Source organism: Epinephelus fuscoguttatus, linkage group LG23, assembly GCF_011397635.1.
Source record: "Epinephelus fuscoguttatus linkage group LG23, E.fuscoguttatus.final_Chr_v1".
Classification (NCBI taxonomy): domain Eukaryota; kingdom Metazoa; phylum Chordata; class Actinopteri; order Perciformes; family Serranidae; genus Epinephelus; species Epinephelus fuscoguttatus.
In genome coordinates, this window is record NC_064774.1 from 27,349,969 (window position 1) to 27,611,199 (window position 261,231).

At 41.2% G+C, this 261,231-nt stretch overlaps 6 protein-coding genes across 10 annotated transcripts; 5 read left to right on the forward strand and 1 right to left on the reverse strand.

Annotated features, from left to right (window-relative positions):
* The first annotated feature begins 3,807 nt into the window (after positions 1-3,807).
* fgf11a (fibroblast growth factor 11a) lies at positions 3,808-152,094 on the forward strand. 3 transcript variants are annotated; one of them, XM_049568464.1, is made up of 6 exons: positions 3,808-4,084; positions 21,138-22,198; positions 90,179-90,289; positions 109,809-109,912; positions 139,713-139,911; positions 142,643-152,094. In XM_049568464.1, the coding sequence occupies exons 2-6, from the start codon at positions 22,006-22,008 to the stop codon at positions 142,783-142,785; spliced, it is 750 nt and encodes a 249-aa protein (XP_049424421.1). In that variant the 5' UTR covers positions 3,808-4,084; positions 21,138-22,005; the 3' UTR covers positions 142,786-152,094. The 3 variants fall into 3 exon arrangements, with proteins under 3 accessions (XP_049424421.1, XP_049424423.1, XP_049424420.1); XM_049568463.1 differs by lacking the exon at positions 3,808-4,084 and adding an exon at positions 20,406-20,762; XM_049568466.1 differs by lacking the exon at positions 21,138-22,198 and having other exon boundaries at positions 3,812-4,084.
* A 3,318-nt stretch (positions 152,095-155,412) lies between these two features.
* chrnb1 (cholinergic receptor, nicotinic, beta 1 (muscle)) lies at positions 155,413-193,518 on the forward strand. 2 transcript variants are annotated; one of them, XR_007448656.1, is made up of 12 exons: positions 155,413-155,648; positions 158,282-158,415; positions 163,835-163,879; positions 164,535-164,644; positions 168,900-169,008; positions 169,572-169,716; positions 170,020-170,205; positions 173,557-173,780; positions 183,953-184,128; positions 190,091-190,238; positions 190,446-191,962; positions 192,078-193,518. XR_007448656.1 is itself a non-coding variant. In XM_049568944.1 (11 exons), the coding sequence occupies exons 1-11, from the start codon at positions 155,588-155,590 to the stop codon at positions 190,590-190,592; spliced, it is 1,485 nt and encodes a 494-aa protein (XP_049424901.1). In that variant the 5' UTR covers positions 155,413-155,587; the 3' UTR covers positions 190,593-193,518. The 2 variants fall into 2 exon arrangements, 1 of the variants encoding a protein (XP_049424901.1); XM_049568944.1 differs by having other exon boundaries at positions 190,446-193,518.
* A 2,133-nt stretch (positions 193,519-195,651) lies between these two features.
* On the forward strand, positions 195,652-218,900 carry chrnb1l (cholinergic receptor, nicotinic, beta 1 (muscle) like). Of its 2 annotated transcripts, XM_049568145.1 has the most exons (12): positions 195,652-195,891; positions 198,106-198,466; positions 204,189-204,322; positions 204,604-204,648; positions 205,089-205,198; positions 206,745-206,853; positions 207,190-207,337; positions 207,533-207,718; positions 209,145-209,368; positions 209,468-209,643; positions 218,222-218,360; positions 218,552-218,900. In XM_049568145.1, the coding sequence occupies exons 2-12, from the start codon at positions 198,367-198,369 to the stop codon at positions 218,690-218,692; spliced, it is 1,512 nt and encodes a 503-aa protein (XP_049424102.1). In that variant the 5' UTR covers positions 195,652-195,891; positions 198,106-198,366; the 3' UTR covers positions 218,693-218,900. The 2 variants fall into 2 exon arrangements, with proteins under 2 accessions (XP_049424102.1, XP_049424103.1); XM_049568146.1 differs by lacking the exons at positions 195,652-195,891; positions 198,106-198,466 and adding an exon at positions 200,186-200,488.
* A 6,770-nt stretch (positions 218,901-225,670) lies between these two features.
* Positions 225,671-237,155, forward strand: cldn7a (claudin 7a). Its single transcript, XM_049569354.1, has 4 exons — positions 225,671-226,041; positions 230,266-230,430; positions 232,466-232,550; positions 234,537-237,155. Exons 1-4 carry the CDS (start codon positions 225,819-225,821, stop codon positions 234,703-234,705), a joined length of 642 nt encoding a protein of 213 aa, XP_049425311.1. The 5' UTR covers positions 225,671-225,818; the 3' UTR covers positions 234,706-237,155.
* A 578-nt stretch (positions 237,156-237,733) lies between these two features.
* On the reverse strand, positions 237,734-242,677 carry si:dkey-112a7.4 (uncharacterized). Its single transcript, XM_049568739.1, has 3 exons — positions 242,442-242,677; positions 241,759-242,103; positions 237,734-239,382 (listed from the first exon to the last, which is right to left on the reverse strand). Exons 2-3 carry the CDS (start codon positions 241,937-241,939, stop codon positions 239,303-239,305), a joined length of 261 nt encoding a protein of 86 aa, XP_049424696.1. The 5' UTR covers positions 241,940-242,103; positions 242,442-242,677; the 3' UTR covers positions 237,734-239,302.
* A 7,831-nt stretch (positions 242,678-250,508) lies between these two features.
* LOC125884227 (placenta-specific gene 8 protein-like) lies at positions 250,509-259,158 on the forward strand. The gene is made up of 3 exons (XM_049569083.1): positions 250,509-250,608; positions 250,771-250,925; positions 257,837-259,158. Exons 1-3 carry the CDS (start codon positions 250,509-250,511, stop codon positions 257,996-257,998), a joined length of 417 nt encoding a protein of 138 aa, XP_049425040.1. The 3' UTR covers positions 257,999-259,158.
* Positions 259,159-261,231: the final 2,073 nt, after the last annotated feature.

Genomic DNA, 261,231 nt, shown 5'->3' on the forward strand with positions numbered 1-261,231 from the left:
AGAACACACTCTCATCCACAACAAGGCTTTTAACGACTTAATATACCAATATATTTTGGTGCACTAACAGAGGGCCAATAAGCTGTCAACTGAAGTGGGTAAATGTAATTATAACTACCATTTCCTTGTGTGATTTGTGAAAATCTAACTATACTACAGACAGCGGAAGGACACTTTGAAATATGAGATTTTTTTTCTGAAACTGAAAGTAATGAATCAGGGATGAGCTGGCCTTATTGAAGCTGCCAACACCTGAGACTGTCTGATACACAGTCACAGCAGCTGCCCTGTATGGATTCATCTGTGTCTCACAGAATCATCACGATTTTTCTCAAACATGATTAAAGACACAGGACAAGATGCTGATTGTAACTTATATATGAGAGGCACAGCTTAAGTCCTTCACTGTGTTATTTTCTGTCTCGGCCCTTTGTAATGAAGATCCTCTTTTATTAAATGACTCCTGTGTCCTTTTATGTTTATGTCCTTTTTGTCCTTTCCCATTCATTGTCTGAATAGCCAATCACATTGGTAAACATACAATGCCAGCATTTTGTACTGAAAAAATACTCTTAATCAATGTTCCATCCTTTTGTCCTGTCTTCTCGTACACAGTCCTGATAGCTGATTGGCTTTCTAGGTAAGCACTTGCCACAGGCAGGAAAAACAACCTTGATCTGGCGTCATTACATCTTCACCTCTCAGTAAATACAATGTCACAGACACAGTCCCAGGTAAAATGAATGGTGGCAGAGGGCAGTGCAATATTTATGACAAGAAAATAACTAACAAGTCCTGCCGAAACCCCTAACCTGAAACCCCTAGCTCTTGATAGCACGCAATGTGGCTTGAGGCAAAAGTGTGCTGTTTGTCTGCAAGTTTGCTATATTATTGCTGAACCTGTTTTGTAGATGACTTCAAGTATCTGAAATATTAAATGTTCAGTGTGTGTGATTATATATGAGTACATTGGCTGAAATGGAATTTAATGTAATAAGTGTGATTTTATTTGTGAATAATCACCTGAAATCAGAATTGAGTTGTGTTCGGTCCTCGTCCACTGTAATTGGCATCTTGCTCCGCCATGGTTCTACAGGAGGCCAGAACAGACAAACCAAACACTTGCTTTAGATAGGGCCATTCACATTTTTCATGTCAGCCACCATATTATTAGAGAAAAAGGTGAGAACATATTAGCAAGTGCCCGGCTAGTAGCCTGTCTGGGACATGTCAAACAGCGTTGGAGAAACACTGATTTGTAACATAGAACAGATTTATTTAGTGTTTTTACCAATTTAAGTCACCAGATCTGTTTGTTTTGGAGCGGAAGAGACCTCTGAAGATAATTCAGCTGCCAGTTAAAACCTCCTGAACATCTGGATCTTAAGTTATCAGAGAAAAACCGTGAGCACAGTGGCACATTTGGCACAGTGGTAGAGGGTCATGGGAGGATGCGAATGGAGCAATATTACATCAATTGGCCAAAGGGGGATGCTATAGCAACCGATTGAAATTGCAAACTTTGAATGGCCATATCTCATGCCCCGTATGCCATAGTGACATGAAACTTTGCACAGAGATGCCTCTCCTCATGAGGAACAAATTTGCCTCAAGAACCCATAACTTCCGGTTATATAGATTTTCCACCATTTTGAATTTTTTGAAAAACACTTCAAATCGATGTCTTCCTAGGAAGTTTGACCGATCTGCATGAAACTCAGTGAACATAATCCAGGGACCAATATCTAAAGTTCCCTCTTGGCAAAAGTTGGAAAACTTACTAAAACTGAGCTTCTATAAGGCAATGAATATTGCGGAGGGCGTGGCTCATCACATAAAGGTGTATAACATCTCAAGGGTTTCACCGATCACCACGCAGCTTTGTAGGCATATGACCACACATAATCTGAGGGGACCCCTCCATTATTGACCCGATCAAACAAAATGGGGGTGCTAGAGAGCTAATTTCTTATCTAGGCCTAACCGCCATATCGATTTTTACTAAACTTGGTAGATATGTAGAACAGGACACCTCAAGGTGACTGGAGAAATTTAACTCTAACTGGCAACTGGGTTAAAAATGGCTAAAATGCGACTGATCTCTGTGGCTCCCCCTGTGGCCGAATGCTGTTGTTTTTTTCTCATTTTTGGTATGACTAAGTCATGGTATGGTATGCTGTACTCAATGGGTATGGACTAGTAAACACTGATTTTTAACTGCTTTCTACTGTATTTTTATCAGATTAAATCACTCGGTCAGTTTGTTTTGGAGAGGAGGAGGCCTCTGTGGATAATTCGGCTCCTTGGTAGTAACCTCCTGAGCAATGAACACAGAAGGAATTAAAACCAGGAGAAGTTACAGCTGGTTGCAATTTGCAATCCTCACTGCTAGATGCCACTAAATCTTTCACACTGTTCCTTTAAATTAATGAAAGGCTGTATGGATTTAAATTCTAACAAGGTCCTGAATCAAGGTTTTAATTAAATGGAAAATCTCATACTTTATTTGACAGAGTGAAAAAAACCTGCACTTGAGACAAATTAATTATTCATAACAGCTTGTATTCTTACAGTAAACAAACAAAACAAGCAACAAGTTTGGATGTCACTTTAGTAAGTTGGGAAAGCTGGTGGCAAAGATAGCATGTCATGCCTTGCACCTTCCTCTTTAACTGAAGCTAACAGCACCTGTGCTCACATTAATTGTCATTTCGGTTCCAGTCTGCAGCCCCGAGCTGTGTATAGCACAGTGTGAGTTTGTTCATTGAATCTTTAATGTATTTTCTGTGGGCCTCTGTCTTGTTACTTGTCTTGTACTGCAGACAAAAACGAAGGGAGGAATGCTTTACTGTGCTCACATAATCACTTTGTGTGCAGAAAACAGGCTTTCCTGTCCTTTGCGGAGGCACAAATTATAGAGAACATTTGATGGGACAGGATGAATGATACTCAAAAGTCAACAAAGGAGATAGTTAACTGTTTTTTTCATTTTTATAATAAGCAATAAACGCCTTTGTGTGAATTTTACATTGTACTGTGGAGTAATGTGGTGTTATTGTGCTGGTGGCAGTGTGAGGCTGGCAAGCTTTGTTCTGGGTAGAATACAACTCGGCTCCACAAACCTCACTGCATCTGGCTCTACCTGGCTGACTGACTGGCTGGTGCGGTTTTTGGATGACAGGCACTTTCACTCTAGCTGCATGTTGGATGGTTGGCTGGTGTTTGGACCGCTGACTGACTGGCTTGAATGGTTGTATGATTAGCTGGAGTCAGAGTTGATGATACAGAGGTTGGGTTCTTATCACTAGCCTATTTTTAGACCCTTCAGAGGACCAAGTATCCCTAAGGGCATTAAGATGGTTTTTAGTTGTGTAACTGAAATTAAGTGACAGAGAATAACTTTTCTTAGTTTACTTTATACCTGTACAAAAATATATAATTTTTTGTAAACCCTCATTTTTGCTCAACTATACTATATAAGTGGGGAACACTCAATACTTAGCCTATGTGTTAAATGCATGCAAAAACAAAAAGGCCCTAAACGTCCCCTGAAAAGTTCCTGTCAGATAAAGTGAATTATTTTCTTTAACAGTTTTTTTTTAAATATACAAAAAATAGAATATGAAAAACGTGCAAATGAAAGTGAATTTAACCAGATTAATTCACAATAAAATATTAATATTTATCATAACTTCACGCAAAGTTGACCCCAGTTGACCCCGTCTTTAGATTGGTTGCTCAAATCTTGCGTCAGAGACACAAGCTAGGTTGTACCAGTGCCGTACTCGCCAAGTTTGGATGAACCACCTAAACTACGCGTCAATTTAGATTAAAAAAAAAACAAAAAACAAAAACTTTTTTCCGGTGTCCGGTCGTAAGTCGCGTAAAAATGTGTTATTCCGTCAAAACAACTGAAGGTGGAAGTTGACTGTGACGCAGAAAAATATGACAACACGGAGTTTTTCGTGCTTTCCGTCGGCTAATGAGGACACACCTAACACCTGAGGAGCACGACAGCTAACGTCGAGCAGCCACCTGTCTTCAGAGGTGACATGGAGGCTGTGACGATGTTCTTCTGTGACCAGTGAGTACATATTTATTTAACTTAATTATTTAACTGTCAACGAAGGACATGCGTTATTGTGTGTTATGTGTGTAATGTGTGTATTGTGCCAACTCATGCTTTTCTATATGTTGACCGTTGGTAATGATAATACAGCAGCTCAGCCCCGTGGGCTGTTAGTACAGTTGGACCTGGTGTTGGAGACAGGGATAGTTATGTCCAGTGTGCAGTCTATTCACTGGTGTCATTCTGTTAGTAGTGATAATGGTTGTGTGGTACACGTGGTTGTAATGTGTTGGCTACAACCTGTAACAATTTTACAGCACATAGAACTGACATGTTAGTAATGTCCTTGGCGTATAGGTGTGTGTTGTATGCATCTGAAAATATTCTGCGTGGCTTCTGACTGTATACAAAGTGATTTGCTGTCTGTAACTGTGCATGGCTGCATAGTGTTGTTTGTGGTGTTATAGTGCTGTGTGCATAGTCACATGAGGCATAAACACATTCTATAGCAAAGTCATCAGCCCGCTAATGGCTAGATTCAAAACACACAGAAATTAAAAATAAAAAGATAATGTGACTCAGTAGTGTGTATGGCCACCGAGTGCCTGTATGCACTCCTGACAACATCTGGGCATGCTCCTGATGAGTCGGCAGGTGGTATTCTGGGGGATCTCCAATCCAGACCTGAATCAGGGCATCAGTAAACTCCTGGGGCTGTATTCACAAACATTCTGAAACCTGAAATCTTTTAGTAAGGAGTCCTAGCTTAGGAGTGAGTCAGGAAAGTTCTCGGAGCAACTCTGAGCAAGGAAGAGACAGGAACTTTTACCTTAGTGAGGAGGTGTGGATGGCCCCGGTGCTTGGGTGTGATGCGTTCTTTTAACAGATATGACGTGTTGTTACAGACATACCCTTTTGTGAGCCCGTAAGGTGTGGACACCCAGTGAAAATGAGATGAACTACTGACTCTGAAAGTGTTGTCATAGGTAATGTGATCATTCTGTTGATGGAAGGTTGAGACAGACTCATCGCTGCACTGATGCATTTTTCCAGTTTTACAAATATGTTAGTGTTGTGATCATTTTATTTCTGGCGTTACAGCACTGGTCATGTACACACATTATTATACACATATTATTGCATGATCTAATCCGTAGCATTTCATAAACTCACTGTAATCCAGTGTTTAGGGAATATTTCTCCAACTTCTCCATCTTTCCACCATTTTCTCCTCTGCTTTAGATACTCTTAAGCCTCTTAAAAGTCCTCCTCCCTTCTCCTTACAGTCTTTCACCTTAGGAGCTGTTTTAAGGGCTTTTAAGGACACTTAGTGAATAACTTTTATCTTTACAAGGATCTAGTCTTAACTTTAAGGGGAAAGTGCCCCTGGACAGTCTGTGGTGGTACTTGGCAGCATCGGATGCGCGAATATGACGTCCCATAGGTGCCCCGTTGGATTTAGGTCAGGGTAATGAGATGGCATCAGTATCTTAGTTTTCCAGGAACTGCCTACACACTCTGGCCACATGAGGCTGGGCTGTGTCCTGCACCAAGGTACCGTTGGCTGTGACATGGAGGTCTGTGTGACCCTCCAAGGATATGCCTCCCCAGACCATCACTGACCCACCGTCAAACCTGGATGTCATGCTGGATGACATCACAGGCAGCATAACCTTTACCACAGAATCTCCAGACTCTTTCACGCCTGTCACATGTGCTCAGTGATGAGAGCAGTGTGAACCTGCTCTCATCTGTGAAGAGAACGGGGTGCCAGTGGCGGACCTGCCACTTCTGGTGTTCTCCAGAGAATGCCGGTCAAGCTGCACGGTGCTGGGCTGTGAGCACAGGTCCCACTAGAGGATGTCGGGCCCTCATGCCACCCTCATGGAGTCTGTTTCTGATACTCTGGTTAGAAACATACACAGCAATAACCTGCTGGAGGTAATTTAAGTGTTCCCTTATTTTTTTTTAGCAGTCTACGATGTCAAGTAAACTCCTGAGAAATTGTCAACATAATCAACTCTGTGGAACAGTAGTAACACATGCTAACTACACATTAGCATCCTGGTCCAGTCTCACTCGCTGTCAGCAAGAGTTTCATTTGCAGCATCTAGGGAGACCAAAGCTGCGGATACCTGCATTATGTGTTCATTAAAGTCCCCCACAGAAAATCCCATCATATCAATCCCAATTTGGGGCCCATTTGTCTCAGGCTGGTGCCGGTTAACAGGCACTGACTGACACAGAGGGATGGTGCATTATTGCATTATTTGAGGCTGCACAGCGCAGCTGAGGCACAGTTTACCAGCATCTAATCCACAGCTGTATCGAGGGATTTAGAGGTGAGCTCGGGGTAACACACAGATGGAGCAGCACCTACAGACACACACAAACTCAGTTCAGCACAGTTCATAAAACACGCAAATGACAAACATGCACTTTTCAACCTCTTGTATCAGCTTTGACGTGGCTCTATTTGTGGTTTTATAGATGCACTGTGTGTGTTTTCTATCTTTATTGGTTGTATTTTGTATCTGTGACACCAGGTCTAGGCAGCACGTATTTGCTGACATATAAAGCCATAATGTATTAGCGCTCTTGGCTTCCTCCATGCAATTGCTGATGTCGAGATGACAAATCCTGAGCTATATGTCATACAGCTCTGCCTCCACTGTACAATTTTTCTTGGTATAGTGTGGATGCTTGAATGTATACGATAAAGATTTTTGTGCATCTCCATCATGCATCATCTCTAAATTCCTTCCTTTACTTTCCTCCCAAACATCCGTCTTTCTTTATGAATTAGCCGTGGGCTTCTTGCTCTCTTTATGTTTATATCCCTGTTGTGACTCAGTTTGCTTTTCTTGTTTCTGCCTCTGTACTCATCGCCTCAGATCTGAGCAGATTGTCTGTCCCATGCGAATGTATATCACGCGAGGCTGCAGCCTCCCACACTTCCTTCTGTCCTCACTTCTTCTTCTGTATCCTTCTAACCACCCCTCCTCCAGCCTGCTCTGCTCCACAGTAGGAACAGATATGAAACAAGAACGATAACAGGTAACCAAGCATTGATGTGTGAATCGGACTGGTGACATAAAATTATTATTTTTTTAAAAGTAGTTTTGACTTTGACTTCCCCTTCACTGAAGTCTGATCCAATGTTTGGATTAGTGACTTGCATAAAAGTACATCAACAGTCTGACTAGGTTGAGCCTAGTAACATTTCTGTAATATTTTCAACGCGACCCAAGTCTGAACTGTTGGCTGTCAATGAGTTGGTAGCATGGACAGTTGCAAAGTCTCCTTGTTGGTGCATTCGAGGATGCTCCAGCCCCTAGAGATTTCAGCGTTGGCTGCCAAAGAGCAACCAAATTCACAAACCATTATAAGACATCATCGTTTGCTGGATTTTCTGACAACATAGCTTATTAACTTCAACTGTCATATATTAGAGCAATCTTGAGTGCACCTTTAGGAATGTTGTCTCGAGTGCCACTACTTTCACCCTTTCCCTTTGTGCTGTCCTCGTCGCATTTTGCAGCTCTCCCTGCACCACTGAAATCTGAATATCAGTGAGCTGTCCATAGCGAGACACTCACCGTATGATCAGTCATGTGGTCAGATCAGTATTTAGAATTCCCATCTGTTTTAGCAAACATCAAAACAAAACTAGAGCCCATCTTGCGTTGCATTGCATGTGGTGTTCAGGGTCAGACGTCTTAAATAGCAACTGGCTTGTTCTTATTCCAGAAGACCATACTCTCACCTCTGAAGCACAGCACCTTTTTGGAAGTTTGTGCACTTCTATTTAATTAATTTAATTCTTTCAAACTAAATCAGTGTCCCAATGTCCTCTCGATTAATTATTAGAATTCTTATTGGATGGAGTAGAGTATCATGTAGTTCCAGGATTAAACTGGGTCTTGGTGAATGGGATTCCTCTTCATCTCTAGAACCTTATTTTGTTAGCCGTGATACAATGATCAGTGATATACAATGATTGTGGGCCAGAAGTGTAAATTGGGGGAGCAAGTGTCCCCTTTCCTTCCACCTACCCCCTACTTCTGGTGTCTTGAAATCGACCTTCATTTTGATCTAAACTACACACCTGTAAAGTTTCATGACTGTGTTTGCATGGTTGTGACACTACCGCCTTGACAAAATCTGTCAAAATCAACACCTGGCATAGTACACAAAACCACTGTTGTGACATTGTTCATAGCTGATATAAACAATTCATGACAGGTGTTAAAGCAGCTACAAGTTTTCACTGGATATGAAACTGTCTCAATGTAATACTGATGCCCCTATATATGTTTTATAGGTAAACAAGACCATCAGCGAAAAGATTGGCTAGTTTTGATTCTCCATGAAATCAGACGACACGATTTACGGCATGTACCCCAGACATCGCTATTTTGACATTTTCCCAGACATAGTTTTACAGTTAGTAGTATGGTCATGATTTAAATGGAGGAAAGGAAAATAATTAACTGAAGAACAAAAGAAGCTAAAAGGAACAGTGATAGAGCACAGGTAAAAACACGAGTCAACCTTGGTGGGTCATTCAACAGATGGAGAGCATTGTCAGATTTGAAAGGATTCAGAACAGATCCTGAATTGTCACTTTTGCTCCTGATTGGTATGTGATAAGTCATTTATGAAGTACATGGTTACGTGTTTACTTTGTTTCACCATCATCATATTACATTTATCTTAGCCACAAACAGAAAATGATACTCAAAATATCACTATTTTGCCATGTAAATACGTATGAATAGTATGCTTGCAGGTTAATGTGAAAGTCATTCAGCCCCTTTCAGAATTTATGTCTTTGTTACCTCATAACAAAAGGGAGGAACCCTTCTCAAAGAGGGGCAGTATTGCTATCATTAACCTCGACTGATAACAGGATGGAGGAAGGAGGCGGAGAGAAAGACAGGAAAAAAACACAGCCTTAATCAGGGTTATTGGAGCCAGAAATAACAAATGAGCCAACACGCCTTTACATAATGAGGCTGAGATTAGACTGAGAGACAAAACAGGACCAGTCACCTCCAGAGTGTCAGAGAGAGAAATAAAGAGGGTTACATGAGGAGTGACGGTGGGAGGGGGAAGGATGATGAGATGAGTAATAAGAAGAGGAGGAGACAGATTAGGATGGGTTACATGTGGAGAGAAGGAAGATAATGACAGAGAGAAAAAATGATAATTGATGTATATTTTTTAAGTTACTATAAAAATGCAGTGTGTTAAAGTACACATTAACCTTCTTCATATGGTTTAATATACTTTGGCAGTACTATATATGCCAAAGCTATAGTGTGAGAATAATAGGGCTGTAGTCAACCAAAGACATTCTTGGTCGACTAAAGTTGTGCATAATCTTCAACTAATCGATTAGTCGTGGGGAAAAAGAATCTGCACGTTCATTTTACTTCTGCGGTGGTGTCTGTGTTACTCTGCAGCTACACCTCCAAAACGCTAGTCAGCGGTGGAGAAGTGTTAAAGCTGCAGTAGGCAGAAAGCCTGAAAACGGTTGATTTTTGAGTCTCATCTGAGCTAGGTTTCGTTCGTCTCCGCTAGTGCTGCACGATTAATCTAATCACAATCGCAATTGCGATGTAAGGCTGTGCAATTACATAACTGCAAGAAAGGCTGCGATTTAATGTAAATAAATCTTAACGTGTGTGCCTGTGAACGTGACTGCCTGTAGTGTGTGGAGTTTGTTGACATCACGCCCACAAGCTATTCTGGTGCGTGCAGCCGGCATGCAGCAGTGACCAATACAGATGCTGAAGAAGAGCATGAGCACAACCATGAACAGGCTGAGTTGGTGGCGAAAAAAACGTCTGTTACATGGCGATACTTTGGATTTAGGTACGGCGACGTTGAACAGTAAGACATGCTGTGTAAGTGTAAAAGCTAAAGTTGCCACGTCCCGCGGCAACACGACCAATCTGTATCAGCACTCGAGACAGCACAGAGAAAAGTAGGAAGAATGCATGCGAGAGAAAGCCGAGCCGTGTAACGTTAAAGACAAAGAGACAACTGAAAGCCGCCAGAGCCTCATAAAAGAACATCCAAGCACAGTTACGCAAACATTTGTAAGTGTCACAGGGAAATCACAGACTCCATAACAAACTATGTAATAACTAGGGTTGGGAACGATTAACTGATACAACCGGATATCCGGTTTGACAAGCAAGAGATACGGCTACGTCGGTAGCAGCCTCCTCAATCGATACGAATCAGCCATGAATCCTTAGATGAATCGATTGTAGAGTCATGGATTCGGGTATCGCGAGACTAGCAATCGGTTGACTGGCTTTAACAGTTTGCATCTCGAAAACAACGCGAGAACTGGCGCCATTACTGACAACGATAATGGATGTAAACATCAGTGTCAGCTTGACCGGTGGAGCTGAGGAACAGAAGCTAATGCTGGTTGGATAAACCAGGGAGCAGCCAAGCTGCAGGAGAAACTAAAGGCGAATCCTGCTGGTTGTGGGTTGAACGCGGGGTCACAGAATAAGTCAATAAGTAATTTATTCCATTGAAATATCATTGATGTATTATAGAAAAGTGATTTATCTTTTTATAAATGACAAACACAGAGTGTAGCAAACACAGAGAAATAGTCTGACATGTTGTCAGTGATAAGCTGCTACTCATCACAGTCCATGATATAAACTAATAACAGATGTCAGATTCTGCCCCTACATTGCATGTTATTATTTTATTCTGCTTTATGTTTATATTGTACAGCGTTATAATAAACTTTATTCCAGACTCAGGTCCATATAAGATACACACAAAAACACAGACAATACCATTAAAAACAACACAACAAGTAGGTTTAAAACACTTAAATTTTACTTAAAGTTCACTTCACTTAAAGTTTAAAACTTCTTCTCATTTTTATATTGATCCCATCCAACAAAATGATGTTCATTCAGCAAGTCTTTTTTTGGTCCATGTCTAAAAATAAATACATTTGACATGTGATTTTGTTGTTGTTTGTCTTTTTATTTTATTTTTGCCAGTGCCATACAGCAACAATGCTTGGGGATGTGGTCTTTTACAAATTTGAAAATACTGTAAGAATGTCACTTTTATAGAATTGGCTTCTTTATTTTATAATGTATGATTAATGTCTACATCAACAAATGTTAACCATAGAATCGTATCGAATCCTATCGAAACGTAATGTTCCTACACTGTATCGAATCGTATCGAATCGTTCTGTATTAAAAATATATTGTTTTTGAATTGTATCGTAACCCGTGTATCTAGATACATATCGAATTGTCTATCACAGAGAGATTCCCAACCCTAATAATAACAAATGAAAAATTGAGCAACTTTGCTCGGTTTCAGCCCGCTTGACACGCTGCTGTGTTGTGCTATGGCGTGCTGGAATTTGACAACGCCTGAACGCAACATATGCTCGCTCCGCTGTGTGTACAGTGCCGTGCTGCGCTCCTGTGTGAGCAGCATATTTGACTGTGCTCAGTCTGTTGATGGTTATTAACACACTGTCCATAAAATAACTGTCAGGTCAGGTCAGTGCCCCCTGATATAATATAGGGGAAACACTGAATCAAGCAACAAGACTCATGATACCATTTATGTATTATATTGTAACAGCAATCGCAAATCACGGTATTGTCCACTCAAATTGCAAATTGGTTGTTTAGCCGTGTAGGCAGTTGTAGCCAATGCTGGAATAGCTGTTTTACCTGGTGCGCTGTTCGCCATTGCCGCTTGCTCTCCCCTTCTGCCGGCGGCACGGGAACGTGCATATGCAGTAGAACAGCCAATAGGAATGCAGTGGTCTGAGCTGACCTTTGATTGGTTGATGCACATCGGCACAATACTGATTCTTTAGAGGCTGAACACAGAGCCATGGTGAGGTGCAGAAACCAATTGTTTGTCTCAGACCACTTGATTTACATTATGCTTAGAGGATATTATAATATTTTTACTCAGTTATACCAAAACAATGTTGCCTACTGGAGCTTTAAGTGCTGTGAAGTCTAGTTGATTCAAAACACACATTAAACATGGCTTAATAGAGACAATTTCAAACACAAGTACACAAATCAGCTTCACTATAAATCGCAGCATTAACAGACAAACACTTGTCCAGAGATGTTGGATGAAGGGAGATACCCAACTGTAGGCTTATCCAGTGTTAAGAAAACGGTTACTCTTCCTGTCTCCTAAGTGGGCGTGGTTAGCTCTCCCTCCAATCAGAGCCTGTTCTCCCTCAACCACCCCCCCCAGAGCTGCCTACGGGGGCGTGGCGCTGACGTCACTGAATCAGGAAGTGAGCTGAGTTGGGTATCTCGCTTCATCCAATATCTCTGACTTGTCTTTATCTGGATACATATTTCCCACCAATACAACATGCTAACATTATTAGCGCAATTCTGTGGCGTTTTACATTGTATAAATTAGCCTAGCGATCTTTTCCTCTTCTCATTTAAAACCAGGGACAACAGCAACATGTAACAAAGGTAACGTCACACAGTTTGGCTCTATTACAGCTCACAACATTCACAGACAAAACAACTGTCTTATACTAAACACGTTTTCCAAGTAAATACAACATGCTAACGTTATTAGCGCCAGCCTATGGCATTTTACATTGTATACATTAGCCTAGCAACTAGCGATCTTTCCCTTGTTTAATATGAAGCCAGGATAAATCCTGAAGTATAAATCCCTGAAGGATAAATCACACACAAGACTTAAATGCTGTTTTAGTGGAGGCTTTGCTGTCTTCACAATTTATTGTCTCATATCTGTGAAATACAAGTAAATACAAGCTTCGTTCCCACTGAGGGAAATGACAGCGGTGTCTGCGTCACCGCGACGCTGAGCGTAGGGTGGGTGAGTTCAAATTTCTGTCAACAACGGGGGTGTTTTGAAAACAACCCCATTTTCGCAGGTAACTTAGCCTGTTCCCCCCGCCGCAGGAAATCCTGGATGGCCATTGATGTAGCACTTTTCTCCTACACGGCGATTATTCGACCAATGAGAATTTGGTTGGATGAGAGCATATCGACCAAATAATCGACTGGTCGACCAGGAGACTACAGCCCTAGAGAATAATGCTAACTATAGTGTGCTAATATGCTAACTGTAGCCTGCTAATCATAGACAATAAACAACAATGGGTGTAGCTACTGTGTCGCCACCCATTGGTTTGTGGAGTCTCATTTTAAAGCCTCAAGTTCAGCATTTTGGCCGTTGCCATCTTGTTTTTTTTTGCTGCCAGAGGTGACCATACTGGGGCAAGAGGCTGGAACTGTGAAGGAGCAAGGGGTGGCTCTGATAGAGAAGTGCGGCTGAGTGGCTAACTTCCAGTTTAGCGCTCTGTTAACTTGAAAGGGGATAAAATACGTTCCCGTGCAAATCTTCTATACTTATACTAACATTCAAAAGTTGATTAGTTAAAATTAATTTTCATTTTAAAACATTAATATGTCACAATTAGCATCTTGAAATGTGTGTAAACAATATCAACAACATTGGAAAAATCTTTGTTAACACTGCATGTGTTTTTATAGTTTGTGTGATGTTAAAGGAGCTGTATGCAACATTCAGAGCAAATCTATAATTCATAGTCTGAGCCGGGATTGCCTGCGTACGGCTCTCAACATGGAGGTAGCTGAGCCGGTGGCTAGCAACTAGCAGCAAATGGTGCTAATAGCGTGAACAGTGCTAACAAATGGCAACAATCAGTATGTTTACATGGACAGTTTAATTCCACTTTTAATTGGAATGAACAGCCATTACGATTAAAAGTGGTCATGTAAACGGTCATTCCGATTGAAAAATGGTCATTTTGATAGAAAATTAAATCCGATTAAAGGGGGTGGTTTATTCCGTTTGTCATTCCGAATGAAAGAATTTTGTGTGCATGTATACACTCATTCCTCTTTAAGTTCATTCTGGTCTTTCTGCGCATGCTCGTTTCCTTGCCCTTCTGGTGCGATGACGTATATAGCGCACAAAGCAACGGGCTGCATAGCAACGGGCTGAGCTAGAGCAGTCAGACTCGTTGCACTCACCGGTTTCCATTCGCCACAGCACGGTCTTCTACCTCCCTTCTCCTGCTCAACAGATGAAGCATTAGCAGAACAAGGTTGTTGTCGTACTGCTGCTTTAAGAATATAAGCAAAACACGCCCGAAAAAGGCGCTAATAACGGCGTCGTCAAGCATCTTGTTATCCGGAGCGAGGACTACAGTGTTTTCTTCCGGTAAACGTAAACACGTAACATTCGCCCCGCCCCCTATTCAATCAGAAACCTTCCCTGCCCCAGACCTTGCGCAGACCTGAATAAAGGCGATTGAACTGATCTCCCATGTAAACCCTCATTCGGAATTAATATTTCCCATGTAAACTACCTGGAAACACTTTAATTCCGAATGATTTCATTCAGATTCATTTCATTCCGAATGAGAAGCCATCATGTAACCTTAGCCATTGCTGAGAGTAGGGGGATTGGAGGTTGGGTACTGCGCTCCCGTGATGACGCTATTCCGCCACTGTCTGCCATTAGCTAGCCAATGGGATACACTCATAGGACTAACATGCACTAACATATTCTTGCGGCCGGACAGGCCACAACAACAAAGAACAGAAGAGCTCAGATCACAACATACAAGGGGAGTGTAACTTCCTTCTCTGTTCAGGACATCATTGCTGCACTATATCTTTACATAGCAAGCAGTTGTTCGCTACTGTATTAATGCTCTGAATGTCATATACAGCACCTTTAAAGGTTTCCTTACTATACTAATATAGCAGCTTTTGAATTGAATTGAACTCGGAACATGCAGACAGAACTGGGCCAGTCTTTCTGGGTGAAGAGATGGAGGGTGGACGGATAGATGGAGAGATTGAGTGGAAGAGGAGGAGGGGAGGAGGGGAGGGTGGGGTGGAAAACAATGCAGTGGCTGCCCTGTGGCTGGCGAGGCCCGATCACGGTGTCACCCTCAGAGGCATTTGCCGATGGAAACTGACTCGCTCAGAAAACAGATTCATGACCAGCCACCCGTGGATAGCATTGGCACAGGCACACATGTGCACCGACACACACACACACGCAGTCTTGCACACAGTCACCACACAAACAAAGTACACAAACTGACTCAGTACATATCTTTCCTCTCTGTCCCTCTTTGTTTCATTGTCTCTTTCTGTCTCTCTGTCTTGGCCAGTGTTCCTGTCTGTCTCCTTGGCGGCTCTGTTCTCCCTCCTGGCACTCTCTGTACCATGTCTTGGCTCGCCTGTGCCGAGTGATGTCTTCATCGCAATCGACCAGCGTCTGTTTCTCTACACCCCCCTAAACCAAATCTCGCCTCCATACCAGTTTCCATCCTCCACTCGCTTGTTGAAACTGTGTCCTTATAAGCTGCCAGGCTTTTCCCACAGTCTAGTGGACTGTCTGGCTCAGCGCTGGCCCAGTGTGTGATTTAAGAGGCAGGGCTGGAGCTGGGGATTGTGGGGTAACTTCCAGACTAGGTGGAGGTGTGTGTAGCGAGGGGCGGGGGATGCCCTTGGGAGGGGAGTTTGGAAAGATAGCCATGGTGCAGTAAGAGGACAGGACAAGGAGAGCGCGAGGGAGATAATTACGTTATTTAACAGCTCAGGAAACTGCAATACGGTAGCGATAGGTGATGCGTGTGTGTGAGTGTGTGCGTCGGGGAAATCCTGCAGGGCTTTCTCTTCTCGTTCCCTGCAAGGCCAGCAAAAACGGAGAGGGAGAGACCAGTAGCAGGTCTGCCTACAATCACAGAACCCCACTATCATTTTACATTCGCCTTCTCAGGGGAGCGCTGACTGCTCCGGGGGCTGAGGCACTGTTGCTCTGCTGTCATCACAATTTAATTCAAACCTTGTATCACAAACAGGAGGGGAATTATTCTTTTCTTTTTTTACAGCAGTGTGGGCGGCCTATCAAGGGAACTGCTCTTAGTAATTCTTCACCGGTCCAGTCTAGTGTTGCTAATAGAATATAACTCTGAACTAGCTGTGTGAGAGAGAAGTGGGATTTAGCTTCAGATGCTTTGACCCAGCCTGATAATCACACTGACTGGCTATTTTGTTTTCATTTCATTATTCAGTCTAGCGTTTTAATCATTATTTTTGTGGCCCTTTTTTTGTGGCAGTTTGTCTGGCGCTGGCACAGGAAGATGACAAGCCCATACTTAATCTGGCCAGCAAAGCTCTAATTTGATTGGTTGTTTCTCCAACAGGGGAAACAATCTTCACTGAGCACACAAACACCAAACACATTTAAATTGCTGAAAAAACGTAGGATTGATGGAAGGGAGATTCAGCGATTTAGTTTCACCATGTCATTACATCTTTGGCCACAAGCTGATGAAAATCTTGCCATGCTGCCAGCTTATCACCAGTGTTATTCAGCCTGAGCATTAACAAATTCCCCCTCATGGACAAGAGTTTGAACGGAGGCCAACAGAGAAGGTATGGAGATGTCAAATGAAGTCAGAGGAAATACCAGCACTCTCAGAAGATTAAATTGCAGGCTAAATTTGATGGTGGTATTGCCTCTTGCAATAGTTGGCTCAAGCCCCTCAAGTGTTTTTGTTGTTTTTATGCCTCTGTGCCGTCAGTGGCTGTGGCCGGAAGCATTATGTTTTTGGGTTGTCCGTACGTTCATACCACCTTCCAACTTTCCATCCCGTTCTTGTAAATGTGATATCTCAAAAACACCTTGAGGAAATTTCTTTAGATTTGGACTCAATGATGAACTGATTGGATTTTGGTGATCACAGGTCAAGGTCACTGTGACCTTGCGTCTGTCTCATTCTTGTGAACATGATGTCTCAAGAAGGCCTTGAAGGAATTTCCTCAAATTTGGCACAATGTCCAGTTAGACTCAAAAATTCACTAATTAGAATGTAGTGGTCGAAGGTCAAAGGTCAAGGTCCTCACAAAACACATTTTTGTCAATAACTCAGGAATTCATACACAAATTATGACAGAAATTTCACACTAATTTCTATTAGGATAAAATGACATTTTATGTCCAAAAGGTCAAAGGTCAACTTCACTATGACGTCATAATGTTCTGCTGAAACACTTCTTTGGCCAGTATTTAACGTCATATCTGAGGAACAGAAGGGTCAGATACTGAATTGGTGACTCTCATCTTGAAACTGTGGTGATTTATCTGTTGTGCTACCCGGAGGAAGATGTGTGTGAAGCATACATGTTTTCACAGACATGGAGATAAACTGTAAGTGCAACTTGACTGGTGCACGGAGGCGTACAACCATGAAACGCTAATACTACTTTTGGCCTTAGCCAGGATAGTGTCTTGTTATTGAAATCATAATTTTGTGAGAGCACTGGAGATTCTTTTTCAAAATGGCAGCAAAATCACACGGGTCACATGGACCAACACCAAGCTAACAAAGTAAAAGAAGCATGTGTAGTGTTTAGTTTCTTATTCGCTTTTTAGAGATGCATATATGGTTCCAAAACATGAAGCGACCTCACCTCAGATAAGTGTTCCTGACATTGATTAATAATCGTCATCACATGCAGTATTTCAGGCATTACTGATTGTCCTTTTTGATATAACAAAACCTATTTTAAAAATGACGTGTCATGTGACATGTTCTATGCTGAAGCCGAGGTTTTGTCAGTGCTGATTTGCAGTGAAGATTTACATTAATGAAGTTTGACAAAAAGTCTCAGTCATGGTCCATCTCATTCCGGGTTACTAGTTTTCAAGTATCATAACAGCTATATTGCTTTAGAATTCGCTCTTCTAACTCAACTGGATGGCGGAGTCCTCACCACAACTTTAATGACGAGAGTGGTAAACAATACTATTGGGATCACTTTCAAAGCAATTTGATGAAAGATAGAAACACTGACAGCTGTTAGCTTTTCCTGTGTGTGCTTCCAGACCAAACACAGCAGAGACACTTTGTTTTTGTCACCAGGGCTGGAGTTGATACTCATAATAAAGCGCATTTCTCATAGTTGGACCAACACACCCAGACAATGGAATTTGGAGTTGCATTGCTCCTGCATATACACAGTCAGTCGGACCCAAACTGGCCAGGGTGCTCAGCGCATGCTCCACAGTTTCTGCCCTGGGCTTTGACCCGGAAGTTGAAAGCAATAAATGCGTTACATGAGCTGTAAAATTGTCCACTGTGTTACCAGTTTGCTGCCACCTAACCGTACCTAACGTGTTTGTCAATTGTTTGGACTGTGACGTAATAGGTCAACCAGAAAAAGGTCCGATACTAACAAGCAGAAAGGGAACATATCACCACCTATTGCAGCGGAGTTGGACATACTTAGGTCAATGAATCGATTCCCCTACCATGCTTGTATACTGGGACAAGGACATTAGTCCAATTAAATGGCCTAGTCGAGCTATAACTATAGCTCGACCTAACTGTGCATGTAAACGTACTGATTGACTATGTACTGGCTGAGTAATGCTACTCTCACAACACTGCCAATTATTTCCTGAGCTGCCAACACACCTGGCTAGTGTGGCGCATGATTGATGCCACCTTTTTACAAAACCTAATCATGCTCACATGGTCATAGTATTTTGTTAAGGTTATTGTTCTTGGTGTGGACGTCTTTAAGGCTCTACAACCTGCTAGCTGCTCTGTGAGGCTGGACTTAGGCACTAAGGTGTTGTGAGCAAATGTTAAGGCCAGTATGCTCACAATGACAATGCTAAATGCTGATGTTAAACAGATGTAATTTTTTACCATGTTCTCCGTCTTAGTTTAGCAGGTTAGTTTGCAAACATTTGGGAATTAGCACTAAGGCTGTGTATTGGCAAGAATCTGGCTATATGATTCCTTTCACAAGGGTTACAATTCAATATAGTGTGATTTATTGCGATACTATAAGCAAGGATATATAGCTCTAATCTAATCTAATTTTAGGAAAACTCAATGCTAGCAGTGTACCTTTTGTCCGTTTTATAGGCCTGTGGTCTTTGTGTTTACTGATATGATGTTACTTTGGAGTGGGGGGCGTCAAATGGCTAAAGATAGATTACAACACTGAAGGATCTAGCGGCTGGGGGATTAAACACAATGGTAAAAATCCACTACCATGAATCTTTGCTTGTAACCTATTAGGCTAATTAACAATCAATACAGTGCTTTTGAGCATTGATACAGTATCACAAAACATAATGCGATACTCAAGTGTATTGATATTTTCTTACACCCCTAATTAGCACTAGAGACAAAGTACAGCTGAGGCTGATGGGAATGTGTATGGTTGTGCTGGAGGTATAGTCAGGGAATCACCAAAGTAGAATTCTCTGGGGACCATGGATGTCCATACAAAATTTTGTGACAGTCCATTAAGTAGTTATTTTAACCTGGACCAAGGTGGTGGACCAAACTATGAACAGACTAACTAGTGTGGCTCAAAAAGGTACTCGCCTGCAAAAAAGCAGACCAAAAGAAATTCAGTTTAATTTTGGATGGATTTTAAACAAACCCTCCAGTTTAGGTGAACCTATTTGGAAGAAAAAAAGGGAATATGAATTCTTAGACTATTACCCAAACTGTCATTTGTAAACACCCATCATACACCAACTTCTTGGTTCAACTTTGACCTACTGTGCTTGTTGTATTTGTGCCTACACACAGTTTTGCTCTGCAACAGGAAATTATTATCCAAATTTGGGTGCAACACTGTTGGTTTGACCTCCAAATAAAGTGCTGGACTAAACTGTTGGCTTGTTTACAACCTGTCTGATCAGACTGCTAGTCTCTTGCTCTGTTGGACTTGACTGTGTACTGTATGTGCCGTGGATGTGATACAGTGTGTTTGACTGATGCATTTACAGATGTATGGATGATGTGATGGCAGTGACGCAAGGTCCCGACTGACTCAGGCTGTGTCACAGCATCTATACATCCTTGTCATAGCTGAAAGCACAGCACTGACAACCTCCCTTAGTTTGTCTCTTTAAGCCAACATCACATCAGAGAAGGTGGGGTGGGACGGAAGAGTAGAAGGGGTGGAGTTGTGAGGATGGGGGCACCTCAGCTCTGACCCGGCCCGGCTCAGCCCGGTACAAGAGAAGTGATGAAGAGAATAGGGGAGGTGGGGGAGGAAGGGACTTTGAATCACAGACACTGAAGGAGGGATCAGAGTGACAGAGGGGGAGGAGAGAAGGGAGGGAGAGAGTAGAGCAAAGGGGAGGGTTTAGGGAAATAGATTTGAGAGAGAGAGAGAAGAAGAGAGTAAGCGAGGGAGTGTGTGTGAGGGAGGGAGAGACAGAGATCATGTGAAGCACGCTGCCAGCGCTCGCTCGGTAATGCACTGTGAACAGGGACAAGCAAGAGAGCGAGTCACACACACACACACACACTCACACACATATACAGATTCACATACGTACATGTCACACACCCTCACACCCGTACACCTTCACACTGTGCCGCTCCTCCACACATATCTCCTACACACTCCCTCACACGTGCGCTAGGCAGAGAGGTGCCTTGTCCAGGAGACACACACTTTTTACCCCCTCTCTGGCACACACACATGGACACACACTTTGCAGCTGGACTCAACAGAACCAGATCGGACTGCTGTCACCCACCGGTGGAGACTCTCGCATGAGCAGCGGCACTACAGCATCTACCGTAAGGCACGGCTACCTGCCAGCCCCTCCTCCCCTATTCCCCTTCACCTCATCTCTTCTCCTCTCCCACCCTCCCTCTCTGTCTCCCTCCATTCATTCATCCCTCGTTCTCCCAGCTGTGAGGCGGCATGCGTGGCTGAAGGACACAGCGCTGCGCTCTGCTGTGGTGTAGCGCGCTGCTGAGAGAGTTGGAGAGCCCGATTCCGATAGGGGGGATAGATAGACTCACTGCGCTCCCTCCCTCCCTCTCCCCTCTCTCTTTCTGTGTCCCCGTTTGTCTCTCTATCCCGGCGCTCTCTCGTTCATGAATGTCACCTCTATCTCTGGGAAATGCTGGATTATCAAGCTCCTGTCTTTTTTTCCCTTCTCCACTCAGGGTGTGGGTGAATGCAAGGGGTGATGCCAGGAGAGCTTGAGAGACAGTGAAGAAACCGTCCGTCCGGCAGCGTCCATCCGCACCCCTGTCGTCCTCGTCCCAGCTTACGGAGCTGATACCTCAGGTCGGACAGTCTACTTCTTCTTCTACTTCTCTCGCTCTGACGCTGTTTCGGATGGAGAAATTTTACAGGTGAGGGACGGGAAGAAAAGGAGCGGTGGCACTCCTGCTATTTTGGAGAGTTGACATTCGGACATTTGAAACGGCTCTTGCTTCTGATCTGCAGGACTGAGCGGGTTAAGGGGACTAAATGTGATTTTTGTTTGGGTCTGGTTTCATCATGCGGAGAATGGTTCTGTGGATGAATCCTCTCGGACGGGGCTGAGTCGAACTTCACTGGAGCTCCAGGAGGGGGGTAAGGGAACACTCGGACTGGGACAGAGGCACTGGGGCACATTGCTGGGCTACAGTGCACTGGTTTTTGGGTGGATAACAACATGACTTGTCCTAACGGAGGGACAGTGACATACGAAGGCTTCACCTGAACCTCCTTGCAAACAGAAAACAGCTAGAAGGACATTTAAAGGCTCATCAATCCAAACCTCAACGACCATCAGTTTTTCAGTTTTGGGTGGGCCTTTCAGGGATCCACCATTATTCCCTCCACCTCTTCCTCTTTTTCTGCCTTTCTCCCCTCTGCTTCGGCCCATCCTCAGAAGCCCCCTCCTCCACTCTGCCCCCCTCCCTCAGTGGTGCTCCGTCGCCCTGGGTGAGCGGGCAGGGGGGTGGCCCACGGTACCCCCCGACACCTGGGCGCCACCGAGCCGCCAGAGGCTGGTGAGGCGGCGGCAGGGTCAGCGCTGGGAAGATGGCCGCTCTCGCCAGCTCCCTCATTCGCCAGCGCAGGGAGGTCAAGGACCCCCAGGCAAACCGGCAGATTGCCAGCAAACGCAAGCCCTGCCCGAAGAGCAACAAGTCGCTCTGCCAAAAGCAAATCCTCATATTAATATCCAAGGTTCGACTATGTGGCAGTCGAGGAAGAAAAATGGAAAAAAGACCAGGTGAGTCCCCACAGGCCTTCCTGTCAAACTCTCCAACTTCGTCTTTCTTACACTTTCTTCTCTTCTTCTTTGCTCCGTTTTCTGCCTGTACTGGATAACTGGATTTTGATGGTTGACTTGCCAGACTACAGATTAATCCTCAACTGTAAAGCCTCAATAAAGAACATCTCCAGCCTGTAATTTCTAGTGCAGGACTTAATCTGAATCTGGGAAACATCCCAGCACATCTTGCTGGTAGCTGTACACAACATGTCCTGTATTTATAGTTAAACAGGAAATGGACAGAGTCAAATCCAGCTTAATACACACAGATTTGTACCACTGACCAGAGGCAGAACCTAGCCTGCATTGTGACTGTTGTGATGACTTTGTTGAGGAGCATGTCAACACATCCACACACACGCTGCTAATCTGCAAACACACAACGGACTTGGCTCATACATACAGTGATTTACTGTGATATAAAAATGTCAAGAGGCACCTCATTTGCAATTCTGGGGGCCATTACTCTCTCCGCGCTTCCCTCAAGGCAAGTTACACACAGTGCGGCCTAATTTGTCTTGTGTGTTAGCATGTTAAATGTAATTGCAAAATTATTCATTGGAGCTAAATGAGACAGTGACACTTGATTTGTGCAGTGAGTGTGTCATTTGCTACATATGGTGATTGTTTTTGACATTACAAGCCTAAAAAAATTGATGAGTGATGGGTCTGTAGTGTTGATACTGGATGTTAATGATGACAAAATGCGGATGCCTTTTGACAATATGGGTTTTCCGAGGTTTCTTTTGGGTCTGTTTGGAAATAGATTCGGAAATTTAGATACAGAGAGTCAGGACTAAACAGTAAAGACACACGCTCACACACCAAGGGAGCTGGCTATTTGTCCGTGAACAAAATGTACTTTTGTGGGTCAGACCACTTTGATGTCAAGGTTTGATTTTTGTCTCTTATCAAAAGCTCTATAGAGTAAATGATTTAATTTTGAGCAATAGTTAATTGGCTCTTTTGTGGGACAATTATATTTTAAAGAGTCCTGTTATGTATTTTTTAGTGAGCAATATTTTGGTTTCTGCTTTTAATTTTTGAAAGTTATTTTTTGTAAAGGAGCAGTTTGTAAGATGTAGGAACATTTAGCGGCATCTAGTAGTGAGGAATGCAGACTGCAACCAGTTGAAACCAATTAGAATTCCTTCATTGTTTTGGAGGTTTTTACTGGGAGCCGAATTATCCACAAAGGTTCTTATCTCTCAATACAAATGGACTAAGTGATTTAAAGTGGTAAAAACACTGAATGAAGCAGTTTCGTACACACCTTGTTTCCAAACCAGACACATGGGAGGTGAGCGTAATTATCCACAGAGGAATACGAATGGATCTAGTCACTTAAACTGGTAAAAACATTGAACAAAGCTGTTTCACGTTACAAATCAGTGTTTCTCCGATGCCGTTTGGCATGTTGAAGACAGGCCGTTAGCCTAGCACCTGCTAATGTGTGCTCACCGTTTTGTTTTCTAACTTAAGATCCAGGTGTTCAGAGGTTTTTACTGTGAGCCAGATTCTCTGCAGTCATCTCTTCCTCTCCAAAACAAACAGTAAAAATACTGAATAAAGCAGTTTCACATTAAAAAATCAGTGATCTTCTGAAGCTTCTCATTGGAGGGGCAACAAACTACAGTTGCCGACATGAAAAACTTAAAGGGCTCTTTCTAGAGCCACTGTTCCGTTTGTCCCCTCTGAGCTACTGTAGAAACATGGCCGTGCAACATTACCATCACTGTAGACGAGGACCCGTCATGAAAATGAAATTATTTAATTTTTTTCAACTTTTTTTTATTTATATAAAAAAGACTAAAAAATATGTTGGGAACAATGATACAGTCTTGGTTATTTTATATTTTAAGGGGAAATAATTTCAGTATAGGTAGCACTTGTTAGTTTAGGCATGTTTGACAGTCAAACATTGTCCAACTTTCTGCAAAGGAATGTGGACTAAACCATAATGGGTGAATGCAAGCCTCTGAGTGCTGGCTTTTTGTTGTCAGATGTCAAATATGGTCTGAAATTTAAGTCTAAAAAAATAAGGATTTTGAAATGGTAAATGTGTAAGAAGCCTGATTCCTCTGTACTTTTTATTACTTTCCCTCACTATACTTTATTTTACACAGGTCTTGGATCACTTTGTACAACAGTATGTTGTGTATCTGTGTTTCCTGAATGGGCTTGTCCTCACCTCACCACTATGCATTTGTGTGTGTGTTCATTTCCCCACGTCTGCCTCCATGCACAGTATACGAGTGTCCTTTTCTGCCCTGTGCAATTGTGTGTGTTGGTGCGCGTGTGTGTTCTGTGATATTTATTACCTCGGCGTGCCAAGTTCATCATGGTAATTACGTGGGGAACCTCTAACGTGGGAAGCAGCATCTGCCATAGAGGCGGCTGCTCTCTATATTGTAATTACGGTAGTAAAGTATGTTGGACAGGTCGTGGTGGTGCCAGCTCTTTGGGAACGGGCGACGCGTGCGCCATGCCAATTGTTTGAAACCATTTCCATCCCAGCGGCTTCAGCGCTTCTCACACACTGATGGATTTATTATGGTAATGGCGGGGACGAGGTATGGAGGCTGTGGTTAGAGAGGCATTACCAGCATCACCATTTCAGGTTGATTTACAGGGGTCTGCGTTAAGTACCACGTGTGGCAGTGTGCGTCTTCATCATTCTCTACGTGTGTGTGTGTGGCCAGCATAGGGAGGACACTACTGACCCCTGGCAATAAGTGTGTGTGTGTGCTGGTGTATTCTCATCATATGTGAATCCCTCCCTCCTTCTCTGAGCTTCAGCCCGAGGCCAGAGTTGACCCCTGGCCAGCAATAAACGACCAGAATATTCCTGAGCCGTAGCCTCCACCTCCTCCTCCTCTTTCTCTTCCTCCTCCTCCTCGTCTTCCTCCTCCTGGCAGCACTTCAGAGCAGCCTGCTTACAGCTTGCATTCACTTTGCCTCCAACTGGCTTCCATTGTTTCTACTGGCATCATTTGGCTGCTATTGGCTTATTTTGCATCCTGTGGCTTATAGTCTCTCGCATTGTCTTGTATTTTGGTTGGTTCTCATTGTTTTCTGATGGCTTCCATTGTCACGTTGGCTTCCCTTGACTCTGGTTACCTTCCTTTGGCTTCTGTTGACTTTTGTCAAGCACAAAATTTTCATTTCTCATATGCACACACTTGAAAATAAAACAAGCAGGGACGATAAAATTCCAGGAACTACCTTAGGCTTATAAATAAAACTTCCACCCAGATTTCACTCCAGACAGCTGATAACAGTTTGACAAATTACAGCAATGGTATGTGTATAGGTTTATAATTTATACTACTGGATGAACATCACATTTTTATTGTGATACTACACAGGGACAGCGTGACAGTATTAAAGATGCAGCCATTAACAGTCATTATAATGTTTGCATCTGGCTTAAATGTCAAAGGACAGCTACGACAGCATGTGTGGTTGTGCCTAAGACGGTATCTGTTTGCTACAGTTCCCAGGCAGGCAGAGGAACACTCAAACTGCAAAGCACCAAAGCAATATGATCACCCTCAGGTTGCAGGTTACAGCGTTGTGAAAAGTGGCACCAGAAAACCAGCGGTGATTAGGCAACTTTGTGGGTCAGTGGTGTAACATCAGACATGTACCAGTTGTAATATAACCTCTTCTGTGGCTTTATTGTTTTTTACATTGTGTATGTTCACTTACAATATCTACCATAGGTGAGACTGGCCTCCACATATCAGGGTAGACTTACTCCTGAAGTTTTGGTTTTACTTTAAAGTCATAATCAAGAGCAGGTAAAGGTAATAAATTCAGTGTGTGCCAGTGGATTTTTTGAAGTAATGCAATAGTTTAAAGGGAGATGTTCCCCATTTCTTTTTTTCTTTTTTTTTTTAAATGTGGAACATAATGTGACAGATGGTACACATGTTCCTGTCAGTTATTGAGAAACACCATACCGGGGCACATAAAATGGGCAGAGCACTATCTACTTAAGATCAGTGCTGTAAAAAATTGTGTTTAATTCGCTTGATGAAGGTCCAGAGTTATAGAAATGTTAGTATAACCGATAAAATGTGATGCTGGGCAAGAGCAGTGTGGGAACTTTTTTCAAGACTTAAGTATCTCGATAGCAAAGCTGTATTTAAAGGGCAAATGTCAATAAAACTTCCTCAATTGTGCAAAAAAGTTTTTACGTTTGCTTGAGATGGTTTTTGGCCTTTGTCAAAAAGAGTTGCTGCGCTAAATGGACGATGGAAATGTCTTTGCCAAGTAAGTTCCATGGCAAACATTAACTCACATGATTGATTAGCTGTTTCCTCTGTCGGCGTCTTCCTGTGCATCAGATTCATTGCATTAATTTGTCTTCGTTTCCAGAATGCATAAAACATGGCCAGTAGTAGCTGACATGAAAGAACTATTAAAACTTGACCAGCTGAAACAAATTCCTGAAGACCTCTATCTGTTTTCTTTTCTCGTAGGTGGATTAGATAGCCAAGGCGACTTGTTTTGTTTCCAGTTCGAAATCTCTACTTCTTCTACTCTGTTAGGTCACACATAGGGCGTAGCCTATACCGCCAGCTTCTAAAGGAACTAGCCTAGTTTATTTGCTCCAAACCAGTTGATACAAATGCTCCTAATTGGCATTTCTCTTTGGGATTTTTCAAAAGTTTGCTTAAAAGTTGCATGACAATTGAATGGAAACACAACTACTGCCAGCACCTAATGCTGCTAACATCATGTACCAATGCCTCTGTCCTTGTTTGGAGTTACTCAACTCTTATGTTTTAAAATTGCAGTGGCAGCTTCTACTTGTTTCGACTAAATACTATCGGATTTCACCAGTAAATATTTGCATGTTCTGGCTTTCTTTTGCAAGCCTGATTTAGAAATTGCTAAAGACTGGGTATTTTTTCCATCCAGCTGTGCACTTTTAGAAAATAAAGAAAAATATTTCAAGTTTCAACACTGGAAAAGTTGTCACACTGAAAAAAGAGATGTAATTTTAATACACCTTGACTTTGCTTCCTTTCTTTTGGAGAAAGCACTCTCATTCACACCTCTACTCCTCCAGAAAGCCATATAAATAAAGGACAAAAATATCGAAGGTGTCAGGATAGTACATAATTTATTTATATATTACGTTTACTCAATATTTCATTAATTTATACTTAATTATTTATAATATAATCTCTATGAATATATTATGCATTGGTATGCGGGAGTGTTCTGGTTTCCATTTGTAGTCCATTTACAGTCAGAGCAGTATTGACCAGTCATGCTTGAGTGGCAGATAAACAGTCCATGTGTAGAGCAAAGGAGGTGGATCAGCCCGAAATATTGGCCCGCACCCTCAGCGGCATTATCTTTGTCAGATGGTAGCTGATTGGTTCCGAGATTGTTTATAATATGCATTTAAATTTGCTCCACTTTAATGAAGTATTACTGTAAGATGAGGTCTAAAGTTTCACTTTGTTTTTTTGTCTGTTTTGTTTGGTTCTATTTATTCCAGACTTTACCACATATTTCTCCTCACTTTTGTCCCTATTTGAAGTTCAGTATGTTGACACTTTCCGTAGATAAACTAATGGCTAATATAGAGTGTTTTTTGGTGTGTGTGTGTGTGTGTGTGTGTGTGTGTGTGTGTGTGGATGTTATCCTGCATCTAACTCTGTCTGCAGTGTGACCGGACACTTCACGTTCCCTTTGTACTGTCTAAGGCCATTTGAGGCCATTGTGGAAGAGGAGGAGTTGTATTTAAGATCCAATGTGTGGACCGTGTGTGTGTGTGTGTGTGTGTGTGTGTGTGTCTCCTCAAACATTTGCTACCTGCTTATAAATGACGGAAGGGGAGGAAGTGGCGTGTGTTTGTGTCCTGGACTGACCCACATACCCCCCACCCCTTCTTCTCCAACCCCTTACCTCCTCTCTTCCACTGTCATCCCCCATCTCTACCCACTCTGTCACCCCCTCACCTCTACACACACACACACACACACACACACACACACACCCTCTAACCCTCACCTAACCCATACTAATGATGCCCCGGCACTACAGCCCACTCAGCTTATAACAAGGTCAGCTTGCCCCTGTGCAAACACACACACACACACACACACACACACACTCTCTCAAAAGCAAGCTTGCAGATACACACACTTTCAAGTGCAGATATACACAAGTGCATATATCTATAATTACACACACTTGCATCAATACAAACATAAAAACACACCTACGCACAGTCAGACAAACTAATAAATCAACACAAACAAATGATAGGATTTCATGATAATTGAGTGAGTGAGTGTGGGAGGGAGATAATTTCGACCCGGCTTTGCGTGCGCGTGTGTGTTCGTGTGCGATGAGCGTGTGTGTTCGGGGCTGATATGATCTAATGAGGATGTTAAGCCGCCTATTGGATATCAAAGTGAAACCAAAATAGCTTGTGTTGTCCTCTAACTGCCTGCTGGAGTTGCTGTGGAAGCCCTCCTCTCTTCTGTTAACAGGATAGAATAACACTCGGAGTTGTTACTGCAGCACGGGGGCCAAGTGTTCATCCAGCCACTGCAAATTGGTTTGTGCGAGTGTGTGTGTGTGCGCGCGCGGGAGAGAGGGAGAAAATACGTGTGTGTTTGTGTCAGAGACAAACGACGAATGACAGCAGCAGGCACACACACCTCAGCCAGACTCTGTGTTTGTGTGTGTGTGTGTGTGTGTGAGGCTCATTGTTGGGCCGTGATTCATCAGGCCACATCAGCTCCTCTCATTAACACACACTGATTTATCAATAATGTGCGGCAGCGTTTGGAGAGCACACATTGAACTGGGGGCGATTTACTGCCTCGTGGACCGGACACTCCGGACAGGCTACACTGCGGAGGACTATATTTCTCTCTGCGTCTCTCTCTTTATCAGCTTTCTCCCTCTCTCCTCCATCTTCTCAATCCATCCGCCGACTGGCTTTCTTCTCCCACAGCCTCCATCACCCGCCGTCCCCCCTCCACACCACTCACTTATCTTCTCAAGGACATCTGGCTTTCTTATAACTGTCCCTCCCTCAGCACGGGCCTGTCTCTCTTCACTTGCCGTATTTCCCCACTGTGTCTAATCATGTTGTCTTTGGGCCAGTCAGTTAGTCACTGGATGCTACAATGGCAGAGATACTGTAGGTATTGTGCTGCCATGTTATGTAACCTTGGTTCTATTGTTAATGGATCAGGAGCGGGGGTGATACATGTCTAATGTATGAGACTCTAATCATTCAGGTTTGTTTGTTTACTGTTGTTCTCTATCCCTTTTGGTCTATACGTGATGCAGGTTTATCCAACAATTATGATGAAATTGCTTATTATATTTTCCTTAATAGTCCACAAATTGCTGTATTATTAATACACTAACACTACTAACAGCTGCAGCTACAGCCATTTGGAAACTGAACTGATGAAACCTGATTGTAACCCAAATAATTTTGGAATCAGGCTGAGTTTCTAACATATTGATTGTCAATCAGTGCTAAGTTTGAAGGGGACGGTGACGCCTGATTAATTGCCTGAATGACCACTGATGTGGTGGTCAAACGATCGCATGGATTTCTTGCATGTCCAAAATTTTGGTCGGCACATCTTGTAGTTTGAGCAGGTCAGTTTTTCCACATGGCTGCTGTACAAAGATCTATTTTAAACTCCAGTGAGCTTGTTTGCTTTGATATTATTTTACATGATGTGACTACTGTCCTGAGACTGTGCTGGATAGAAATGAAAAGGAACAGACAAACCATACTATATACATCTTCAAGTCATTTTTAAGAATGCGGCAGTTTAATGCAAGAAAGTGACTTAGGTTCTTTGTTTACATTTAGTATAGTATAAGATTAATAAGAACATTTAGTGTCTGCACAGCTTTAGACAGCATGACTCTTTACTGTGCAGATTTCTGCCAAAATGTATGCTCTTTTTTAAATTTTAGGCCAAAAATGGGGCTGAAATGGCACACATTGTCTTCACAGCTCCTATTTACACCACTCAAAGCATGATGAGAACCCTCAGGAAAAATTGAAAATCATATTCATCCTAAATATAGATAGGTGAAAGAAAAACAATTGAGTGAAAAAAATCCATTAAAGTTGAAACAGAAAACTCTTTAACTTTCCCCTCCACTAGCGTTTCCAAGTGGCTGCTGTCACAGTTACAACTAAATCGCTTTCTGTTTTCCTCGGAGCCCAGCAAAGATCACAGTGTCTAGTTATAGTTACTTACTTTGCTTGTTCCACTGTCTGCCACTGCCATCACTGGGGATAGTAACCCCCCCCCCCCCCCAGGAACAGTGCCAAGCTTTGAGGCCAATTTTACATAGTGGCCAAAAGTTGAATTACAACGACTGGGTCTGTCAGCTGATGACATGGGCCTAAAAGTACTTTTTTCTCCAGTGACTTACATTGTGAAAGAGACATCTGTATAAATTTTTTGAGCATCACAACCCCCACCAAATGACTCGTTCCTTATCATTCTTTGTATTGTAAAGTGACCTTGGGTCTCTTGAAAGGTGCTATATAAATTAAAGTTATTATTGTTATTATCATTATTTGATCCATTCGTTCTGATAACATTTAAAAAATCAGCCGCACGATCATTTAATCCTCATTCAAGTTAGCACAGCGCTAAAAAGGAAGTTAGCCGGGTGGCTGGGGAAAGTCTCCAGTGTGGCTGCTCTATGGACGCTACTATGTGGAAGATAATATGTAATTTCATGCCATGGAAATTAGCTTTTTTTCGGCTTTCTTTGCCACTGAGCAACTTTCATATGAATGAGCAGGGCTACACTTCTAATGCTGTTTCCAGTTCTCTTTATACATCCATGATTTTAAGTGCAAAGAACGCGAATCCGCTTTGGTAACTGGGGATAGCTACCGATAACTACTGAGGAAAATGAAAGCTCTTCTCTTCTTGTTTTGGTTGCAAAATGGCAGACGCACTTCCTTTGTGCCATAAATCCAGCCTTCATTTTCCTAGGAGTTCGTATCAGGTGGCAACAGAGTTGCATGGTGAAAGCAAGGGTTATAGGAAACTAATCTAAACGCAGATGGTGCCATTATTCTATAGCCATTACTCTGTGCAATCAGTATTCACTTCATAATGATAAGTTAAAGCAAAGAACTGTCTGTTTGCCAATCAGTTTATTTTTGACAGAACTAAGGCTCTGAATGCCTCATCAATATAGCTTTTATACCCATGAAACACTGACACTCTCCTTTATTTATACACTTACAAACTACCCATGAGCATATATGGCACCACTCACATATCAGTTGCTAGCTACGGAATAATAAAATCAAAGTGTCTGTATTAAAAGCCTGTGGATAGGAGAAGTGAACATTAGGCAGAATCAGTCTACAGTTGAGAGAGTTACAAGATGCTCCCTCTTTTGAAACAGTGCAGTGAAGATGCAGAAATGAACAGCTGTACAGTAAAACACAGTAAATTAACCTGCTACAAGCCAGTGGGCATTTCAAATTGCTTCATTACATCGTTGTTTCCGAAAGGCTGCTCACGAAAGGGTTTTTACAATATTCTCACTGTGGAGGTCCTCCAGAATACGCATAAGGATGTCTCACATTTTATCATGTTACACCTCTGCTCTGCCCCCACTCTGACCCTGCACTGCCCCGCCACTGCCAAGCAGCCACAGATAACAAACAGCAGGCAGAGGTTTGGTCATAACTCCTGTTGAGGAGTTTTTTTGGAGACAATATTGGCTGATATCCCAATGGAAATCATCTTGTAGTCCCATGAACTACTTTTACATTTTGAATTGTGCAGGCTTTTTTTGCTCATTAGCTCCAGCCGTCCTCCATCTATCACCAAACGGACACATCGCCGCGTGCTTTAAAGCGTGCATTACCAGCAGCCGATGGCCTCTGTTGTTTTGTAACAGGTTCCGCCCTCTGTCTCTGCCAGTGTGGCAGATGTTGTGTATGAAATGGTGCCCGGAATAAATGATTTGGAGATGCTAACATTTGGCCTGTGTGATGATCAATGTGGGCTTTCAGTGCCGCCCCTCCCAACCAATTGATTTATGGAGCCGGATGCCATTTGTTTTGATGCAGAGCTTTTTTTTTTTTTTTTTGTATGGGCATCAATCATCATTATCAGACAAAATAGAATATTTCCGGTGCATATGCCTGAGTGTGTGTATGTGTGTGTGTGGGCTCAAAGTTTGCTTGTGTGTGTTCCACAGAATCAGTGTGTGGCTGCAGTGCCCTGGTAGGAATGAGGTGAGCTGCTTGGACTCCATATGGAACATTCATGACACGGCACTGAGAACACCAAAGTAATGAGAGCAGAGCAATGATGCCGAAGGGTTTAAGATCTGGACACTTTGCTCTTCAAATGACCTTCACCCGAGATGCACACACCTGCAGTGAGGCACGTCAGCACCCATGCAAATATGATCGCATTTATCTACAGCAGTACTCGACATTTTATTTTGCATTGGACAATTTCCACTCCGCTGGGATTCAACGTCTTCAGAGCCCAAGTAACAAATGACCGGCAAGCGTCGAGTCAGCATCTTGTGCCCCCCCAACCCCCCCCGCAGCTCCCACCACAGACCCAACCTTGCTTTCCTCAATGTCAAAACCCAACACAAAAACAGCACACTGTCCCTTTAATCAGTGCCTATCGTTACATCGCAATATTAACATGCCGAGGACAGTAAAGCCAGCATTAGCATTTTTGTATGCAATCAATTTGCCGCATGGTTTGTGGGCAGAGCTGACGTGTGTCACATGGAGGTGGTGGTTTGAGGACACACACACACACACACACACATAAACAGACACACAACTGTGGGAAAGCACAGCATGAAAGCCTTCTGGCTAGATCCCGAACAAGACAGAGGCACGCAACAGCACAGAGAGATCCACAATGGCACTGAGCGGGCATGCACACACACACTCACACACTCACACTCACATGTCCTCGTCATGCGTGGAGAGTCTGATCTCTCACTCAGCTCAACCACAGCGTCCCTGACCGAAATGACACTGTCTAAAAGAAAGCTCATTAAATCATGTCATTTTCATCCACCTCTCTCCCCCTCTCTCTCCTTCCCTGTCTCCTTTTCTTTCTCTGTGTGTGTGTGTGTGTGTGTGTGTGTGTGTGTTTACCTTTCACACCCCACACACACATCACCTCAAACACCTCAAACCTGCTGTCGAAGACGGCGAGAAATAAACCGGCCTTGCGGGAAAAGCCCGTGTGTGCATGCTTTCCTGCTTGCGTCTGTATCTGATTACGTGTTAATTTACTTTGATCGCAGAGACTGTGGCACCCAAGGGTGGTGTAGGATTTACTGACAGGTGCTGTGGACCGACAGATCAGCACACAGCATCATTGGCGAGCCTGAACTCTGAATTGCCATTAAATGAATATTACTTCACTTCTAGTTTAGAGGTGATAGAGGAGATAAAGTGTAACAGTTATCTGTCTGAAATTAGGAGTCTCCAGGAGAATGCAAATTCTTTACCCAGCAGGCTGTGAAGTAACTGAGGATCATCAGCTTCTGTCTGCTGTAATAGTGGATGGTTTGTTAGTTTTAATGAGTCTAAACCTGCCTCACTTGTTTGGGGGATCACCGAAATAAATTTAATGTATTTTATTTATACTGTAGAAGAACTGAGCATGACTCACTAATCGGTTTCTGTTTTCGAGCCAATTGTATTTCAAAAATTACAAATCTACAACTGTCAAACTAATAACTAATACCTCAAAAGGCTTTTTCACCCAAATTACAAAGACACATTTTCTCACTTGCCTCGTAGGTTTCCATAGGGACTACTACTTGCGGAGGTTCTCTGTGAAAAGTAAATATTTTTCTAGAAAAACCAAATCCACTTTGTTTGTATTAATCCAGTAGCATCCAAGTTGCGAGAGAGAACCATGAACTAATGTTAGGTTACTGAGCGCCAGTTGGAAAAAAAGATATGAAAGACAATTTCGTTTGTGTTTAAAGAAAAAAAACAAATTGCAGTATCCTAAAAGTGTGGGCCAAAAATTACAGATGGAGACGCAATAGCTTTGAACTTTGTTCGACATTTGAAGTTGCACAAAGAACAGGTAGTCAAGGCTAATATTAGCAAGCTAATGCTTAGCCAATAGCTTAACAGCTTAGTAATTGTTTAACAAACTTCTTTCTTTAGTAAACATACATGATTTTTGTAAATTTAATGTATTATTACTCTGTTGTTTGAATAGGGTTACATTTTGTGATGAGTGCATTATGACTCGTTTGGGACCTTAAACTCTAAGTTTAGGACTTGGGACTTCACTTGAGACGTGTCAGTCTTGACTTATAACTTGAGTGCAAATTCTTGAGTCTTACTGGTGACTTGCAAAAAAATGACTCAGTCCCACCTTTGCTGTGATGCAATTAAAATATTTGTGTCCAAACAAAACATCAGGTTAACTGATTCCAGTATGTTTTAATGCAATTTTAGGAGTTTTAAGCATATTTCAATGAATATCTTGAATCATTTATGCCTGGATAATCATGACATGAAATTGTCATGTTTTCTGCAATTTTGAAAACACTTTTTCCTGTGAGTATATCACTGTTTTCCTGGGATTTGTCTAATGTCCACCTTGACTCTCCCCACTCTATGCGGTTTTCTTCATCAGTCTATCTCTAGTCTTTGGCATCACCTCTCTACCATCCCTCCACTTCTTGCCTTTCCTCCACTTATCCTCCTCTCCCTCACACATGCACATGGAGCTTTTAAACATGTATGTTGCATTTACTGTACTTAAAGTGCTGTTACCACGTCAGTACACGAATAACACTGAATAATGTAACTTGCGTGTGTCTATAGAAAGACGGTGGAGGCGAATGTTTCGACCCTATAGAGATAATTCATTATGTTGCTGCATAGACAAATATAACATTGCAGGCATTCATGTGATGTACATGCGAACAATCTGTGTATACAAATATGAACATGGCTGTATTGTTTTGGAGAGAAATGTGGCAAATCACAGAGACAGGCATGCACACTGACTGTACACACACACACACACACACACACACACACACACAGAGAGATGATAAAAGGGGACACAGTGCACCCAGAGCTGTGATCAATCCCCTCCAGGCATGGTGTGTGTTTTCAAAGGCACATGTGTAGATGTTGACTCTGGACCTACGGCACATACATGTGTTCTTTGTGTAAGGATTTGGTATGCGTTTGCTCCCTTTGAAAAAATATACAAGTCAGATACACTGTGAATTCCCAAGTGTGTGTGTGTGTCTGCATACGTGTGTGTGTGTGTGGGGCACCTTGCTGATTGCAGCACCCTGTCTACCTGTGTGTTGTTCCCCTGTGGTACACAAGCACAGGTGCGTGACGCGTCCTTCACTTTAATGTGCCATCAATCTGTAAAGCTGGAGACAAGCCAGAGCGCAACCTCCCCAGCCCCTGACACACACACACACACACACACACACACACACACACACACACAGTTTTATACAGAACATGTACTCTAGAAATATTTGCTGTACTTTCATAAGAGATTTTGCGTGCAGATGAGAGGAGAACTTTCTCTAAAATCGGGGCTTTACGTCCGCCATTAAATTATCCATCATTCAGCTAGGCTGCGCAGAAAGAAGAGAGAGGATGATAGAGACAGACAGAGGTAGAAAGCACTCTTTACCATTCGTTAGGTCTAGCACCAGGTCCTGGTAAAAACTGTTGGTAAAAGCTGTCTACAGCAAATCATAATAAAGAATATGTGTCAACCTGCCGTATTTTTATCCTTTCATTTCTGTGGTTTTGTCAAAGCATCAACATTTAATCAATTAAAAAAAAGTGACTTTAAAACAATGATAACGTAGGTAACTAAATGTAGACTTGTTACGGGCCACCCTCCTTTCACAATATGACAATACATTCCCTAAATGTCCACTTAAATGTGGCATTGTGAAACAATTACCTGACATTTCTTTGTGGTTTGCCTTGGTGATTTGGTGCAGAGCAAAAGTCAAGAGACATAATATAAAATCAATAGATTTACGATAGAAAATATGAAAAAATTTTTTTTAATGAAATGCGTAAAAAAATGTCCTGTAGAGTTTTGTGAAGTTCACAGTTTGGAGTATAAAGTAAAGAATAGGGGCATTTGGGGAGATAGTAGTAAAAATGTGCATTTCTTATTAATAACGTCAGATGTGGATCAGGGTAAGAATCAGTGTCAGTTGGGGCTCCTGGGTCTGGTTGATGAGGCTAGCTGCAGAAGAAGAAACTGTATGCAGCGTTCCTGCAGATCCTTATAAAGTCTTAATGTCATTGACTTCATTTATCTAAAAAAGGCCTTAATTGGTTGTAAAATTTTCACATGAACATTATGCAAAAGAAGATAGTGAAACCAACAACACTCATATTTTGTTTGTGGCTGGGAGGCTTAGAGTAGAGGATTCACTGTCTAGTGAGCTGTTACTATACCCTTGATAATTTGGGGAAGTGCAGACTCAGTGAAAATTGGCTGTTTAACCAAGGTTTTGTGGCATGGCTGAAACAGATCCAAGGCAATGCATACGAGGCTAAGTGTATTTTATTCAAAACATTTTTTATGGCATGAGGTTTTGGTTGTGATGGACTGCAGCCTCCTGCCAAAGGGGAGTGATTCCAAAAGTTTGTGTCCAAGGTGGGCTGGGTAGGTCTCAATCTTCAGGGTTTCCCACACATTCATTTATTTGTGGCGGCCCGCCAGGATCTAAATGTCTGCCACTATGTTTTAAGTTTTCTATTTTTGGAGATGAACCGTGTATTTGGTACGCCGTTGGAATATATATTCTTTTTGGTTATGGAATGTATTGTGGGCACAGGTGGAGCAGCAGAACATCAGGCACAGTCAAACTGAAACTTAACATTTCATTGCTCTGGGTCTTAAAGTTTGCCTTTAAGTCAGCATTTTTTGGATGTTCATTTTTGGCTCATTAATATGACATGCATGTATCATTTTCCATCAATAAAACCACCATACACTATATAGTCATATGTGCATAGAGGAGAGTACATAATTGAAATACATGGAGATGCTATTGCTGAAACAAATGACAGCCATAAGGGGTTTGCTATAATGAAAATTAACTTAAGGAGTTTCACTCTCAGTGTTTATTGCCACAAGGGATCTGTGCCTTGTAGATATATATTAAGGATATTTTTCATGAATATATATTGGTAGTTACACTGTACGTATTTCTCTTGCTGTACAGCACTTGACAGATGTTATCTGAACTGCTTATCCTCAAAATGAAAGTTCTGTAGGCTGGCAGAAAGTCAGTTAAAATAATTTTCATCCATTTATGTCAAATTATAAAGCTCACAGTTTCATGCTGGATATGTGAATCACCCCAGCAGCAGAGAGCTAAAGGGCAGAGTAGAGACAGAGGGAGTGCTGCTCTGCCTAAAATCTTTGCAAGTTTAAACGCCGTAAGCCCCCCAAGGCCAGCGGGCCATGAAGGACAGCCATTCGCAGATATTTATCATCATTATTTTTAAACCATTCCAGCTTTATTAGACGGTTTGAAGTGGTAAGTGACGGGATGGAGCGGCAGTCGGGCGCTGACATTCACAAAGGTCACAAGACAGATTCAAAGCCATGATGCTGTCTACCATGATGACTCATATCTACAGAACGTCTCTTACTCTGTGCTATAATTCGTGTTCCATGCATAAATGGATATATTAACACATGTAGTCATGTTCAGCGTGCTTCATGTAATCCATATAAGGACATGCTGGGATGGAGGGCAGAGGCATTAAATCCTTATAATGAAACCAGGCGATCTAACTTATTCAACTCAGTTTTCATCACAAATTCATGTTATACTCTTCAATCAGGGCTCATCATTTCAACATGACTTAGCGGGCAAGATCTGACTCTAACCTTTACACACTGCTGACATGGGTCTTAAAATGTTGATACTGTGTGGTGCAGCATATTTGAACCCATCTTACATACAGTAGAAGCATCAGAGGATTCGTATAAAATATAAATCTTCCATATTTTTGTATCAAAATAGTTCATTTTGTGAAGGTGGCACACAGATCTCTCCTCGGAGATGGAAGTGGGCAGATAATGATGACAGCGATGTAGAGCTACTCAGTAGCTGAAATTGGATGTGACAGAGAACACGCTGGATTCAAAGAGCTGAATCCCAATTAGTCAGGTCCATCACAGACTCGTACTGTAAAGTGTTTGATTTGTGTGATTCTTGGACGTTCACGGCTCATCCTCCTGTGAGCCGCCTGCCCCGGGATGGACTAAACTCAGGATGGACTCTGGCAAAGCCTCAGCTGTTCGCTCTGCAGAACACAGACTTTGTGGCAGGGCGCCATCTTAGCACCCTGGCACTGGCGGACAGGGGGAGGAGATCCATTTAGCTTGTGTCCATCCATTTAAATTGCTTTCAGGAAGGCTTCCTTCACTTTGCACCTGCATCTAACCTTATCATTATTCTACTTTTTAATACTTAAAGGAATACTTCACCCACAAAAAGACCATTTGTCATTTAATCACCTCGTGTTACCTTGTATTGATTAAGAAAACATTGTCACACATGCATTTTCACTTGAACCTTACTTTTTAAAACTGAACTAAAAGTGAAACTTACCTATGTTTTCTTCAAGGCCAGGCTATTATGGTAAATAAATACTAAGGTAAATGTGACTTTGATTATATTTCCTGAGTTGTGTGGGTGTTTGGTAACTGATATTGTGACAGAGTTTTGCTTCTGTCAAATCAATCAAATCAAAAGTTTGTGGTTTTCGGTGGAGGTACGCGAGAAAAACAAAGTTTCCTTCATGGATTCAAGGTAACATTACATGACTTAGTCATTTCCAAATGATCTTTTTTTGGTTTAAGTATTCTTTTAAGTCTGCTGTCAGATTTCATTTTTTTAAAAAGAAAAGGAAATGGCTTTAACATGGGTGACAGATGTATGTTTTATGTTTCAAACCGACAGCCAATCCCAACCTTTACCACCGGCCTTAACAAAGTACTTCTCTTAACCCACACTATGATCTTTCTCTAAACCTAACCAAGTCATTTTTATTTTTGAAAAATCTGTATTGAGGTGTATTGTATACACAGCAAATTAACCCCTGAATAACATGAATGCAATGCGATGAGAGATTACATCCCAACATTAATAGGCTACAACATTAGAATAGTGGGCATTCCTATCAACAGATGTGTGTAAAATGAACAAACACTTCTAATACAATATTGAAGGAGTGCCACAAGTCCAGTAGCATGGTTAGACACTGCAGAATTGCGTTCAAGATCTAACATTTGTTTAGCGATTGGCGATTGAGAGACTATTGACCATTCAGAACCAAATTCCCACATAGCTTGCTAGCTAACTAGTAGGGGTTAAAGGCGCTGTATGTAAGAATGTGGCCAAAACGGTTACTGCACTCAAATTCAAAATACTGCCGCGAGTCGTGTCCGCCCCCCCTCCCCTACAGATTTGAGGTTGCTGGACAGCGGCACGCTGGAGACTGATTTGTTTGCCCACGGGCGGCTGCCGTGGCAGGGCCGCATCGCCGCGTCCTTGATCTTCAGTTTTCCAGCTGCCGGGATACAGCTGAGGAGGAGCCGGCTGCCAGTGCATCGGGACACTGCTAATGCTGCTTGCCGTGCTGCTGTAGCTCAGTCGTAACTGTAACTGATGTTGAGACTCTACTGACTGCGTGACTGGTAGACGGCGGTGGGTGGCGCAACAGGCCAAAACACAAATTCAAAACATAGACATGATTTGTGTACCGTAAAATATTTTTTTAAATGCAAATATTCTGGCCATACTATTGTTGTCGGTGAGATCAGTATGTTATATGAACATTATTCCTTAGTCTCTGTGACATATTAGGATGATTTTACGACTATTTGCTTTAGATTTCTTACATATAGCTCCTTTAAAATAAGTTATGTCATCATAATGCAAAATTACATTGATTCTTTGGACAATAAAACAGTATTTGCTGATATTAAAAAGTCTGCCACGATATGATTTTGATTTAATTCCATTCAGCAGCCTGCGATTGATAAGAGATGATATTATATGCCCATTTAACACAATCAGTTACTGAAGAAGCTGCCACCCCTTTTTTGTTTGCTTTTGGCCATCAAATAATAAAAAAAAAAAACCCACCTAAATAATTGTTATTAAGTTAATTGTTAAGTGTAATAAACTTTACTTTTAATTGACTCCACTAACACATGTCAAACATGGCTGGACAACAAGAACATTTAACAAAAGTACAAAATTTGGCTCAATAATTGTCATCGTTCAAAGGCAAAACCTATGTTTTTTGCTAGTTGCCATTACTAGCTTAACCTAGGGCTGCACGGTATATGCGGTAGACGGTAGAAATGATATAAATTTGGCCGACGGTAGAGATTTGCGCTCTACTGTCCTATCATCGATGACGTCATCACACCTGCCTCAGTGTGAAAATGGCTGCGAGCACAGAGACAGCGGAGCAAGAGGAGCTGGTACACGTCCGTGATTTAGCATAGCACGTGCAACATGTGTTGCTGGAGGACTTGTGAGTGAGTGAGTTAATGTTTTATGAACAGCCCCAGACTTCTCAGACTCTTTTAGCGACTTACCGCTCAGAGGGAACTCATTCAGTGTCTCCTCTGGCAGCAGCACAGTGTCTCTCCCTCTCCTCTCTCGCCATGCGCACACGGGAGTTGGTTTTCGGCAAGAGAGTTTGTCATAAACCTTTGGTAATGTAAACCTATGTGATGCTAGGGGCTCCACAAAAAACTCCATATGTGAATGTGTGATAGTTGTGGTATCAGAGCAGCCTGTCACAGGTTACAGCGTAATGATTAGAGGAGAAATGGCAGAGCATAAAGGTCCAGGTGGAAAAAACACAACTCAGTCATTTAGGATTTTGCTAAAAGAAGGAAATTACCTTTTGATATAGATCCCAGGGGACATTTTGCACCATACAGTACTGGGTTTTAATTTTGAGTTTTGAGATCTGCATTCTGCACAATAAATGCTCTAAAAAACACATTATATCTTTGCTTTTGTTGTTGTTGTTGTTGTTTTTTTTTAATCAATTTAGCTTTGCTAAGGGACTACAAAACCCATTCAGAAACACTTCTATTATAACTTTTACACTTAAATTTATACCGCGATATATACCGTTACCGTGAAGGCATTCGATTTATACCGTGATAAAAATTTTAGGTCATACCGCCCAGCCCTAGCTTAACCCCATTTACACTGCATAAATTAGCCCAGCGGCTAGCCTGCCTACATGTTTTTTTCAGCCTACTGCTGTTTAAACACACCAGCTCAGGTTGACGTAGCAAGAGTAAAGTTAGCAGAGTGAGATGCCTGGCCAGGTACGTTGCGTTTCCTTATCTCGTAACGGCAGTGTTTAGATATGATGTGCTTTTTCTGTTGGCTCATCTTTTCTCCAAAACCCAGAATATTTCCACACCACTGATTTATTCCCAAGAGGGGAGTAAATTTCCTTGTCGTTTTCTTGGGTGCTTGCCATTTTCTGCTTGCTGCTGTTTGATAGTAACACAGATGTGCCATGGGAATTTCAAAGTAAAGGCATAGCTTAAAGATGAGGATTGATGCTTTACATCAATAATATTGAATCCTTGATCCTTGAATTGATACACCTTATTAACTACCCTGCTACATCCATGAAAACAATATCAAGAAGTTTGGACAAGACTGATGCAACTATATAGATATTTGTGTGTGTGTGTGTGTGTGTGTGTGTGTGTGTGTGTAAATAATTCACATAGAACTTTTTAAAGAAATGTGTGTAATGAAGTGAAGCATCCACTCCCCCACCCTCTCTCCCTGGGACTAAAAGTGAATTGGGAGATAGTGTGATTAGAGCAGACAAGGACAGACTGAAGTCTGACCTCTAGCTAGAGGTAACCAAGAGAGAGGAAGAGGAGGCTGAAGATATGAAGAGAGATATAAGGGGGATGCCACAACTTGGGAGGTATAGAGAAGAGAAAGACAGGAGGATCTTTAATTGGTATTATATCACACTAGAAAGTGTTTTTAATCATCATAAATTCCGTTACATATTTACACTTTTGAGGATCACTTCACCGAGCATGATTTGGACAGCCAGTATTTCAGTGGTCCAATCAAAGTCTATTTCAGTTGCAGCTCTCTGTGTCTGAATTTTGCAGGTGTCTCTTTTTCCAAAGTGGGAGTGTGTGTAGAGTATTGACTTTTTGTCAGTTCTTGTTGAACCAGGGAGTTTTGGAGGGTTTTAACTTTAAACAGCTGTGATATCAGGACATCTCTATTTGGGTTTGGAGACTTAAAAGCATACCCAGAGCAACAGAGTGTGTTTTCTTATCAGAACTGTCCAGGGAAAGTTTGGTCCCAAAGTTCCTATGTCTATTTGTACATAATGTATTGTACCTCAGGTAAGCACTTACACGCTGTCAAAGGAATGGTGTGCTGTTTGCATTATTTTACTGAAAATGACAGCCATGATCCATGTGTCAGGTTGCAATGTAGCATCATGGGTACATACTACTGTTGAAAGGCTGCTGTGATTACTCAGAAGTTAAATTCAGGTGTGTTAGTGCTAGGGTTGGGTACCGAAACTCTGTACTTTTTGTACTTGGTACCGATTCATGTCGGTACTACCGAGTACCGATTCACTTAAAGTGAATCAGTGCCAAATTTTGGTACCCGAGGTGGAGCGAGAGCGCATGACTCGCACCTCAGACTCAGCAACAATGGCGACAAAAAAAATGTGCAGACAAAAGTTAACGTGCAGCACTGTTCCTAAATGTTCTCAATAAAATGTTGAAACTGAGAAGTTTAGACTTTAAAAAGTACTGAAATAAGGTACTGTTAGGTACCGGTACCGAATTCCAGATACTGGTACCGGTACCGTATCGGTTCAATTATGAACGGTACCCAACCCTAGTTAGTGCATATGCCTGTGCTGAAATGCCTGAATATTTTTGTGTGTGGATACAGTGAAGACAATCATTTAAAAGTCTATAGGCCAATATAATTTAAACAAGTGTTTTTAAGTACACCTTAAAGGGACAGTTCACCCCCAAATCAAAAATTATTTCCTCTCACCCGATATGCGTCAGTCTAGATTGAAAGGTAAGAGGAAAAATATGTAATTTTGTACTTCCATATGATAGCCATGGCCAGTGTTTTTGAGCTGTCCGTCCGTCGGTCCGGGAATCTCAAGCCTTTAGGGAATTTCTTCAAATTCGACACAAACGTCCACTTGGACTCAACAGTGACCTGAAAGTTTTTTGGTGGTCATGATTCAAAGTTGAAGATCACTTTGACCTTGTCTGTGTCATTCTCATGACTGGTTTCTCTCAAGAACTTTTGGTATTCAAAGTCAAAGGTCAGTGGTCAAGGTCTTTGTGACCTTACATCTGTCTTATTCTTGTGAATGTTGTATCTCAAAAACATATTGAGAGAATTTCTTCAGATTTGGCAAAAACGTCAACTCGGACTCAAGGATCAGAATTTGACAGTCAAGGGTTAAGGTCAGTGTGAACTCATTTTGTGATGGCGATATTTCAAGAAGGACTAAAGGTAATTCCTCCAATTTGGCACAGACTGGTCACTGTGACCTTACAAAACATGTTTTTGGCCATAACACAGGAATTCATATGCAAATTATAACAAAATTTCAGATAAATGTCTAACAGGATAAAAATGATGCTGTGGGGAAGATGTGTGTGAAGCATTCATGTTTTCACAGAAGTGAATGTAAACTGTAAATGCAACTTGACAGGTTCGCAGAGGCATACAACCGTGAGGCAGTAATTCTAGTTGATTTAGGGGTGAACTGCCCCTTTAATGCATCACTAAAAATAATTGTTGGTTTTGAATTGGTTGGTTGGCTAGGAAAAGTATCACTACTAAGTTGATTTTCATTAAAGTAATCACATTTTAGGACATATTAAAGGGAGAATAATGCTGAAAAAAAGGACAAAGGAAATGACTAGTTCTTGATGTCTTTATATTTTTACCTCATTACACAATTTGATTTAAAAAAAGGCTATAAGGATTGGGACAGCTCTGTAGGAGCTGATGAGTCAGATGGCTAGAGAAGAAAGGGAGGTAAGGAGGTAAGGAAGGAGGGAAACACACGGATATATCTTGCAGAGCCAGAGAGAGATGGACAGATAGGGAAGAGGAAGCAAGAACTAAAAGCAGCTCTAAAATGGTGAGGAAGAGATGGTGTGATAGAGAGATGGAGAGATAAAGAGGAGGGTAGGTGGGTGGAAGCAAGGAGGGAGGCAAGAGGGTCAGGAGCAGCAGAAAGAGATGGACTGATAGAGAACGAAAGAAGGAAGGAAAAGAAAGAAAGATTGGGGGAAAATACCAGGTAGAGGTAAAGAGCGATGGAGGGGAGAAGGAGGGAAGAGATAGGCCAGGGAAAGATGAAGCTATACCAGCAGTGCTCAATTACATCAAGAAAGGGGGGATGAGGCAGGGGAGAGAATGAAAGAAGCTGAAGTCAATTCATGAGTCTCATAGGAGCCTTCATCAGATAATTTAGTCTGAAAAATGCCAGTAATTCAATGTGTGTGAGTTTGTAATGAAGATTTCAGTGCTGCGCGGGAGACACACTCACATATATAAGTTATGTATATTGAGTGTGTGAGAATAGTTTTATGTAAATATGTACATACTGTGTGTGAGCGTCTGTGTGTATGTGTGTGTAGCTAAAATGAAATTGGAGTCTGGGGGCAGTGCTGGTGCTTTAGAAGAAGATAAGCAGACATAATTAAGAGGCCATTAATAAATTTGTTAATGAGCACTCTATGTAACAGAGGGAGGCGGAGAGAGGGAGAGATCATGTGTAATTGTGTGCATGCATATGTGTGAATCAGGGAGAGCTCACTTTGTGTGTGTGCCTCTCATTTTCCATATCAGGCGTATCTGCTGGCTGAGATAAGTTATCATTATGAGATATGTCCTGCCTGTGACACATACACACTGTCATCTCCGCTCCATTTGCATAAAGAGGGCTTTTAGCGATGCCCTTGTACCCTCAATGACAGTATCTCTGCATTAGTCAATGCACACACACACACACACACACACACACACACACACACACACCGGTTACTTCCGCATACTCACACAGGCATGTCCACACATAGACACATATGCATTATGTATTAATAGCTGAACATATAGTTGTGTTTTATTAAAGGGATTAACTTCATTACAAATTAAAATTAAACCTAAATATAACTAATATAAAGGCCTGTTTGTCCGTGATCAAATATTCTTAACTCTGGGTTCACTTACTGAATTCAAATAAACACAAGAAGTTTGTGCTCTAGAGAAAGGATCAACACTCAGTGAATAACCCCCTAAGCCCTATGATAAGCTATTATGGCAAGGCTTAACGATACAGACCAGTGAGCAGTGATAACTAACATGTCTTTGGGGTCATCAGGTGGGAACCTCCTTTCACCAGTGTTTCGTCTAGTTGGTCCCACGACACCTCCAGGAGGCTAGACAGTGATCTCTGGCATCCCAGAGACACTCCCCTAATGCCAGGTCTCACTGCTCTCCACACTAACCTAATCAACCTCCTTTACCTTACTTACACATGGCTTTCTCAGCCCAAACAGCACTGCCACCTTCAACAAACCCAGGCTCCGTACATGCGAGCTCCAGGTAGTGACAGTGCCAATACTACCTATCCTAGCACATTCACCATACTCTATTTCACACGCTACATAGCATAACTCCAATATAAGATAAAGTTAAAGGAGATAGAGAAGATAAATTACTGGGATCAGCAAACACACTCACCTTGCAGCATGGTCTCAAACAAAATGGATTCAAATAGGCCACCCACACACTTAAATAACCTTCCTCTTCCTGGATTTCCTCCTCTCCTCTCTCCTCCTGAGAGGACTGATTGGTGGATCTCTCCACCTGATCTCAAGGAGTTATGTACCCTGCTTAGTAGTTCCCCCTGCTGGCCCTCAACTGACATTATTCCTCCTCATCCAAATCCACTGACTAGCTTTAGCTGTTTCATCTGACATTTCCTTCACTGTCTTCCTCAAACTCTGTCCCCACACTCCGAGTTCCCCCAGGAGCGAGACAGCTGATCTTGCTATGAATCCCCTACACCCCACTTCCACTGGACAAATTCTAGTTTTCCATCCTCGCTGTTCAGCTTCTTCTCCTAAGTCTACATACCTAAGCTTTTTTCTTTCATAGGCTTCTTCCACTGAGTGGCTTCTTCTGACGCTTTCAACTTTATCATCCTCTGCAACTTGGTCAGGTGTCATCACATGACCTCAGAACAAAACTTTGGTCACATGTGATAACAATCATAATGGTTCTTTGTTTCTGTACTTGGAACATAATGAAGCTGAGCAAGTTTAATTTGTTGAAGAAGACTGTGGAATAGAGTTGAATGCACGGGAAAAAAGCTAGTAAGTGAACCTTTATTGAAGTGCTCAGCATTATTTATTTTGACAATAGATAATTGTGAAAAATATTGTACAGCTTAGCTAGCTTATGTATGTTTGGAAACTTTTAAAATGTCCCACTGTCAAAATACCAATTGGTGTTATCTGGGTTTGACATCATTGTAGTTTAGTTGAATCTACGTATTATTTCACTTTTCAAAAGACATTATGATATTTACTGCTGTGTTTCAGGGGAAAATACGAAATTTTAAAATCAAAGTATTTGGCTGAGATTTGTATAAAAAGTTGGACACTAGACAGAACTTTTAAGATATCTAGGAACTGAAATGAATGCACAAGAGAATGTAGGGGTTGCTGTAAGATTTATGTGTTCTCTGAAAACAGATGTGTTTGACCAATTTATTCACTAGGAAAAAAAAATGCTATTGCACTTTTCTGCAATCCACAAATATATTACATTACACCCCTTAAAAGTTCTTGGAGCTGGCAGAAATGCCAGATTAGCTGCTAAATTTCAACAGCGAGAATGGCATTTACATCACCACAACCACATGGCCCATACAAACACAAACAAGGCAAGGGAGATTGATAAGAAAGACAACTGGTGAAGGTTATAAAGACTTACATAAAATCATATCGTGAACATTACTGTCCATGCCAGCAATAATTTGTCAACTAGGAATCTGGCATTGCTCTTGCCCTGTAGACCACCATCAATGTTTGTCTTGTCAGCTGGTGGTTGCTGCTGCTCACTGGTACATGTTAAGCAGTGTACTAGCGCACTGAAATGACACAGACCCACTGATGTGTAGTCATGCCAACATACCTGTTTGCCAAGGTTTTAAGAGTGGAGTGGAGTGAAGTAAAACAAACAATGTTGGGCGATGTTGAAATGACAGTTTAACTTAGAACAGTCTTGATAGTAGCATCTGTCTTGTCTATCCTGCCCGCCATTGTCGTTATTACTCCTTATTGGTTGTGTAGTGTAAGTCCCAGCCATGGCACTGATTGGTCAATCATTAGTCCCCCCAGGGAACTCATTGGTTGTTAACCAAGAAACTGCTGTTTCAAGTCACACTGCCACATGAATCAGTCAACTCAAACTGAAAGGTCTGGACCCAGGCAATGTTTGGTTAGGTACAGCCACAAAAAAACGACTCAGGTCAGATTTATAAGGCCACAGCTGTAATTTCAATGCATCATTTACATATTTATTTAACTTTTAGGTAAACAGAAGCATATGATCTGACTCTGTGTCATAGATACCCTGTAGTGAAAGATTGGGATCAGGGTTAAATAAACATAAAATTACTAATTGAAATGTGTCATTTCTGAAAATTCAGAGCTAAAATGTCCACACTGGCAAGGAAAACAAAATCAGACTCTTATCTTTTCATTTCCATTTTAAAACATTGTCCCACGGCTAGAATTAGCATGACTAATATGCTTATAGGTTGCATATGAACTTGGGGAAAAAATGTTTATATCTTACAGATCTCTGTTTTTACAAAAAAATGAAGACCAGTGCCTGCAAGCTGGAGTTGAATAAGCTGTGTCACCTTAAAGTATACTTATCACACTGCAGTATAAGCTGGGCGTAACTTATACATATAGAACACTCCTCCGCCTACTACATGTCAAGGTAAAGTGAACACTCAAGTCCAAGACACAGCAGTTTCAAATATTAACCATCTCTCTCTCTCTCTCTCTCTCTCTCTCTCTCTCTCTCTCTCTCACGCACACACTCTCATGCACACACACACACACACACACACACACACCCCCTCAGGGTCGTGTTGTGTTATGTGAGGCTTTCAGCGGAAGTATAAATGTTAGATTAATGTCAGTCAGGGAGCTGGGGAGTACTTATGTCAGAAAAGGATGTGACATAGGAAGCTGAGGCGTGTGTGTGGATCACAGTTTACGTCTGAGCATGTGTGAAGTTCAGTTAGCGAAGCACTGAGACCGGCGGGTTGCGTGCAGTGAGTCACTTTGGGAAACACTGACTGGGCAGTAAAGAAGGGGAGAGTTTACTGCTGTGAATTTATTCTCCCCCCATGGAGAGTGATTGATCCTACCTATGCCGCTTTATACTCCGTGAATCATAGTGTTTTAAAATGAAAATTGCCTTCATCTTACGTGGACTGAAATGCTTGGGAAGTTGTTCGCAAGCAGACACTTAAGACTAAAAACTTGCTGTGGAAATGGATTTTCACACTGACATTATGTTTTGTTGGTGCATTCCATTTAAAAAGGATTGGCATTCAATTTAAGAATACTCACAGGTTTAACTTATAGCCTTGGACACTGGAGCAACTACTCTCTGGAAGCCTGAAGCACCAGCGCCCATACTGTAATCTGTAATGTCAACATGATGTACAGCCTGGAGGTTGTCCACTGACAATGACTTTGTGGACTCACACAATGTTTGTCTGAATTTATACATCCAAACAGGCTTTTTGCTGTGGTATTGTAATCGGTCCAAAAGCAGAAGTACTTTTCATACAACACTGCCAGAGTCCTCCTGCCCACTGCCAGGCACAGCCGAAGGAATAAATATACATTAAAAATGCTCAATGTATCTTGGCAACCTACAGTTCCCTTATGTCATCCTTATGACACACATTCAGCTATGTACTTATCAGAATATTCTGTATAGCATTTAATAATGAGGAAATAAGAACTGGCTTGTTCTGTGTGCCAGCCCATGTGTGTAAGCTGGTTTTTCCTGACTTACCTGACTGATAGAATATATCATCCACTGAGGCAACAAACATGAACCACCAAGGCATACTTACAGGTAAAATAGCTACTAGAATGCTAGGGTTTTTTGTAGAAAAGAACATTACCCTTGTAGAAAGATTTCCTCCTCACAACATTACAAGTGAAGTTCTTATTGGTGCCTGAAGTGGCCATGCCTGTTACATACTGCTATAACGTTTTGTGTTTTGTGGCAAACCGTCACACTCCAGAGGTCATAGTTTTGTGGCACGCAGAGTGCACAGTATTTAGATAGATGCACATTATGCAGAACCAATTCTGACAAGTATTAATTCTGATCATAAACCTTTAGATGTACGCTGCTAGCAACAGGTTCTGAGATTAGCACAACAAGCTGATAGGCAGGTGAGTCAGTCAAGCTATGGCAAGTGCAAAGGAAACACCGGTGCTGGAATACCCACCAAATGCAACAGCAGAGAGTTGTGTCTAAGACAAGGAAGGTTTCTTAGTGTCGATCCGCAGTTCTAGGGTATGTGGATGGAAACACATTGAACATGATAATGCACATTTGACTGCATCACATAGATGTGTCGAACAACGAAAGAAAAAGCAAACCAGACAAACCACCTCCTTATCCTTGCTGCTTTCAAGCAGCTTTCAAGTTTCAAGTGAGCAAAATGCTACTTTAGTTACCAGAAGGAGTATTTGTTGATGTATGATACTTGCCCAACTGTCAGTTTAATATACTTGAGACGAAACATATTTCTATGCATTTGTTTATTTTTTTCTGGCTCTACAGAACTTGCACCGAACCATGACTTCTGTGTACTGTTACACCCCTACTGTTGCTGAGTGTTTGCTATGTTAGCCTGTTGGCTAGTCAGCTAGATGACAGATACAATATGTTCATGTTAATGGACTGCTCAGAAGGCTTGGATGGTGTCATGGTATTACAAATACCAGGGTATTTATAAATCCTGACAGTATGATTTTCAACCCCACGAAAGTACAGACACTCCTCTTTCTATTACACTCATACAGCTGATTTTGGAAACATGGCAACTGAGAGTGTTGAGGATAATGTTACAGGACTGCAAAAAGCAGGCAAGCAACGGCGAGTCAGGCAGGACAAACAGCACATTTTCACATGTAACTCTGTGAATTATTTTGACCAAACCAGAGCTGGTTAGTGTTGGGCTAGTGAACTGTCTATGACAGACAAGACTAAGACAGTTTTGGTGAGTTTTATTTTGTTTATGACAAGTTAAATACCATTGTTTACCATATGCCTCAGGATGACATAAAAAATAAGTGCTGCCCAAACCTACTGCTCAAGTTACACTAGTGTTTACAAGAAAAAATCTAGGGATGAATAGACTCGCCACTTTAACTTCAGCAACAGTATTACGATTATTTAACCTTGTTATTGTGAAACCATTTTGTGTACATCAAGGCCTTCACTCTACCTCTGTGGCACAGCAGCTGTTTGCTGCAAAGCTTTCATTCCCCTTTTAAATTTAAGCATTTAATATCTTTTCCATTTCCACATTCCTCAGCCTCTCTGCTCTCAATCCTCCCGCAGCCTAAAGGGGCTTTGACTTAACTGTAATTACAAAAAACCCTACTCCCACACCCGCAGCAATTAGATCGACAAAATGGCTGAGGATTCCCTCCACCACCACCGCCTCACCTTCCCTCCAATTAAACCGAAGAGAGAGAAAATGAGAAAGAGCTAAGCAACATGGGTAAGCTGATCACCTTATGGAAAACCTGCCTCTCTGCCCCCAGCCCCCCCCCCCCCCGAAGCCATCACTTGTATACACAGTAAATCTCCCAGGACCTTAGAAGGAAGCAATTAGTCCTGTTTTGCCCCCCTGTTGCATGACAGTAATGATCAGCCTGACGATAGTCATTATGGCTTTACATGTTGGTGTTGGTTGCCAGATCCTTTGCATACTCCTCCTGAAACAGCAGTTGAGTCGGCCACTAAAGAATCTCTGGCTCTTGCGGATTTTGGAAGACGATCTTAAGTAAGCTCCAGTTAAGCCACCCTATTGCAAAGCATCTGCTTGTCTCGAGTGTCCTTGAGTGTCCTTCAGAAAGGCAGAAACATGCTGCCTTTCCTGAGATGCTCTCTGTATATGACCTTAACTTCTGACATCCCTGTAGAGAGGGCTGAGAGGAAGGAGAATTCTCTGGTTGACTCAGTGAAGTAGTCGTGGATAAGTAATTGTAGGTTTTTATTACTTTTAAAAGAGTTTTTAGTTGTTTGGGTAGTCATTAGTTTGAATGGGAATGTATATGTGAGATGCATGTACCATATTGGCCTGAATATAAAACAACTTCCATAAACACTATTCGTCAAGGGGACAGGATAGTTCTCATCCTTGAAGCCTTTTATCTTGTAAAAGTAAAACATGAAAACACTTCCAGGAAGGCAGAATGTGAGTCCCACATTCCCACCTATCAGTAACACACTCAGAAACTTACCTGTCAGTATGTTGAAGCAGTTTTCACTTTAAGCTCCTCATTGTAACATCGGGTGACACCAGTACATTTTTGCTTCTTGACAGGTGATTTTTCTCCTACGTGGCAGCAAAACACATTACACTAGCTGTCAGGAAGACCTGTAGGTTAAACTGTGCTAACAGAAGACTTTTAGAGCTGACGAGCTTGACTATGAATGGACTTAGAGAAATTTGCTGCTTACTCAAGATAGTCCACAGACCTTGTTGTGTGCAGTTTCCTGTAGGAACTATTTTCTTTCTTCTAGGGATGTAAGTGTTCGTTAATTTTGCTTTTGGTAGCCTGACGTCATTAATTGGTAAGTAAGCTGGTTAATTTTTAAAGAAAAGAAAAAAACATGTGAGATCCATTTAGAGGTGGCGAAACTGTAATGTTTCTTGGATTTAAATGCCTTTTATTTAATTTTCTATTGGCTTTACTGATAGACAGCAGGCTAGTTGCATTAACATGTGGAAACATAGTGCCCACTGCCCACCCTGCAGTCCCCACTGATTAGCTAACGTGAGCCTTGGTTGCTCTGCACACACTTGGTTGGAGCTAGCCAGCAGTGGCGCTAATTCGCAGATCATTGCTGGTGAAAATGGTGTTGCTGTCGAAATATGGTAGCTCCCCCCAGGAGGTGAGTATGCGGCTTCATTTTGAGCTGCAAAACCGGTAGTGGAATTGTTAACTGTGTTAGCAACCCTTGACATCCTGACACTGCTAACGGTGCTAACAAAGCTAAACACAATGCTAAAGGATTGAGCTGTGCTGCAAGTAAATTTGCTCCCACCAGATTAGGTTGGTGGTCAGTACAGTAGCAAAAGTGGCTTCCAGACCAACATACATGAGCCGTCAAAGTAACCCGCCAACCTTATCACTGTGCAGAAGGAAGCATGCATCTACTGCCAGCTCACCAAGCACCAGTGAGCTAGCTAACGTTACAGCTCAGCTAAGTAGGACGCCAATAATGTTTACATCCTGCGCTGTCTGAAGGATGAGCCTCTTGCACATGATTAAATGCACACTTCCTTCTGCACAGTGATACCTTGAGTAACCAGGTCATAATTTCCAGAAGGAGACAGTTCCATTATATGGGAGAGAAGGCAGGCATCTCTACGGCCAATATCTCCAGCACTCTGCAACTCACAGCAAAACAATCTAGATTGATAAATAGCACTGTAGGTAAGAGGAGAAATATGTACTTTTGAGTTTGAGGTGAACTGTCTCTTTAAGGCTATAAACAACCCATGATTAATGCTGTCTGTAGATGCCAGCAATCCACTGTTGCTTTCTCCATTCAAAAGAATATCTTATGTTGTGAATACTTAAATGTCAAGTCCTTGAATATTTAAAACTCTCGACAGCAGTATTTGCTTTTGAAAGTATTTTCATATATTTAGATTTTATGAGTAATTTGTATGGTAAATGTCACAAAAATAATTTGGATTTATGTTCTCAAACCTCTGCCTCCTGTCAGATGTGTGCTTTGGCCTGTGTCTAACTGCCTCAGCCAGCGGGCTCAGACATTATGTAGAGCAATGTTGATGGTGGGTCTAGTTGATTGTCAGACTTCACTTCATCACAGAAGCAATGAAGTGTGTGGATGCTTCAACGTTTTTTATGTTTTATTTATTTTACTTATATGTGTATGTGTGTGATTCACATGTGTCATAGGTGAACTGTTATGTGTATGTGCAATGTAGCAATGCATGGTTGAATCTGCACCGGAACATTTCAGTAAATCACTCACTGAAATACACTCACTTCTTCTGTAAACACACTCAGTTACTTTCATCCTCCTGGCTGATGCAACAGCCTCCCCTAAACCCAATTCAAGCCTTTGTGTGGCGAGTTTTATCGCAGGGTTTTGTACCCTCGCAGGCAGCCCCTGCTCTGCCGCGGTGTAATGGAGATACACGACGGCAATAAATAGAATCACTAGCAGCGAGCCAGACAAGCTGACCCGCCGACAGAAAAGGAAGAAGAGAGGTACTAAAGGGACGGCTGGGAGAAAGAAAAACGACAGATGAACAGATGGACGGATGTGGGAGGAGATCACCGGGGCTGGCCAGAGATGATGGGGTTGCCTGGATGGGTTTTAACGGGAGGCCCCGTCTCTGTACGCATAAAGAGAATTACCTCCGTCCAGTTCAATAAAGCAGCTTGTATAATTACAGTGCAGTTTACTAGCTGGAGGGAAATTGAATCCCTCAGAACCGGGGCGAGAATAGTGGGAGAAAAAGGAGGAGGTAGATAAGCAGGTGAACAAAGAGGAAATTATAAAGAGAGGAAGAGCAGGAAAGAGCGTACTGTAGCTTCACTTTTTGTATTATCTCTGTGCAGCAAATTAGACTTGCAGGCGCAGGAGCTACTGTACAAACCCTGTGTATGTGTGTTTCCTCTTGTTTGCTCTGATTAGCTGCAGCAGGGTTTGAAAAAAAACACAAAAAACCCGCTGCTCTGCGAGGATAACCCCATCTCGCTTGGTTCAATTTCAGCTGACGGATGAACCGAACGAACAATGGCCGGTGACAGTTTGACTTCAGGACATTCTGGTCGGCTGTTTATTGTCGCCGTTTGGTGTCACCAATCAAAGAGCGATTGTACTGGATGGGGAACAGCTGCTTCAATGAGATCAGGAAATAATTAGGAGTAACATTTTGTGAACTGCGTGGCATTTCAGTTGATTGCAGAGCTGCCAACGAGAACATAGTGGGATGAGGATGTACTGCGTGAGCGTGTGTGTGTTTTGGTATGGGGGCATGAATGAATCGAGGACAGACTGGAAGAGAGAGTCTCTGCAAATCAGTTTAATTAAAGAGTACCGATGCATGAGATTAGATTGGGAGCCTATGGTGTAAAGGATATGATTACACAGTGAGAGGGACACAGATTGGAGATAGAGAGAGAAAGGGAATGATGGCAAGAGATTTGGGAGAAAACAAAACCACGTCGCAACAGACTCCTGAGGTAGTTCTCGCCCGTGGTGATGCACAGCATGCCGGTCCCATGGTGCTTCTCAGGTTGCCACGGCACCCAGGGTGTTTCCTGTCTTGACGATGTGGTACCCCCTGAGTCAGGCAGTGTGCGTGTGTTTGTTTGTGTGTGGGTGAAACATCTCTGCCTGTGCGGCCTGTCTGTCGCTGAGAGCCTAATTAGCAGTGTCATACAGAATGTGGTGACAAGATGCAACACAACTGCTGCAGGACACACACACACACACACACACACACTCTCTACTGTATGTCCTATGTCCTTTGTGAGGATATTGAATCCCACGTTGCACTCTACGAGGACAAAATTTCTCAGACCCCGGGCGCCTCTTTTAATGTCATGAAATAAAAAGCATTTGCTGCATGGCCAGTTTACATCCAAGTCATTTAGAGCCGCTCGTGTTTGGGCTACAGTGTTTCTAACAGTCTTTGAAATTGGGTTTACAATTACTGCTGTCTTGCATTAACTCGTGTGGAGTGTCAGACTGAAGTTTACCAGCAGGCTGTTAAGATCGGTGTCAAGTATGCTGTGAGTAACAGTAATATATATTAGATTGACTTGTTGTGAGGTTTGTTTACTTCACTTTTTTTTTTTTTTTTTTTCAAATTTTGCAGATCTAAGGAGCACCTTTATTCTACAATTTATAAGTGGATTAACTTATGTATTTACAAGAGACATCTGAGATAATATCCCTTGGAAAGGTAAATCAGTGAATCTAAAAATTAGAGATCAATCGATATGTTCTCTTCAGAGCAGATTCCAATACTGATAATTAGTAGCCAAAGGAGACAGATAGCTGATATATAATTGCAATAAAAATTAAAATATTAGTGACAGCTTTTAGAATAACACGAACTCCACAACTCCCACACACATTTTTAAATGCCTTATTATCTTCCATCGCTCTTCTGCCTTCTTTGTGTGTATTTCAGTCTGTCCTCCCTGGTGCTGGTATGTGTTATACTCTGCATTTACACCTCCAAAACACTAGTTGGTTGGAGGGTTACTGTGCTACTGTGTTGAGTTTCTGTTAAGTGCAGTTAAGTTTTATTGATTCAACCAGCACACCTCAAACAGATAAAACATGGCTTAATGGCAACTACAAAGGTGCAAAATTGAGCTCCATTATAACTCTTAAGGTTGACCGAAAAGCTATTGTCTTTTGCTAGAAACATTTTCCCCACAAATACAACATGCTAATGTTGTTAGCACAAGCCAATGGCATTTTACTTTTCATGAATTAGCCTAGTGGTTAGCGGAGTTTTCCTAACGGTGACAAATGTGACAGTGACTCATATTGTGGGTTGAATACACATCAACAACTCTGTGTTACATACGTCTGGTGTATAAAATGTCTATATTGTATGTAATCAACTGCGTTTATAGTATATAAACTTGCTCCATCTCTTGTCTTACACCCTCTTCCTCTTCTTGTAGTTCTCATACTCATACAACTAAAGTAACGTATATGCAGTATCTACTATTAGACTACTGTAATGGCAGAACGTTTCCAGCAGGAACACTGGTCTGTTTTTTCATCGTATTGGATTGTGATGTTTAACAACTTGGAGATGCTCCATAGTCCGTGTTGGTCTCAGTTTGTGGCACGGCAGTGTTCAGTGTTGCCAGGCTGTAACTCATGATGTGTGAACAATCAGATAGTGCTGTGGGTGGGACACTGAGTGACGCACCAGAATGGAGACTGCAGATAGAGGCAGCCGGTGGCATCAGAGCCAAAGTAACACATTGTTCGATTAATTTATTTCATGATTTAAAAAAAAAAGGACTCTGACAATTGTAAAATTTTGAATATTGTGAGTTTAGAAATGGTAAATATGAAGCCACAGCCAGCAGCCAGTTAGCTTAGCCAGTCTGGTTCTGTCCACAGGAATAAAATCTACCTACCAGCAAAGCTCGCTGAGGAACATTTTATATTTTTTGGTTAATCCATGCAGTTCATGGTTAACCCAGTCTTTATGCTAATCTAAGATAACCCACTGCTGACTGTAGTTTTATAATTTATAGTACAGACATTAAAGTAACATGTTATTTTCCACAGTGTCAAACTATTCCTTTAAGGCTTGATGAAGTTGTTGAATGCATTTCCTACCTTAAAAAAAGTTTCCAAAGACTAATCTGCAGTCTGCTTTACAGTGGTATGCTATCTGTGTATTCCATGTTTTATTGGTGCTTTTATAGCCACCAACCGTCAGGCACATGGTGAGCTGACCATGTGATCCAAACAATACAGGGCCCCCTGCATTTGAACCATATTTGTTAGAGCTCAAAAACAGCATGATACAAAGTATACTTCCTCATTCTTGTCTGCTGGTATCAAATGATGCTTTGAAACTCAGCTGTGAAATCCATTTAGTTTGAAAATATGAACAATGAGCTGAAGGAAATTTGGGATTTAGGGATACTATAACAAAATCAGGGTAGTATTAACTCTAAAGTAATTTAATTTCTAACACTGATCCAGTGGAAGAAAGATGATCACACATCACACTACATAGCTTGCAGATATAGATATCACAGTCTTCAGTCTCCATGACAGAAGGGATGACCTGAAGAAAAAGTACAGTACTATACTTCCATGGCTGTTGATTTCCTCATTTGGGAGCTGACGCTGACATAAACGAATAAGAGAGAGAGACGGAGGAAGTGGTTCAGGGGGTTGGAGGAATAGTCAGGATAAAAGGCGAGGCAAAGTTTGTTTCTTCTTACCACTCCTGACACTCGTTAGACGGGGTTTTCTATCTTGCGTGTGTGTGAGCGAATGAGAGAGAGGGAAGCGTACGGGAAGCGCAAGAGCCTGATTAGCATTGTGCTCCATGTTCCACTGCTGTGGCTTGGAGAGAAAGAGAGAGCATGGCGGAGAATGAGAGAGAGAGAGGGATGAAGGAGGCAGAAGTGCTGGCTCAGCATTGTGCCAAAGGAAGAAGAAGAAGAAGAAGAGAGGAGGAAGGAGGTGAGAGGTGTTCACTCCATATGTTTAGAGATGGATGAGAGGAGGTAATAGTGTGGGAAAAAAGAAGCAATTAAGCTAGGAGAAGCTAAGGTGTCCTCTCTCTTTTTCTCTCATTGTCTGAGGCCCCTGTACACTCTGTGATTCATTTTACATGTCCCAGATGAAAGTTGACAGTTGTGAGAGAGACATGGTGAAATCTGTGGTTTTCAGTGTAAAATGATGATCACAAAACCACCAACGGTCTTCTGAGATGACAAGGATACTCTCAGTCAGAATTGTAGCATCATATTTTCAGTGTGACTCCTCCTACGACCAATGTCAACATGTAAAGATACATGTCATTTTTTTAATCAAGCAAATTCTTAACAGATGACAGCAGCGTGGACAGATAACGTGTGTCCACTTCATACTTTTTCTTTACATTGTAGCACTAGTGTCACCAGGCATTCATCTTACAAACTGACGTGTCAGAAAAAAATCACAGATCTGACATGGACCAAATCAAGATTTCCATTATACTCATCACACACAGTGTAACGTGCAGTGGACCTGTAAGATGTAGGAGCCTAAACACGCACTTTCTCCCTTTTCCTTCCTCTCCTTCTCCTTTATTAAAACACATTGCTAAAGGTTTTACAAGGTCTTCAATTCTTACGTACAAAAATAGATCCGTTCATTTCAAATGTTCGAACTGTACTGCCCACATGCTTCCATGCGTCCCTCACGTTGGCATAAATACATCCACTAGATGGCACTAGACTTAAAATGTCATCGTCTTACTGTCGATACTATGCTACACTGCACCAATTTCCAGTACCTAATGTTGAGCGTAAATGAGCCTTAAGCGAAACATAAAGCTGCAGATTTTTTATATTTTTCTTTTTGTCAACAAATGATAATAAAAGACAAACTCAGTCTCTCAGTACATCCTAGCAGCCTTACCCTGTAAAGCAGTAAACCAGGTCACAAATGGTTTGTGTGCATTTTTATTTTTAAAGAACATTCAGTAATTTCCTAAAACAGCTGCTCACTGTAGTTTTGTAGAGAACACTGCTTAAATAGGAGTAAGTGCATTTGTTTGGGACTATTTTCAGTGGTGGATGAATCCACATTTGGTGCCCTCAGCAGGATGATGTATGTGGGATTAAGTCAAAATATAAAACAGTCTATGTTCATATTTATTAAAGGTGAGCTATTATGCTTTTCCTTATTTTCTGTATACATACAATGTTATAATGTCAGATGTTCATAGGTCAGCATATGTAAAACTAAACCCTTTGTGCAAAAACTTAAGACCTTAGACTGTCTTTTCTACTCAGGAGACATAGATATCTTTATTAGGGCTGCAACGATTAGTCGACTAATCAATGACTAATTGACTATTAAAATAATCGGTGACTATTTTAGTAGTCGACTAATTGATTTGAGTCATTTAAACAAACACTGTTATTGCAGCTTCTTACGCTCTCCCATGATGGTGAACTAAAATGTGAGTGGCGGAGTATGAAACAAGACATTAGATCACATAATTTTGGGGTTTGGGAGAGACAGACCGACATTTTCCAACATTTTAACACATTTTTCGCTAAAACGATTTGTCGACTAATCAAAGAAATAATCGACAGATTAGTCGACAATGAAAATAATCGTTAGTTGCAGCCCTAATCTTTATGTGGCCATTTGCTCTAGACATGCTACTGCAAGTGTTTACGCTGTAGCCTACACTGCTACATGTAGCTACATGCTAACAACAGGGAAACATGTTATCTTGGTTGCCGATGTTGATGGCAGACATATTTCCAGTGGAGCGTGTCTGGTTGTGTTCAGAAGCATTTACTGGTGAATTTTTCACGGTTGAAAGTGCCTGTGTTCCCTGTTGCAGTTATCACAAGGCTGCAATGATGGTACATAGACATACGAAGACATGGGAGACCCAGAAACACGGACCAATCAGGGTGTATCAAACAGAGGGGGAATACAGGTCTACAGCACAGACAGTATGAGGAAAAAAAGCAGGTTAACATTTCTGAGTAGAAACTCAAAATACAGAATGAATCTGAAAATTAGCATGATAGGTGCCCTAAAGAAACACGACACTCAGTGCAACAGTGTATCTCATTGGTTTGGTTTTATTGGTTTTGGACAACTATGGAGCTCTAAGGCACAAAGAAAAAACATTATTACCAACCTTACCTTTTACAAAGACAAAACTATATAGTTTATTATAAAAGAAAAAGAAGTGAAAAAAAACATAATAAAACTTCATATGGTATGATATTACATTAAGATGTACCAATAAAACTTGACACAGTATTTGAGTTTTATCTAAAATCCATTGTCAGCCTGAAATACTGTCAAGTCTGAGCCCAACACCCAGATATCACAATTAATTTCCTAATGATATCCTGATGTTTAAAACCACCACACGTAGAGCTGTGAAGTGTTTCTGATAATAATGTGAAAGCAAATTGATTCGTCCTCTTTCTATCAGCGACTCTGGATGTGATCCAAGTGAAGAATTGAGCAAAGAGTCCTTCTGGGTTGTTTAAATTCGTCAAGTCATTGTCGATTCACCCTTCCCTCCAGCCCATTACCCATCTGCTCCAACACGCTCACACACACCAACACACACCAACACACACTGTCGCTTCTTTAGGATGAGAGACCCACCTGTGTGTGTGTGTGTGTGTGTGTGTGTGTTGCAGGGAGACAGCAATTGGTCATTAACTAATGCACGGTGGGAGAGCGTGTCCGCCGCTGCTGGCCTCGCCGAGGTCAGAGGTCACTGACGCAAAAGCACACAAGTCCCTTGCAGGGCCGGCGCTGCCTCATCCATCTCTGTCAGAGTCTCCGCCAAGAACACACACACACACACACACACACATACACAAGCATAAACGCATAGAGACACACGTGTAGGTGTTCTCAGGTGGTTTCGCGCACGTAACATACACACGTATGCATGCATTGCTTCTGACTACACACAGACACGCAGATGGAGCAGCGTCAAAGCATCTGGTGTCACTTTCACATGGATTTTGTTTGCACTGTCATGGGAGACGATTGAGAAAGAGAATGACAGCAGCAAGTGTCATGACCTATTTTTGTCACGACCTGTGTGTGTGTGTGTGTGTGTTTCTTATCTTGCCTCTAAACATCTGAGGAGTAACAAGATCTTCAGCTGCACACACATAAACAAACGACAAACAACCACACAATATTCCTGAAAATAGTCGACTCACTCTGAGCAACACTGTGATCAGTGTTTATTGTGGAGCAGGTGATACCGATGGAGCATTTTCTATTTAACTTAAAATGTCAAGTGTGATCAAACTTGGGATTGATATAATTAGTTTTTAAGCAGTTTTGACACCGATTTTTTTTATACCTTTACTGTATGATGACTTGGACATCTGTCTGTTTTCTGTTTTTCTATTATTAGTCTATTTAATTTTAAACTTAAAGACCAAAGATACATAACAACATTTTAAGTTACTTTTATTTCCAGCATTCTTTTACACACACATACTATAGTAGTTCTCACCCACATCTTTTTTTAACAGTTATCATGTCAGTGTAGTGTTAGTGGATGCAACTGTACAAACAACTTGTCAACTTTGTGCACAATAATTAAAGGTAAAACTTGGGTCGTGTTCAGTCTGAATACACCTTGAAAGCAGCAGGTTTGGTTTGGTTTTCTGTGTACCTCTTTCTGCACTGGGTCCAAATTTGTGGAGGCCCGATGACTGTATTTCCAGCACCTATTGTATTTTTATTTATTTTTATTTTATAGAGTTTTGCTTTTCTATTTTACTGCTGGAAATGAATAAAATATAGCCTAACAGTAAGTAGGGGTGGGGAAAAAAAATTGATACAGCATAGTATCGTGATATTTTGCGTGGCGATATTGTATTGATACAAGGATGCCAAGTATTGATATTTTATTATATACATTATACATTTTTGCAAAAACACATTTTAATACAGCTTTTGGTACTAGAATAATTAAATCAGTTGCTTTTTTGGTCCACCAGAGTGTGCTGATGTTTTTTGTCTTTGTGAGGTCAGCTTACCAGAAGCTTTCATCTCCCTCCAACCAGCTGCAAACCTATTATGGTTTTTGTCGTAAAATTAGGAGGTATGGTGAGGAAAATTCTGCATTTAAACACCATGAATTAGCCGTATCTTGTGCATTTCAGTGCTTTCAAAGCGGCCGACAAGACTGAGTACAAACAGGGCATCCAACCAAAGTTCAGCTCAAAACAGTGTACCTCGTTGCTTGCAGCCAGTTAGGACACCTCTTTTGTCAGCTTCAAATCCAAAATGTTGCCTTATTGGTGCGGTTTGTCATTCCAGGCTATCACTCTTGTATTGTGGAGCAGGAGGTGTCATGCTGGAGTAATGAGAGAAAAGCGTAGTGTGGCAGCTGGATTTAAACCATTGCAAATTATGCATAAAAACTAAGCTTACAACCTGTAGTCTTTAGCAATTTGTTAATATCCTGCATTTTAATACCAGAAAATGTTGGAAAAATAACATTTTACCTTATATTTCAGTCAATAGTCATCCGTTTCAGATGCAACATACTGTATGTGTCAGCCATAGGTTGCATGGAATTTTGACTCAGTGTCCACTAACACCAAGTATTTCATAGTTATGTAAACAGTGGAAATAAAAAGAGCTGGAAAATACATGTGGCATTAGGAAATAAATGTCCCCAAAAATAGTAAAAGTACTCCTTTAAAGAACATACTTATTAAATATAAAAACTGTATTGACTAACTGTATATTTGTATTAACATTTATTTACATATATATTTTCCTCATTTATTTATATCAGGATTTCTTTCATAGCCAATTATTTATTAATCTAAATTTGATTCTTTGAAAGCACTACAATTTCATTGCCAATGAATATTAGGGTTAGAAAATACAAGTACAAAATTTGCCCGTGACCAATGTGAGTAAGCCCATGAGTAATGTGACTTACGGTATAAACAATGCCAACTTCTGGTCTTCCTTCCAAATATAGATAATTTTGTAGGTTGAACAGATACAGATACAGACAATGACGTCTCACCTTTACCAAACACATGCTCATCTCATAGTTCTTGCAAATGCAAGTTAAAAGAAGGAAGACAACACTTAAAATCAATTTAAAACAAAAGCAGTACATGGAAGTGCTGATTTTACATAAGACTGAAATCCTAACTTTTCAATAAGGCAGTGAGTCACTAAAGTTTCAGGACTAAAGGCTCAAACGTTTTTGCAAATTCAACACTTTCAGCCCGTTAATAACATCAGAGTTGTAAACTTTCAGAATTTGGCCAATTTGTGTCTTTTTGGGAATTTCTTTCCCATTTTTGTGTCTGATATTTACTTCCTCCACTTGCGCCTTGCTGTGAGTTATGGCATAATATGCTTTAAGTGTCATCTAGAGAGCGTCTATAGACGGGAAATTGGCTTGTATTTGCCTCTAATGGCTCTTAAGGGAATATTCCTATTTATCTCTGTATAGGTCAGCACTTACCAGGAAGAGGAGAAATATAGCATGGTGTTAAAAAGCTGAAAGATGTAAGGTGTCGTTAAGAGAAAGAGGGAAGGAGGGAGCGATAAACAGAGAGAGGAAGGGGAAGGCAGGGTTTCTCAGGAGAAAGAGAGAGATGTTGGTGATGAAGAGAGAAGTGTGTGGGTGGAAAGTTTGGTTCCTGGCCATTGACTCTCTTCAGTGTTACAACACCAGGGCCATTGGTGATTGATCTCTCCACTTGCCTCCCACCCTTCTCTCCCCCTCTGCGATCGCCCTCCACTCCTTCGTCTCTTGCTGATTCACTCGCCCGCTTTCATCCCCTCCCTCTGCAAACGTTTTCACACACTTTATCTCTATCCCTCTTCTTCCCTCCCTTCTTTTTTATACCCATGTTCCTCCTTCTCCACACTTGGGTGTTATTCTCTTGTTTTCCCTACATCTCATTCCATCTCTCCTTCCTCTTTCACTTCCTCTCTTCCACTTTGACTCCAGCTCACCTTCCTTACTCCCTTAGTTCTCATTTCCCCATCCTTGTTTCATATCTTCCTTATCCTGTTCTTGTCTACTTGCTATTCTTTCCTTCCCTTTTCCTCCATGTCCTCTTTTCTTCATCTTCATCATTGCTCTTTATCTTCTTGACTCCTGCCTGTAGTGTCCTTCCTCCACCATTGCTCCACCCATCAATCCCCTTTCTCAACCCTTCTCCCCCTTCTCCATTTCCTTCTTTCCTTCTTCCTCCGCTTTTCCACCTTGATTTCCTCTCTCTTGTTCCCCTTGCTCATCCAGACCTTTCCTTTTTCTCCTTACATGTCTCTTTGTCCTTCCTCCCTCCCCCTCAGGTGATATCGGGTCCTGGCTTGGATCCACACTGGGTGGGCGGGGACTCCCAGCTGATCGTTACTGTAATTAACATCAGTAAAGAAGGGTCCTGGGATAGTGAAAACCTCTGACTCACTCGGCTCTCTATCTCAGGCCTCTGCAGCACAGGCTTTTAAAAGTAATGATATAACACTGACGCACAGTTTGTTTACCTTCATGGCTGGAAAACTAGCAGCTGCCACCTGTGTGATGGGCTAGGCTACATATATCAAGCCGACATCCTGCTTCACATCAACACTAGGGCTGTCAACGAATATTCTAAATTCGAATTCAAATTCGAATTTGAAAAAAAAAATGGACCTTCGAATGTGAAAATTGATATTTGATTGTGGAGAGAGAAAAAAACCACCACCGCAGCTGTCCTCTTTGCAAGTGGGCGTTGGCATCAGACGAGCATTTCTCCACGCTGGTTGACAAGCGGTTCTGCTCCCAGCTGTTGTCTCCGTCACCCGGCTTGACACAGTCGCTCGCGGCTCGCGCAGAAAATAGACCAGACGCCGAAACGATCGCTGCAGGGTGCAAGCCGGTCACGCTCCGGTGCTTCGAGGCTATTCGCAGCACTTCCGCTGGCGGTGTGGTCACGGGTCAGAGAGGGGCGGCGAGCGAGATGTCCGCGGTCGTTTATAACGTAATGTTATAGATAACTGTTTTATGTGTTTTAATGTGTAGGTATGTAAATGTTTTCAAAGACGTTTATGTTGAAATAAAAATACCTACAGGTAGTTATGTTTCATATACAAGTATGTTTCCTTGTATTAGTTTGCCCTCTTGTGGACATTAAGTGGAAAAAAAAAAAATATTTCGAACCTATGAGTTATTTTTAGAAGGAATATTCGAACGTCATTTTTGAGCAATTTTGACAGCCTTAATCAACATAGCTACAATTCCACCAGCTCCTGTGAAGTCCGTTACTACAGAATACTTTCTGCATTGGCAATGAATTTTAGTATTGGGTGTAAATTGTGAGGTGCAGATTTGTCCAATGTCTACATCATTTCTAGGAATACTGGTCCTAAGTAACCTGTTGGAGGCCCTGCTTAGGGTTTACTGTCCATATTATAAGATACATTAGTATCTACTACAAACCTTGTTTAAATTCTGTGACCGAAGACAGAAATATTGATCAGTATTAGGTATTTTGGGGAACATCTGTAGCTAGAGAGGATTCAGAAGAGTTAGACAGGAAATGTGGTGGAAAAATGCAATGGGGGTCCCTGGTTGGACTCAAACCAATGATTTAACAATTGCATGCTTGGTGTCTTAAACCATAGGCTACAAGGCGTCTGACAATGCCTCCTTTAACCTTGGCTGCAAAGGCCAATCAGGTTTATGCCTTAACCATTGAGGTTGCAGATCAGAAAACTGATATTTTTAAGTTTTATCCAAGGCACTGATCAGTGACTACGTTTGCATGCTCAAAATATTCCAGTTTCTGCCCATATTCTGAGAAAGACAACATTCCTATTTAGCTGTTTACATGGCTATGGTGAATATTCCACCTATATTCTCGTTTACCCGCAGCCTCAGATTAACATGCCCTAACATGTCATTTATCACATCAAAATATGGGAAAAAGTTGAATAGTTTTTTTGCATACAAAAAGGATTTTTTTTCAAAGTTTTCCATCAGTGGTGTAATTGTTTGACCATTGAAACACAGCTCTCCTCTTTTACTTTGTCAACTACCCTCTTGAAAAGGTTAGCGTTGTGATATTTGCACATATCCAAAAACCCGTTGATATCCCAGTTTTTGATCATGTTTAAAAGTAGTCGTCTTTCTTCGTCCAACTAGAAATGTGAGCTTTTCTTTCAGGCATGCATCTTTATCCCACAGCCTTGCAAATTGCTAGCCAGTTTGTTTGTGTACAATGTATTCTTGACAAAGCACATAGCCAGCCATACACAGAGAAGAGGCCATGTGTTGCAAACAGTGGTAAAAAACCCCAAGTGAGATGCATATTCTTAATGCGCTGTAAAGAATGCTCCTAAACCTGAACAGTACAGTCATATACCACACGTCTAATCGGAAAATGCTTCATTCAGAAGGGGCCGTCTTTGGAATATGCTCTTTCCATTACCCTGATCAAATTCAGTATACAGTCTTTCCAGAATGATAGTGAAATATTAGTGTGTATGTAAATTATGTCATCTTGCCAATAGGGGTGCAAGATGAAGACGCAGGTTATATTGGAGGGCTGTATCAAACAGCCTGTTAGGTGTTAAGTTCTGACGACTTGTTGGCAGTAGTACAGTCAGTTGTATGGCTGGATCTTTTTGTATTTCTGGAGCAGGACCCATAACTTCAGGTTTCTCTTTGATGCCTTGTAACATTTCTGTCCTCCTCCTGTGTCTCTCTTATACTCTCTCTTCGACACTTGCACGCTCTCCTGTCCTTGTTTTCTGTCTCTGATCTAAAGCTGTTTTATATTTTCTGTGGTTTGTTCTTTTACCCACTTTTTCCTCTCTGATCCAGGTTAGTCATGTCTCACCGGGCAACCCTCCTTCTCTTTTAGTCATTCCTTTGCTTCTCTTTCTTGGTCTCCACATCTCTGTCTGTTTACCTATTACAAACACAACTACCCCCAGGGGTATCTTTCCTTTAGCTTTTCTAAAGTGTCGTCTCCTTGCTTGATTTATGCCCACCGTCTTTGTCTCACTCTCTCCTTCTCATCCCACTTTCAATCTTGTTCTTTATCCCCTTTCCTTATCTTTTTCTCTGTATACGCTCTCTCTCACTTCTGAGACAGCTGCTTTTGTTTCTCTCTCCCTCTCTCTCTCTTTGACTTAATCATTAGGCCATTCATTTAAGCTTTAAATCATTAAGCTTTAGAGCACAGACTGAAAAGTTCACCCGTTGCTTTTCTAATTAATCCACAACGTCTCACTCTCCCTGACCTATAAGTGTGTGTGTGTTGTGTCACCTCCTGTTCGAGGGGTTTCTTGTTCCTGATGAACATTTTTCCCAGCATCTACTAATGGACCAGTATGTGTTTATAGACATTATTTCATTGGTGGTCTAATGCTGTCTTCAGTGTCAGTGCAGGAGCTACAATACCCGCAATTTATGTAATAAGATGGAATGGTAAAGGTGTAGGTCAAGATGGTGGAATCACGTGTACTGAATCCAACTTTTAACCAGTGAGTGGAGTTCATACCCCGTCAAACTGTAACCATAATCTTCCAGTAACCTTTGCCTTACCTTGCCTAACCATATCTCAATTGTAAATTGTAAACAGTAGGGGTCCGACCTGAAATTTTATATAAGGGCGTACTCATACTAGGCAATCATACCGTGCCCAAGGACGGTTGCCCCTTAAAGTCCAGATTATTTGGCTAGTGTGAGTGCAAGTGGGGTGCAAGCCCAAAGTTCAGCATATTTGAAGGTGGGGCTGCTTAAATGATAGGCCATCTGCGAGGCAACACTACAGTCTATGAGTTGAATCCACCCCTTATTCCTCCATAGCTCCAACCCCTTGTCCAAACTTGGCCACTTCTGGCTCCAAAAAAACAAGATGGCAACAGCCAAAATGCCAAACTTAAGGCTTCAAAACGGGAGTCCACAAACCAATGGTTGTCATCACAGTAGCTATGTCCATTTTTTATGCAGTCGATTACATTTGTTCAATTATATTAGATTTCTTTGGGGAATAGCATAGATTTAGGACTTTAAAGAGAACATTTGGAGCTGGAGCCCCAGAAGCCACCCCTTGCTGCTCTACTTTGATTTTATAGGGAATGTATAATTAAATCATTAATAACTGTAAAGTGTACATTAATCAAAACATGGGTATTGTTGTAGTAGCTCAGGCTATCATTTCCATAAGTATTCATGTTGAGCACACCATGTTAATCACTGGGTTCTGTGAACATGGCAGCATTAACTAAAAGAAGTCTAATGGAAGCAAAAACTAAAGAATATGGTTCAACTTCTGTTCAACTGATCTGCGTACTTACCATTGTTCAACTAATGTTAAACTAAAATGATTCTTTATAAACATACTGCAGTGGCACGTTTCACACCACTGAACATAATCCAGGCAAAATCAATAATGTTCTATCACTTGGTAATGTCCTGACAGTTATGTAACCTAATGCTTTTATGTGATTGCTATATTTAGGATAAGGTCCCTCTTTGGTCTGTCCCTAAATGTTATCATATTTTTACAATCTCAAATCACATCATGTCTTCAGAGTCACATACTGTCATAAAAATGGCTGAAATGTAGTGAAACAGTAGGTGATAGGGATCGTGGCCACTGGTTTTATAATGCGGTTATTTAAACCCCATTTAATACATACAGTATTGTTACAGCCACTGTATTTCTAAAGAGGCTGTTCATTAATATGACTGCACGGGCAGCTCTGTTCTCAGCTCCATAGTCTCTCTCTGCTGCTGTTCATGTGGTGGCATTGATCTCTTTTCTAGAATACAGAGTCTGACACGTCAGAATTAGATTTTCACAAATGTCAACTTGATCTTCCCTTACCAAGCACTTATTTTCCTTCTCCACTTCAGCCAATTCCAGAACCAGGGAATGTATCTGCCGTTGCCTCGGCCAGTCACAGTGTTGTCAGCTCTGTGCACACTGTATGTAGCTTTGTGTAACTCATATTGGTAATGTTAATTCCGACCAAGAACATGTCTAGCCCGGGAGTCTGGTAAACTTTCAGCAGGATTGCACTTCATCACTTTCGTCACTATTGATTTTCCTAAAAGCTAAAGTTGGACTGCAGTGAGGGAGGGAGAGAGAGAACTGATCGAACGGGAAAGAGGGAGAAGCAGTTTGTTTTGAAGGTGTCCCGCCCCTTTCTCTCTCTCCATCCTATGAGGGATGAGGCTGCTGGCGGTTTGGAGATGATTGATGGACCTTGTAAATATGGCCATTACCATATAGGCTCTCCCCGCCTTTATACCCATTATTCATTGTCAAGTGGGGCCACAGTGAGCCCCTAATTTTATGCAATTTAGCTGTGCACTTGATGTGAACGGAGAAATATGAAAATAGGAGAACACAAATGGTGCATCCTTATCCTGAATCCAGATGTTTTTGAGCTTTAGAGAAGAGTGTATATGCAAAAAACCCACTGTGATATGAAAAAATATCTACATATCATACTCTACTTGTTCTCATTTCAGTACAGGATGTGTTATTGCTTTTGTGGCTGCCGTCGAGCGTTTACCACTGGATGCAATAAATGCTGGGAGATGAAATACTAGCAGTTGTAAAATCCATATGTCCATGGATTAATAGCTTCAGGCTCTCGTGCTAGTGGTGAGAAAGACAATATTAGAGTCAGTGGGGAGTAACAAGCTTATTAACTCCGGAGAAAGCTGAGAAGTGTTTCTGGGACCAGTGTGCAGAGGCATGGCATGTTAAGTAGCAGCAACCAAGCAGGAATTTGCCCACAGTGCTATATTCGATGAAAGAGAATTATACTGAAATGACCTTTGTCCGCTGGCTGAGGGAGGAACACAGATGATGTGAGCTTGGAGTTGATTTTTAGCCATAAAAACAGTAACTTTGCGCATGAAGGTGCGTGCATGCCCTCGTGTGATAACAATGCAGGGACAGGCTAGAAAGATTTCACTCTTTCCCTGCATGAACAGCATGCAACTGTAAATTGCTGCCGCTCTGTTGCTCGGCCTCAAGGAGTAATTACTTGAAAAATTCAACTGTGCTTTGTTTCCACCTGTCAGGCGGCACAAAGGACAATCTGTCAGCCAGTTGACTGAGAGTTTTGTGTTACAATATGCCTATTCAATTCTGCTTGATGGCTAAAGAATGGGAGGAAACAGCCTCTGCAGCAGTGTTAATTTGGACACCTGAAGTTGATTTAGTTTTAGTCTTTTGATGAAGTGTGGGTCATTCCCTGTCAAATCAGATAAAGTTTTTTGTTTACATATTAGATTTTGCTCAAACTTTTATGTGATTGTACACCAAATAAATAAATAAAGATTTTTTGGCTGAATTTTGAGAATTGTTTTTGACCTTTGGGACATTTGTCTCTTAAAAAGAAAAAAGTCTTAAACAGAAAGCCAATTTTGGGGTTCAGTAATTTCAGAAATATAAATCCTAGAGCCATGAAATTTGGGGGGGCACAGACAAAACAATGTACAACAGGTCCACATGATTGCCCAGGCACATGACAATGTCAGATTTTCCATTACTGGCCCTTGAAAATGGTACAAAGTGCAAAATGAGTGATTTGGGGGCCTTAAGGCCCATTTATGCTCAACGTTAAATACGGATCCGGATACGGACGGAGCCTTCTGTCCGTGCTCCGCGTTCATTTCGTCCGTATTTGTGCACGTTTCCATAAAGCTTACGGATACGGGCCAAACGGAGCAGTACCACCGGAAACCGTGGGGGCAGTGTTGCTGTCACTACCCGATATGTAGCTCTAGTGAGACACGAAGAAGAAATAACAATGGTGGAACTTTCTGAGGAAAAGTTGTGTGAAGAATTCTCCGTCCTCCAGTCGCGATGTATTTAACGGCCTCACCGACCACCGCCTCCTACAACGCTGCCTCTGTTTTTGACTTTTATGCAAGAGGTACATTATCAGTATCTCCTCCACAGTCGCCATGTTTGTTTTTCAGTTTGTTGTTGTCATGAACTTTTGACTCTGGGCTGCCCCCTGGTGGATATATTGGTTAAGATCCATGCCAATGTAAAGGACGCATGGAAGTATGTGGGCAGTGACAGTAACATAGTTTGAAATGGACGTATACATTTTCGTGCGTAAAGTGAGCATAAATGGGCCTTTAGGCAATCCCCCAAAATATATGCAGGTTTCCATATTTTCTGTTAAAAATACCGTGCCGAATATCAAGGGCTCAGTTATCATCAGAGGGGTTGGCTCCCCGGTCTGCCTCTGGGGTTTTTTCGTTATTTTATTTTATTTTATTTTATTTTATACATTATTCTATGCTTTCTTTTGATTTTCACATTGGCTAGTCATCCTGTTTAATTTGTCTTCTGATTAAATCGGAACCGTTGAAACAAGCTGTAGGAAGCCTCTGCAAGTAATTGGTTGCTGGCAGACACTCTGTGCTGCAACAAAATGGTTAATCAGCAGTGCCGTGCACTGTAGAACCGATGCGCTGCTGGTACTGCCGGCCTGAATAGAATATAATGTCTATAGCCTTACTGTTGTGTACAGCCTTTATAGACTGAGCTGAGTAATGATGCTTTGGGTCGACCCGTAACCTGCGGAACCCGCAATTGGACCTGCGGGTCGGGCAGCAGTGATCGTCTGTTAAATCGGTCTGTAAATGATATTTTTACATTATGAGCTATTACTGTCATGGCATCCGAAGGTACTGATGCGTTGAGCAGGTGCTGTTTTCAAAACACACTTGTGTCACGCACTCCAAAAGAAACTTGTTGAAACTTTAAACAATAATTTATTGTACAAAATGGGGGAAACAAATGTTGACAAAAACGGTTCCATAATTCATATTAAATTCAAAAGATAACAAAAAAACAGCTACAAGTTAGAGGGAATAGTGATAAAGTGGTAAAACTTGGCATTGATCCACAGCCTCAGACAGGTGCGCACAAGCTCAGTTGGTAGGCGATACTATATTTTCACATTTTTAACAATGCAATTTAAAAGTTTTGATTTTTATTGATAACCTACATTTACCAACAACAAAAGACTACAGTTAGCACCAAAAAAATGTAACAAAAAAAAAAAAAAAGAATATTGAATACCAAATTTTCATAACGAACCCATAGAAATGAATTTTCGAATATCCGAATATTTTGGTACAGCCCTAACAGAATCTGAACAAAATCTATAATATAAACCAAAATCTCTTCCTAATTTGAGATGGGATGACCTTCGTGTAAAGTTTTTGTCGAGTTTGTCTTTTAACTTTTTTAGCTTTTTGTTTCGTCACATATTTTAAATTTGTGCAACTTGTAAGCATTTTGACCTACTCATTTCTTTGAATATGAGGATAAAAGATAGCCAACTGGAAATACCATTACGTCCATGCTAGCTTAGCATTTCATGATTGTCAATGTGCTGCCTGCATGGTTTGCTGCTGTTTCTTCCGATCTAACTCTCAGTTGTAACTTAATTTAGTCCATAAATCTGTTTCTTCCAAGAATTGCTAATGTAAGACAATATTACTGGCTGAGAAGGAATGTTTTTAATCACAAGGTGCTCATTATTGTTGAACAGTAGTGTAACAGGTCAAACACTTAATTCAACTTCCTAACAAGAGACATTTTTGGGCTGTGATGGACACTGTTTACTAATCAGGAGATACAAGATCTGATATCACAGATGCATTCAGGTCCTTGAATAAGACTTAGCATTAAAACAACAGTAGACCAGAAAAAATGAAATACTGTAATAATTTCATCATTGTTTTTAAAGATTACTTTTTATGTAGTTATAGTTTTGTCCTTGTCCTGGAGAAAATATGGTCAACGACAAACACTATGCTTGCGATGACATTTGAAAGAGAAAACTGAGCAGTGGGCAGAGTTAAAGCTGTCGGAGCTTCCTCATGTTGGAACATGTGAAAGGTGATGAAAACATCACTTCAAACATGTTGATTCTTCCTCAGTAAATCCAAAGGGAAACAAACACTCTTACATTGACGTAGGCGCTGGCTGTTGCAACTGGAGGAAACTGAGTCTGTGTCTGAATTCACTACCCCATACAAAGAGTATATAGTATGGACTGTAATAAACACATGTTCTCATAGTATGAGTGAGTAAGTGATCATTTTGGAGGATGCAGTTTATGCATTATACAGAGTGTGTTTAGCATATCCTCATAAATAAGGTGGACAAGATAATAGACATTCCAACTCAATGAAAAGTTAGACTAATATTAGTTTTTAATTCTGTGTGAGATTCATGGCACTATCCTCAGTGGAAACACAGCTAAAAAACAACCATGTCTTGGGGCTAAAAACCCACTGGAAATGCAGCGATGACTCGCAGCTGGTTTTGTTGTTTGTTGGTCTTAAGCAGTGGTCTGCAATTTGGCAGGCATCTCGCCAGAGATGTCACGCCCTCCCCTCCATCTCCTGATGACAAAGTCAGCTGATATACTACCTCACTTAAGAAACGTCGATATGATAAGTTACATTTGCATGTTTTATACCTATCTGTAGTTTACAGAAACTTTTGCCAAAATTTTCTCCTGGCAACTGGGCTGTACGTCGTCAACTACACCAGCAGCATGTTATGATTCATTTGGGGTGCTGTGATGCATGAAGCTGCTGATTCTCTCCAATGAAGTTTTCAAGCTTTAACGCTGCCAAACGCTGAAACAGTTAGTGAACTACAATCACCATAATTCATCAGCGATGCGTCAATGATGTAGCACATCTGTTCTCCCCGGAGTCAGGCTGCGTTGGTGCTGACACAGACCGAACGGAAAGCGTTTAAGATGACGTCTCGACAAACAGATGGAAGTATAATAATCAGCTATTGTCGCAGTGCCATCAGCTTCAAGTGGTTTGACAGACTTTAGTGCCTGAAAAAAATACATGAATTACCATGCTCGCTAAATGAAACATCAATAACAAGTCGTCGGTGTGTCCCAGTGCAGCTGAAGTGAACTGACTACCTGTGGGAAACATATATTTACTCTGTCTCTTTTTTTCCTTTGGCATACATCTTGTCTCCAATATCTGTTTTATCTCACTTTCCTCCCACTCTTCCTCTGAATGACGTGTCAGTCATTCAGCAGTGTCTCTCTTGCTGTTTATTGACACCACTGTTCTTCCTCTCCACCCTTGTCTTTTCACTGCACCACTCCTTCACCCCCTTTCCTTCTTTAAAAAGAGCAAAAGTAAGGACTTCTGTGCTGATTGGATGTGCATTTCTGGGATGAGACTGGGAAGAAGAGAAGAAGGGAAGAAGGGAAAGAGAAAAGGTAGAAGGGAGAGATGGGGACAGAAAGAGGGAAGTGAGAGGGAGATAGAGTGAGTGGAAGAAGGCAGAGAAAGAGGGGAAAGAAATAAGAGGTACTGCATAACCAGATAAACCTGTTAGGGAGGCATCAGACCTACCACTCTCTCTGCAATGTATACCCTATGGCCACCAAGTTCCCATTAATTCCAGCACTCTTATTTAGAAATTGTGTAAGTTTGTAGTTATTCTGTTAATCACGGCTATATTTAGGATTATGCACCATGTGAAAACTAAAATTGTAAAGCTCTTCAAAGTCAAAAAAGAGTGGTTATGATTCGGGGCTCCTCTGCAACACAGAGACAACAAATGAACTGATAATGCTGGCATAGCCTGACAGCCATTAACTGGTAACCAACCGGTTCTTTTTTTCAAAGAAAAAAGTGTAAAATGAAATAAAATACAAGAAACAAGAGGCCTTTCTGTGAGCTTCAGTAACATATTTTAAAGCACTGTCTATTTAGAGGTGGTGAAATTTTAATTTTTCTTGGACATCCATTTGTTTTATTTTCTGTTGGCTTCACTGACAGACAGCTGGCTAGACGCATTAACATGTGGAAGCCGCTCTTCATCGCACAACACCTAAGTCAGGTTGGAGAAAGCTAGCGTTGCTGCTGATTGGACGATTACAACTGGGATCGCTTTCCCACTGACGGTTTGGGGATTGGTGCGCTACGTGGTGGCCACCCTCTGACCATCCTTCATTTTGAGCCTCTAAACCCCTTTAGTCCTGTTAGCTGTGTTAGCACCATTAGCCGTGCTGACACGGCTGGCAGTGGTGCTAACGGAGCTAACACAGTTGACAATGCTAAAGGGGGTTTTTGGCTAAAAATTGAGCCATATACTCACTAAAGCCACCAGGGGGGAGACCAAGAGAGTGGACACAATGTTTCCACAGCAACACTGTTGGGTCTTGACGGTATAACAAGCAGTAAATGCCAAACGAGCAGTGCCGCTAGCTAACATTAGCTCCCACCGGACCCAGATGGTGTGCAGTGCAGTTAACTAAAGAGTGGGAAAATTAATCTAGAGACCAACATGGATAAGCGGTGAAACATATTTTTGGTTAACTGTTGACATCCCTACTCTGAATCTGACCAAGCCTGACTCACGCTCTTTAAGCTGCCATGTCAATTTCCTTATGTCAGCAAACCAAAATGCAGCATAGCAAATAAGCAGATACTTCTAGCGTCATGCCAAGTAGGCGAAACACTAACCTGAAGGGCAATTCCATGCAAATGTCAACCTCACCATGAAAAAATAAAGTAGCCATATTTATAACAAAACCCATTTAAAATGTATCATTTTTGAAGTACAAAATACATTTGATCACAATATTCATGCAAATACATGTTTTTCCTCACTACAATGAGGAGACACAATAATGTAAAAATGTATTTTTCAGTGAACAAAATTGTATGACTTTCTGAATGGCCAGAATGGCAAAAAAAAAAAAAAAATCACCTACAGATGTCTTCTAACCTCACTTTTTATCAGGAAGGGCTGTTGTATCAATATGTAAATCAGTTATGTACTTTGTGTCTTTCCATTGGCTGGTAGAACGTGCTGTTATGATGCCCGTTTATGGGACAACTCATGTAACGTCCATAACGTTTTTTAGGAAAAGTTGTCGTAAAACATGCGTTTGGAAAGCAATGTCAGCCAAACTTTCTAAGCAAAGCTAACTTTTAGAAAGATGACATATTAGCAACAATTGTCATCCTGGTCTTATTTTTTGTATTATTTCCGAGTGCTACGGATGTTACCGTGACGGACGTCACATATTGTAGGGTCGATCATACGAACCCCAGTCCATGTGTGAATGTTGATTACACTGTATCACATTAATGGTTACACCCCACTGTTAAACCTACTGCTCTTGTGGCTCGCTGTGTGGTGTTTACTATCATCCTGAACAGTGTTGTGTGTAACGCGTTACACAGCACAAAGTACAAAGTACAAAGTAACGCGTTACAGTAACGTAACTACTTTTATTGGGTAAAAAGTAGTGTAACGCGTTACTACTGAAAATATGGTAAAGGAACGTAGTTACTTTGTCAGTTGGGCACAACGTTACGTTTCCCGGGGACAGATTTGACGGTGACACTGCCTGTCTGCCTCAGCTGCGCACTAGGCAGGAACTGTGACAGTTGCCATGTCAACAGTACAAACAGGAGCGCCAAAATCAAGAATCGTATGAGGAATATGGAAGATACAAACGCCTCCTCAGATTATTTTAACGGTTTGTCAACCGAAGACAGGTTAGCTTATTGTAATAAGCTAACAATTAGCAACGGAGTGAGGTTTCCGACCCAACGAAATGGCCTAAGCTACAGTGGCCGGATATTTTTTTATATCTTGTGGAGAAACCCGGCGTTTATACGCATGAAAAACTCAAGGCATATAAATCCCCTGATGTGTATAATTTTGTACTTTGCGGTCATGTCCAAGATATTGAATACCGGGATTTATCTGATGGTTTTTGTGCTCTACGGACTGAAGTACTGCCGAGCCAGTGACAAGGACACATAACAGTAACGTTAACTAATGTACAAGACCTGGGCGATTCTGAACAAGTTGACCAACTATATATTGACAGCGAACTGCACTTGTATGGCTGGGTAAGTGTTGTTTAATGTAACGTTAACCTCGCTAGTCAGACCTCAGACATGGGCAACATACGACCCCGGAACCTCAAAGGAAATCAAAACGACCCCCAAAACATCAATAAAATGCAGCATTGTGTTAACAGAAAACAGAACAATCATAACCTGCCTACCTTCCTGGCGCTGTGTGAACAGCAGCCTGTTGCAGCAGCTCCTATTTTGTGTATTTTAAATTGCTGCTGTGACATTGAAGTTTCCCCCCGAGGGGTTAATAAAGTACCTACCATACCATACCATACCAGAAGAGAAAATGAATTAATTTATTCCTGCAGGTCTGTAGCTTACTGCAAAGTATGAGTCTGTTACACAGACACAGTCTCACAGTTACACACGTAATAACAGAACAGAAAATGATTTATTCATGAATATGACACTATTTGTTCAAAGATAGTGTCTGTGAATATTAATATTTTTATCCAGCTATTTGCAGGGATGGGCTGCCAACATGTGAAAAATGTTACTGTATCACATGAATACGCTGGTAGCCTCTCACGATAATACTGCTCTTCTTGTTCGCTGTTTACTAGGGTTGAGCCCGCGAGTATCCGGTGCGGATAAAGCACTTTTGACGAGTATGAGTATTATGTAATACGAGTCATTATCGGTGCTCGTGATGAATGAAAATCCTATAGCTGACCATGTCCACATTCTGTGATAAGCCAGTCACACACAGCGCACCTCCCCTACACACATACGGTCACTGCAGCTGTGCCCCGCTCCGCTGACACACACACACACACACACACACACACACACACAGTGACAACCTCTCTGTCAATCACTCACATTTGACAGATCACGTCTCATCTCTCTTCAATACCGGTTAGGTTTTCTTCAGCTTGCTCTTAGATCGGTTTGTAATTACTTATAGTCAGTAGAGATTCTGGTAAACTTGATTCGTAACAGACGCGGTGCTTTTGTTAGAGCTGAATGCGACTCGCGTCCGTTTTTTTGGGGTTTTTTTGGTTCGCCTTCATTAAAGTAAATGAGGATCTGAAAAAAACAGCTCAGAACTATTTGATCAGTAGAACAACATTTCTCTCTCTCTCTCTCTCTCTCTCTCTCTCTATACATATATATATATATATATATATATGTATATATACAGTACAGGCCAAAAGTTTGGACACACCTTCTCATTCAATGCGTTTTCTTTATTTTCATGACTATTTACATTGTAGATTCTCACTGAAGGCATCAAAACTATGAATGAACACATGTGGAGTTATGTACTTAACAAAAAAAGGTGAAATAACTGAAAACATGTTTTATATATTCTAGTTTCTTCAAAATAGCCACCCTTTGCTCTGATTACTGCTTTGCACACTCTTGGCATTCTCTCCATGAGCTTCAAGAGGTAGTCACCTGAAATGGTTTTCCAACATTCTTGAAGGAGTTCCCAGAGGTGTTTAGCACTTGTTGGCCCCTTTGCCTTCACTCTGCGGTTCAGCTCACCCCAAACCATCTCGATTGGGTTCAGGTCCGGTGACTGTGGAGGCCAGGTCATCTGCCGCAGCACTCCATCACTCTCCTTCTTGGTCAAATAGCCCTTACACAGCCTGGAGGTGTGTTTGGGGTCATTGTCCTGTTGAAAAATAAATGATGGTCCAACTAAACGCAAACCGGATGGGATGGCATGTCGCTGCAGGATGCTGTGGTAGCCATGCTGGTTCAGTGTGCCTTCAATTTTGAATAAATCCCCAACAGTGTCACCAGCAAAACACCCCCACACCATCACACCTCCTCCTCCATGCTTCACAGTGGGAACCAGGCATGTGGAATCCATCCGTTCACCTTTTCTGCGTCTCACAAAGACACGGCGGTTGGAACCAAAGATCTCAAATTTGGACTCATCAGACCAAAGCACAGATTTCCACTGGTCTAATGTCCATTCCTTGTGTTTCTTGGCCCAAACAAATCTCTTCTGCTTGTTGCCTCTCCTTAGCAGTGGTTTCCTAGCAGCTATTTGACCATGAAGGCCTGATTCGCGCAGTCTCCTCTTAACAGTTGTTCTAGAGATGGGTCTGCTGCTAGAACTCTGTGTGGCATTCATCTGGTCTCTGATCTGAGCTGCTGTTAACTTGCGATTTCTGAGGCTGGTGACTCGGATGAACTTATCCTCAGAAGCAGAGGTGACTCTTGGTCTTCCTTTCCTGGGTCGGTCCTCATGTGTGCCAGTTTCGTTGTAGCGCTTGATGGTTTTGCGACTCCACTTGGGGACACATTTAAAGTTTTTGCAATTTTCCGGACTGACTGACCTTCATTTCTTAAAGTAATGATGGCCACTCGTTTTTCTTTAGTTAGCTGATTGGTTCTTGCCATAATATGAATTTTAACAGTTGTCCAATAGGGCTGTCGGCTGTGTATTAAGCTGACTTCTGCACAACACAACTGATGGTCCCAACCCCATTGATAAAGCAAGAAATTCCACTAATTAACCCTGATAAGGCACACCTGTGAAGTGGAAACCATTTCAGGTGACTACCTCTTGAAGCTCATGGAGAGAATGCCAAGAGTGTGCAAAGCAGTAATCAGAGCAAAGGGTGGCTATTTTGAAGAAACTAGAATATATAAAACATGTTTTCAGTTATTTCACCTTTTTTTGTTAAGTACATAACTCCACATGTGTTCATTCATAGTTTTGATGCCTTCAGTGAGAATCTACAATGTAAATAGTCATGAAAATAAAGAAAACGCATTGAATGAGAAGGTGTGTCCAAACTTTTGGCCTGTACTGTATATATATACATATACATAAATACACACACACCATAATCAGCATTATGTTTAACTTCATGTATAAAAGACAAACATTAGGTAGTAAAAAAAAAAATCGCACTGTCTGATCATAAAAATCATATAAAAAAACTGCATTTTCCTTAATTGCCAACTGCATGTGCTGTATTCATTGATGCACTTAAGAATATTCATGTTCTGTGTTTCTAAGAAAAGACCAATGGGTGTACTGCCTGTCATCTCGACTCGCGCATTATTAAAATTCACTTGACAGCTGTCACTCTGAGGTGATTTATGACCAGTCAGTCGCATCCAAAAAGGTAACGCCTACTATGTAGTCTGCCGGTATGTAATCGATCAGTAGTAGAGTAAATGATTTCTCAGACTACAACATAGATCCAGACTCAGGGTTCAACGCTAAGGTTTTTTTTTTTCACTTGCCCGGTTGGGCAGTTGGTCAGAGATCTACTTCACCGAAGTCAGTTTTTACTTGCCCTATAAAAATTGTTTAATTTAAGCGGCTATCAAAAAACAAAGACTGCAGTTATTTTTATGTTATATAATCTTTATTCACACTGTATTTATTAATTAAAACAACATATGTCATGTATTGTAGCTTAATTCCTACACAAAAATGACAGTGTCAGGGCTTAAAGTGAAAAATTTGTCAGTCGTTCTCCGTCTATAATTTTGCGCCCTACTTGAGCCATGCCCACCTCTATTTATTTTTCACCCCTCTCTCCAGTTCTGCTGTATTAACACCGGGTTTAATATATTTTGCTTCCATCTCTCTGCCCTGCTCTACTGTACTTCAGCGCTACTTAGCTCTCTCTCTACTCTACCAGTAGACTACCACATCCACCTGTTGCACAAAACGCACACAGCAGTGTTTCCCCTAGGATGGAGTTGTAGCAGCGGAGGTGAATCACATGCATGAAAAATAATTTTCAACTGCGTGAAACTTTTTTGTATGCTTGCTAAGCACAGCCTGCTGGGATGTTTCTGTGTATCTACTGGCACCAGAAGAGCTCTTTAGGACTAAGTACATACAGTACATGTGTGCACAGTATGAGCAGGTGAAATGTCTGTCTAGCTTACATATGAGGTGTCTCAAGATTTAGGAACATACAATTTTATTGAATATAATAAAGTAAAAAGTCACTTGACATGCTGCTGTTTTGTGCTATGACCTATTTAAGTGTTGGAAGTTGTTATTTACGTGACAACACCTGAACGCAACACAAGCTCAGCACCAAGAGTGCCGTGCTACGCTGCTGTGCGAGCAGCTGTTTGTCTGTGCGTAACAGCAGTCTGTTGATGGTTATTTACACAGTGTCCATAACAATAACTTTGTCAGCTGACAAACTGCACCGGGCTCGGGGTCAGGTTTGGTCAGGAAAATGCGGCCCGAGCCGCTCTAGCGTGCTCAGCTGTGTGTGTGGCGCAACTCTGCCGTGCGCGATACAGAGAGCAGAGGAGAATTGTTAACGCATGACTATGTAGAGACAGAAATGACACGATGGCATAACACCATAAATAGTATATTGTTATGTTATTATATGAAGCGTCCGTCGTGCAAAATAATATCAGTGGGGCCTGTGGGCAGGACATTGTTACCTGTGCCTGTGACTTCAGGCAGAGAGACCGCTGCATCAGAGCAGAAGAGCACGTTTTAAAATACATTTATTTTATCAATTAGTTATTAACTTTTACTATTTTTAGCAAGTTGCCCGATCGGGCAAGTGAGTTGTTAGTTTACATGCCCGACCTTGAGTTTTACTTGCCCCGGGCAATCGGGCAATCCTTGTTGTTGAGCCCTGAGACTGGTTTGACCCTTTAAATGGGCCACTGAAGTCAAACACATGTAGGTAAAGCCCTAGTTTTGATTGTTTTTTTTGTCTATTTCAGACGTGTAACATCCATAACGCAAAAATGTAACATCCATAACGGCACTTTTTTGTGATTCTTTCCTTAACAGGAAAAAAAAAAGTTTTCCTAAATGTGCTTTTTGGGTACCTCAAACCCTTCCCTACAAAATGATATTAAACATGTTAGTCTTTGAAAGAACAATTCACAGACTTTTCATCATGTGTTCAGTGAATCCGAAAAGCTTGTCCATTTCCGTAACATCCATAACGCTGGGTATTTTGTCACTTCTCTCAAAATCCAAAGGGTCAAAACATTTCATATTGCAGGCTTATCTTTATCCCAGTAAGTGTAACTAAAATATGTATATTCAATTTTCTAATTCAAATCAATGCCTTGTCAGTGTTAAGCTTAGTTTCCAATTTTCTCTCTGAATGTAACATCCCTAACACTGGAATTGCCCTGAACCAGTTTGTAAGTATTTGTCTGAACTCAGCTCAGCCTGTCAGTCTCCGACTGGTTCTGTCGGGGTTGGTTCGGGCATTGTGGCACCCCTGACCTCTACACCTTTACTTTCTACCTCACTGCATATCGGGCACACTATTTCCTTGACTGGTACTAGATGTTGGCCCTGATCATCAATTATGTAGTCCTGGATCATCTGAGTGATACTGGGCCGGACCATAAATAGTAAGATAGTATTTTAAGAGGAGATACTAAGACAGAGATAGATGTGTAGAGGGAAGGACGTGAAAATATATCCAATACTGTGTATGTGATGACAGACAGACATTGTCCTTGGCTGATAGTCTTTGCTTCTTCAGCCAAGCTGCTGCTGCTGAAGGTGTCCAACACACACACATTAAGAGTTGTCAGGAGTGTGTCATGGGGGTGAAAATAACACTAGCTGCTACCCAGTTGTCATCTGACTTGAGGCCCTCGGCAGCCGGAGGGTTCAGGGTGACTTTTAATGGTTGAAATTCTTAATAAGTGAAATTAATCCTGCTCTTTATTTAAGTCACTCTATAATTGGCATTGAATGTCTGTGGGATTATGAGCACAAATCCTCCTCATGCATAAACACACACACACACACACACACACACACACACACCAGAACCGCCACCACATGCTCTTGTGTTGTAGGATATGATGCACTCTGATAACAAATCTGTTGTCTGGTGACTAATGCTATGATATTCCCAGGATACATTATCATGTGACAGTGAACATGAATTTGTTTTATTCCCATGGTCTTAATGCCATTTCAAAGGCTTTTACACCCTGCCAAGAATAAAACTGTTGGGAAACTCTGCATTGTTGTAATTTCGGTCCAAAAATTGTAAGCATAAAAATGTTAAAATTGGCAGCTTTAATCCCAAAATGTCAGTACAGGCTTTCAAAGCCTCCTTCAGTTAAACCCCAGGCTAGATTCAGGCTTTAACTGGCCTAGGGTTTTAGCCCCAAGTGCCTTAACCCAGGATCAGTTATTTCCCTCCATCAAACCGCTCTATACAGGGTCGCTGTTTGAAAGAGAATTATTTAGGGGGCCCAAAGCTGCAGAGAGGCCCCAAACCATGTCGGGGCTCGATGCATCAGAGCTGCTGTTTAAAGGGGCACTAGTACGTTTTCTTTCCATGAGGAGTACTAGTCAGCACTCTCCCTTGGGATGTTGTTAAATACAATAATCAGAAATAGGCATGGAAGGTCTAACAAAAGATACTATTACGTTGCATCATGGGAAATATAAGTTCTAGTGTTTCTTTTTCTAGCTTTACCCATGCTAGGGACTAATAGTTAGGATATTTCTGCCTTTGTTTCTTTAATATATTTACTCTTTTTTTTTTAGTCTGTCTTTCGTAAGTTCTCTAACATTGCTGTAAAACCTCTTTACGGTTTTCCAACATTATTTGAAGGGCTTTCATCTCAGACATCTGATGCAGGCTGGACTGAGCATCAAAGCATATAGATCCATGTAACTACATAAATAATTGACATAAAAACATGAAGCAACCAAAACAATATATTCATACTTTGTAACAAACTGTCATTGGAGTTGCAGGATTATTTATTTCTAATATTTGGCATGGTATATCTTTGCTTCCTCAGCATCAGTGAAACATTTATGGAGCACAGTGTTAGTTCAAGCAGAGCAGTATGAAAGCATCTTTACTCTGCTGACACACTCATGCCAAAACTGTTTACTGCTGCGACTCCCTCCTATCCGCCACCCCAACCTCCTTCTTACGTGACAGGCTTTGTGTGTTTTACTTACAATTGCCAGGAAACAACAGTAGCTGGAAATTCCTTGAAGGAATACTCCACCCACCCCGTGATGTTGAATTGTTGAGGAAAACTTTTTTTGCATCCCTCCACTCAACCAAGCGGGAAACATAGAATCCTTTTTGGTTGAGCGGGGAACATAGAACCCGGGAAACATAGGGATGACCCCATTTTACCTCACTGAACACAGGAGTTGCTGGTCCAACACATTAGGATCCACCAAAGTCACACAATAACACACAAACAAACTACAGATCGAGGCAGCAGTAGACCAGAATTTCAGTGTTTGGTGAGCTACAATTCCTGTGTGTGAGAGAGCATGGATAAGTTTCACTTTCTGTTCAATTCCCTGTAGGAAAGGAATGTCTGTTTGGGAAGTATGATCAATACTTCCCAAACAAACTGGATGAATGACTTGGTTTTTAATTATGTGAGTTTGTAAACAGATGTTTTGAAATAGTTTTTGAACCATTTAGTCTCTCAGTTTTTGGATTCGTCATTCACCATAGGGGCATGCAAGAAAATAAAGTTTTCTTCATGAATCCAGTGTAACATGACGTGAGCAACTGATGTAGAAATGATGATTTGGAGGCTGAAGTATCCCTTTAATGCAAGTGTCTCTCACTCAAACACAACTCCACGAGGCCACCCCAGTAAGAATGTGAGATACAGGTTTTCACATCTTGCCCAAACCAAGTTCGACCTCTGCATTCTGCACGTCACCACCCTGAGAGTCCAGCACATCTACAATCTGAAGTTTACCAAAGGGTCATGCAGACAGCTGAGGCGGTTGCAAAGATCATCCAACGGAGAAAAGATTGAGGTAGCATAAATGGTCACATGCCCTTCTTTTAATTTGTACCTGAATGGTGAAGGAGCTTATGGATGCCAGTTTATCTGTCCATCTGTCTGACGTATTTGTACTCCTCCTGGCTAGAGGGGCTTTGATGTGAATTTCCCTGGTCCCCAGAGGATGATTTGTGATGATTCTAACGACCCCCTAACCCCTCATTTTTTGTTCTGAAATTACATATCTACGGTCCCAAATGGATCAATCCCAGTGTCTTTAACGAACACAGAGTTTTCCTCCAGTTCCATCATTTGGTCTAAATTTTGACATGGGAATAGGTTTTTAGGTTTCCGTCAGGTTTCATGCTGTGTTGACATTGTGAGGACAGAATCGGAGCTCTGTTTGTGAGGACAAAGCATCCTTCACTTTGAAAGTCTTGTTTAACAAGCAGTCGTGGAGTAAGGTGAACGGCTGTAAAGCTGAAACCCAAAGAAATACAGGCCTATTCACTTCAGCCACTCATAATAAAAAGAGTTAACAAAATCATCTATTAAAACCGTTAAACTGTAGTTTTGTTTCTTATTAAAGATAATGATGGTCTTTTTGAAATTTTCACTCTGGACCTACAGTTACATTATACAAGTGAACTTTGTCCGTGTGTGTTTGTGTGTGCGTTTAAACCAATAGTTTAACTAACATATCGCCTCAGGTATGACTCAAGGCAGTTCCTGCTTTTAGCCTTTGCTTCTACATGAGTTAAATAAGAGATGCTGTGTGTGTGTGTGTGTGTGTGTGTGTGTATGTGAGTGTTGTGAAGGCTGTGTACATGCACCGGTAGTCTTGCATTTCCAAGCAGCATGTTTTGGATCACAGCAGCGTTACCAAACAGGGACATGTGGAGGAGGAGTCACACTAAAGGTCAACATCAGCCCTCTGTGTGCGTTTGTTGCTCGGCTCTGTGGCAGATGTGTTAAGCGGCACATGGCCTGATGTGTGGTCTGAGGCTTAATTTGGGATTAACACTCAGGATATTACAGATTACCACACTCCACGTTTGACCTTCTGTGTCTAGTCAGCCAGGGATGGATGGATGAGCTTTTATCTTTCGGTAGTTACAGCGACCCAGTCTTGCTGCTGAGGGCCAGAACCTCCAATGAAAAGCTTCCAAACATGTTGTGTCACAACTGTCAGCATGAAAGGGAGGATTAAACACCAGCACTTCTTTGACTAATTCACAGACATCAAAGCTTAACTCAAACCCTAATGAGCCTCAATTAAACTTTTTGAGGTTCACAGATAAATGTGTAAGCTTTGCAATGACAAAAAGTAGAATGAGTATGTAATATTTTTACTCTAACATTCTGTGACCTTTTCTTAAAATTGAAAAAAATCCTGTCAAATTGATGAGACTGATGAGTATGTATTTGAACAAAAAAAAAAGATTAAAAAAAAAAACAACAACAAAAAACCCCCATCTCTATGGCCCCCTGGTGGCTGGCTGCAGTACACGCCATAAATCCTGCCCCTTCTAACCAATGCGACATGAACCTAACTTAAAGTACACATCAAAATGATTCCTAGAGATGGTTTCTGTCATTTTAGGTGGTTCTTATCATGCTGCTGTATGTTCAAATGTTCATTTTTCTGATTGACAGCTCTGTGTGCCAATCAGTGTACTCACGTTTAATAGTGCTGCTCACGATTGGTTAGACAGCAAAAAGGTTATACAATACCGTGAAGATTGCTACTGTGCAGATTCTGGCTCCAAATGGTGTCACCAGCGCATGGCAGCGGCCGTACTTGGGATATTTTGGCTTCTTTTTTGTGCAGTGGGAGGAGGTAGAGATGCGTCACCCATCTTTATATACAGTCATTGGTAACACATTAAAAAATTGGTTTATGAGGCTGAGTTCTATTTATCTGAAATGAGTCCTACATTGGGATTAACCATCTCAGAATTCTGTGTGAAGTGGGGTGTTGAAGTGTTTTAGAATAAAGAGACTTTAAATACGGGATTGGACATTTGAGGGTTTATATGCTAGAAAAACAAAGAATTAGTACATCATGACAATTGTATAGTGTCTGACAAACAGGCATGATCAGTTGACACACCTACAAGATTTCCTATACACACACTAAAAGGTTTTTTCCTGTCTCTTAAGCTGCTGTTTTTTTCTATTATTAAGATAACCAGTCCTAGGAGCAATTGCTTCTCCTCACCTACCCAAATTTGGTCAGAGTCACGTCAGGTCATCTACACTATAGAAGTAATATGAGGTTGTCTTGGTTTCCCATGAGGCCAACATGTCTACAACATGAATACAGCAAAACAAAACTATTTGAGATGCCTTATGGGAAATGTAGTATGAAGTGTTTCTGGCTTCACAAAACCAAGATGGCAACAGCAAAAATGCCAAATCTAAGACTTTAAAGTCCACAAAGTCCACAAAGCAATTGGTGATGTCACAGTAGTTGCATCTGTTTATTTTTACAGTTTGTGTTCTGTATGTCTGTAAGTCTATCCCATTCTCGGGAATTCCTATCCCCAGAATGCTTGGAGGGAATTTCCTTAAATTTGGTACAAACATCTGCTTGGATTCAAGGACGACCTGATTAGATTTTTGTGTTGAAAGGTCACTCTGACCTTGCATCCATCCCCTTCCTGTAAATGCGGTATCTCAGGAGTGCCTGGAGTAAATGTCATGACATCAGGCACATTGAGACTTGGACTCATTTTTTTTGCCATAACTCAGGAATCCATACGCTAATTATACTGAAACATCACTCAAAAGTCTAGCAGGATAAAATGATGAAGTGATGACATTTTATATCCAAAAGGTTAAAGGTCAACTTCAGTGTGACATCATAATGCTCTGCAAAAACTCTGAGCATTATTCTGTGTCATAACCCAGGAACAGAAGGGAAGACATTTAGTTGAATATTAAGTTGGTGACACTAATCTTGGGAGGTGTGTTCGAATTATCCATATGTAAGAATTTTAATTATAGTATCATTGCTTTATTTAATTCAGTTTTTAAATTGTTTTTTGTAACCCTTATGCCCTTAACATTATTGGGGAAAAAAGTGTGGCTGTGGTGAAATTGTAGCACTTATGTAAGTATTTTCTTAGCTTTAGGGAAATTGTATCTTTTTTCTGTATATAATTAATTTTTGGAGTGTAAATGTAAGGATGGATTTTGCAGTGCATGTCTCTCTTTATATACTCTCTCTCTTTCTCTCTCTCTCTCTCTCTCTCTCTCTCTCTCACACCCCTGCTGTCAACCAAGGGCCAACTGCCAGCTGCCCCCGTACTTCTCTGTCCTCATCCATATTTGATGAATCTCATTAAAACTTGATTGTGGAAACACTTCAGCATTCTGACATTCCTTCTGATCCACTATTTAGTCTCCCTCAGCACTTCGGAGTGAACGAGCCCCCTCAGTCATGCGTGCCTGAGAAAAGAAACTCAACACAAACACGAGGTTTGAGGAAGACACGCCAATCTCTAGAGCGGCGGCGGATGAAAATGTCTGATTGGTTCACCGAAACAAATAGTAGTCTGATGCCTCGGAGTGCACTGAGTAAATGACGACAGTTGGTATTTGAGAGCAGGGTAAACAGATGATAGGAGATGGTTCATTAAACTTTCAGTATGGCGGTTAAGTTGTTCTTGTTTGTTTCTTGAGTTTTTGCCATCTTACATGCAGGAAATTGAGCTTTCTGCTTAGTTCATGTGCAGCGCCCCATCACCCTGTTCTTTGTGTAAGACACTGTGGTTAGACTACGGGGGGCTGGTGTGCTCATAATTTCAGGCAGCTACGACAAAGGTTTACCTCCTGAATGAAAAACTTTTTTTCTCACATGCCTACATAGTGAACGAATAATCCAAAAAGGCAAACATACATGTTAAATTAAAGTCATAGGGGTCCACATTTTACAACATTTAACAGTACATAAAACATTACCAAATACAAGCATTTTCTCTTAAGTTAACAAATATGATTACACCAAAGGCTAATAAAAGTCTGCCTTCTACAGTAGCACTTTACTTTAACCCCCCTTTGAATATTGTAAATGTCACTACCCTACATTTATTTTTAAAGGACATACTGTAGGTCCTTGTTACTTTATCAGTGACCTTAACCTTTTTGGCTTGTGACCTCATATAAAATCTGTGGGCAACACTTTCTATGAAGGCACACATATTAAGTATGAAAGGTTTAGTGCGTAAGATGTAGGGGGATATATTAGCAGAAATGGAATATAATAAGTACGTTTTCTTTAGTGTATGATCACCTGGAAATAAGAATCTTCATGCTTTCGTCTTAGAATGAGTCCTTAATATCAACATAGTGAGCAGGTCCTCATCCCCGGAGTCTGCCATGTTGTGCTGCCATGTTTCTACAGTGGCCCAGAACAGGCAAACTAAACATTAGCCATATGCAATTTTGTGTCTACTACTGTTGTGAACAGTCCCACTGCAATGAAACAAACAGCGTTGAAACACTGATTTGTAACGTGACATTGCTTTATTCAGTATTTTTACCGTTTTACATCACTAGGTCGGTTTGTTTTGGAGAGGAAGAGACCTCTGTGGATAATTCGGCTCCCCGTAAACACATCCTTAACATCTTGATCAGTTTGTTGGGACCATTAAATGGCTCTGTGTTGGATGTTAGCCGCTGCTAGTGTGTTAGCTCATGCTAACCAAACAGATGTTGAACTGATCAGGAGGAGAGTGGCTCTGGATTCTGGAGAAAGTCTTTCAGTGCTGCGTATTATTACCTTCACTGTAAAGAGAAACTGTCTTAACTTGGAAAGCTTGGTGTCCAGGCGGCCTTGAAATTTTAAGTTGACTGAATTTGAGAAAACAAATTGAGGTAATTTTGTAATAAATAGAATTTGTGTTTTCATATTCAATCAACTTGAAATTTCAAGGCAGCCAAGACAGTAAGTTTTTTTCATTTAAAAACAGTTTCTTTTTACAGTGTATGAAATGGCAGCAACAGAAAGTTTTCTGATTTTTCATGTCAAATTAATTTTTTTTGTTTAATAGACTAATTGATGCACAGTTGTTTAATAAATTAATTTCAAATTGCACTTGTTTTTTTTGTTGGCCAATTTATATTCTAATTCTTCCTTCAGATTTTTTTTTTTTTTGCTAGTACTCCAGTACTGTATAATTTAGTGTGAGTATTCAGATATGGAAATACCCACCCGTAACACACACACATTCACACAGTATGCAAAAACATCTCGCTCGCCTCACTTGAACTTTTCCATGAAGGATGCTTCTTTTTAGCAGACACTGGGATCCCATCAATCCTGCTGAAGGCCACAGTGACACACGCATGCAAGCACACACACCTCACTGTTTGACTATTTCACAGTGTAAATATCAAGACCTGCCTCTTGTTTAGTCAATGTGCATGCTCACATAGGTGTGTGCATTAATATACGTGCACTGACAAGTGTGTGTGTGTGTGTGTGTGTTCCTGAATGCTAAGGTGTGTTTAACCCTGTGTTTGCTCTGCAGAGCCCCAGCTGAAGGGCATCGTCACGCGGCTTTACTGCAGACACGGCTTCTACCTCCAGATGCTGCCGGATGGCACCATGGAAGGCACAAAGGACGAAAGCAGCTCCTTCTGTAAGTGAACAATCAGACACAGAGATCAGTCAGTTAGTTGATGTAGGTATGTATTCCATCGCTCTGTCATACATACCACTGGGAGTTTCCCCTGCTGCCATGCCACAAAATACTTAAAAAGGGACTTCCTGTTAGGATAGTCATATATCTTAACATTAGGACTGCTTATGGATGAAGGATAACACTGCCATGCTTTCTGGTTTGATGATGATGGCAGCATGCATAATGACAATCTGTTGTCATGGTTTCCATATTCTCTTTCTAGCACTCAGATTGCAACAGCAGTGTTTTAAAGTCACTTAACGGCAGCTGAGAATCCTCCGAGGATCTGATTCAAGACTTAAAGCTCTGCTCATTAGTACAAAAACCTGCTATCATCCTCTGCTGCTGAGTCTCCATATGTACACACACATTCACACACGAACACTACAACCATATAAACACACACCTCACTCTGAGCAGGGTCATCACCTGGGTGATTACTGACCAAAAACATCATATCCCCTGGGCTCCCTCCAGCCTTCCCAAAGAGATCAATACTGTATTATAGGATATCCCTGATGTGGCAACACAGCATTTTTTCTGTCATAACACCAGTTTGGATGGAAAACATGAGGCTTGCACAATTTTGGATTTACAATCTACAGAAGAGAGAGAGAAAAAAATCACACTTTTAAGTTGTGGTTCCTTCTGTAAAGTTTGTATTTCGGCATTTCATTGAGATGTCAGAAAAGTTGTGGCAGCAGCAGTGTTACCAGGTTTGAATAACCTGGATTTAACCTTGAGGCATTTGTTGTGAGGCTTTCCCCTTGGCGTTTATCCCGGAGAGAAAATAAAACTGCATGTTTTATGTGACTCGGACATTGCCAGGATTGTGTTTGCTGATTGGAAACTTGCAGTTGTCTTTGCGAAAAGACAACTGCATCATTTACATTCGGATGAGTAAAACGTTTCAAGAGAGCTCTCTAAAAGACAGGATTTTTGAGTAACAATCCCTTGAGAAATATATTCCATGAGTATTGGGAAAACAGTCCTTCAACAGGTGTTTGGTGAAATTAGGCCCACAACACCTCCAGACAGCTCCACAGTAACTGATTAGACCTGCTCTCACCTCTCCCTCTTATGTAATAGCACACCTACACTGAGGCAAACATTGCTGCACGCTGAACTTTAAACATTCTCATGTCCAATCTGAAATATTCATCACATAATACCGTAGGGCCCATCCAAAGGCGAACAGGGCTCATTTCCAGACGGATGTAAAGACTGCTGTTGCGTAACAGCGCTCCTGGTGTGTCGGGATATTTAACATCAGTCAGCGGAGGTCACCCCGCAAAGTGTTTGCGTGGGTTTGACTTATGGTTCATTTTATAACAACTATAATTCCATCAATCCCATGATCTGGTTTAGTGCTGTCCTGGGCTCTTTGTATTCTCAGGGGACAGTATGCGTGGGGGAGTTGACAGGTAAGTGCTGTAAAACTCATAAATTGTCCACTTTTTGTATCCAAGTCCGGTTATTTATTCATTCATACAGCAATTGTTGAGTGATTGACATCATTGTAACTGAGTATCAATCAGCAGCACAATCATCGACCTGACTCCGTGGAATATTGAAAGGGTAGAAACAGCTGTGTGAGCATGTACTGTAACACACTGACTGTCAGGCCGATCTTCAGTAGTCTCCCTTGGAGAAAACACTTTTCAGTATACAGTAACGCAAACTGGCCCACAACCAGACGGCTTTCAATTTCAGTCTATTTCACTTTCTCCCTAAGAGCTCTTTTTTTCCCCTCTCTCTCTTTACAGCCAATAAAGATCATGTAGTGTCCAAAGTGTGACTTCACTAACCACTTTCCCATCTGTTCAGTGTATACATCCTGGCTCCACTGCTGTGTGCATATTTGATTAAATACAAATTGATTATTGACTATGCACCTTGTAAGCAACATATCAGCTTAAGGGAGCTCAACACAATATTCAAAGCACATCTATGAATTAAAGTCTGGGGCAGGATTGTCTGCACATGGTTCTCGACATGGAGTGCGTCTGAGCTAGTGGCTTGCAGCTAATTAAGCTAACCTAATAAATAATGCTAACAACAACAACAACAACAACAACAGTGCTGACAGAGCTAGTATTGTTAACTTTGGGAGGAACCAGAGAATGGGCACTACACTTCTGCAATGAGGACATCCTGATATCAGTGGTACCTACAGTATAAGTGCAGTGCAGAGTGGTGGCAATTAGCTAGCCAGTGGGATACACACACAGGGACTGGCATGTACTAACATGCACCTGTGGCCTGACCACAACATTGGACAGAGAAGCTCAGATTAGAACACAGAGAGAGGTAGCTTGAATTTATTATGTGCTGCAGGACTGAATCCTAAAACCTGGAAATGACTTAGCATTTTTGTACCTTGGTTCCATTGTGTCAATGTCGATTGTGTTTTTTGTTAGATGCCTGAAATAAGGTCTTTGGTTAACGCAAGCTTAAGAGATTCTCAGGTTATGTTCTATGACATAAAATATGTCTGTAAATACAAGGGCTGCCCCATGAAAGTCGGAGATTAGCATCATCAGTTGGAGATCCCTCATTCAACGGAGGACGAACGAAGTCTAACGAGTTATTTATTTATTTTGCTAATCAGTGTGCTATACAGTGTATTTCTGGGGATGTTTTGGTCCCCAGACTTTGCTCTTGAGTGCTCTTGACTTTCACATTACTCTTTGGTCCGAACGAATGGATACAACAAAGTATCACAATATATTTGTTTGGTAATATTGTATTGTCACACAGTGCTAAGTATCAATTTTTTATTGTTTGAATTATTATATGACAAATACAAATTAAACAGTAGGTAGCCTACTAGAAAAATATAATCAATTGGTTTTTCAGTCCATGAGATACATTTTGCTGCAAAAAAAAAAAAAAAATGGCTGAGGTGAGATGAACTTTATCTTATTAGATAAAACAGATGTCGACTAAGTTGTCCTTTGGGGTTATGATTTACAGCTGAAAAAAGATAATACATCACAGTATATCGCAATATATTTTATCATATTACTCAGCATATCGCAACATTAAAAATCTATTTACATTTAAAATCGCTTTAATATTGTATAGTCAATTAAGTACCGTGATAATATCGTATTGTGGATCCCATTGGTGATTCCCGCCCCTGCTCCTTGATACAGGGACATGCTGACATGATGTAGTGGCACAGAGGAGGAGAGACTCTGCACTGTAAAGCTCCAAGATGACATCTTCGCTCCTCTGCCTGAAGTGGTGAATTTACAGTTCGCAGCATTTTAATACAATACAATCTTTAGCTTTCGTTTGATATCAAACAAAAAATGTTGCACATTTCCGGTGTGTCGCAAGCGTAGTTACTTGTTTACTATATTGCGTGAATGTCACTATCACCTGTTCGAACTTTAAAACTTTATATGGAAGAGAAAAAAAAACAATCATCAAATATTTGTACTGAACAGACAAATCAGATTTGACTGACATAATTCTCAGTCGGGTACAGCCCTGTTAATACCGCACTTGTGATTTTTGAAGCTTTTAAATGCCTTAAAAAGCGATTGCTAACAAGTGGCTAACTGAGACTGTTGAGGTTGTCGGGGACATTAAAGGTCAATCATGCTGAACGCAGCTTTTATAGCCTCGTTGTGGTAGTGACGTCGAAGCCATGCAACTATATGGATTGATATTGAAAAATCCCATTGGCTTTTTGTAAAGGTATTTAGGCAGTGCTTATTTCAATTTGGTCTACAAAAAATGTCATCACTCTGTTCTCTGCTCAGAATGTCATTACTCCACTATGTCTTCTTATAGCAAATAGTTGTTTGCTGTTGTATTGAAATGCTGAACAGCTCCTTCAAATGTAGGTCTAGATTTTGACACAGGCCTTTATATAATGCCAGTTGCTATCGTGCTTAAATGGTTCTTTTATAGCATTCCCATATAAATTTATGATTAATCAAATTAGTATAATAAAGTTGCCACACAATGAACTTGGGGCTTTTCGAGCCCCTGGAGGTCTAGGGCCCAGAAGTGGCAGTGGCCCATTTTGCTAATTGTTAATCCAGCTTTGCACCTTCATTATCAACACACGTTTTTGTCTAATGATTCTCCCCAGATATGGGACGCATATAAATTTTTATGAGTAATTTTGGAGGATTTATTACAACTTTGGTCTTGTTGTCATACTCTCAGCCGCCATTGCTCTTTGTTATGATTACATCATTTTCACCAAATGAATTGCTGAGATAAAGAGGCCAAAACTGCCAATGATCAGCTGATTGTAAAGACGTTAACATTTCATCCAGATAATCTAAACTTTATATGGAGGTAAAGCTCAACTAGGGTGCAATAGAAATGTTTATAAAAAATAAGCTTACATTTCTCAGGAAGACTGTGTGTGCTGTGCAAAGTTGTCCCAGGAAGCAGTTCCGCTATCGGCTGTTGTGCACATTATGACTTTGATAGCATTTACAGTAAGTGTTTTTGTAAGGTTTTGGGAGAAGGACTCTGAAAATGGGCCAGTGGACAATGGATGTAACTAGACAACATGTGAAACAAAATGAAATCCTGAGGCACGCAACCTAAATGCAACATGTAACCTTCCACTCTCCTTCATCTCCTCAAAATGTGTGTATGCATGTGCGTGCAGTAATTATGCACCCCACTGCGGTGTACACTGAGACGACCAAAAAAGGGCCAGATCAGCAGCAAATGGGATGAATAATTAAGGGAGCAACAGTGTGATTCATATCAGAGGCCCTCACCCTGACAGAGTTGTTGGCCAACTCTGATGCTCACAGTTATTGCACACAAGACATAGTGCAGGTGGCTGGAATTCCACAACAAATGCAAGTACACTTTTTCAGACAGTACAGTACTTGTCTAACTTGACTTGCAAACACAAAATTTTTCCAAAGGACAGTTGACCTTTAAGAGACCTCTCTACATCACCATCCTAATCCCCCTTTTCCCCTTTCACCGTGACTTCTCCTGTGACCCCGTGTAATGACACCAAACCAATGACCTCAAGGGAGCAGAACAGTGCATGGACACACAGGTGGACTGGATACCTCTCTGACCCTTTCTTGTCATGTCTCTTTCTGGGCTACTTGCCTTTACAGCAGCTGCCTTCACCTCCTGAATCTCCTGGACACAATTGTAGTGACAAAAGGAAAGGTTGGTGTCTGGACAAAAGTTGGAAAAGACAGGTTGCTATCAGGACAAAAGTTGGAAGGAAAAGGTTGGTGTCAGGACACAAGTTGGAAAGAAAAGGTTGGTGTAGGGACAAGAGTTGGAAAGGAAAAGTTGGTGTAAGGACAAATCTTGGAAAGAAAAAGTTGGTGTGGGGTAGGGCTTCCTTCTAAAAATAACTCATAGGTTTGAACCATTCGATTATTTTTTTTTTTGCATTATGTCCACAAGAGAGCAAACTAATACAAAGAAACATACTTGTATATGTATTAATACAAGGAAACATAACTACTTGTAGGTATTTTTATTTCAACATAAACGTCTTTGAAAACCTTTACATACCTACACATTAAAACACAAACAGTTATCTATAACATTACATTATAAACGACCGTGGACCTCTCGTTCGCCCCCCCCTCTCTGACCCGTCATGCAGTTCGTTCAGTGCAGCGGCCCAGGCCAACGCCCACTCGCAAAGAGGACAGCTGCGGTGGTGTTTTTTTTTTTTTCTCCACAAGCGAATATCAATTTTCACATTTGAGGGTCCATTTTTTTTTTTTTCAAATTTGAATTTAGAATATTCGTTGACAGCCCTAGTGTGGGTGCAAATGTTAGAAAGGAAAGGTAAGTGTAGGGACAAAAGTGGAAACAAAGGTTGGTGTAGGTACAAAAGTTGGAAAGTAAAAGTTAGTGAAAGGACAAAAGATGGAAAGGTTAAGTTGGTGTTGGGACAGAAGTTGGAAAGTTAAAGTTGGTGACGGGACAACAATTAGAAAGGAAAGGTTGGCATTGGGACAAAAGTTTAAAGAGAAAGGTTGGTGTTGGGACAAAACTTGAAAGAGGTTGGTGTAGGGACAACGTTGGAAAGTAAAGGTTAGGTTAGGGACAAACGTTTGACAGGAGAGGTTGGCGTTGGGACAAAAATTTATAGAGAAAGGTTGGTGCAGGGACAAAAGTTAGAATGGAAAAGTCAGTGAAGGGACAAAGTTGAATAGTTAAGGTTGGTGAAGGGACAAAAATTTGAATGAAAACGGTGTAGGGACGAAAGTTGGAATGAAAATGGTGAGGGACAAAAGTTGGAAAGGAAAGGATGGTGTAGGGACAGAAGCTAGAATGAAAACGGTGTAGGGACAAAAGTTGAAAAGGAAAAGTTGGTGAAGGGACAGAACTTGGAAGAGAAAGGTTGATGTCAGGACAAGAATTGAAAGAGAAAGGTTGGTGTAGGGACAGAGTTGGAAAGGAAAGGTTGGTGTTGGGACAAAAGTTAGAAGGAGGTATGGAAGCCCTGAGGGGATGTAACAGAACAAAAAGTGACGAGTGTGGCTTTTGTATGGCCTTGCAATACTTTTATCACTCTTTTTTTTTTTTTTTTTTCCAACTAAGTTCCCTCAGGGCTTCCATAACTAGGCGATAGAGGAAGTTGTCATGAAGCTGGAAGTGACTGTATATTAAAGCAAAAAAAAAGTGACAAAAGGAAGGAATAAGAGAATAAGAGGATCAGAGAAGAGGGGAGAAAGAGAAAGAGGGCACGGTGGAATACGCCAGAGAAAACTGAGCCAGCGAGACAAGGCAGGTTGGCAGAGGAAGAGAGAGGAAGTGAGAGGGAGGGGAGAAACGTGAGGATGACAGAGAGAAAAGGGAATGAGAGAGAGAGAGAGAGGAGGGAGCGATGGGGAGCAGGAGGAGCAGCTGGCACACAGCTGATGGCTCCTCAATCACTGTGTCTCCCCCCTCTGGTGGGAGGTCAGAGGAGCTGCCACCCCCCTCCTCCCGCCCTGCTCCTCTCTCCTTCTCTGTTCTTGGCTCTTCCAAGCTGTTATGTAATAAAGCTGGAAGAGGAATGAAGGCAGCAGAGATGAGTATGGTGAGGGAGTTGAGATTTATTATCTATTTATTGGGGAGGAAGATGCTGTTAAAGGACTATGCTGGTGGTTTTGCACGTTTTAGCCACTTTAATATGAATCACATCTTATTTACAGTTTGCCAACCATCTTCCTGAATACTGTGTAGACTTCTAGATTTTAATTGCTGTTTCCTAACTTTTAAGCAGTCATACACTCTTAGAAATAAATGTGCTAAATAGAACCATAATGGGTTCTTCCTCTTGTCCCCATAAAAGAACCCTTTTTGGTTCCTGGATAGAACCTATTATAAGTGTTTCACCTGAAACCATTTTACCTAAAACCCAACATAAAGGGTTATATCTAGAACCTAAAAAATGTTTTAACTGCTGGCTGTGACACAAATTGCCCCTCTGGGATAATAAAGATACCTTGAACCTTGAAACCATCTGTAAAAGGTTCCATCCAGAACCCCTTATGTTAGGTTCTACAGAGAACACTCATGATTTCAATCTTACGCTTTACACTACAGTCAGAGTGTGGTTGTTTGAAATAACAGAGCCTCCTGTTTCTACACGAGTTAACAAACCATTAAGTTAATCACACTTACGCTTTGCTTGGTGCTCTGCTGCTCCGTCTCCCTGGACAGAGTTCCCAGAGTGTGCTCGGCTCCAAGAGTTTGGTTTTCTGAATAACTGAAAAGTATTTTCCAACAGTGCTCCAAATTTACGAGCGGTCAAGTTTTCCACCAGAGGGCGCTCCAGCACTTCGAGCGAGAATGTCAATTTAGTTAAATTCAATTCAATTCCTTTTATTGTCACTGTAAATGAATACAACAAAATTCAACGCACAGAATAAAATGGAACTCATTTGAAAATAATAAATGAATAATAAAGGAGGGGATAAAATGTCATTCATTCATACTTTAAACACACTGCACACACATTGGACACGCACACACACACACACAGGCACGCACAGGCAGTGCCAACATATGCCATAAACATAAATAAGTTAGAATTATTTGCGCATAAAATAAATAAATGAATGAAGTTATGAATAAACTTGCAAAGAATCCTTCAGGAAACCTTTCTTCCAAAAAGGGTTCTTAATGGGACCTTTAGTCAAACAAATCACCCTTGCGTAACCCATTATTTAAAAAGGGGTCTTCAGAAGCAAATGGTTCTGGGTTGAACCCTTAGGCCTTCAGGAAGAACACTTTTGGAACCCTGAATTTCCAAGAGGAAAGGTTTACACTCATTTTAAGCCCATTGTGAAATGCAGCTTACTAAAACTAAGTTGAAAGTGTCTGCCTTTCCTTGTTACAATAAATGTGTGGTAATGACTGCTAAAAAATGATTGATTTGAAAACTCTGTATGTGATTTAACCCCTAAGATATAGCATTTCAATGCAATTGTATCATTATTTCAAATCATTCTGATGGCTGAAGTGGTAAATTGTCGTTTTTTGATACTACAACTGTGGGCTCTGTAGTCAGGAATTTCCAGATTGTGCACATTGTGGCTTTAATTTGAGCAAGTCATGAACATAAGTCAAGTTTATATTTAGGTCAGGACCACAACTGTGGGTATATCATTTAATTGCCAGTGCAAAAAAGGTGTAATGATTTAAGATTGTTAAGTTGATTTCAGCTCCTTAGTGTTTATATTTGCTCACTCATAGAAAACCCACACATAAATTTCCCCTTTTCAATGTCTGATTCTGACATTATTTTATCAAGACATATCTCATGATACACTTACACATACACATTTTCATGTGGGTTCTTTTATGGGAATGTGGATCTTTCAGACCGGTTGAGGAGTCCCTATGGTTTGCATGTTCTACATTTTATTGTAAGTGTGTCATGCAGTGTGGGACTTGCACTGATCTGGTCAAGTCTTGACTTGGTCTCAACCTCTCAAAGTCTTGTTCTTTTCTTAGTTCAGTATGCCAAGGAAAGGGTTAAAAATGACTTGCAATATCATATTATTATTTTAAAGTAATATTGCTCATCCCTTGTTTATATACAATGAGTAAAAAATAGATTATTTATTTTTTTATTATGCCCCCACACCAGTGATAGCAGTGGCCAGAGGCATTATTTTTTCACCTTGGGGAAACTTCTTAAATTTTGGCACAAATGTCCATCTGGACTCAAGGAAGAACTGATTACATTTTGGGGGTTATAGGTTAATGGTCAGGGACGTTGTTACTTCATATGTTTCATTCTGGCAAACTCAAAGTTGAACTGATTAAATTTTGGTGACTGAAGGTTAAACAGTCAAGGTCACTGTGACCTTGCGTGCATATCATGCTCGTGAATGTGATATCTCAAGAACACTTGGAGAAAATTTCTTCAAATTTGGCACAGACATCCACTTCAAGATGAGGCTGAACTGATTTGAATTTGTTGGTCAAAGGTCACTGTGACCTTGCATTAGATATCTCAAGAAGGCCCTGAGGAAATTTCCTAAAATTTTACACAAACATCCGCTTGGATTTAAGAATGACATGATAGACAGTGTCTATGCAGATCAACCACAGAGTGTTGTTTGTGTCCCCTAGTTTCACCTTAGCAGTTTTTACAGGCCTGAGACTTGAGGAACATTTGACAAAAAAATATAAATACAATAAACACACAGTAATTATAAATATAGTGCTGCATATGTATGCAGTGTTGCTGATGACCTATCAGATGTTTTGTAGGGCCCCTTGGAGGCCAACCACTTGGCTAGGAGAGAGAGCTTTAAAGCTGCCGAAAACTTGGATTCAAATGTATTTCTCTACAACATTAAATATTTAGGACTAAATAAACAACAGTCAAAGTTAAAGTTTGGAATAGATATTCCTAGTTATTATTTATTTAGATTTGTGATTGGCAGTGCTTGTAATATACATAAGCAAACAAACCCATAAATGACTCAAATGAAGCTAAACCCTGGTTGGTGCATGGAAAGCTCACAAGTAGATGTCAACATGAGGTGTGTGATAGTGCCAAATATGGGATAATACAGCAGACTACAGATAAAGTGACAGCAGCAATGAAGGTGAGACAGGGACAGAACATGGGTTTGGAGGGTTTTGTAACTAAACAGACAGATTAAGAAACACACAGGGAAAGAAATGGATATCAAAGGAGCTGAGGGAAGATTAAAAAATACACAAATGAAAGCATGGAGGGAATAAGTGCAGGGAGCAAGTGATGAGGGATGAAGCTGCTGTTTTGATTTGACAGTGGATTTGGTCTCTATGAATTCTGTTTCTTGGAGAGGAAGAGAGAGGAAAAAAAACAGAATGGGACAGGAAGACAGATAGTTTGACAGACGAGAAGAAGAGGAACAAAAAGGAGGAAAAAGGCGACAGAGAGAGATGAAAGCTATCGACTCTCAGTGTGTACATCAGAAAGCCATAAGGAAAAGCTTGATTCCTTGACTTTTATCCACTGTAATTACCATCTCCCACTGTTGGAGGGAAATTTGACTTATCTCTTTGGAACAAGTCCGCTCGTTCTCTCTGTCTGACTTTCCCCATGTGCTTGATAACGCTGCTTCGCAGAGGGCAGAGAGGGAGAAATTCAAAGCCTTGAAAGACGAGATGAGGGAAACTTTGCTGTGTGAGAGCCACAGCATTGAAGGAGGAAGAAATGTGAACATTGAAAGCGAAATGCTCTCTCAGCCAGATGAGGAGGAACGGTAAAAGAGTACCAGAGCGGGCTCGTGAGGATGAGAAGGAGAGCATGAAGAATACCAAACGAGGAGAAGTGAGGGTAGGGGAGGCAGAGACAAGAAGAGAGAGTGATGAAGAGACAGGCAGAGAAGGCTGCAGGGTAAAATAGGACAAAGATGAATGGACGCGGATGGAAAAGTATTGGTTTCACAGGACGGGGAGAACGACAGCAGGCGGCGAGGGAATTGAAAGGGAACAAATAAGGGAGAAAAATGGAGAGACGTAAAAAAAAAACACAGAGTGAGATAAGAAAAAGGTTGTTAATTCATGACAAGGCGGGGTGAAAAGACAGAAAGCACCAGGGAAAGAGAGGAGGAGACAGATGGACTGAAAGGAAGACAGATAAAGGCTCGGAGGAATCGGTTATGGAGAGGAAAGCCTGAGGGAAGAGGTAGAAGTTAAATAACGGGAGAGTGAAGGTAGTTGTCTTGTCATCAGAGTCATTGACCACGAGGGAAATCAGGTGTGCAGCTCCTCTACAAGTCATTTAATCTACTATTGAGTCTTTAAAGCTAATTTTTTACAACACAAATGACAGTGTGTGAACGGAGAGAGGCTGTTTCATTTGTTGCAAATGCAAATCAGCTTGCTTTTATCAACTGAAGTGTCATTGTACTGATCCCAGTGCAGTGCGCTGTCTTGTTTTAGGATGTAGATGTTGTTTTAAGTTAAGGGACTGTAATTGAATCAGGAATATTTAAGTCATTGTAATTAGTATGGAACATTAGCATATATTAAGCTTGATAATTATGATTTGTTGCCTTACCAAGTTTAGGTTTTTTGTCTATATTTTTTAAATGGTACAAATGTCACATTACTGTTCAGTTCATATTCATAGACATATCTGCTTCTACTGTATCTGTATAGCCAATAATACTTCAATACTAAGTCCCCACCGGACTACATAGTAATGGCTAATCTGTGTCATTTTGGAGTGACTGTTATTACCGGTTTTCCACTCGGAAGTACTGTTTATAGAGGGAAACTTAAAGCGGGAAGCTTTTCTGAATGTTATTCTAACCCCTTACTTAACCGTCTCTGCAAACCTACAATGGTCTTGAGTTGTCCGATGACTTGAATGCTGCTACTTTGTAAACATACAAATCTTTCTGCCATCTGTTCTATATGACATGAATGAGGCATAATTCCTAGCAACAAAGCACTGCTAGTCACTGCTAGTTTCCGACTGATGCCGTTGTCATTTTCATGGTCAGCACCCACGTTTTGTAATCAGCAAATGTACTTGTGCTCATTTTTTGACCATGGATGGAAAGGTCAGGCGCATTGTTAGCAGATTGCCTTCTCAAGGCAGCAGAAAGCGATTGCGCAATTGATCCACTAAAACCTGGTCTTATTAAGGGACTGGGGATTAATTAAGGGACTACATACAACCTCTTAGCCCCTTGCGCCTTACTTTACATCCAGATTATGCACAGCTTAACAAGCACAGTGGAATTGGACACAACCTTAATGCACTTGGGCCATGCAATTTAGACCATGTGCCATATATCATTTGCGTAGGGCCCTGAGTATTCAAACTGATTGAGCTTTGGCTTTGTTGAGTGTAGTTACCAGTGGCATTCAGAAGTTACAGTTTGGTTGACAATAGTTAGCGTCCATATTGCTTTATTCCCCATCTGTTAGTAGCATATGGTAAAATACATTTATTTCTTAACAGCAAATACAGAAAGCTGTGACTGTGTGGTTTGTATAAGGTGTAAGTCTGTGTCGTCCCAGACTAAGAATTTACGTAGTCGAATGTCATCGGTCAAGTCTTGCCTGTCTTCATCTAATCTTCAAATGTTTTTTTTTTTTATCATTATGATTATTTATTACCTCCGCCAAGAAGGTTATGTTTTTGCAGGCGTTTGTCTGTTTGTCTGCAAAATAACTCAAGAAGTTCTGAACGGATTTTGATGAAATTTTCAGGAAAGGTTGATAATGGGACAAGGAACAGATGATAAAATTTTGGTGGTGATCGGTCGAAGCGAAGTGGATAAAATAATAAAATGGTGGGAAATCCGAGCTGCTTGGCGGAGGTCTGCGATCTCCGAGTGCTTTTCTAGTTGATTTATTTTTGTTGTGCTGATTGATCAATATTCTCATTTTTGACACCTGGTGCTACAAAGGGTTTTCAAGGGGCTTGCCCCTCTCTGTTATATTTTTCGCCCCTTCTGTTTCAGCCTTTTGTATCTACAGAAAATAGCTGTTGTTTCAGAACTATGGACAACACTGCCTGTTGTGTGTAGAGGATGTGTGTGTGATGACAGATAGACAGACCACACCTCCTCATTTGGTTTCTTTAGCCCTATTCGCATGGGTCTTGTATTACCTGGGGACCTTGGGATTTAGAAATTACCCCCCTACATATGTGGTTTGTGCAGCGCATTCACATTTGATAAGCGAAGTCTGTATTTGACTTGAATTTACTGATATAATCCCCCCCAGATATGATGCTCAGAGTCTTTACAAAACACAGAAACACTACCACCAGCAGTGATGTACAGTTTCAACCTCCTTCTATCTTGGCTCTGCCACACATTGTCACGATATTCATCTCATCATCTTTTAAGAGTGATTCATTTTAGTTTGCTTTTTCCATGAACAGGTCACCATGCAGTATGATGAAATGAGCCTCCTGCACCCAAGATGTTGTCAAAACTTCCATTTTTAATTGTCAACGCAGCCTGTAACTCTCAATCAGGAGAGAGAAAACAAAAAAACCTAAATACAACCCCTAATCACAGAGATGCATTTTCCCATGGGACTAATATTATCACATGAGCTATGTTTGGCCAAATATGGTAGGTACTTTGCGGTGGAATTTTTCCATGACACATTACAGACATGGCAGATTTGCATGAGATTAAGATCACAGGCGACCTCCGCATTTATTACAAATTACCAGGGGTCCCCAGGTAATAATAGTCCCGTGCCAATAGGGCTTTAGCCTGCTTGCTTTTCATGGTTGTAAAGAGAAAGAGATGCCAGCCACAAGCTGACAAAGCTGTCAAGTTGACAAAGTTAAGTTCATAAAGTATTTAGCGCTCTATGTTGTTGTTATTTAGTCTATATATTATAATTTATCCGGAGAAACCAAGCAATTCTGTGTAAAATTAGACATTTAGCACCCTCATGAGGCTTCAATGGAATGATCTTTTGTTTTATGAGTATATGTTCCCACTGCTGTGACAATTCCACTGTGAGATAGACAGTTGATTCACATGCCGACTCATCACACAACCACCTACATACAATATAATACTGGTATGCAATATGGAATTGGGTTATGGTAACTACTGTAATGTTGAGCCAAGAGAAAAGAAATCCAAATACGTCCAGTTTTTGACCAAACTTACAAGGCTGTCAGTAACCTGTGAGGGGAACTCTATTTTAAAAGTAATGATTCTGTCATTGACAACAAGGATTCACATAGTTCAGCTTGAGGTTTCTGTTTGTTGATGCACTGACCACCCCAAAGAGAGAACTTGCCCGAGTCCAATAACTGCAGTTTGTTAAGCCAATTCAACATGAGTGACAGCAGACAATTCCCTTTTTAGATGCCGAAGTTATCACCACAATGCTTTCACCCAGTCGGCTTCATTCAAACAGGAAATAGAATAAAGGACGGCTGGTGCCTGTCCAGAAGTTAAACTCTGTGTGACTTCTCACAGATGACTATAATCCTCTTCTCTTTCCAGTGGAGACCAACTGGGCTACACAATGCAACCCTGCAGAGCAGCAGCCCAGTGTGCAGGCCTGCAGATGCCCTCTGCACAGCTTAACTCCGTGTCCTGCAACTGCTTCTCCCCCCTCCTCCTCTCTCTCACCCCATCTCCACTTTCTCCTTGTTTATTTATTGTGCAGATGATCTCAAGCCTCAAATTGACTTGTGGGATTGATTTGGCAACACCCTCCTCCCTCCTTTTCATTTCCTCCCCTCTTCTCCTTTTTCCCCTCCCTCTGTCTCTCCCCTCAAAAGACTTTTGATTAATCCAGCGACCTCCTCTGTGAGTTGCAGAAGAAAGAAAAAAAAAACGAAGGACGGAGAGGGAGAAGGATGAGGGGAAAGGGAAAACAAGAGAGAGATGGGACGCCTCTATTACCCAGCCAGAAAGTTATGTGATCCATTTGATAAGAAAAGCTCTTTTTGATTGAGGATGAGAAAAGAAGCAAACTCTTTCGTGGGAGGGAAAATAAAGAGAGATTGATGCAGTGAGAGAGAGATGAAGGAAACAAATGACAATGGAGAGAGAGTGGGAAGTAGGAAGTAATTGACCGTTCGCTAAGCCCTGTTACTGTTGCTACGCCTGCCAAGCTTGCCATTCTTGCACAGCATATAGTCTGCAATAACAGGGGTGAGTCGGAAAATCTGTAGCTAACTAGCTAATTAAGCTAACATGGCTTGCTTGAAAGCATTTTCTCCAGCTGACTTTTTAATGTTTCCACTCCAGCTCACCAGTATTTAAACAAGAACCCGGCGTGTGTCTTGGTGTGCAGCAGGTTATGTTGGGACATCAACGCCACAGCAAGGCTGCCGGTGTATGTAAGAGTGGGGAAACAAGAGAGAAGGGCAAGAAGGAGGGAGGCAACGTGTGCGCGCCCCGCTCTATTTGTCATCCCGGCCGTGGTCTTTGGTGACACCTTGTTCATTTGCGAAAGCGACTGTTTGAGATGCAGGGATCGATCGAGCAAATAGAAGTAAGGGCCCTGAAGATAGAGAGAGAGGGAGGGAGAAAGAAGTATGGGCAGTTTTCATTACCTACATCTGCACATTCAAAGTGGACACACACCACTATCTGTACTGTGTTTGGTGTCATTCATACTGGAGTGGTGGACCGTGAGATAACTGTAAAATATGACTATGTTCATATTGGCAGGAAACACATACAACTTTCTTCCTGTTTAGCCTAAATAGAATCAAACTTTGCAAGTTTAAATCCTATGTGGAAGAACTTGTCTAACAGAATGCTCCTTGAAAAGAGGATGAATGATGTTCTTTTGGTTTTATTACTGACAATAAAAACAACATTTTCTTGAAGTTTAAATAATTCACTTCAAAAGTTCTGACAAGGTTTTAGTTTGATGTATTTATTTTTTCATCATGGCGAGCATTGACTTTCTATCTCCATCTGATGACTTAACTTCCATCCATTATGTTGGCAGAACTTTTGATGTGAAATTGATTTGTTTAATGGCAGCTAATGGCTCCATGAATCTAAAACATGCTCCAGAGACTTAATTCTTCATCCATATAACAGATCTGTCATCTTGACAACCACGCTGTCACTTTATAATGCATTTTTGTAATTTGTCATATGCTGCAAACTGCATCTCAAAGATGTTGGTTTTGGTGTTTCTGACCAGAATGTAAACAAATGCTGATGACAAGACAGGTTTATCTGGTATTGACTTTAAAAATAGCCTACTTATAGTCAATTTATTATGTTGGCGGTACCGGCATATTTATAACCTGCTCCATGACTCCATGACTGGTCATCACCAAGTCCATAGACAACTTCATTTGTACATTTTTGTGTACAAGGCCATACTGGGTGAACTTCATCTATATATGTAATCTCCTGACGTAGACCTCTAGCAGTCTTCAGCTTAGTTCCACAAGGTGGCTTTGCTACCAGGCTTCAAGGGTTTGCACAGAGCTGGGGTAAAAAATCCTTTTCCTACTTTACTTTTTGGGCTTCAAATAATCTGCACAGCAAATTACATCTAAGTCACCTAAGATACATCCAGGTAACTTAGAACTGCAACTGCTTTGTGTGAGCTGAATTTAGCCTCCATCTTGTTTTTTTATGATTGCGTTTTCCCGTCTGCTGTGTTTTATTTCTATTTAAACTGTGACTGATGTTCTGCCTTAGCCGAGTCTCTCTTGGAAAAGACACTCCTATCTCAAGGGACCTCCTAGTTAAATTAAGGTTGAATAAAAAAGTAATCTCTATAAACAGATAGCTGCATTTGAATGCAGAATTTGTAGGCAACCAGAAAAGATTCTGGTATTGGAAGTATTTTGTTTGTGTTCTGTTCTGTGTTCAGTCCAAGTACTGCTGACCAATCATGTTTGAGTGGGCTTCGGTTGTATGCAGGTACACAGTTACTGTGGAGAGCAAAAGATGGGGAATGTATTGGCTGAAATAAAATCTCAGAACCTATCAGCTCTCTTCTGACAAAGATTTATTAGTAAGTTGGTTTACCTGCATTCACATGCAGATATTTGCTTGTAAAGATTAACCGCCTCTCAACTCCAACCCTATTCTCCTGTGTCAAGTTGCTAATCAGACTGTACACAATGACCAGTATAGTGTTGTCACGATACCAAAATCTTTGTTTCGGTACCAATACCAATATGAATTTTGATACTTTTCAATACTCTTCAGTACTTTTCCTAAGGAAAAGTCCTTTTGGATACAAACCTTTAGAACAATAAATAGTAGGGGTGTAACGGTACCCAAAAAAAATCATGGTTCGGTAAGTACCTCGGTACGGATGTCACGGTTTGGTAACTCAAATGTCCCACCAAGTTTGTGTTGTCTCATGTTGTCTCCCTTTGAGAGGCAGACTTTCTCTTGTCTTTTTTCACATGCGCCAGCTGCGAATGTTGATACAGGTGTTGTCATACACACCACTTGTGCAATCTGTGCTCCAATAGGAACAAGAAAGGCGTTTGTGTGCATAATTAAGTAAAATAAATTGACTAAATTAATGAATTCAATCAATTTCAAAGTACCGGTATTTTCCAAATGCAGTATAATACCGTTTGGAATACTCTAGTACCACGGTACTATTTTAGTACCGGTATACCGTGCAACACTAGACCAGTATATGGAAGAGGAAGTCTTGGCCCGAATATTCGGCTACACCAGAACCCTCAAAATACTGACCTTTGTCTCAAAAGGTTAAATCATTGTCAGACCGATAGGAGATGGGGTTTTTGTTTTTTTCATCAAACTACTATTTAAAATCTGAAGAATTATTAATAATTTCAAGCTTGATCAATTATTTTAAAGGAATAGTTCAATATTTCTTAATGGGAATTTAAGTAAGAGAACATTTTGGGAAATGCCCTTACCCACTCTTTATCTTTGTAAGCTACAGAGCTGGAGCTGCTATGTCATCTAGCTTATACCGAGTTTACACAACATGATTTTTATTGTCCCAGATCAGAGGAAAATTGCACCCATGAGTGACAGTCACGATGAATGAATTTTCAAAGACGCAATCTGAAATATGGGCTGTTGTGTCGCAGACGCCCAAGATTTATATATCAGGTTAAATATCTGGACCTGTCTGTGAGTCCAAATTCTGTAGCCTGAAATTTATTATAAACAGCAATGACAGTAACAACAACCTAAAGCCAATGAGAGTGGGAAATACTGGGCGAGGAGGAGAAGGAGTTATGTTTCTTCCTTGGTTTTTCGCTGCAACTTAGCACACAAACAACTCGGATAACCATTTTCTTGTGAACATCTATTTTAGAGGAAAGAACTACTGTCTCGCATGTGGTCTTGCGTCTTTTCCCATATCACTTCTCGCATGTGTTTTATTGACCAAACAGACTTTGCAGATTTCTCTCAGTGAAATGTCTTATATTGTGTTATAACCTGCTGCTGATCACTTTTGTAATGTGCAATCCACAACAACTTCAAGATACCCCATGGTGAGACAGACAGCCATGTAATGTGATCAGCATAGCAATCTGACGACCTTTAAAGTCATACAGTGTGTAGGCGCCCTTGGCATCAAGAATTATAAGCTGTGGTTGTAGAGTGGTATTGATTTTTCAACTAATTCTTGGCAAATAAGCATGTTTGCCAACATGATGAAATATTGCTTTGAATAATGTAATTAGTATAGCTGTTATGTGTTCAGTCGTCTTTGTGTATTGGTTGTGTTTCTCATCCAAGATCTAACCCTAACACTTCGGGGACATGGTAGCATTTGGTCATGATGACACTGACCACGGAGCAGCTGGCAGCCAGAGGCCGTTTTGTCAGCATCACTCAACTCACCATGTCACATCCTATAAGGCACATATAGATGGCACACACTCAAGAGGTCTTAGAAGGATAAACACACACAAGCTAGAACAGGCATGTATTTGTACTTGCATGGACAGAAAAGCACCTAAACAGATTACATGCAGGCGACGCCACTGCCGACAACACACTCAGACACACAGTGTGTGTGCTGCTCCAGTGGCTGAGTCAAAGTTAGTTTATATGGAGAGCTATGCACATAAGAAATCCAAGGTTTCATATGAAGGGGATCGGACAAAGTGCATTACAAAGTGCTGTTTACTGTGTCGGGACAGAGGAAATGAATTCAAAGCAGGCTCGGGCGATGTCACTTTCTAATGTACTGTATTTTTAAAGCTCTCTGCTGAGCCATGCTCTCTCTATCTCTCTCTCTCCAGCGGGGGAATTCTCCGTACAGTCACTCCCAGCTTTGTCTGACCTCCGGTGTACCAGCAACCAGACTTTATTCCTCCTAAATCTCCCTCTCCTAATCCTTCCCTGCCTCTGCCTCTCTCTTTTTCACACACTTCACACTCGCCTCTGACAGAAATACTGTACAACAGGGAGGATGAAATAGGAGACAGCTGGAAAGCAATTGTCTTTTTATGCCATGAGGAAGCACTGTGAGCGTTTAAGAGGGAGAATGATTGTTCTAACACCGGTCCTCCCTGTCTGCTTTTCTTTTTTTGCAGTGCAGTTCAACTTGATTCCTGTGGGGCTCAGGATAGTGGCCATCCAGAGTACCAAGACAGGGCTCTACGTTGCCATGAACAGCGAGGGCTACCTCTACACTTCGGTACGGTCAGCACATACAATACAGTAACACCCTTTAAAGACTTGATTTTATTACAGCACCCCTGGTTGAAAAACTGCCACTCCATCAGTGGCTTTGCTTGTGACATTCTGAATGTCGTTGTAGAGTTTGTTGAAATTGAAGTAATGCAGAAACTTCTGGAGTTCCATGAAAGCTTTTGAAGTCAGTCTGTGTGCCAGCATCACTTACAGTAGATGGATGTGTGTAATAGCCTCTTACACACCACTTTGTGTTGCTTTTAAAAGTAACAGAACATTTGTTATTTATTCTCATATTAGAGCTGAAACCTGGACCGTAACTGAACACACTGTTGATCTCTGCAGTTATGAAAGGTAATTCGCAAAAAAATTATGATAAAGTTGCTCCGAAATTCTTTAATCATCAAGTGTGATACCTACTTCTCCTTTAAATGTATGAAAATATAAACATTTGAATCTCATCTGCTTCACCCAGGTTCCATTTTGCATAAACTTTGTAGCCATTTTAAGCAACACAAGATAAACCAGATCAACATTTATAGATAGTATATTATCCACAGTCTGCATTCACAATAAATGTCTTTACGTTATGACAATTTCCCATATAGATAGCTATATGTTACTTAAAGGGACAATTCACCCCAAAATTAAAAATACATATTTTTCCTCATACCTGTATTACTATTTATCAGTCTAGATTGTTTTGGTGTGAGTTGCAGAGTGTTGGAGATATCGGCTGTAGAGATGTCTGCCTTCTCTGGAACTAGATGGCACTCAGCTTGTGGTGCTCAAATCACCCTTTTTTTTTTTTTTTTTTTTTTTTAAAAACTCAACAGCAATGTCTCTTTCCAAAAAACATGACACAGTTGCACAAGAAAATTCAAAGGGCTCTAGTTTCGCAGACCGGGCGCGGCAGGGCGCAGCGCACCTGCGCTTCGCCAACTGGGTGTGGCCAGGCGGATTTTGCAAGTTTGGCACACCGTGTGCGCTGGCGCAGCTACTCCTCTATCCCACCTCCGTCCCTCCTACCAGCGCAAGTCAGAAAGAGGGAGGAGAGAAGGCGTGGAGTGGGTTTTACACACATCACACCAATCAAATGAGCCCCTCTCCTCGCCCTTAAATGCGCCGTGCGAAGGTGTAATGAGAGTTTACTCAATTCGCCATGGCAGAAGAGAGCAGCAGCGTCAGACGGCCAAACAGCTGTGTTAATCAAATCAGGTTGGGAGGAGGTCTTTGAACCAGGAGATTGTGTTTGTGGGCTCTATTTTCGCAGACCGGTCGAGGCGGGGGCGCAGCGCACCTGCGCTTCGCCAACTGGGTGTGGCCAGGTGGATTTTGCAAGTTTGGCACACCGTGCGCGCTGGCGCAGCTACTCCTCTATCCCACCTCCGTCCCTCCTACTGGCGCAAGTCGGAAAGAGGGAGGAGAGAAGGTGTAATGAGAGTTTACTCACTTCGCCATGGCAGAAGAGAGCAGCAGTGTCAGACGGCCAAACTCCTCCCAGGAGGAAACTGATGTTTTGGTCCGGGAGGTCCAAGCTCGTAGTGTCCGAATATACGGAACTGCGAGCAGACCTCCATGGGCTGATGATGCAAAGGTAGCCTGGGAGGAGGTCACCACAATTGTAAATCAATGTTGTGTTTCTCTTGTAGCTGGGCTCTTCTCTTTCTCTCTGAGTCTCACTCTGTTTCTTTTCTTTTGACTTTTCTAAGATGACAGATGCTAAATATATACTCCCTATCTGATGCTGAGGCTGTTTGTGGTTGGCTGAGAGGGATGTGAACTCATTAGTTTGCAGCTGTGTTAATCAAATCAGGTTGGGTTTCCATTACGCGTGCCAAACGTGCCAAACGGTGCCAATGCCCTTTGATCTGACATCAGATGTGACGGGACAGTCGATATAGAGCTACATTTATGTGCTGATTGCAGATAGTTGCATTGAAGAGTGGTTTTTGGCTATTTATTGCATTGTTAATGTGCCTGATATTCTGGAAACCTGCCTGTGAGGTTTTGGTGACGTGTGCGCACTGTCAGCCGGTCAGCCAAACTTCCGCTTACACCGGCTGCGCTCCGTCTGCGCTGACAGTAGACCTTGTTTCAGCTGGTGAGCTTTTAGCGCACTTTCGGCGAAGCCTTTTGGCACAAAACTGTCACTGTGCTAAGCTGGATCTGTCGACACCTCCCCCTGCTGCGCCGCCACACCCATCTCAGCGCACCTCAGGTTGCGCTGCTCGAAACTAGTTCTGCGCGGGGTTCACCACCCTGCGCTGCGCCGGGAAACTAGAGCCCAAAGACTTTGTTGTGAGCAGTTTCAGAAGGAAACATTTTCTTTCTACTGAACTACACCTGCCAACTGAATTACTGCGTGGAAGGAAATGTACATCTAGTGCTAGCTCACCTAGCAGCACTGAGCTAGCTAATAATTACAGGTCCATGAGTAAATGGAAAATAGTTCCTACATGAAACTGCTCACAACAAGGTCTGTGGATTATCTTTAGTAGCTGGGTCATGATTTCTGGAAAGAGATGTTACTGTTGAGTTTTTCAAATGTATTTTTTTGGTGCTTTGAGCACCACAAGCTGAGTGCCATCTAGTTCCATTATATTGGAGAGAAGGCAGACATCTCTACAGCTGATATCTCCAACAATCTGCGACTCACACCACACGATCGAGACTGATGAATTGCACTTCAAGTAAGAGGGAAAATAGGTATTTTTGAATTTGGGATGAACTCTCCCTTTCAGCCTTATTTAACTGTCCATTTCCTTTTCTTGTTTTTTTGGCCCATCTACTGTCTCCAAAGCCACGTTGTTTTAAAACTGAAGATGTTCAAAATTAATTTTTTAATTGTCGTATTTTGTATCATTGAAATACTGTGTGAAAATTCCTATCATATCTCATCAATTTTAACATGCCGTTTTTATTTAGGGATATGTCCTATTATTATGGTATAATGTTAGCCGTTAAGTCACCTGATGAGCAGTCCACAGTCATAAGTACACTATGATTAATACAGACACAGCATCACATGACACAGTGCTGTCATCTGAGACCATCTGAGACAAAATCTTTTCACTCCAATATGGTTCCTTTTTACTCACACAGTGACAAACCGAGGTGGTGACATCTGAAACAGTGGCTTATGTCTGCATGCATCTGTGCATGAAACAGTTTCCTACTCTCCGTCACAGCAGCACTTGTGCGCTGCAACTTGTGAAGCAGCTCATGCGGCTCTTCCGGAGAGTTGTTTTGCATTGATGTGCGGAGAGAAGCGGCGCAGCTGAGGCACAGATTTGAGAGGTAGATGGAAGAATAGGCGAGGAGACAGAGGGTGGATCAGAGTGCACTCTATCAGGATGCAGAGAAAAGCTCTTTTTTTTTTCAGCCTTTTTCCTCTTGGCACACAGGCAAAGTGTGAGAGATCTTGTTTGAAGTGCATCGGTGCGCTCACTTCAAAGTCCATCTAACGCTGCCTGCATGCATACTGCCACAGACGAGGAGAGGAGATACAGGGTTTCTATCAGGAGGAACAATGGAAACTCAGCCTGGAAAGAACACACATACGCTGATATACACAGAGGCTGCTGCCACATATACAGTATGGGAGCAATCTGTTGAAACATGCACATTACTTAATGTCTGTCCTTGATTCTAGCAGCCTCTCACTTTGCCAACCACATACTACAGCGAGACGCAACAGACGGCATCAGAGTTCAAAGCTCCTCTTGATCCAGAAATCACATAACATGACTCACAGTAGTTGGTCAGTGTAGCTTGAACTGACTTCTTGTTGGCTCGTGTGATTTATGTAAGTTTTGGTACTTCTATGAGCAGGGCTTGAAATACTTTTTCTGTGTACGTGCAGAAAACACTTGGCACTTCCACGACAGCCAGATCCAACCCAAAGGAATCCAACATGAACCACTGCTGGTGCATCTAACTTTTAAAATTAGATGCACCATTTCCCTGCATCAAAATTGTTCTTACTGAACCATTTGTCTTTCTTTCTTGGCACTTCCGTCACAGACACATGTGACTCAAAGGAATCAAACTTTATTCTTTCATTCATTCATTTTCCGTAACTGCTTATCCTGTTAGGGATTGTGGGGACGCTGGAGCCTATCTCAACTGTCATTGTACAAGAGGTGAATCTATATGGAAACTTTCTTTTAAAGTCATATTAGGACTTCTTTGGTAAGGTTACATATTCAGCAAGACTTATTTCATTTATAATGTGTACTGATTTCAACATTTTTGAAGGGCTTTTGTACAAATAATGCCATATGCTTATTTGCATATTGGTGATGTCATTGCACATTTAGTCACATAAAGCTTAGTTGCTTCGTTCGTTGCAGCAAGGAAGAGGTCACCTCAAACCATATAATGGGTAAATAGAGAAATCTAGGGGGAAGCCTGCTTGCCTGATATACAGTGTAATACCAGAGTTTATTGTTTATTCTCCTGAAGGTAAAACGACTAAAAATACCAGAAGTTCCCTTGTCTTTGTTATCACAAAAAGTCTTGAGTGGTGTAGTTTTATCTTGCAGAAATGTCAAAGGTAGCCCCAATCCATATTTTGACCTAACTCTGACCCTATAACCCCAACCCAAAAACCCAAACTTTCCCCCTAATGAGCCCCAGAAAATGGTCCTTGCATATGACTTTTCCAGGGCTCGGAACCCCCCTAGACAGTAAGAACCTTGCACACATACACACACACAGAAAATAGAGGTTATACTTACCCAGGCATTCTCCTGACAGAAGAAAGGTGACCCATTTTCACTGAGGGAAAGAACTACGGGGAAAGAGAGAGGGGGAGAGACTGAGAGGGGAAGGAGAAAAATGTGCAAGAAAATCCCTTTGAGATGAGAAAGGAGAGTGGACAAAGGAGAAGAGGAGGAATTTTTCCCCCCCTCTCACCTTAAACTACCTGCTCCGCTATTGTTCTGTGCAAATGTGAGTACTAGAGAGAGCGAGAGGTAGTGAAGAAGACGGAGAACAGAAATAGAGGAGGAAGGCATGTTTTGCGCTCGTTGCCCTCAGGGTCCGGGGAGAGGCAGTGCAGACCCGTAACACCCTGTTATGCAACCGTTAGCATGTGCAGGGAACAAGGCCCCTGCGTCATCCCCTGAAGGGTAAGGGGAATTATAGCAAGCAGTCAAAGACATAACCTCAATGTAAAATCTTAACACGAACATTTCAGAAAACATTTCGGAATTTCAGAAAATATTTTGGTGCCGTTTTAGGTCACGGGTACGGATTTCCTTTTGCTTTCTGTAGTGGAAAGTGGCACTGTGGGACTGTGAGAGAAGGGGGAACTCTGTTGTTGTTTAATTTCTTATGTGTGCTTTAAAGATTTACAGTGAGGGAGATGTTTGAGATAATGGCTGTTAGTTTGTGGAGTGGTTTGTGGTCTGCATTGCAGGGACAGGAGAGAACAAAAGGCAAGAGTAGAAAATGGGATGAAATAGGGGTCGCTTCTCCTTTTAAAGCTGCTATAATCAATATTTTCAGATCAGAACAACAGATCACATGACTATGTGCAAAAAGGTCGCTTGTAGTGATAAAGGCACAGAAAATGTATGAAGTGCTTTAGCATCTTTAAGCTCATTGTTTTGGTTTTACAGCTGTAGCTGACTCCCACAGCTCTCATCAGCCTTGTTTTCAGATTCAGCAAACAAAGCTCAAAATATACCCACTGTATCCTACATGGCCAGCACTTAACAGCAGACGGACAAAGTTAGCAGCTAGCTCTCGAAGTATTTAGCAGCTAAAGAAATGTTCTTCAGGATTTGGTGGAAAGTCAAACAGAGCTAAACGTGGAGGGAATATTGCACTCAAATAATGTGTAATCAAGCAACTGTCTACAAGTCTACAACTTGTTTCTGCTGCCATTTAGTGGTGTTTTTCAAATTAACAACCATTCTGCCTCAAGTTATCTTTATATAATTATTTTTCTTGCCAAATACATTTTGATGGAAGTCCTAATTGCTGCCTAGATTACATATTTTCTACTGTGGGGCCACAAAATAACCATGTATAGCAACTAATGCACTCAATTACATAGTGTCTGGTGCCTCAAGTAGGGGTGGGCAATATATTGATTATACTTTTTTATTGCTGCAAATTCCACATGGGATTTATAAAAGTACTATATAGCTAACATCGAGTATAAATTGTAAGATCATTTTTTTAGCCAATGCATGAGACCCGATGAGCAGGCTAGGCATGTTTTTGTATTTGAATGACTCCATACCACAGTGATTTTGCGCATTTTGCGACCATGGAGCACCATTATTAATATATGAACTGGAGAGCTGTAAAACCTCACATTTAACAGTGCAGCTGTAACAGTTCAACTTTCCACTAACTGCTAACAACTGAATGTTGGCCAGAACTTTCAAGTTCACAGCAAAATCATTAGCATTTTGGCCCGAGATGAGCCGGGTGCCTCAGAATAAAGGCACAAATGGTTCTGGATTCATTTTCATTATAATAATACTGTATTTTACTATTTTACAGTACTTAATTTAAGGTATTGAAACAGTACTTCATTTAACTATATCATGACAGTACTTTATTTAACTTAATTACAACAGCACTCTATTTAACTAATATACAACAGTACTATATTTAACTTTATAACAGCACTGTTGTTAGTACTTTGACTTTATTATAACAGTACTAACAGCACTAAAGAGACTACAAATAGGATTCGTTTTTTTTTTTAGCTTGGCGCCACATAGCGTCAGCAGTGTTGCTCGCACTGTCGCAAAGACCAAATTGACCGTGAGGATCAGAGATAATCAATAAAATGTAGGCTGTAAAGCCACCAGTATACCTCTATGTATATAGAATGAGAAGGTGTGTGGACACTCTACTAAATAAATGAGTAAAGAGACCGAGCAACAATTATCATATTTATCTGAAGAAAAAACAAATGCGCAGTACCAGTACAAACAACAGTAGACACATAAGGGATAATGTATAGTGAGCCGGTGACTATTGAAAAATAACTACCGACAGGGGAATGGAACCCCGGCGCGCAGTGGAGTTATTTTTCAACAGTCACCGGCTCACTTGACATTATCCCGCTTAGAACATGGCTTACTACTAAAACATTCAAATGTTACAACTGGCATCAATATTATTAAACTGCTGGCAGAGTGTACTGACAGAGGAGAGGCGTTCACTAGACAAACGGGAGCGGAAGAGAGGATTTTACTCCAATTCTCCCAGTCGGAGATGCTGTGTGCCCAGTAGCTGCTGCGGCAGCGGCAGCGGGGGGATGGGGGGGAATCACTGTCCAAGGGCTGCCGTAGAATGGCAACGAGGATGTCAGCTGACCAACGCTCGCTACCCGGTCCCTGGTTGCAGCAATTTGCGATGCTGGCCAGCTAGGAATGAACTAGCAGCCAGTACAGTACATTCCTCTCTCGGCTAGCTAACATTTAGCTGTGTTACTGATCCATTAGAAAGAAAGCTAGTTGGACATCGGTTCTGAAGCCTCTTTGGTCACAGAGCTCTCTCCATCTCTTGAACACCTGACTGAGGTTTACTCTTGTTTTTCCTCTTCTTTTATCACTCTCCTTTTTATGCATCCTCGCCTCCTCAGACAGAGGAGCTCATTTTGTTTTGGGAGGCCGTTTTTCACTTGTCTCCAAACTTTGTCCGTCTGCCATTGTGCTCCTGACTCGACTATCTCATGCCCCAGCCAGTTCCTCATAAGGACCAGCTCCAGTCCTTGATTGGCTGACCGACCAGTTTGGCAATACATGACGCAATTCCTGCTGTAAAGCAGATTTTTTCCATGAAAATTCGTCCCCGGTGGCAGAAGCTTATTGCAAAGATTGCAAAGCCATTAAGTAACCGTAATAAATGTTGATAGTCTGATTTTTCTGTGTATACTACCCTGTGCAACCCACATTATTTTCATAATGATATATATAAGCAAAAATGCTGTCTGTTGCTTCTTTAATTTAAACTTTATTATGATAGTAGCTCAAATAACTTTATTACAACAATACTTTTATTTAAATAGTACTTTATTTAAACTTTATTATTACATTGTATTTAGTTTAGTATTTAACTTTAGTATTTAAGTAGTTTACAGTAGTTTCTAAGGGATATAAAAATATCAATTAATATATTGTATATCAAAATATCACAATATTATTTAACGGCCATATTGCCCAGCCCTAGATTCAAGTCAATGATGACTTAATCAGTATTTAACCTAGACAAGTTAACCCAGTTAACCCTCACCTTAACTGTAACTGCTTAAACATAGCTGTAAAAAGTTTAATGCTTCAGCTGCTGTGAGTGGATGTTTTATTGTAAGACGAGATGTTGGAGTATAACAAATGAAATATGTTATGAGTCATTGATTGGCAAATATTTTTAGTATGCCAAATACATTTACTTATAATGTTTACAGGATATATGTGACCCAGAAAGGTAATACAGGTGGCATTGTGATGTTGCAAAGTAGTGCAGTTACTGCCTTATGATTTGCTCTCTCAGGCTTAAATCAAGGAGTGCTCCCCAGCAACATCAGAGAAAAAAAACAAACATGTAACCAAAGTGGAGAGGTGTTTCCTCTTAACTTTTTGTAGCAATAACAAAAGCTCACCTCGGCTGCGGCAGTGTTCCAGTGGCTACTCAGCATTAATCTTTCATCGGCTTCTGTGGCAGACGTGTTCTCTTCTGCAACCACACACACACACACACACACGCAAGCAGATAATTACAACACTTATTTAAAGGATTGAAAATGAAGTACCCTCTCCCAGCTGTACATTTGCCAGTAATGGCTCAGAGAAAAGAGGAAAGTAGTTTTCCAGCTTGCCCTTCTTAAGCCCCATCATTTATCTTGATTTATCAGTTGCATCATTCTCATTTAAAGCTCTTTCTTGTTGTTATTTTCTTTTTGTATTATCTTCAGTAGTTTCTGTTTATCCTATTCTTATTCATATTCTCTACCCCGCTGCTGCCACAACTCATTTTTCCCACTAGGATCACTGAAATTGCATCTAATCACCTCATCTAATTTAATGATGTCACCTTTTATGAATATTTCAAATATTTGTTATGACTTCAGTTTATTTTGCAAGCTAATTAAACAGCCTGGATCACAGCACTTACAGTAGTTTTAACGAATGCTTGATCATGTATTTTCCTTAGCTGTTTGATATTTTATTAAATGTGAGAAATTAGCCTTCAGGCAAAAAATAAGTGATTGGAGGATGACAATGTACCATCAACAATTTTTGATCAAGGTCACTGATGCCCACAGAGACTCTATTCCCTGTCTCCTCTACATGGAGATCAAAAGTCAGTTGTAAAAACAGAACAGCAGTCCTGGATCTTGTAGATATTTAGTTTCATGTGCAATGACAAAGCAAGGTTTTGAACCAGGGGTCATTGGGAGCAAAGCAGTTTTTAAGCTGTTAAGCTAAGTAATGTCTGTTGGGAATCAGTGCTACTGTAAGCAAGCTGAGGTGACTAGATTCCACTTTCTGACTGGTGGGGCCTAGCAGATGCTGATTGGTGTATGGGGCAAATGGCTTAAAGGAAAACTTCACCCATAAAATGATGATGTTTATATCTATTACTCACCCTGTATTCTGCTGAATTTGTAAAGAAACTTTGTTTTTCTTGCACGCCTCTACGGAATGAAGAATCCACAAACAGAGAAAATTCTTTATGAATTGAAGTAAATGGGGGCCAGGTTTAACATCAGCAAAACTACATTAAAACATCTGTTTACAAAGTTTGACACAACTTGTGCAGTATAATCCAAGTCTCAACCATCAGGCCTATGCATTTTTGGTAAAACCTTAAATTTTAAAACACTTCCATAGAAACAGTGTCAGGCACAGACGAGTATTGTGCATTCACACAAGCAGAATTCAAATGCACATGTTTGCCCAGGTGTGCTACTTGTGTGCGAAGGTGTTTTCAACAGCATAAATCCATGTGTTTGGGAAGTACTCAGCAAACGACTGGATAATTGAGACTTGGATTATACTGCACGAGTTGAGTGAGAGTTTGTAAATGGATGTTTTGATATAGTTTTGCTGTTGTCAAACGTGGATCCCATTTACTCCACTTCATCAAGAATTTTTTCTGTTTTTTGATTCTTGGTGCGCCATGAAAACGTGAGAAAAACAATGTTTTATTCACAAATTTAATATAACACAGTGTGATTATTTGATAAACAAAGTGTCGTTTTATGGGTGAAGTATTTCTTTAAATTGCTTACAATAGCTAATGCAATGTGGACTTTTTGAAAAAAGGGGAATAAGAAGTCTTGTATTTCCATTTGTACAGTATAACATCACAGTACGACATGGAGAAGGTGAGGGCATGTCTTCTAGCAATGCCGGCTCTTAGAGGTCATTTCCTGATATGGGAATATCCATCCAGAGGCTTGAAGCTTAGAGGCTGTTCGACAAATATGTCCAAAAACTGTTCCATCATCTATTGAAAAATGGAGGAAAAAAAAAAAAAAAAAGCTGCTGTTCATCATAATTTGCCTTTCCACACACAAAAAATGAGCACTGAAATTCCACTTCGACTTTAATACACAATAAATATCTACTTGCTTTAGTTTGCACAGTGGTGTTTTCCCTGCAAACACACAGCATGAATTATTGATCACATGCAAGCACGGTAAATCCCCCAACTCCTCTCTTTGGCTGCGTTTAACCAGACGACACACTTAAACCTCCAGACACATTTAACACAGCGGCAGTGAAGGCAGCTCCTGCCAGGACAAGGGAAAAAATAAACAGATATTACTTTACTGAGGAGAGATGAACTTTTTTTTTCCTCTCTTGAGTGTTGATTCACCTCACCTGAGTGAAGAAACAGGCAGCCAAACATCCCTGTTTAGCCCTGAGAGATATTTAAGAATCACCCAAACAACACTTTGGTGCTTCTTTTTGCACTCAAGAGAGATGGAGAAGGAAAATCAAGTAATCTACTGTGAAGAAAAAATAACACACTTCGAACGCCCTAATCTCTTTGTGGATTTGCGAGTTGGTAAATAAAAAAGGGAGTGAGAGCAAAATGATGGCGCAAATGTCCTTTTGTCCTTACACAAGCCTCTTGTTTTGGGAGGATAAAATGAGATGATAATAGAGGCGAGACGGAGAACAGAGGAGAGAGGCACTGCAAAGCATCAGTTTTTCTGCATTAACTTTAAAATGTGCAGGAAGGAAATTGACTTTTGTTTAAAATGAGACACTTGATGTAAAATTTTTGACCTTCTCATACATGCAATGTAAAGCCTCTTTGTGTTTATCCATATAAGACGTGTGTGAGTCTGTATTCAAGGCCAGGGCTCTCCAGCCTCTTTGAGGATAAGGAGGTGGCAGGGCAATTTGACTGACAGGACGGGCTGGATCTTACCACTAGTAACAGCAAACAGGGCTGATTGTAGTTGCTGTCCTGAGAGGAAGAAGATGGAAACAGAGAAGGGAGAGAGGAGGAGCAATGGATGCTGGGAGGGAGTGAGGGAGAGAAGGATGGCCTGACAGGCCCAGACTCGTAGCGAACATAACGTCTCCGCTGGGAGCAACAACCGCCGCCATGCTCATCTTTCTCCTCCCCCTGTCTCACTTGTACAGCTTTTACTCGCCTGTCAGTCTGTCTTGCTCCCCGTCCGGCCATTTGTGTCTCTTGGCCTCTCATGTGGTTTGTCTTTTCCTCTCCTCTCCACCATCACCACTTTCCTCCTCCTTTGCCTTTTGTCACCCCGCGAGCCTCTTTTATTCAGAATATATATCCCTGTCTTGATGTGTCCCTTATCTGCTGTCCTTGTCCTCGCTCCGTCCTCTACCTCTCTGTTCTCCTTTCCCCTCTCTCCCTTTGTCCTCCTCCTCCTCCTCCTCATCCTGAAACCTCTCGTAGTCAGCCTCTCCTCTCACATTTTTGTTCTTCCCCTTTATGTCACCATTTCTTTAACTGCACTCTGTCCATATGTTCAGACAAATCAAATCTTAAGATATTTGTCTCTATCTATTCTTGGACGTAATCAATTTCTTAAGCTAATATGATCTGACACTAATGTTGATGTACTAAAACATTTCTGATTGTTTTTAAATAATTTTTCCATGACAGTTTGTTCCTCCATATATTGACATTGATGAAGTATCTCCCTAGACACCACTCAAGTCATGTTAGTTGATGTCTTCCATTTTAATGCTGCCTCAGCAAAACTGTCATGGTGCCAAAATAGCGACAGCTGTCCCAGGTGAATGTTAATTGTAAGGGCATAATGCAGCAAGTACAAGAGACATGTAGGTGGCATGCTTAGGGATAACATTCTGTGACACAGCTCCAAAAATATGACTTAGGCACTGATTAGAACTGTTAGATTGATAGGAGACACTGGAGCAATTGGACAGTCAGTGGTGGAGAGAGCTTTTACTTCAGTAAAATCGAAAAATACCACAATATAAAACTACTCCATTAAGATGTAAAGCCCTGCAGTATAAGCATGTGTGCGTTTCCATCAGCTTTTCAGGCTTGAAATGTACAAGTTTTGTAGCAACCCGTCTGTTTTTCCATCGGCTTATTAGGCTCCAATCATGCATGTTTTGTAGCAACTTGTCTGTTTTTTCATTGGCTTTTTAGGCTCCAGTGGGTGTTTTGTAGTGACATACCAGTGTATTTCAGTCAGCTGTTTTGGGTCAGATTGTAGTTGTTTTGTAGCAACCCATCTGTGTCTTTCTATCACACTTTTAGGCTCCAATTGTTGGTGTTTTGTAGCAACGTGTCTGTGTTTTTTCATTGTCTGTTTAGGCTCCAGTGGGTGTTTTGTAGTGACATATCAATGTTTTTCCATCAGCTTTTTTTGGCTCCAGTTGTAGGTGTTTTGTAGCAACCTGTCTGTGTTTTTCCATTGCCTTTTTAGACTCCAGTTCTTGGTGTTTTGTAGCAACCCATCTCTGTTTTTCCATTGGCTTTTAGGCTCCAAATGTAAGCGTTTTATAGTGACTTGAATTTTTTTTTACCATCAGCTTTTTAGGCTCCAATTGTGCGTCAGTATTTTTCCATCAGCTTTTAGGCTCCATTGTGGATTTGTGTAGTGAACCTGGAGGGGATAGTGCCACGAAAAGCAGCTACTTTTTCTGATGAGATTGTGCCACCAAAACCAGGTAACTGAAGACAAAACATAAACCTTTCCTTACAATAACCAAGTAGTTTTCTTGCCTAAACTTAACCACTTTTTAACCCCATTGTTATCAAAATGTAAAGTTTCAACATATCTGTCATATAATAACCTACAAATGTAATATGTCTGTAGTTTGTACAAACATATGTGCCAATATATTTCTGGTGATTAGGTTGGGCTCCCATACAGTCCCCTACTGTATGAGTGTCCCACATCTATACACTAAAACATTTCCCTTTGTCGCAGTTCACTGATATTAATAATCAGTAATAACCAAGCCTGACTCTGTGGTGATAACATGCACAAACAGAAACTTTGTCAGTGCGGTGCCGGATAGTCCAGCTGTAAGAACAGAGAGGCCAGATGGGCTGTGTGTATCCATCTGTCTTTACACATCCCCAATAACACACACCTCTTCATCATTTCTTCACTCCACCTCTGCAGTGCCTTCATTCATCTGTTCACTGTACATTCATTTCATCCTGTCGTGTCTAGCACCCTACAAATCATTAAAGAGCAAACAATCATTTGCAGTGACCAGTCATGTATCCATTATATCCAGGAGTTTTTGGAGGTCTTGATATTAATACAGGAACAAGGACCAGGTCTATGCAGTGGCTTTGCAATGCTCCTGGAGCACCAGAGCAACTGGGAGTAGTTCAGCAGAGGTTAATGACAGGGGGAAACTCCTTGTCATGGTTCCATTGTCTGAGGCGCTGGGACCCGCTTACCTGTGGGCACCTCCTGAAAATTGCTTTCTGATAAAAATAGTGCTCAGCCGCGGACCTGGCCCACTTTATTAGCCGTGTGCTCTGGAAAAGCCTCCTGGGTAGAGAGATGGCAGTGGAGAGGGAGGGAGGAGTGATGTGTGGATGGTGGGAGGGGGGTCGGCATGGTGTTTTGAGATGTTGTCAAAGGCACACGCACAGCAAAAAAAATAGACCTGTACTGTACACACACACACACACACACACACACACACACACACATTCACTCCCCTGTGCAATTTAGCCACCCTCCACATCCCCACAAACACACATGTGCAGCCAGGTATAAACAATCTGACAGAGGCAGGCAGACATAATTGGGCCGGACTCCGATACCCGGGACCAGCTCTGGTCAAACTCTACGCAGTTAACGGGGGAAAGTTTGGCAAAGTAAAACTTTACTCCACTGGATGACATTGTGGATCTGCACTCAGAGGATAAACAACGCATATCCACCAGTGACCCAAAACTAAGAATTGCTGATGGGATAGATGGGGGGCAGAAATAAAGTCCATTTTCTGCCTCTTTTCACATGTAATTTTAGTGTAGAGAAAACCATGGCTACAGCCTGTGAGATTTAAAATGAATAGGATCACCAACATTACATGCAAGCAACACTCACACCACTTCAAATGAAGGGGACCCATTATTATTTCATACATATACATATAATGTTACAGTGTCAGTTGTTCATATTAAATGTGGCCAAACTTCCAGTTAACAAGGTAAACATATGTGAAAGGTCAGCTCCTGATGGATTTCTTTGTATTGTCATTTCCTCCAGGCATGCTACTGCAAGTGTTTATATTATATAGCCCACACTGCTACATGTAGCTACATGCTAACATCAGGGAGATCTATAATCTTGGCTGCAGATGTTGCAAAGTTTTGGTTTATAAGCTTTAATATTTGATTTTTCATGGTAGAAAGTGCCACTATCCTCTGTTACCTGGCTGCAAGTACAGTACATTGCTACATGTAGCTAGGTGCTAACATCAAGGAAACCAGTAATCTTAATTGTTGTTGTTGTCAATTTCTCACCAGTTTCGGATCATATTCCTGCTAGAACATGTCAGGTTGTGAACATTTTGGTTTAGAAACTTTTATTGGTGATTTATCACAGTGGAAAGTACCACCTCAGTTATTCCCCTGGTGCAGAGACACCAAGATACAGAAGAACTGGAAACTCTGACCAATCAGGGTAGACGGGACTCTTCGTGAAGTTGATGAATGGCAGACCGTGACCAAATGTCAGGAGGGAGTACACAGTACAGAGAAATAGGAAAGAAGCCTGGGAAGCTGTGTTGAATGAAGTGCTAGCATGTCCTGCCTGGCATGCTAGCTGCAGTTAGGTTGCTAGCTACAGTAGTCAACCAAGGAATTCTGCTAGTAGTCCCTACGTCACCCGTCTTCTGAAACCAAATATTTCTTTTATCACCTTCCTCTTTCATTTATTAATCTACCCATTCACCATAAATCTAATTTGCTTCTTGTTCAGTCTTTCTCCCTCCCCTCCTGCACTGTTGTGTGGCCTCTTCTAAGCTCTCCACTGGGGACTCCTTTAGTGAGGCACAGGCCGCTAAATAGGGAACACCTCTGCTCACATGAGCAACCTCAGAGAGGAGGGAAAGAGGGAGGGGGACAGGGGAAGGGAGCTTTGAGGAGGAGATTAAAAAGGAAAGGCAGGGGAATGGGAAAAGGAAGATGTGGGGCATCACGAAGGATGAGGAAGTGGAAGAGGGGGTGACATGAGACAGGATTTTATATCCACCTAAAAATGCCGCAGCTACATCTAGAGCCAAAGCAGTAACCTTGGTGCATTTTGACAAGAGTTACGGCTGTCTCAATGAGCTGGAGGGGTAGAGCCCCGTTCTGCATTCTGATCAGCATTAACTCACAGGGTCAAATACACACAAGAAGACAGAGATATACGCAGGTGTATGTGTAGATACATTTTATACACTAATGTATAGGATATCAGACTTAGTAAAAGGGTAGAAAACATTCAAGTACACTTTACACCACTAATTATGTCCTATAAGTGGAGTTGTTCTTTATAGGTTTCATGCTGTGCCATGTCTTACAAAAGCAGTTATTTGGGATGGATGGTCTTTGGTGATATTGTGAGTTACCACATTCATCATCACACTGTGTTCTATAACAGCGAGAAGTTTCTTACTCTGTGGAGACTGGCAGTGAGAAGGTGTGTGAGAGAAAGAGTGTGTGCATATGGGGATGGTCCCTTCAAGATATTTAGTTCACTGGTTTATCTGCAGAGCTATTGTGAAGAGTAGGTCATGGGATTCTGTGCAGGGCTGAGGATATACTTGGAGAAGTTAACTTCTCTAACTTCAGAAACAGATGCAACAAAATCACGCTCTATTGAGTCGTGTTTGTGTCCAACTAATAAATGTGAGACCAATATTCACTCTCTTTGAGTTCTGTTTTGGTCTCCACGACCTCCTGGAGGAAATATGTGACTCTGTAGCTGCTAAATGCTCCACTATGTTCACCAGTTATTTGTAAACTTTGTCTTTTGTCTTAGTCTGCCTTTTGGTGCTGGGCAGATAGTGTGCCGCAAAAAAAGGTAATGACCTGAAAGACACCATAAAGCCAAATAGAGCTGAGAGGAACTGCAGAGTCAGGGGACATGTACTGTATATACAGTATGTTAGGTAAAAGGGAAGAGAGAGCAGCCAGGATAACTTCCTCACTAGTTCAGCACCTTGGAGAGCACCACAGTACAGCCTTTTTAAATAGTAGTTTGCCAAAAATAGCAATTATATGTTGAGTTGAGATTATTATGTCAAATCAGAGTACCAAACACATTATGTGTATACTTAATACCTAAAACTATGTTTGCCTGTGCATTCCTCATGATGCAATTTGAATATTTTGTCCTCTGTCTTGCCTTTTGCAGACTTGCATTTTGACACCACAGTACTTAAAAGATACACTGGGTACCTTTAAAGTGGACTTACTCTGCCTTTTCTGTCGTATATATGTATAATGTTAAGTTGTCAAAAGTTCATATTAAATGTGGTCAATATTTCAAACAGTGAGGAAAATGTATGTAAAAAATAATCCCCATGAGAAGAAAAAACTCAGGCTTCAGACCATTCTGAATACCCCAGCAAGTGTTTACATTTTGTAACCTACACTGCTACATGTAGCTACATGGTGACGTCAGCAAAACCTGGAATCTTGGTTGCAGATGTTGTGAAATTCCCCCAAAATTTAGTTAATATTCCCACTGAAACATGTCTGGATGTGTTTAGAAGCTTTTGTTGGTTTTCATGGCAGAAAGTGTTGCTGTAACAGTCCTTACCTGGTTACAACTACACTGCTACATGTAGCTACATGCTAACGTCAAGGAAATCTGGAATCTTTGTTGCCAGTTTTATCAATTTCTCACTCATTTTGGGTCATATTCTTGATGGAATTTGTACAGTTGTGTGTAGAAGCTTTTGCTGGTTTCTTTTTCATGATAGAAAGTGCTGCTTTACTCCATTACTCTCACTACATTGTTGCAAGTACACTGCTACATGTAGCTACATGCTAACATCAGGGAAACATGTAATCTTGGTTGCTGATGTTTTAGATTTCTCCCTGATTTCAGATCATATTCCTGCTGGAGCATGTCCAGTTGTGAAGATATTGGTTTAGGAGCTTTTGTTGGTCATCAGTCATCTCCGGTGTTGCGGGGATGCTGAGATACGGACAACCCAGAAACACTGACCAATCAGAGCAGAGTTGGGAGGTACTATTATAGAGACATTCACTGAAACTGAGAGTTTCATACAGAGGGTGAATAAAGTGTTCCAGCACAGACAGTTTGAGGAAAATGAAGTTGTTGTTTTTTTTTTTGTTGTTTTTTTTTTTTAAAAAAACTTAAAGTATGTAAAGATATCCTAATAGTAACTCAGAAATAAAAGTATGAACCTGAAAATGACCATAATAGGTCCCCTTTAAGTTCAGCTAACTTCTTTCTTACGTCCTGTGGGAGTCAATTGAAACACAGGCACAAAAAGAAACATAATATTTTCATATGAAAACACATCAAATTGCACTTAAAGATTGGACAATTGGCCCCTAAAAGCACAAGATATAGGAGCAACACTACGTTTTGGCTACATGTCTCACAATAATTACTTACCATTTGGCTCTAAAGCAGCTTCTTATGCAAAAATGCAAGTAACCTGTCATGAGTTATCACACTGTCATTACAGCAGATTCAATATTCCCCCATTTCTCAACACACACACACACACACACACACACACACACACACACACACACACTCACTCATCAGTGTCCTCCCACAAGCACACACAGACACACCTGACAGGTGGCAAACTGGCAATTAGTCAGCTCCCTCAACAAAGCTTTCAACAAAGTCTTTTTACAGTCTGACCTGAGAGGACCAACCTGCCTGCACACACACACACACACACACACACACACACACACACACACACACACACCTGCTTTTGCCTCCAACTCCTCTCCCCTGACCTTCCTCAGCCGCCCATCGAATCAGAAAAGGCTTGTCTCTTTTTCTTTGACTCAGCACTCTTGTTTCCTTTCCTCTACTCTCTCCTTCCTTTCTCTTACTCTCCCTCTTTTGCACTCTGATCAACCCCACCCCCTCCTTGTCTCACACACACACGCACACACGCACACATACACACACACACACACGCATTCCCCTGATGTGGCAGCAAAAGCGTGCAGACACACGTGGCCGTGAAGTAGACATGGGAAGAAATGTGAAGCATCTAGGCAGATAGAGAGGATACTGGGAGAAAGAGGGAATATGAAAAAAGAGAGATGGAGAGAGAGAGAAGGAGGGAAGATGAGAAAGGAGTAGAGAAAGAGAGATGGAAAATGCAGTGTAGAGGTAAGGCAGGTTATCTCTGGTTCCCTTTGGAAAATCCCCAAACGCACAGCGAGGGTCTGGCAGTCAAGGTGAGAAACAGAGGACATCCCTCCCTCCCTCCCTCTCTGCTTCTTCCCCCTTGTGCACCCGCCTGCACCCTCTCCAGCTGTTCTCATTACAGTGTGTTTGTCTGCTTTTTCGCCTCCACCCATTTGTCTGCGTGTGTGTCAAATGGTTGTTTCATGCATGTGTCTTGTCCTTTTGTGCACCATGAACATATGCGTTTACATATGTGGCTTTGAATGTTTTTTCTCTTGCTTGCCTGTGTGTATGTGTGTGTGTGTGTGTGTGTGTGTGTGTGTGTGTGTGTGTGTGTGTGGTGCCATTTAGTGTGTGTATGTGTTGTCTGGATGCTCTGAGCACATCAGCCCTGGTCGAGCTCCAGCGCTCCTCAGGGCATCCCTGTAAATGCCAGAATGTTGGCACAGATGCGGACCCCTCTCCGTCTGAACTGCTAAAAACTTTGTTCTGTTCTCTGTCGGTCAGCAACTCATAGACACTCATGAGAGTTCACAAGAGCACTGAGAGGCCAAGAGGTGGAACTCAGACAGAGAAAAGACCTTTAAAACCAGCAGTATCATTGTTGTGAGGTCTGTTTGATTCATGGTGAGCTGGGAGGACTGTCAGATCTTTCAAAAATCACTGTTCCCTGAGGAGGAATGTACCATTTTGTGAGTTGAATTTGGAACATATGTCGTTTTACTTTTAAAGCCTAAACTCCCTGTCTTTCTAACATTATTTCCTTTGTTTAAAAACTGACAAAATATTTTAACATTTTAAGATGACTTTTACTAGATGATGCTCTCTCTGCTAGCTATCACAGCTAATACTAAGTATCCAGTCCTTCTGTTTATCATCACACAAACCACCTTGAGTTTCAAAGTTGAGTTAGGTAGTGTTCTCATTTAGAGTCCTTGTCGCCCAAGGGTAGAAGCTCTTCCTGAGCCTTGTATACCCTTTTTCCACCAACATGGAACAGGTTCTGTTCAAGTTCCTGCATCTAATTTTGAACCATTTTAACCAAAATTTAATTCTGGACCCAAAAAGTTGGTTCCCAGCTGGAACCAAAAAGTAGCAGGTTAACCTTAACCTGAAGTGTGAACCGTGAGGACATCAGTAGGAATGTTATATTCTACTGGTCGGAAAAAAAAGGATGGAAAGGGCAACTACAGAGACATTAAGTGAGAGATCTTTAGAAAAAAAGAGTGTCCACTGGTCTCATTAATAGTCGGTCCATGCTTCAATAAAATCAAATATCTGGTAATAAGGTAAGGTTATCAATTGCGTATGCTGTCTTGCTACTTCTTTTTACTTTCATTTTGCAACACACCCTGTTGACGACACATCCTTAATTATAATGGTTCTGCTCAAAACTGGTGGAATCCCATACTCGCTTGCTAAATAGTATCAAGGTTCCAATAGTCCTGTATGGAACTGGAAACCATTCATCTGGTACCTTTTTCCCTACCTTAGCAGGGAGAAAAGGCCGTTATTCATGATGATTCTCTGAGCCATATTCTTGCGGCGACTAATTTAAACATCTTTTAGGTAGGGTAGAGCACCGCTTATGCCCATAAAAATGAACCACTCTTTGCAGGGCCTTGCAATCCTGTTTGGTGCTGTTTCCGTATCAGGATGTGATGTCTTGACACTGGATGGAGCAGGAGTAGAAATTCCTCAGTATCTGATGGGATATCTGCAATTTCCTCAGGTGTTTTAGGTGAAATAATCTTTGCCTTGCCTTTCTAACAGCTGAGTTAGTATTCAGTGCCCAGGTCATACTCTGGGTGGTGTGGACACCAAGGTACTGGAAGCTTTCCACCCTCTCCACTGAGGACCTGTTGATGTTAGGGGGAGGGGGTTCTATCCCCTCTTCTTCCCAAAGTCCACTATCATTTTCTTAGTTTTGCTGACACTCAGGATTAGGTTGTTGTCCTGACACCTGACTTCCTTTAGCTAGGCTTTTTCATTGTAATCTGTGATCAGGCTCACCACAGCTGTGTCGTCATAAAATTTGATAATGGTGTTGGAGTCACAAGTGGCTACACACTTGTGTATGTACAGGGAGTACAGCAGGGGACTCAAAATGCAGCCCTGGGGTGCTCCGGTGTTAAGGATGTGGGTGGAAGAGTTGTGTTTGCCTGCTTTCTTCATGTTGGTTCTGCCTGTCAAGAAGTCAATGATCTGCATCCTCACTATGTGCATTTCCATCCCCTTGTTTTTAAGTACATTTTCAATTTGTGCATAAAACACCTGAGTTGAAATGCCAACAATTTAAAGAAATTACGAAATGTCCCAAAAAAGTTTTCATATTTGGGGGCAGTGGAAAAGTTGGTATGTAGATAAAAGGTAAATGCAGCTAGGGAAAGTGGAAACAGATTCAGTGAATAAATGACGACATACAGTCATGACTTACCTGCACTGCATAGGCCACTGCAAGCTCTCTTCATCATCTGAATGGCTTTTATCGTGTTTATGCACGCACACAGGGCTGTAACCAGAACTCTACCAAGAGTACATAGCTTTAATATTACCCTTCAGAACTCTGTTTCTGTTGTCAAAAGTGTTCTTCATTATTATACATCAACTGTTTTCCTTCGTTTGAGGTTTGACCGGTGCTCTTTTGATTACGTCAACTTGTTGTGCCCTCTTCTCCCAGTGGCACCTGACTGGAGAATTAGTGCCATCTGCTGCTTGTCTCGGGGAACCAACTCCCAATATTCGGACAACAATAGTGGATGAAAAAGCACATAGATTTGCATCTTCTTTTACTGAATTTCTGAAAATTTGGTTAAAAATTGCACTACATGTGGATTAAAACCAGACGACTGAGGTATTTAATCCTTTTCACCGGCAGATGGAGCTTGCTGACATATAGATCTTCAAACTGCCATTTCAGATAGTCAAACTAGTATTTTGCTCATGAGCTGGTGGAGAGTAAAGCAGAGTCGGTTAATAACTCCTTGTCCATCCAGCTTAAAAGTCAAGTTTTTCTCAACCTGTGAAAACACATGTGACAAAACAATCTCATAACAACAGTTTCCTGTGCTTTATTGATGAAATTTAAATTAATATTTTAAAACTTGTACATAATCCAGCAACATCACCTCCTCAACTACTTAATTGACTTAACATTGTCTTAAAGGCCCAATCCATCATATAAATGTAAACACAAGTGTCAACAACCACTAAAATTCAAAACTGGATTAGAGCCTGCTCCTCCCAAAATGATTGACAGGCCATTAAATCACACACAACAGCTAAATTGCAGGTATTATTGTTTTCTGATGCTGTTAAAAGTTTGTCTACATCTGTCATTATTGTAAACACAGCCATAGATTTTCAGGATAATCAGTTGTGATCATTATGTCAAGCTCTAAATCAAACCCAGATATAATTTATATGTGTATACGTATATACCTCATATATGTTGTCAAAAAACACTGATAGGGCCTTCAGATTAGTTTGATATGAACAACAATCTTTTGCTTTTTGGGGAATTTTTCATAGCGTGCTGTCCCACAGTAATAGCAGACTCACACACAGCTACAGTGAGAATGACACGTCCCTTTTTTCAGAGTGAAGCATCTTTTGTCTGTGAAAATTCCACAAGTTTTAATGCAAGTCAACCAGAAAAATGTTGCTTTTCAAACTCAGGCATACAGACTGTTTGCTGGTGCTACTGTTGGGCTTGACTGAGTTGTTATGAATGACAGAGGTTGTTTTTCACTTAATGGTTGTAGATGTTGATGTTTTTTAACACTTGAGCTGGCTAGGTTATCCACCCGAGAATACAACGCTGGCTCGGAAATAGAAGTTTTTGTGTAGATCCTTTCTGAGTTCCCTAAGTGCTGAGTGATGGTTTCTACAAAGCATTTGAAAGAGCAGTGCTGATGATAACACAACAGAGAATGCCAGCGGGGCTACATGTTGTGCATAAATTAATAAATGATAATTACTCCTATCTTTAGACAATTATTTTGCAAGCTCCTGTGATGCTTCCTCAGCTGTTTGTCCTCAATTAAAGTTGTTTTTTTGTCCTACTCATTTGCTCAGATAATAATCAGCTTTGCTGGTAAACAAGCTTTTGTAAGGCTAACCTTGCTCTGTGTGCTTTTAGTGCTGATTCTTATCCTTCTGACAAGAGTTGCATCTGTAGGTAAATATTTCATCATTCACTATACAGGGACGAAAACGTCCCACTTTATTTCACTGTTCTCAGACAACACCCTGCATTCTCTCTGCTTCATATTCTACTTATAGCTTTATTAAACAATCATTAAGTAACACTCACATCTGAAGTATAACATTACATAACCTTACCTCAGATCCTCACATGTATATTTATGATGGAGAATTCTTTACATATAATTGCATCATACACAAACTCTCCTCTTGGGCCATCAAAGCTGTTTTCCTTTGTCTTGTCAGAATCTCCTGCCTGCAGAACCATAAAAACCCACTGAATCAAGTGCCTTTTGGATGAAAGAAAAATGGCTCTCAATTCATGATCAATCCAATATATTTTTACAACCCCAGCCACCCCTTTACATTTTGTCCCCTGCAGGATATTTTAATGACAGTTTCTTTTTTATTGGACTGTGAGATGAAGAGACAGGAGAGACGGGACAGAGACAGAGAGGCTGAAGATGTGATCTGACAGACGGTCCATTCACTGACATGAAGTTGTGAAGCAAACTTGACCTTTTGATCTTTATCATGACAAGACCCTCAGCCCTGTGCAACAAAGACATAAAAGTGCTTGTGCAAAAGTTTTTAAATATGAAATGAGTGAATTTGGTATAAAAAAAAAACATGTATTTTTTAACATAAATTTGGCTTACCTTGACCAATGACTTTGTTTGAACTAAGTATTTTGATTTAGGGCTGGGCTGCCTACAGTGACCAGACTTTTTCACAGCATATTCAGAGGACATGTAGCTCGCGGGTCGTGAGGAGATGTTTACTGTGTGTGACAAAAACTTGTCAAGCTTAGGAAGACTTAAAGAGCCTTTAAGAAATTAAAATGTCTTTGTTTTTGATGAAGGCTGTATCATGATTTGTTTAGGGTTGGAAACACAAAGATTAGCCCTTGGACTTGACTTGTGACATGTTGGTCTTGACTGTGGACTTGCCCGTCCTAAAGTGGAACTTGAGTCATGATTTCATAATGCAGACATTGTCCCACCTGTGCTGAATTTGATGCTTTCAGCCTAACTATCTATCCGTCTCACTCCGTCATAAACATTGGCACTGGCCTACAAAAGCCCATTTTACTTGAATGAGGCCATCCATTCCCCAGTGTGCACTTGGTGCTGCTACAACTGTGACAGGAAAGCCGGTATCGATCAGTTGTATTCGCTGACACATGTAACTGCAAACATCACATTACTGAAAGCTGTAAAAAATGTAACAAATTCCCCTTGTCATGTACAGTACAGACACATGTGAGCAAACACCGAGGCCCACTCATACGTGTGCCCTATTGATGCTGTAAAATACATTTGTCCTCTGGGATGCGGTCGATAAGTGTCTTAAAGCCCCTGGATTAACCTGTGGTTGCCCGATTGCGGCTTGTAAGTCGTTTTAAGTTCTTCACGCTCGGTTGTGTCACCGCGTCGCGCGTCCAATCAAAGCCTAATCCAGGTTTTTTCCCGGACTAATGCCTATTGACTTTTCACAGAGGTCTTACATTGAATCAATTCCTCAGCTGAGCGCACGGGAGGCTCAATGGTTAATGGCAGCCTGCGAACGGGGCTGAATAATGTCTTTAGGTGTCAACGGATGGAAATGACATGAGCGCGTGTGTGTCATTACTGAAGAATAATCCCACTGTGCTTTCTCTGTCTCTCCTTCCCTTGCCTCTCATGTCATCTCCATGTCATTTCTTTCTCCTCTTTCTCTCGTTTCATCTCGTCCCCTCTCTTTCCCTCCATCCCTCTCTTCCTCTCCTCTGTCTGTGGGAGTGAGTGATGAGGGAGGCGACCGCTCCATCCGTCACTGTTGATGCTGTGAGCGTGTGTGTGTGTATGCATGTCATCTGGCGCCGGGTGGCCTCCCACTGATGTAAGAGGGATCCGTCATGTCTCTCTGTCACAACAGCAGACACGCATGAGTGGATGTACACACCCTCACACACCTAAACACACACACAATCCTCTTGTCTCCTCTGAAATGAGCTGTGTGTAACAGAGGATTGTGGTAAATTTAGTGTTAAAAAGCATACCTTTTACTGACCCTAACTTGATCTGATTATGTCCATATTCTTGTTTTCTTTTTCTTTTTTAAATCTATTTTGGAAAACACTTTGACGTAACACTTCAATTTACAAAAATATTGTGAAATCGGTAGCTTAATATCTCTCTGAAGTCAGTTAAAAAGAGCTTATTGGCCCTGGAGTTGTACGAGGCAATGAAATCATATTGCATTATTGTTTATATCCGCCTCTGCATCCTAATGCAACATGATGGGGCATTTCAGCCTAAAATATACAGAAACAACATGGAGTTTGGTGCATAAATAGCAGCACAGAAAGAAATCCGTGTGTGGATTTGTGGCTGCTCTGCGACTCGAGTGGTTTTCAGCGTGCTAAAAGAGGCCCTTTGGGGAGAGCTGAGCATTATGGAGTGGCAAGTAGACACCAGTTAATTCTGGAGCATCGACAGCAGCAGGAGCAGTGACAGGAATCCCACACTGCTTGTGTGTTTGGGGCAGCCCCTGCTGAACACAAGAGGAACTGCAACACTGATAATAACGTCTGGATTGTCTTTAAAATGAGGGGAGTGAGAGTTATTGGACTCAAGTGACAGCTAGCTTTCACAGTTTTTATCCAGTGGACGTCAGGATCTCGTTAGATGATCTAAGTGAAGAGGTGGAAGAAGCCCTTTTCTCAGTTTTTGACAGAGAGGCAATGATCAGTGTGAAATCAGCCTGAAGTCTAGTCAGAGTAAACGCTGTGCAGACAGATGTGCATCTGTCCCCTGTGTGTCTGCTGTGTGAATAATGTGTCTGTATAAATGACTGCTTAATAGTGTGTTATCCTATAAAGCAGCATCACTGATGGCACCCTGAGTTTGTGCCTAAATACATGCAGTTGGCTTCTGGCCAGGACAAAAGTGACTGATATAATTCAAATAAGTTCTGACATATGAATTTTATAGAGGGATAGTAGGTTTGTTTTTCATATATTTATAAATGTCTGATAAAAAACATAGTATACTCACAAAGGTGAGAGCGCTTGTGCAGTCATGCATGCAGGCTGCGTGTACGTCTTTCTGTTTCCCTGCTGGGGGATTCAGTCGGTGTAGCACCACGCGAAGCATTACACTGAGTTCAAATTCATGAAATATTAAAGGTGTATTTTACAGGGGGAAATCATACATGAATGATTCTCTGAAAACATAACTGATGTGTGCTCATGTTTGTTGCTTGCAGTGTCATGTTTACTGGCAGGTGGTGATATTTTACTGCCTCCTAGCATGTAAGATGTAAACATGGATTTGAAAAGTGATGCATGACAATATTGTAATATTGTATTGAGTTCTGTTGTTTGAATTCAGTTTGATGGGATGGAATCAGCTCCACCTCTGTCTGGCGAGATGTTGAGTCTTTGTGTTTATTTGCTGTCAACACTGTAGACACTTACACAAGAAGACAGATGAAGACACAGCTCAGCAGAAAGACAAGCCTGATTTGAATGGCATAAAGCAAAAAGCATCTGGACTGGTTACCAATAAATATGATTATAGGGTCATGTAAAGAGAAATTGCAAAAACACAACAATTGGTTGTTTTAATGAGGAGCTACAAATATACAAAAATGTCTGTGATATTGTATTGAAACATTATTGGGCTTATTTTCTCATCTGATATTTACCTCTGACAAGGAGTGGAGAAAACCTTCAAGCAGCATGAAAAAAATACTCAAAGTGTACTTGAAGGGTAACTTTGGTATTTTTAAGACTGGACCCTATTTCCCCATGTTTTCGTTTCTAAGTGACTAATAGAGGCAACCATTTTTGAAATTGTTCCAGTGTTGAGCAAGATTGCTGCGGCTAGCAGTAGCGAAACAGGCTGCAATGCAAACATATGACACTGTCAATTTACGTCCACTAAAAGTGTTTGTTTTTGCCACCGATAAGCTCAAATTATTTTCTAACAGTGTCTGACAGTTTTATGGAAAGGATGCCTAAAGTGACCGACCTTTTTGTTAAAGAGTAAGATCCTTTTTGGTTAACCAGAAAATGCCATTGCCAAACCTACCAGACTTCAATTAAATAAACAATACTTTTATCGTCTTACTCACTTCGTTTAGATTTAGATTTACTTATTCATAAGGACACACACATTAATCAACATTTCTGTAAATGTGCCAGTGTTAGCCAGCTGGCTGATTTTTAGCTGCAGTCCTTTGGCAAGATGTTTTGAAACCAAAGTCAATAGAAACAAGCAACAACAACAACAAAAAAACTCTCAAAAACTGCCTCAGTTTGTCTTTTCACTGTTCCACTAATCTCCAACCTTCATCATCTTCTGGTTTGGTGGAAATAAACCCTTACTACTGCCAGTTACATGTGAAACTATGCTGGGTCTAGACGTGTTTAAATTACTGTTGATTTAAATGACAGCTGGTGGGTTTGGCAATAGTGATTTCAGGGTTGTTTCTGGTTCAACAGAAAGGATCTTACTCATTAGCAAAATGGTATCTCTGTAGTGATCCTTTTCATAATGTCATCAGAAACAAATGGCTCATTTATGCTCGGTGATGATGCTAAAACAGACACAGACGAAGCCTTTTGTCCGTACTCTGTGTTCATTTTGTCCGTATTTGGGTCAGTCTCCTAAAAGCTAAAAGCAAAACAGTAGTGCCACTGAAGATCTTGGGGCAGCTTAACGTGTTTCAGGCGAGCTGTGATCCCTCAGACACACTGAAGGAATCAGCAATATCGTGAAAAGGCTTCTCCATCCACATGTTGTGATGTATTTAATGGCCTCATAGACCATCACCATCAATGCTACCACCTCCTCCACTGTCGCCTTGTTTGTTGTTGTCAGAAACTTTTGACTCCACCCTCTAGTGCCTTTTACTGGATGTATCTGTGCTAATGTAAAGGACCCATGGACGTAAGTGGGCAGTGACAGTCACAGCATTTGGAATGATCTATTTTTATACATAAAAGCATCAATGAGCCTTAATAATAATAACAATCTCAGCCTGTCAGTGGCCAAAACAAAGCATTATTAGCGGTTGTAAAGTGATGGATGAACATGACTCGAGTCAGTTTTGCTGCTGGCTGCAGCCCTCTTGCTCAGTACAGAACCAATTAGAAACTTGTTGTTCTCATTAGTCACACAAAAATGAGAGAATAGAGTCCAAGTTACTGCTTAAGTAAGTATTTGAGTTCCACAGCTGCGCCACTGATCCTTGCATTGTGACCTTTTGTGAAAACACACAAAACCGTGCCCTTTGCCATGCATGGACTACTCTAGTAGGGAGCTGTGTAAACAGCCTCCCAAAGTTTAGTCTTTAATCAGAAAGTCAGACTTTGCCTGGTGGTAGAAATCCAGCCTCTATCTTCCCGCTGTAGGTCTCCCAGGAAGATAATGGCTAATCGAAAAGACCTCCTTTGCACAAGGCTGGTCGTGGATTGGTAATGATACAGCCCCCACACACACACTCATTTACACACCCTACACATTCCTCATATGGCCAGTTTAGTTCAAGTAATTAATCAATTAATGAACTTGAGCACGTCTGCCTGGGTGTGTGATGATCAGGCTTTACAAAGCAGGCTTTAATCCTGTAAAGTTCCCCCCCGAACCCACACACACACACACTCACACACACACACAGACTGCATAGAAGATGAGACGCAACATACTGCAGTGCAAACACGGTTAATGATAGCAATCTGATTACACCTTCCAAGAGACTCCAGACCTTTTGGATTTCGCTCGGTGCTATTAGAGCTAAGTTAATGGGTGGGTGAGGAAATGAATGGCTGCCTAAGTGAATGGATGTGTAATTAAAGAATGGGCGATACAGTCAATGTAATTAGCTTGTTTATGTGCGGTACAATGGATATAGGCAGACGTTAAGGCCCCGCGCCTGCGGTGGCAGCAGACAAGCAGAGAGAAAAGAGAGATAGAAGACGGAGAGCAGGAGGAAGAGGAGAGGGTGAGGAGGGTGAGTGAGAAATGAATGAGCACAAGAGAGAGAGAGAGGGAGTAAACTCCTTATTCAGGCCTTTTCTGCTCACCCGTCACATCAAGGCTCCAAATCAATCCTGCAAATTGGTTTGTTCCTCAACAAGGTTACCAGATGACGCAGGGATGGAGGGAATGAAGTGGAGAAGGAGAGGCGGAATATGAGATAGAGAGGGAATATGTGAGAGCTGTAACGAGGGGGAGATGGAGGGAGGAAGGTGGGGGGGATGTCCCGCTGTTGACGTATTGTCTAATGCAGAGCTGTGTGTGTGTGTGTGTGTGTGTGTGTGTGTGTGTGTGTGTGTCAGTGTTAGAGGGCTGAAGGCCAACAGTTAAACCACAGAGGGGGTGAAGGATCCGGGTGATTGTTGTTTGTTACAGGTAAACCGACTCTGCTGAGTTATGGCATCCCAGCTCACAAACCACTTTGTTCATGTGGCAAACAGGCGTGTGCACATGTTGGGATGAGTTTGTGTGTGTGTGTGTGTGTGTGTGTGTGTGTGTGTGTGTTGTTGATGCACCCATAGATGCTCCTGTAACCCTGTCACAATGAAATGTGGGGCCCATTTCCTCCCATTCCCAGCTGAGTCCAGCGGAATTGGAGAGTAAATATATAAATAATAGAACAGATAAAAAATGGCAGCCACGCCAAATGTGTTATTCTTGTCCTCTGACCCGATGTGTGTGTTTTCCCTGTGTGTGTCTTTCAGGAACACTTCACGCCCGAGTGTAAGTTTAAGGAGTGTGTGTTTGAGAACTACTACGTCACCTACTCGTCCATCCTGTACAGACAGACCCAGTCAGGACGGGCGTGGTATATCGGCATCAACCGAGACGGACAGGTCATGAAAGGGAACCGTGTCAAGAAGACAAAGGGAGCTGCGCACTTCCTGCCCAAACTCATTGAAGGTACAACAGATTAATATATACTGCACAAGGTGTTCCAGAGGCAGTGACCAGTGAGGGTTATCCTGCAAGATGCTCACTGCTTTTATTTTGTCACTGTCTTTGGTGGTCAGCGCTTGTTGCCAGTCCCTGTACTGTGTGTCCAGTGAGGCTGTGATGGTTTGTGTATTTGAGACAAATGGTCACGGTATGGTGCACGCAGCCACACACACAGTACATGGCAAATACGAGCGCAGAACCGAAGTTCCCAAGCTAATGAAGTTTAGCTGTACACCGTGAGCAGCATGTGCTAAAGTTAGCACAACAAGACGATTGACGTGCGAGTCGGTCACACTATGGTGAGCACAAAATAAAACAGCATAACTGGAAGACCCACATGCAGGTTCCTAGTCAGTTACAAAAGCAACAGAGAGTGTTGTGTACAAGACGAGACGACATGTTGGCATTGCTCCAAAGTTGCCGGGTATTTGAATGAAAACACACCCAACATGCTAACTCACCTTCAGTGACATCCCCCAGGTGGGCTGATGACCGGGACCAGGAAAAAACAACCCGTATTTTGTATTTTCAGTTTCATAGCATAAGAGATGCATTTAAGTTTTGGAGGCTGTTGTGACCTGTTGCCTTTTGGTAAAACATTTGTTCAGTGTTCATGTGTTATACATAGGTTTTGAAAAGTTACTTATTTTTGTAATTAAAAAAAGTTTATCAAAGTTCCCTGTAGGCAAAATGTTACCTCAGCCCCAGTACCAAACTTGTACCAGACTGTGACTTCTATACGGCGATATGATACAAACCAAGACTTCTGTGTACCGTAACACCCTAGTGTCCAGTGCAAAATGATCTTTGACCTTAAATTTCCTGGGGGAGAAGTTTAAGTTTGAGGTACCACTCTTTTCTTTACCTGGTTATCTGTTCAAGTACTGAAGGTCAGTCTTGACCTTAAAAACAGTAATTGGGAATTTTAGTTTGAGTAACTTTTGAAGCCACCTGAAGCCGTTGTGCAACTAACAGAACTTAACAACGAAACAGTGAAAAATCCCCGCGATGTGAAAAGTACATGCCGAGCAGTCACTGGTGCGCAGAGCAGAGTCCGCGCGCATGTCGCGAAGTGGTGAACAAACCAAACAACACAATGTCAGGAGAAATTGAAAAGATATGCCGTCTATGTAAAGTCAACTTGCTAATTAAGGAGCCATTACATGTTCAAGAGTTTTATAAAGCTGCTCAAACGCCAAAGAGAGGCTATAAGTGAACGTTTCAGCGGCAACGCGTAATGACCCCACCCTGCAATGGAAAGGCGTATGACTGCTTTCAGCATGCCAACCTGAGGACGTCTCTTAATGTCCTTTTTAATTTCTTTGATTTAGTTTCAGATCTGTGGTGATTCATACACTCCAGAATAGTCCTTTGCCAGCTTTGGCAATGTGGTAGCCCACTGACATCAGTCTGATTAGCTGCGCCTGTATGCTCAGCTCGTAGGTGGTAGCTCAGAGTCAAAGTACTTGGCTGATATATTAATTGTAACTGACACAAGATGCATTTTACTTTTGACTTGTCACCTGAGCCATCTGGGCTCAGCCATTCCAAAGCACAGTGGTGTCGTTATTTTTCATCTCTGTGGCAGCAGGAAGCCACTGTGGCGGCTGGACTACAAGTAAGGTTGCACCAAAGAGACAAAATAGCAATGATTAAAAAAAAAACAAAACATGTTATGATCCGACCTTAATCGCATTGCAAATAACGTGCTAATGCTGACAACCCTAATTTACAGTTAAAGAAATAATATGGTCACCTACAGAATGCAACTTATTTACCAGTAGAAACATTGTACAGTTAATGATGTTACATTAGGTTAGGTTAGTTATTTACTTTAAATGCATCCCTTCTATGCCTCTATCTTAAGTGTGCACATCTAATTCTATACTTAAAGGAATTGTAGGAAAGTAGATGCAGTAGTGGAAAAAGCTGAGGGATAATATCTCTCCCAAACCTTTATTTTAACCAGCCAGGTAATGGTGTGAAGTTGAAGCTGCATTGAGTCTTTTGTTTGGCCGCTGGGTGACGGTGAAAAGGCTGTAAACATAACGCCATACTGACAAACAAAGTAAACATGCAGTAACTTCTTAGTTGAGCTGAGGTGAAAAGTAGACTTGGTGATGAGTCATGTTTTCGTCACGATGATTGACCCCTCTTACATTATGCAGCTTTAAAATAAAGGTTTGGGAGTAATCCAGTGTCAATATTCTCTCTGTTTTTGTTCCTGCATTATTTTGTCCCCAGTTTCCTTATCTGTGTTGAAGGTGTCTTACATTTTGAATAAATAAGGTCATGTTCACATTGTTTTTGGGAAACTTTCAGATTTTCTACCAGTTCTGTGTAATCGCAGTGTGTGCAGATAAACAGTATTTAGCTTCCCTCTGTGCCCCGAGCACCTGGAGCTCATTGCCCATCCACCAGCGAAAGGTTACCGCCAAATGAAGGGGAGGTTCCAGGTACTAGTGGAAAGGGGGCAAGCAAAACATCTTTTGCACAAACTGCATAAAGTGTGATGACAGAGCTGGTTGAAAACCTGCAAAGTTTCTCTTTAAAACTACTGTACTGTATTATATGTACAACTTGGTAGTTTCAAAAGAGAAACAATGGCTGACCGAACCCTTCGGGTGAAGTCCTGCATCTATACTGTCTTTGTCTCTACCCAGTCCTAACTATTTGCAACCTTCTCCCTCCCCAGTGGCCATGTACCGGGAGCCTTCTCTACACGATGTTGCTGAGCAGAGTCCGCCCAGGAAAACGCCTAAGACCTCCAGTGACTCGCCCGTGCTTCAGAATGGCAAGAAGGACCCTCAATCCAAAGCCAAAACCTCCACCTCCTAGCGCTCAGAGACACAGGTGGGAGAGGAGGGGTGGAGGACACGGGGCACTGGGCACCAGCGGAACACCTGAACAGGGTAGTTAGGGCTACCCCCCGCCTGCAACACTGACCCCACCAGAACTTTGCATACCACAATGCACTGGTGTTAAGTTGAAGAAAAGGTCCGGGCAGAGTGGAGCTGGCCAATGGGAAGCCCCTTTTACCCTTCACAGACCCCCATCCACACCAGCCCTCCACCTTCTTATTAGATAACCTCTGTGATTATCAAAGCCTGGGATATAAAAGCAATAACTCCATGACGAGGTGAACAGTCACCTAGCATCGTATAGCATGTCACCACAGCGTGTTTAACCTGCTGGAAGGAATTCCCACACACACTCTCTAGCCATCAACAGTGACATCCTTCCAGTCAACCAAATATTCAAGCAAAGTCTTCCTGGTTTTACCACAAAGGGTGCAACGGTCAAATGGGTCCCTCTGCAGCACATACTTTACAAATGGGTTGTGTTCTCATTTCCCCACAGGGTTCCATGCTAATGTTAGCCTGACACAGAGCCATGCTAATGTGAGGCTGTCACAGAGACCCTTGCAGACTTTTGTTCTGCAGCCATCTGCTCGGTCCACATCTTCTGCGTGTGTCAGCGACTTTGTGAGATGGCCTGGATACTTGTCAGCCCTGTTTGTGTGTATGTGTGTGTGAGAGAGTGTGTGTGTGTTCCCTTCTTCCATTCACCTTTGGTGCGATTTGATTAGTTTGTGACATGGACTCAATTTTCCACTCGGCGGCACAAGAAAACCCCTCCCGTCCTCTCCGGCTCTGTTAATGGAATCTGGGGCTGATCAGAATCTTTCGACCCTTAAACGAGGGGCCAAGAGCTCTCTCGACACACCGCATAACCACACACACACTCATTATTACACTGACATTTACACACGAGCAGAGGTGTGTGCACACACTTTAGCACCCTGATATCCATGAGCGACGACCGCGGAAAATGATCTCACGACTTAACACACTTAACACAATGACATGCATTAACACACACTCACAAATGCACACACACATACTGATGTGGTGGTGGTGAGTGTGTGTGCGGGTTCTGGGAGATGATGAGGATATCATCAGTGAGATGGGGTACTGATGGAGCCTGACTGTGTATCTTGTGATTGCACTGCAATAGCTTTTTTCACTGTGGCTGGCCATGCATTGCACAAACCCCCAAGGCCCACACTATCTGTGGACCCTCTATCACACTATGTGGCATTCTTGTCTCAAAACACAGTTAAAAAAAAAAAAAAAAAAAAAGTGTTTTTATTTAATCATTGCATCCAAATTTGTACACCAATTTATGACGAATGAAGAAAATACTTTTGCGCACCCCATGCCAGAAATATTCTGTGTACTGTATGTACAGCTGTTTTTTTCAGGTGGCACTTCACCCATTTTAGTCACCCAAAGTCATTGGTTGTAGTGCCGAGCCTGTAAAAATAGTTGCATAGTGTCTTCTGTGGCTGTGGGGGAGCTTTGTCATGTCTGAGAAAATGACTCCAGTGACATCATTTGAGCAATCTTTGGTTTGGATTGGAGACGGTACAACAAAGGCCTAAAACTGAGAGCCAAACCTTGGCTGTACTGGCACCTTTAAGACACAAGCTGACTTAAAGCCACCAGTTGGTCACCCAAAGCTATATTGTTGCTCAGTTTAATTCATTACAGACTAGTGATGCACATGTCGACCCACAAACCACAGGTCGAGCTGTTCGGCGGTTAAGTTTTTAAAAATATAGAGGGTTTCGGTGGGGTGGGTCATTCAGTTACGAAGCAGCATTCTGAGTAAGTTATTAATAACTTACAGAACTGTTGTGCAACAGTTCACCTTCCACCTTCTCTTCCCCTCTCTGTGTCTCTCTCACACAGCAAGCAGCTTTCTCATTGGTGCTGCTGTGCTCCAGCTTTCCGTTATTCAGGTTTTGACCAGGAAAATCCATTTAATTCCAACATTTTGAAATCTCCTCGGTCATAATGTCCGGTAAAAGCGTTTCCCTTGTGACAATAAGTAGGCTAAACACTGTTTCCTAATAGCAAACAAGCATCTCTCTGTCCGCACTGAATCCATTAAATATGCACTTCTGTAACATCATGGAAACAAACCACACAGGATATTAGCTGTAGGCTCAAGATAGTACTTAAGACGTAACCGCTTTAAAGAAGTGTGCTTGCTGTCTTCCTGTGTTTGCCCTTTTTAAACAGAGAACAAGATTTATATTGACAAATTTGTTGAAAATGACAATATAGCCAACAGCAAGCAGTTATAAGCGGAGTGGACTCTGCGAAGAATGTCTGCAGCCATTTGGGCTTCCATAGTCAAGGGCACTTCCGTGTTGTAGTTTCTTGTAATAATGTCCGTGAAAAATCCCTGCGATGTGAAAAATACATGCCGAGCAGCAGGAATAAGGAGGCTACAGAAGTCTGGTAACCTCGCTTCTTTCTGACTCTACTTCCACAGATCTTGTTTCATTTTCAGACTTGTAGTTTTCAGCCTCAACTGTTGACTCTGACTCATGTGACATCACTTGAGGCAATTTTTCAGATTTAACACAGTTCCCCCAAGTGCCACTAAAGGTTGTACTTTTTTTAACATATGCTGTAGTACTCCCAAACACCTGTAAAAAGGTTTTTGTTTGTTTGTTTTAAAACAGACACTTCTAATGATTTTACACAAAATATGTGAGATCCCATGAGTTCCCATTTCAAATTACATTTGAAAATTACCAAACCTGAACCCAAAACTTTATGCAACAAAATGGTTTGGGAGCCAGAACAATAAAAAATGAGGTGTTTACCAGACAAGAAAGATCTAATGAAAGATGCCACCACAATGCATTATGGGGAGTGTAGGATCCAGTGATGTTTTTGGAGCTTGATCTGTAGTAAAGACTAAAAGTCAAGATATCTCAGCCTCTGCTGCTTCAGTTATGACCATTCTTTTTTTAAACTGTCTCTTTCAAGTCCCCCAACCTCATGGAAGCGCAATACCAAATCACTGGAGTAGCCCTTTAAGTCTTCATTTACTCATGGGCTGGTCAGTAAAGCTCTGTTCATGGCATGTAACAACACCATGCTTCACCTGAAACACTTGCTCATTCAAATGTTCCTTAATCTGTTTCCTAATGTGTTCAAATGAATTACCGTAAATCTCTCCTGGAGACTTTGGTTATGATGCAAAGGAATTCAAGCCTTCTTTTTCTTGTCATTTCACTATAATATTATGACTGTTTTGTTAGGCGGAAAAATCAAACACCAAAGTCATATAAATAATGCAGTTGATAATTTGGTTAGATAGTGATGGATAGTGATTCTAAAAAAGAAGATGGAACGATAGATGTGTTACATTTACTTTGATCACATTTCTTTCAGTTATTCGGTAGACTCTCTTGGTAAAGAATCTTACTATTTGAAATATTTCACTATGCTTGTTCAGGAGACCTTGTCTTGTGTGTTTCCATTTGTTCTTTCCATTCAACACGAAAAGCAATCATTTTTCATATCAAACTTCCTTGGTACAATATGCCAGGCAGGGTAATTGTTTCTGCCTAATGTTTATGTATTGTGGGGAGCGAGGGAGTCCTATGTTTTCGGGAGGTAGAGGCGAGGTTAGATTGATGATCAGGGCTCGGAGAGAGGGATCGACCAAAGAAAAGAAAATGGAGAAGGAGAGATATTTTTAGGGCAAACAATTTGGGGTGATGAGCGGAAGAAAAGGAGTTTTAAGAGGGAATTATGGTAATGTGGACGGCATTCCCTGAGCACACGCACACACACACACATTTACACACACTTCTCATTTCATGCATAATCCTCCACTCCCCTGTAACCTGTGGTTGTAAATAATAATAGCTGATAACCCGTGCAGAATAGAGGCAAGCTGCTGTGCAAATTAATCTGCTACCTGAGAGATGAAGCAAACTTTACCTCTGTTTTCCCGGGGAGAGAAAGAGAACAGATTAGTTTACAGAAGGAGAACGAAAATAGGTGGTTTGAGACGAGGGAAAGGAAAGGAGACGGAGAAAAAGAGATTTAACAAATAAACTATAAGAAGGAACAAAGAAAAGAAAATTGAAGCTATACTCATATTTTTTCTGATTTACTGAACACAAGCTACTGTTAAAACCTCACTTACACACTCAAGACCTTAATTAAACTGTTAAATAGACCCTCAGGTCGGCGTGTCCGACCAGTCACCCCCTATGGATCACTAAATCCAGAACACAATGTTTGAGTATTATTCGCTAAGTAATTACACGACTGTTTAATTAAATGAGGCTCCTGCCCACTAGAATAGAATTAAGACTGTGTGGGGCTAGATAGAGAGATACTTTTAGATAGGAGAGGAGGAATTCAGCAAATAGATATAGCCATGACTTCTGTGATAACTACTACTGTATGTTTTAAGGGCTGGGAAATCTAATTTGCAATATTTTCTTACCTATGTGTCATGTTTGTTTTCAGATCTCGAATCAAAAGAAAAAGAGCTGTCAGAGTTAAGGGCTAAAAACTTTAGTTCAAGCAATTACCATGGAAAAAATGAAGAACAGTAATGTCTGCTGTAGATTAAGTTCAGATTAGAGACATAGACATGGGTCAGTCATGCTCATAAGCCTGCATTACACACTGGAGATATAGGACAAGGAGGGTCTAATGAAAGATGAGCTGCATTATGGGAAATGTAGGATGTAACATTTTTTAGAACTTGACCTATACATGACTAGGCCTGTCATGATAATTACTTTTGTTCGACGATATATATTCTCCATAAAATAATGTAAATTTGAGACCATTTTATTAGTGTGATACAATAATTTAATAGCATAATAATGCAAGTTCACTTTGTCAAAGGGATATGGACTTTAAATTCCTAAGAATATTTAGACATTGGAATTGGAATATGAAAAAGTATGTATTTTTATTTACAAAACAGTAATTACCGTAAAACTTCTATAAGTAGCCTGGGCTATTATTTGCTTAAATCACTGTAATCAACAGGTCTTTATATATGGGACAGGCGTCTTTTTGATCCGAGGACCCTTACAGACTAAAGGAATGTGAATAACTTAGAGGGAAATCAAAGAATTGACACATAGGTAGCCAACAACCCAAAGAACTTATATTAAAAAAAGAAATTAACTGCTTGGCAAGCAGACTAGGCTTTTAATTGAAGTTTTACGGTAACACTTGTTAATATTTACAAGAAAGTACATTTAAAATTATAGTACTGTTCAAGGAGTAGTTCAAAATAACGCAGTTTGAGAGTTAATATGAATTCGGCTAGCAAAACCAAAACCAAGTGATGCGTCTTGTGACCAATAGACAAGCTCAGTGAAGCTCACACTGCGGTTACCTCCATAATTCGGCCAGTGTGCTGCAGTCGGCTACCGGAGATTGACAGTCTAGGTGTCAGGCAGTTTGCTGGTGGGTTTACAGAGTAGAGAATGAAGTTGTTCGAGGGTAAAACAACAAACAACTGACCTTTTGGCTTGTTGCCAGGGTTTGGCTAGCTAACAACTATCAGGACTGCGCCTCCTCCACTTGAAAATCGCAGCTGCAGGCTACGGGTAAGCTACACTGTGGCATCTTTAAAGTGTTGTTTTATTTTTCTTCGGACTGGTCAGGAAAACCCTGCTGTTTTTTTCTAGCATCATGTTGACTAACGTGGATGACATTTTTATGTAAATACACAGGCAATATGGAGGCAGGCAAAATGATGGTCATGTACATATATGGTGCAATAAGCTGATAATGTAATTATCGTGACAGGCCTATATACAGCTAGAAGTCAGTGACCATTGTTTTTTAAATCTGCATCTGGTGAGTCCCACAACTTTCTGGAAGTGCAGCACTATATTGCTTGAAGAGCCCCTTTAACCCTCAAAATAAATGCAGTATTATTTTCTGTTGATGCATATATGCCTGTACAAATGCAAAAAAAAAAAAAGAAAAAAGAATAATGGCACATGAAGTGGCATTTCTAGACGAGAGGATTCAGACTTTATTAGTTTGAGATATTCGTAGGCCTACAGTCATCTCATTTCCTGCCTCAGACTCTGCATTAAAGTGACTTTTAAAGCAACGAGAGCCAAGATTTTATTAAACCAAGCCATCGGATCTCGTGACTGAGCGCCAGTCAACACTGACATCTAGTGAGTGACAGATTCCTATCTCAGTTTGCTGAGATATTCACAGTGTGTGTGAATCCATTACAGATGATCCATCGTCCACTTACAGTTGCATCAATCACGAGTATCATTTTGCCGCCGCAGAATATGCAGATAGATTATCTTTTTATTCCAGTTTTATTTGAATACTCATCCTCAAGCTGTTCAGCAAGATTAACTATTTTACGTTAGCGCTCATACTTTTTTGAGCAGTCTGACAAATAGTCTTCTATTTTTTCATTCACATCTGTGATATTGTAAATGTATTATTTTGCAGATGCTGTCTTTTGTAATCAGATTCATGCTGTTAGATGTTACCTGTTAGTGGAGCGTTATTAATATATTTGGGGAAGCAGGTGGGGGCAAAGATTTTAAAAGAGTGTGAAAATGTGATTTCACTTTGGAGAAAGGTAGATAACAAACTCGTTTATTGCTGTTGAAAGTGTGCATGTGTGCGTGTGTGTGTGTGTGTTTATCACTGACTTGTGTGTTTTGCAGCGTTCACACTCACCCATTTGTCTCTGCTGTGAATCCTTTGTTGTGAAGCCCCAAATCAGCTTCTCTGTTCCAGCCTGTCTGCTCCTCCGGCCTTCGGGCTTCACTTCAAACAGTTCTGTGTGAATTACAGGATGTAAAGATTGCCATTTATCTCGGCGGCCGTCTATGTGAGCACATGTTTGATTAGTGAAACCCCTTACCTTCCCCCCCGTGGCTTAATTTACTGCTTTTAACTCACTGATAAATGTCTTTGGATTCAGCTCTTAACTATTAAATATTGGCCCTCGGCTTCACTATTTCTTTGGAGCATATATGAAAAAAAAAGAGAGGTGTGCATGTGTGTGCATGGATATCCGAGGGGGGTTAAATGATGTATATCTGATTCAGCTGCACGCTTCGCACATCACACAAACACACACCTCTCTCCCCGGGGGACTCCCCTCCCTCCCATTTCTCCCAAGTCAGGGCCCTCCCTGCTTACTGAGCGAATTACAACTGCAGCGAGGGTCATCTGGGGTTGTGAAGGACTCAGAGAGAGAGAAGAGAGAGAGAGGCATGTGTCATGTATTGTAGTGTAGCTAACTCGTGCCCTCGCAGCTTCCCTTTGAAGTTTCACTTCCTCTCCGATCCCTTCTTTTTTTGCAAACACAACTTCCCTTTAACCTGGCGGCGGTATGTGCGTGCATGTGCGTGTGAATGCTGGTGTGTGTTTTCTAGATCTCACTCATCAGCTTTGGTGTTTGTGTGTAATCGTTTTGTAACCGTGATTGAATATCTCTGTGTGTCCAATATGTGTGAGGGAATAAAGTACGGGCAGAGAGAAAGGGAGGGAGGAAAATAGAGGATAAATCAGAGGCCAAATCAATGAGTACGAGTCCTTGGGCAGAAAGCAATAAACTCCATTAACAAGGTGCAGGCACATTATCTGGGAGGGTGTGGAAAAAAAGGGATTAATATTGATATAGAAACCAACTGCGTGTTTTATTAGAGCTTTTATTTTTCTAACACTTTGCCCTTTTTGTGAGCTGGGTTGCTGTTAAAGTGTGCGTGCGTTACTTTGAGGTGGAGTCCCTTCACCACATCTGCAATGCAGCAGAAAACACAAAAAAAGAGAGGGAGGAAGAGAGAGGCTCACGTGACAAAAGAGTGACGCCGTCCTCGGACAGATTTTCTCACTCTCTCTGTTTTTTTTCCCCCCAGCTGCTTCATAAAAAGTGCTTTTATACTGGAATCCAGAGCCTGAACACTTCATGTCACATCCTGTGTAGTGGTTACCATCGCGTTAAGTTCATATATAAAAAGAAAATCCGTCTGTGTTTTTAAAAGCACACCCACAGTCCCTGGACACATCTGCATTGCACACACACATTGCACCCTGCACCAAGCCGGCGCAGATGTGGCTAACTGGGGGTGACCTTTACAAACACATCATGGAGGGACTTCACCTCTTACAAGCTAATGCACCAACTATGTTTAAGTGGTGACTTTACATTGTAAACGATGCTGAAATGTTTTTTTCAAGTGTTTGGATTGTGTTTTGGGTGTTTCTCAGTGGAAGTCCTGTGACTTGTGATGAAAAGAAACTCTGAGTATTGGTATGAATCCTTGTTGGTATGTCCATGTGTTGATTTGATGTGTTTATTTTGCTGTTTAAATGCATATCCATGTCTGTTCTGTCATACTATGGGATGTTGAGCTCAGTCTACAAAGAGAGGAACACTGAGGTACGCCATGGCTGTAGGGTCTTAAACCTCCCGATCCCCCCCCCCCCCACAGTCCTCCAGCACTCACCTGTCAATCAAAGACCGATTGACTGACCTCTGACCTTTGATCTCTTATCGGGATTTGTAATTGGCTCACTGGCAGCGCGTGGACTGCTCATTCACCGCCTGTCTCTCCCTCAAACACACGCATACACACAAACACGTCTTCTACCTGTGTGTGCGATTCCGTGATCGATCCTTGAGGGATTTTTTCGAGTCTTTTTTTTTTTCTTTGTACTGCATGGACGATCCGAGTTATTGTGACAAAGTCTTCCAGAAAAGATTTTAAGGAAAACCCACCATAATCTTACTTTCCTTCTTGTCTTCCAAATGCAAAAAGAGTGCTTCAGTCTTCCAGCTATCAAAGCCACAATGACACTATTTTTGTATACAAACGGGGCAAAAAAATATATCTATATATCTCTATATATAAATATATCCATGCAAATGTGGTTGGGGTGCAGTAACTCCCCCTGTTGCTGGCAAGGTGGAATAACAACAACAACTACTATACGCCATCCAAACCCATGGATCACCTGGAGAAAAGAGCGGGAGAGGGACGACGGAGAGGCGTGGGACTTGCAGTTTGAAACTTCTGGGTTGAGGATCACAGACAGGCGGGACTACAAGCATGCATGCGCCAATCATTTACTGGACACCTTCAAAGAAACAGTCTTTACCCAATATTTACTCTTTAACCCCTTTAACCCCTTAACCCCCCATCCTCAACACTCTATTATCCCAAACCCTTGTCTCTGCGTTTGCAATATGATCTGTATTTATTTCTATAATAACTTACACAAAGTCAAGGGAGACGTATTATTGGATATAATTGAATAAAACAAACTAATATATTTGTATGATTGTAACGCTGGTCTGCTGGTGTTTTGATTTCATTCCTGTAACATACAATGTACATTTCATATACCATATGGCATATAGTATAGTATATTCAGTTTGTCAGGTGTATTTAAAGTTGGACTCTGTGGGGTCCCCATCAAACAAAATCAACACAAATGTGACGTAAGGATTTTCTGGCAAGTTCTGGAGTTACAGGGTGCATCTTTGTTCTAAAATTTCCAGGCTGATTTTTTTACGTTTATTTGTGATTTTTATTGGATATAATGATATTCTCAAAAAGCAGGAGTCTCTCAGAATTCAATAATATGTGCATTATGTCTTTGTTTTCAGATCCGAGTTCTATCTCCAAGAAGAATTGCAATTATGACAACCAGGAACTATGAGTTTTAAAGCACCTTACAGAAGCATATCTATATATGGCATTCAGAACATTAATTTAGCAGCAAACAGCTATTTGCTATGTAAACATATAGTGGAGTAACCGCATCCTGAGCAGAGAAAGAAGTCAGGTTCATTCTGTGTTTGTTGTAATCAGAGCTTCTCTGTTTTTTGTTTTGGTAGACTGTCCAGCCATGCAGGCTGGCTGCTCTGGACTGTGCTCGTATGCTGCCTCTGGTGGCATGACTACGTTGTCACAGCAGCGTAATGCCCACCCTCTGATTCCTCTGTTTGCACAGTTGCCATGTTAGCAATGTTCACGCTGTTAGCACTGTTAGCTGCTAGCGCCAGCTCCGTCACCTCCATGTTGAGAGCCGTATGCAGACAACTTAAGTCTGAACAGAACATTCAGTTGACAGACTTTTAATTGGAATCGCAGATAAGACAAAGTTTATCTCTGTGGGGTTATAAACAAATAAGTGATTACACTGATGGATTTCAATAGAATTAAAGAGAGAATGAAAGTGGGAGCTTTGACACCATGTTGGAGCAAAATATGACCATCTCCAGCATCAAACTGTAATATCAGATTAAACTGTGTTCAAAGTGAGATCATCACTTTTTAAAATGTAATCTGATTACTATAATCCTGTTTCATGTCATTTGTTAGTTGTTACCCATGTAAATAACAATCAATCTATTTTAACATAACTACTTACCTCTGAATTAAACAGTGATCTATTATGGTTGCCCTCAGAGGGATCCCTGAATTTGAGTCGCTGCCAACAGGGGCTTTATATGCACTCCCCCGAGACCACAGATTTGATGTGTGACTTGACACTAGCTGCTAGCTGGTAATAGTTAGCTTCTATGGTAATTAAATTGGCGGCAGGCCAAATGGCAGCGACAGTGGATCGTAAATTATGGTGGCGTGGATGGCCGATGAATGTGAGTGAGAGCAGAGTGGCATGAAGAGGAGAGTAAAGGAATACAGGGAGGATATAGATGTTTTACTGCAGGGGTCCTCCAGGAAATACAGCAGTGTGGCAGTTAAACGGTTTGATCAACTTGGCATTATACTGTGAGAGTAATGGCTGCCGTATCACCCCTATATGTTCGCTTATTACAGTGAGTGACTGTACAAGATGGCCACGCATTTTCTTTTAAAGCAAATTTTATATCACAAGTGCAGCAGTCAAGAGCAGAGACTTGACACTGTGACAAACCATATTTTCTCTCTGTTTACATTTATGTATGTTTGTCAGCAACTGCAAGGCTACTAAACAGTCAGTTTCTTTCCAGGCAGCACTGAACACGACCAACAAATCTTGGCATTTTTAGCATTGGTTGTGGTGGCAAAACCTGGGGTTATTTATAGCAAGACAACTCAGCATTTCCAGCCGCGACATAGGCACCAAAACCAGATCTTTTAGCAACATATCTCGGTATTTCAAGCCACGACTGAGACACCAACATTGTGTCTTCTAGCATGGTATCTCAGCATTTCCAGCCACGATTAAGGCGCCCAAACCGTGTCATTTAGCACGGTATCTTGGCATTGAGGTCCCAAAATGCATGTTTTTTGGCAAGTATTTCTTGCTATGGATGTGGCAACAAAACTGCGTATTTCAACATTTCAGCACTTAGAGCGGTGGTTGTGGCGACAAACCCGCCTTTTTTAGCAAGAAATCTTGCCATTGCTGCCAGTGGTTTTGGCACCAAAAGCGCACAAGAAATACTGGCATTTCCAGCCCTGATTGAGGGCAAGACATTTCAGCATTTACAGCAGTGGGTGACAAAACCGGATGTTCTTTAGCAAGATATCTCGGCACTTCCAGCCACGATTGAGGCACCAAAACCAAATGCTCTTTAGCATGATATCTTAGCATTTCTAGCAGCAATTAAGGCATCAAAACACCGTGTTTTTTAGATAGATGTATTGCCATTTCCAGCCGCAATTGAGGCACCAAAACAGGGTGTATTTAAGCAAGACATCTTGGCTTTCCAGTCGCAACTGAATCACCAAAGCCAGGTGTTTCTTAGCAAAATATCATAGGCATTTCCAGCTGTAGTTGTGGTGTCAAAAGTGGGTAAGCGAAAATATGATCTTTTCCTAGCCCTAACCAAGTCGGTTTTGTTCCTTAATATAACTACATATTAACCCCGGCATTGTTGAAATGTAGCGTTTCAAAATATCTGCTACATACAACATGTACAAGTATTGCATATCCATGGTTTGCAACATTTACACTAAAGATTGGGTTGAAGATGCACTTCAGTACTTCCTTTACACTGATCATTGGCACTGGATGTAAATTGAGAGGTGCAGAATCCAATACGGACATAATTCCTAAAGATACTGGGCTGAGAAATGATGAGGATAAAGAAATTGAGGAGGTTGAGGGTACGAACCAAGGGTCAAATGTAGACCAGTGATTGGTGTAGACCCAAAGTTGTCATGTCTAAGGCATGAGAGTTGAGGCAAAATCTTGATATAATATTGTGGCTTCATTGTTTCCCTAGTGGTTCCTTTAATGAGAAATATGGGGAAGTAGAAAAGGAGATTTGAAGACAAAGGGACACCCACCATTTGGAAAAGGATATTATGAGAACAAGGCTTGGTCTGACTGAACCAAAGTAGGAACAGTAGTGAGACGTCACCTGTAGCCTCTAAATAAACCAGTCTTTCATCATATCCTTATATTATTCCTCAATGATATGTTAATGCATTTTAACCATCATTCTTTTTCTCAAGGACCTGCCTGGAGACCCTACAAGAACCACAGTTTGAGAAGCAGTGGTGTTTAAGTACAGTAAGCTCATACTGGGCAGGGTTGAGCCTGGTCCACACTGACTGAGGGGGTGAACTGTGACACACACCCTCCCCTCCCTAAGGATGTAATTGGAGCAGACAGCAGTTGGCCAGGCAGGCCTGACTGACAGACAACAACAGCCCAAACTGACCAAACCAAAACTTACACTGAAGAGATCCAGTGAGCTGCACTGGAAAAGAACAGGAAGAAGAAGTCTCGATTAATCGACTGAGGCTCTGTTTTGTGGAGGAGAGACCTTTCTGGTTCAGGAGGTCGCCATGAAAAGCTTGGATCTGTTACTGCTGGCATGTTGCTTATGCAGCCTGGGCACACTGGGAGGTAAGACACAAGCTGACACAATATACCCGTATAGCAGAGCTGTAGTAGTTTTGTAATACTTTCTTACATGGACACTGAAATATCACACAGAATGCTACATGGAACAAAAAGTTCACTAGAACTCACCAGTGAATACCAGTAACACTTGTCTCTGGGACACGGTGTACGTTCTAATGGGACTATTAATGGTATGATGATATCTTAGATGAATATGTATATCGCTTCTACAGCACTTGGCAATATAGACCTGGCCCATGTACAGTACAAGGAATTTATGAAAGGAAAGCCTACTAAACAAAACTAACTCACTTTAGTCATACGTACTGTTTTCTTATGCTCACATTGCTCTCGTGTTTATGAATGCCAGTTATGTGTCACAACAAACAACATATCAGTGTTGACAACAACACAATCTGCCAGATGTGTTCAAGGTCTGGTAAGTAAACAGACCAAAGACACACAGTGGGTATATTAAACACATTATATGACACTGCTAAGAGTGTGTGTCCATGTAAGCAGCTATGTGAGGCTGTCAGTGTTTTGAGCTAAATGCTAACATCAGTATGCTAACAAGCTCTCTGTGGCATGCTAACATGCTAATGTTTAGCAGGTACTGTGATATTAACAAGGATTATCAGTGTGTTAGCATGCTTTGACTAACTGACTAATTAGCACCAAACAGAAAGTACAGAGGCTAATGCAAATGTCATCAGCTTTGCAGGCAGGCTATTTGGTCATAAAAATGAGTTTGCGAAATTAGAATTCTGACCCGACGACGTTGCTAGATAAACAGTCAGAGGCTCACTAATGTTGTTTGAATTGATTCTCTGGGGACCTTGAATATTTGTAGCAAATCCAATCCAATAAAAGCCAAAAAATGTCACTTAAAACTACAAATTTTAGTCTCACAGTGACACTACAGATAAAGTCAGGGGATTCCCAAAGTCACTAGAATTCATCCAATGGTGACCATGAATACCAATCAGCCAACAAACCTACACTGCCATCGCTAGCGTTGCTAAATATGTCACAAAAAACTAAAACATTACCACCAGGTATCACCTGCCAACTGCCTGTGGTAAAAGAAAGCAATTCAATACCAGGTAACAAGCTTATGTCTGTGATTTTTGTAAAGAAATGTGTTGCTGTGTTTAACAATGTGTATCTGTGTCTGAGTTGAAATTTTATAGCCTTCGCCTCACATCAACAAACCACAGCAGGGCAGTAGTTTTTCATGGTAATAATGAAAGAATGGGGATGACAGAAAATAGGGCAGGGATAAATAACAGTATGGTGGAAAAGGAAAGGAATAATGCCATGACAGGAAATGTTATTTTTAAGGGAAAGACTTGTGGTTCTGCTCACAGCAGTTGTAAAATATCATTGTCAGCTGTGCGGCATCCATTACTCAGAGCAATCCCTGACTTTCTTGTTCTCAGACAATTGATTTAATAACTGACCACTAGTTCCTGGACAAGAACAGTGCACTTAAACCACTGTTTGCTGTTTGATTTATATGTCATGTTTATCACTACTCAGCAAGTACGCTCACTTCTGATTAGTGCAGGTCTTCCATCTTTATCAAAGTGACTTCAGAAGAGCAGTCCCATTCAGTTTTGCCCTGTATTTTATTGCCATCAGTTACATTCACTGCAAGCATTCTTCACCTGCTCAGCACCAGCCTTCGGCATATTTTTACCTTATCTGATCTCATTGTACTTTAATCTCACTTATTTACAAGTCATCTGAATTTGGAAAATATGAGAAAAGGCAAAATTCTAGCCTTCTACACTCACCTCCCAGTCTCGCCCATCAGCAGCCATGCTTCCCCTTTACCTAGCTAATGGGGGTGTCTCGCTGGGTGATCGTTGTCATTTATTCCTGTCAGGTCATTTCCTGGCGGGGCCACGGCTACGCTGAACGTGATGAATGCTGCATCACCAGAGCTACTGATTATAAATGCCTCCAACCTTCCAACACTAAGGAGGAAATGGATGGAAATAAAGCAGCAGTTATGTATGGAAATGCTGTGGAGTGTTAGCATTTGATGTTTTGTAGGTTTTGTAGCTGTATCTGTACCGCTATTTCTATAAAACTAGGATTTTGTTTTTGTTTAGTTTTTATGTAGCTTTCTTATGATGGGGCAAAAAGGTGAAACTCAGTCTCTTTATGAAGTCACCAACAAGTATCTTCTGCTGGGCGACACATCCTGCTGTATTAACTAATTCTAGGAAGCATCCACTCACTGCGCACTATTGACTCCACCACTGGTTCTCATATTTGGATGCACGACACACACCTCGCCTGCCAGTCAGTTAGCTTTGCCCTCACTTGTCACCAGTGTGATGGGTTTTGCACAGAGCAGCAGAAACTTTAGTTAAGTTTTTGGGTTCATTTTGTGAATTTTAAGCTGTGACAGAGACAGGCAATGGACAAATGGAAATATGATACATTATAAGAGTTATAACTGTCATTAACTGCTGATGGGTTATGGACTGCTACTTGTAAATGAATGATGCAGTGGCAGCCTAATTTGGCTCATGTCTTTATGACTTTTGAATTAAAAGTCAGTGGGTTTTTCACAATCCATTATTAACAAAATCAAATAACCTCCTTGTCTATATTTCATGCAGTTGCATCTGACGTGGAGAAGGCTCTGATGGTGAAGCTCTTTACCAACTACAACCTTAAGGTGCGGCCAGCATTGAGGCCTGAAGAGCGGGTGGTGGTTCGTGTGGGTATGATCCTTTCCTCCTTCGTTGGACTGGTGAGGCACGAGATCTTAACACTTACATACATTTATATGTATGTGCACAACAATGCCGGATGAAAAAACAGAGGCTTGTCAAACAGCTCAACAGCAAAAGTGAAGAGAATAAAGTTAATTCAGCATGGACAGATGGAGCAGATCAGTGATGAAGTTCTACTAAGATTTCTCAGTTCAAATCATACCCTGTATAGGATAACAGACAAAGCCATCATGATGTCACCCACTGGTATGTGGATTCCCATATAAAGCCTTGAGTTTGGCATTATGGCTATCACCATGTTGTATTTTTGGAGCCAGAAGTGATCATATTTGAATGAGAGAATGGGGCTAACCCTAATGCTAGCTGCTAGCTTGGATAGCATGGTGCATTACAGCTGTGATATACTAATGCCAATTATTGCTAGCATAAAACAAGCTTAAAACCATTAAAACGAAATGTACTTAATGGAAAGACTGAGCATCTGACTCCTTGGAGGGTCTTTTTGTACAACCAAAGATTTTTTAGGTGACCAAAACGTTACAATTAACTTGTGAAAGTTTCAACTAAGTCTAAACTTGGTAAATCTGGGGTTAGGCCATGGTTATGTTACCTACCTAACACTGTTATAAAGAGGGAGCTTCAATACAAAATATTGTAGACTAATGAATGTTTGTTTCATTCATAAAAATGCTGGTCGTGGTGCTAAAAGTAGTATGCTAACTAGCTTTAATATAATGTATGTAGCCAAGGGATAGTCCAGCTAGGCTAACTATAAAATAAAAAAGGCTTCAAAACAACAGACTGGACAAAAAGTAGGTGTGTTTGGGTGACCCTCCAACATTGTGTGTGTTTCATGTGACAGCCAAGACATGCTATGTTGAATTTTTGAAGCCAGAAGTGACCATATTTGGATAAGAGGGTGGGGCTAACCATAATGCTAGCTGCTAGCTTGGTTAGCATGGTGCATTACAGCTCTAATAATACGAATGCCAATTGTTGCCAGCAAAAAAACAAGCTTAAAGCCATTAAAACAAAATGTACGTAGGCCTACTGGAAAAACTGTTTTTTTTTTAGGCGACCAAAACTAATGTTTAACTTAACAGCTAGCTAACTATAATATAAAAAAGGCTAAAAACAGAAGATTGTACAAAAAGTAGGTAAGTTTAGATAGCCTTTCAATATTGTGATTTTTGGGGGTTTCATGTGACAGTCAAGACACTATGCACTACACTAGACCCTGTATTCACACTTGGTTTTAAAATGCTTTTGGTGATCTTTACACAAGTAGACACCTGAAACACATCAACATGAGTCTCCAACTCACCACTTGTGTTCAGATTTGATTTGTGCCTATGTCACTTTCGCTAGAAGGTCAGAGGGCACCGCATTTAGTTAATACAACCACACTCTCGACCATCACATTGGTAGTTGTGTCTGTACGACTGGCGATATCAGCAGAATTAAACACATCTCCTTCCCAATGTAATCTCACAGAAATTCATACAAATCACCACAACCTCTTAACGCATTACCTGGTGGTGGCATAGTTGGCTATAGCTACCAAAGTTATGTGCTTAGGTTTAAAAAAAGATTGTGTTTTCTGTTAAAATTAGTACATTTATTAGGTACGGGGGTGGCATATTTGGATTTAGGCATCAAACTTCTTGGTAAGGTTTCAAAAAAGATTGTGTTTTTTGTTGAAATAACTCTATTTTTTTATGGGACATAAGTACACCATAAAGTGACATCAATAGGGCTAGTAATGTGATGTAACTACGTAAATGAAGTACATAAAAGTAGAGAAAATAAAGTCAATGCTGACATTTAGTTTCACATGGGACACAAACAGCAGTCTCCTAAGTTTAAGTCCTGTGTAAGTTTGAACCATATATGTCCCTATATGGATTCTCTTGCTTTTTAAACTACTTGCCTATGGAACTGTAAAATTAATCACTGAGTGACGCCACTGAATCAGGGACTTTGTGTGTCCACCACAACAAAGGATCCCAGCTGACTTACTCTGGCATTGTTTTCGTGGTGCTGCCATTTAATTTTAAAACATTACATGAAACGGCTACAAAATTAGGTGTTAAGAGGTCGTTGTCATTTCATGTATTTCTGTGAGATTAGGTTGCTGTCTACTGGGCAAAATGATGAATGGTACCGCTTGATATTTTGGTAGTGTTGACATACTAAACACAACGTCCTGCATTAATGACATGCCTTGTCAGGGATCCATCAGGAGTGTTTGAGTATCTCAGCTGCATATTCTCTCTTGTTACTTAACATTTTACTGGGCTTCAAAACTGTAGCTCATCCAGGAAAACTGGCCCCCTAAACTGCCTCTGATTAATATGTATTTAAAAATCAAATCTGAGTCTGACAGATGTCTCTGTAAAGCAGCACAGTGGTTGCTTCCCATGCTGAGAACCACTGTACTCCAATAGGCGCACATGACAGGATAACAAAATACCCTACTGTACCTGCAAATGTAGAGCTAAAGTTTTATATTCAAAACTGTGAATATATCTGAGAGCCATCTGGTTCTGAATTCAGTGCTCACTGGCTTGCTGAGCCAAATGGCAGATAGAGTTATGCGACTGATGTGAAGTACCAGATTTTTATTAACCCATGCTGGTAACTAGTGTTTTAGTAGCACACAGTGACTGGGCTTCTGTCTGTGTGACTGCGGAACAACCGTGTACACACTCAAACACACACACACACACATACACACACCAGGTCACTCTATGTGTTCCTTAATTTCCTGTCGGCTCTTTTCTGTGTAGCACACAGTGACACACATATCCACACAGTGTTGCATTTACATACACATCTACAGTGAGCATGCTCCTTACACCTCCACTCAAGGTCAGATTCACTCTAGAGAGGAAGTCACATGGGACACTTAAGTTCTGGAGTGGAATGATCTTGAAAAGTGACCCACTTGGATGCTCCATCCCCCGTCTGCCCAGAACTAGTCAGCTGGATAAAAGCAGTGTTATTATTAACATCCCCCCCTGCTGTGAATTCAGACACTTACAGGAAGAATCAGTAAGCGATAGGTCAGTGATGAAATAGATATGTGTGTGTTTGTGTGAGGGTGAGAGAGTGAGATGGTTGATGTCAATCTCTCTTTACCCCCCTCCCCGCCTTCCTCTTTCTGTCCCAGCTGTCTTCTTGACATTCCTCCCAGCGTTTTAAATAGCAGGCCCGGCTCAGGGAAGCTCCACCCTCCTGCTGGATAGACAATCACATGCACACAGAAGCACACATTCAATGACACACATCGTGAGCTGTGTGCTGGAAGTAGCTAGTGTCCATTACTGTCAAACAGCCCATATCTCAGATGACTATCAGCTGTTTTTTCTGCTGGTTTGAGGTACTATGAACAAACCAGGATGGTATGATCACATTAGTCCAACACCAGCACTTTAACTATGTTTACATAGGGGGCGTGGAGGATGGCTTCTGGGGCCCCAGCTCTAGAAAAGAAAAGAAAAAAACTTTGCTATATGCTGATGCAGTTTACCTGCCATTGTTGCGGATCCATGATTTGCAATCAGAGCAGCCCAGATTATTATATTTATTCAAATGTAGCAGATTTCTGTATTAGTTTCTGTATGCGATGCACCAGGCATTCAACCAACTACAACATAAACCAATCTGCTGCAATTCTTGACACAGAGAGCAACTGACACAGTACAAAGATCGAGAAAGTTCATGTAGGGAGGAGGTCAGGTGGATGGATGTGCAAAACAAACACAGGACTTTCAGCCAGGAGACCAAAGCCAAACCATGATCTTTTCCTAGACCTAACCAGGTGGTTTGTCTGTTAAAACCTAACCCAACAGGTGCGGAAAAACAACATTTCTTGTGACCACAGAAGTTTATTTGAAAAGATACTCTATGTATGTAACAAACTGAAACAAACATGTTCAAACCTGATGGTAGAAGGTTACCTAGAACGTCATTAACTATGTTTCCATTCAATAGTCAATTGAATTTTAAGCTAACTTTTGAGATGTTGCAAAAAAGTGAAAAGTGTGTTTCCATCAAATAGTTTGTAGCACATGAACTAGGTTCAGCAAAGTTGGTATCATCAGAAGTTGGCAGTGTAGGCTACGTTTTACACATGGTTAGAGTAGAAGAAGTAGAGGTTGCAAACCTAAAACAAAACAAGTCACCTTGGCCACCTAATCCATCTACAAGAGAAAAACTTCTTCATGAACCTGTCAGTTGGTATTGTCCATGTTTCATGCTGTCGGCAGACTAAGACAAAATGCAGTGATTCTAATGCATGAGTGAAGGTGTCAAACAGAAACAGCTTTGAAGTCATGAGTGTTAGAACTTTTTCTGCATCAAGTCTTTTTCAACAAATGCAAAAACCATATCAAGCAGCATAAAAACTCTTTTGCGCAAGTAAGGGTGTTTGCAATCATTTTCTTCATATATCAAAATGCATATAAAAATATGGAGGCATGAGGGGCAAGCCCCTTTCAGACATGCACTCCTATACATTAATCTAATGGCAGTATAACATGTCAGCCTTATGTTCATAAGTGCTTAATCGTAGGCAACTGGACTTGCTTGAGTTTCTTGATGAAGATGTTTCGCCTCTCATCCAAGAAGCTTCTTCAGTTCTAACTGACTGGTGCGGAGTCGCAGGCTTGGTGTGAACCCTTACAGAGTTGCTGAGGTCAAATGTGAGTCGTTGACCCACCTGGCCATCTTGTGTGTCGTCAGGGTTAGATGGGTCCAGGTGAGAATGAGTGTTAATTCATCTGGGAAGGGATCCCAAGACCGCCTTATGTCTAATTAAGCACCCTGGTCACATTTATGTAAAAGTCATGACAGCAATATTACCAGGTTGGTTGTAGTAACATTTGGATATCACTTGAATGCTGTCTGACTGATGTAAAGGCTGCAGTGGCACAAGGTGAAAGATGCAGTAAGAGAAAAAGAAATGTAGATTTTGTTATGCCTTCTGAGAAGATTGTAATATATTTAATGCAATTATCATCTCATGCACAAAATCAGTTTGATACACAAGGAAACACTGTGAAAGAGCCAATTTTGAGTTGTTGAAAAGATCAATCTACTCATATCAGATCAGTCTTTAAAAACTCTTTCCCCTTGCCCTGTGACAAAGGCAGCCACTGGAATAATCTGACCAGCACACCCTCTCTGTATTTTCAAATTTCAAATGTTAAATTAATAAATATCTAATAAAACAGTGCACCATGTGAACGCAGGCTATTTAGAATTAAATGAGAGTCCCAACTTAACATCCTGTTATTGAATGTTTGTACCATGTCTGACTTTAAAAGATCTCTCAACATTGATTAGAGCCATGGATTTATGTCAGTGACACAGCTAAGATCACTGTCATCCATGGACAAAGGCTATCTCTATTTGTTGTATTTTGTCTTCCAGAACATGAAAAATGAAGAAATGAGCACAATTGTTGTCATGAATCTGGTAAGTGTGTTTGTGTGTCAGCTCCTCTTACCGCACCATGTTGCCGTTCATACTGTGCTTGTTGCGCTGAGGCTGCAACTTGGAGTTGGTTGTCCATTTCAAGCCTTCCCGTCACACGATGAATAATCTGTCAGCAGTTTGTTTGAAGGACACGAGAGCTGGTTGCTTTACCAAAACAGAAAGTTTCATTCATTAACACGGACTACTGAAAATGAATAACTCCTTACCATTCCCCATCATTTTGACCAGCTCAGCAGTGACTCTAGCTCCACTGCAAATGAGCGTATTAACGTAAGACCTCCTTCTTTGTGTACAGCTCAGTGGCATTATACACTACACAAATAACCAAGCGAGAGCACTTGGAATAGTCCTATAATAATACAAAGCATATGCAAAATGAAAAATTATGCAAATGCTGTTTTGTTATGCAAGGACAAATGCAGGGGGAAATGGTCCCTGCGGAATCTAATTAGAGCAGTGGAAAAATGAAAAATAAACTGATGAAATGACAAATTGGTTACATATGTAAATGTAAAGTTTCCCCTTCTGTCATTCTTGGTTTCCCTCTTGTCCCTGCTCTTTGTATGCACTTGTGTGTAATGCCCACATTCCCACACACATAAAAAAAATACTCTTTTTAAACTTCTTTTAACAGGAATGGACAGATCATCGGTTGTCATGGAACCCCAAGGAGCATGATGGGATTGAGGTGATGCGCATCCCCTCTGGGAAGGTTTGGCTGCCTGACATTGTCCTCATCAATAAGTAAGCACAAGCACTGCACTCACTTTGGCATGAATTAATCAGTGTTGAGAGGAGAAACCGTTTGGTCACCTTCCTCCTTTTTTTTATATATTTTTTGTCTAGGAGGGTTTCTGCATCGGCCCCATGGGGCATTTAGTGTTTCCTCTACATATTGATGTGCCTGCTCCTTGTGTGATAGACATGTAGACTCAGATACCACAACAATGTGACAAATGACTTATGAGGACAAATTTATGTCAAAGTAGCTCATGAGTTAAGGTCATGGTTGTGTCTTTATTGGATATACATCCAGCCTGCTCATTCCACTGCTAACCCTGCACATTGGTTATATAATCACCTTTGAGCCTGCTCCTTTCACTTAAGGTCATAATAGGTTCTTTTAAGTATGAAGGTAGTGAGAAGAGATGATGTTAAAGACAAGGTAGCTCTGCAAATCTGTGTAAACGCTCTCAACCCCCCATGACTGGTCTGCTGGAGAAAATCCACCAGCTAGCATGTCTGGAGTATCTTTTAGCAGCTCATGCAGGGCACTATGCTGTGCTAACTTTACCTAACGAGTTAATCTACTGTAATACTTAATAAAGTACAAATCGGAGGTACTTTTACCTTACAAGAGTACTGTAAAGCTTCAATTAAAAGCCTAGTCCCAGTTAAACCCCCAGTCTGGTTTACTAGCCGGTTGTGGCTCTTCATTTTGACGTTTCGCTTGGTCTGGTTGCCAAGCAGTTCATTTTTATAGAATTCTTTGGATGTATAAAATCAAGTTGTTGGCTACCCCACCTGAGCTAACAGTTAGCTGTTTAGGTCGCGCATACAAATATAAATGTTTAAACTCTTGTCAATATGGTGATGCTACATATTGTTAGCTTGGTTAGATTCTCCGTAATTAAATCATCTAAACTGAAACCATGAGCACCAGAGAATAATTCATTCAGATTTAGCGGCATGGTAAACGAGAGTTGAAAAAAGGTGGTGGATTGCTACCTCTGAAGGGATCATATAGTCCAATTATGTGGATCCATTCCTCGATAAATCTGTAAGTTATTCATATTCCTTTAGTCCGTAAAGGTCCTCAGATCAAAAGATTTTTTTTTTCATAAAAATGAATCCAACTGTGAGTACTGTTTTAACAGAATAAAGTGGTGTGTGTCGGTATGTCTGTCGGAGCTAGATCAAATGAATGATTTATGATTGATATGTCATCTGAGACTGAGAACTTGTTGCTGTGCTGCTAGCTGTGGTTAGCAGAAGGCTAAACTATTAGCAGCATTTTCTCTCCTTCTCTGAAAGGCTTCGGCAGTACTGACAGATGTTTTATTTATTCATTGTCAGACTGTCTTTTAGACTCTTTTTGGATAAGTCCGCCTCCATTTTTTGGTTGCTTTGCAGTGCAGATAGTTGTTGCTGATGCTGAATTAGGAACTTTCTCTGCAGGATTATCCACCTGTGAATCAGGCTTCATGCATGCTCATCTGCATTTATAGAACAGCCAGTAGGGACACCCTCTCTCTGTAATGACCTGTGATTAGCTAAAGTCCCCCATTGCGGGCTAGATTTTCCAAAGCTTGAAAACAGAGCCAAGAGGAGGTGCACAAGTCTTTTTCTCCTCAGACCACTTAAATTACAATATGTGCAAAGTTTATATAAACTTTTGGCCCAATGATGCTAAACTTAAACCGCCTAGCCCAGCTTTAAAGGATCTGAATACTTTGTCCACCACTGAACTTACATGGCAAGGGTTTTTTCTAGAACACCTTGCATCTCCAAATCCCAAAATTGATTTGTGAATGTTTATAAATCTATTTAGAATCAATAGTTTTCTTTAATGCATTTCATTAGTTGATGACATAAACTTACACCAAATGTATATTTAGCAAAACTAGTTTTCTTCTCCAGAGTGGAGCACAAGGGGAATTCTACTAGCTTTGCTCTACATACATAGCCTACATTATGCAAGAAATGCAGATACAAAATAAAGACAAGACAATGTGCTTTGAACACTGATTAAAACAAAGTACAGGCACAAAGTATCTATTACCAGATTGACCATGAATGAGCTGCACATTTTTTGATATGCTTGCAAAACCAAAACACCACCGTGTTGGCAAGGAACACCCTGAACCCATTATGTTTAAGTCCAAATCCAGGTCCACTACAGTACCTATGTAATGGGAAAGCTATGTCACAGTATTAAATTAGAAACTAACTAACTATTAGATACTCAGTGTAGTCTTTTTTTCTTACACCCCTGCACACACACACACACACACACACACACACACACACACACACACACACCCGCACAGGCTCCCATTAACACTGCTGTAAATATCCCCACTGTTCCATTCATCAACACTTTATAGGCAATTAAGCAGCATGGCTCCCTAAAAACTGCTCTGATGGCACCGCTCAGCTACTTCAGCCCGGGAGGCGCTCACTTGGAACCACACACATACACACAAATACAAACATACACACAAATGCAAAGGCTTGCATACACTTCTCTGTGTGTATGATCAATGCTGGTCGTTTACGCCGCAGCACCTTCACGGTGACAGGGTTTTAGAAGGGCCCGCTTTAAGGACACAAGCTTCTCCTTGTTAAATTAGCGGTGCTATAAAAACCAAACGCTACACCCTGACAGACGGCTAAATCTGTGTCTAATTGACTTGATGTCTTTGTTGTGTACAGTGTTACGAGCTTAACAGCCAAAAAAGCTCTGTATACGTCCAACATTAGTGCTGCACTTTGAGTGTCCTGTGAAATGTGTCGAGTTCACGCTTTTCATCCGTGCCAATTAAAATGTTTCAGTGGGGTCTTGCAGTTTGGGACCGCAGCCAAACGTTGATGTACTCCATAGCTGTGGTGACAGAATGGAAGGAGTGGTGTGACTGCAATAATCACACATATGAGATACAGTTAATAAAGGTACAGTGGATATAATTACTGACTCTGACCAGAGCTTCACCCTATCTTTCTTTGTAGTTAATTTCTGTAAGCTCTGCTTTATTTCAAAGAGTAAGGAGACAGGAAGGTTGAGTGAGAGGAAGTGGGATCACATGAAACAGAGGCCTCGGGCAGGATTCAAGCCTGGGATGCTGTCATTACATGATAAGTGCAGCTGAGTAAGCAGCATAAGCGGTTAATATTTGGCAAATGGAGACTTTTAACTGCTCGTCACCAGTGGGACACACATTACAAAACTCTATTGCTTAAATCAAAGAACTGGAGTACTTGCTTTTTTAAAAAATGCAAGTATTCAAGGTACTTTTTTTAACCTCAACGTATTGTTGTATATTGTCACAATACATTTACAGAACCTAATGACTCTGAAACGGGAACTGCCCATTGGTCCGACAGCCCATTGATCGGACATCCCGTTGTTCCGACCACATTAAACCCATTGTTCCGAAGTCCATTCCGAAATCATCATGATGCCATGTGGTTAAGGTCTGGTTAGGTTTAGGCACAAAAACCACTTGGTTAGGGTCAGGAAAAGATCATGGTGTGGGTTAAAATGAAAAAGAAAGTGACAAACACATAAGCTGTGAGCCTGCTTCGCCTCAAGCCTTTCCCAGCTGACCCAGAGCCGGTCGCGGCGCACTGTCAAGGTAGAAATACGCCCGCCGGGAGCCGTTCAGCACCGCGGACCGTCGGACAAATGGGATGTCGGACCAATGGGCTGTCGGACCAATGACCCCTCTAAAACAACCCTCCGAAAGCCAGTAAACAAGTCATAATTAGTAGGCTAGGTTAAGTCAACTTCTATTACACAGTGTTGCCAGGAATGTGAAACAGTTTGACGTCTCCTCTCTACCTGTCTTTACCAATGAGCTGCCCAGTCTGAGTAGCACATGCATGAGGTAGAGGTACAGGAACAGGAACACCACTTTGACAAACAAACCACACACAGAACTGCACGATCACAGTTAATGGACTTTTGCATTTTATAAAAGAAAAAAAAAAAATCATCCGCTGACATTAAACAAAAGTAATAAGTGTAAATACAATATTTGTCTTTCAAATTAAGTGGAGTCAAAGTTACACATGTCTTTTTCTTACAAAGTCAGATTGCCCTCTCTCCCTCTCCTTTCTTTTTCCCCCGCAGTATAAGCGGTTATGGAAAATGAATGAATGAACTACTTCATTCATAACATGAAGTAAAGGAATGAGCAGTAAACCTCAGTGGAAGACTGTGATGAGTTCATAACCTCTTTAAGAAGTTTTTTAATTCACATTTTATCTCTGTTTGCAGTAATGATGGGGTGTTTGATGTGGCCCTTCCTGTCCATGTCCAGGCTTATAGTACTGGTAGAGTGACCTGGACTCCCCCTGCACTTTACTGCAGCTCTTGTGGAGTTAAGGTAGGCATCAACACACACAAAATTCACTCCAAAATCTAAAACTCATTTTTTTCCTCTTACCTGTTGTGCTATTTATCAGTCTAGATTGTTTTGGTGCGAGTTGAGTAGTGTTGGAGATATCAGCCGTAGAGATGTCTGCCTTCTCTGCAGTATAATGGAGCTAGATGGCACTCGGCTTGTGGTGCTCAAAGCACCAAAAAATACTATGAAAAACTCAACAGCAATGTCTCTTTCCACAAATCATGACCTGGTTACTCAAGATAATCCAAAGATCTTGTTGTGAGCAGGTTCATGTAGGACCTACTTTCTGTCTACTAAAGTACTCCTGCCAACAGTATCACTGCACAGAAGGAAGTGTGCATCTACTCATGGACAAGAGACTTGTGCTTGTGATAATGCGAAATGTAAACCTCCTCAGCTGAGTTTAATGTTAGCCAGCTCAGTGATGCTACGCGAGCACGGTGATACAATTGGCGGATGTAGTGTGGTAAAACAAAAACAGTGCTTCCGCCCTTTTCCTTCCCTCTGACTCTTGTGACCACCTTGTTTGCTTCTCTATCTAGGTAACATATTTCCCATTTGACTGGCAAAACTGCACCATGCAGTTCCGCTCCTACACATACGACTCGACAGAGATCGAGATACAATATGCGCTGGACTCAAAAGGCAAAGAGATCAGGGAGATCCAACTGGACGAAGATTACAGTGGTGAGAATTTGGTGGGAGCGCATGAGAGAATGGGAGAATGGAGCAATATAGGGAGTAAGAGGCTTTTAGGAAGGGAGGGAAAAGTTTGATGACACAGTTAGGGAGGATATATTCCTTTGTGTGAAACAGTAAAATCCTTTACTATGCTTTAATTTTCTACCATTAGGCACTTTTTGCTTAATATCTAAATCATAGTCACAGGAGTGTTTTTATTTATTTGACTGTGTTTGCACTGTTGTGGTATGCAGGTTTGTTACCATCATTTTGCTGATCTAAATTCTTAAACAGTGAATGTTTCTCCAGAGGGTGGCGAGTGGCACATCACACACAGGCCGAGCAGGAAGAACATGAACGACGATCTATACGAGGACATGACCTTCTACCTCATCATCGAGAGGAAGCCTCTGTACTACATCCTGAACATCATCCTCCCCTGCATCCTCATCACCATCATCGCCATCTTTAACTTCTACCTGCCTCCTGATGCAGGTATACCAACCATACAGAATAATGCATACAAACCAGTTAACAGTGAGACAGTCTGATTTATTATGCACACAGTTTCCACTTTGATCTAGCTGTAGTTAGGATTATACTGCCTTATCAGTACTCTCTAAAACTGCTAATACCGTTTCCTATTTGTGTAGTTGTTGTCTGGTTGAATTGGGCAATCACACATTTGTCCAATTAGTGTTACAAAGGGATTCTGTGTCAGATTAGATAGTTGTTTCCCATACAGCACTGCTGAATCAATAACCTCCAAATTAAATTGGTGGAAATCAGCCCGACAACTACTGAGAGTAATCCGCTGAGGAGTGTACTCTGTCACATGGTTCAGACATGATTTCTGTAATAGTTAACATGAGTTCAGTGGGTAATTGGTCTGTAGGTGTAGGTGTCGTTTGCTTCAAGCAATAAACACAAGGTCCAGGAAGTACTGACAATTAACTTGTACATTTTGGAAAAAAGGTGAAACAATTAAATGTTTCAATTGAATTATCCATCCATCCATTTTCATCTGCTTAGTTGGCACGTGGTTGTGGGGGCAGCAGGGTGAGCAAAGTAATCCAGATGTCCCTCTCCCCAGCAACACTGTCCAGCTCCTCCTGGGGAATCCCAAAGTGTTCCCAGGCCAGATAAGATATATAATTCCTCCAGTGTGTTCTGGGTCTGCCCCGGGGCCTCCTACTAGTTGGACATGCCAGGAACACCTCTAGCTGGAGGCACTCAGGAGGCATCCTGATCAGATGCCCGAACTGCCTCAACTGACCCCTTTCAAGGCCATGGAGCAGTGGCTCTACTCCAGGCTCTCTCCAGATGTCTGAGCTCCTTACCCTTTCTCTAAGGCTGAGCCCAGTCACCCCACAGAGGAAACTCATTTTAGCAACTTGTATCCATGATCTCATTCTTTCAGTCACTATCCAAAGTTCATGACCACTGGTGAGGGTTGGGACATAGATGGAGCGGTAAATCTAAAGTTTTGCTCTGTGGCTCAGCTCCCTCTTCACCGCAATGGTCATAGTCCAACACAGCACCCACATCACTGCTGTTGCTGCGCCAAACCGCTGATCCATCTCACGCTTCATTTTACCCTTACTCGTGAACAAGACCCCAAGTTACCTGAACTCCTTCGCTCAGGCCAGTAGATCTCTCTCAATCCAGAGGGGACAATCCACCATGTTCCAGGAAAGAACCATGGCCTCACACTCGGCTGCAAACTGCCTCAGTGCAAGTTTGGAGTCAAGGATGATAAAGCCAAGAGAACCACACTATCTGCAAAAAGCACGGATGTAATTCTGAGGTCCCCAAACTGAAGCCCTTCCTTCTTACCTTGAGATCCTTTCTATGAATATCACAAACAGAATCGATGACAAGGGACAGCTGTGGCAGAGGCCAACACCTGGTGGAAACGTGTTGTCTTTGTGGCCAGTTCAGTTAAGATAATCAGATGAACATATTAATTGGATCTCTTGGTAGTCAGTGTACGAAGATTAGTCTGTTTCATTACTGATCATCAAATATAGAAGCTTTCTGTAAGCTGAACCTTTAGCTTAGGCCAAAATACCAAACCTACGAACCCTGGCAAGAGATACAACCACAATACTCAGTGAACTACCCAATAAAGAATGAGCAAGTACCAAAATCAGGAGAAAAGAAAAGTTAATAATACAGTGGGGGCTCGCTCCCACGAAGCTCCCCAGCAAGAAGTTAAGGTAGAACGTAAGATTAAAATGTGGCCGCTCAAGCTGATCATAGCCACTCTAGACAATTGTTGTATTTACAGCAGACATGCTGCAGAACTAGTTTTAGAAAATATGATATAATTAGGGGGGTGATTATGTTTAAAAAACTAAAACATTGCTACAAATCTTTGATCTGTGCCATTCATAACTGGACTTTTAGTGGTCTTAACGTTACAACAAAGTAGGAAACAACCACCATAAACACAATGAATTGCCTTAACACACACACGCACACACATACAGAGCTACACACACAGACAAAGAAACAATTTCAAGTCTACAAAACAAAACATATAATTCCAACATGTCCCTCAGATGTGTGTGAATCCAATAAGACCCTACTGTGCCTTTCACTCACACACTGCATAACCATGTGGAATTACTTATTTAAGCTCATAATACAAGGGCACACAGAAACCCTCTAGCCTTTAGCCACAGGGAATTGTTCTGTAGCGACATGAGGAGGAGATTGCATTTTACAATTCCACACAAATTACACTTTTTAAAAATTGATTTTAATATAGTCAACATATTACTTTAAAGGGACAGCTCACCCCAAAATCAAAACTACATTTTTTGAGTGGTCCAGTGGCCGTAGATACATCTGCCTTCTCTCCAGTGCAATGGAATTAGATGGGACTGGGTTTCGAGAACGTTTACATCTTACGCCATCACGAGCAAGAGCCTGTTGCCCATGAGTAGTTGCACACTTCCTCCTGAGTGCTGATGCGGTTGGTGGGTGTATTTCGGTGGAAAGGAAATAGTTCCTACATGACACGACTCACAACAAGATCTGTGGATTATTTTGCTGTTGAGATTTTCAAATGCGCTTTAGGCACCACAAGCCGAGTGCCATCTTGTTCCATTGTATTGGAGAGAAGGCAGACATCTCTACGCCTGATATCTCCAACACTCAGCAACACACAACACAGTCTTTCACCCTGCGGGACCTCTGAAGTTCTGTGCTCCTACATACTCTGCAGACATGCATGCTCACAAAGGATGATCCTCCCTTAAGACTAGTCAAGGACACTAAAATGATAATCTGTGAAAGTTTTTTTTTTTCTTTTACAACCTTTTTGCAGCTGATCAGTAATTTGTTTGCACAGTACTTCACAGAGATCAGCTATCAACCAAAACTCTGACATATTGAACTTTGTGGTAATGCAGTGTGATGCAGTGAGTGGGGGAAATGTCTCTGCTATGACTCTCTGTAGAAAAATGCTCTGCCCTAATACACATCAGTTTCTCATTACCTACCAAATCTTACCAATCTGTGGTAAACACAGTTTGTAAGTGACCACTGAATCCACCTGGGAGGCCTGGCGCTGTTGGCCAATCAGCTTCACTTAAGATGGGAGATGAATTTTCTATTAGAGTCATTACTGGTGAATTACATGGACCAGCTGCTGCTCAGATACATCAGCAAGAGGAGGAACAAACCATGTCCTGGTTAAACTAGATGAGTTGTAACAAAGAATTAAAGGAACACACTGTAATTGTAAAATCACAATGAAAATTAGAGCAAGATGGCACCGAGATGTTAGACCATCTCAACATTGTTAAGTACACTGTATTCTTTTTTGCCCCCTACCAGGAGAGAAGATGGGTCTGTCCATCAACGTGTTGCTCACCCTCACTGTGTTCCTGCTGCTGCTGGCTGATAAGATCCCAGAGACATCATTGGGTGTCCCCATCATTGTCAACTACATCATGTTCACCATGATCCTGGTCACGTTTTCCGTCATCCTCAGTGTGGTCGTCCTCAACCTGCACCACCGCTCACCCAACACCCACCTGATGCCCATGTGGGTCCGCAAGGTGAGGTCTCATTTTGGTAAACCCTGGTTGTTGTGTTGATGTTTACTACACAATGTCAAATTTAAAGGCTTTAAATAATATCAAAAGCAGTGGTGAAAGTGACAAGGTTATTTACTCAAGTACCGTGCTTGAGTACAAATTTGAGGTATGTGTACTTTCATTGATTATTTTTATTCCTTTTACTTTATACTTTTGCTTCCTACATCTTAGAGGCACATATTACACTTTTTACTCTACTAAATATACTCGATGGCTTTAGTTACTTCTTACTTTGCAGATTCATATTAATACAAATATAAATCAGGTAATAAATTAGAATCCAATATTATAGATTGAGATACCCAGCAGTATGTAAAGCAATTAAAATGTGCTCCAGCTTTCAGTAGTGCCCCAAAGGGGCTGGCCCCCTCCTGGCAAAATTAATTAGAGCCCAACATTACTGCCTGATGGAGGCTGTGGTGTTAACTTTTAAGCTAAGTAGTTGTATGCTGTAAAACTAGACAACCTACAGTAAGGCGTTCATTGATACCAACCATGGTGGCATTGCTTGTGGGAAAGGGGGGCTACATAATACTCCAGAAGTAGGTTAAATTTAGGCAGGGGAACAACTGGCATGGCCATTTTCAAAGGGGTCCCTTGAACTCTCCCCTCAAGATATCTGAATGAAAATGGGTTCTGGGTACCCACGAGTCTCCCCTTAGCTTGAGAAGGCTTGTTCCCAGTAAATGTTCTGTTACCTACAATCAGTTAACTTATTCAAATTAAAATGGTATATTTGTCTTTTTAAGAAAAGGACAACCAGCCCATTTGAATAATAATTCATCACCTAAAATGTGGATACACAAATACATAACAGATTAAAAGAGGATTTTTGTGGAACTAAAATTGTAACTAGTAGCTGATATTAGTTCAGTCAGGACCGCTTTAGTCAAAGAAAACTTTATTCCAATTTGCAGTATTATATTTGGTGGTATGGCTCTCTTCTGGAACATGGAAAGCCCAAGGCAAAAAGAGCACACATCTCTGCCCTTCCACACGCAAACAAGGAAAGCCTGAGGCAGAAGAGCAAACCTCCCTGCCCTTCCATGCACTTACAGGAAAGCCTAAGGCAGCAACATTAATGACAAACAGAAATGACACTGATAAGTCAGACACAGCATGATGAAGCTGATGTAGCTGGGATGTAAGCTGAGCTTGGCATTGTGGCCTGAACTAATGCTATGGACAGTTACACAGTAACTTCAACAGAATAATCGAATTCCTGAAGTTCAGTCATGACTTTTAGTTTTGGTGTGCCACCCCAGGATTTTCAGTGGCTCAATCTGACCACCCTAATAAAAAATTCTGGGGGTGCCACTGCCAGCTTTAGTAGCTGCAACATTCAAATGAGGAACACATTAATGCATCACTTAATTGTAATCCAGTGATATAATATACTGTATTTTGAAATGGGCCATTCTGCATAATGAGTAATTTTACTTTTGATACTTTAAGTACACTCTGCTGTTAATACTTCATTTTACTTAAGTAATGTATTTAACTTGTTGTGGAGTATTGTTAGACTACAGTATTTGTACTTTTATTAAGTAAAGAATATACACACTTCCTTTACCAAAACTTGGACTGGTCAATAACTAATTAAGGCTTGAATACATTATTCAACTATAAAGTCAGTTAACTAATTATAGCAAGTGAGTGCAATCACATGCAAAGGCCTTACAACCATGTGCACATTTTATTACCTACACATAATGCAAATCAGGGTTTAAATTTACCAAAAAAATAATTAAATTAATGCACAACATCCATTATGTGGGAAAGCAACCCCTCCACTAATGTAGTAAATTGTGGCCTTGAAACAATTAATTAATGTAATGCTAATTTTTAATTAATTTGGAGATGTAGGTAATGGTAGTCTCAGTTCAGGCAGACTATTGGATTAGGTCGACACAGTCCTCAACAACCTGAATGTCATGTTATACCATTAACCTCCATCAGTGGCTGCTGCCCTCACTGTACATTATGTGAAGCTAATTACAGGCCTGAGCAGCAGCTCTATACTTTGCTCCAACTTCTGTCACGCTTTCAGGGAACACTCAGCTCTGAGAGGCTTATACACAGGTGATTTGCACGGTTTAATGGAACTAAACTGCTTGGTACTGGATTGATGGGAGAAAAGAATATTATGGATTCTGCTTCTTTTTACTCCTACTCTTCTGACGATCAGTGTCATGAAATGTGGAGAGGGGCGATTTATGCAAAGAGCGTCAGTAATGGGAAATTTAAAGATGTTCAGGTATACAGTACAGGCCAAAAGTTTGGACACACCTTCTCATTCAATGCGTTTTCTTTATTTTCATGACTATTTACATTGTAGATTCTCACTGAAGGCATCAAAACTATGAATGAACACATGTGGAGTTATGTACTTAACAAAAAAAGGTGAAATAACTGAAAACATGTTTTATATTCTAGTTTCTTCAAAATAGCCACCCTTTGCTCTGATTACTGCTTTGCACACTCTTGGCATTCTCTCCATGAGCTTCAAGAGGTAGTCACCTGAAATGGTTTCCACTTCACAGGTGTGCCTTATCAGGGTTAATTAGTGGAATTTCTTGCTTTATCAATGGGGTTGGGACCATCAGTTGTGTTGTGCAGAAGTCAGGTTAATACACAGCCGACAGCCCTATTGGACAACTGTTAAAATTCATATTATGGCAAGAAGCAATCAGCTAACTAAAGAAAAACCAGTGGCCATCATTACTTTAAGAAATGAAGGTCAGTCAGTCCGGAAAATTGCAAAAACTTTAAATGTGTCCCCAAGTGGAGTCGCAAAAACCATCAAGCGCTACAATGAAACTGGCACACATGAGGACCGACCCAGGAAAGGAAGACCAAGAGTCACCTCTGCCTCTGAGGATAAGTTCATCCGAGTCACCAGCCTCAGAAATGGCAAGTTAACAGCAGCTCAGATCAGACACCAGATGAATGCCACACAGAGTTCTAGCAGCAGACCCATCTCTAGAACAACTGTTAAGAGGAGACTGCGCGAATCAGGCCTTCATGGTCAAATAGCTGCTAGGAAACCACTGCTAATGAGAGGCAACAAGCAGAAGAGATTTGTTTGGGCCAAGAAACACAAGGAATGGACATTAGACCAGTGGAAATCTGTGCTTTGGTCTGATGAGTCCAAATTTGAGATCTTTGGTTCCAACCGCCGTGTCTTTGTGAGACGCAGAAAAGGTGAACGGATGGATTCCACATGCCTGGTTCCCACTGTGAAGCATGGAGGAGGAGGTGTGATGGTGTGGGGGTGTTTTGCTGGTGACACTGTTGGGGATTTATTCAAAATTGAAGGCACACTGAACCAGCATGGCTACCACAGCATCCTGCAGCGACATGCCATCCCATCCGGTTTGCGTTTAGTTGACGATCATTTATTTTTCAACAGGACAATGACCCCAAACACACCTCCAGGCTGTGTAAGGGCTATTTGACCAAGAAGGAGAGTGATGGAGTGCTGCGGCAGATGACCTGGCCTCCACAGTCACTGGACCTGAACCCAATCGAGATGGTTTGGGGTGAGCTGGACCGCAGAGTGAAGGCAAAGGGGCCAACAAGTGCTAAACACCTCTGGGAACTCCTTCAAGACTGTTGGAAAACCATTTCAGGTGACTACCTCTTGAAGCTCATGGAGAGAATGCCAAGAGTGTGCAAAGCAGTAATCAGAGCAAAGGGTGGCTATTTTGAAGAAACTAGAATATAAAACATGTTTTCAGTTATTTCACCTTTTTTTGTTCAGTACATAACTCCACATGTGTTCATTCATAGTTTTGATGCCTTCAGTGAGAATCTACAATGTAAATAGTCATGAAAATAAAGAAAACGCATTGAATGAGAAGGTGTGTCCAAACTTTTGGCCTGTACTGTACGTTTATCTTGTTCTTGATTTAGGACTCATCTAATCATGGACTCTCTAAAAGAAGTGGATGTAGCCTCTGGGTCTGACAAGTGAAGTTAATCTGGAAGCGATCTTGGAAACAAACAGCTATCAGTCTGATGATAGACAATATTTCAGAATATTTGGTTTAGCAGATGAATATTCAGCCAGAACTTCCTCTAGCATGTGCTGATCATTACAGCTAATCTCTATTTATGGATATCTACATACCATATGAATGCAGATACATTTAAAAAAAAAAAAAAAAAAAAGCTAATGTAATGCTAAATCATTGTCAGACAATGGGTTCAGAAATTGCAATGGGCAAATGCAATCCATCCCTCCATATGGACTGTTTACCTGCCGCTCAAATGCAGTCGGTCAACCTATCAGATTACAAAGGGATACCGGAACGCTTCCAGTACCAAAATCTTGACCCATTACCTACAGGTTCTGCATACATATGCAGATATCTGTTGAGAGAGATTCATGCTGAAGTGCCTAAACCTGCATTCTTTATAATGGCCAGCAGGGGGCCACTCTATTGATTCTAGCAAGTCAGATTCTGTTGACGTCTATGAGAATATGACCATACTTCTCACTTAATTTATTACCTCAGTGAACATTTTTCTAATGTTTTTGTGTACACGATCGCTAGTGTCAAGTCTTCTTCAACACAGCATGATGTCCATTTTGTCCCAACTTATAGTAAAATAGAAGATACAGAAGGGTGTGGCCATCTCGTGACTGACAAGTCGCTACTACAAAGGTCTACAGCCCAGGGAGACATCACAATGACTACATCCACTTCTCTTTATTGTAATACATTGGAAAAAAAAGCCAAGAACAAGCAACAGTAACAGATACCATGCACACTTTAATGACATTTATTCATAGTATTAATACAATATCTTGAATTTGAACAAATGAGGGAAACACTGACTTGTCTCCTGTTAGTATTCTGTTATTACAGTTACCAAGCTCTAATGGTACCATGCTGGGCATTTAGCGCTGCTGTTTTTAAAATGAATCCTCACATCCGAGTCAATCAGCTTACACAAGGAAGGAAAAATCCTACATTTTGAAATACGTTGACTCTTAGTCTTTGTCAGAAATCTGGCACATGTCAAAGTTGTACTTTGTTATTTTTCATGCAACGTTCTTTAAGACTTCAAAGAGGAAATAGCAGGAAGCCAGAGAGGTTGACATCCCCCCAGGCTGACGGCGCAAATCTTGTATCAGAGAATATACGGATGTCAATAACATCTCCCCTCTCCAGCTGAAGAATCACAGTAAAGGACAAATTCAGATGACCATCACCGTTTTGTAACTGTTTGTACTTAACAGACTGATCATTCTCAAACAAGCAAACACCCATCCACATATTTGCACGGTTATCTACACCACTGAACCTGAAGTAATAGACTCCTTTCACAGGTACAGTGAAGGTGCCTGTTATGGGGTTGTAGGCATTGCCAGTGTTGGTGTCGACCCATTTGAAAATGACTTTTGTAAGTGTGTCAAATGGTCCATATGTCTCTCCAATGGCACACTTTAAAACTACAGAGAAGGCCACTTCAGTGACACCAAAGTTCAGTCTCTGGAGAGACGTCATCTCTGCTGCTTTTTCTTCCTTCCCCATCTTGATCGACGCCTTCAGCATCTCATTTTCTTTCTCCAGTCGCTCAACTTAGATGGCCATGGCACTCAGGGCTGACTTCTGTCTCCTCAGCTCACCCACCAGCAGGGCCGCCCCTCCCTAAACGCAGAACACACGCTGTGCGTAGGGCCTCATCTTCTATGTGGGGCCCCATTTTGCACGAGGGGACGCATTTGCGCATATGCACAATGGATGCGCATCTGAACAATAAGAGGGATGCGCTGGCAGGCACTTGCAGAGCTGCAGTAGGTGAAGAGTTGTCGACATGTCGTCCAAAAGAGCCTCAGGAGTATGTGCGGGGACGGGAGGGCGGGCGGGCTCCACGAAGGGGGAGACCCGAGCCTCGGGGGTATGTGCGGGCCAGGAGGTCGGATGCTCCCAGAGAGGGGAGAGGGAGAAATATAGCTAAATAAGATGAAAATAGAAAAGAATGTCTCTGTATTTTATTTGTTTTCAGTGTTTAATTAAGGTGGGAGAGGCGGAGGGCTGAGGGAGATCGGACGCCTCCAGAGAGGGGAGAGGGAGACATATAACAAAATAAGATTAAATAGGAAAAACCTGTCTCCCTCTTTTATTTTATTTTCAGTGTTTAATCAAGGGTGGGGGATTGAGGTGGTGGAAGTTACTTTCTTTTGATGAGTAATTGATGGCTATTTGTGACTTAGGTTTGTTTATTTATTTATTTCAGTTTGAAGTTATTTTTATTTAATATTTATTTATTTATTTCAGTTTGATTTTTTTAATTTTATTTGACTCATACAGCCAAACTACTGTATCTACAGTACATTTGTTATTGCCAGTAAAGGTTGTCAAGTTAAATGGCAAGTTGTTGTACGGTCATTTTGTACCTATGATACATTTGGGATGGGGGCCTCCGAATAAAATTTCGCTTAGGGCCCCAATTTGGTCAGGGGCAGCCCTGCCCACCAGGATCCTCTGGGTGTCGAGTGCAGCCTTGGTGTGTTTCTCAGCTCCTTCAGCTCAGCCTTGATGTCGCCTTGGATGCTCTCTGCGGCTGCAATAGTGTCTGCCAGAGTCCCACATAGGCAGAGCAGCAACACTAGCTGAGTTATAGCAGCCACTGGTGTGATATAAGCTCTTTGTAGATGAAGTGGGGATCTCCAGAGTGCTGTTTTCTCTCTTATATCCACAGATCATGATGTGCCAAGCTGTGGGAAATCTAACAGGTGTCACATGGGGTCAGTAAGAAAAGTGTGTTAAAACCAGCAAAGGCTTGAAATGTAGGCCGCAGTACTAACCACCTTGTTATCCAATCACAGTCTCTTTGCACTGAGTAGATTGTGTATTTTATGTGCTTTCATTATTTCCTGGATCCACTTCTGTTTGTTTATACAGGTGTCACAAGTGGAATATTCCAGAGCAGAGCCAATTATGGGGTGAACTGGAAAGTAGTTTGGCTAACCATTAATTAATCAGATAAACTGGCCTGACTTTGCTTCGAACGTCGGGAGAATATCACCTGCAGGGTTATATGTGCAACGTGAAAGCATGTTTTTCAAGTATTTATCCTATCATTTCATTTCACCAAATTGTTGTTTTTTTCCCTACATAAAGAGCAAGATATGTTTTAAAATCTTCTCCATTCTGCCAAAGATCAAATTTTACAACTCAATCTCCAGGATAAATGATGGCATTGTATGTTTTGGCAAACTTAACATTTGTACACATCTATAGCAGTTACATTGAAACTTAAAGTTTTAACAACCTGTGATTAATGTGTGGTTAGTTTTAGGCACGGAACCACATGGTTATGATTAGGAAAAGATCATTTGCTTGTGTTGGGATAGTGGCACTATCCAAACAGGAAACGCAGAGCTGTCTCTGTAAAAAACAACTGCTTTTCGTAGCACTCCTCTGGCTGGAAATGCAGTGATGTCTCCTAAAAAACAACCGCTTTTTGTGGGGGTCCGTGTCATCGGTCCCACAGCCCATTGGTCCGACATCCCATTAGTCCGACGGTCCGCGGTGCTGAACGGCTCCCGGCGGGTGTATTTCTACCTTGATGGTGCGCCACGACCGGCTCTGGGTCAGCTGGGAAAGGCTTGAGGCGGAGCAGGCTCACAGCTTATGTGTTTGCCACTTTCTTTTTCATTTTAACCCACACCATGATCTTTTCCTGACCCTAACCAAGTGGTTTTTGTGCCTAAACCTAACCAGACCTTAACCACAGGGCATCATGATGATTTTGGAACAACGGGACTTCGGAACAACGGGTTTAATATGGTCGGAACAATGGGCTGTCGGACCAATGGGCTGTTGGACCAATGGGCAGTTCCCTTTTGTGGCACTATCCCGACAGGAAATGCATCAATGTCTCTCTAAAAAGCAACCACTTTTCATAGCACTCTCTTGGCTGTAAATGCAGCAATGTCTTTGTAAAAAAAACAGCTGCTTTTCATAGCACTCTCTCAGCTGGAAGTGCAGTGATGTCTCTGTAGAATCAACCACTTTTCATGGCATATCACAACTGGAAATGCCGCAATGTCTCGATAAAATACAATCCCTTTTCGTAGTACTATCCCGGCTGGAAAAGCTGCAATGTCTCTGTAAAAAACAACTGTTTTTCGTGGCACTGTTCTGGCTGAAAATGCAGTGATATCTCTTTATAAACAACTGCTTTTTGTGGCACTATCCCAATAGGAAACGCACCAATGTCTCTCTAAAAAGCAACTACTTTTCATAGCACTCTCTTGGCTGTAAACACAGCAATGTCTTAAAAATATGTCTAATGTCTAAATGTCTAAAAATGTCTAAAAAATAGCTTTTATTCATAGAGCTCTGTCAGCTGGAAATGCAGTGGTGTCTCTGTAGAAACAACCGCTTTTCATAGCATATCATGACTGGAAAATCTGCAAAAAACTGCTTTTTGTAGCACTATTTTGGCTGGTAATGCAGTGATGTCTCTGCAAAAAACAACCCCTTTCTGCAGCACTATCCAGACAGGAAACACAGCACTGTCTTGGCACTGTTTTGGCAGGAAACACAACATAGTCTGGGTAAAAAACAACCCTCTTTTGCAGCACAATCCCCGGTGGAAACACAGCAGCAGGTTGCTAAAATAGCCATGTTTGGTAGTTAAAAAGTTGCTGGAAACACAGCAGTGACTCGCTTAGAAAGCAACCGCCTTCTTTTGTTTATTGCTCTCGAACAGTGGTTTGCAGCGGTCTGTAGCTTGGCAGGTTTGTCACCTAGGTGTCATGCCATTCCCTCCACCTCCAGATGACAAGTGCAGCTTGTGCAGTTTGTCATGTTAGAAACGTTGATATTATACGTATGAAACTAACAGATGTAACATATTCGTGGTCTGCAAAAAAGAACGATGCCAACATTTTTTTCTGCTGACTGGACTGATTTTGGTGGGAAAATACTAAATCCTGTGTTTACTTATTGTTGACCAGGAGTCTGTTTTTATTATGCAGAGTCAAACATTCTAAAATCAGCTATGCTAGCATCGTATAACACACACACACACACTGAAGTAGTGTCTTAGAGCTCCTGCTGTTTGGCTGCTTTGCTGCTGTGATCATGCCACAATGTGTGAGTCACTGCTCTGCTGTCCCACACAGAGAGAACAGTGTATGGGAAACATGACAGGTGTTGCAGTATACTGGGAAATGAGAGGATAGAAAGAAAGGTCACATAAGAACATGGACATATTTGATTCTGAATAAAAGCTAAGTCACTCTTTATCTTTGAAACTACAATACAAGTCAAGCCGCCTCACCTCCTGATACTTTCTCCATTGTAGCCAGAGTATAGTATGAACCTTGCCAGAGGGCTTTTATTGACATCCATCTGTCAATACAGGCAAGCCAATAGTTATTTCAAAAGAAGGATATCCAAGCACTTCAAAGCGCAGATAAAAGAACCATTAACAGGGGCAAACAGCATTTGTGATATTGATCAAGACTAACATATTGCCCATTGGTTTGCTGTTATATCAAGTCAAATTCCTCTGTATTTCTTTCAAAGGCAGGTCCAAGTCTGACAGCCAAAGAGGTTTTATCAGACATTTATCTCTATTTTAATTAAACACATGTGGGAGCTGCCCAGTACAACTGTTTTTTACTTAAGAGCTCCACTGGAGTATCCAGAGTTTATGTTATTTGCTCAAGGACACCTTGAGAGCAGACGTTGAGGAATTGGAACGCATCGCCCATTTGGTTTCCCCACCCACATCATTCAGCAGCAACTGTTCTCAAAGGTTATCTCACTGCTAAATTCAACATTTTGACTCATTTCTCAGCCTTAATAGGCAAATACAGGGCAAGTACATTTCAACTGTCTCATAAATCACAGAACAGGAATCCAAACAAATGGATTTTTATTACCAGGAAAGACGATGGATTTCAGAGGTCTAGGAGGGCCAAGAAGCTATTGACTGAAAGTGGAAAGTACAGTTAAATAACCTTCTCTTTACCAATGGGGTTTTGAGTCAAATAAATATACATGAATGGGTTTATTTTTTTACATTTGTGATCTCCAAACTTGCGTAAAATTAGATGAAGTGGAAGGTAACTCTAGTGCTTTTCATCTTTCCTCTACCCCTAGATTTTCATCCACATGCTGCCTCCTTATCTGGGCATGCTGCGGCCAAAAGTGGAGACCCCTCTCTCCCTGGAGACCATGCCCCGCAGAGAGAAAAAGGTGGTCGCCATCAGCAAAGTGGCCGATGAATACTTCATCCGCAAGCCTGACTCCTCCATCCTGTTCCCCAAGCCCAATAGGTGAGAACCTGCTCTAGAGTTCAGGGTCATACTATAGGTTTATGTATTAGTAGTTGTGCATGTGTATGCGTGGGTATGCATTTTGGTCAACATGTTTGTGAATACCTGTATGCACGTGTTCAGAATTCATGTGATTTTATGCATACAAAGTTAATGGAAAGATGCAAGTGAGCACGATAAGACACAAATCTACCCAAGCGTTACACAAAGCTGTTTCAAGGAACAATTCCCTTTCTATGCTTGTTGTGAAAGAGGTCTTTCAAACCCTATATAAAGTGTGACCTCAACATGCGAGCACATTGCACGTAAAAGCTTTAATTTCAGTTTTATATCCACTTACATAATCCATATCTGACTCACCTTCACATGGGTTGTATGTTTAAGTAATAACTTTGTGCAGTAGAAACGCAGAACTGCCAAAATGTGTTTGATTGCACTATAAAATGAAATTCAGTAGCTTATATAGGCTATCATTTCCTGTGTTTAGTATTCATAGAGTTTCATGTTAAAGTGAGTGTAGGAGGTTATCTTAGAAGTCAGCTGGACAGCATTTGCTGTTTTCCCACAGCCATATTACTCCCATTCTACATTAATAAGCATCACCAGGTGTAGCTGTTACCTCAGATATGGAAAGGAAGGATATTTAATACATTCATCCATTCATTTTCTCTAACCGCTTATCCGGGTCCGGGTCGCGGGGGCAGCAGCCTCAGCAAGGAAGCCCAGACAGTCCTCTCCCCAGCCACTTCCATCACCTCTTCTGCGGGAACCCTGAGGCGTTCCCAGGCCAGCCGGGTGATGTAATCCCTCCAGCGTGTCCTGGGGCGGCCCCGAGGTCTCCTCCCGGTTGGACATGCCCGAAACACCTCCCAAGGGAGGCGTCCGGAAGGCATCCTTACCAGATGCCCGAACCACCTCAACTGGCTCCTCTCGATGTGGAGGAGCAGCGGCTCTACTCCGAGTCCCTCCCGAATGTCTGAGCTCCTCACCCTATCCCTATTTTAATCATACTGTCTACCTTAATATAGTCGTATTCGCCCATTTTCTGAGACGCTTTATTTTAGCACCTATCTCTTTAGCCCTTTTTAGATAGAAATTGTGCAAATTTGCAGGAAAGCCTTTTACAGTCTTTTTTCAGCATTGGCAGTATAAAAACAAAATTGGGGAGTGCGTCAAAATGCCAACTGCCTACTTCTGTTTATACAGAATGCGCCTTTTTCGGGGCAATGGGGGGGCGTGAGCAAGTAACAAAACCTGTAGCTCAGCGTGTTACGCAAACAGTGACGTGAGAGGGAAGCCGCAGCTGGTCAGTCCTTCGGCGATTCTCTCGTAAGTCGGCCCATTCTTCACTGCTCCCGTCATCTGACGGTCAAAGGCCTTTTCGTTTGCGAGGACAAGGAGGGCGCGCAATTCCTTGTCTCCCCAGTTGCTCATCTTTACAGTGTCTTTCAGGTTTGCGTTTCCCTCTTGCTACTAGCTGCTCGCTAATTCCTGCTATCAGCTGTTTCCTGTTTATCCACCGCCAGTGGGTCGCACATGCGGCGTCATCAACAGTTCCTCCCACAAGTCTTCAACAGCCCCTCCCGTTGTGGAAGGCCTCCTCGGTCTGTCTAAACTAAAAGAGTTCTGCCAATATGACCCTATGAGGCGGAAAATTGAGCACCTCGGATCAACTCGCCAAGCCGGCTCTGTGTGTCTAAACACTCACAGCTTGCCGGCAAAATGGCCCAACATTCGCGGAAAATCTGTCAGTGTAAAAGGGGCTTATAAGACCCTCTCCCAAGAAAGCAAAGTCTACTCTGATTGGTCAGTGTTTCCAGCTGTAGGTATAGCTGATGCTGAAACAGCTACTTGACACCGCCCACCAGCTACATTATTCACCCATCATACCTACGTGTCATTTCAAAATCAGCCTTTGCCGTTTGATCTGGAAGTGGAAACCTGAAGAAACTGCTTAATTAGCTTTTAGCTAGCTATGAAGTGTTAAGTTAAAAGAAAGACGGATAACATTAGGGTTAAGGTTAGGATAAAGGTTATATCTTGTTACTTATAAGTTGAATCACATCGTCATGTACAGTGAATCATAAAGTAGATTATTGCTATGTTTGGCCTCATATTTATTTATTGCAACATGGCAATGTAGCCAGGTTCAAGTAACCATCGCACTGGTTTGTTCGTCTTGTGCTGGTGGTGGGTTTAGTTTCTAGGGGCGTGTAATGTAGGCTCCAAACAGAATGTGGTTGCAGGTATACATGTCATGTCATTGCATCTGGGGAGTGACTGTAATGGAGTAAAGTGGAATTTTCTCCTATGAAAAATTGCCACTAAAAGCTTCTTAACACAACCGGACATGGTCAAGCAAGAATATGACTGGAGAACTTAACAACATTAAAAACCAAGTTTCCAGGTTTCACCTACGTTAGCATGTAGCTTCATGTAGCAATGTAGGCTAGTGAGGTTTTTTTCTCACAGGGATTACCTTTAGGTACATTTACCTCATTATGTGAAACTTTGGCCATGTTTAACACAAATATCTGACATTATAACATTATATGCCAGAAAATAAGGAAAAGCATAAGAAATCAAGTTGACACGCTGATGTGTTTTAGGTTTTAGACTGTTTTAAAGGCTTTGTGCCAACACACTTAGACATCTTCTTAAAGATCACTGTCACATATCACACGTCCTGTGTGTAAATATCACAGTGTCAGATTGTATATGCTTCCACTAACAGCTGCCAAAATTCAGGCTGCCAAATAAAGTTATCCTCAGTTTTGGGGCCATTGCAAGGTTGGAACTGATCAGGGAACACATTGTTTAGGAATGAAATATTAGCTCTTCACTTTTTGACCTTTGGCTCAGACTTTGAGAGGTGTTTGCACCAGGACAGTAGTGCATTTAAATTAAAGTTGTGGGGGCAGTATGCTAAAAAGTACAAAACAAAGCTATTTTTCTTAAGGAGGAACATTTTTTAAAAGGGCATATAGATGTTAGAACCAAATACCTCCAATGAAACCTACACTGTTGAGTGCTTCCCCTGAAGCTGTTGAATTCAGGGCTGGATTTGGGCCAATGCTGGCACACAAGTAAGTGACAAACCATTTTAGCAATCTAACCCAAGTCTCTATACTTTGTGCACAGGAAATGGGTGACTGTGTTTGGGTGAATTTGGTAAAATGAGCAACTGTACGTCTTGGGAATCAGCCACTATGTAACACCCTTAAATATTCAGCCTCCCTGCTGCTCTATTAATACACACCAAAACACTCCTCACAGTCTGTAGCCGTGGCTTTCTCTCTATCCTTCACCTCCTGTGAGAACTGAAATATGTCTAGGGGGAAAGACTTGAGGCGGCAGAGGATCGTTGCTAAAATAATAATGACCCGCACAAATCGACTCTGACACATTAGAGCGGGACGCTGCGTGTCTAGGTGAAAGAACGGGTGACGGAAGAGCGAGGGGAGGGATGCTCTATTAGAGCAATTTGATGAGACAGCAGTATCTCTCTTGAGCCCACACGTACACACACATTCACACCCACCTTCTTAATTGGGTTTAGTGCATGTCTTGGCACCAGACGCAGCCAGTTTTTAGTTGAATTAGTCTCCTGAATAGTCATTTACTTCTCGCTGATGAAGTGCTACTTTGAGCCACGCAGGAGGGAGAAGGGAGGAGGGGGTGAAGAGGCCAAATTGTGTCTCTCCCCCTCTCTCTACCTCCCTCTCTTATCTTTCCCTCTTTCTCTATCTGATGAGGCTCCACCTCTCTTAGGTCACAGCCTCTTCACCTGCCACACTCGCAGGAGCAGCAGTGATGGCAGCGCTGCATTGTAAACCCCCAAAATTGCTGCACTGAATACAAAGCAGCTCTCTACTTTGTCCTGACTGTCAGGTTACTCTCCCTTTTAATGTTTAGAGTTAAAGACACAGTGCCATACTGCCCTCTGGTGGTTAGCTGCATGGCCTGCAAGTCCTCATTTTGTCTGTTTTTTTTTTTTTTTCATAGGATGTAGAAAATGTAAAGTGTTTAATATTTGAGGTGTTTCATAAGAAAACAGAAGCAGCTGTTGTGCGAGGAGAAAAATGTTAATATGTCAGAATGTTGTGGGTTTGGACAAGGTCGCGGCAAGGACCAAGAGTAGATGAGCTTAATTTTGTTCAGGGGAAATACTGCTTCCATTTTGTCTAGTTTAATAGACGAATTTTACAAACACTATATGCAGGAACACTCATTGCTGCATGCGTTTTTGTGTGCCTGTGAGCTATGTATTTCTGCTCCTTGTCATTGTATATAATAAGCCCAAAAATCCCATGACATGAATCCCTTTTTATTTCTTATTTTCTTGGTTTTGACCCTCAATCCTATGTGTGATAATGACATTTAGAAAACAAAAAAGAGAACAGAAATACAAGCAGTCAATCAGGTTTACAACAATCCCCTAGAGAACCAAAGAAATATTATTACCCGTACCTTTTAATATGAACTTTTACATCGGTTTAGTTGAACTTCTTACTTTGACCTACTACACTTGCTATGGTTGTATGTACACGCAATAAGGGGTTATGACAGACATTTTCTATACACGCTTATGGTTTGACCTCAGAATAAAGTGGTTTAGATCAGAGGTTTTCAATTTTTTTTTTTTTTTTCAGCTAAGGACCCCTTGCAAGATAGTGAACGTACTACTCAGGTCATGGAAACCTTGCTATATTTTGGTTCCAGCTGAGAACCAACTTTTTGGGTTCTAAACCAAATGTTTTTTAGTCAGAATACTATGAATTGTACAAAATTAGGTGTTGGCACCAGAACATAACCTAGTCCATGTTTGTGGAGAAGAGGTATTTTGAGAATCATTGGTTTAGATAATCTGGCAAAAGTAGCTGTTTACAGCCTGTTTGGATGTCTAATTGCTCGTCTATCATGCCCCTTTGGACATTTTTGATACTTGGGTGAGTACAATATTATCATGACTGATAGAAATGATGGCCAAAACCACATAAACCAGAAGTACCCTTTTATTTCAGAGGCTATTTCATTTCTCAACCAAATGTCTTAGCTGTGACGTCCTGCAGAGAGAGTCGTGCTGTATCACTACTTAAAGTTATAGAAGTATTAGAGCTCTGTGACGGACGCTCTACTGGAAGCAGCCAATGGAAATCCATGTGTCATTGCTCAAGGACACTCTGCACCAGAATGCATAGGAAATCAGCAGGGAAAAGCAGAGCAGAAAAGGTTAATGAGGAATGCTATGAGTTTCTTCAACAGCTGTGTGTTAAAACAAGACAATATAGATTTTGAATTAAGAAATAGCACATCTGTCCTCTACCAAATGAAAACTTTGCTCCAACTTTTCTACAGCATTACTTGGTCTGGTGCAACCAGTACCTCACAGTGTCTGTGCTAATGTTCTTTGTTACGATTTTCATAAGGAACAAAAACAACTTGACCTACTGTTAGACCTGTCATGTGAAAACTTGTGAGTGACAGCAGAGTTACGAAAACACCCACAGGCACCCTCTCCCAGCTTTCCCCAGCAACCGCTGGCACACCATCGCAGCTGACGGTTGGTAACTAAGAGCAACAAGTAAACACAGAAACATGCACACACACAGGCACAGGGACGGTTTCTCAGCCAGAACAGCCCAGTCAGCAGATGCAGAGTGGTGACTCCCACACTGGCAGAGCGAGCCCGGGGAGCTCCTCTGACCTTCTCTTTATTCCTCTCTGAATGACAGAAGAGTGCAAAGGAGACGTGCAGCCTGCCTCATAGACGCTTTACTATTTTACAGCTTTAATTAGTCTGCTCAGAGGTCACTGCATTCTGCAAGCTCGTGTTCGGTTTGGATGTTTATGTGTACACACTTCATTTCTCTTGAATCAATCCTGAGGTTTATTTGTAATATCAAATGTGCATTCTTGATATTTTACTGTGACATTAATGTTTGTGTGTCTTGTTGTTCAGGTTCCAGCCGGAAGGTATGTGTACAGATCTGAGAAAGTTCATTGATGGCCCCAGCAGCTACCTCACGCTACCTGACGAGCTCAAATCAGCCATAGAGGCCATCACATATATCGCTGAGGCTCTGCAGGCTGAGAAGGACTATGAAGCTGTAAGTTTGCCTGTCTGAGTTAGCTGATATGGATCATAAAAGGCCATCATTTAGTTTCTGAACTCTACTCTGTTTTCTTTTTATCCCATCTGTTCATCTGTGTTTTCCCGCCTTTCCACGACTACTTCTTCCCAACTTCTCATTCTCCCTCCCCCCATTCTGTTTAACATGTCCAAACCATTCATCCAATCATTCATCATCCTTCAGCTAAAGGAGGACTGGCAGTATGTGGCCATGGTGGTGGACCGCATGTTCCTCTGGATCTTCGTCGTCTTCACCACCGTGGGCACCTTGGCCATCTTCGCCGATGCCAGCTTCAACCACACACCCACTGACCCCTTCAAGGCCCCCTGAAACAGTGGGACATTTGGTCTTCTTAAGCTATACCCGTCCTGATTTACCACCTCAACAAATAGGGAAGAAGAAATCACTGCGTTAAGCTGCATAAAGATTATCTGGGTGTAGCTTACCATCAACCCATTGTGCCAACAATGTAGAAACTGTTATATGTAATCCAGGCAAGAAACTTGCCCACTGCACCTCACGTTTTCAGCTGCCATCTGTTATCAAACACTGCCAATTTACTTTATTTTCATGCATGACTAGCACCCCAAATGACCTCAAAATTTGCCTTTATTGTGGACAGTGTCAATATTGAAAAACATCTTGACAATATCCATATCGTGACAAACAATAATTTCTTATACAGCACTCTTATTAATGGCCATATGGAAGGCAAAGACTGTAATTTCAGCACATAAGTCTTTGACCCAGTAAAGCATGAGTGCTGTACAACCAGTTCTTGACCCTCACCTGCACCACTGCTTCACAACCAAAGTTGACAAAATTTTGACAGTCCACGTCAATTTTTGGACATAATGCATGAACAGAGGGGCATGCATCTTTATTCTTCCTACCCTGAGAGGATGGCATGTTGTTTGACCAGCTGAGGCTTGTCAGATTGTGAGGGTTTTTTTTCTGCATTCAACCTCAATTCGCAAGTGAATGAACATCTTGAGATTCCTTGGCTGAATGAGCACAAGTGCTCAAGAACTTCTCGGCCTCAGTATTGTTGCCTTAATCACATGGAAATGTCATGGACAGATCTCTTGACATAGATCATTTAAACTAGCCAAAACTGCCATATGTGTGCAAGGGCACTGATACTTTTATGAAATATAACAACCAAGTCAATATTAGTGTACATTACATGTCTATAAATACATACATCTGAGCTACTGGTGTGTTTTTTAATGTATCCCCCTACAGTGGTGGTTTTGATATCTTACAAAAATGCACATGCAACGGTTCATATAATATCTAATGAATTAGCAAGCAACGAATGGCATTGTTATCTTGCGTACTTCTCGTGAAGTTGTGTACTGAACATAAAGTTATATAACTTATGTTTAGGCAAGTAAAGTCACATAGCTTAGGTTTAGGAAAGTAACCGTTGCATGTATTAGGTTTAGGAAAGAAACATGGTTGGGCCTCATCACGTTACACACCTAACGTAAAATTTCATTCTTAAAGCAAAGTTGCGTTGGTTAGGTTTAGGCAAATAAAGTTACAAGGGTTACCTTTAGGAAAGTTACATTACATAGGTTAGGTTTAGGAAAAGTATGTACAGAAGATTAGGTATCGAAAAAGAAACTTGATTGGGTGTCATCTCATTAGGTACTTAACGTAAATTTATGTTCTTGATGTAGAGTTACATATGTTAGGTTTAGGAAAAGTATGTACAGAAGATTAGGTATCGAAAAAGAAACTTGATTGGGTGTCATCTCATTAGGTACTTAACATAAATTTATGTTCTTGATGTAGAGTTACATATGTTAGGTTTAGGAAAGTTACGTGTCGCAGGTCAGGTTTAAGAAAGTAAAGTTATGTAGGTTAAGTTTAGGAAAGTAAAGTTACGTAGGTTAGGTTTAGGAAAGTAACGTTATGTAGATTAGGTTTAGGAAAGTAACGCTACGTAGATTAGGTTTAGGAAAGTAACGTTACGTAGATTAGGTTTAGGAAAGTAACGTTATGTAGGTAAGGTTCAGGTTCAGGAAAAGCAACTTGGTTGGCTGTCATCACTTTACGTACTAACATAAAGGTATGTTCTTCATGTAAAGTTATGTGGGTTAGGTTTAGGAAAAGAAAGATGGTGATGAAGTACCCTCCATGGAACAAGAACAGCAGTCTCCTGGGGTAAAGTCATAGATAAATAATAATACCTAAGTACCGGATGCCAAGATGTTGACTATTCATTCTGATGAGATTGCTCGCTTGGAACACGTGGCAAAAAAGTTTTTAGTTCCGGGTTTACTTCCTCAGTATGTGGCCCACTGAATATGCGCAGTAGCATTTCTCCCACTGGCCCTGACTGTGAGTCTATGAGCCCACTCGGCTCATAGACTTTACATTGTGATGATGTCACAGATTTTTAAACTGCTTTTCTTACCTCCAGGGAAGTTTTACAAATATAAAACCTCCATGGATCAAAAATTCATAATGGAAAGAATAATTTCTGACCAAGTTTGCAGTTCAAGTGTCCTGACAAGTTTTACAGACATGTCTTTTATAATGGTGGTCTATAGGGAAAATGCTTTTTGCTGCAATGCTGAGCAGCATTCCTGTTTGACCCATCCACCACCGAAACCTATATCCTCATGCAGACTTTTGCTGTTTGTATTACTTCCTTCTTTACTCTGTAAATGCATTGGTCACATAATTGCATGGGTTATATATGAATTCTGGTGCATTGCTTGTTGTAGCTGTACATATGAACAGTGCATGAGAACAGCCTGGTTACTTTAGTTTATTAGTTATAGCAGGACTCTGTGTCTGAAGAGCTTGGATCCGGAGATGGATATTCATATGCGGTGTTCACACATAAACACCAGGACAAACCAGATGCTATAATGAGCAGGCTGTATGCCTTTCATTTCCCTGTGTCAGAATGTGCTGGAGTGTGGCACATGCTTTGTGGATATATCTGCAACCATAGTAATCCTCTTTGTATTTTCGGCACCCTATGTGTGTTTGCATGGAGGCTATTCTTATGTTGGAGTCCGGAGCAGAATGCCAACTCAATTCACCAGCTGCACCAATAGCCTGTGGAATTCCCATTATATAGGAGACCTGTGCCTCTCAATGTCTCGCTTCTCGCAGACACACACCACATGTCCTTTCTCTCTCACATGACATAAACACACACCTGCCCCTTTAATCTTGTGTTTCATTTTGTTTTTGTTTTTTAAATAAAGATCTGAGGGGATGATATCAAAGGCTCCATCTGTTGTCAGAATGTTGCTGTGAAAGTTGCGACCCTTCGCTCATCACCTGCCTGCTCTGCTATTAATAATCACACACACGCACACACACTGGCAGTGGTTACCGGACACTGCTGCATGGGCTTCCCTGATATTTCTATGTGTAAATACACTCATGCATATGCAGTGAGAGCTGAAGTGTTTGAAGGGTGAAAGTCTGCAGTCATTCTCGACAGCTCATTGCAGCGACAGTGTTGATAGAGCCTCAATATTATAGACCTGACAACATTATCAGCGCGTTTAAATTGCACTCATTTCTATCCTCAGCTTATTATCTAACACTGTGACCTTGCATGAAATTGTAGCATTGAGAAGACGTTCAACAGATAAACAAAAACACACATTGGTCATTCTGACGTGGCACGCAGGAGGGCAAGTCGGAGACATTTTCTCAACCTGCGTCTGATTTATGGCCTGTTTGTGTTTTTGTTCCGGAAACCCTGACCAGCATGCAGGAGAGAGGATAGCATGACCTCAGATCCAACAGAGGGAGGTAATAGAAAGTAGAGACAGAGAGAAGGTGATGGAAGGGTGAATATTTTCTTATCTTGTGTAACAGACAAAATAACTTTACGGCCCTCGAAATACAGACATTACCTTCATAAAAAGCAGCATGAAGGATCAAAGAAGCAGCAGGACCCAGAGTTCATTCCAAGGCCTTCACCTCATCCATCATCACACTTGTAGTCTTCACATCTCCGAACTTCCCTCTCCATTTCTATGGCAACAACATCCATCTCTATTTTTATATCTATTCGACATGCTTATCTTCTCTAGCCTCGAGCTCACCTCAAACTCAATATCAGCTGAGACTGGGGTGCGCTTTTTCTGCTCAAACTCATGAATCCTATAAGACCTCTCCATCACTATTGACAACACCTCGCTGCGCCTGCCAAGAAGTTCGGTAGTTCTGGACTCAGCTTCTTCAACTTCATCCTGCAGGTTTTCACCTCATGGTATCTGTGGAGATGAGTCTCTCAGCATTGCTCATTTTAATACCGATAAATACATTCACCTTAATGCCTTCTGGACATATTAAGTTACATGGGTCTATGGGTCCCATAGAACAGGCACATAAGAAACTGGCTGACTTCAGGTTTAGCCTTCCACTAACTTAAGTGGGGATAAAAATTACCTAATTGCTTGGTTCTAGACTTGGAAATGTTATCGGACAAAATGGGTCAAATCTCAACGGTGAAACAAATCATTTCTTTTGGGCTGTGATGCTCCAAAAAATTTATCTACTGATTTACAGACGTGACTTATATATGTAACTCTGTGGGTAAAAAAGTCTTTTTGGGCCCCATAGCATCACAGGTAGGCCCCGGAAGTTGTAATTCCATGTTTGGCAACTACATAAAATTGACTTCAAAGGCTGGTGCCGTCCCCTGTGGTGGAGCATGCATCAAGATGGCTAGCATTAGCGTTAAAGAAAATATCAAAGAGATTCAACCATATATGTTCGTGCCTTAATGAGACCCAGACTCAGATGAGAAGTACCAAAATGGTAAGTGTAGCTAGCATCTTTTATTCGTTTATGTTGTTTGTTAGCTTGTACACTAACTAGAAGTGGCTGACACCATGTTAGCGGTCATGCCAGATACATTAGTATCTGCTACGATTTAATTTTGGTAGATAGTGTAAAGAAACTCCAGAGTCAAATTTATATCCAAAAGCTGCAAACTAATGCACTTGAGGTTTTAGGTTTCTTTGCTTGTATTTTGTCAAAGTCTGTTCCTCCATCGATATGTGTTTGCTGTATAAGACAGAGATAGACTTTAGTATTGGTGACTTACCTAAACTAGCTTGCACGGTGTACATCTAAATCTCAGATTCAAAGCTATAGTACGTAATTTCTACGTGTCCGTAAATGTCCGTTTCACCCAAGCCACTACTAGAGGAGATGACACAATGCTGATTAAGCTGATCGGCTCCTCTAACATCTCGCGGTATTTTTCAATATATATCATTTTTAGTTTGTGTGTCGACCGGCGACAGTCCCGCGCTGGCGCACAGGAAATGCTTCCTCACAACAAAAAGGGAGGGGGAGGAAGAGCGGAGAGTCTCATAGCAAGAGGTAGAGCGCAGGTAGAAAGAGAAAGCAACATGGCGGAGAACCCAAAGCAGTGGTTGAGACATGGTTCAGAAGTGGATCTTACCACAAAGAAAAGGCCTGGATGTTTGGCTGAAGGTCTATTAGCAAAGAAGGAAAGTAACCGACAGACATGGCAAACAAGGATTTGTATTGGCGTCGCTTTTCCTCAGTGAAGAGCCCTGAAGGAAGAAATTGGGCTGAGGGCAGACACGGATGTTGCCTTGCTGCTGTTGGATAAGTAAGTGACTTGGTTTATAATTATATTATGAGTAGTATGTGTTGCTGTTACATGTACTGGACCTAGTACTTTATTATTTTCTTAGAAATGGTGCTATGAATGTAATGTAATGTTAGCAGCCTGGTGTTCGCCACGTTGTGTAGCATTGTGTACACGGTGTGTGGCGAGTGTTACTCTGCGTACATGGAAGTGCCGGCTTATTTGTTGTAATAAGGCATTATCCCCTGGGGGGCGACAGAAGTTCAATCAATCAATCAATCAATCAATCAATTTTATTTATAAAGCCCAATATCACAAATTACAATTTGCCTCACAGGGCTTTACAGCATACGACATCCCTCTGTCCTTATGACCCTCGCAGCGGATAAGGAAAAACTCCCCAAAAAAAACCCTTTAACGGGGAAAAAAAATGGTAGAAACCTGAGGAAGAGCAACTGAGGAGGGATCCCTCTTCCAGGACGGACAGACGTGCAATAGATGTCGTACAGAACAGATCAGCATAATAAATTAACAGTAATCCATATGACACAGAGAGAGAGAGAGAGAGAGAGAGAGAGAGAGATGCAGGTAATGACAGTAGCTTACAACAACATTATTGAAAGTAATAATATAGTTATAGTTCTGGCTACTGTGGTACAATATGTTGAAAGTATGTATTAATATCTGATAGTATACATATGTGGCAATAATCATATGTGTATAATAACAGTAGAAGTATGACTAATGATAACAGCAGCAGCAGGAGGCATCTGGCAGGACCACGGCAGCAGCACAACCACACACGTCACGCTGTCCAGGCACCGCTGCGATATGAGTTAATCTGAGAGACAGTGGAGCACAAAGGCTCCAGAGAAGAAGCCGAGTTAGTGACATCCAGAATGGCCGAGTTAGCAAGATGCAGTAATAGAATACGAGAGAGAGAGGGAAGGAGAGAAAGTGCCCGGTGTATTATAGGGGGGTCCTTAAGTCTAGTCTTAAATCGGGTCAGGTTAGGCCTAATTTTCGCAATATTACGCAGATGAAAAAAAATGCAGTCTGTGAGGTTTGTTTTAAATGAGAATTAAGTTACGCACTATAGCTTTAAAGAAGTGCACAGACATCGCCCCCTTCAGAAGAGAAATGTGAAAACTTGCCTCTAGTAGCCAACTTTACACAGATACAAGTCAGTATAGTCAAGGTCAGACATTTTAGGGGACATAAATAGAAGAAAAACACATTTCTTTGAGTGGAGAGGGACTTACAAATTGTCTATTTTACTCTTGCACCAAAGGTTGTTCCACATTCTATGTCAATTCTGGTCATCTGTTTGTACTCAAAGTCTCATTTGTTAAAGCCACATAACAGCACATAGACTGGACCAGAGTTGGTCCTGTCTCAGAACATTCAGTGTCCCAGGTTGGATACAATCATTGCTTTTCCTTCACCCCATCCTGCCTCCTCTCTATGTGTGCATATCGCTGACTACCACAGTGTCTTTTTTGATTGTACCACTGGGAGGCACCAGCTGGGAAGTTGAAAATCTTAAAATTCTACATATACTGGCTTTTATTCATGGTGTACTTTTTCCTGGATAGACACTGTATAATGAACCTACAACTGGAAATGTCAAGTTCTCCCTGTAAATTAATGAAATAATTACCCCCACCACCCATTTAAGTGTCAGTTCTGTTGAATAAGATTCATTTTGTTATTATTTTCCAATAAAAAAAATTAAAAATTTGACAGCCAGTACCCTGAGATATAATGCTCAGCTTTCCACCATCGTTCCCAGACACAGTGCAGCAAAATGTGACTGACTGGAAATGAATGCGTAAAGGGATAAAAGAGGTAGAAGAGATTTGATTTAACAGGAAAGAGGATTGGAGGAGAGATCATTTACAGAATGACGAAGGCATTTAAAATGAAATGAGCCGCCCATTAACCACTTCAGCTCCAAACCACCACCATCACTCTTCATCCTCATATAAACTCCCCCCCCCCCCCCCCCCCCAATCAACTCCACGCTCCAACCCTCCCACTTGTTCTCCACCCCAAAATATCTCCATTGTCATAACCCTGTAGCCCATTGCCATTCCTTTACCCCAACCCACCCCCTCTCCACTTCCTCTTCCTCCCACCCACCGTCCCAACAGTGTACAGATTGGCGAGCACCAACAGGTGCCTGCCCCACAGGCTTCCCAGTACAAACACATTCCACCCTCTCGTCACTCCCAGCATGCGTACCCAATCAGGCCGTGGTTTCACCCATGGAGCCATGGCCACAAAGAGACGAAGGGACAAGAGAGCTGAACAGTGTGTGCTGCTGAAGGTGCCAACTCGCTGCCATCCAACTGGAGGTGTCCATGTAGCTAAGAGCTAGAAAGGTGTGTGTTTACAGGAAGCTCCGTCTAGATTCCAGGTGTGGACACGGAGGGGTCGAACTGGCTATATAAAGGACAGTGGGACCTTTGATTGCACATGCAAGTATAAGATGTCATGATTGTCATGATTGGACAATTGAAGATAAGGATGATCAGTAATGAGAGGATGAACGTGTTTATCATCATATGCAGCTGCCTTTGTCTCACTTTTACAGGTAAGGACATTTTATGGATGGTCAGTTTTCAAGATAAATATGATATGACTAAATGTATTTTCCTTCATCTGAATTTGTATGTAAGACATGTTGCATTTGGTGGCTCTAATACCTCAAGCACAGATGGTGTCTGTGCCTTTTGAATTGCGACATACATGTTGAACTGTATAGGAAGAGATGGCGAGAAAAAGGGAGAATGGAAAACAAATATGCTTGACTGCCTTTGACTTTGACCCTTGACCCCATATTGGACTTGGGAAACAAACAAACGCCCTGTGCTTTTGGCATCCTGTGGTGCAGTCTTCTCATTCCTCTGTCTGTCCTAACACTACTACATATTTCCTGTTGGGCTCCCTAGAAGAGATGCATTTCCAACTCCATTTGTGAGCATACACTTAAAAATTGAAGCATTTCTGCAGTCAGGGTAGCTACAGTGGATCTGATAACGACCAAGCATCTCACATCCCAATGCGTTCTGTCAGTACAGTTAAATTGGTATTGATTCCATCTCCTCTGGTTATTTATTTTGATAAAGTCATAATTAGAATCGATTTGCGATGACTAGTTCTTATCTGAGCTCATCTGAAGGGCTTTGACTTTGACCTTCTGATCCCTCAGTTGAAGTGGAAAGGATAAAGCTGTCCTACATTGCTGATGACCTCCACAGTGGTTGTGGTGTACTGTTTTTATACCTTTGTAGGATGATTTGACAATATTTCTTTATAAAGGGTCACAGCAAGACAGGAGAGAGACAACGAGGGAGAATCCCAGTGGAAATAGGTCTTTATACTATGTCCTGTGTCTTGGTTTTAGTTGTTCCACTTGAAATGCAAAAAAAACCAAGACTGTCCTTCTCTGGAACATATAATGAATCATATTAACACATCATTGTTTGTTAATCAGAGTCTATTTTTGTCACTGATGGAGCTGGTATCCGAGACATCCCTTTGATCCCATTCCCCTGCTGCATATCAATTACATTAGCTCAGTCACCTTTGCTACCCATCATACACCACCAGCACCTGCCCTGCTGACTGCTCCTTTTGCATGTCCCATCTGTCCTTCTCCATCTCTTCCAAGCGTTGCTTTGTCACATATTTGGAATGAAGTCAGTCAATCATCTGGAGGTACTAGAGTCACATTTTTAGATGTCTGTCATGATGCAGGGTGCTAATACTTTAAATTTAGTGTCACACCTTTACTTGGAGTGAATGATAGGCAATTGATAAAACCCAGTTTCCTTGACAATACATCACATTGTGGAGGGCATGAAATGTGTGAAAATGACATGCTAGCAACATGAAAACAATGCCAACACAAAGAAAATGAAGGGTTTTTTTGTCGTGGTGGACACACAAATGTGGTATAACGAGCAAGAAAATCAGAGTAGGGCGGGTCAAACAAACATGCACTTTCAACCAGGAGGTCGATGTTCGTGTCCCATGTGAAACCAGAAGTCAAAGTATTTACTTGACTTTACGTAGCGTTGCAAAGTATATAAGTTCACGTCACTTGCGTCCCTTTCACAAATTTACATTTTCTAGGATAGCCAAGGAATGACCTGCCTTACTCTGCGTCTGATTGGCTTATCCTGACATTCTTACCCCAACCCTAACCAATCCCTACCCTGGAAATCCAGAGTTCTCGCAAGAGCAATTTGAATTTGCTCAGCGAGTCACTCTGGCAATCAGTAATGATGCTCATTACCCATGCCGTTGGAGCCGAGCTGCACCAATCACATCGGTGTATCTGATATAGGCGGGCCAAAGGCGAGCTAAACAGATGACGATAGTGCTGCGATGATGAAGTCCGGAATCAGTCAGTAAACATTGCACAGTGACTACGGATGAACACCAGTTGTTTGAAACGGCTTTGGCCGCTACAATGAACGAGTTAGACTTGGCTTTTTCTCTAGAAGAGGAACAGAAGACGGTGCTCGAATCTTTCCTTTGCAAGAAGGACGTTTTTGCTGTTTTGCCGACCAGATACGGCAAAAGTCTAATCTACCAGTTAGCTCCGCTGGTAGCTAAACGCTAAGTATTGTTCTGATTGGTCGTAGTGTTATCCATTTGCGTGCAGTGATATTTTCAAATGCGTGCTTGGTGCCGCCCCTCGAGTTGGGCCATTTGCATTACTCATGGCCAGACCCTAAATCTTTTTAGATTTAGGTCTGGATTTCCAGGCTAACCAATCCCATTCAGTCCCAGAATGGACAAAGAATGACCCTACCTACTCTCCCTACGATTGGCTAGTTGCCAACCTTAGATGGATTGGTTAAGTTTGGGCAGGAGTGGAGGAGTGGGATTGGTTTGGGTTAGGATAAGAATGTCAGGGTGAGCAAGTCAGATGCAGATCAAGGCAGAGTGGGGTGGGTTATGCCTTTGTTATCCTGGGAAACACAAGTTTGCATCCCATATGTACTGTTAAACCGAAACCTCAGTCTTTTCCTAAACTTAACCAAGTGTTTTTTTGTTCTCTAAACTAAGTGTTTTACTCTCCCCAAACCTAACTTAGCTGTGACCATTCTTAAAAGACTGCACTGGCATTGCTTTCATTTTGCCAGCACATAAATTTAACACGCTAGACTTTGTTGCTTCCACATACCTCTAGTGTTTTATTTCCAGGTCAGAGAGTAATAATACATAGCTATGCTATTTGCATGACACTATTAGAATCTGAATCAGAAAACAGAGTCACAGTCCCCCCATACTGAGTATACATGAACATACACAGTATATTTTTAGCTTGGGTAATCCCAGTGGGAATTGAACCCCTAACCGCTGGCCTGGCCTACTGATCCACAGAGAACAAACACACTGTTGTCTCAGTGGCGTGTGTCATGTGCTGTGGTTAAGTTGTACTTCATCATTTCAACAGCTTTGGTCTTTAACTTGTTGATTTACTCTTGTTTTAGTCCTGCTTTTGATCTGCTTTCATCCTCTTCCGTTTTGTGTTCTTTATCAATCAAACTTTTTTTGTGCAGCAATAATAAGATAATTGAAACATATACTGTAACAGAATATGAGACTATTGCACACCAAACATAACACTGTAGGATGTGCAATTATTAGCAATTAAACAAGAACACAAGAAGCCAAAACAAAGAGAAAAATAATGATCTAGATAAACAGTAGCCTTGAAACATTCAAAGATTTATTTCAGACAAGCAGACTTTTGCAAAACCTTATGTCCTTTGTAAATAAGTAACACCAGTTCAACTCTATATGAAAACAGGCAACCAGTGGGAGTGGGTGTAATGTGTGCCCTGCTTCTGGACCCAGTCGGCACTCTGGCAATCTATTGTAGCTTATTTAATGGTTCCTCTATTTGATATAAAAAAACTTGTCAAACTTCATTTTGATGAATAACAAATTAGTTCAGTAAGTCTCTTACTTAAACATATTACTTTATTACAATCAAATGTGATATCAGAGAGGCCGTTGGCACAGCACATGTGTCTGGACAGAGACATAGTAGAAACTGAAAGTACAGAACAATCATTCCAGCATTATACAGTGTGTGTCCCACAGCATTTACATGCTGGTATTATCATGTCACCAAACAAGAGTCAGACAAAGTGTGTGTTACTTGGGGGCATCAGCAAGGTCAACCTCTTATCTTCCAGGCAGGCAGGAGCCTCTCAACATGAAACATGAGAAGTGCAAAGGGCACTGATGTGTCCTCTCTGGTGTACATGATAATGCACATATTAAACTATCTTATGAGACAAAGAATCAAACATTTTATTATGATCAAAAATTCCTTCACACTGTCATCATGCACACATTCAAATGTCAAAATGAAGATATCTTTTGAAAGAATGCGGATTTAGCATGTTTATAACATGATATAAAACGTATTATTATTATTATTATATTATTATTATTATTTACACGTTTTGAAATTAAAAAATATATAAATTTGATATGAAGTCATATTGTTTCCTCACCTTTGACATGTGAGGTGTAATATTTCACATGTACAAGACTAGTGATGCACTGATTGTGAAATTCTAGGCCTATACTGATGTTGTTCTGTTGATGTTTATTTTGTTTTTGTTGTGACTTATTCCGTCTTTGGTGCCAGGAAAAAAAAAATAGAAATCTTCATTATGAACAAATAAAGTCATTCAGCCTTTAGACCATCTTTGAATGAGCACAGATTTGATCACACACATTTATGAAGCAACCTTTGATATAACCTTTCACATAAAAAAACACCTTTTAAAAAACTGCCTTAAAAGTCTATTTGCTATAAATATTATAATTCACCTCTCCAACATCTATTTCATATTTGTGTAAAAATATCAACAAATCTCTCCTGTAAACAGCTGTATTTATTCATGTTTCTTGTAAAACCCTTAATTTTACAAGATTATATTTGAACACATCATGTGAACGTTATAATTTACATTCCCCTAATGCTAATTGTTATTAAATAAAGCATGAACACATCATGTGAACGTTATAATTTACATTCCCCTAATGCTAATTGTTAGTAAATAAAGCATGAACACATCATAATGTAACTCAGTGCAACCTCTATTAGCTGTTAGATATAGGCACTGGCTGCTAACAGCTAACATTAGCTAGCTCGCCTCCTGTCTGATTTCAGCACAGATTTGTTGTTTATAATGTAGCATTATCTGGGAAAAAATAGGGTGTGTCCCCTGATGTGTTGACAGTAAGTTTACCTTTTGTCCTGAGAGTGTCCAAGGTAGGATTGCTGTTTGTCCCAAACACATTTTCTATTGTCCCCTGGAGGACAGGACGATGTTAGTCTCGAGCCCTACTTTTTAGCCTGTGCAAAATTAATGTGACACATGAGAAACCTCAACCACTGACATAGGTGAACATCATCTTTTGTTGATAGGTCGATGGCAGTCAACAAGGTGAATATTGGCCAGTATTCACCGTGTTGACTGTCCTGACTGTTTTTTTGTGTTTTTTTTTTTTTTTCAAATTACAGAACATGCCCTGTCATAGGACCTCTTAAAACTCATCTATTTAAAAAAAAATCCACCATCCAGTCCACCTTTGTTTAAAAGTGTCCGTTACCAGACATGCTGTCACTCGTTCCATCTGTAGACCATTTTGAGTTTCTGCATCCACTGGGTTATAGTTGGTGGTTTTGTGTCTTTCCAGTTCACTGTCATCATTTTCTTGGCAATCAGTGAGAGATTCTCAGTATATACCTCTGATCCGTGCTTTATCTATCTTTAGGGATAACTTCTAACAACAATATTAATGGGCCTGGTGGGATATCTAACTCCATAATTTTGTCAATTTCTTTTTTAATGCTTCACCAGAACCCTTGAATTATTAGGCAGTCCCAAAAAATATGTGAATGATCCCCAATTTTTCCACAATTTCTCCAACACAGTGCCACTGAGGTTTCTTTCATATATGATGAGCTAATAAGGGGAGTATAAAAATATCTGAATTTTATTATCCAGTCAAACTCTTTCCATAATTGACTATTGATCCCTTTATGACAGTTTGCACACAGATTTTCCTTCAATCATAGTATTTAACTCTGATTCCCATTTTTTTCTTGATGTTCCAGGTGTTTTGTGAGACATCAGTTGCAAGCCTTTAGAAAAGACTAATTTCAAATGTGTGGTTTTTTTTTTATATATATATATTTGCAAGCCAGAAATCATTTTGACAAAGCATTTCATTGGATGCAAAAGTTGACCCCCCTTCTTCACTTACTTTCAAAGGAGCCTCAGAAACAGAGCGGAGGCTCCATCAGAAGCTGTTTGAAAACTACAACATGAAAGTCAGACCAGCTCGTTACTGGGAGGAGAAGGTGATGGTTCGGGTGGGGATGACCCTCTCTCAGCTCGTCAGCTTGGTAAATACAGATACACAACACACTCATGTATGTAAACACATCCTTATGAATCATTTGAGTGATATGTCAAGTAGTTCGGAGTTATTCTTTTGAAAATGAAAGTGCTATCCCTCAGCAGTGTAATCCAACACACACACACACACACACACACACCATTGGCCAGATCACTGCAGAGTGCAGTTAGTTTCCACAGAGCAGGATTGAAAGTAACAGCACTGTCATGCACAACAAGATACAGTGGCGTCTCTAATGTATCTCCTCGTCTCTCTATCCCACTACAGAACGAGAAGAACGAAGAGATGACAACCAACGTGTTCATGAATCTGGTAGGAAGATGAAAAACATTCATCTTCATCACTGAGCCACACTCTGCTGCTCCGACTCCTGTCTCCCCTCTCCCCGCTGCTCTGTCCTCAAATGGACTTGTCACTTTTTATAAGTGCAAATTATTTCTTGCTTTATCTCTCTTATTCCCTGACCCGCTCTTTCATTTCTGTCCCTCGCCCTCGCTAATTAGAATTCAGGAGGGCTTGAGTGTTTGTGACAGTGGTGTGTGAGTGTGTGTCGAGATCAGTGCGGTGTAAATGACTTATCAAAGACAGGAGGAACTAGGATGTAGATGACAGAGGCATCAGGGCACCGTGGTAATCATTTCACCTTTTGTCATGCTCCACCAAGCCTGTTATTTTCTTTCTTTCTTTCTTTCTTTCTTTCTTTTGTTTTCCTTAATCATTCTCCCTTCCTTTCTTTCTTCCCTCCCTCCCAGGCATGGACAGACTACAGGTTGTCATGGAACCCAGCGGAATATGACAACATTAATGTTTTGAGGATTCCTCCCAACAAGGTGTGGCGTCCTGACATCTACCTCATAAACAAGTGAGTATCCCATCTACAGTCACACAGCCATCATTAATGATACAGCAGCTAACAGAGGATTAGCCAACAATGCAAACAGTGCAGCTCTAGAGGCGATGTCAGCCTGACAGCACGTATTCATGGTCAAGACTGAAATATTCAAACAATTTCTGGATGGATTACTGTGACATTTTGTACAGACATGTATGGTCCCCACAAGATGAAGCTGTCTAGTTCCACCATGAGTTTGACATATGTGGTTTGGATCACCTAAAAACCTTTGGCAGACTGCCGCAAAATTTGCTACAGAAATGAAATTAACGACAATCCCATTAGCCTTACCTGTACTTTGTGTTTAGTACCAACTAGTAAATGTTAGCATGTTAGCAGTAAATGTTAGCATTTCACTATGGGTATGTTGGTGTGCTAATATTAGCATTTAGCTCATAGCACCACTGTGCAGCTTCACAGAGCTGCTAGCATGGGCTGTAAAAAAGCATTTGTATACTTAGATGATGTATATTTTTAAAGGTAAAGAGATTTTTAGGGGCAAGATAATGATGATTTTGAAAAGCTGTATATCTGTGTTTTTTTTTTTTTTTTTTTAAACATGAGAGGTGATACATCCCACTCCTGACCCCAACAAGCCCCTGTGTCACTTGCTTTTCACGCAATATTAATATAAAGAGCACTTGCCTGATATCAGACAGAATGTATTCAGTTATTTATAATTTGCTACACTGTACTGTTCCTATGGTAAATGGACGTGCACTTGTGTAGCCCCTTTCTAGTCATCTGACCACTCTTGCGCTTTTTACACAACGACTCACATTCACCCATTCACACACACATTCATACACTGGTGGCCAAGGCTAACATACAAAGTGCCACCTGCTACTCAGTTTTTAACACACTCAGTTTTCACACACTGATAGAGCAGCCATTGGGAGCAATTTGGGGTTCAGTATCTTGCTCAAGGATACTTTGAAATGCCGAATGGAGCGGCCGAGGTTCAAACCATTGAACATCTGATTAATGGACGACCCGCTCCAATGACATTGTTCCACTCTAACTGATTTCCAAGGAGGAGGGGATTCAATTTTTCCTCACCAATCACTGGTGACCAACGAATCCATTTTGATCTAACATCTTTTTGAATTCGCCCCGATGTGTCACCATGCCAACATACCTGTTATGCCGGGGTTTTAGGAGTGGAGCGCAGCAAAGTAAAATAAAATGCAATGTCAGGTGATATTGAGAGGACATGTCGATTTAGAACAGCCTCAATATCAGCATCTATCTTGTCCATAGCACTCACCATTGTTGTTATTACTCCTCATTGTTATCGACTATCAACACACCGATTGACATTGCTTGACAACAGTATGGCAATGGGGTTAGTCCCACCCATGGTGGTAATTGGCTAACTCACTCACTTATCATCTCTGGGTTTCACTTAGAAACTGCTTTTTCATGTCACAATGCCAAACAAATCAGTAAACTTGAAATTCAAAGAAGTAGTGTGAAATATGAACATCACATTTGTCTTTCCATTTTCTCCCTCCAGTAATGATGGTCAGTTTGACGTGGCTCTGTACGTCAACGTCTTGGTTTACAGTGATGGGACAGTCAACTGGCTTCCCCCAGCCATCTACCGCAGCTCCTGCTCTATACAGGTACTGTCTTTAAGGATCATGTACCACTGCTACACTGAATGCTAAACATGTAAATCGCTAAACAACCAATCTTTCTCTATGTTGTGTTTTATTCTCATGTGTTTGTCTACTTTTTTGTTCTGGTTTTCTCTCCATGTGCTGTAAACTGTGTTGGGTGTTCTAGGTCTATATAAGAGTTAAATTTAGTTGTATGGCTGGCTCAAAAAGACTGTGTACGGCTTGGTTGATCTAAAGTTAAATGTGCAACATCCTTGGTTTTACCTTCATCCAGAATTCCTTCTTTGTAAATTTCCCATTGAAAAGTGATGTAACAGTTTGTACTTTCCACTCCCACAGGTGTCGTACTTCCCATTTGACTGGCAGAACTGCAGCATGATTTTCCGCTCGTACACCTATGACGCCTCTGAGGTGGACCTGCAGTACTTTCTGGACGATGAAAGCAGAGAGATCAAAGAGATTGTTATAGATGAGAACGCTTTCACTGGTTGGTGCCTTCAGTGACCTCATCCAGAGGCTATAGTCCTGTTTTCTTTGCACCTTACTGTGTGATATTTACTGTATATATTTGAGCCATCTGGTGTTTTTAATTCCTTCTCACCATATTAATGCATGTCCTAAAGATTTCTAATAATAATAAGCACAGATATTGTTTTCACCTTGTACGTCTCTTTCCCCACAGAAAACGGAGAATGGGCCATCTGTCACAAACCCTCCAGAAAGAACGTAAAGGAGGACCTGTACGAGGACATCACCTTCTACCTCATCATACAGAGGAAGCCTCTTTTCTACATCATCAACATCATCGTGCCCTGCATCCTCACCAGCGTGTTGGCTATATTTGTCTTCTACTTGCCTCCCGGAGCAGGTCAGCACATCTGACATGTTTTGACACCGTGACAACACATCACTGCAAAGGAAGGCTGTAGGAAGGAAGACGACCCCTTGATTCAGTGTCTAATGTCACGACAAGAAACATGTGTCTAACACAGACTGCTTCATGAGGCAGGGCAACCTTTGAAGGAATTATTAATATATCAAGGACAGTGACCTTGATGAGGAATCTATCAATCTTTGGTCTTGTGTGACCAGATTCCAGAATGTTTTACTGACAAAGCAGAAAATAAAGATTTAATGGAAAGCTAAAGGATTGATGGCAAACAACTGCTGAATTTTTGGAGCATGAACTCATTTAGGGCATCTGTGAGGCAGTGATAGATCAGCCAACTGTCTTCCTTACCTACAACAGGCAACATTTGTTAGTGATAAATCCAATTCATCAAAGCATGTTTAACCACAACAACAGGTCAAAGCTAATTGTATTTTAAAGTTTGCCCTTGTCATCATGAAACAGAGGCTTGCAGAGTACAGCCCAGTCTCCAGAATAAAATATTGACATTGTACATTTCTGCAAACCACATATATGTTACATTTGCACGTCTTATACTTAGAATATTAATGTTTCTAAAGCAACATAGTATATGAGCTGACTTTGTCGTCCGGAGGTGAAGGGAATGGTGGATGGCGTGACACCCAGGTGAGATGCCTGCCAAGCTGCAGACCACTGTTAAAGACCAACAAACAACAAAACTGGCTGTTTTTTAAAGCATCATTGCTGTGTTTCCAGTGGCTTTTTGGCCATCAAATGTTGGTATTTCTTATCAACCTGTCATTCTTTTACCACCTGGGATTGTCCAATGAAAAGCAGTTATTTTTTACCAAGACATTGCTGTGTTTTCTGCCAGGACAGGGCCATGAATGATTAATCATCATTAATGTTGTTGCTCTCTGTAAAGCATCTTTGAGTATCCTGAAAAGCGCTATATAAATCCATTGTATTATTATTATTGTTAGTATCAATGCCAACATTTTGTTTGGGAACTGCCCACTGGTCCGACCTCCCATTGTTCCGACCATATTAAACCCATTGTTCCGAAGTCCCGTTGTTCCGAAATCATCATGATGCCCTGTGGTTAAGGTCTGGTTAGGTTTAGGCACAAAAACCACTTGATTAGGGTCAGGAAAAGATCATGGTGTGTGTTAAAATGAAAAAGAAGGTGACAAACACATAAGCCGTGAGCCTGCTTCGCCTCAAGCCTTTCCCAGCTGACCCAGAGCCGGTCGTGGCGCACCATCAAGGTAGAAATACTCCCGCCGGGAGCCGTTCAGCACTGCGGACAGTCGGACTAATGGGATGTCGGACCAATGACATGGACCCATTTTTTCTGACGATTGGGTTGCAGAGTAGTATTTGCTGCTCTCCTGTTATATTCAATTCTCCTTGTTGTCTGCAGGAGAGAAGATGACTCTCTCCATTTCCGTCCTCATCGCTCTGACTGTCTTCATGCTTCTGCTGGCTCAAAAGGTCCCCGAGACTTCCCTTGGCATCCCAATCATTGTCAACTACGTCATGTTCACTATGATCCTGGTCACATTCTCTGTCATCCTAAGTGTAGTCGTCCTCAATCTGCACCACCGAACGCCCAGCACACACATCATGCCAAACTGGGTTCGAAAGGTGAAGCTATGTTTAACAAACAAACAACAAGCCCATCCAGGCAGTTTCAATATTTCTGAGAAATGTGATTGCACTGATTTCTTTACCTCAAATTTACAGGTATTTATTCAGTTCCTGCCTCAGTATATCGGCATGACAAGGCCAAACCCAGAGGAAATTGAAGAGGCGGATTCTGAAGAGAAGCTGCCCATCCGAACCTTCAATGGCAGGCAGCCTGGAGGGGAATACTTCTTCCGCAAGATCAACCCTGATCTCGTCATACCCTGGAGAGGCAGGTAAGGATGCATTTACTAACAAGGTATGTCCCAGTCAGCCTAACCATTCATACTGTCTTATTTGATTGAAATGAAAATGGACATTGGAAAAGCTGTGAACTGACAATGTTTTCAGATGGAAGATAACTCTACAGTGGCGCATTTTTAAAACCACCTTATCGAAAGAGTATTTTGGTCTGCTGTATTGTAAACTGATTACTATTACATAATCACATTGCTGACTTTTAGTCTTTCAAGAGTCTTTCAGATTAGCATATTTGAAGCATACAATAATTTTTCCGTAAGTCAGAACAGCAATCCGACCAAGTTGAACCTATGAGACTTCTGACATCTGACTGAAGGCCGTCACACTAACAGAAAGGCTTAATCATGCACAAGGTTGGTAGAATATAGAAATATAGAAAGAGGAATCAGTACAGGAAATAGGAATGACAAAACCAAAAAGTTAATGCTTCCAGATAAACCAAGCTCTTGGGTTGAGTTATTGAGAGAGATTAAACTGCCAGAAAGGTTATAGTATCTATATTCTTACCTGTCAAGACTGTTAAACACCATAAACCCGAAGTAAAAACCCATCAGAGTCATTCATCCTGATTCGGCCTCTTTCCAGGCTGAGATGTGCTGATCCTGACATTACACAAGCAGAAAGCCATTTCTATTAATGTTAATAAAATTCCAGCGCAGGCATGAATCTTCTTTTCAGAGTGTGCCAAAGTGTGAATGTTGGATCTGATGCCAGACTTGCTATTATAGTAAAGTACACAGTGTGCTAGACTTGGCAGAATTACAGCCATCACTACAGCAGCCCAGAGAATCTGTAAAGACAGTAACAGTAGGACCTCCTTCAGCCTCACATATTGAATGCAATATTTGATATAGTCACATAAAAGGTACTCTAACGGATGAAGACGGATTTCTGATTCAGCCCAATAAGACCAAATGGCGTAGACTGCTATTTATAATCATTCATATCATGAATTTCATTTCTTTATATCCTGTCTTCTGATGTTTAGTGTTGGTCCAAGATACGTAGGATGTTTGAGGAGAACTTATTTAATTAACAGTATATCCTTATGTGGGATTTTTGTAACACAAAACTTGACATAAATAGCTTTAGCAAAAAATGTCAGACTGCTATCAGTCTTTTCACCACTTTGGTGGAGAGTGAAATATCTCAACAACAACTAAATGGATTGCTATGAATAAATGTTTGTGGCTTTGGTGATCCTCTGAATTCTTCAAGCACCAACGCCATGAGGTTGACCTTTGAAGTCTGGTGGGAAATGTGCCAACAATCCAATTGGTCATCACAACATTTAGTTCAGTGCGTCTGGTGCCAATTAGCAAATGTTAGCATGCTAATGTACTACACTTAAATGGTGAACATTATGTCTGCTAAACACCAGCATGTCGACATTGTCATTGGGTGCGTTTCCATCCACCTCTTTTAATGCGCAGTTTTTGCCAAAGAACAATAAAATCGCAAAAAAGTTTTATGCTTGTGGGGGGTGGAAAAGTTGGTGTATCAATAAAAGGTAAATGTAAGTAAGGGCAAAGGAAACAAATGCACTGCAAGCTCTCTCTGTTGTCTCTGGATGGCTTTCAACTCACTTACGCATACAGGACTGTGACCAGAACTCTTCCATTAGCACTTAGCTGTAATATTAGTTGTTCAAAACTCTATTTCCATTGCCCAGTGTGCTCTCAGTCATCATCAATCTTTTTTTCCATCAAGGTTTGACTAGCATTCTATCATTACGTCATCTTGTTGCGCCATCGTCTTCTGCAGTACCACCTGACTGGAGAAATGCCACCGTCTGCTTCTGTTGATGAACCAATTCCCAATATTCGCCTAACAGTAGTGGATGGAAAAGCTCCTTAATGCGCACTTTCTTTTACTGTTTTTCTTTCTGAAAATTTGTTTAAGGGGGCCTGGAGGGGGTGTGGGAGTTTGCCTATCCAGTCTACATGTGCTTTGTGGACCTGGAGAAGGCCTACGACCACATCCCTTGTGGGGGGTACTACGGGAGTATGGGGTTCCAGGCTCGCTGCTACGAGCCATTCGGTCCCTGTATGACCAAAGTGAGAGCTGTGTCCGCATACTCGGTGTGAAGTCAACCACGTTCTCGGTGGGTGTTGGCCTCCGCCAAGGTTGTCCCTTGTCACCAATCCTGTTTGTGATCTTCATGGACAGGATCTCAAGGCGCAGCCAGGGGGAGGAAGGGGTCCAGTTTGGGGACCTCAGAATTGCATCCCTGCTTTTCGCAGATGATATGGTTCTGTTGGCTCCATCACGCCGTGACCTCCAGCATGCACTGGAGCGTTTTGCAGCCGAGTGTGAAGCAGTTGGGATGAGAGTCAGCATCTCCAAGTCTGAGGCCATGGTCTTCTGTCGGAAACCAGTGGTTTGCCCTCTCTGGGTTACTGCCTCAAGCGAGGGAGTTCAAGTATCTTGAGGTCTTGTTCACAAGTGAGGGTAGAATGGAGTGTGAGATGGCTTGGTGGGTTGGTGCAGCTTCTGCAGTGATGAGGGTGCTGCGCCGGTCCATCGTGGTGAAGAGGGAGCTGAGCCAGAAAACAAAGGTTTCAATTTACTGGTCCATCTACGTCCCAACCCTCACCTATGGTCATGAACTATGGGTACTGACCGAAAGAATGAGATCGCAGATACAAGCAGCCGAAATGGATTTTGTCTGTGGGGTGGCTGGGCTCAGCCTTAGAGATAGGGTGAGGACCTCGGACATCCGGAGGGAGCTTGGAGTAGAGCCGCTGCTCCTTCGCATCGAAAGGGGTCCTGGGCGCCTCCCGCTGGAGGTGTTCCGGGCACGTCCCACTGGTAGGAGGCCCCAGGGCAGACCCAGAACATGCTGGAGGGACTACATATTTCGTCTGGCCTGGGAACGCCTTGGGGTCCCCCAGGAGGAGCTGGAAAGTGTTGCCGGGGAGAGGGATGTCGGGGGTGCTTTGCTTGGCCTGCTGCCCCTGCAACCCGGCCCCGGATAAGTGGATGAAAATGGATGGATGGATGGATGTTTAAAGATTGTGCAAAATTTCAATGGAAATCCAACTATTGTGAGCATGGTAGCATACTGACATTAGCATTTAGCTCACAATACAGCTAGGCAGCCCTGCTAGCTACATGGCTCAGAACATTCCTAATTGTGATGGAGCTTTTTGATTAAAAGTAAAGCACTGAGTCTGGAACTTGCCAAACTGTAAAATATTTTAACATGGCAATAAAAGAGTTTTTCTTTTTGAGTTTTTTTTTGGGGGCACAATTAGCTCTTGCTGCTTTGTTTTTGTTCTTTTAAAGGTATACTCTACAGGACATTTCGGATACTGTTTGTAAACAGCATTGCCAGCAAAAGCCAGATTCACTTCCTTTTTGGAACAAGTCTTGTCTTCTAAGCTTTTCGCCCCGCTATATTTGTGTTTTTCGGCACTGTGTCCACAATTTTCATAGCTTTATCTTGGATTCATTCTGCTTACAGCCAGACGCCATGCTACCTTATTAGAAAGTCCTGATCTTACCTGCCAGCTGTGCCCAAGAATGTCCTGAAAATAAGAGGAAGATAAGAAAATGCAGGCAGTAGGTGGGGTCTACTCAGATAAATACACCACCGCAGACTTCTATTGGGTCATACATGATGATTGACAGCAATTACATTTGTATGAGTCTATACATTGTTTTTTAGGAATACCCTGTGTAGTATACCTTTAATCAAACAGTGTATGCAGGACTGTGATGTCTAGTCAGTTTTCTGTTGATGGAATTCTGGTGCTCTTTCTTTGTTCTTCATGTTGCACAAGTAAAACCTGGTGAGGTAGACATAGTGTAAGTATACTAAATTAAATGCAATACAATGTTGCCTCATACTGTACCATCCCTCAAACCATGCTGGCTTCACTTGGGCTAATCAACCAGAAGGCCTCAGCCTTGCCACCCAGACCTGGCATTATAAACAGCTCCACAGTCCTCTGAACCAGGCCCTTTGCTGGCCATCTCTCATCCCGTTCCAAAGGCATCATATTCAGCCCCAGCTAAGCCCCACACCCGCATCCACAGTCGCCAGCCACTAAGCCTCTGTTTAGGTTGGACATTAGGGGGTAATCCCACAGAAAGGAGGTAGAGGGAGGGTGGAGAATGGATAGGGGTAGATGAGTGGAAGGGAAGACTGGTGCTGAGTGATCAGGGCAGAGGAGGATTTTGGCGTTTCTGATGTGGATCAGATGATGGTCATCCAATCTGTGTTGTGTTGACTTTTCCTTTATTCATCTCTCTTTGTCTTGTTAATCTGTCAGAGGGCTAGTTCGGAGCCAGGCACTGTCCCGTACAACACATTCATGAGAATTTTGATGATGCTTGTGTTTGCATCTCCATTTGAGTGTATTCCGATGGTATGATTGTGTGTGTATAGTCTTTGTTTCTGCTGTACATCACCCATGAGTCATCTATTTAACAATACAGGTATAACCACGTGAAATATTATATACAGTAACAGTACCAAACGTGTGTGTGTGTGTGTGTGTGTGTGTGTGTGTGTGTGTGTGTGTTTGTGTCATAGTGAGAGGGGCTCCATGTATCTGCAGTAATGAATACAAGCCGTGGAATGTGAATGGCATGCAGCACGTAGAGCACCACATAGCTCAGCCCTGAGCTGTGACCACACACACACACACACACACACACACACACACACACACACACACACACCATCATTCCTACAGGAGCTCTTGGTCACTCAATTTTATTGTCCTGCAGTCCATCTGTTGTCACACTGTCTCTCTGCGACTCTGATAACTTGTCCGGCTCCTTCACTGACGCCTTCCTCTCTCTGGTGCCGGAGGTTCTGCACATTATTAACATATTACTGTGCATGGACTGGATGTACCGTAGACATGCACTGAAGTGCCAATCTGACAGGTGGTGTCATGATAGACATATTTAGGGGTGACACCTAGAGCTCTCTCTGCCTCCTTTTCTAATATTTTAAAGTCTAGCTTTCTTAATAGTGCACTTTATATTTTAACAGGAGGAAATGAATGGACAACTGAGCAAAGCCAACAACTTAATTAACCGATGTTAAAAGGAATAAACAAAACTATAAGAAAGCAAAGAAAATGAATGTATAAATGGGGAAATAGATAAGGAATAATCACAAATGACCAACAAACAATCAAGGACAAAGAGCAAAAATAATGACTCAGTGGCAAAAGAAGGATCTCTCTTTTACTTGTTACTGAACTATATGTTGGGGACAAATATCTATTGGCAGGTTATCCTCTTTGTTTACTGCATATTACAATTTCTCATGCATGCTGCATGTGCAATGTTTATGGGTGAATGAGGCTGTAATGTAAATGACTGTCTTAACTACATAGTATTAAAATATAGAGCTCACAACAATAATGTGACAGCAGAAACGATTTTGTAATTTCATAATAAAGGTTCTGATTGGAAATATGCTGATTAAATATGTTTAGCATTACACAAACAGCTGATGAGGATATGTTAAAGAAAATACTGTTTATTGTTAATATGATCAACTGTGAGGAGAATGATAAAGAAGTAAAGAAGTTTTGCAGTGTGCAAACTGTTTCCAAGTAAAAACCTTGTATTTCTAAAATACCAGCTCAGTGACAAACAGGCTTGAGTTTATCTGCCTGTCCAGTACAAGGCTTTTGGATTTCCATAAACATTCCTGATAAAGAATCACAATTTTAGACACACAAACATTTAAAAAACAAACAAAAAACAAAAACAACAAAAAAAACATGTTAAATGCACAGTTACAGTTTTCACCTGACACTGAGGGTCAGCAGTATAAGAGGTGAAGGGTGAATGGGGTGATGGGAGGCACAGGGCAGCAGGAGGAGGTGGAATCTGTAGCAAGTAGTTAACACCCTATTTAAGTGTTTGTCTCGACCTGTGCAAAAACAGTATGTACTGATGGGCCTGGTATGCAGAAATGAATGGGTAGTGAGTGTGAATGACGAAGGTTTGAACTTGGACTTGATGCAATCTACCTATGAGCTACAATGAGGGGGGCTTCAATAAGATGAGACACTACAGGTGAAAACTGATTTTTCATGCACTGTACAATTTTGAGATTTTGGGCTATTTTGCATTAATAAGTCTTGTTTTAGACTAAAGAAAAAAAAGCTCCAAAACGAAAACCCACAATAGACATTTGGGTGTTTAATTTATGCTAAATAAATGAACAAATAAATAAAAAATAAAAACATTTTTCATTAGATAATGCTCTATTTGCATATTTAACATGATATTTCAGAAAAGTTGTAACAGGAAAAAAAGTTTTCTAAGTTTGATGATAGTATCTATCTTGGTCCAAGACTGTATAGAATTTTACAATACATTTTGTAAAAGGCCTGTTTCTTAAATTGAGTTTTTCTCACACTCAGCCAGAAACCTCCACTTCAGCAGTACTTAGATACACCAAAGCTTTCATTTTAATTCCTGCCCACATACTCTTGTCATATGTCATTCCTTGCCGACATGATTTATATAACACTGGTTTCCTAAGACCTGGCAAAAATTAATTTAATTTGTTTGTGTGTCTGTCCATCCCTCCGCCCCATTCTCATGAACTTGATATATATATATATCGAGAATGCTTTGAAGGAATTTCTTCAAATTTGGCACAGACATCAGCTTGGACGTAAAATGAACTGATTACAGTTCTGTAGTCAAAGGTCAAAGGTCAAGGTTACTGTGATCTTGCACCCATCTCATTCTCATAAACGCAATATCTCAAGAAGTCCATGAGGGAATTTCAGACATGGCACAAATGTTTACCTGGACCTAATGATTAACGGATTAGATTTTTGTGGTCAAAGGTCAAGGTTACTGTGACCTTGTGTCTGTCTCATTCTTGTGACTGCAATATCTCAAGAAGGCCTTGAGGCAGTTTCCTCAAATTAGGCACAAATGTCCACTTGGACTCAAGAATTAACTGATTAGAAATTGGTGGTCGGAGGTCAAAAGTCAAGGTCACTGACTAAACGTGTTTGTGGCCATAACTCAAGAATTCTTATGCTAATTATGTCAGAATTTTACACAAATGTCTAATAGAATAAAATAATGAAGCAATGTCATTCTATATCCAAAAGGTCAAAGGTCAACTTCACTATGAAATCATAATGTTCTGCAAAAACACTTTTCCTGCCATTAATCAACCTCATAAGTCGGAAACAGAAGAGGAAACATTTGGTCAGATACTGAATTGGTGACTCTAATCTTGGGTGCCCACCTTGAAACTGTGTTTAATATATAGAATATTGTTTGCAGAGGCATACATAAAATTTAGGAAAACTTTTAGCTAAAAAAATAACTGCCTTAATGTAAGCAATCAGCTGGGGACGTTTGATGGTGATATATGTTAGTTGAAAGTTTTACCCTATTCACCTGTATTGACTTCCCACGAGATAAGGCAAGATAAACTTTTATATGTCTTGAGGGAAATTGCCTTGCAGCAATCGCAAAACAATATTATTTTATCATATCGTAGTTCAGAAATTATAGTTTGCCCCAATATCCCTGTGAATAGATTGTTTAAATGCTTTACATATGTGTTTGAGCAGTGATGGAGTTCACAAAAGCGTGAAGGCACTAAAAGACTGCTGTCAGTAAGACTCTCTCTCTGCTCATATGTTTTGGTTTATGGAACAGCTGTGTGAAGGGAAGAATGAAGGGGTCAAAGGTCATGGCATCACATGAATGTTGACCCAGTGTTGTGTCAGTGTCACCCCTGTGTCATTGTGCTGCTGCTGTCACTCAGTGTTCAGAGGAGCTGTATAAAGGGGCCTGTGGCAGTGTTGCTCGTCTGTGGCTAGAGGGCACACAAGGACACGCACTGTATGTTTTGAAGCGACGCCGACAGGACGTCTGTACTGTATGTCCTACACTGGACAGCTAATGTCAGTGATGGTTTGTTTCAGCAGAGGTGAGCTATGCTGTGGTAGTGACTCATGACATTCTCAACATAAATCTGAGCTCAGTGAGCATCTGTGACAGGTGTTGCTGCATTTTTTTAGCTTCTTCCGGAGGACGTGCATCTACATGTAGGTGTTAGGATGACATCCTCAAATAAGAATGTGTTTATTTTGGAAACAGCATCTCACCTTGTCCATTTGGTCACTGTAGTGAAAAATGACAAGACTAAATAATAAGGCTAAAAAAAAAAAAAAAATAGGACTTAAATAAACCGAGAAATAAATAGTTGAAAAAATCTAATTTTTACAGTTAATACCTTTTTTTCCCATTTACATTTGCCTATAATTTGGAATACTCATGACAGGCACTTTACAGTTTTTGACATGAATATGATAAGATGAATTAAGAAATTTGAATGATTGATTTTTATGGCCAAAATGATTATATAGTATACACAAATTACAGTGAATACACACACATAATAAAATACAGCATAGAGATCTAAAGTATGAAACTAATAATAAACTTTTAAATTTTTTTGGTCAGTCTTCAAATTCCTTTTACAGCCAATGATAGTGTTTCAGTGCCCATTTTAACCACTACTGTCACACTTTTTTGTTTAAGGTGTGAGAGCACAGTGCACCTCCAGCGGCTGCCAGACACTGACAACTACTGTCTGATCCTCCCTCCCAACCTGAAGTCGGCCATCTCTGCCGTGACATACATGGCCGAGCAGCTGAAGAAGCAGGACACGGATGACACGGTGAGAAATGACACGTCACACCCTGTCGGCCAGCTTGTTATGTAGTCTGTCTACAGCTCCTGAGCACAGAGTGTTCCGAACACGCCCCAATGATGTTCATGTGTCATTGCATACATACAGCACATCGCTGACTCAGTGCTTACAGTAAGTGCTTTTGTGTTTGTGTGTGTCTGTGTGTGTGTTCCCTCCAGATGACAGGAGACTGGCAGTTCATTGCCCTCGTGGTGGACCGTCTCTTCCTGTGGTTGTTTGTCATCATCACCACCCTGGGCACCCTGGCCATGTTCTTGGACGCCAGTTTCAACTATACACCCGACGACCCCTTTCCATAGAAGACAACAAACACACACACACAGTTGGAGCTTGATACACTGGTTGTCACTTCTTCTTATTGGTGATTTCTGACATCACCAGATCTGACTTTCCATAAATACCTATTCCATATTCCAATATTCCAAATTTCTGTTGTGAGCCTCTGAAATGTTTTGTCAGGTCAGATTGCAAAAGAAAACGTGTCACATTTGCATTAAGTAGAACCATGTACAGATAACCTACATGATAACAGAATCAATGTATAGATTTGTGGAAGCTATATGTGGTAACAATGGTTTTGCAGTATTGTTTGTCTAAATAATGTATTTAACACATTGTGATATTTGTTATTTGAGTCTGAAAGCTTGAAATACATTTTTCTCATAAGTAAAACAGTTTGTTTAATGAATGTGCCTTCTGGTTTTTGTGGAACATGCAGGAAACTACTAGCTTGTGTTTCACTCTGATGCAATGACAGTGATTGTGCTTAGTGATTGTTATGTTGGCCTGTGGGCAGTAGAGGGCAGTAATATAATGTTAATTTAAAGCACTGCTGTTCAAAGGGCTGCAAAAGGCACATTTATAGCTCTCATAAGGAGAATGTTTTTTTGTCAGTCTCCCATTGCATATAAATATAAGAAGGTTTAATACTAATGTTCTGCTCTGGGTCCTGGGGACCTCTATCAAACATAAGCAACATCATTATAACATACTGGACATTTCTTTGTCCGTGATAGATTTAGAGCCAGCTTTAGTATACTATACTGTACTTAGTCTGAAAGTTTGAAGAACTGTACAGAAAGTTGGAACCTAAAATATAATTAAAGAAACAGACATGTGAGTACTATAAAACATTTTTATGTGACTAAAAGCTTTACAGTGAGTCTTTTAAAACTGAGATTTAAAACATGGACACATCCAGCCTGTCTGATACAGCCAGGGAAACTCCTCGAGCTTCACATACTGCTTCACCTGTTCCTGCGACTGTGTTTGCAGAGACAGTGATGACAATTTAGTCAGAAGATTGTAGATGCCTTGAAGCGTACTGGGGCTTCAGAAAGTCAACAATGTTCTTGTACAGAACTGACCTATTTAGGGTGCACGATACACAGTACTGATTTAATACTGGATTACCCAATGTCTATGGTAGAGTCACCAGTCAAACCCAAGGCAACTGGTTGTTTTGACCTGGTTTTATATACAATTATATATATATATATATATATATATATATATATATCATCTACTTTAGCTCATTTTAAACTTACACGTCACCATTTGTTACAGATTGACTGATAATATGTATTGTATCATTTTATACAACTAACAATACATTTGTGACAGTTACAGTGAAACTTGACCTAACTCCCACAATCAGAAGGTTAAGGGTAGTTGGCTTGTCTGTATTGTGGATGGATCATTGAACAGGCCTAACAGGCAGCAGGCACTGTACCTGATACCTAAGTATTGTGATCACTAACATTCCTTGTTTGACGTCACTGACTGCAAAGAAGCAAAAAAAAAACCCAAAACAAAACAAATGAGACACAAAACAATCATAAAGAGACAGAAAACAACTAAAAAGAGATGCAAAACAACCACAAATAGACAGCAAACAACAAAGAGACACAAAACAACCACAAATAGACACAAAACAACTAAATAAAGACACAAAACAACTACAAAAAGATGCAAAACAACCAGAAAGAAAAACAAAACAACCAGAAAGACAAACAAAACAAGAACATATACATGCAAAAATACCACAACTAGACAGCAAACAACAACAAAGAGGCACAAAACAACCACAAATAGACACAAAACAACTAAATAAAGACAAAAAACAACTACAAAAAGATGCAAAACAACCAGAAAGACAAACAAAACAAGAACATATACATGCAAAAATACCACAAATAGACAGCAAACAACAACAAAGAGGCATAAAACAACCACAAAGAGACACAAAACAAGAACACATACACACAAAACAACAACAAATAGACACAAAACAACTACAAAAACATGGGAAACAAGTAAAGACACAAAACTGCTACAAAGAGATGCAAAACAACCATTTAAGCATTTCAAAGTTTCTAAACCAACCCTTAGGGAAATAATCAAATAATGATATAACCAGTATGACACTACACTAACACTACATGTAAACACTCACATGGGTGCTGGGTAAAGTTGAACCAGTATTGCATCATTGTGATTTTGACCTAAACTGGGTCAATTTTCCACTCAGTAATTTTGGTGTAAATATTGGGCCTCTGCGGTGCACTGTATCGTAGCTGGTGGTGTAGTTCATTCCACAGTTACACTGTAGCCATTTTCATGCTCACTGAGTTGCAGCCCAATGCCACAGAGTCTGTGATTGTATTCATTGTGTCCAACTGTCCAAATATGTTTCTACCATGCATGTAGCACTCGCCAAGCTCTTTGGAGAAGAGTGAGTCCACAAGACCAAGAACACAATCTATTAGTCGTGTCCTGCTGCCGCTGCACAAAAGCCAAAGTTGTTGCATAAGAAGACTGAAGGTGAAAAAGACAGGGGACATGTAGAGAAGGGCGCCATCCCCCTCATTTGCGCACTCAGAGCTTTTCAGGGAAAAGCCGTGGGCCCAGCGTGTTTTATTGCTAATGCCTCAGTGACTTCCAAGGGCACTTAAAGGACTTCAATCATTGAATTTGCACTCCACTTGCTCACTTCAGACCCAGCGGAGGCCTCAGAAATGGGGGGGAGAGCCCACGAGAGAATGTTGTTAGTGCCCTTCTCTGGGCTGATTTAGGCTGTTTTCTTTTTCAGCTCCTATTGAGCGTTGAGCAACGGCTAAACCAGCGAGACAAATGTGTGTTTACGCTTTTAAAAAAGAAAGTAGTAAAAGGGAGTGGGGGGAAAGAGCAATGTTCTTTTTTGTGTTCTTTGCAATCCAGGTCCTGGGTGGAGAAGTAGCCAAGAGGACATCAGATAAATCAGGTTACCCGTGGCAACAGCACTCTTAGGCCTGGGACTGGCTCTTGATCTTCTTCTTACTCATCTTCCTCCTCTACATCTCACCCAGCGCTTTGTGCTCACCTTTCTTACCTTCATGTGTTTTTCCTTCACAGCTCTCCTTTGTTTTTCACATCCTACCTTGAGCTTAGCAACTCTTTCAACCACCCAAACCATGCCTTCCTCTTCCTCCTTTACCTCTGTATCAAAGTGAAACAGATTCCTTGAGCTCTGGGGTCATTCCTCCCCAGCAACAATGGGGCATTTGTTGGCCTCAACAGCTAAGACTTGAGGCCTGTTACCGAAGCCTGGATACAGTATAGAGCAAAAGAGTTATAGTGAGAGAAGAGGTGGTGGGGGGGGGGGGGGGGGGACCTGAGTGGTGGAAGTGGAAAAGAGGAGTAAGAGAGCTGTGAGAGCAACCTAGCAAAACTTCAATTTTAAATAGGTAATCCAGCCAGTAGGTGAGCACATTCCCATTAATCTGACAGTGGGGATAACTTCCTCTGGGCTTATGGGTTATTACTTCCTCTCCCATTGCTGTAGCACTATTGTTTAGCCACAGTGTGAAGTCACACACACTGCAGCGCCAAAAGCCTGACCTCTGGTTTGGACAATGCTTGCTATTGTCTCTTGGTTTTGCCCATTCAATGCAGGAAGAGGAACAACTGGCATGTTAATGAACCTATGGAACAAATATATTGTTAAATATTTGTAACAAGAGGTGTGAAGTTGTCACTTTCCAGGTTCAGTTTATTGCACAACTTGTCAAGATGCAGTGTTCACATGCATCATGTCAATTCCCCTAAATTACCCTCAAAGTTCTATAAAAATGAACTGGAAATAGTGATGGGATCCTGGAAATTTGTAAAAGTTGGTTGGGTTATTTTTAATGTGCATGTTGATTTCATAATTCCAGCTTAATAATTGGAAATGACTGGTTAAACAGTCATTGGCATTTTATTATGTAAGTGCTCTATTACAAGATTTTAGGTGGTTGGAGGCTCAGGATGAAGGCTGGGGGTGGTGTGCTGGTAATGCAGAACTGGTAAACTGTTTTGATGCTTATCTATTTCATCTAAAGTAGACCTGTAGTAAATTGTCCTGATCCATATAAGACTCACATGTGGTCCATATTCTAGTACCTGAGCTGGCACCCAGTATGAGCATATAGCTCATGAATTCTTCAGCCCTCTTCTGGTTCATACCAGAACCACAGCATGCCTGACATACGGCCGTTTAAGATGAACCTGCAGTAATTTCCTCTGGCCCTTATTTGGCCCAAACAAATTACCCATTTGGTAAAACTGATTTGGCCCAAAACTGGCACAGAACTTACCAGACACACAGCCCATGTAGGGTAAGTGTATGGTATTGCCTTGATCTGGTACATATCTGGCTTATAAGATGCTTGAATTCAGGTCCATTCAAGGTAAAGCTTTGACTATTTCCTCTAGCCCCAATTTGGCCCAGGCCTGGCCCACAGCATGCCAGACAAATTACCCATGTAGAGTAAGCATATGGCATGGCCCCAGTCTGGCACAAATCTGGCCCAAAATATGCTTGAAATTTGGCTGATTCAAGGTGAAGCTCTGGTAAATTCCTCTATCCCCGATTTGGCCCAGAACTGGCACAGAACTTACCAGACACACAGCCCATGTAGGGTAAGTGTATGGTATTGCCTTGATCTGGTACATATCTGGCTTATAAGATGCTTGAATTCAGGCCCATTCAAGGTAAAGCTTTGGCTATTTCCTCTAGCCTCGATTTGGCCCAGAACTGGCCCACAACATGTCAGACAAATTACTCGTAGGGTAAGCATATGGCATGGCCCCAGTCTGGCACAAATCTGGCCCAAAATATGCTTGAAATTTGGCTGATTCAAGGAGAAGCTTTAGTAAATTCCTCTATCCCCAGTTTGGCCCAGAACTGGCACAGAACTTACCAGACATACAGTCCATATAGGGTAAGTGTATGGTATTGCCTTGATCTGGTACACATCTGGCTTATAAAATGCCTAAATTGAGGCCCATTCAACGTAAAGCTTTGGCTATCTCCTCTAGCCACGATTTGGCCCAGAACTGGCCCACAACATGCCAGACATAAGGCCCATGTAGGATAACTGTTTGGTATGGCTGTGATCTGGCACACATCTGGCCCATTAGATGCCTGACATCTGGCCCATATAAGATGAAGCTGTGGTTAATTCCCCTGGGACTGATTTGGCCCAGAACTGGCATACAACATGCCAGACATCTATCATTCAGCGAATGATAGATGTCTTTGCCCAGATTCGGTCCCCAACACACCTGACATCCATATGAGATGGAGCTTAGCTAAGTTTAGGCAGCCACACTTACCTTGCGGTCAACACCATCATTAAAGGCCAAGTGTGGGCTATAAGAGAACTGTAGATGTGGGCCACATTTGGGCCGCAGATTTATTGCCATCTGGAGCACAATTTTACAATCTGACTGAAGATGTGTCAACACGGGATGGACTGGTGGCTTTATAACAACACCCACAGCTTCATAATGTGGTCTTGTCATCTTTTTTTCCATTCAGAGAGTTATGGAGAAGCCTCAGTTTCCTCCAGCACTCCCTCTTCCAGCCCCTCTGAGGTGCTGAGCTAAAGGTGGCTGGCTGGATTCACTCTGTGGTTTCCACATCCTGGATGGCACAGATGACGGCCTCTCTGGCAGTGATGAATTATTGATCAAGTCCATCAGATCACCTGTTGGCTATCTAAAGGCCAATTAAACTTTTCAACAGGAAGGCTTAAAGTTTGTACGTCCTACAGCTGAGGTTTACACATTTAATCTTTCCATTTTTATCCAGCAGTTTAGCTCACACGTTGCTAGCAACGGAGCAGCCATGAATATGCTCTGAGGCAGTGACTGGTGATATGTGGTGAAAGCACAGCTGGGAGTTTAGTCTACTTTGTACATTGACAGGGACCTGAGTTACAGCATCAATCTGGGTCAGTGGGTAGACTGTAACTGTGTATACTGTATGCACACACACACCATTTCTAAACTGAAAAAAGAAGGGTAAAACTAGAGAATATTTAGAGTCAAATTCATAAGTGACTCTGGAGAAAACTGAAATACAAATTCACTGTTGATAGCTTTCTTGATTGTTTATTCTTGGTGAGTTCTATCAGTATAGGAGGAAAAAGAACAGAAACTATTTAAACCTCTTGAACACTCATTTTCCTTACTTTTCATCTTAAGTATAGTGTTATATCATTTTTTAACTGTAGCCTATGATCACTTTAAAGTCTATATTTTTCCCCAATAAACTCTATTAGGCATGATGCTGCTGATATTAGGGTAAATATTTAAACTACAGACGCGATGTTTGCTATGGCTCTAAAAGAGAATCCACTGGTTCAACTTTTAGTTTAGTTCAACCAACATGATTTATGAAGTTGAGTAAACTTAATATTTATCCAAAAGTTGTGTTGATATTTAGTGGTCAGACTATTTCATTTAAGATAGTCATATTTATTTTTTTATTTAATTCCACTGAAAAATGTCAAAAATGTTTTTGCTTCTGACCTACTTCTTGAAATCAGTTGTCAGCTGACTAAAAAAACACATTAATGAAACAAACTCAATATTTTATGCTGAAAAAATGTCTTTAAATGTCATCCACTAACCCCATGAATCATTTTTTAGAGTGAATGACTACTGGCCATATGCAGCTATAAGTGAAGATATATTTACAGCAGTAGGTACAGAATTAATTAATTTAAAAGAGTGGGGTGAGTGCGTAATGATGGAGCCACTGGAGAGTCTGGCACAGCTGTAAAGGTTAGAAATTGATAAAGAGAAGTGTTAAGTAGAAAGACAACCTGTTGCTTTGTTGGAAGCAGAGGGAACATTTCCCAGCAGCTACTCCCCGCGACCACAGGGCATTGCAACTCCATGCATCAGCAGGCAGGATAATTACACACCCACTTCACACCATCACCCACATCTCGGATGCCCATCCCCAACTGAAGACCCCCGGCGCACAACTCAGGAGCGACGCGGACTTTTTGCATCACTTAAAGACACATTTGTGGAGGTGTACGGTTTGCAAAGCAGGAGAGGAATACAAGAGTTTAAGTTTATTTAAAGGAGACTTTTTTTTTTTTGCAAACCATGGCCAACTCCGGTATTCAGCTGTTGGGATTTTTCCTGTCGTTAATTGGCATCGTTGGACTGATCATCGGGACTATCCTGCCGCAGTGGAAGATGTCAGCGTACATCGGGGACAACATCATCACAGCGGTGGCCATGTACCAAGGACTGTGGATGTCATGCGCTTTCCAAAGTACCGGACAGCTCCAGTGTAAAATCTACGACTCCATCCTGCAGCTCGACAGTAAGTTCTCTCTGACTAACCTGTCAGTCATCTCTGGGTTTAATGCAACAGGTTGGACTGTGCTGTCGATCTTTACACAGTCTCTTTATTCATACCTGGAGACCCACCTGTTGCATCTGAGCACCTCCTCCACCTTAGGGAGACCTCAATGGACCACACTGTTATCACTCATTAACTCTGCCACCTCAGGTTATAACCTGCTCATCACACCATAATTACTCACCACACTCTATACAGCAGCCACAGTGCACTGTTATCTGTCACTACAGTGGGATATTGTCTTCTTCATAAGTCACTGTTTCCAGGGGGAAAAAAAGATAAATCTCTATTCCTAAAAGCATTCCATAAAATCCTCACCCACACATTGTCACATTCTGGGAAACCCTCCCACCCCACCTCCTCACATGTCCCATGCACTCACACTCACACACACATAAACAGTAGATGATATCTTATCCACATTTCAAGAGCTGATTCTGTGATCCATCTGTAAGAAAGACAGTCCTTCGCATAAGCATATGAGCTCAGAGTTGTATCTTTTGTCGCAACTCTGTATCTTGTTTTCCCAGTGTATCCCAAGATCTGGGTACTTGAGAACTTTTGCCACTATGAAATAGAAACTACATTGCATACCCTGCAACAGTTGCTTACTACTTAAGATGTTGCCAAAATAAATAGTTTCAGACCCATAATGTAAGAAGGGTGACCGTGGTAACTGCACTGTACAGCACAGGCATCTGAACAACCTACTGTACATCACCCAACATACAAGCTCACAATGGCTTTAGAACTTTTCCCATACAGAAACGCATACTATTTGCATGCATAACAAACCAGGAGGTCTTCATTTAATACCCAGGGATTGTTGTTAATAGCCCCCCTCCTTCAGAGATAACTTCAATAATCCTGCAGACATTTGGCCTTGTTTGATGACATTAAATAAATAGTGGCTTGGCTTTAAAGCTAATTACAACCCATCTCTTGTAATGGACATTCTTACTGCCTTTGCTAATTTTGACTGAAAACTGAGAATGTTTTGCTGATTTCTATTATACACCTTTTTAAAATGTGTTTTCTTTTGTTTAAAGATCTACTTTGCATTCTATTTGCAGTCTAAACAGGAGGTTTAATACTGAGCTGGATTACTAACCAAGAATATCTGGCAGTCAGCTTTGGGCTTCACAACCTCAGGGGCCCCAAAGGCCCTATTTTCATCAGTCTGTGATAATATGATTCTGCACATTTGTTTTGCAAGGAGTTGGAGTTAGAATAACATCACTAAAGAACAAATACTAGTTGAAACAATAAGCACCTCAGGCGGGGTCTGTCTTGCATTATTACCTGTCTTATTCATCTGTTTTTTTAAAAGTACCTAAAAAGTATGCAGGTTACTGAATAAATGTGGGTTTTACAAACACATTAATGGGAACTCACTGCCCACTTTCACCTTGGTTCTCCTAGTGGACTGTGGCATTATGGAGCACCTGAGGAATTATGATTCCACAGCTTCCAATTATGTTACTCTGTAGTTTTACATGCATAATGTTGACACACGTTTGTCATACAATGTTGTGGCAGTGTGACATTTACTTGAGAAAAGCTACAGTAGCTGTGAAGAATTAGAATTATATGTTCTGTATCCACAGACTATAAAAAAATCGACGTAGCCAATGTGATGTTACTCATTGGTATGTGGACTCTCATTTTGAAGCTTCAAGCTGGCATTTTGGCCACCGCCATCTTGGATTTTTTGAGCCAGAAGTTGTCATATTTGGACGAGAGGGTGGAGCTAACCCAAACACCAGCAGCTTGCTTGGTTAGCATGGTGCATTTACAGCTATGGATAACTGTGATAAAGCTAATGCTTATTTTCACTAATGAAAACCAGGCTTAAAAGAGCTGTATGTAAGAATGTGGCCAAAACAGTTACTGCACTCAAATTCAAAATACTGCCACGAGTCGTGTCTGCCCCCCCTCCCCTACAGATTCGAGGTTGCTGGACAACAGCACACTGGAGACTGATTTGTTTGCCCACGGGCGGCTGCCGTGGCAGGGCCGCGTCGCCGCATCCTTGATCTTCGGTTTTCCAGCGGACTGTTCGAGCAAGTCCAGCTTCTCTGCTTTTAACGCTGCTGCCGGGATACAGCTGAGGAGAAGCCGGCTGCTAGTGCTATGTACCAGGACACTGCTAATGCTGCTTGCAGTATTGCTGTAGCTCAGTCGTAACTGATGCTGAGACTCTACTGACTGCGTGACTGGTAGACGGCGGTGGGTGGCGCAACAGGCCAAAACACAAATTCAAAACATAAACATGATTTGAAGACTGTAAAAAAAATTTTTAAATGTGAATATTCTGGCTGTACTATTGTTGTCGGTGAGATCAGTATGTTATATGAACATTATTCCTTAGTCTCTGTGACGTATTAGGAGGATTTTACGACTATTTGCTTTATATTTCTTACATATAGCTCCTTTAAAACCATTAAAATAATATGTACTTACTGTAATAAAAAAAATCTGACTCCTTAAAGGGATTTACAGTACAACCAAACGCTGACCAAGATTCTTTTAGGTAACCAAAATGTTACAATTAATTTTAATGAACTGACAACCCACTGAAATACCAACAGCTATGGCTATGCCTATACTCTGAATCTTGGGTGACGCCATGGTTACGTTACCTAATCAGCATTGTCACCGTAGTAGTAACTTGGCAAAGATGGCATCCACCTGTTACTCAAAGAAGCCATGGCCTTAGTCATGTGTAACTTGAAGCCAGTTAAAGCCAGGCAAGCCCCCCATACAGTTGTCATGAATGTGGAAATTAGCCATGGAGACCAAAACCGTTTTCTGTACCAGGCTGTTAACATGATCATTTCTGCTGTAAAGTTGGGCATTTTAACATGGGAACCCAGATAGCCATTGGACTTGACTCACTTGCGGTCAAGTGTTGGCTGACTCAGCTTTGTTACGGCTCAATTGTGCCAAATGCGAGCCAGCATTGGCCTGTTTACTTTTGTGAACTCTAGCCCAGTTTAGCTGTTACAGACACAGGCCTTTTTTGTCCGAGACATGGCAGCTGTAAGAGACAGCGGCCAGCACCAAAATGTGGTCTGGCCTGTTCATGGTTGCCAAATCTCAGCCTGACTTAACATTGTAGACATGGGCCTATCCTGGCTGACACATAGATGCCAAAATCAGGCCAGTTTACATGGCATATTGAAACCTTGAAGCCACCCTCAAGTGGTCATTAGAGGAACTGCAGTTTTTAGGACTTGTGTGTTGGCCTTGTTTTTCAGCCCCAGAGGTTGCCGCTTGTATCTATCCTATGATAAAGTTGTACTGGACACTGAAAAGATCACAATAGCTAATATATTTTTGTATTATAACACACATAACATGATAACCAGTATCTTTTTCTCTACACTGAATGGCAGCAGATGTGCCACATTAGTGAAGCCACTGCAAAGCTGCCAGACACATCTCAGTGGCAATAATGACAGCAGTGTGATGTAACTCAAAGCCAGGATACTGTGCATCCTGCTCTCTATCTGCATTTACTCTATAATCCACCCTATTGTTCCCCATGTCTTGCTATTTTATAGAGATACCGCCCCTACTCTCCCTCTTCTCTACATCCTCCCCTGTATCTCTCTACCCATCCCTTCCTCGCTGCTCAAAGGTTTTGTTTGTTTGGGCAGGGCAGGGATGGCCTAGACTGGCACAGACTGGTTCTAGGTGGACAGAGTGGGAGAGACAAAGGGGGGACTCACCCTGTGATAGGTTTATAGGGTGAGGAGAGGGGGGGCTCTGACAGATGAGGATCCTAACAGTAGCGTTTCAGCAGGCCTCCACCTCTTTAACAGCAGCAGATGGGAGGGGGACAGTGAAAATGAAAGAGTGTGAGATGTGGCTTGTCTGTCCGTGTGTGCCGGTGTGTGTTCATGTGTATCCCATGGTTTCTCTTCCAGGAAAAGCTCACATTCAAATGTCCTGACAGGCTAATGTGAGTCTAATTCACAACCTCTGGACACACACATAAAGACTCTCTGATGGGTCGAGGCCTGTTTATTGGTCTTTCCTCATCATTTACCAGTTTGTGCTTTTAGATGTGACTTTATATGATCTTTTATGTTGTTTTTTTAAACAACAATCCCAAATCCTACAAAACAGAAGACACTCCTCATACATAATGAACATTTCCCTTCTCTCTGTCTGTCCCAGGTTCTCTTCAAGCCACTCGTGCCTTGATGATAGTTGGGATCATTGTGTCCATCGCCGGTCTGGGTGTGGCCTGTATGGGAATGAAATGCACCACCTGTGGAGGGAGCGACAAACTGCGCAAGTCCCGCGTTGCCATGACAGGAGGCATCATCCTACTAGTGGGAGGTGAGGATACCATACAGTGTGGATGACAGTCAGTATGAGTTAAATTTGGTTACATACAGATGGATGGCATATTAAAGGGGAACCCAACATAAAGGTGTTGTTCCAGCTGCAAGAACAGCTTCTATGTGTGGAACGCTGCCAAGAGGCTGCTTAACACATCAGTCCAAAATTTCTTGGTACTCAACTGGGTTGAGACCAGGTGACTGTAAAGGCCATAGCATCTGAATCACATGATTTTCGCACTGCCTTTTTGTGTGTGTGTGTGTGTGTGTGTGTGTGTGTGTGTGTGTTAATAAATGAATGTCACTAGTAACAAAAAACGCTTGCTGCACCTTTTCATCATTGCCAGGCCGCCACCCCATCACCTCCGTACACTAACTATCCCGTGTAATCAATCTACTGTTTATTTTTATTTTCATTTATTCCACAGTAATTTGTATCTAGTTCCTAAAATGGACAGGCAGAGGGAGATAGCTATAGCTCTGGTTGAGGGTGAGAGGCTGTCAGCAAATAGTATGTTGGGCACAGGGAAACGGAGATCTGTGTGGGTACGTGAAAAAAGAGGGTGGATCACAGGGAGAACCACCAGCTGGTCCAGGAGCTTCGCCTCCTCAATGGCTGTTTGAAGCACTGCACTTTTGTATGCTTCCACACCTGCTGTTTCCTACTGAGATCCTGGTTACTGCGGTTTGTAAAGTTGTTAAGCTCTGGGTATCCAGCAACCGCTACCAGCTGTTTCTCCTCTATTGTTTGTCAACCATAAACTTCCTGTCGTGAACACCACAGAGAGCCCATCGCTCAAATCATCCGGTTGGACATTGGGAAAAAAGCGGAGATGACTTTTCTGTTCTGAGCTGACATTTTGTCATCTCGACGAGTTCAGAGAGCTCCGGCAAAAACACCAGAGGGGTTTATTCATATATCATTTATAGTCTGATTTATACAGAATTTTACTCATGGAAACATGGTGAAAATGGATTTGTATGGCTGTTAACAGTAGTTTCAGATTTATGAGTGATAAAAAGAGATATTCAAAATCCTCTCTGTAAAAAACAGTGACTCACAAAACACCCCACAAACTTATTGTGAACTCCCCCCCCAATGGCCCACTGATGAAAATAAATGGGCGTCAGACCCTTAAGGTGTCATTACTAATTTTGTAGCTAGCCCGAAGGTAGTGGTATCTCATGAAAGACAACCTAAGGCATCCACTGGCACCAACCATGTTGGCCAAGCTTATAAGGAAGGGGGCAAAATAACGCTCCAAACTTAGGCAAAACTTCCCCAAGGGAACAACTAGCATGGCTATTTTCCAATGTGTTCTCTTGGACGCTCGCCTTAAGATATCTGAATGAAAATGGGTTCTATAGGTACCAACAATTTGCTCCTAAACTTGGCTTGTTTTTAAAATATGTTTGGTTCCTTACAATCAATGTAATCAATTAGAACAGTTTATTTATCTTTTTAAGGACAACCAGTTTATCTGAAGAACAATGAATAACATGTATAGATACATTTATTAAATTCTGCTGTGGCTCTGGTGAATTTCCTCCTGCACAATATCACAATCTAAGGCCCTGCTGACTCATTGTTGACCCACTCTATGGTACCTATGCTAATTCATATTATTGTCTATGGGACCTATAATAATCAATACAGACCTTGTTATATAATATTTCATCAAAACCCACCCAAACTCACCTCATCATCACATTTTTTTCTTTGATCCTGTGTACATCATAGAGCAGGTAGGAGGAAGTTTGATCCCTAGTCCAAAAAGCCTTCCTCCCACTCTCCGGCAGCAGCCCTCCAGAGGTCATTAGACTGAATGAGTCCAGAACTCCTGGCACTGATTCTAACATAAGAGGTCTAACTGGCTCGGAAGAGAACAGGAACACTAAAAGCTAATTGTGCTGGAGTCAATAGCTAGCCGCCTGGTGACTATAAAGAGGGTAAAAGCACGTCTACCCTCTCAGGTTTTGATGATGTGCTGATGGACTGATTGATCTTTGTTGCTGGCTTTCCCTCCTCTCAGGGCTGTGTGCCATCGTGGCGTGCTCCTGGTTTGCTCATAATGTGATCCGGGCGTTCTATAATCCCTACACTCCAGTCAACACCAAGTAAGGAACCCCAGAAATACAATGTATTCAAGTACTGTCATTGAAAGAATACCCTGACATGTTTTAGTTTTCTTGCCAACAGTTAGATGAAAACAGTGATTCCACTCTCATATTAGTAGTTAACATGAAGCCACAGCTGGGAGACAGTTAGCTTAGCTTAACTACCACTGTCCAAGGGTAACACAATCTGCTGACCAGAATTTCTAATGCTCACTTATAAACACATTATATCTTAGTTTAATTTATACAAAAAAAGCCAAGTGCAATTAGCCCACAACATGTTGTGGATTTAGCATTGGACTATCTCTTGGCCCAGTGCAGTGACTTCCTGTTTCCAGTCATTATGCAATGCTAAGCTAAGTGGCCGCTAGCTGTAGGTTCATATCTAACACACTGATATGAGAGTGGTACTGATCTTATCCAGTGCTTGGCAAAAAAGTGAATATGTGCATTTGTTCAACGATTCCTTTATATATTGTTTTTTACTATTCCTTTAAATATTATTTTTGAAGTATGGTTTCAATGTATGCAAATTTACACTGCTAATATTGCACTTTTTAGTCCATTTACTCCATCTTCTCCATTATATTTATAAAACAGCTATAGTCAGTATCTTTGTGTGCATTAGGAATTAAAATATATTAAAATAATTATATTACATGTCATAATGTGATGCATTTTTTTAGGAATAACTACAAAAAAGTAGTTAAAATGAGTTCAACCTGAATCGGCAAATGCTGCTTACATATATATAAATGATTAATAAAAAACAAATAACATTATGCAGTAATTTTGCCTATTTGAGTGCTTTTACTATTGATACTTCAGTACATTTTTCTAATAATACTATGAGTACAATTTTAATGCAGAAGTTTTATTAAACTTTATTAAACTGAATTCATTTGACATTGCTGTATGTCTTTTAAAATGGCACCATGTAACTTCTGATCAAAGAAATAACACACTCTTCTCCTTGCAAATTGAAAGTTAATCATAAGCAATAAAACCTTAAATTATTCAATGCACTCGGGGGGTTTTGCTGCTACGGTCTTAATCAGTCCGGTATGACCAGAGGCTTATGGAAGCTATCTTACCTTGATGTTATTACACTTTCGATAGATACTGCTATAGCGGACATCACCAGTCACTCTCCTCTTCTTGTGCTGCTCTTACAATTCAGCATTTACTTTATCCCATAAATGCAGTAGTGGAAGAAGTACTCAGATCATATGTTTAAGTAAAAATGGCAAAGTGGCAAGGCTTGCATTCAAAATACTACTCTAATAAACATACAAACTCATTATGCAGAATGGCCCATTTCAGAATCATTTATTATGCCACTGGAATATAACTAATGATACATTGATGTGTTTACCACCTTAATATTGTAGCTGGTAAAAGTGGACATCATTTTGATTACTCTATATACTGCTGGGGAGCTTATAGGTCCTGTATGCAACATTCAGAGCACTGATAAGGCACCAATGACCTCCTGTCCAAGCCTCTCTCTTCGCTGTCATGTTAGTTGGTCCGTCTACACGTGCATGTCAGTGCGTTTGAGTCCCTGTGTATGTATCCCAGTGTCTAGCTCATCACAGCCACTCTGCACTGCACTCATATGGCATTAACTGCTAACAATGCCAAGCCATGGTGGTGGAAAAGCGTTACTGTGGAAGCATAGCACCCACCCTCCCTTTCCCCCAACGTTAACTCTGTTAGCTCTGTTAGCTCTGTGTTGAGAGCCATGTGCAGACGGTCCTGGCTCACACTAGACTAGAGCTCCTTTAATCTTTAATACTAATTAGAATTTATTAGTTGTTTTGTATTTTCACCTAATTATCTAAATCCACAAAGTAACTAGTAACTGTGGTGATGAGATAGAAATGTTGTCTTTTTGTGTAATAGCAAAACGCAGAAATCAACTTTGCCAGAGGTTCACTTTGTCACTGTCACAGTTATTGCTTAACACCATCTTGTGTGCTCCAGGTTTGAGTTTGGCGCTGCCATCTTCATCGCCTGGGGCGGCTCCCTCCTGGATGTCCTGGGTGGAGCCATGCTGGCTGCTTCCTGTCCACGAAAGAAACAGGTGTCCAAGTACCCGTCCATGGGTAGCTCCCGCTCTGGTCCACCAAGCAGCACTAAAGAATACGTGTGAGAGCGCCCCCCCCCCCCCACACACACCTTGGGACTCCAACAGAAGCTGACAAAGAAGCCCCTCCCTCCATTTTTTTGCAGCACCAGCGAGGAGTAAAACTGAAGGTGTATGTGAAGTTGTGAATGATAGAGGCAAAGAATTACAGACTTTCTTTTCTTTTTCTTCAAGCAGACCTTTGATAACCCCTTGATCATCATGCAGCACTCTCAATTGTTTGATGAATGATGTCTCACACCCCGTCCACACATTCCACAATTGTTTACAAGTGATCTTCACAAATACATTATAATTGGATCCCCTGACTTAATGGACAAGCCCTCGGGGTGTAACCTCTTGAATTGTAGCCTAAATGGTGGATTATAGCCAACATTTGCACCTCTGCGTTAGAACCAGCATCTATTAGCATTTGCCATGTAATTGAAAGTAATCAATTCCTGTTTCTAGGCTGCGACTCAGGGGCTCTGTACAACACAGACACAGGGTGACAATACAGTGTTTTATAAAAACCACTGGTGGTTCCAAAATAGATGTTACGATGAGCAGGGTGTGACTTCACACACAGGGCTCACTGTGTAGGGTGGCCGTATCACATAGGCCTTTTACTACAACACTCGCTACAGGCACTGCAGCTCTTCATACCAGTCTGTTACAAACCCTGCTCAGATATGAAATATTTTATTGTGTAGTCACTGTGCCATTATCACTCTAATAGCGTCCATATCAGCCACTATGAGATTTAACTGCCTCTATTTATTTTGACAAACGTAGGATGAGGTTTTGGCTCCTGTGTAGGTTTATATAACAGGTAGATCATTGTGGCCCAGCTCTAGCTTTCAGAGATTATAAATATTTTTATTAAGATGTTTTGTGCTCTGAACAGTGTCTGCTGTATTTTTAAATGTCATAGTTTTATACACTCGACTCATTTAGCGCATAATGGTGTAATAAAAATATGTTAACATGTCCATTGATACTTAAATAATAAAGATATTGCAACATTGTTAAGGCTTTGGTGACGTAGTAGCTGATTTTATAGTAGTTTTTTCCATTGACACAAACAATGAAACTGTATTTCCTTTTGTGAGACAACAGATGTTGCACATGATGCTGCGTTCTCCAAACTATCCATATACACAACAAGCTTAGACAAGAAAAACAAGAGCAACAAATCATTAAGAAAATATTTTTAAGTTGTCCTCCAGATAAGAACGTGTTTTGCTTATTTTTTACTTTCACTTCACTTTCTGTTTCACTTGAATGTGGAAAGGTGAGCAGTGCCGAACCAACCACATTTGGAGCCCGAGGTAAGCTTCCCCTGACCTTCCATATCCTTTGGATGAGTGAAGTGCTTCAAGTGGCATCCACATGAATGCCAGGACCAAACACCGAAGCAGACCGAGTCCCCCTCATGGCAATAACACTCCTGGGTGGCATTGGCCCCACAGCAGAACATGCACCATGCCTCACCACAAACAATGCTCAGAAATGGCCCGAGGAGTGTGTCAAAGAGTGCAAGGCCTCAATCTGGCCTCCAATTTCCCCAGATCCCAATCTGATTGAGCATCCGTGGGACATGCCAGTACCCCACCTCACAACCGACAGGTCTCGAAGGATCCACTGCCAACGCCCTGAGCCAGACTCCAAAGCACCCCCCCCCAGAGGTCCTGTGTCCATGCCTTGACATGTCAGGGCCAAGTCCGATCTAAAAAGGCCCCACTGTGGATTGGGGGTACCACTGGGGTACCGACACGTCCCACAAATACTCAGTCAGATCAGGATCTGGGGAATTTGGAGGCCAGGTCGACGCGTTGAGCTTTCTGTCATGTTCTTCGGGCCATTCCTGAGCAGTTTTCGCAGTGAGGCACGGTGCATTGCTCTGCTCGGCGGGCTACTGTCATCAAGGGGGGAAATTATATCGTGAAATTTTTTGACTCTATCGTGATACACAACATTCCTGCTATTTTTGAATCTCCTCAGAAGCACTTCATCCTGGTCACTTTCTGACCAAATACTCTCTTTGATGAGACAAAGTTATGGGGATGACTAATGTTTTTGTTTTTTCCAGAAAATATTAACACAATGAGATTTTTGATCAATAAACATCAATAATGTGGGTATAACGAACTGAGTGGGTCAAGACAAGCCTAAGACAAATTGAAAAGTCTGATAAGTTGATACATTTACATCTTTTTGCCTTTTAAATGAGGAGGAAAAGCACCATTTATGCATTATATCACGAAACAATATCCAAAATCAAAGATGATATATATAATCTCATACCTTGATAACAATATCTTCGTATTGCCCATCCCTATTATATTTATATACACATATATGTAGGTACAGTGTCAGATGTAAACATTAATGGCGTCCTCCTCGGCTGAGGTGTAATGTTAGCTAGCTCAATGTTAGTTAGCTAGCAAGGTAAGCTAACAGATAAGTGTTAAATGGTTTAAGACAACCTACTTACATTTATATATATATATATATATATATATATATATATATATATTCCTATTTTCATATATATTATATGAAAATGGGTTTCATATATGTATATATATCTGTTAGCTTACCTAGCTAGCTAACTAACATTGAGCTAGCTAACTTAGCTCAGCCGAGAAGGACGCCATTAATGTTTACATCTCACACTGTCACGAACATGAGTCTCTCATCTATGAATAGATACATGCTCTTTTGTGCGGTGAAATGGTTGGCAAGTGTAGTTCAGTGGAAAGAAAATAGTTCCCACATGAAACTGCTCACAACAAGGTCTGTGGATTATCTGTGTGACTGGGTCATGATTTCTGGAAAGAGACATTGCTGTTGAGTTTTTCAAATGTATTTTTTTCGGCATTTTGAGCACCACTGCAGATAAAAAAAAAAAAAAAACCTAGTATGTGTTTACATGTGACTGTGTAGTGGGGATGGAGTCGAAAAACAGAGAGCATTAAAGTTATTTAAATGAAAATGAGGTTTTAGAACACAAATGTCAACATGTGCATCAAACAACAAATACTGATACAGATTCCACAAAGATATATCTTTTTATTTCCCGAGATGCATCATGAAAAGTAGACCATTTCCATGCAAATGGTAGCCACAACCCTGAACAACAATTTTTGAGTCAGAGCTGTGAAATGCAGTGCTTCCATGACGCAAAAAAAAAAAAAAAGTGAACTAGTAACAATTTCACAGCTGACTAAGTAACGTGACATCAGCATGAGCCTCTACGGGCAATAGCATGTCATTTCAAGGTCCACTGCAATCTTTAAAAAAACCCAAATGACCCCCCCCCTCCCCTCCAAAAAAACAAAAAAATTAATGTTGTCTCAGCATTGACAGCCAATCATAGAGTGACTTGTTTTCATGATCTCATCATGTAATTGTAAGGTAAACGTTGTCATTATCTTTAAATAGTTCACCTGAAAGCTGAAAGACTATGACGCAATCTGGGTGTAGCTTAACAAGCAGGTTACTGCTGTAAATATTTAGACAAAGAAAGTGCTGATTATTATGACGTGTCTGTGTGCCAATTCTCAGTCTGATATAGCGTCAAGTATCATTTGGCAATTGATTTAAAAGAATCATGTCTTTTATCACAGTTGTGTGGCCAACTGGGAGACCCCACCTTTGAAAACTAACAAAAGCCCCATAACTCTGTTGTTGTTTACGAGATATTACTGCTGAGTCCGCAGCACAAGCCAACAACGAGCTTAGGGAAATGTTGACTCTGCATGATCTAAAGAGCGTAACGGTGGCGTGGTTTGAAATACTACTACATAGCCCTTAATAACAGAAAACCAGTTACGTGTTTTGATGCTTGAACAGACTCCATGCATAGAATTCTGCAACATGTCACTGCACATAACAGGCATTCCCACAAAGTGCACCATTTGGAAACATAATAAATCTCAGTTATAGATGACCGAAGCAATTTCCATTCAGAAACACGTAAAAAACATGTAGAAGCCATAACAACACAAAGTGTTGCTTCTCATTTTTTTGAAACAATAAATAATTAGCAGTAGTTTTTTTCTGTAAATAGCGAGCTTTCATCCACTGGATATTAGTACACCACTTGCATCAGTGTGAGAGTAGAGAGTGATAGTCATTGCACGACCAAAGCTTAACATTTCACCTGTGTGTTACACATTTACAGGCGTGTGTTCCCTCACACAACCAACCCACAGACAATCAGGAACCCTCACCAGGAAAACAAGCCGGTGAGAGGCTGCTTTTCATCGAACCATTTGCTCAGTGCAACTTCAGTAATGTAGCCCTTGATAAGAAGCTCTGGAAAATATAGACACTTCCTCCAAATCTCAAATCTCAAGTCCTGATAATCTACTGCCTACCGAGGTATAGAGTAGAGAGCGCAATACAATTCATTCACAGTCTGACCAAAGGTAAGTTAAATAAACACTATGTACAATCAGGGCCTAGGCTTCAGCTGCCGCTAAATGAGCCGTTTTTTTGTGCCTGTTTGAGCCGTCAGAAGCTTCAGTAGAACACAAGACAGGATCAAGGCCAAGATCACTGACGGGGAGTTTTGGCGTCCTGGGGGATTTTTTTTAATGGCACATCTTGGTGAAGTTTAGGAGATGGGCGACAGGGATACAGGACACTGGCCGTTGTTGTTCATGATGTCATCCAAGTCTTCATCGTCCAAGTCCACTGAGGAGGAAAGGTCAAAGGTCAGGAATGCGTGCCTCAAAGTAAAGATGTCATTAATAAAAAAAAAAGTAGTTTACATCTATTTTGCCCATTTAGAATCATTAATTGAATCAGTTCACTTAATGGAATAGTGCAACATTTTGGAAAAGTTGCTCATTCACTTAGTCAGGTCAACTGTTTCCCCTCGTTTCCAGTCTTTATGCTAAGCTAAGCTAACAAGTAGCTTTATATTAAACAGACAAATGTGTCAGTCGTACTAATAAACTCATCAAGAGGGGGAATGAGCAGCTTTCAAAAAATTTCAAACTGTTCCTTAAACTATTTTACAACTTGCTATTCCTAATTAAGAGGTTGTAGTACTTGCAGATTACGTTACATGATACTTAAAGGAACATTTCACCGCAAAATGATCATCTGTATATCAGTTACTCATCCTGTGTTATGATGAATTCATGATGAAAACATTTTTTGTTCGCGTGCCTCCACGGTGAACAGAGAATCCAAAAACAAAAAAAATTCTTAATGAACTGAAGTAAATGGGGGCCGCGTTTAACAACTGTAAAAATATATTCAACTCAATTTTATTTATAAAGCCCAATATCACAAATAACAATTTGCCTCAGAGGGTTTTACAGCATACAACATCCCTTTGTCCTTTGGACCCTCACAGCAGATAAGGAAAAACTCCCCCAAAAAAACCCTTTAACGGGGAAAAAAACATCAGTTTACAAACTCTCACACAACTCGTGCAGTATAATCCCAGTCTCATTTATCCAGTCAAATGCTCAGTACTTCCCAAACACATGCATTTTCGCTAAACCCGCAATATTTAATACACTTTCACATATGTGAATGGATGTTTTGATATAGTTTTGCTGTTGCTGAACGTGGACCCCATTTACTCCAATTTATCAAGTTTTTTTTAAAATATTTGGATTATTTATTCACCGTGGAGGCATGCGAGAAAAACAACGTTTTCTTCACAATTTAACACAACACTGGGTGAATAACTGATATACAAACGGTCATTTTGGTGGTGAAATCTTCCTTTAATATAACTGAACACAGCCTTGCTGATACTTAGGGCTGCGACTATCAGTTCTGAAAGATTGACTTACTGTTAACCAAATACACTTGAAAAAAAAAATTCCTATCAAAATGCGTCTTCTAGCTTTCTGAGGAAAAGAGAAGTATGGACACAATCAAAAGTTGTGTTACTGTTAAATTCTAAAAGTGGTTTTATTGCTCTCTAAATGATCATTCATCACCGCAGCCCTAATTGCACGTGAAAAAAGTGAGTTACCATTGTGTGCATCAGTAACTCTTGCTTTATATGTGTAGATTTTAGATACAGTAGATTTTGTTGTCCCAGATGGACATTAATTTTCACGAGTACAATAAACAGGTATTCATAGTTTGTTCTTATATTTGTGTTTTTCTTAACCCCGTTTAAACATCTGCCTTACGTTAAGTTATCCCCTACATGAATATTCATTTTAGTAATAAGATTATTTTTCTTACATTCTCCATATTGGTAATATCCATTTAAAAAGCCCTACAACTTGTATTCTCCTTTTGCTTCTCAGAGCCCTGCTGGTACATCTGTAAACCATTAACGTTAAAAGCAGATCGCTGTATTAACTACTTGTTTTAATCATGAAATATAATGACAAATACCAGACTTAAAACTAGAACAAAACCCTAATGTGATATATTGATGTAGGCTGAGGTGTAATGTCCCTAACAAAATACTGTTCGTGCCCTCCTGTCAGATAACTTTTTTTTTTTTTTCTAACCACAAAAAAAAAATCGTGCTTAGTACACTATCTGTCAGATTCTGGCTGAGAGTGTGAACTGAACTGCTGATTTTGCCTTTATATTCTCCAAAAAAATGCCACAGAGGAGTATCATATTTAGCATATAAGGATGACTAAGGCAGAATTTAGCATGAGGACAAATTTAATCTTTTCCTGGATTTTATTTTGGCAACTGTAGTCCCGAAATGCATGTAAAAATACAGGAATTGGAATTAAAATTGCATTTTTTTTTCAGAGGGAGGACCCTCCACCTCCACTTCCACCTCCACCTCCACTTCTCAAACCAAAGTTAGGTCGTTGGATGTAGGGATGACAGAGATAGAGAAGATATGATAGTGATAGATAGTGTCTATTGTGGATTATTACTGAAGAAGTATTTTCTTAGCAGGGACTTCAAATGAGTTTTTGCTCTTTACTCCTTCCTTATTTTTTTCACAGTTTGTCTACATTGTCATGTTATATGTCTCATGTTTATTGGATATCTTGTCTGATGAGTTAAGGTGGTGTTTTTATGGGTGTATCTGTTGACTGTCATCATGTAATTAATCCAAACACTCACCTTTCTTGGTTCGGCCAATCTGTCCCAGTTTGGGTGCCCTCTGTCCGAGTCTCTGAGGGTTGGCCCCACTGCCGTCTCCACTGACCTGTGGGTGTCCCGGGTTGTACTGCCCTGCCGGGCCCGGCTGCCGTGGAGGCCCGCTGGGCGGGATGAGCTCTGGGATACCTGAAGCTCCGTACATGTCTATAGAAGGCGCCTTCTCCTGATTGGCCGCTAGGTGTCCGCACAGCCCAAGCTTTGTGTCGTGTCGAAAAGGCTGCTCACTTCCGCAATGGCATTCAACAATGAATGTATGAACAACACACGACTAAATGTTGGAAATAACAGAGAGAAAGTCCTCGCAGCCTGTGAAAGAAAGTAAATACGGCCGTCAAAAATAGCTCTCATGCGTCAGAGAGCGGCCAGCTCTTGGCAAGTGCGCACAAACACTTCTCCGCTGTTTATACTGTAATAAGCGATGTATTCTCATGTGTTTGCCACTGTACCACAACTAACAGGTGTAGCAAATGCCTTCCTGGTCGTTACAATAGCTGAGCGGCACAATAACGTGTCTTCCGTTTGATCTACTCACGATAACAAACTGCTTTTCCGCCCGCCGACAAAATCAACACAAACACATCGCTCTCTCTACAATCCTGTCAGAATACTGTGAAATATCATAAATATAATACATATGAGCTCACCTCTTCTTCACCGAGGCCGCAGTTAAGAGCTGAATCCGGTAATAGCGGCTTCTGAGAAAGTGTTGTTGTTTATCAGAGCTCCCTCTCTCCCTCTCTCTCCCTCTCCCTCTCTCTCTTGGCACAACACCGAGGAAGCGTCGATTTAAAGGGGCCTCGCGTCCTTTTCTCAGCCTTGGGGATTTCCTCGTATTGTGTCTTGACTCATACCGGCATGCGGACGTCACAGCGTGCGGTTGATATAAGGGACGGTGCTGACACTTCGGATTATACAGTGGAGGTGTGCCAAAAAAAAATTCAGGGCGCAGTGCGTAATTACGCACCCTCGGTAATGAGAGAGTGACTCAGGCGCCAGCCAATGACAGACACCGCTCAGTAATCCCCCATACATAACACATGTAATGCTTTATGTCAGAGGCAACAGTTCACGCCAGATCACCCACTGCAGTTATATAGGCTAGGCCATGCTGGGAAACACGTCCGTTACTCAGAAGAATTAACATTCAGGGCTGTGGTATAATGTAGAAAAAAAAATCACTGTGTTACACTGAGTTCACACATCTTCCAACATTTACCAGCAAAACATGTTCAACCTGTTGAAGAGGCTCTGTGGCTTACTGACAAGAGTATTTGCTCATTAGTTCTTTGTCAACAACTGTAGGCAGTCAAATAGACTCAGGCTTGAATCAGTGGTAAAGCCTGTGTCCTCATTGATCTGGGTTTCCCGTAAACTGATTCTAACTTACCCTAACCACAAACGTGACTTGTAAGTAATCCTGAGGTATGAAGAACAGGTTTGTAATGTTTCCAGCTTGACTTTTGCCTGTAATTATGATGTCAACAGTTATCTTAATTTATAAGAATGAGTCAACTCCGGTGTTGCTTATAAGTACATAAAATACTGGGTCACTTTTAGCCCAATTTGGGTTAACTGTGGTAGACCAGGGGTGGGACTGGGTAGGAACTAAAGTGACCCAGTCCTGGGTAAAGTTTATCCATGAGCACCAGAGCCAGTTAAGCACATACTGTATGTATAGTTGGTAAAGACGTTTGTGTTGATATGACACATCATATAGGTTATGATGATATTTAATTTTACACAACAGTTTCTGTATATTTTGAAGACAGTATAGAAGTGGGCTGTGTAAAGGTTATGTCTATATTTACTTTATTTCTTCGATTACAGACACAAGTTACTTGCCATAAGGCAGTTTAGTGCACTTGACAAGAGGAGATTTTGGACAACGTCTTGCATAAAAGAGGACATGAAGTTGTATTGGTTTGGATCATGATAAGTTTTTGACTGTGTTATGCACTGTCGGAGTGTAGTAACACAAATATAATGACAACATATAGAAGCAGGACATCTATTTGGTAGTGGATTAAACTCCAGATTTAAGACTAGACTTAAGACTTTTCTCTTTGATAAAGCTTATAGTAAGGGCTGGCTCAGGCTTGCCTTGTACCCGCCCCTAGTTAGGCTGACTTCATTCTCAGAACCCATCGGCTGTATTCGGCATCTGACTTCCAGCAGATGGTGATACAGCCTCTGGGGGCAGACCCCCATTTTTTTGGCATTCCAGTTTGATTTGGGCGGAGGAGGCGAATTTCCTTTTCCAATTTCCATTTATATATAAGTAAATATGCTGAACCATTGCGATGGATTCAGAGTTTGCAGTGATGCCAATTATGTTCTGCCTCGTTAGTTCACCGCACGGACCGTTTAACCTGGCAACAACTGCAGCCGGTTGGTCAATATCACGCGTACTACAAACAGCCTACAACGGGAAACCAGGGCTCTTCTGCTCTTCTTCCGGAGGCAAGATCTCTGGGGTTTGCCTACATTCACTTAATGTAGAGTCTGTGTATAGAGACTAGGCTGACTTAGGCCTAGTCTGCTGGGGGACCTCCTATAATACACCAAGCACCTTCTCTCCTTCTCTCTCTCTCTTCTTTGCTAACACTCATGTCCTGTTACTGCATCTCGCTAACTCGGCCATACTGCATGTCACTAACTCGGCTTCTTCTCCGGAGCCTTTGTGCTCCACTGTCTCTCAGGTTAACTTATATCGCAGTGGTGCCTGGACAGAGTGACGTGTGTGGTTGTGCTGCTGCCGTGGTCCTGCCAGATGCCTCCTGCTGCTGCTGTTATCATTAGTCATACTTCTACTGTTATTATACACATATGATTATTGTCACATATGTATACTATCACACATTAATATATACTTTCAACATATTGCACCACAATAGCCGGAATTATAATTAATAAAAAATGCATGATGGATTATTTTTAATGCTTAAAACCAATAAACGATGAATTGAAAAATGTGAAAATCCAGAAACGTGTCGGCAGCAGTGATTTCCAATTTGAAAAAGACATTCTGATTTGGTAGAAATATATGTATAGCCACGTTTTTGTGTTCAAGGGGGAAATAAACTGTTAGAAGTGGTGTGAGGCTGTGTGAGATTTTAGTACATTACTTTGTCATTAAGATCAATAACCTTCAAACTACAATAGATTGACAGGAGAAACTTTTAGGTAAAGGTCTGACCCATTTGTGTGTGTGTGTGTGTGTGGGTGGATGGACGGGAAGCAAAACTTGTTTTGAAATTTTGTTTACAGACCTGTAGTTTGAAGTAGTGTGTGTGTGTTTGAGTGTGTGTTTATCTATATGCCTGTTTGTCTTTGTGGGAATGTGTTATCGTCATTATCCATCACATTTTTAGGATGAATCCATGCACAGTTGAGAGATTACCCAAAAAAATCCCCTTTAGACTTGCCAAGACTGGTCTACCTGTAGATCAACATCTGCAGACCCACATAGCCGTGGACAGGGCTGGTATATAATTACGAGAGTTTCTCTTTTTCCACAGAACAATCGAACACTTGTTGTGAACAGAGCGAACACACTGCCATCATGTCCAGGATCATAGGCGTTGCTCTCCTGTTCATCATTCTGGTCGACACCTTCTACAGCAGCACAGGTAAATACAGAGAGAATTTGATTTGTTTCTTCATATCTTATAATGTAAAATTTAATCGCCAGCATCAACAACATCAGGAAGTGTTCTGAGCGGGTTGATGGGTAATGTATTATTGTTCCACATAAATGATTTCTTGTCATGTCTTTTTCCACTGTGTGCAGCTTCACATGCTGTATTTCATGTGTCCAAAGTGCACATCCGCAAGTGCAGGTGCAGAGGTGAGTGTCCACTTGTCCTTCATACATTTCAGTTAAAGATTTGCAGTGGTGAAAATCAGCATAGAAAAAGAGCCTGATCGCCAGAGCTGTTATGATACTGTGTTAATTTCTTATAGGCTGAAAAGGCTGATTTTCCTCTGAGTTGTCAGCCACTATACACAGTGCTACAGTCTGTTGTCACAAAAAGCAGAAAAAAGGCATTTAAAGTGGTCATGACAAATCCAATGACCACCTCTGTTTTTCATTGCAGTTTTTCCCAGTGGAAAAATGAAGTGTCTTTACCCACTGTTTCCCACAAACCACTTCGAGAGACAGAATCTGATCAAATGCCTCTGCAGCAAAACAAACCAAAACAGTGAGTGAACTGACATCAAATGTGGGTGTGAGAGATTTTTTTTCTCTTCTGTGTTAATATTCAGTAAAGATGTTTAATTTGTTGCTTTATTTCTTCTTAATTTTGTAGAGTTTCCAGAGTTTCAGGCAGCCTGCACCACATGGCGTCCTGGTTTTCCAATCTCCCTGGTATAAACGAGTGGATTACGCAGAGGGAGGAGGAGAGATGGACCTTTAACACAGCTCCTTATGAATCATATAATATCACACAAGGTCTAATGATTATTACATGATGTTATCCTTTACATTCCATTATGTCATGTCACATAAAATATTTGTAATATACCAGCCCAGTCTTATAGATATATGTGAAATTGATGTGCTGGCAACAGGAAAACAATGCCAGAGTAAAGTGAATGAGGATCTTTCGTCCTGGTGGACGCATGAATAAGTATTCAGAGCAAGAAAGTCCATGTAAGGTGGGAGGGGTGGTGGATGGGTCAAACAAACATGGATTTTCATCCAGGAGATGGCCCAAGAGACCCAAATCAACATAGTAACATCACTTAATGGACTTTATGTAACAGGTCTACTTTACATAAGTACTTTACATGGCTACAGAAAATACTTAGTTTATGTGACTTACATACCAAAACCAACTTAACTAAGTATTTTTTTCTTTAAACCTACCCAAGTGTTTTTCTTTCCCTAAACCTAACTGCACTGCAACCGTTTCACAACATTAACCATGCTGACTCCATGTTTGAATCTGCGACCATTCATAATAGCATTGCTTTCGTGTTGCTGGCATGTAATCTCAACACATTTCGTGCCCACCACTACATAATGTGTTAAGAGGTTTTGTCCAGTTGACAAATTTCTTTGAGACTGTATTAAATATACTGTAGACGTCTGTCACCTCACATGCATTATAAATAAAGACATTTTCTATTACAGAGACTTTGTTTTTCTTCTTTGTGTATGTTTGAATGTAAGTGGAACTCAGGAATAGCATGGCATGTTGGGAAATATGCTTATTGACTTTCTTGCAGAGAGTTAGATGAAAGGTTTGATACCACTCTTATCTGTACAGTGAGTATGAAGCTACAGCCAGCAGTAAAGCTTTCTTTTGAAATGGGCGTGAAACAAACTACTACCTTAGGTGACACATTCATCACAGTTTCAGGCATATGCTAAATATTACTTAAGTTCTGATACCTTTTGTATTTGTTGTCGAGTAGCCAAATAAAGCGATATCAGTTCTTTTATTTAGGCATTTGTTGTTTTCAATAATAATTCACTTCATTGCCCCTTTCTTGTATCTCCTCTTTCATGCAGTATACTGTAGAAATTGGATTGTCATTTGTTTTGAGTGATCGATGTGAATCTTTCTTACCCACCATAAATGTCACCTTGTTAATCCTCTGTATGATCATTTGTGTCAGCTGCAGCCCTGATGGAAGAGGAGACAGGTTTGCTTGATAGGGGCAGGATCCACTCCACTGGGCCTTTCTTGTTTCACTCAGGGTGATGAGAAATCAGATATCACAGTAGAGATATTTTTTTATGTTGCATGCTGATCTCTGGGAACCCTTACACATAGTGCAGTTTCAAGTGGCAGAATTTCCACTGCTTGTGCAAAATCTTCTCATTTGATCTAGTTTTCACTGAGCAGAATCCTAAAAGGAGAAAGTCTAATAAACATCAGCACTTTTTCAAAGGGAAGTTTTTTGTCCTTAAAATTCATACTAATACCCTCAATCAGAGGTGTGGACCCAAGTCACATGACTTGGACTAGAGTCACAAATTTGATGCCTTTAGACTCGACTTGACAAAATCAAAAAAGATTTGTAACTTCTAGCTTTGTTTGACTTTTGAAGTTACACAAAGAATAGTGAAATCCAGGCAAGTATCAAAATAGCGAGCTAATGCTTAGCTAACATTAGCTTAACAGCTAAGGAAGTTTATAACAAATACATGCAAATTTTAAAAAGCAGTCATGACTTTGGTAAATTTCTCAAAACTCAAAGTTTAGGACTTGGGACTCAACTTGGGATATGTCAGTCTTGACTTGAGACTTGAGTGTAAAGCCTTGAGACTTACTTGTGACTTGCAAAACAATGACTTGTTCCCATCTCTACTCTCAGTGACATAAGCACATTATGACTTGTTTAAGACTCGAAACTCAAAGTTTAGGACTTGGAACTTAACTTGAGACATGTCAGTCTCTTGGGACTTCATCAGTCTTGACTAAGGACTTCACCTGGGACTTGAGACTTAAGACTTACTTGTGACTTGCAAAACACAACCTGGTCCCACCTCTGCTCTCAATAATATGTGCACATTATGGCTTGTTTAGGGCTTGAAACTCAACGTTCAGGACTTGGGACTTCACCTGGGACTTGAGAGTTAAGACTTGAGACTTGAACCTGTAACTTGCCAAACAATAACCAGTCCCACCTCTGCTCTCAATAATATAAGCACATTATGACTTGTTCAGGACTTGAAACTCAAAGTTTAGGATTTGGAACTTGACCTGAGACTTGAATCGGGACTTAATCGGGGACTTGAGTTTAAAGACTTGAGACTTACTTGTGGCTTGCAAAACAATGACTCTGTCCCACCTCTGCTCTCAACGATATAAGCGTTTTAAAACTTTTTGAGGAAATGAAACTCAAAATTTAGGACTCAGGACTTAACTTGAGACATGTCAGACTTGACTTGGGATTTGACACGAGACATGTCAGTCTTGACTTGGGACTCAAGAGTAAAGACTTGAGACTTACTTGTGACTTGCAAAACAATGACTTGGTCCCACCTCTGCTTGATATGGTAAACTGTTTCATAAAAGTGCTCTGTGATGACATCTTGTGATTTCTCGTGCCTCTTGCTCAACCGTTACAAATCAGGAGTGTCCAGTGGTGTAACTCTCAAACTAAAACACCTCTTCCCCAAAAAACTGATAAAGTAAAACTGACCTAACAAATATAATAGCACTGAGTAGTGGACTTCATGGTGTGTCTCAGAGGTCCCTGACTAAACTTTTAAAATACTGCAGGTCGGCAGAATGAACTGTCATGGGAACACACTGCCTTGTTTATCAACCTTATCTGGCAGTTTCATGTTTATACCAAAACACTGCAGTCGCACAAAGAGCACACACATGTGAAAGTCAAAGTGAGAGAACAGAAAAGCTCCACAGATAACAAAACTATTTGCAGTCCTTGATTTTCCTGGGATTTCCAAACCTAAACCCTTGGACAGGTAAGCCATCTAGTCTTTATCAAAACAAACCTGGTTACACATTTTCAGATAGACACAACTGATGTAAATCATTCTTCAGAATAGAGCTAGCTGGCTCTGAGCCACACATGTAGCAGAGGTGGAAAATGTACTGGTGGAATTTTTGTCTCATCTGAGTTTGGCATGTAGCTGAGGAGCAGAGCTAAAGAATAACTCAGGTCAGGAGACAGCAGTGTTTAATCCTCAGTGAGTGAGGGGCGTGGACGTTTGCACCAAGTAAGCACCTCACTGGTTTGTTGAGCTTATCTTTTGACTGAGAGATAATGGTTTCCTGTGGATTCTGGCTGCGGTCAGAATTATAGATCATAGATACAAAGTTTGCTTCTCCGTATCCTCTTCTTTAAAGTGGTGTTAATGCGTAGAGCTGATGGATTGCAGGGGGGCAGCAATCAGCACATCAGCAAAACTTTAGATGCAAAATCAGATAGCAAACCAGACTCATATTAGTAATATTTACTACTATTTGTTTTGTCGGATATGTTTTGGAGGAAATATAAGTGCTTCCTCAATTCCTGGAAATATGAGGTGTTGAAAAAAATAACCCAGTCACATCAAACACTATACATGATAATGACTACATTTACTCATGAACTGTACTTAACTAAAATTGTGACATATATCTACTGTACTTAAGTTGATTGATTTTATCCATTTCAAACGTTTATATATACTACATAGGAAGCTTGTAGGTGATACATTGTTTTAAATCAAATTACCCAACTGGATATGAAATAGTAAAAAGTAGCATTGCCTTGATCTGATGCCACATTAAAATGCAAAGTCCATGACCAAACATCAATATATGATGAGGTCGGAGTGTGAATGTGTTGCATTACACCCAAGTTAAGGATCTGAATATGTCCTCCATCAATGGACAATCTTCCCCAACCTTATGCAAACACTTTGAGTTGTCTGAAAATATCCATAAAATATATACCGTAAAACTTCAATCAATAGCCCGGGCTATTATTTGCTTAAATCATTGAAATCAACAGGGCTATACTTGGGACAGGCGTCTACAGACAGGCCTTTAATTCCTTTCACACAAAACTATTGCTCAGCAAAGATCGGGAAATACAATCAAATTGCTGTTATTTAAAGTTTTACAGTAAATAATAATAAATGTAAGGGTGTCCCTATCTTCTCAGTATGACAGTCCATTTATCACATGGTGATATTTTAATTGTGTCCCATCTCTGTTTCATGGTCGTGGACGGCCAGTTCACTTATGTCTCGACAGGTGGTCCAGGTCCAGCCGGAGAGCAGGGTTCAGGGGCCAGGACAGTGGAGCACTGGCCTGTGTGAGTGCTATAAAGACATGGGAGACTGTAAGTGTCTAAACATGATAAAGTATACAGTATGATACACAATATGATGAAATTTACAGTGTATGTGACCATCTGCATTTCCTGAAATGATGAACCACTTCCATAAGATGTCACGTTTTTGTGGACTTTGAGTTGACCTACAGTACTCTGTGTGTGTGGCAGGTTGTTTTGCCCTGTGCTGCCTCCCAGTGTTTACCTGTAAGGTGACCAATGCAGTGGGTGCCTGTCCCTGCCTGCCTCTGCTGGACTGTATCGGCTGCGTACCACCGGCCTCTCTCGCCATGAGAGCATCTGTCAGGGAACGATATGGCATACAGGTAGTACGTCACAGAATTCACTTTTTCAAGGAAAAAAAAATAATCAAAAGCTACATCATATTTTACATGTTGTGAGAAAATGTAGTCATGATAAAGACTATGCTGTTGTATAGATAACAGAGCTTTGTTGGATCACTGTTGAATTATATTTTGATTTTTAAAAGGTTGTAAAAACGTTGATTTCGCAATATTGTTTTAATGTTGTTTCATAAGCTTTACACATTGTTTCAAAACTGTTTCAGTGTTGAAACAGGTTGTTCTGAAATTTTAATATTTTATGAGAATTTTGTTGACCATCAGAATTAAATGTTCACATAATTTCACCCTCATTTCAACACTGAGGGTCGGTCGTGTACCAACTAGGTTGCTTGCTTCCTTTTTTTTTTTTTGGAATCCCCAAAGTTATGCTGCCTTTGTCTTTTTTGTAGACATCTTGAGGTTGAACCATCTTGTCTGAATAAAACTTGATTGGTCAGGCCTGTGCTGAGAAAATAGAAGTTGCACATTCTGACCACATAGAGAGGATGAGCTATCCCAAAATAAAAGATTAATCACATCATACAATGTCCACCCAGCTCAACATGTCGGTCCAAAAACTCCCACTGGTGCTCAGTTGGGTTGATATCTGGTGAATATGAACGCCACAGCAGCATTTTATACTCACCATACACTGAGCCCTGGTGCACCATATGAAAGCATCTGGTTTGATTTCTCCATTGATTTATTCAAGTTTTTCCTTAATTTGTCACCTGTTTGTATGTTTCTTTGTAATTTAGGTAACAGACCGTTTAATATATAAAAAAATAAACAGCAAAGTGGGTCACAGCATGTTACCTAAGTTGAGGGGACAGTATGTCTTTACAAAGTGTCATGGACATCTTTGGAACATTTACATTGTCTTTCATTGACTTCCATTTTTGTTACATTATCTTTAACCCTGAAAGACCAAGACCACCGCCTGGCAGATATAAAGACAGATTTATACTTGTGCGTCAGCTCTATGCAGAGCCTATGCCGTAGCCTACGCAGTTGTGAGCGTTTATACTTGTGTGATGGTGTGTCTGTGTGACTGTGCAATTACACCTGCAAACCACTAGATGGTGGTGGGGTTTCTGTGAAGTGCTGTAAAGATCAGTTGATTCAAAACACACATAACGTAACACAAGTACACAAATCAGCTTTGTTATAACTCGCTGAATTCGTAGACAAAGCACTTGTCTTTTGCTGGACACATTTGTCCCACATTCAACATGCTAATGCTATTAGCAAGGAGCCTTTGGCATTTTACCTTGTATAAATTAGCTTAGCAGCTAGTGTACATTTCGTCTACTCATATGAGGCCAGGAACAACAGCAAATTTAACAAAGGTAACGTTACAAAATTCGTTGTCCAAACAAATACAACATGCTAACATTATTAGCACAAGCCTATGGCATTTTACATTGTATAAAGTAGCCTAGTGACTAGCAGAGATTTTCTCTATCCATATAAAGGATAAATCACACACAGGACTTAAAATGCTATTTTTCTGGAGGCTTTATTGTCTTCACAATTTATTGTTTCTTATCTGAGCAATATAAGTAAATAAAAGCTTTGTTTCCACTGAGGGAGATGGTTTTTATCTTACAAAAATAGCCAGGAGGTCTGCGTCACCGTGACGTGTAGTTACATTTCTGGATTCGACACAGAAGTATAGTCCTGCTATTCTAACTGCTAACCCTGTCCATGTGCTTTAACATGTGGCGCCCCCAGAAATTTTTCATAGGGGTGACCCGATGGGTGCACTGAATATCTTGGTGTTGCACACCAAAACCAAAAGTCATAAATGAATTTCAAGAATTTGATTATTCTGCCAAAGTATATGCAAGTTAAAAACTATGTCAAAATGGAGAGTAGAATTGCATACTGATATACTTTATTTTCTTTCTTTCCAGTTAAGATTTATAATTTTCTAATCTGTATAGATTAATACTGGTGCAGTTAACATTTTAGGTTTCACAATGACCTTCTTTTAAGCAAGCCTTCCCTTGCCTACATGCAACATGGTTGGGACCAATGGATGCTTAAGGTTGACTAGTTTCAGAAGATACTTCTACCTTTGTGTTACTTTAAAAAAAAAAAGAGGGTGCCACAGCCTCTTAGAGACAATTATGTTGGCCTCCAATAATTTTTGCCAGTGGGGGGGTGGCAGCAATTGTATCAGGGTGGCCCCAGCCCCCTCTTGGGTGCACCACTGCCTTTCAATTACATTAATTCCATTTGGGAAATATTAGAGGTGATCACACTAAGATTGTCACTGCAGTCTGATACCATTTCAACATTGCAATTAGAGTAGTTGGTTTCACAGCTTTGACAGCTAACTAACATGACAGCTTCATGTAGCTTTATCATTCTTTTCCAGTACTGTGACAGAAGAAGGAGGGACTGGGAAAATAGTGTTGCCCGGACAAGTTTTCCAAGCCAAAGCTGGAAACATGAGAATAATATTTGTGATTAAATTCTTTCAGTCAAGTGGAGTGGCCCCTGTAGTTGTGATGTTGTGATAAACACTGTCTTGAACAATGCAGCTGATTGCGTACCACCACACTGTGTCCCCAGCTCAATTATACAGAGCTGCTGGAGCTTTCAATAATTATGATTGCTGCGGAGAAGATGGAGATGTTTCAGTGATGAAACAATAACAGCGCACAGGGGAAATAGATGCAGCATCACGTAGGTGTGCCTAATGACACTGGTTATTACTTTAGCAATGCAAACGATGTCTTGAGTCTGTGTAGTGACACCAGATAAAGCTTATATGCTGAGGATGCAGTGAATTCAGGACGCATTTATTAAATTAATAAATCTGCACTAGAGCCATAAATAACTTAATGAATAAGCAACAAACTGTTAGTGCCTTTAAGATGTAGCAAGCTACTCAGGCTGCCCACCCACCGCCTTGCTACGGTGCTGTTTATCCACACTACACACTCACACACCTGCATGCATGCGGACCACAGATCTCAACGGACATCAGGTCACTGATCAGTGCACAGAACCAATACAAAACAGATGTTCGCCACAAAAACAACACATGCAGGGGCCAAGTTGTGAGTTTGATGTTGGATAAGTGGAGCTGGTCGTTTCTGGGACAATGAAGAGAAGGAGAGATAAGGCAGGAGGTGGGAGTGGTTGGAGGCCAGGCAGGCAGAAGCTGGAGCGCTGCCATCGAGAGAAGGAGGTGGTTGGTAATATTTGCTCCTCTGGAGGTGGAGTGGGCTGTGGATCGCTGTCAATACTGCCGAGCATGAGCTAGGAAGGTGCCAGAAGTTCTTATGAAAGCAAGTCCCAGCATGTAGGTTGTTTGTAAAGCAAGGCAACAATTCTCTCATGGGTGGAAGGAGACAATTCTGTAATGGTTTGTATCATGAGAATTAGACTGTGGTTTCAAACAGATTACTTCAGACATTTGGATATATGTTAAAAGTTCTGTTATTGACTTAAAGCTGGGGTAGGCACTTTTGTGGAAAAGGCAGATAAATAAATATAAAAATCATAGGCATTTTAAAAATACACCTTTCTCCTGCAGCTCTTCCCTCTCTGCCCTAAGCCCCTCCCACCACATGACCATGGGCATTTGCACGTGCTTCATACAGTAACCAAGGGTTTTCCATACATTGATTTAATCCAAGAGCAATGCATTCACTTAGCCACACTGTCTCTCTCTCAGACCACAATTGAGACAGGAATTAACTAGTTAGCTACCTCATGGCCCCTTCACCTCAAGCCCTGCCACTATAGACTACCTTACCAGAAGGAGAGCAAGCAGCAGCTCTGGAGATGGTCAGCAGATGTAGCAACTGGAATTCAGCCAACTCAAACCCTGGCACTGTAGGTCACAGCAGGACAAACCTGCGTACAGGCAGCAACAGAAAGTTTGCTGATCTGGTGGGGAGTTGGGAAGATCTGGGATCTGATCCCTGGTGCTAGTGTTTGCGCTGGCGAAATCTGAATTGTAGCTACAGACTGAAGGTCCATGCCTGTATAGTACTTTGAGATGACATAGGCCTATTGTGATTTGAGGCTCCAGCTAGCTACATAAACATGAACTTGAATTAGAAACAGTTGTGAACCTTTGACCTTGGTTAGTAGAAGCATGAGCAGATAATGAGACAATAGGCCCCCGGGCACAGATGCGCAAAAGGCCCCTACACCTCCCCCTACGTAATAGCAAGACATACAGGGTTTGTGGTTTTGCCTCTGTACATTGTTATTATGCATCTTTTAGTGGTTTTGTGAGGTCATTTTGTGTCTCTTAACTGTTCCTTTGCATCTCTTTGTGGTTTTGTTTCTTCTTGGTCTATGTTACAGTAATTTAAGTGACATTCTGCAGATGAAGGCCAGTGGGGGCTCTGACACTTTGGGCCTCTGGGCCTGTTGGCACATTTGGTAATCCATCCATGAGCAAAAGGCTAAACTATTAGCAACATTTTCTTTTCATGTCTGAAACACTTGGCTGACACTGACACATGTTTTCTTTTGTTTACGACCCTATTTCAGACTCTATTTTTTCATACATCTGTCTTCCCTTTTTTTTGGGGGGGGGGGTTGCTTTCCATTGTAGGCAGTTGTTGCCAATACTGGAAGAGTGACTTTATCTGCAGGATTTTCTGCCATTGAATCAGGCTTTCAACATCTTGGATGCACACGTGAATCTGCATTTGTAGAACAGCCAATAGGAACGCCCTCTCTCAAAATGACTTGTAATTGGCTCAAGTCTCCAGCAAGATTTTCTAAAGCCTGAAAGCAGAGCCAAGAGAAGGCGAAGTCTAGTTTTCTCTCAGTCTACTTGAATTACAATATGGTCAAAGGTTATTATGGGATTTTTACCCAATGACACCAACCTGCTTACCCCTGCTTTATGTATTTCAAACCATGCTACTTGCACAGCTCTTGAGATGGCAGTGGTTGGTTGTTCAGTCTACCACTTTGGTCCAGACTTAAATACCTCAACAACTATTAGATTACCATGAAGTACTCTACAGACATTTATGGTCCTAGGAGGATAAGTCCTGACTGATCCCCTGACTTCTCCTCAAGCATCACTATGAGGTTGACACTTGTAGATTTGAATGAAATGTCTTAAATATCGGATGGATTTCTGTGAATTTTGGTACATCACTTAATTGTTAATCTAACACCTTTAACGGGTCAAAATTTTTATTTGTCCAATACTTGGGCTAATGACCAAATACCTGTAAACTAATGCCATCCCCAACAATCAATGACTTGTAGCCTACTTTATGGTAGTGACAGAAGCAAATGTCAGCATGCTAATATGCTAAACTAAGACAGTGAACATGGTAAACATTATATCTGCAGCATGTTAGCATGCTGATGTTAGCATTTAGCTGCTGCTGTGCCTAAGTATGCTATAACCTGAAATGCGCTGTGAGTGTGTTGTAAATGAGTTGACATTAGCATTTAGCTCACTGTTGTGCTTAGTACGGCCTCACAGAGCAGCTAACATGGCTTTAGTTTTGTTTGGTCATACTTCACAACTTAGTTAGCCTACTTCATAACTTTGCCCCTTGTGAATTTATTTTGTCTTTGTTGTACTTTGTAATTCTTTGATAGCTCTTGTTCTTTACATAGGCTATTTTATTTTGTACAGTTTATCAGAGTAGGCCCTACTTTATTTAATCATGCAACCTGCATTTATCAGTGTATCTTAGAATAAACTTGCCAAGTCATTCCAACATGTCAACTCAGACTTTAAGTTGAGACCATACAGTTTTCTGTTTATGTTTACTGTGGTATGAATGTATCTGCATGCAAACTTTAAATCCCCAAACATGTTGCATTCGGACCTGTAATGATGTTTGGAGGCGTCGTGATAATTTTAGTCGTTAATGTCACCCTCCCACATTGAATTCCCAAGGGAGGCAGCGCAGCAGAGAGAACATGTGCTACTGAGCACATTGCAGGTCTGTTGCTCAAGAAAGACGAGCGTGTACATCTTGAGATGTTTATTGTTTTTGCTTTTATGTGGCCGTGTACCAGCACTTACAACACAGTTGTATCAGAATCAAAAGTTGCATTCACATCCTCAGACCTGTAAAGATGCTTGTGGGTGGAGAGATGGTTTCGCTGGTTATGTCACCTCCAACATTAAATTCACAGATGGTAATGCAACAGTTGATGTTACCAGTTGCATCTGTTGTGCTTCATAAATGAAACAAGCTGCAATTAAGGATGATTTTATTTTGATAATTTGATATTAAAAGAGAATGTATGGACTTGCAGGGGACGAGTCTAGAAGTAATAGTAAGTCATCAAAAGTGACAGAAACTGGTCACTGGGCTCCAGCGCTGACTCAGTATCATGAAGGTGAACTCACATGCTCAGGCTGCACATGGAACGATAGGAGCTGCCTGTGTTTCTCAGACTTTATTGATTTATCAAATCTCACCCACCAACATTTCCATCTTGACATTACTGACAAGCTCTTTATCCTGGCTCCTGTTGCTAAGTGCAAAGACTTGGCTGGCAGAAACTCACTGTCCTCGGAGGGAGGATACTTACTGAAACAGAGGAGCATAATTGTTACTGTTACACTGACAAATACACTATTAACTTCAACCAACTGTATAATGCTGTACTGTTTTGCTCACTGACTTATATTTACCTATTTTTTTTTATAACAAGTGTTTGTCTTTGTTGTGGATTGTAATCTAACTAACTTCAAATAATACTGTTAATAACAAAGGATGTGAGTATAAGCTCATACCAGAGTACAACCGGGAAATGAAACTCAGATCTGCTCCATGGTATATCAGGAAAACTGCCTTTTTTGCACCTAAATGCAAATATTCACCTTTTGTTCGAGCCTCCCACCTGTGTTCAGGCCTCTCTCTCCGTGTGTCTTACAGGGGAGTGTGTGGAGCGACTGCCTGTATGGATGCTGCTGCTATCCGCTATCTTGGCTCCAGATCTCCAGAGAGCTGAAGAGAAGAGCAGCATCCCACGCCTCCTCCTCCTCCTCGGTCAGATACACTTCTCTGACCTCCCTGCAGGGGGCGCACTTGGTCTAGGCACATGCGGCACTCCTGTGTTCTGCTGCAGCCTGCCCTCCAGTGTACAGGAGTTGATTTAATCACACTTCCTCTGATCTGCAGCCACTCCCTGTTACCTCAGAGAATTCAGCAGTAACAAAGACTGTCCCACAGCAAGGAAAGTTCAGTTTGTCCCATGATGAAGTGAAAGAAGTGTGAAAAATGTATTAGAATAGTAGAGCAGGGCTAATTTTGCATGTTATTATATGTAGCAAAATTTGCTTAATGTTTTCTTTCAGTGGTGGAAAGTAAATAAGAGCGTATATCCAAGCACTGTATTTAAGTGCAATTGTGAGATACCTCTACTTTACTTGATTTCAGAGAGAAATGTTGTACTTTAACTTCACTACTACTTTTTTATCTGGCAGCCAAAGTTACTAGTTAACTTTCAGTAGATTTTACTTACACAAAAAACATATATCAAGCTTATAAAATTGTTATAAATTAAATAAGTCTTTCTCAACCTTGTTGCCCTGTTACCCTTTAAAAAAAAAAAAAAAGCAGTCTACATGTTTCAGATGTCAGGGTATTTCACATCTGTGACAGCACCATGAATGCTGAAAGGTACATACCTGTATTTGAGCAAGGTATGCCGCCGTCCAGATGACAACGCCAGGCCAGATTCTGCATGCCTTTATAGTAAAAGGGTGTGGGTACTAGACTGGCCTACATTCAGTCCAGACCTTCCTCCCTTTGAAAATGTGCAGCATCTGAAGCACCTTATGCCAATTATGAAGCACAAAATACAACAACGGACACCCCGGACTGTTGAGCAACTGAAGTTGAATATCAAGCAACAATGGGAAAGAATTTCACTTTGAAAAATATAACACTGTCTGACTGATGTTAAAAGAAGGGGTGATGTAACACAATGGTAAACACGCCCCAGTGCTAACGTGTTGGAATGTGTTGCAAGCATCAAATTCAGAGTGACTGTATATTTACAAAACAAACAAACAAAAACAATAAAGTTGATCAGTTTGAACATATCGTGTCTTTGCACTGTATTCAATTGAATAAAGGTTGGAAAGGGTTTGCAAATCATTGCATCCTGGTTTTAATTAAGTTTACAATGTAACACAACTGTTGGAATTGTGCTATGACTTTTCACAACATTTTTATGACATACTATGTTATGACATTTTTTTCTACATATATACTTTGACTTTTTTTTTATAAAATACTACACCATTGTTATCTAAACATTTTTTGATGACACACTATACTATGGCTTTTTTGTAGCTTTTGATGACATACTGTACGATTACTTTTTGTTGCTTTTTATGACAAACTATGCTTTTGTTGTTTTGTAGCTTTTTAGCACATACTATACTATGACTTTTTTAAATTACATTTTTCTTTTAACTTTTTAACAACATACTTTACTATGACAGAACACAACCTGAATTTTTAAACTTTTTAAAAAACATACTAAGAATGACTTTTCTCTCATGATTTTTTATATAGTGTGTTAGGCCCAAAGATGCCCTGCCTTTCTGTATGTCATTTTCTGCAGGCACTATAGAGGTACTCCTCCATCATCATCCATTGGCTGGCTTTTAAAAACTCTTCGTCATTATCATGTACCAATTTCTGTTCCATTTTTTATTTTTCATTGACTGTATATAAAATAAACTTTGTTTTGCACGGTGTACTTGTTTCTTTGACTCCTATGTTGCTTCTCCCTTTTTGTTTAACAACATACTATACTATGACTTGTTTTGCAGCATACCATACTATGCATTTCTAACAACATACTATACTGTGACTTTTTTATGACTTACTTTATTGTGACTTTTTTGTAGCTTTTTATGACATTCTATAGTATGATGGGTTTTTTTTTATAACTGTTTCTCACATACTATACTATCACTTTATATGACTAACTATACTATGACTTTTATATGACAAACTATACTATGACTTATATATGACATACTATTTTGACTTTTATATGACGTACCATACTATGACTTTATATGACTAACTATACTATGACTTTATATGACATACTATACTATGACTTTTATATGACATAGTATACTTTGACTTTACTGTATATGACATACTATACTATGACTTATATATGACATACTGTATTATGAGTTTATTGTATATGACATGCTATACTATGGCTTATATATGACATACTATACTATGACTTTTATATGACATACTATACTTTGACTTTACTGTATATGACATACTATACTATGACTTTATATGACTAACTATACTATGACTTTATATGACATACTATACTATGACTTTACTGTATATGACATACTATACTATGACTTTTAAATGACATATTATACAATGATATTTTTATGACATACTATACTATGACTTTACTGTATATAACATACTATACTATGGCCTATATGACATACTATGCTATGACTTCATATGACATACTATACTATGACTTTACTGAATATAACATACTATACTATGGCTTATATATGACATACTATTTTATGACTTTTATATGACATACTATACTATGGCTTATATATGACATACTATGCTATGACTTAACATGACATACTATACTATGACTTTAAATGACATATTATACAATGATATTTTTCTGGCATACTATTCTATGACTTTATATGACATACTATGACTATGCAGCTACTGACTGCATATCATGCTGATGTGACAAGACGGCTTTCATGGTCTGTGTCTGACGCTGACAGTCACTGCCCAAGCATCTGTATTCGATGACTTTGGAATGAGATGGGGTTGTTTTTTGACAGTTTTAATTACATACTATATTATGACTTTTTTTCATGTTTTTTTTCAATTAACACACAGACACACTCACACACACACAAGTATTTTTTACAATGGGTTATATTGTTACTTTTCTTACGTAATTACAAATCTGAATACTTCATCCACCACTTCATTCTTTAAAAAAGTTAACGCACTGATGATTACAACTAGAACACAAAGTTTGTAAACTCTCTGTTGGACAACATAAGTTTGATCTTGCCACACATTTACAAAGACATATCATTGTATGTAATTTCATATGGTTAACAGTCTGTTTACATTTCTTTATAAATATGCAGCAAATGCAACTCGCTGCTCCATTTAAAAATCATTCCTGGAATATTTGAGCATTTTCCCAGATGGACAAAAATATGGATTTTAGAAGGAAAATATATTGATCCCACAATTAGAAAAGGAACATTTTCTTG

Bases quoted from the DNA above. Each gene is read 5' to 3' on its own strand.
- fgf11a (XM_049568464.1), top strand. From the start codon at position 22,006: ATGGCCGCTCTCGCCAGCTCCCTCATTCGCCAGCGCAGGGAGGTCAAG. The intron at 22,199-90,178 runs GTGAGTCCCCAC...TTTGCTCTGCAG, and splicing joins AAAAATGGAAAAAAGACCAG to AGCCCCAGCTGAAGGGCATC. The intron at 109,913-139,712 runs GTACGGTCAGCA...TGTGTCTTTCAG, and splicing joins AGGGCTACCTCTACACTTCG to GAACACTTCACGCCCGAGTG.
- chrnb1 (XM_049568944.1), top strand. From the start codon at position 155,588: ATGAAAAGCTTGGATCTGTTACTGCTGGCATGTTGCTTATGCAGCCTG. The intron at 155,649-158,281 runs GTAAGACACAAG...TATTTCATGCAG, and splicing joins CAGCCTGGGCACACTGGGAG to TTGCATCTGACGTGGAGAAG. The intron at 164,645-168,899 runs GTAAGCACAAGC...CTCTGTTTGCAG, and splicing joins GACATTGTCCTCATCAATAA to TAATGATGGGGTGTTTGATG.
- chrnb1l (XM_049568145.1), top strand. From the start codon at position 198,367: ATGATTGTCATGATTGGACAATTGAAGATAAGGATGATCAGTAATGAG. The intron at 204,323-204,603 runs GTAAATACAGAT...ATCCCACTACAG, and splicing joins TCTCTCAGCTCGTCAGCTTG to AACGAGAAGAACGAAGAGAT. The intron at 206,854-207,189 runs GTACTGTCTTTA...CCACTCCCACAG, and splicing joins GCAGCTCCTGCTCTATACAG to GTGTCGTACTTCCCATTTGA.
- cldn7a (XM_049569354.1), top strand. From the start codon at position 225,819: ATGGCCAACTCCGGTATTCAGCTGTTGGGATTTTTCCTGTCGTTAATT. The intron at 226,042-230,265 runs GTAAGTTCTCTC...TGTCTGTCCCAG, and splicing joins CTCCATCCTGCAGCTCGACA to GTTCTCTTCAAGCCACTCGT. The intron at 230,431-232,465 runs GTGAGGATACCA...CCCTCCTCTCAG, and splicing joins CATCATCCTACTAGTGGGAG to GGCTGTGTGCCATCGTGGCG.
- si:dkey-112a7.4 (XM_049568739.1), bottom strand. From the start codon at position 241,939: ATGTACGGAGCTTCAGGTATCCCAGAGCTCATCCCGCCCAGCGGGCCT. The intron at 239,383-241,758 runs GTGAGTGTTTGG...TTTCCTCCTCAG, and splicing joins GATTGGCCGAACCAAGAAAG to TGGACTTGGACGATGAAGAC.
- LOC125884227 (XM_049569083.1), top strand. From the start codon at position 250,509: ATGTCTCGACAGGTGGTCCAGGTCCAGCCGGAGAGCAGGGTTCAGGGG. The intron at 250,609-250,770 runs GTAAGTGTCTAA...TGTGTGTGGCAG, and splicing joins CTATAAAGACATGGGAGACT to GTTGTTTTGCCCTGTGCTGC. The intron at 250,926-257,836 runs GTAGTACGTCAC...TGTGTCTTACAG, and splicing joins GGGAACGATATGGCATACAG to GGGAGTGTGTGGAGCGACTG.